Genomic DNA, 202,046 nt, shown 5'->3' with positions numbered 1-202,046 from the left:
AGACAGTGAGACACAGAGCATGACTGGGGGAGGTGCAGACAGAGAGGGAGACACAGAATCTGAAGCAGACTCCAGGCTCTGATCTGTCAGCACAGAGCCCGACGGGGCGGGGTGGGGGTGGGGGGGCTCGAACTCAAAAACCGCGACATCATGACCTGAGCCAAAGTCAGATGCTTAACCGACTGAGCTACCCAGGAGTCCCTCTAAATATACCTTTGTAAATATATTCATATTTGTGATAAATAAACAGATAATTATTTATCTAAATATACATATAAATATTTATGCAAGCATACATGTTTACATTTGTAAATAAATATAAATAAAAATATAAGGAAATAAAAAATCTTCATAAATAAAATACATAACTATTTAGCCTAATTTGATTAATACTATTAAAAAATCACCTGTAATGGTTTGACCACCTGGAGAGATATCAAGGGTTTTTGTCTGAAACTTTTCAGTTTTGATATGTTACATGTTATATGATATGTCATACATACTCATGCACACATGTATATTTTTACCAAGGTGGCATCACACCATTAAATATCCTTTATTTGGGCTTCTCCAATGTTGAACCCAACTTTAGTCAGAGACAGGTGAATATACACCTTAGGGTATCTAGTGGTCCATTCAATATCTCTGAAGTCTCCTACTGTTTTCTAAAAAGCCATATGAATATCTGCAGCCTACTGCAAAACACATCTGTGTTTGTTTTAATAGGAAAATAATATATTACTCACCATTGAAATTCTTCAATTGGTCCCTCTTGGTATTTGATTGTAAGTGATGCCCCCAGAAAACACATGAAGTTGTTTTTCTGCCCTTAGCTCATGAAACCCTTCCTTCTGTATCTTCATTGTTCATGACCACGTACTATTCCACTGAATTGGCCATGAATTGATTTGTTCAACCCATACCCCATTTGTGAGTATTTCGCTTCTTTCAACATTTTCTCTCTCTCTCTCTCTCTCTCTCTCTCTCTCTCTCTGTGTATATATATATAGTAGGTGTTTATATTATATACATTATATTCTCCCTCAGAGAAGTAATACTTTATTTTTATGTTTATTTATTATTTTTGAGAGAGAGAGAGAGCACACAAGCAGGCGAGGGGCAGAGAAAGAGGGAGACACAGAATCCGAAGCTGACTCCAGGTTCTGAGCTGTCAGCGCAGGGCTCGAACCCACAAACCTTGAGATCATGACCTGAGCAGAAGTCAGATGCTTAGCTGACTGAGCCACCCCAGCAACCCAAATATTTTCTTTCTATACAAACAGCAGTATAACAACTTTTGGCCAGTCCCATTTGTGGAGCTAGATGAGTTCCAGAGACAGACTTCTGTAATAATGAATTTAGCCTTAGTCAAAGACAAATCTGGTTTTGTCCTCAGCTCCTAGAAGGCATCTCTAAGTCTTCAGAATGTCCTGTCTGATAAGAGTGTCTATTTACCTGGGGGCTTTGGGGCACACTGGATAGTCTACAGTGGAAATTATGATGAAGGCTTTGAGTCACATGGCATCAGCTCTGCCCTTGGAGGGGCTGGAGACTAAGTTCAGCTATGTGAGCAGTGGAACATACCTATGTGACAGAGCCCTAATAAAAACTCTGACGTCAAGTCTTAGGCAATCTTCCCTAATCAGCACACTGTCACAAAGTCATGCTGGGAGGAGGTAATGCTGTCCATGACTCCACTGGAGACAAGTGGAAACCCCACACTTGGGATTCCCCTGGACCCCGACCCGTGCCCTTCCCCCCTTCAGTGACATCAATCTGTATCCTCATGCTGTAATGATCCCTAACCACAAGGATAACAGCTGTCAGTGTGTTATGTGAGTCCTTCCAGTGAGTGATAGAAACTGAGGTTTGACTTGGTTACCCTGAACTTGCAATGGTGTCACAAGCGAAGGGGGTCATATGGATGCCCTCTGGGACAGAGACCCTGTGGTTAAAAGACAGAATCCCAGAGGCTCCTGGGTGGCTCAGTCGGTTAAGCATCCGACTCCTGATTTCGGATCAGGTCATGATCTCATGGTTTCATAGGTTCGAGCCCCACATTGGGCTGTGTGCTGACCTTGTAGAGCCTGCTTGGGATTCTCACTCTCCCTCCCTCTCTGCCCCTCTCTCGCTCATGCTCTCTCTGTCTCTCTCAAAATAAATAATAAAAAAACAATTAAAAAGAGAGAGAGAGAGAGAATCCCAGACTATACTGCCCAGGCTCAAACCCAAGTCTAGCACTCCTGCCAGATCATCTCAGGAATGTGACTTTCTTCACTAAGCCTCACTATCTCCACCTGTAAAGTGGGGATATGCAATGTTTCCTCTCCATAGGGCTGTTTCAAGCTTTAAATGAGGTAATATGTGAAAATGTCTGCGACCAATGCCTCCCACACAGTTTCAGGAAATGTTAATCCCTATGAGCATACGTAAGCCTTTTTATGTTTTACAACTTTTTGGGGAAAAAAATTTTTAATGTTTATTTATTTTTGAAAGAGAGAGAGAGAGAGAGCATGAGCAGAGGAGGGGCACAGAGAGAGAGGGAGACACAGAATCCAAAGCAGGCTCCAGGCTCTGAGCTGTCAGCACAGAGCCCAACGCAGGGCTGGAACTCACGAACCACGAGATCATGACCTGAGCTGAAGCTGGTGCCATGCAGGCACCCCAGATTTTTAAAAAACACTTCAATTGTATGACCTAACAACAAAAATCTTCACAGGTACTTAAATTACCCATTACTTAAGGGCTTGTGTCCTTATTACCTCTTTTGTCCTTATGAAGGAAAAGGGGGGGATGGTTAATAGTATGAGACCAGCAATCTCTGCCCACAGAGACCTTCTGATTGTATCTATTTGATATCACTCAGCACGAAGCGTCCTTATCCAACAGAGCTTTGTGCGAAATCATTGCAGGAGAATGTCCCTTCCTTGTATTCAGACTATATGTAGCAAGTGATGCTTGGTCCAGTCAATTGGGACCAATATGGCAGAACTGCTTTCCTTCAGAGCCCACAGTGAGATTCCAAGCATTTAATGCAGTGAGAACCCTCAGGAGGCCCCTACCTTCAAGAGGAGACTGTAGGCTTGGCTACACCTCAGGCTTCAGAGACTCACTCTCATTCCCTCAAGGTGACCCCAGACGTGGACCTTGCTCACTCCACCCTGGATCCCCTATAACTTTAAGTATCTCATCTGAAACCCTGTCTCTTTATTCAGGAATTGGGGGCTTCCTACATTGTCAGCCCCTGAACATTCCTAAAGTGTGAAGTCTGACAGATGTTGGGGCATTGACTCCCTCCAGAAAGGCGTACCAATACCGGGTGTAGCTCCCTTTAGTGAGCTCCAGTGCTCACCTGGGGGCAGGTGGCAGCCTGGGAAGCAGTCCCAAGGAGCCCTTAATCTCTTTCTGGAGCCCATCTTTGTTGCCTTCTTATTAAGATGGCAAAACATGGCTGCCCTTCCCAGGGCAAGGTTCTGCCTGGTACAGCCAGACTGGACACTAGGAAACATCCACCCCTCCCTGCTCACCAGGCCTGGAGGTCACAGGGAATGCTACCGTGGATCTTTGTGGAACTGCAAACCATGTGGAGCCCTGACACCCCCAGCCCTGTCCCCGTGGCCCTGTCTGGGCAAACTCATTACCCCAAGTGCAACAGACAACCAGGGGGAGCCACAGAGTTGTGAATCACAGCAACCTTGATCTTGGTCTACATCCTCATGGGGTTAGGGTTAGAGAGGTTGGGAGGCAGAAGCCCCCAATCAGCTCCCAGAGAAGGAAGCGGAATGGGAAAATAACAGTAACACGGATAATAACAACATTGATCACAGTAATAATTATTTCCCTTTCATCATTCCTGTGTAGCGAGGCTGTCAGAGAGATTGGTCTCTGAGTGGCAGGGTGGGAGCCAGGTGCCAGGGAGGAGCTGGTGGGAAAGCAGACGGCTTGAAAGAGAGGGATGGAGGGAGGAGGTAGCTGGTGCAGCGATCCGGGTAACTCTCTGGGTGAGCAGCAGAGGGCGCCCTAAGTGGGCAGGGAACGTCGGGAGAGATGCGCCGCCGCCAGGGGGCGCCGTGAGGCTGCGGGGGAAGTGCACAGACCCCCGTTTCTGCAGGAAACTGCAGCGTGGACCTTACAGCTACCACCTTTACGGATTTGAGAGCAAAAGCCAGGCGGAGTAAAATCAAGCAACACCACCAAACAACAGCAACAACAGCAAACCAAAGCAAGGAGGGTAATAGGGCCTCCATCATATGAACCCCGGAACCCGCCTCATCTACAGCCAGTTCAAATTATGTCCTGAATTCCAAAGGGGACTCAAAGGCAGAGACATACAAAGACAGGTGCCCCAGACCTGGTGGCCAAGTCAATAATTACTCCCCATTAAATAACCACATTGTGTCCCTTACTATATATTTTCTAAATTTCTGGAGTTTGGGGATTTGGAGAGTACAGTTAAAAACAGATGCTCCTTGGGGCGACCGGGTGGCTCAGTTAAGCCTCTGACTTTGGCTCAGGTCATGATCTCACAGTTGGTGAGTTCGAGCCCCACGTCAGACTCTGTGCTGACAACTCAGAGCCTGGAGCCTGCTTTGGATTCTGTGTCTCTCTCTACCCCTCCCCCACTGGGAGGAGAGAGCTCACTCTCTCAAAAATAAATAAACATAAAAAAAAAAAACCCAGATGCTCCAGAGACAGGAAGATGGGGTTCAAATCCTGGCTCCAGCAGGAGCTCAATCTGCTCTCCAGAAAAGGAGATCATGAAATATCTCAGTGTTGTAACGGTCTGTTGTAACCTGATAGCAACTTAACTTAATCACATACAAAACTACACGTCAACCCCTCCAACGCTATATTTTTTAAAAATTTGTTTGATGTTTTATTTAATTTTGAGAGAGAGACACCAGGTATGAGTGGGGGAGGGGCAGAGAGCTAGGGAGACACAGACTCGGAAGCAGGTTCCAGGCTCTGAGCTGTCAGCACAGAGCCCAGCGTGGGATTGGAACTCACGAACCATGAGATCATGACCTGAGCCGAAGTCGGACAACCAACTGAGCTACCCAGGTGCCCCAACACTTTATATTTTTGATGTCACAATTTACATCTTTTCATATTAAGTACCCATTAACAAACTGTTTTCGTCATAGTTATTCTTTTTTTAAAATACTTTTTAAAGTTTTATTTATTTTTGAAAGACAGAGTGAACACGAGAGGAGCAGAGAAAGAGGGAGAGAGAGAGAATCCCAAGCAGGTTCCACGTTGTCAGCACAGAGCCCAATGAGAGGCTTGAACTCACAAACTAATCATGACCTGGGCCGAAATCAAGAGTCAGATGCTCATGTTACGTTTTATTCTGTTGTTTTTGTTGTTGTTGTTGTTGTTGTTGTTGTTGTTTTTGTTTTTTTACAGCAACAACCAGACAAAACCAAAACCAAAAAAAAAAAAAAGCATAGAGGCACAGGGGAACTTGAGAGGTGGTAGGCATGTTTGTAACCAGGATCATGGTCATGATCTTACGGGTGTATGCAGAAGTTCAAATAGCACGTTAAATATGTGCCATGTTTTCATATAGCAATCGTACCTCAATAGGTACACTAGGTACTGTCTTAAAAAAAAAAAAAAAAAAAGAGGGGCACCAGGGTGGCTCAGTAGGTTAAGCATCCAACTTCGACTCAGGTCACGATCTCGCGGTCCGTGAGTTCGAGCCCCGCGTCGGGCTCTGGGCTAAAGGCTCGGAGCCTGGAGCCAGCTTCGGATTCTGGATCTCCCTCTCTCTCTGCCCCTCCCCCGTTCATGCTCTGTCTCTCTCTGTCTCAAAAATAAATAAACGTGGGGCGCCTGGGTGGCGCAGTCGGTTAAGCATCCGACTTCAGCCAGGTCACGATCTCGCGGTCCGTGAGTTCGAGCCCCGCGTCGGGCTCTGGGCTGATGGCTCAGAGCCTGGAGCCTGTTTCCGATTCTATGTCTCCCTCTCTTTCTGCCCCTCGCCCGTTCATGCTCTGTCTCTCTCTGTCCCAAAAATAAATAAACGTTGAAAAAAAAAAATTTTTTTTTTTAAATAAATAAATAAATAAATAAACGTTAAAAATTTAAAAAAAAAAAAGAAGTTGTAATTTCTACAATAGTCTTTAAGTTCATAGTCATCCACGATTTCTTCTTTTTTTATGTTTATTTTTGGAACCTAAAACTGTGGCTCTTGGGTACCTGGGTGGCTCGGTCAGTTGAGCGTCCGACTTTGGCTCAGGTCATGATCTCACAGTCCGTGAGTTCGAGCCCAGTGTCGGGCCCTGTGCTGACAGCTCAGAGCCTGGAATCTGCCTCAAATTCTGTGTCTCCCTCTCTCTCTTCCCCTCCACCACTCATGATCTGTCTCTCTCTGTGTCAAAAATAAATAAACATTTAAAAAAATTTTTTTAAAAAGACTATGACAGCTGTGAACCTCATCACTGCTGTTAAAATGGAGAGGGATCATTACTACCTCAAGAATTTGAGGGATCACGACTATCCTCTGGTGGCCACAACTTGTGTTTCTGCCTCTGCAGATTCCCGCAGGAAGAAGATCTCAACAGTCAAGGACACGCTCATTTGTCCTCTGTTGGCTGTGCTGAGGTTTCACCCTCTGTTTTGACTTGCTCAGCGTTAGAGGGGAGGTTGCTTAAAAGTAACATTCCAGGGCGCCTGGGTGGCTTGGTCCCTTAAGCGTCCGACTTCGGCTCAGGTCATGATCTCACGGTAGGTGAGTTCGAGCCCCGCGTCGGGCTCTGTGCTGACAGCTCAGAGCCTGGAGCCTGTTTCGGATTCTGTGTCTCCCTCTCTCTCTGCCCCTCCCCCGTTCATGCTCTGTCTCTGTCTCAAAAATAAATAAACGTTAAAAAAATTTTTTTTTTAAATAAAAGTAACATTCCAGGCACAACCGCAAAGAGAGAGGATGGCTTTTTATCCTGGGCTGCACAGGATATTTTTGTAACAAAACCCCATTGCACACTGGTGCAAGTCCATTTTCTAGGACACAAATTGTTCTTCCAACCACAGAATACACAGCCTAACCCTAACCCTAAGCTGGGTGATGTCAGGCAGCTCTGGGGCGCAGACGCATACAGGCTGCTCAGAGTGTGCGAAAAACAAGAGAAACAGCCCCACGTGTGAACCGTGACAAGAGGAGGTACTGTCTGAAGCGAAAACATCCGTAAGGAAAAGCCTGCCTTGGGAAGCCAGATCAGAAGCAGTCTGGCGCTGTGCATCGGGAGGAGCGTTTGGAACAGCCTTCATTCATGCATTCATTCATTCAAGCATTCGCTCACTGAGTCCTGTGATGAGCCCTGCCCTTATTCGGTCATGGAGCACGGCCAGCAACATGACCAAGGAGACGGGCGGGTCCTGTCCTCTCAAAACACAGATGTTGCGATCCAGTGCCTGGTGAACCAGGCGAAAACCTGGAAGGAAAGCCCCACCTCACCTGGTCTTCCCGGTTCTTGCTCGGGTCATGAAATTCCGGAATCGCCTAGGGACCACCCCACTAAGCAGGGAGAAGTGAGGCCAGGTCTTAGCTGCAGCCCCCGACACAGTGAATGTGTTCACTCTGTTTGTTAAATAAATGAATGCGTGGAAATCTCCCGTCAACTCACTCGGGGTTCTTCCTAGCCTTCTGCCTTTAACTCCACCTTGGGCCACTCCAGAACTAATCCTCAGCAAAAATCACATGACTCACTGATACCTGCCCATTAGAGCAGGTACCAAAGGTCAGGACATGGGCAGGCAGCCTGGAGACGGGGAGCCAGTCTTGCCTTACCAGGTGCCTTTGGGCAGCATGTCTGTTGCCCTCTCTGAATTTCAGCAGCCCCCTCTGAAAAATGGGGAGAGAGCACAATCTCCTAAGACAGTCTAGCTCTGATAGAGAACGGGTTTGAGGTTCCGTTTCTGCGCACATACATCAATGTCACTTCGCCTTCCTGTCGGAACTTCCTCTTGGTCCCACGGCTCATGATTCCTTGAGAGAGAAAATCCCAGCAAAGCGTTTGGCCCATCGCTTCCCAGGGCTGCAGCTGTCCCTGCCATCCAGGGGTGAGCAGGTATGGCAGGGGGGCTGAGGCAGAGACCCTCGCCCCCCCCCACCCCACCGGGGTCGTAGGCTGAACATCAGGATATCAAGCTGGAAGCGGACCAGCAAGTTTGTGATGATACAAGAAAGCCATGCGCCCCCACGTCTTGAAACATCTCCTACCCTCAGGATGGCTTCTGGGTCCAGAGCAGGGACGAGCCTGGTCAGGATGCCCCAGTGGCCACGGCCCACTTGGACCACCTACGACAGGTCGTGACTCCAGGATGCTTCTGCCTCCTTGGAGACCCTGGGAAATATAACTGTGCCTTGAGCATCACTGACCACAGGATGATGGAGGATGAGACAGAAGTCTTTCGAGTGAAAAGAGGAAACGCAGAATATAATTACTTATATGGCTTGCTTTCCTTGCATGTGACAGATATGAAACTGCCTACAGAGAGGACAAGGATGGAATGTGGGGTCCCCATGGAACCTGAATGACGTAGACTGAATTGTGCCCCACCCCACCCCCCCAATTCATACGATGGAGCCCCAACCCCCAATGTGATTGTATTTTCAGAGATAATTAAGATTAAATGAGATGGTAGGAGGGGAGTCCTAAGATTGGTGACCTTGTAAAAAGAGGAAGAGAGAGTGGGGCGCCTGGGTGGCGCAGTCGGTTAAGCGTCCGACTTCAGCCAGGTCACGATCTCGCGGTCCAGGAGTTCGAGCCCCGCGTCGGGCTCTGGGCTGATGGCTCAGAGCCTGGAGCCTGTTTCCGATTCTGTGTCTCCCTCTCTCTCTGCCCCTCCCCCGTTCATGCTCTGTCTCTCTCTGTCCCAAAAATAAATAAACGTTGAAAAAAAAAAAAAAAGAGGAAGAGAGAGTGATTCCTCTTCCCCCCTCCCTCCCCCCTTTCTTTCCTCTGTCACCACATCTTTGTAAAGAGGAAAGGTCATGTGAGGACACTGTGAGAAGGTGGCTGCCTACAGGCCAGAAAGTATGTACTCACCAGGAACCCAATCTGCTGACTCTGTAATCTCAGACTTCCCACCGTCCAGACCCGTGAGGAATAAATTTCTGTTGTTCAAGCACCTCCAGTCTATGGTATTTATTTTGTTCTATTTTATTTTAGAATGTTTATTTATTTATTTTGAGATAGAAAGAGAGAGAGAGAGGAGGAGGGGCAGAGAGAGAGAGAGAGAGAGAGTGGAGGGGAGGCAGAGAGAGGGAGAATCCCAAGCAGGCTCTGTGCTGACAGTGTGGAGACTGACGTGGGGCTGGAACCCACAAACCATGAGATACGACCTGAGCCAAAGTCAGACGCTTAACCAACCGAGCCACCCTGGCGCCCCTATGGTGTTTTATTACGGAAGCCTGAGCGGACTAAGACGAGTTCCCTTTCAGCCCGTGGAATTATTCAAACAAGCCCTTCGAATCCGCCAGCAGGAACCATGAGTCACCACTTACTCCTGTCGCTACAGAGCCAGCCTCCCACGTGCCCTGGTTGTCCACTGTGTTCCTGGGTGCAGCCCCCACGGGGTCTGCGTTGTGTGCGTCCTCGTCCCCAAGGCAGTGAATACATGTGACTGATAAACTGCTATTGACGTCATTTGTCCAACAGTGGGTGTCACACGTTCAGTGTCCCCATCACCCTCGGGTAGGAAGCCCTCCCTCACCGATGCGGCGAGCACGACATTGCACTCACAGATGTCCAATGAATGGGGTGGAATGGACAAGCCAGTCTGCCCACAGAGGAGGTCAGAGAGCTGATGGCAAGGAGTCAGCAGCGTCTGGAAGGCACTTAGACACCTGCACTGCCTGAAGCTAACACCTTCAGTGGGTGCAGGGGTGGCCTCCAGCTGGCTGGCAGGATGACTATGTGGCAGGGCAGGAGCAAGGGGGCGGGAAACAAGGCCCACATGAGATCTGGAGGCCCTGGAGGGCCATGTGAGCAGGGGGACCACAGCGTGAGGTGCAAACAGCTCTTGCCCTGCTCAGCCCAATTTTGCCTCTGCATTGACCTTGGGTCCACAGCAGGGTCCTCTAGCAGGGAACCTTCCTTCCTGTCCCTTGAGAGTCCAGGCCATGTCCGCTCTGGTCATTCGTGCCCCCGAAGCACCTGACGACAGAGTCTGCAGCCCCGTGGCCCTCATGGCCTCTACCAGGCAGGTGCCTGTGGACCGTGTGTCTCTGCCCCCGGTGGGGTGCATCTCAAGGGCAGGAGCTGGGTTTGCTGCGCCTCCAGCCCTAACACAGAGCAGATGTTCACCCTGGACCTGTTGAGTGAGTGAATGAGCGGCTGTCTTCTTCACTTCACCCAAGACCCTTACTCATCTCTCACAAGCTGGACACTGCAGAACCTCCAAGACCCCACTCCTGGAAGATGTCTCTCAAGTCTAGACCAGGAATTTTTTTTTTTTACATTTTTAGAAATGTTTTAAGAGATAGAGTGCTGGCAGGGGAAGGGCAGAGAGAAGAAAACAGAATCTGAACCAGGCTCCAGGCTCCCAGCTGTCAGCAACAGAGCCAAACGCAGGTCTTGAACTCACGAACCGTGAGATCATGACCTGAGCTGAAGTCGGATGCTTAACTGACAGAGCCACCCAGACGCCTCTAGACCAGGCTTTCTGAACCTCAGGACTACTGAACCTTGGAGCCGAAGGATTTTTTGCAGTGGGAGCCATCCTGCACATCAGAGGTATATTTAAATGCATCCCTAGTCTCAACCCACTAATTGCCAGACACACCCTCGTCCTAAGCTATGACCATCAAATGTGTCAAGACACTGCCAATGGTCCCCTGGCTGGGGGGTGGGGTGGGGTGCAGGCAACGCCCCTGCTTAAGAATGACAGGTCTACGTTTGTACTATTTGTTTAGTCTTAAAAATATAGCCTTTCTGGGAAACATGCACCCCAATGCTTATAGCAGCACCATGAACAATAGCCAAAGTATGGAAAGACCCCAAATGTCCATCGATGGATGAATGGATAAAGATGTGGTATATATATATGTGTGTGTGTGTGTGTGTGTGTGTATACACAATGGAGTATTACTCGGCAATCAAAAAGAATGAAATCTTGCCATTTGCAACTACGTGGATGGAACTGGAGGGTATCACACTAAGCGAAATTAGAGAAAGACAAATATCATAAGACTTCACTCATAGGAGGACTTTAAGAGACAAAACAGATGAACATAAGGGAAGGGAAACAAAAATAATGTAAAAACAGGGAGGGGGACAAAACAGAAGAGACTCATAAATATGGAGAACAAACTGAGGGTTACTGGAGGGCTTGTGGGAGGAGGGATGGGCTAAATGGGGAAGGGGCACTAAGGAATCTACTCCTGAGGTCATTGTTGCACTGTATGCTAACTAACTTGGATGTAAATTAAATAAGAAAGAAAGAAAGAAAGAAAGAAAGAAAGAAAGAAAGAAAAGAAAGAAAAAGAAAGAAAAAGAAAGAAAAAAAAAGAAAGAAAAAGAAAGAAAGAAAAGAAAGAAAAAGAAAGAAAAAAAAGAAAGAAAAAGAAAAGAAAGAAAAGAAAAAGAAAGAAAAGAAAGAAAAGAAAAAGAAAAGAAAAGAAAGAAAAGAAAAAGAAAAGAAAAGAAAAGAAAAGAAAAGAAAAGAAAAGAAAAAAGAAAAGAAAGGAAGGAAAAGAAAAAAGCCTTTCCTATTTTGGAAAGAAAACAAAAAAAAGAATAACAGGGGTAGACACACAGAGGCTATAAATCGAGCCAGGCCAAGAAGTGACTGCTTCCCCAGAGCAAATGGGCTCACGGCCTGAGCAGCAGGACTTAGGACACCCACTCTCCAGCACCCGTGCTGAGGAGATCTCAGACATCACTGCTGCACTTTTCCCCATCAGGATAGGCCTCCAGCAAAGTCGAGGCCGCCCCCACAGGCAGGACCCACATCCCTGTGAACCAGGCTCCGGTGACAGAGGGAAGTGCCCGGAGGTCTGCTCCTGGTCTCTCCTCCCTGGGTGGGTCTCGCGGGTCTCAGGCCGAGGGGTTGTCATGCCCAGAATTCGTGATCCCCAAAGACCACCAGGGAGCCAAGTCTGATGCAAAAGCAAAGAGCCTTTATTCGAGCTAGCTCGAGCTCAATCCCCTACCTGCACCCGAGGCAGTGGTGAGATACCGGAGAGAGAGAGAGAGCGCGAGTTTCAAAAGCACGAAGGTTTTATAGGGATCATGGTCTTAGCCGATTGGCTGGGGAAGGGTCGTGGCCTCAGCCGATTGGCTGCCGAAGTGTGGTCCCAGATCAGCAATTATCAGAGTCACCTGGAACTTGTTAAAAATGCAAATGTTGGGCCTGGTGGTCACAGACCTACTGAATCAGAAACTCTGGGGGTGGGGCTCAGCAATCTGTGTTTGAACAAGTCTTCCAGGAGATTCTGATGCACCTGCAGTTTAAGAACCACTGTGTCTGAGGTTGTTTAACATGTTTGGCCTCAGTGTATACAGAACGTTTCTCACTGGTCACCTATTAACCATTGGCTGTCAGCCTTGCTGTGCTATATAAATACCTAGCATCAAACACCATCCCCAGAGACTCTGATTTAACTGGTTTGGGGAGGAGTCAGTTATTAAAATGCTCCCAGGTCATTCTAAGCCTGGACAGGGTTGAGGGCTCCTGCCTCTGGCCCCTGAGAGAAGCCCTCCCTCTTCAACTCACACTTTCCACACCTCTCACACTCCCCTTCCTCCCACCTCAGACTTCGGAAGAATGCATCAATCAGTAGCCTGATGAAACCCCTATGTTTCATCTTAGAAAACATAATTTTTAAAAAAATTTTTTTTTCCAACGTTTATTTATTTTTGGGACAGAGAGAGACAGAGCATGAACGGGGGAGGGGCAGAGAGAGAGGGAGACACAGAATCGGAAACAGGCTCCAGGCTCTGAGCCGTCAGCCCAGAGCCCGACGCGGGGCTCGAACTCCCGGACCGCGAGATCGTGACCTGGCTGAAGTCGGACGCTTAACCGACTGCGCCACCCAGGCGCCCCTTAGAAAACATAATTTACTCAAGGGGAGGATGCGTGGTCTGAGGTTAGAGCGGGAACTTCTTTCTGCGGCCATGTCGGGGACATAGTCACTAGTCGGCCGGCCTGGGTCTGCTCTTTCAGGGTGTCACAGGCTCTGTGCAGACAGGGGGTGAGCTCCGCAGCGGCAGTTCCCCGTTTGCGAAATCGTGAGGCCTCGTGCTCCTCCCCAGCTTCCCGTGGGCCCCCCTCAGCCTCCCTCTGCCTTCCCTTCTCCACCCACAGGAAGCCCAGACATCTGTCTCTAAGATGTTGTTGCCTCTGCTGCTGCCCCTGTTGTGGGCAGGTGAGTGGGCGGAGGGGAGAGGGCCAGGCGGGCGGGGGCCGCTACTGACCCTCGATTCCCTGCAGGGTCCCGGGCTCAGGATCCCAGCTTCCAGCTGCGAGTGCGAGAGTCCGTGACGGTGCAGAAGGGCCTGTGTGTGTTTTGTGCATTCCAGTTTCTCTTACCCCCTGGTCCAATACAGTGACAATGCCCCAGCTCACGGATACTGGTTTCGGGAAGGGGTCAGTATACACCGGGATGCTCCAGTGGCCACAAACAACCCCCGTCAACAATTGCAGCGGGAGACCCGGGGCCGATTCCACCTCCTTGGAAACCCCCGGGACTACAATTGCTTCCTGGACATCAGAGATGCACGGAGAAGTGACTTGGGGACATATGTCTTTAGGGTGGAGAGAGGGCCTTATTTGAGATATAGTTACACACAGACCCAGCGCTCTGTGCAAGTGATGGGTAAGGTCCCAGGACAACCTGGGACGGGTTGGGGGTAACATATGTCAGGCCTCAGAGTCAGGAGCTGGACCAAATCCTGAGGCTTCTCTCAGGGCCACACTGTGGACCCACCTTCTGATCCCCGTGTCTCCCCATTTCCCCCCAGCCCTGACCCACACACCTGACATCCTCATCCCTAAGACCCTGGAGTCTGGACACCCCCAGTAACCTGACCCGCTCTGTGCCCTGAGCCTGTGAGCGGGGCACACCCCCCATCTTCTCTTGGACGTCAGCCTCCCTCACCTGCCTGGACCCCAGGACTCACCTCTCCTCAGTGCTCACTCTCACCCCACGGCTCCAGGACCACGGCACCAACGTCACCTGTCAGGTGAAGTTCCCTACAATTGGTGTGATGGTGGAAAGGGCCGTCCAGCTCCATGTCACCTGTGAGTGTGGGGCCAGGACCACCTGGGTGCCTGAGGGGATGGGGGGCAGGAGGTCCAGGTCTGGGTGCTGATGCTGATGCTTTAGTCCTGGAGCCCTGGCTGAGTAGGGGACCTAGAAGGATTCAAGCCCTGTCTCTCCCGTGTTTCTGTGGCTTCTGGCGGTGGGGGGATGTCTACATGTATCTCACATCACCCCACCCCATTGGAGAGGGAAATCCCGTCCTTCCATCCTAGGTGCCACACAGAACCCATCATTCAGGGTCTGCCTGGGACACAGCGCAGGTAGGAAGCAGCCTTCTCCCAGGCTGTAGGGACTTGGGCCTCTTCCAAGCTCAGGAAAGAGCTGGGTCCCTGCCTCATTTTGACCGACTCTGGGGACCAGGCACCCCTGTGGGTGAACACAGTGGTCCCTCCTCCTCTCCAGCTCCCATGCCCTGTGAGCAGCTGTCCCCAACGGCCCCTCCCTCCCCCATTTCTGCTCCCCCCCTGTTACCAGGAGAACCAGTAGAACAGGGCCACCTGGCCATCTGCCTCTCCAGGCACCCTATCATGCGTCTCCTGATGACTCTTCCTGCTCTGTCTTTTATTTTCCTTAACAAGTACTTATTTAATACTTCTGTACAGGTAATATGTTCACATGGACAAGTATTCAGAATGCACAGCAGAATCTGTCCTCAGATACCCAGTCCCCTCCTGGCAAATGACCAGGGTCCGTGGGCTGCTCTGAGCATTGCTGTGTTTGCACTAAGGATATAGGGGCCCTTTGCTATCAGTGGCACAGGCTGTCCTCCTTCTTATCCGTGACTGTGCAGTATTCCTTCACATGGATGGGTTCTGCTGCATGCATCATCTACTAATGGAAAATCACGGTGTTCATTTTATTCCACCAACAGAAAAACTGCAGTTGATAATCTTGTATCTCATTCCATGTATGTGTGTCTAGGTCTATGGGATAAATTCCTAGAACCAGAAGAGCAGGATCTTATGTTCTTTTTTTTTTTTTTTTTGAGAGAGAGAGAGAGAGAGAGAGAGAGAGACAAAGTGCGAGCAGGGGAGGGGCAGAGAGAGATAGAAAGACACGCAGAATCTGAAGCAGGCTCCAGGCTCTGAGCTGTCAGCACAGAGCCCAACGTGGGGCTTGAGCTCACGGACTGCAAGATCATGACCTGAGCCGAAGTCGGATGCCCAACTGACCGAGCCACCCAGGTGCCCCTTACGTTCTTTCTACTTTTGAGAGACGTGGCCAAGTTTTCTCCACAGAGGGTGGACAAGGTTATATTCCCAACAGCTGGGGTGAAAAGTATGTGTTTCCACCAACTCTGAATGGGGTGAAACTTTGTGATCTTTGCCAGAACCAGGTGGGAACCAATCTCTCCATATGGTATTTTTATGGATATGCATTATTATTTTTTTGAGGAAAAATTCACCTAAAAGGTAACTCTCCATTGCAGCCATTTTTAAGTGCACAATAGATGGCTTTTGGGATGTCCCAATGTTGTGCGACTATCACCACTGCCTGATTCCATCCACCCTGCATTGTCATCACCCCAAAGGGACACCCATACCTGTTAGGCAATGACCCCCGCATTCCCCCTCCTCCTGACCCCGGGAAACCACTAATCTGACTTCTGTCTCTGGTGATTTGCCTACTGTGGAATATGTCAACTAAATGAAATCCCCCAAAGCATGGCCTTCGGTGTCTGGTTTCTTTCATTTTACAAAACCTTTCCAAGGATCACACGTAGAACATGTATGAGTACTAATTCTCTTTTGTCGTTCTATTGTATGGATGTACTACATTCTGTTCTTCCATTTATGAGCTGATGGACATTTGGGTGGCTTCTTCTTGGGGCTATTAGAATGCTACTATGAACATCAGAGGACATGTTGTTGTTGAACACTGTTTTCCATTTCAGGAGTGTAAATGCTAGGTCAAATGCATATGTTCAGGAGTGAAAATGCTAGGTCAAAAGGTGGTTTCTATGTCTTAACTTTCTGAGGATAATACCAGACTGTTTGCCACAGTGACAACACCATTTGACATTCCCACCAGCAGTGTGTGAGGCTTCCAGTTTCTAAATATTTTCACCAGTATTGTTATTTTCCTTTAAAAAATAATGATAGCTTACCAGTGGGTGTGAAGGAGTATGTTAGTGCAGTCTGATTTGCATTTACGTAATGACTAATGATGTCATTTTTTGTTGTTTTTTTTTTTTGCTTTTGGACATATTTGTCATATGTATATCTTCTGTGCAGAACTTATTTAAGTCCTGTTCCTATTTTTATTTTATGTTATTATTTTTCGGTGTATTTTTGAGTTTGCTACTGTAAAATGTTACATGTTATTTAAGAGAGTGATTATCCAACGCTGTTGTGGAGGAAAATCTCCTGGCAAATCTGTAAAATGTAGGTTGCTGGACCCCATTCCAGACATTTATTTATTTATTTATTTATTTATTTATTTATTTATTTATTATTTAAATTTAAATCCAAGTTAGTTAACATATGGTGTAATAATGGTGTCAGGAGTATATTTTGGGGTTCATCACTTGCATATAACACCTAGTGCTCATCCTAACAAGTGCCCTTCTTAATGCCCATCACCCGTCTAGTCCATCCCCCAACCACCTCCCCTCCAGCACCCTCAGTATATTCTCTGTTTTTAAGAGTGTCTTATGGTTTTCCTCCCTCTCTGTTTTTATTTTCTTTTTCCTTTCCTTCCCCTATGTTCATCTGTTGTGTTTCTTAAATTCCACATATGAGTGAAATAATACGATATCTCTCTTTCTCTGGTTATTTTGCTTGGCATAATACACTCTAGTTCCACCCACGTTGTTGCAAACGTCTGGTTTTAAATTCGGTTGTTTGTCTTTTTGTTGTTGAGTTGTAAGTGTTCTTTTTATGTGCTGGATACTACTCCCTTATCAGATCTATCATTCGTAATTTTTTTCTCCCACTCAATAGGTTGGCTTTTTACTTTCTCAATAGGGCTAATAGATGAATAAAAGGATTCATTTTGGGGCGCCTGGGTGGCTCAGTCGGTTGGGCGGCCGACTTCGGCTCAGGTCATGATCTCGCGGTTTGTGAGTTCGAGCCCCGCGTCCGGCTCTGTGCTGACAGCTCAGAGCCTGGAGCCTGTTTCGGATTCTGTGTCTCCCTCTCTCTGACCCTCCCCCATTCATGCTCTGTCTCTCTCTCTATCTCAAAAATAAATAAACGTTAAAAAAATTAAAAAATAAAAAAAAATAAAAGGATTCATTTCGATGAAGTCCCACTTATGCATATTTTTCCCATCCTACTGCTGGAAAGCCAGGGCACAGGGTGGGGTGAGGCCCAGGCACAGGTGGTCCCCCATCCAATGGTGCATGAAGGACTTGAGAGCCAATGTCAAGAATACTGCAGGGAGCAGAGGACTCAGGGTTGCAATCAAGCACATGAATTTTGTCCTCATCCCTTGTTCCTACAGGACAGTCAGGGTCCCTGACATGGTGGCTCTAGTAGCCACTGGGGAAGTGACTGTCAAGACCCTGCTCTTCCTCCTCTGCTTCATCATCCTCATGTAAGCACTGCCCCAGGGGGAGGGGAAGCATGGGGAGGGTGAGGACATGTGGCTGAGTCTCAGACCCAGTGCAGGAGGGACTGAACAGGTCAGAGGGCAGGGCAGGGGGGAGGGCAACCAGGTGTGAGGATTCCACAGTGTCCAGGACAGGACGGGCTGTACCTGCTGTGCTCACGGCTGTCTATGGCACCATACCTGCACTCTCCCACCTTGTCTGCCCTCCAGCCCCTTAGCTGGAAACCGGAGTGAATCAGTTGGCCCTGCATTCCCAGGACCAGACCGAAAGGCCCTGGTGTCTTCTCTCAGACTGAGATTCCTCAGGAAGGAGACAGCCAGGCCTGCAGGGGGCGTGGAGGAGGCCAACACCACCCCCAGTTAATCCCTCGGGTGAGTGACGTGGGCACCCAACATCCCACCATCACCTCCCCCAGGATGGCCCCAGGATTGCTTCACTCGGCACGGCCGAGGTTGAGCTGCCACATTCCTCTTGAACCTTCATCTCCACTGGGATTCCCTCACACGGCTGGCATGGCCTCATCTTTAAGGCCAGAACTGGGGTGTGGTTCTCCACCGTGACCTCCCTCCCTTCTGACTGATCCAACACATCACTCAGTCTTGTCCATCCTTCCTCCTGCTCATCCTCATGCTCGTCTCCTCCCCATCCTGACCCTGCTTGTTCCTGTGGTCTCTTCTCTAGGCCTCTAACCCACCTGCCTCCTCAACACAGGCCTCCAGAAGCAGTCTCAGGACGCCATTATTGTCCACTTCCTCCACAGTATGAAGAGCTACAGTTCCTCTCCATGGCCAAGACTGAGGTGCAAACAGGCTAGATTCAAAGACCTGGCATGGTCTGTTCCCTTCTGGACTCCCCACCCAGATCCCTACCTCTCCCTGCATCTTGCAACTTCTCCACACCCAGCCATGTTAGAGATCTTTTGACTATAAGACTTTGCATGAGACTTTCCCCATTCCTACATCTCCAAGTCCTGGTTACCTTCAGGCTCAATAGTAAATGCCACCCAGCTGTGTGTATGCACAAGTGTGTGTGTGAGAGTGAGAGTCTCATATGGTTTTGAGTGAAGTAATATTCAGCTATTTACAGACTCCTTCAACAAGTACTATTGACACACCACCTTGTAGGTGTCAGGGTGCATCCGTGAACATAGCAAAAAAAATCATTATAATCAAGAAGATGTCATTCTGTAGACAAGAAGGATAGAAATCAAAAGAAATAAAGAGGAAATAATACAGAGCACACTGGGTAGAAAATGTTTTTGGAGAGAAACCATGTAGACTGAGTGTCACGTGACATATTGGGGAGCATGTTCTACAACCGAGAGTAGGAGGAGGTGACATTTGAGCAAAGACTTGAGGCAGTGACAAGGCAGGTTCTGTGTTTGCTTAAGAGAAAATTACTCCAAGAAAATGGAAAAGAAGGCACAGTGAGTGAAAGAGCTCTGACGTGGGAGCTGGCTTGGTGTTTCACTGGAAACAAGTGGCCAAGATTGAGAGCACAGGAGCGTCAGGTGGGGATGCTGGGAGGATGGTGCAGACCTCGTGGGTGTGCAGACCTCATAGGGGAAGAGACCCAGAGGGGGTGGACACCCAGTGGGGGTACAGACCATGTGAACCTTGCTGAAAATGCAACAATCTGAAGCCTTTGAGAGAGCAGAGATATGATAGAACTTTCCTTTTAATAGGATCCCTGTGGCTGCTCTGCTCAGGACTGGCCTGAATGGGTCCATGACAGCACGACAGAGGTGGGGAAGGGAAATGATGCCTATTGAAGACAGGAAGTGATGTTGGCTCAAACCAAAGAGAGTGGCATTTATTTTGGACACATTATGAGGATAAAACAAACAGGATTTTGTTTCTGAGGTAATGGGTGTGGTGTATGAGGGAAAAAGAGAGAGCCAAGAAGAGTCTGGAGAGGGAGGGTTGTTCTCTGTGTTTCTCTGCATTGCTCCTGGAGGGGGCGTCTCCGACTTCCCTCCTGTATCAGCTTCTGAGGGCCGTTGTCACAAAGGACACACTCTCAGTGTCTTAAAACAAAGGAAATGTAATCAATCCCTCACAAAGAGGCCAGAAAGCTGTGTAAGGAATGAAGCACATTTCTTCCCTCTGCCCTGATAAGTTCTCCCTTGGGACCTGTAACACAGGACAGGTGAAGGACAGGAAAGCATGAAAGTGTATTTAATATGAGATTTGTGTGGCACAGGAGCCCTCATAAGGAAATGAAGACCCAAATAAATGGTTAAATCTCAGTGGTTTTTTAAAGATAGATCTGATGAAGAGTGGAAACTCAGGGCCACACCCAGAAGAACAGAGTTTGAGCTGTGGGTAGTAACAGAGGGCTTGGCAAGGCCATCTTTTCATCTGTCTTTTGTCCATCTGTCTTCAGAGATGTGATGCTCCTTTCCTCCAGGTAGAGGGAGGGCACCTCTCAGTGAGACCCACTGCAGGGGAAGGTCACAAAGTCCTTCTTCAACTGCCATTTTTTTTTTTTTTTTTTAGCTTTTTGGGGTCATTTTATTTTATTTTATTTTTATTTTTTTTGAATATATGAAGTTTATTGTCAAATTGGTTTCCATACTCAACTGCCATTTTTAAAATTCTTTCAGTCTGAAAGGGTCATTATGCCCAAGGGACACAACTTGGGGTACTGTATTCTGAACCCCAGAATCCCAATTCAGTTTTGCTGAACAGAAATCAGGACTGGTTGGGCTCCACACCCTCCTGAGGCTCAAGGAGAGACTCCTCCTGCTTCTTCTGGGTGATGGTGGCTGCTGACTCCCTTAATCTGTGGTGTCACTGTTCCATTCAGGGTTTCTCTGGTCATGTCGCCTCATGCTACTCTGTGTGTAGCAGGTCACCCTCTGCTTCCCCTTTAGAAGGACACTGTGATAGGTTTAGGGCCCAACCCAGATAATCTAGGACGATCTCCAAGTCCATATCTCTAACTTCATCACATCTGCAAAGACCCTGTTTCCTTGTAAGGTAGCATCTACAGGTTTCAGGGATTAAGACAGAGGTTACTTTGGGGACATTGTTCAGTCCACAGCACTGATCAAGTGATTTTTGCACCCCTAAATGCCTCCATTGGTCCCCAGACTTCCTTTACTTTGTTCCTCCATGACCTGATACACTAGTGGGTCACCACAGGCATGGCACACATCTTGGGGACCAGGCACCTGCTGTTCTGTAAAAGCCACTCTTAACAGAGCTAAAAGAGAAGTGACAGACAGAGAGAAAATACCTACAAACATATATCTGATGAATGAGTTGTATCCAGTATATACCAAGGACTCTCAAAACCAAACAATGAGTAAACAAACGAAACCTAACTGTGTAAAAAAATAGAAACGAAACAACCCTGTTTACAAATTGACAAAGGATTTGAATAGATTTTTTTCACAAAGTATACAAATGACCACTAAGTGCACGAAAAGATGGTCAAAATCTAATATCAGCCAAATGCAGATTACAACCACATAGTGATGGTATAAAAAACAACGCAGAACAAAACCCAGGAAATCACAAGTGTTGGCAAGGATGCAGAGAATGTGGAAGTCCTGTGTTTTGCTCTTGAGATTATAAAGGGTGCATTGGCTGTGGAATTCAGTATGGCAGTTCCTCAAAAAATTAAAAATTGAGGGGCGCCTGGGTGGCTCAGTCGGTTAAGCGTCCGACTTCAGCTCAGGTCACGATCTCGCGGTCCATGAGTTCGAGCCCCGCGTCAGGCTCTGGGCTGATGGTTCAGAGCCTGGAGCCTGCTTCCGATTCTGTGTCTCCCTCTCTCTCTGCCCCTCCCCCGTTCATGCTCTGTCTCTCTCTGTCTCAAAAATAAATAAACGTTAAAAAAATTTTTTTAATTAAAAATTGAATTACCATAGGAGATAGGAACCTCATGTCTGAGTATATGCACAAAAGCTCAAAATCAGGTACTTGAATAGATATTTCTACATCCATGTTCATAGCAGCATGATTCATGACAGTGAAAACGGCGGAAACAACCCAAGGGTCTAACAACAGATAAACACAAAAACAAAAGGTGGAATATTACACAGTCTTAAAAAGAATGAACGTTTGACACATTCTACAATGTGGATTGAGGACATTACTGTGAGTGAAATAAGCCAGTCACAAAAAGACAAATACTGTATGATTCCATTACCCCAAGTATCTAGAGAGCTCAAGTTTACAGACAGAAAATACAATGATGGCTGTGAAGGTCAGGAGATGGGTGGGGGAATGGAGGCTTATTAATTTAACAGGCACAAAATGTCACATTGGGATGATGAAAAAGGTTGTAGAGATGGATGGTGGTGGTGGTGGTTGCCCTACAATGCCCCTGACCTAAACAATTAAAATGGTTACAAGGGTAGAGGTCCTGTTATGCATATTTTGCTTCAGTAAAAACAAAGCAGCCAAAGATTCAATCAACCACTTCACCAAAGGAAAATGGATGGAGAATGAGCACATGAAAACATGCCCAGCATCACCTGTCCTTAGGAAATCACAGATTAGAACCAGGATGAGATACCAGTGCACCCCTCTTACAAAGGCTAAAGAATCCAAATGAAAATAAGAGAAAAATCCTGGTAATATCCAATACGAAAGAGAGTGTGGAGCAACCAGGACCTACCACACACATTGCTGGTGGAAACACCAAATGGTACAGCCACTGTGGAGAACAGTTTGGCAATCGTGTCTCAGTCAAACCTACACCAAATGTGGGACTGAGGACCTAATGCCTAGATATTTACCCAGGAGAAACAAAAACACGTTCCCACAAAACCTGCATGTGAATGTTGACAGTTATTTTATTCATAGTCACCCCAAACAGGAAACAACCCCAATGGTCTCCCAGGGGTTAGTGTATACAAGATTGTACAAATTATTAGCATACATACTCAACAATATGGAGGACCTTCTAATGCATTAGGCCAAATGAATGAAGCCAGACTCTTGCATGATTCCGCTTCTATGACATTCTGTAAACAGCAAAATAAGAGGGATGGAGAACAGACCAGCATTTTTTGCAGAGGTTATGGGAGGAGGGAGGACTTGGCCACCAAGCGACAGGAGGAAAGAAGATCTTGGGGAATGGCACTCTTCAGTACCTTGACTGTGGTTATGATTACATAATTCTATACATCAGTCAAATTTCAAGAATTGTACATGTTAACAGGTGAATCTCACTATGTCTAAAATTAAAATGCATTGAGAATTAAAGAGGCCCCTGGGTAGCCAGTCGGTTAAGTGTTCAACTCTCGGTTTCGACTCAGGTCATGATCTCACAGTTACTGAGTTCAAGGCCCACATCAGGTTCTTCGCCAACCTGGTAGAGCCTGCTTGAGATTCTCTCTCTCTCTCTTTTTCTCTCTGCCCTTTCCCTGCACACACACTCTCTCTCTTAAAAATAAATAAACAAAAAAAGAATTAAAAAACACAAGATACACTAAACTTCTGCAAAATTGCTAAAATTTTTAAAAGGCTGACAATACCAAATATTAACAAGAATGCGGAAGTACCAGAATTCTGAAATATTGTGGATAGGAGTAGTAAAGGTTAAAACCATTATGGAGAGTAGTGTAGCAATTCCTGCTAGTGTGAGACACGCAGTTACTCTTTGACGTAATAATGACATTTTGGGGAGGGACTCTTTTTTCTCTTTTAGCAGTTTTTATGTCTATTTTGTTATTGAAGTATAGTTGACACACATTGTTATGTCAGTCTCACAAATATCCTTCTTTTATATACTCATGGGGGTGTTTTATATATATATATATACATATATATGTATATATATGTATATATACATATGTATGTGTATATATGTATATATGTATATATGTGTGTATATACATACATATATATATATATATATATATATATATAGTTTATATAGTATATAAACATGTCCATAAAAAGGTTTTACCTTCCTATTCATAGCCCAAACTTGAAAATCTCAAATGTCTATCAATAGGTGAATAAATAAAAGATTACAATATACCCATGAATGGCATAATACATAGTAATAAATGCATTATGAACTATAAATACGACTTGGATCAATTTCAAAATTATTGTGCTGAGTGAGAGAATACAGAAGACACAAAGTGTACATTTCTAGGAAATTCTCAAATTGGCATGAAGGGAACAGATCAATGGTTACCTGGGGCTGGAGATGGCTTGATGAGCTGCACAGAGGTGCCAGAAACCCAGTTGAGATGGTGGTTACGTTCACGTCCAGATTGTGGAGGTATACATTTGTCAGGATTCATAGAAAAGCGCACCTCAAGTAGTTATATTCCGTCTTATAAAAAGTACAAAGTTCATTAAAGAAACATAATGAGAACTCACAGATCATCCCAGTCCATGAAAATGGTATAACTTTCTTTACTGTAAAACCAACTGCATTGGCTTCTCCATTATGTGCCACAATCATACATTTTTAATAATCCAGAATAAGGTATGATTTCACTTATTGGAGACTCAATTCCTCACTTATCAGATAAGGTGCAAAAGTGTCTCTATGGTAGTAATGTTTATGGAACATTTATTTAGATACTATTGTGTTTTGAAGATTTTACAAATGGTTGACTGCAAATGCTATTATATATGCATATTGTAAATAGAGACATCAAGGATTTGCCAGATGTATACTCCACAGAGTGAGATGGAAAAATACATGAGCAGAACCTAAAATTTTAATTGCAGCCGTATATTCATGCCACTCATGTTTTCTGGAATATTATGTGTTTTGAGCCAATTTCACCTTGAGAATCAGAGTTTTTACATGACGGGAGATGCTAATCTGTATGATGAGCAACCAAACATATTGCTTCAGTCCACAAATGACTGTATAGACAGCATTCGTGGAAAAGAGTGTCCACTGGCTCATGAACTTGTGTTCTCCCTTTTGTTTGACGTGAAGACGCTACATGGTTTTCCGTTTGGAGATGCCACTGAAACTTCATGTGTCAGCATAATAGAAGTAAAAAAACAAAAATGGACCCATCCTTGAATATTTAGAAAATAACCGGCAGTAGGCCAGCAGAGACATTGCAAAGTCACACATGCCTGCAGCTGTGAACCTAACAGGGACAAAGTGAAAGCACAGCGTATCTGTAGAGGAAGTGGCGCCTTGGGTGGGGTCCCTGTTGCAGGATGGACCAGGTCAACCCCATGTGTCTTGTCTTCAGGTCCCCCAACACAGATGTTCACCAAGTATTTGGAGAATCAATCAGTGAATCAATGAAGGAATCCTGCCTTCACCTCACCGTGGCCCCCTTCTTTTCTTATGCCCCAGATGCTCACACACCTAAAGAATCCTCCATCTTGCAGGACTGACCACTTGGTCCAGACGAGGCTGTGACCCTCCAGCTGTAGACAAGAGTTGACTAGCTCCCTGGTGTAGACAACACTGCTCAGACAAGCACCTCAGATGGGAGGATCTTAGGAGACTCACTGTGTCCCATGCCTCATATGCTATCAGAGGTCCTGGTCCAGGCTCCAGTGGTGGAGGGAAGAGTGGAGATGGGAGGCAGGATACAGGGTCTGTTCTTGGTCTCTCCTCCTGGGTGGGTCTCCCGGGTCTTGGACTGGGAGTGCGGGGGTCACAGGCTCTGTGCAGAGAGGGGGTGAGCTCCGTAGCGGCAGTTCCCCCTTTGTGAAATCGTGAGACCTCATGCTCCTCCCCAGCTTCCCGTGGGTCCTCCTCAGCTTCCCTCCCTCTGCCTTCCCTTCTCCTTCACCCACAGGAAGCCCAGACACCCTCTGTCTCTAGATGCTGCTGCCACCGCTGCTGCTGCTCCTGCTATGGGCAGGTGAGTGGGCCGAGGGGAGAGGGAAGCTGGGGACTGCCGCTGACCCTGCCTTCTCCACAGGGTCCCAGGCTCAGGATGAGAGATACTGGCTGCAAGTGCAGGAGTCGCTGACAGTGCAGGAGGGCCTGTGTGTATACGTGCCCTGCAAATTCTCCAACCCCACGAGCTACTTGACTAACCCTGTTCATGGCTACTGGTTCCGGGGAAGGGCCCACATATATTTGAATGCTCCAGTGGCCACAAACAACCCAGATCGAAAAGTACAGAAGGAGACCCAGGACCGATTCCGCCTCCTTGGAGACCCTCGGGACCATGACTGCTCCCTGGACATCAGAGATGCACAGAGAAGGGACTCCGGGACGTACGTCTTTAGGGTGGAGACAGGGATTAATATAAGGTATAGTTACAGACAGAATCAGCTCTCTGTGCGTGTGACAGGTAAGGAGCACACTGCGGGGGAGGCCACAAGGGAAGGATAGGGGTCCCGGGACAACCTTGACCGAAGCCTGAGGCTTCTTTCAGGGCGGCACCTCAGACCCTCTTTCCGATCCCTGTGTCTCCCTCTCTCCTCACCAGCCCTCACCCACACACCTGACATCCTCATCCCTGAGACCTTGGAGTGTGGACACCCCAGGAACCTGACCTGCTCTGTGCCCTGGGCCTGTGAGCGGGGCACGCCTCCCATCTTCTCCTGGATGTCAGCAGCCCTCACCTCCCTGGGCCCCAGGACCCACCTCTCCTCAGTGCTCACCCTCACCCCACGGCCCCAGGACCATGGTACCAACCTCACCTGTCAGGTGAAGTTCCCTGCAGCTGGTGTGATGGTGGAAAGGACCGTCCAGCTCAATGTCACCTGTGAGTGTAGGGCCAGGATGACCTGAGTGCCTGAGGGGGTGAGGGGCATGAAGTCCAGGTTCTGGATGCTGGTGCTTTAGTCCTGGAGGCCTGGCTGAGGAGGGGACCTTGAATGACTCAAGTCCTGTCCCTCCTGTGTTTCTGTGGCTTCTGGGGGTGGGAGGATGTCCACATGCATCTCACATCACCCTTCCTCACTAAAGAGGGAAATCCCATCCTCCCATCCTAGGTGCCACACAGAACTCGACAGCTGATGTCTGCCTAGTGGATGACAAAGGTGGGAAGAAGCCTCCTGTCCATGGAGCACTGACTAGCAGTTTCTTTCAGAGCGGGACTTTCAGAGTCAGTGGGTAGATGTGTGGTGGGCTGTAGTTAGACATGAGAAACCCCCTCAGCCCTCCTCTCTCATCCCCTCCCACTCTGGTCTTGCCAGGGTGACCTGCTATTTTCTCCCCACCGTCTTGAGTATACTCTTTGTCTTCCTCCAGTCATTGAAGGCCTTGGGGCATTTTTAGGAGACTTTATTTTTAGACGGGGGGGAGTTTTAGGTTCATAACAAAATTGAGCTGAAGGTAGAGAGATTTCCCCCAAGCCCCTGCTTTTGTATGCATAGCCTCTCCACTCTCTGTGTCCCCCACCAGAGAATACCTTTGTCACAATCAAACCTACATGTAATTGCTTTTATCACCGAAAGTCCATAGTTGACATTAGGGTTCATTCTTGGTGTTGTGCATTCTATGGGTTGGACAATTTATAATGACATGTATCCATCTAGTGGTATCGTGCAGAGTAGTTTCACTGTCCCCAAATGTCTCCGGGACATTTTTTGACTGTGAATCCTCAGCTCTCACCTTGACCTCTCTCTGAGGCCAGCCCTTCCCTCACTGTTCTATTCCCATTGGCAGTGACATCTGGTTCCCACCTGGACAGTGAGCTCCTTTTGGACTCTTTCAGTGCCCACCAAATGGTTGACAGGTGGTGCCCAGAGACACATCCCTCACCCTGAGTGTGTTGGGCTCACAGTATATATACTTGGCTGCTTCCACCCACTTCTGGAAGCATAAGAGACCACCTTTGGCCTTGAGACAGGGTCAGTGGAGGCCAGGAGAGGAGATTCAAACAGCTTCCCTGGAGAGAAGGAAGGACAAGATCTTTCCACATCCCACAGAGACATATGCACACAGCATATGTCTCTCTCTCTCTGGCACGCCCACGGGGCCCAGAGCCCCACGATCCTGCTGCAGACAGATCTGGGATCTGTTGCAGAGAAGAACCTGGGTCCTAGAAAAAATGGTAGTAGCTGAACAGGAGTGTGAGGGCTAGATGATGTCCCACAGACCATGTCCTTCTGGTGGAGGCTGAGGTCCTACAGTGGGTGGGAGACCCTCAGGGCTGAACCCTGGATGGGAGGGGACGAGTACCCCTCTCAGTATGCTGGAGTTGTCAAGATTGGAGTTGACCCCAAGTGTCTTGCTTGTCAAGATTGGAGTTGACCCCAAGTGCCTCTGTCTACAGGGAACCTGGAGACCAGGGCAGGAGTGATTAAAGGTGCCATTTGGGGAGCTGGTGTCACCACGTTGCTTGCTCTCTGCCTCTGCCTCATCTTCTTTGGGTGAGCTGTGTTGATGTGGGTGAGAGGGGAAGAAGCGGGACCTGCAGGGGTTGTGAGGCCCTACAGCAAGGGCGAAAGGTGCAGTCATGGTAAGAATCCAGCTGATACCATTGGGCCAAGCATGCGTGTGTCCCCAGCCTTGGTCCCAGAAGTCCAGGAGCCGGGGCACCTTGTTACAAAGTCTTGATATGAAGGCTTCTGGGCTCACTCCACCATTGACCTGCCATAGTAGCTCACTCCAGCCTCAAGAGAGTGACCCTATGTCAGAGACCCTGGTTCTCTCATCAGAGTGAAGACCTGTAGGAAGACAGCATCCCGGAGAGCAGCGGGCGTGGACGGCATCCACTCAGTTGTAGGGCCAGCTCCCTTGGTGAGTGATGTGGGCATCCTGGTGTGCAGATTCTCCTCTACATCTCCTGGGGTGGCGCACAGCCATGCTCCATTCAGCACATCCAGAAATGAGCTCATCACCTTCCTGCTTAGTTGAAAATGTAGGTTTTATTATTATTCAGTGTCTGAGGCCAACAGATCAAGAGGTGATTGCCACTGAAAAGGCACCCTGTTACTCAAGTTCCCAGGAAGAAGGACACATGATCACACATAAGACCACATGGACAGGGTTGAGGTCGACCAAGAGGCAGAGGGGGCATAGAGAGACACAGATGGGAGCCTTTATTGGAGTTTCCACAGGAAAGGCATGCTGAGAAGGGGTAAGTAAGTTTAAGATTGGCTAGTTTGAATCATTTCAGCAGGCTCTGGAGTGTTGGGGCCGTCCCTAGTTGCTTGGTACTTGGCCCTGGGGTGATTAGGCAGAAGAATAGTGACCCAGAATGTAAGAGCTGGATAAAGGAGGGTTTGGGTGTGAGATTTGGATGGAGTGGTTTGCATATGAAAGAGATGCTTGCAAGGCAAGTCCTTTAACATCTCTAGAGATTAGCTAGTCCTGGCAGGGGCAGTTCCTCTAGGATTAGCAGGGCCCCAGATGCCAAAGCATCACAAACATACGGTTAATACGCTCCTAAACATACTCTTCCTGCTGATCACTCACCTCTCTGATGGCACTTGTGTCCCTAATACCCTGCCAGCGACCCAACCCTGTCCCGCCCCAGCCCTGCACTTCTCACACCAATGTGCTGCAGGGTGTGCAGGCCTGTGCTTCTCCTCAGTACAGCATAATGCATCCACTCCCTTTGAGCTGAGCTCCCCTCTTAGTCCTTACCCTGCTGCAGCCCTCCCCGCTTCTCCTCCCTGGCATGTTAGCATCACCTCCAGGCAGAACCCTTGTCCCACATGACCAAGTTTGAAAAGCACTGCGTCTCCACACTGCTGCAAGTCGGGTGCCCACACAACTTGGTATGAGATTTGGGGCAGGAAACCCAAGGTCCCCTTCAATGCTTCTGTCTCTCCGACACCAGTCTGCTCACTCGCCTCAAGCATAGCGAGCGTTTTGCATCTCAGAATCATTGCTCCACTGTGCTCACCTTCTCATGTGTCTATGTCAATCTGCCCTAGTCCTGCTCATCTCCAAGCTCTAATTTTCACTTACTCATTTAAAACTCTAAGGTGGACACCACTGAGGTTTCTGAGTACATGATCTGCAATCACCTTGCCTTCATTCATTCCTTTGCAAATATCTTCCACTTGTCGATTGTTCTGGATACTTGGGAAATATCTCTGTTTTTACAAATATGTATGTTACAAATATAAAATGTCCCTGCTGTCAAGGACTTACATTTATTGAGGGGTGTGTGTGTGGAGAAAACAGTGAACATATAGGTAGTGAAAATATGCAAGAAATTGTCAGGAAATAGTGCTATGGAGGGGCATTAGATGGAAGAATGAGAGGTGTCAGTCCTGGCACTGTAGTCTTTGAGAAGACACCCACAGGAAGTGAGGGAGCACAGCGTGAACCCTGAGAGAATCACTATGGCTCTAAACAAGGTTTGGGGGTCCTGAGGTTGGGGCATGCCCGGTGTGTGGGGAAAACAGCAAGTTGGACAGTGTGTTTGAACAGAGCTGTGTGGGAGGGGGGCAGTGGGTAACGATGGGTAGGAAATGAAGATGGAGAGAGGCATGGGGGCTGCAGACATTACAAGGCCCTGCAGTTCACCATAATTACCTTTGTATTTTGAGAAGGGTGATAACGTAAAGGAAAACCACACAGAACTACTACTCATCCAAAATACCTAACTTGTAACTCTTTTGGTCTCTAAATGTGTGTGTGGTTTTCACCACACCAAATAATTCTCTCTGACACCATCTGGAGGTCCTACTGTACAACTCAACTCAATTCTGACACTATCTATCTGGAGCTAGCATCACATCCCACAGATAAGGGCTCAGCCCATAAGACAGCCCCACCGCCCTTAAGACACCAACCGCAAGCTCAAGTTGTCACTTGTGCTTCTAACCAACTGGCTATAAATCGGGTGTTCCCACGACCCCCTTCCTCGGTTTCAATTACTTTGTCAGAGAGGCCCATGGAACTCAGGAAAGCATTTTATTTACTGTGTACCAGTTTATTATAAAAGTATATGATGAAGGATACAGATGAACATCCAGATAGAAGAGATGTGTGGAGCTCCCAAGTTATTTCCAGGTATGCCACCCTCCACATATTCACCAACCCAGAAGCTCCCTAACCACCACCCCCATACTATTGGGATTTTTATGGACATAGACATGATTGATCATTACCTCTATTTCCCACCCCTCTCCCCTTCCTGGGGGATAAGGACATGGGGCTGGAAGTTCTAAGCTTCTAACCGCAGCTTTGTATTTCTGTGACCAGCCTCCATCCAGGAGCCAACCAAGATTTGCATCATTAGAACAAAAGACACTGCTGTTGTCCAGGAAATCCCAAGGGAGTTAGGAACTCTGTGTCAAGAACCAGGGTCAAAGACCAAACATTAGACCAGAAGATGCTCCTAGCACTCTTATCACTTAGGAAATTTAAAAGGGTCTTAGGAAATCTGTACAGGAACCAAGGGCAGATCTCTCTCTCTCTCTCTCTCTCTCTCTCTCTCTCTCTCTCTCTCTGTCTTCTGATACACATTTATCTTTTATTATTTCACAGACATGAACTGATGCTCATTTTAATGGGATTGCTCTGTCTGCTGTGCTGAGAATACCTATATCAGGCTAGGAAAAGAGGACACCAAATAGGAAGAAACTCAAGTAATCCAGGCAAGAGATAATGTAGGCTCCCATAACAAGATACTGTAGACTGAGTGTCTTAAACTACAGAAACATATATTTTGTTATGCTGGAAGTCCAAGATCAAGGTGATGGCAGGGTTAGTTTCTCCTGAAAACTCTCCCCTTGGCTTGCAGATTATTACCTTCTCTCTATGTCCTCACGTGGCCTTTTCTCTATGCACACACATCTCCAGGGTCTCTTCTTCTTATGAGGGCGTAAGTCATTTTGGGCCCTATCTTAATGACCTCACTTAAACCTAATTACTTTTTTAAAAGCCCCATCCCCAAATACAGCGCACTGGGTGTTAGAGCTTCAACATATAAATCCAAGGAGACACAATTCAGTCCATAAGACATAGTCCAATGGATAACAATGATGAATCAGGATTTGCTAATGGAATGGGAATGGTAGAGTATGTGTGTGATGTGAGCAGAGATAGTTCACTGCCTCCACCACACGGATGTGATAAATGCCAAAAATGACTCCACAGATGCCATAAATATCCACAGGTGTCCATGCATGTCCAGACATGTTAATAGATGTCATAAATACCCATAGATGCCCATACATGTCCATAGATACCAAAGATGACTCCGATGTGGTTGCCTTGAGCAACATAAATAATTGAACCACCAATTCCTGAAATTGCCATCTCTGCGGGAGTATATTTCTCAGGGGGGTTCAAACTTTATTTTGGTTACTATAAGCTTCAGGTGCCTCTGAGATGTCCAAATGAAGAAGACAAGTTAGATGTCAAGGGTCTGGAGCTCAGGAGAGGGGTCCAGGTAGGAGGCACAGAGATTTGGGGAGCATACACATCAAGGTCTGATAGGGGATGAAGCCACAAGGAAGAGAAGAGGTCCACAGACAGAGCCCTGGGAGAGACAGGGCTACAAGGTGAAAACAACAAGAAGACCACTGAGAAAAAAAAAAGAAATGACAAAAAGAGTGTAGATTTGGGTCCTGGTAGCCAAAGGGAGATGAAGTTTCAAGGAGAAGAGAACGCTTATTTGTTTCAAATGGTAGTAATCCCAGTAAGATCAGTTCTGAGAAATGACCATTTAAATTCAGCACATGGTGTCACAGTTAATCTTGAGAAAAGCAGATCTGGTTGCCCAGTGGAGGAAGTTTTCTTGATTGGAATGAGTTCAAGAGAAAATGGGAGGAGAGGAAGTGCAAATGCTCTTGAGAAATGTTGCCATAAATCTTGAGAAATTAATCTGCAACAGAAAATGGTCATACTTCTACATCCCTCGGAACCTTCTGGGTGGTAGGAGCATCTTTTGTTCTAACAAGGTGACTCTGGGTGGGCTTCTGGATGAGCAGATCACAGGAAAGATCAAGCCATGATTAGAATCTCAGTATTTTCATCCCCACTCCCCATTATCCAGAGAGGGGAGAGATGTTAGAAATGAAATTAGTGATCCATCATGTCTATATGATGAAGTCTCCATTAACATCCCAAAAGTATGGAGTTCAAGGAACTTCCATGTTGGAATCTTCCAACACGGAGATGTTAGGAGTACACCTGGAGAGGGTGTGGAAGCTCCTGCCACTCCCCACCCCCACCTCACCCTAGGCACCTCTTCCATTTGGATGTTCATCTGTGTCTTTTATCACATCATTTTATAATAAGCTGGTAAACAGCAAACTGCTTTCCTGAGTTCTATGAGCCACTCTAGCAAATTAATGAAATCTGAGATAGGTGTTATGGCAACCACGAATTTATAGCCAGTTGGTCAGAAGCACGGGTTACAACCTCGACTTCCTATTGGCAGGTGAATTGGGGGTGAGGTTAGCCTTGTATGACTGAGCCCTTAATGTGTGGGATCTGGGTAGGGAGTGTCAGAATTGAAGTGAACTGCAGGCCACTCAGCTGGTGTTGGAGAATTGCTTGCTGTGGGGAAAACCCCACAAATCTGGTGTCAGAAGTGTTGTGGATGTAGGTAACAGTGTGAGAACAAAGGAGACATACCCAGAAGAAAAGTCAACTTTTCATAAACACCCTCCTGCGTGTCCCGTGCCAGAGTGACCAGGATTGAGTTCATGATCAACAGATGTGTGGCCCTGGGTAGCACCTAACCTCTCTGACAATTAGTTTCTCTCTATGTAAACTATTTTCCGCATAGGTCTGAGTGAGTGCTCAGTAAAATTTGAAAGCAATCAGTAGTGTCATATTTGCTAAATAAGAAATGTTTGATAAAAGAGTGGAAGAAAGCAATGTCCTATCGAATCAAATTCACTTCATGGACCCTCTCTGCCTTCTCACCTTACCCCCCACCCCCACCCCAAGAGCCCTGCTCTGAGCCCTTCTTTGCTCTCCACACAGGGTTACCAGCAGGAGTCTGAGCCAGAACTCCCTGCTGAGCCCACAAGCTCTGCAGGGGTGCCCCCCACCTTGGAAATGGAGGAGGAGCTGCATTATGCCTCCATCAGCTTTCACAAGATGAAGGAGAACACCTGCACAGAATATTCAGAGGTCAATACAAAGTGACGAACCACCTGGAGCAAACAGCCTCAGAGGGAGCGTCCATATCCTCTAGGAAGGGGGACCCAAAGGCTGGTTCTTGGAGACTTAACATCCCCATAGGCAATGGACTTATAAACTACTATATGTGAGTTTCTTGCTGTATCGGAACTAAGGCTTTGCAATCAGAGAGGCCTGGCATGGATTCAAGGCTCTTTCATTTATTAGCACTATGATGTCAGGCAAGCCACCTTACTCCTCCATGTCTCGGTTTTCTGCTTTACAAAATGGATGTAAGGGCTTCCATGAGGATTAAAGTGCATATGGAAAACACACAGCACAAATCCTGCTGCGTTGTGAGACTTTGGTGCACATTGGTTCTTTCCCCCTTGGACAGAAAGGTGTCAGTGACATTTCACTTAGAGGCTGAGTATGTTCTGTCCTGGACACCACATCAGCAATGAGTCAGCCTCATTCTGTACTCGAAACCCTCCCATGTGGCAATCATTTTGCAATGTACACATATATCAAATCATTGCATTGTACACTTTAAATTTACACAATGTAGGGGCACCTGGATGGCTCAGTTGGTTAAGTGTCTGACTTCGGCTCAGGTCATGATCTCACAGATCATGAGTTTGAGCCCCACATCGGGCTCTGTGCTGACAGCTCAGAGCCTGGAGCCTGTTTTGGATTGGGACTGTTTTGGATTTTGTGTGTGTGTGTGTGTGTGTGTGTGTGTGTGTGTGTCTGCCCCTCCATGGCTTGCACTGTCTTTCTCAAAAATAAGTGAACATTAAAAAATAAATAAATAAAATTACACAATGTTATGTGTCAATTATATCTTAATAAAGCTGGAAAAAATAAACTCTATATGTATACATAGTACTTAATGGTAAATATTACTGAATATTTATCAGACGAAGAAAACCCTCCCCATGGATCTCTTCCCTGACTTGGCCTCCAGCATCATCCCTCTCCCCTTCTGAGTCCTCCCTTTCCATCCTGCCTGCTTCCTACTAGTCCTGTTAGAGGCAAAATCACATATTAACATTTACAGAACCTCCTAAAAATCAGGGCTGACCACAGTCAAAATACCTCTCCATCTCCTCAGCCCCAAAGACTAATTTACGAGCCTCTAATTTGACTTTCCAGATCAGGGGGCAGGAATTTTTTTTTCAGAGGGGCAGAGAGCATATATTTTAGGCTTTGCAAGCTGTATGGTCTCTGTAGCCACTATCCAACTCTGTGTTTATAGTGCAAATGCAGCCATAGACATGCTAGAAATGAATTAAAGTGGATGTGTTCCAACAAAATTTTATTTACAAAAGTAGGCAGCCCAATAGCTATAGTTTTTTGACCTCTATTACAGGTTGTTTTTTTTTTAACTTTTATTTATTTTTGACAGAGTCCTATACAGAGACAGAGCTTGAGCAGGGGAGAGGCAGAGAGAGAAGGAGACACAGAATCCGAAGCAGGCTCCAGGCTCTGAGCTGTCAGCAGAGAGCCCAATGCGGGGCTTGAACTCACAAACCATGAGATCATGACCTGAGCCGAAGTCGGACGCTTAACCGACTGAGCCACCCAGGCGCCCCAATTCCAGGTTGTTTTTAATCTTTCCCAGTCTATTTGTGCATCTCCATATCCTAGCTCAGCGATCCTTCATATCATTCTCTAAGTGTTCCCATGCTTGTGCATTCCTCACCATCTTCTTGCATCCACATTTCTCCTCCAGGAAGACCCATCACTAGGTCATCATCTATTTGGCACCTTCTTATCCTCAAAATAAACTTAAAAAAAAATAGATGTCAGGGTTGAGATGGTGAAGGCAAGCAGGAATTTTTTTTTTAATTTTTTTTCAACGTTTATTTATTTTTGGGACAGAGAGAGACAGAGCATGAACGGGGGAGGGGCAGAGAGAGAGGGAGACACAGAATCGGAAGCAGGCTCCAGGCTCTGAGCCATCAGCCCAGAGCCCGACGCGGGGCTCGAACTCACGGAGCGTGAGATCGTGACCTGGCTGAAGTCGGACGCTTAACCGACTGTGCCACCCAGGCGCCCCCAAGCAGGAATTTTTAATCTTCCTCCTAAAAAAAAATGAATATTTTACTTAAAATAAAAATCATCTTGAATAAAACAGTCCCAAACCCCCCAGTAGCACCGAAACCATGTCAAGGATAAAGCATAATGCCATAAAATCATAAAGTAATACCTAAAAACAAATGGAGGATTTTGGTGTGGCGTGAAAAAAATGTCTGTGGCCTAACTCTCTCTGCCTTACATCCAGGAGGGACAGCTGAGTCAGACTTCTGTTTATGTTAATGTCAAGCTGGGTGACATGAGCCAACCATCTGTTGAAAACATTAAAAGTTAATGGTTAGATTTCCAACCCAGACAAGTTATCATCATCCCATCATTCCTCCCTCCACTCACAACTAAAAATCCTTTAAGTTGTGCAAGAACCCAAAGAGGATTCTGAAACAGTGTGAGTACGAGGTGAATTGGCTTGGGACTCCAGGACTAGGGGAACAACACAGAGGCAGAACATCTCAGTCCCCACCCACCCACCCCCACCTATCAGAGGAAAGACACTCAGACCCATTGTTTCCCAAGTCCTGACTGAGAAACAGGAGGCAGCCAGGTAGGCTCATTTCTCTCCTGGATGGAAGGGGAGCTCTTCTGACAATCAGGCAGGACCACCACCACAAGGGGAATCAGTTAGAGCTGGAAACAAGTGTCCAGAAAATGCTTACCTTCCTCATCAGACTTGAGATATCTCCTGCTTAGAAACACTGAGGCAGATGGGCAGAAAGGGACAAAGAGACCCAAGCATGCTGTCTAATACTTCTGACCCTGACGCTAAGTTCTCCTTTGTCAAACGTGAAGACTAGCCTCCTCACTTTCAGAAGGTGTGTGTGTGTGTGTGTGTGTGTGTGTGATGAAGTAAGCTATATTAAAGGAGCAGTACAGAGGCCAGTAAGCAGAGGGCCTTAGCAAGAAGGCTCAACCAAATGGGGCAGACGGACGTCATCCACAGGAGCAACAATGCCTGAGAGTGAACAGGAGGGGTCGCAGATGAAGGAGAGAGAGGTCAGCACCACTCACTCTTGACTGCTCCTCTGGCTCCATCCAACTCCACCCACTTGACCTCCTGGCCTTAAAGTGGAACATAAGCATCTGGGTCAAGCCCTTCTGCTGAGCTGGGAGGTACCGGAGCTCAAAGTGCGACCCTGTTTCAGCACCACGGACAGCACCAGCTCCCCTGCCTAGGGCTCTCCAGGCGTCAGCGTCTCCTGGTGGACGGAGAGCGCCCGCCCGGAGAGCCATTTATCAGCCCCCAGTGCAGAGTGGGAGGAGCCCAGGGAAGGGTCTGGTGACATCCTAGGTCAATGATGTTGGTCAGGTATGTCTGGGACCCCGTAGTGTGTGCTTCCCTCGTCAGACTCGGGCGCTTTGTCCCAAAAAGGTGTCAACCGGGGATTAGGTGCTGTCCTGAGGTGAGGTTTAGGCATAGGTGTCTCCAGTAATTAGATGGAATAATAAAGCCAGTCTTGGGAATTTCTGGCAAGAAAGTATTAATCACTCAAAGAGGAGGTCCTTATGGTATTTAGACCTGTTGTAAGACCTTGGGAGAAATAAGGTTTCTGTTTAATTTTGTAGCTGTCTTCCTACCAAGCCTGAATAACTTCAGAGATGCTTTTCTTTTTCTTTCTCCATTTAAATTGTTTTCACTCTTTCAGTCTGGGGTGGGTTTTTCCTTTTTCCATGTTTCCTCACATTTCTGTCTGGGAGCCTCCTTGTCCCTCTTACGTGGTCTCAACCACTCCAAGGCTCGCACCTCAACTACTGCCCCAGCAACTCTTACAGTTACTAGCCCAGGATGTCTTGAGCCCCAGAGCTGGGAAGTGGCAGGAAGCCTGGGTCCTGTTGATAGGGTTGGAAACAGGAACTTCATGCCTGCCCAAATCCCCTCATATGTTCCTCTTTCTGGTCCTCACCCTGCTCAGGAGTGCCCACATGGGAGCTGGCTTCCTCCCCTGTGGCCCCTCCAGGGTCTACTACACCAGGCAATCAGGCTCCTACCCAGGCAACCCCTTATCTGAGTCCCCCAAACACCAGAGCAGGGTTCACCACTATTCACCCACACAGCCAGCATTCTACAGGACACTCAGGTTTTCACAGGCAGAGTTGGAAACTTCTAGAAAAGAAAAGATGAGAAGAACTGGAGATTATTTGCCTCTTAGGATAAGGTAAAGTCCTGGGCATGGGAGTCCAAAGGAGGGGCCAGACATGGGGGCACTGTAATCATTGTCTCCCAAACCTTTCTCTCCACCCCTCACCCACCTCTGCACAATAAGGAGGCACTTTGCTGATTTCTCTCTGCCCCTGAACACACACAAATGAATAAACTTTTGTTCACCTGTCACTTCTGGTCTCCCAAACTATTCCCTATAGTTGTGAGTGAGTAGATTCAAGGAGGGGAAAGTCATTTTATATGTCATCTTCTTCACCAAAATTGAAGCTATACTTTATGCAAGATTCTACTACTTGTGTGTTTACCTTTATATAAATATTGCCACTTGACACATATTTATCACCTCCTATAGAATTTGTCATTACTGGGTGCAAACCAAGTCTACAATTGCTTGTGAGAAATGCACATTCTTGCTCCCAAGGACTCACTTTCTATCTTGGGAACAGAAATACACAGCCAAGGAAATTCATCTTCTCACCTGCTTTCTGCCCACCTCCAATCTGTTCTCCACAGAGAAGCCAGAGAGAATTCTAAAAGCCCAAGTGTCATTTCCAGCTTCTAACCCTCCATTGCCTCCCAGTTGCCCAAGTGGAAATAGCAAAATCCTTTAAGATGAGCTCAAGCTGTTACATGGACCACCTTACTTGGCTCAGGGCGGGCAGGGACCAGTTTCTAATGCCTACAGCACACCATAAGCCAACAGCCAACACATGCACAGAAGCACAGACTAATTTATTTATTCTATCAAAGAATAAAATTTTTTTAAAAATATTTATTTATTTTGGGGAAAGTGCAAGCTGGGGAAGGGGTGAAGAGAGGGGAACAGAGGATCCGAAGTGGGCCCCACACTGACAGGCTGACAGCAGGCAGCCTGATGTGGGGCTTGAACCCATGAACTGTGAGATCATGCCCTGAGCTGAAGTTGGACACTCAAACGACTGAGCCACCCAGGCACCCCAAAGAATAACATTTTTAAAGGCAACATCATGACCCTCACATAGATATAAAATAAACATGTGTTAAAGATTTTTTTAGCACTAGGTGTTGTATGTAAGTGATGAATCACTAAATTCTACGCCTGAAACCCATATTGCACTGTGTGTTAACTAACTAAAATTTAAATTAAAAAAAAGAGATTTTTTTATTTTGGCAAAAAAAAAAACCCCACACACACTATCAGATCTAACCTCTTAACAAAATTTTACGTGTACATTAGTGTTAATTGTAGTCACTATGTTGTAGAACTTTTTCACCTTGCATGATTGAAACTTTATACCCACTGAACAGCATTTTATTTAATTCATTATGAACGAGGGGACCAGGCAGAAATTAAAGATGCACAAATTTATATGGGGTAAAGGAATATTGAAATGAATTTGTGAACCATGTAAAACTTGCTTGGTAGGAAGATTCAGGTCCCCCACCCCCACCCCAGCCAGACAGAATGTATATGCATGTCTGTGGACAAGAACTATTTGCATTGTTATTAGTTATCTATAAATCATAGCATTTAAAATAGTTCAGAGAGGGGTGCCTTGGTGGCTCAGTTGGTTAAGCATCCAACTTATGGCTCCCATGAGTTGGAGCCCAGTGTCGGGCTCTGTCCTGACAGCTGAGCCTGGAGCTTACTTTGGATTCTGTGTCTCCCTCTCTGTCTGCCCCTCCCCTGCTTGCTGTCTGCCTCTCTCTCTCAAAAATAAACAAACATTAAAAATAAAATAAAATTTGGGGCACCTGAGTGGCTCAGTCGGTTAAGTGCCCGACTTCAGCTCAGGTCATGATCCCATGGTTTTTGAGTTTGAGCACCATGTCGGGCTCTGTGCTGACGGGTCATGAGCCTGGAGCGTGCTTCGGATTCTGTGTCTCCCTCTCTCTTTCTGCCTCTCCCTCTGCTCATGCTGTCTCTCTCTTTCTCATGCTCTCTCTCTCTCAAAAATCAATAAACGTTAAAAAATTTTAATTAAAATTAAAATTAAAATAAAATAAAATAAAATAGTTCAAAGGCAATAAAATGCTAGAATCAGATAATCCCAAAAGGGTATGCTTTAAAGAATACATACTTTTTGGGGCGTTTGGGTGGCTCAGTGAGTTAAGTGTTGGACTTCAGCTCAGGTCATGATCTCGCGGTTTTTGAGTTCGAGCCCCACGTCGGGATCTGTGCTGATGGGTCATGAGCCTGGAGCCTGCTTCGGATTCTGTGTCTCCCTCTCTCTCTCTGCCCGTCCCCCGCTCATGCTCTCACTCTCTCTCTCTCTCTCTCATGCTCTCTCTATCCCTCTCAAAAATGAATAAGCGTTAAAAAATTTTTTTAATTAAAATTAAATTAAATTAAATTAAATTAGTTCGAAGGCAATAAAATGCTAGAATCAGATAACCCCAAAAGGGTATGCTCTAAAGAATACATACTTTTTGGGGCACCTGGGTGGCTCAGACAGTTAAGTGTTGACTTTGGCTCAGGTCATGATCTCCCGGTTTGAGAGTTTGAGCCCCACATTGGTCTCTGTGCTGATGGCTTGGAGCCTGGAGCCTGCTTCAGATTCTGTGTCTCCCTCTCTTTCTGCACCCCCCCCAACTTGCACTGTCTCTCTCTCTCTCTCAAAAATAAACATTAAAATTAATAAAAAAAGAATACATACTTTTTCATTGGAGACAGCCAGCAGTCTTATTTCACTCATTCTAAATATTCTTACAATTCTTTTTTTTAATGTTTATTTATTTTTGAGAGAAAGAGACAGAGAGGAAGCAGGGGAGGGGCAGAGAGAGGGAGACAGAATCGGAACCAGGCTCTGGAGCTGTCAGCACAGAGCCCGACGCTGGGCTGGAACCCACGAACTGCAAGATCATGACCTGAGCCAAAGTCAGACGCTCGACCAACCAAGCCACCGAGGTGCCCCAATTCTTTTTTTTAAGATTTTATTTTTTTTCAACGTTTATTTATTTTTGGGACAGAGAGAGACAGAGCATGAACGGGGGAGGGGCAGAGAGAGAGGGAGACACAGAATCGGAAACAGGCTCCAGGCTCTGAGCCATCAGCCCAGAGCCTGACGCGGGGCTCGAGCTCACGGACCGGGAGATCGTGACCTTGCTGACGTCGGGCGCTTAACCGACTGCGCCACCCAGGCGCCCCAAGATTTTATTTTTTTAAGTAATCTCTACACTCAACATGGAGCTCGAACCCACAACCCCAAGATGAAAATTCACGTGGTCCACCAACCGAGCCAGCCAGGCACCCCAACATCCTTACAATTCTCAAAGCAAGTATTCATTGATCCCCTAATGTTATGCCAGCCATCTTTATAGTCAGAGTGGATTCAGCAGTAGATGGGAGATACAAGTTCCTTTGTGAAGCTTACATTTTAATGACAAGAGAGACAGACAATAATTAAGCAGATTATGTGTTATATTGATTCATGATAAGGAGTTTGAAGAAAAACAAAAGAGAAAGATATATAGGGGATATGAAATGGATTATACTCCTCAATATGTTGTCCGTGGATGTTATCATTGAGAAACTGACGTTTGAGTGCACACACATATACACACACGCACCACAAGCCTTTATATAGACACATACACACAACTTAAATATGCACACACAGAGGACACAGACACACATACACACAAATACAGACACGCATGTACTTCAAAGATACATATATAGAGATCACAGACACAGCTCAAAATACACACACAGAAATCACACACACATATATACAGACACAATACAGAAATACACACAAAAACCACAGACACGCATAGATACACAGACACATACACACTTCAAATATACACAGACACACATACCTCAGACATGCACACACAGACAGCAAACACAGACACACACATATATATACACAAACCAAAGAAACACACACACAACAGAGGCACACACAGAGACTACAGACACAAGTACACATGCATATACACAGACACATACACTACAGAGACACAAACACCACAACCACACAAGATGAGGCATTAGCCACTGACTCCTCACGCAGGGAGATTTGCTCTGGGAAGGCTGGGGTCCTAGTTCTCAGACCAGACAGATCCAATGTCCCAGCGGAAGAGAAAGGTCGAGCTGCCCTGTGACTCTGTGCCACTTTCTGCCATGTGGGCCACCTTTTTGTTCTCGTACACACCTCCCCTGCCCACCAACATCACCATCCACCTGTCCCTGCTGTCCTTGAATCAGCAGATCCAGAGACCTCGCCAGCCCAGCTGCTGGCCTGTGTCTGGAAGAACTGAGGCCAATCACCAGGGAATGGACAGGGAAGATGGAAACATCTCTTGGCCTTTGGAAGATGGACACGAAGCCAGGACCAGTGAGAAGCAAAGTGAAGTCACCTAAGGGGAGCGGGGAGTGAAAGAGCAGGGGGCAAAAATGGCTGGGCTCTGGGGTCACGGGCCAATGTGGGAGGCCGAGGTGCGCTACAAAGTGCCTCTGTTCCTGGAGTTCCCTCTCAATCCTTCTCTGAGGGCCCCATGGGGGTGTGAGAGGAGTTCATGGGACATACTAGGAGCCCCCCAAGGGTGCTTGGAAAGATCTTCCCATGGTCCTGGGCCCACCCCAACCCAATAGAACATCTTTTTGGATACTCCAGCGCCTTCTACCCTGACTCTAGGCTCCCTGAGGAAGCCCTTGGGGTGTCTTCGTGATAACTCGGGTGTTGATGAAGAGACCTGGTCAGAGGAGCCAGGGTCCCCTGCTTGGGACACCTATGAGCTTCATTGGCTGCAGAGCTCATCGGGTGGTTCAGTTGCCGTTCTCTTTCCCAAAACAGAAGGAGGAGGAGGAGGAGGAAGATGGGGAGGAGAAGGGGAGGAGGGAAGGAGGAGGAGTGGGGAAGGAGGAAAGGGAGGAAGACAGGAGGAGGAGGAAGATGAGGAGGAGAAGAGGAGGAGGGAAGGGAGTTAGGAGGAGGGGGAGGAGGGGGAAGATGGGAAGAGGAAGGGGAAGGAAGTTAGGGAGGAGGAGTAAGATGGGGAGGAGGGGAAGGAATATGAAGAGAAGGGGAGGAGGGGGAAGAAGATGGGAGGAGGAGAAGGAGGAAGATGGGGAAGGATGGGAGGGGGGAAAGAAGGAGGGGGTGAGGGGAGGAGGAGGAGGATGAGGAGGGGGAGGAGAGGGAGGAAGATGGGAGGCGGAGGAGGGGGTGGGGGAACGAGGTGGTTCAGATCAGACTGGATTTCTTTGGCCCCTGGAGCAGAGAGTCTGATGACTGACATGCACAGGGGCTGACCAGAACACAGCCAGAGCTGCAGGCAGACCCCCCGTCTGCTCACACCACCTGCTCTCTGGAATAAGACAAGCCTGCCTCCCAGAAAACCCTTCTCACCCTCCAGCTCTGGCTCAGCTGTCCCATCGTCCAGGCACATCCTCACCCCCTCCTCCGGGCTCCGACAGCCCCATCCATCCTCCCTCCTGGGTCAGCCCTGTCCACCCCAGGCTGTGACTGTGTCTCTGATTCCCCCATCCTGGCCCTGGCTGCTTCTCCGCCAAGGTCAGCCTTAACTCAGCCCAGCCTCCAGGACTCCCTGCTCGGAAGACGGGAGCAGCTCAGCCAGCAGAGGGACCAGCTGGAACAGAGGCCCACGGAGCCTGTCCTGTCCTGGGGAGAGAAGGGGAAGTGTGGCTGGGGTTAAGTAAGAGTGAGGCAGAGATCCGAGCACAGAAGAGACCGTTACCAAATCTGTCCCTTCCCTTTTCCTCCGTCTTCAGATCAGCCCTCTCCTACGGGCCCGCCACTGGCCACTGTGCGGACTTTGCCCAGGGTGGACCAGACCAGCCTGCTGGGAGCACTTTTCTTGTATGAACACATCCGTCTTCTCAAAAACCCCAGGCACTGGTTTGCTAGGGTTATCACAACACGGTGCCACCAAGAAGCTTGAGGGCAGGGCTGACCACCAGGAGCTTCTTACTAAAGGCAGGACTCAGAATGACCACTGAGGAATGGACAGGACCAGGCATTTGACATGCAAGATGGCCACACCCGCATCTGCGGAAAATGCCCACCCCTGTCCTCCTGTGGGATTCTCCCCCAGACAAAGTATTGACTGTGATCCTTCCATGGGACTCCTGAGGAAACTGAGGCTTGGAGGCTGGGAGGGCCAGGCACACCTGGGCATTCTCCCTCAACGTCATGCTGTGCTATCATCTTGCAGCAAATGCCCAATTCCCAGGCATGGCCTGGTGCGTGCAACCCCAGGGAAGCCTGGGGCAGGGGGCTATGAGCTGATCAGGAAGCTCAAGATCCCCCTCGGAGTCCTGGTCCCGTCCACTCTGGCCATTCAGACCTGGGAACTCACCTCCTAGCTGCACAGAGCAATGGGGTTTCCTACAAACCCTGCCTGTGTTCTTACCAGCTCACGCTCTACCAACAGGAGCTCGCGTGGCCTGGAGTGTCTCTGTCTTTTTGGGTGTTAGGGAAGTTTTCAAGACCAGACACAAAGTCTGACATTCTCCCCTTTGACTCCACTCCCCTGAAAGGAGATGGTGATGATGCAGTTGTCATGTTCATTCATTCATTAATCATCATCTCCCTCACCTGGGGTGTGGGGGGGGGCGGGACCTGTCCCCATCTTTCTTGCCTCAAGCTTCCCCTGCGCAGAGTGGTTAAACCCCTTCCTGAGCCCCACAACTGGCAGGACTGACCCTCTGGGCTTCTAGAAGCTGTCATTGGCCGGGTAGTGCCTGCCCTCCTGGTAGGGACAGAGGGGCAGGAGGGACAGGCCACGGACAGGGACCGGGGTGGGGGGCAGTGGATTGCTGGAACCCCATCTGGAAAGTAGGAGTGGTTAATCTTTAAGGGTCACGCCACCTCCGAGAGCATGCTGGAGACAAGTTCCTCTTCTACGGGCAGTCACTTTTCAGACATCAGCCCTGGGCTTCCTATCGGGGCTTCCTCCCCGTCCTGTAACACCAAGGCACCATGACTCTTACCCCACAGATGCCACCATTGCTGCTGCTGCTGCTGCTGCTGCTGTGTGCAGGTGAGTGGGCCAAGGCGAGAGGACGGGGCCGGAGGCGAGAGGACCGGGCGGGCAGGGGCTGCCACTGACCCTTGATTCCCCACAGGGTCCCAGTCTCAGGACTCCAAATTTCAGCTGCAAGTGCAGACACCCATGATGGTGCAGGAGGGTCTATGTGCATTCGTGCCCTGCAGTTTCTCTTACCCCCCAGTCCAATACACTGAGGAGGACCCAACTCACGGCTACTGGTTCCGGGAAGGGACCAATACAGAGCAAGGTGCTCCAGTGGCCACAAACAACCCCAATCGTGAAGTGCAGCAGGAGACCCAAGGCCGTTTCCACCTCCCTGAAGACCTCAGGGACTACAACTGCTCCCTGGACATCAGAGACGCACAGAAAAGGGACTCGGGGACATACTTCTTTAGGGTGGAGAGAGGGTCTTATGTGAAATACAATTACATAGGGAGGAAATATCATTTCAAGAACTACCGGCTCTTCCTGCATGTGACAAGTAAGGAGTGGGGTCAAGGAGAGGACATGCATGGGTCCTGAGGGCCCCAGGGCAGGTCCGGGAGGGGACCCCCTGATTTCCATCCTGGCTGGGAGGAAACGGCTGGCCTGGTGTAGAGGCTGCTTCTGGGGCACACGCAGGGCCTGGGTCTCTGTCTCTCTTTCTCCCTCAGCTCTCACAAGGACACCTGACATCCACATCCAGGGGCCCCTAGAATCTGGCCAGCCCAAGAACATTACCTGTAGTGTGCCCTGGGCCTGTAAGAGGGGGACACCCCCGACCTTCTCCTGGATCGGGGATGCCCTCACCTCCCTGGGCCACGGGACACACTTCTCCTCGGTGCTCACCCTCACCCCGGGGCCCCAGGACCATGGCACCAAACTCACCTGTCGAGTGACCTTCCCTGGAGCTAACGTGAGCACAGAGAGGACCATCCAGCTCAACGTGTCCTGTGAGTGCCAGGCCAGGACGCCAGGGTCCCTGAGGACAGTGGGTGCTGGGGGTGGGGGAGGCAGGGTCTAGAATTCTGGGGAGGAAGGAAAGGAAACACGCAACTCCACCCTTTTCCTATTTCTGTAGTTTCTGGGAGAATAGGGCCAACCCTCATCTTCCTGTCTCTGAAAACAATTATGTCTATCTGTCCAGATGCGCCCCAGAACCTGACCATCAGCGTTTTCCCGAGAGAAGGCACAGGTAGGACGCAACCTCTTCTCTCAGGCTTTGGCGGAAGGGGCGTCTGTCTCCACCCCTCAGAGCAGAGCTGGGGTTTTAGAACTCAGGTGGGAGAAAGGCTCAGGCCAGGTGTGGGGTAGCGGAGGTGGGACAGCCCCCCGCACTGGATCCTCAGCTTACAAACTGGCTTCCTCCCACACCTGACCCTGTTCCCAAGGGGTTTTGCACAACCTCCATACCTGATGGGTGTGCCGCTCCCTGGTGCGAGGGCTGTGTCCTCCTCCCAAATCTCGCCCTGTTCCCTTAGGATCTGGACCCTGCTTATTCCTGCAGTTTCCTTCAACATTCACATGATATTCTTTAAAATAGTAAGCGTAAAGTGTGTTGGTCTGCTCAGGCAGCCAGAACCAAATACCACAGACTGAGGGACTTCAGCATCAGACATTTATTCCTCATATTTCTGGAGACTGGCAAATATAAGGTCAAGCTTCCAAGGTTCCAGCCAATATGGTTCCAGGGGAGAGCTCACTCTGGGTGAGAGGGGTTGCTTTTCGGCCGTGTTTTCTCTAGCGCACCTGAGAGAAAGAATGCTTTCTGGGGCACCTGGGTGGTTCAGTCGGTTGGGTATCCGACTTCGGCTCAGGTCATGATCTTGCAGTCGTGGGTTCAAGTCCTGCATCAGGATCTGTGCTGACAGCTCAGAGCCCGGAGCCTGCTTCAGAGTCTATGTCTTCCTCTCTCTCTCTCTCTCTCTCTCTCTGCCCTTTCCCTGCTCATTCTCTCTCTCTCCCTTTCTCTCTCAGAAATAAACATTAAAAAATTATTTAAAAAAAAAGCAAGAAAGAAAGATGTCTGGTGTCTCTTCTTATAAGAGCACTAACCCCATCCTGAGTGCCCTACTCTCATGACCTCATCTAACCCTATCACCTCCCAAAGGCCCATCCAAAGGGCTCCAAATACCACCGTATTGGGGGTTAGGGCTTGGACATTGAGCTTGAAGGGAACCCATTCCAGTCCCTGGCAAAACTGAATAAGAATAAAATACTGTTCAGCACCTGTGTATCTCCCCTCTTGGTTATCTTTCTAAACGTAATCTACGCATCTCCATTTAAAAACACACACATACCTACACACCATATTGTATACGCTGCTCTACGTCTTTATTATTTAAGGTTTTTATTCAAATTCCAGTTAGTTAACGTATAGCGTAATATTAGTTTCAAGTGTATGAAATAGTGATTCAACACTTGCATACATCGCCTGGTGCTCACAAGTGCCCTCCTTAATCCCCATCACCTATTTCCCCATTGCCCACCTCCTCCCCTCCAGTAACCATCAGTTTGTTCTCTATAGCTAAGAATCTGTTTCTTGGTTTGTCTTTCTCTCTATTTTTTCCCCTTAGCTCATTTGTTTTGCTTCTGAAATTCCACATATGAGTGAAATCACATGGTATTTGTCTTTCTCAAACTGACTTATTTCACTTGGCTATTATTTTTCATAGACTTTTCACCGTGGCATAATTTTAGGTTTATATAGTACACAGAGTTTCCATAAAGCCCTCACCTAGCTTTGCCTGTTGTTAAAAGTCTTACATCGCCATGATGCATTTGTCCCAACTAAGTGACGTTAGTCCATGACTGTCTATGAGTACATAGGAAACCTTCTTCATGCTTCCTGACGACTCCATGGTCTTCTAATTCGAAGTATATTACAATGTAAAGTACTTCATTAGTCCCCATTGGTGGAAAGCCACGGTGTTTCCAGACTTTTGATAAGACAAATAATACTGCAACAAATAACTCGTACAAACATTCCCCATATGTGTACATGTGTCTATAAGATAATTGTCTCAAGAAGAAAAGTCCCAGATCAAAGGGTGTGTTTGTAATTTCTACAGAGACTGCCAAATCCTTTGGTATGGAAGTTGTTTTGTTTATAATCCCAAACTGCTGAACATTTTCATTTTCATCCTTGCTGATATCTTACGTGAACTCACTGCCATTTTAATTTGAATGATCATTTTGTAAACAACGTTGTGTATGTTTCGTTACGTTTAAGAATCATTTGTATTTCTTTGTGGACTTTTTCTTAGTGATTTGAAGAAGCTCTTTTTATATGAAGGAAATCAGTTGTATGTTAGTTGAAAGGATTTATTTGCAGCCTAATAATGGCCTCTTTGACTTAGCCTGTGGTGACTTTGTTAGGCAAAAACATGTTTGTTTGTTTTTTTTTCTTTTGAGGGGAAGTGTTGCATTCATTGGTTTCCTGGAGTTGGCTTTCACTGGTAGGCGGGAGCCAATTGTGTCCATGCTTCCTCAACTCTGGGTTCAGTGACATCTAGTTGGGTGCTAGAAATTGGCCGGGAGGGATGTGTTTACACTAAGGAAATTGGCAAAGGTCACAAGTCAGGGTTGTTTTTTTTTTTTTCCCTCCCCTCCTCCCTCCCCAGTGAGCTGGTTGTTAACCATTTACCAGTAATGTTGGGTGTACCAATATTTCCTTTCAAACCTCTGCCTTTCTGTCATCTAATATTACTTTTTTAACCTCCAGAAGCCTCATATGTAAACACTCCCAAGCATACACATTCACTCAAGCCTTACAGGACTATTTGATTTTCTCTGACGTGCAGGGCCTTCTCACGCCCCAGCCGTAGCTGCATTTTCTGTGTCTGCCTCCCTCAATTGCTCTTCCTTACCAGCATCATCTTCCAGCCAGCTCCCAGCCCCTCTTCTGCTCTGCTGTAGCCTCTCCTCCTCCAGGAAGCCCTCCCTGCCCTGACAGTGTCACTGAACTCCCATCCTCAGGGCTCCCTCTGCACAACGGACCCCTGTCACAAAACACATCACAGTGATTTGGGGGCATCTCGCTCACAAGACTGTGAACTCTCAGACCCGGCTAAATGAGACGGGTCTTTGTGAACTTAGTGAAAGACAGAACGGCAGGTTCTTAGAGGCAAATCTGGGATCTGCGTTGGCACAGATGGCTGAGGTAGGTGGGTGAGAAACGAGGCAATTCAGACGAATACAAGAGGGATTCTTAGAAAGGCTGTAGGGCCCGCTCCCAGCTCTGTCCCCTTGGGCTGACCCCAAACGTAAGAGCCCATCATGCTGTGGAAGAGAAGAAACAGACTTAAATGATGTGAGGAAAAGAAAGAGACAGAGAGAGACACAGACACAGACAGAGACGGAGACAGAATACCCCTGGTGAGGGCCGGGGCCTAACTTGTTCTCTGTCTTGCCAGCACCTGAGGCTCTGGGCAACGGTTCATCTCTCCCAGTCCAGGAGGGCCAGTCCCTACACCTGGTCTGTGACCACAACAGTAACCCCCCTGCCAAGTTGAGCTGGACCCGGGGCAGCCTGACCCTGAAGCCCTCACAACCCTCAAATCCCGGGATCCTGCAACTGCCCCGCGTGGAACTGGGGGACCATGGGATATACGTCTGCCGAGCTCAGCACCCGCTGGGCTCTTTGGAAGCATCCCTGAGCCTCCTTGTGAAGAGTGAGTTGGAGCACACCTGGGAAGGATGCCTGGGTCCTGGGAGGTGGGGCTCCTCTGATCCCTCTCCTGTCGTCCTGCAGAACCCCCGAAGCTGTTTGGTCCCTCCTGCTCCTGGGAGGGTGAGGGGTTGCACTGCACCTGTTCTGCTCAATCCCAGCTGCCCCCCTCCCTGCACTGGCGGCTGGGGGAGGGGCTGCTGGAGGGGAACCACAGCGATGCCTCCTTGACCGTCACCTCCAGCTCCGAGGGGCCCTGGGCAAACAGCAACCTGAGCTTCATGGAGCCGCTGGGCTCCAGCCTCAGACTCAGCTGCGAGGCCAGGAATGTGCATGGGGAACAGAGCGCCACCGTCCTGCTGTTGCCAGGTCAGGGGGCTGTGTCGGGGTGAGGGGAGGGTGATGCCTGGAGGAAGGAGGTGCACGAGGCAGGATGGAGCAGAGAAGTGCTTCTGACTCTGGGCCAAGGGGCGCCAGAGGTCCAAGTCACCGGAAGGTTGGTGGGGGAGGGGCTGGGGGAATAAGTGGCTGGGATCCCATAGAGGGACAGGGGGACAGAGGAGCCAGTCCTGGATAGAAGTGGGCACAACCCGGGGTCATGGATTCCAGAAGGCTGGAGGCTCAGGTGCCTACTTCTACTTCATGGTGCTGGAGTTTACCCCGGGTGCCTCTTACCTGCAGGGAGACCAGGGCCCAGGACAGGTGTGCTTCAGGGGGCGATTGGGGGAGCTGGTGTCACGGCCCTGCTTGCTCTGTGTCTCTGCCTCATCATCTTCTTCGCGTGAGTGGTGGCCCCGGTTTGGGCGAGGGCCTCGCGAGTTTGGGTCAGGGAGGGGACTCAGAAAAATCTCCCAGACTCAAAGCCCAGAGCTGGAGGAGCGCAGTGGGTTGAAGCTGCATCAGGAATTCAGCCTCCTGACCCCTGGGCCAGTAGTCTGTTCCCCATATGGGGTGGGTGGTTGCTGTCTGCAAGGAGGGAAGATGTGTTCTCATTGTGGTCCCTGCAGCCAGACAGTTCCGGGGTCCCAGCAGTGAGCCAGCCAGGCTGAAAGGTCCTGATCTCTCTCCTCAGAGTGAAGACCTACAGGCAGAAATCAACCGGGAAAGCAGTGCACAGGAATGACGTCCATCCCACATTGAATACAGTCTCCCAGGTGAGTGGCGTGGGCATCTTTCTATCCGGTGTCCTGGGCTGGGCCATGAGGTGGCTCACTCGGCATGCCAAAAATGAGTCCTTCCTTGACCACCCCTCCCCCCACCAAATTTGGTCCTCTCTTGGGATTTCTGGCTGCTCTCATCTCAAAGACTGGAGAGACACCTTTTCCTCTCCCCTCTCCTCCATTTAGACCCTTCCCTGCCGAGCCCCCACTGTCTCCCTCTTGGGGCACTGGCCTCACTCTCCACAACTCCACCTCTCCTCCCAAGCTTTGGGCAAGAAATTCCCAAACAGCTGTCACCCCTGTGCCTGCCCCCCCCCCACTGTCTAGATCAGCAGAGTCCAACAAAAATATAATGTGAACCATGTGCGTAGCTTAAAAGTTACTAATGGCCACATTTAAAAGGTAGAGAGGGGCACCTGGGTGGCTCAGTCGTTTAAGCATCCGACTTAGGCTCAGGCCACGATCTCACAGTTCCTGCATTCGAGTCCCATGTCGGGCTCTGTGCTGATGGCTCAGAGCCTGGATCCTGCTTCAGATTCTGTGTCTCCCTCTCCCTCTGACCCTCCCTCCTCATGCTCTGTTTCTCTCTCTCTCTCTCTCTCTCTCAAAAATAAATAAACTCTAAAAAATTTTAAATAGAGAGAAGCATGAGATCTATTTTAATATGTTTATTTAACCCAGTATATTCAAAATATTACTTCACCATCACATCATCAATAACCAATGTATAGGTTATTAATGAGATAGTTTGCATTCTTTCTTCTTCTTCTTCTTCTTCTTCTTCTTCTTCTTCTTCTTCTAATTCTTCTTCTCCTTCCTTTGGTACCAAGTCTTTGAAATCCAAGGTTTATTTCACACTCATGGCACACCTCCATGAGGAATCGCCATGATTCACGTACTCAGTAGCCACATGTGGCTAGGAGCAACCGTATTTTACACGTATTTTACACAATTTCCTTGGGCTGGTGTTCTGTGATCTGTCCCATGCCCTGAAAAGGAGCTCCCTATCCCCAGGCAGGACTCATTCTCTGTGACTTTGTGCGTTTGCATGCATGATTTCCTCTGTCCCTCCCCATTTGTACCAGCCGGACCCCTAATCGCCTTTCACACTCCAGTCTCAATATTCCCCTGCCTTATGCAGGGAAACTCATCATGCCTCCCTGTAATAACCGCAGGCCTGTCCCCAGCACCCTGTGAGCCTCTGGGTGGGGGCGGGGGGTGAGGCAGAGCTCCTACACGCCTCAGTGATTCTCACCCACACCCTTAGCACCCTTCTTCTGCCCACCAAATCACAATGTGCAATTAGATAATTTGCGTGTGTGTGTGAGAGAGACAATGTGATACTGTCTCCTTGCCCTCATAGGCAAGGTCCTCTCTTGGGATTGTCTGTCTGAGGTCAGATAGGCTGTCTGAGGTCAGAGATGGTGTGTCCTAAAGAGTTTCTTGACCTTGCACACTCTGTCTATAAAATGGAATGACAACAGTTAAATCATCCATAGGGGAGTGGTGGGGGGATTTGCAAGGAATCAATGCCATTATGATGAAAATTTGTTAAAGCTACAAATGAATAAGTGAGTGAGTGAGTGAATGAATGAATGCTCAGGAAATGGGCATGAAGTGGATAAATGGTTAAGTGTTCCCCAAGCCCCTACTTCCCTTCTCCAGACCCAAAGGCCAGCTCAAATGCCTTTCTTTCCTCCCACTCAGGATCACAGCCAGTCAGACAGCCGGTCAGACCCCCTTTCCCCAGCCGCAGCTGCCTTCCCCTCAGAGAAAGAGGGGAAGCTCCACTACGCCTCCCTCACATTCCACGGGCTGAGGCCACACAACTTTCAGGACCGGGAGACCACCGAGTATGCAGAGATCAAGACCCAGAAATGACGACCCCACCCACAGCCCCCCTCAGGAGCCCAGACAGGGCATCTCTGAGGAAATGCGTGTCAGGCACTGATGTTTTTTATTTTTATTTTAAAAATTTTTTAATGTTTATTTATTTATTGAGAGACAGAGAGAGAGAGAGAGAGCACAGATGAGCGGGGGAAGGGAACAGAGAGAGGGAGACACAGAATCTGAATCAGGTTCCAGGGTCTGAGCTGTCAACACAGAGCCCAATGCGGGGCTCGAACCCATGAACCACAAGATCATGACCAGAGCCAAAGTCAGATGCTCAACCGATTGAGCCACCCAGGTGCCCCTAAATTTTTTTAATGTTTAATAATTTTGAAGGAGAGAGAGAGCGTGAGCAGCGGAGGGGCAGAGGGAGAGGGAGACACAGAATCCAAAGCAGGGTCCAGGTTCTGAGCTGTCAGCACAGAGCCCGACATGGGGCTTGAACCCACAAACGGTGAGATCGTGATCTGAGCTGAAGTTAGATTTTAACTGACAGAGCCACCCAGGCGCCTTGTAAATCTCTTTCTGCATGTAACTAACAGGAGAAGATATTTCCCAATACATGTATCTAACGAAGGATCCATCCACAGTATAAAAAGAATATATAGGGATCTTCCAAAAGTCAGTAAGAAAAAAGCAGACAACTCAATAAAAAGGAAAGAAAGCCAAAGGGCCAATTAGCAGATAGAAAGGTGTTTAACTTCAGTAGCTGCCAAGGAAATGCAAATAAAACCCCCAATGCTGTGCCACAACACAACGACCACATTGGCTAAAATAATAACAATATCAAGAATATCAAGTGTTGGAGACATTACATTAAGGGAAATAAACCACCATCAAAAGACAAATACTGCATGATTCCAGTTATACAAAGTATCTAAAGTAATCAAATTCTTAGAAATTTGGGGAACCCCCAGGGAGGGGGAAATAGGAAGCTGCTATGTAATAGGTAGAGTTTTAGTTCTGCAAGATGAAGATTTTCTAGAGATCAATGATGTGCATGTAGCTAGTACACTTAAAAATGTTTAAGAGTGGGGCACCTGGGTGGCTCAGACGGTTGTCTGACTTTTGATTTCAGCTCAGGTCATGACCTCACAGATGTGGGATGGGGCCCCAGCTCCTAGCTGAGCATGGAGCCTGCTTAACATTCTCTGCCTCTCTCCCTCTCTCCCTGTCTCCGTCTATCTCTCTCTCTCTCTCTGCCCGTCCCCCTCTTGCATGTGTGTGCTTTCTCTCTCTCTCTCTCTCTCTCTAAAAAAAAATGTTGAAGATGGTAGACATTTATGTTGTTTTGGTTTGGTTTGGTTTTTTACCACAATACAAATAAGTGATGTACATAGTGGTTACCAAAGAGCTGAGAGGTTGGGAGAGTGGGTGGACAATTAGCATTTAATAGGCACAGAATTTCACTTTAAAAAGTTCTAGGGATGGATGATGGGGATGGTTACACAATGTGAATGTACTTAATGCCACTAATTGTACCTTTAAAACAGTATACTTTACCACAATAAACATTTTTTTTTCCTTGGGGCACCTGGCTGGCTCAGTCAGAAGGGCATGCGGCTCTTGATCTCGGGATCGTGAGTTTGAGCTCTACGTTGGGTGTAGAGATTACTAAATAAATAAATAAACTTAAAAAAAATTTTTTTTCTTGAAGAATACCAAGTGTGCTTCAGCAGCACATATACTAAAATTGGGACGATCCAGAGAAGATCATTAGCATGGCCCCTCGACAAGAATAGCAAGTGTCGGTGAGGATGTGGAGAGGGTTACTGAAACTCTCATATATCGCTGGGCCAGGGTGGGGAGTGAGAATTGGTACAACCATTTGGAAAAATGTTTGTCACTCTCTACTAACACTGAGCACAGGAGCCAGCAATTTCACTGCAACGTGTGTATCCGACAGAGGGGCGCACAAACATTTCACCAAATGCGTGTGAGAAAGTTCATGGCAGCTGTGGTTGTAATGGCTGAAAAATGGAACCTGTCCAAATGCCCACCAGCACTAAGACAGGTAGATAGTTGACAGAGTATCCATGCAGTGGAAGAAGGAAACGAGCAACCCATACAAGGGAGAATCTTAGAAACATAATGTGGAGTGGAAGAACCCAGACACAAGAGTCCCCACTATGTGACAGCCTTGTTATAAGGTTCAGAAACAGGCAAAACTAATCTTTGTTGTTAGAAGTCAAGATACTGGCTACTGTTGGGGGGGCGGGGGTGGGTAGTGACTGGAAGGGGGCTGTGGGGGTGTCGTGAGGGCTCCAGGTAAGATCTGTGTCTTGATCTGGGTCCTAACTGCTCAGATGTGGTCACTCTGTGCAACATTTTTGAGTAACACACTGTGATTTGTGTCCTTTTCTACATGAATAGTACTCTTTAACAAAATTTGCATTCATCGTTCTTTCTTTCTTTCTTGAGAGGTAGAGACACGTGAGTGGGGGAGGGAGGGAGGAAGGGAGAGAGAGAGAGAGAGAGAAAGAGAGAGAGAGAGAGAGAGAGAGAGAGAGAGAGAGAGAGAATCCCAAGCAGGTGCTGTGCTGCCAGCCCAGAACCCAACGTGGGGCTTGATCTCATGAAACCAAGAGATCATGACCTGAGCTGAAACCAAGAATCAGATGTTTGACTGAGCCACCCAGGTGCCCCTACGTTCACATTTTTTAAAAAGATTATCCTTGCAAATTTAACTCTGATTTCTCCAGACTATAAGTTCCCCCAAGGCAAGGACAGCACTATGTCTGGCCCTATGTTTTCAGAGCCCAGCCTTGGACACAGCACATGCAGTGGGCTCAGGAAAGCTCTGAAATGCTTTGCACTTGAGTGCAAGGGGATGATGTGCCTTCAACTTGTATTTCCAGCCCAAGACTTTCTCCTAGACTCTAAATCCCTATGTTTTCCTGGACATCTCTCCCTGAAGGACCACAGGCTCCTCACTTTCAATGCATCCCAAACTGGCTCTGTGCCTTCCCTCAAGTCGGCTTCTCCCTTCAATTCTCCACCCAGGGTGTGGGAATGTCCATCCGCTGGCATGGTGCCTGCTATCTCTTCAAGGAGAGCCTCATACTCCTGTGCCTGTATTAGCTGCAACTTCCCACCAGGGCACAACTTCTGATCTGGCCCTCAGTGGTATCTTGCAAAACAGACCTCTTCCCCTTCTCCACACTCACAGGCCCCAATCTAGGGTCTTCTCTGCCTGTTCCTTTAAGAGGCCACTGTCTGAACCACTTCTTGAACCTGGTGAGTCCACATCCTCTCCTCCCCCATTGGAGGCTATGAGGTCCCCTTGGCCATGGTATAAAGTGTCCCTAAGGCCCACTAGTACTCAAGGCCCAACTTCCAGCATGAAACCTTCTTCCACCCCTTCCTGCTATCTTGGAGAAGATTCTGGAACTCCCTCCTCTGGAACCCCAGAAACCCTGTTCATCTCTCCACTGTAGTTTAATCACAGGATCTAGAGACCGTCTAAGTGGTCTTTATGAAGGTGGTAGGGGAAAGCAGTTGAATGTTTAAGGCCCTTCATAATAGCCAAAAGGTAGAAGCAACCCAAATGCCCATCAATGGATGAATGGATGAACAAAATGTGGTCTATCCATGTAATGGAATTTTATTCAGCCATAAAAAGGACCGAAGCCCTGATACATACAACATGCCCGAACCTCAAAAATACGTTAAATGAAATACACCAGACACAAAGGTCACATATTATATTATTCCATTTATATGAAATATACAAAATAGGTAAATTCATAGAGACAGAGAGCAGATGAGGGACTGCCAGGGGCTGTGGAAAGGGGGGAAGGGAGAATGACTGCTTTAATGGGTGTAAGGGTTTCTTTTTGGGGTGATAAAAATGTTCTGGAATCAGATAGAGGCAGAGGTTACACAACATTGTGAATGTACCAAACGCCACTGAATCATTCACTTTAAAATCATTAATTTTGGGGTTCCTGGGTGGCTCTGTCGGTAAAGTGTCCAAATTCAGCTCAGGTCATGATCTCACAGTTCGTGAGATCAAGCCTCACATTGGGCTCTCTGCTGTCACAGAGTCCACTTTGGATCCTCTGTCCCCCTCTTTGTCTGCCCCTCCCCTGATCTCTCTCTGTCTCTCTCAAAAGAGATATTTTTAAAATGAATTAATTTCAAATTTTGTTAATTTTATGTTACATGAATTTTCCCTTGACTAAAAAAAAATAGTTTATGTTCTTCAGTCATTCTGCTGGGATTCAAATGCCCACTTCACCATTTGACCTCTTGCTGTTTCCCCTTGCTCCTCCATCAAGTGAGGATAACAATACTCCCTAGCTCACTCATTTGAGAATGCAGGCAATTAATGAGCACAGGGTGGCATTGTGCCCAGTGTGTGGTGAGCAGCCTTGGGAGCCTGGTCAAAGTCCACTCAGCCAAGGGCCAAACGCTGCCCAGTAATCATTCCACTGGCTACACATCTCTAGGCTTCAACCTGTGTAGACATGTGATGTCAGATTCTCCGCCCACACCCGGATCCAGCAGGCAGCCCCGTGGTTCCAGAGAAAGGCAAGTGAGCAAAGAAGAAGTGTAAGTCTTATTTCAAGTCTTCATTGCCAGGATTTAGTTTCACTTCCACCTCTCTCAGTGACCATTTCCATGAGTCACCAAGTTCCCAGTTTCTCCCCTCCTCTGCATGCCCAGATCAAATCTCACTTGACTTCTCTCCCCAACCCCCGGACCATTGAAACAGCCAGTTCCCCAGCCTCTGGGTTCCCCATCAGCACATCTGTCCCTAACTTGCTAACTTCCTTGCCCCTCTCCCTCCAGATGGTGTCCACTCTAATGAGGGCTGCTCAAGAATTCCCACAATCCCACAGTCACCTGCCTCACCCTTTTCCCTCAGCCACCACCCCTCACACATATTGGCCACATCCTTGCCACTTCCTGAACATCCCCAGCCCCTTGTGCTCTCTATGCTTTATTCACACGGTTCCACCTCACTGTGATATTGTCCCCTTTCTCCATCTTCACAGTGTACACTTACCCTTTGAGATCTGGCTCAAATACCACTTCCTCAGACAAGCTGCATTTCCTACCTGAGCCCCACCCCCAACCCTGCATTCTCCCATGGGTTGGGTTAGGGCATTGCTAACCAACCTCAGCACTATTGATATGTGGGCATTAGGAGATGAATCATTCTTCATTGTGTGGGAGGGCAGGGGGCTGTCCTGTGCATTGTAGGATGTTAAGCAGCAGCCCTAGTCTCTACCCACATGATGCCAGGGGTACCCACCAAAAATGTCTCCAGACATTTCAAAATGTCCATGGCGAGGGTGCACAAATGTGCTCAGTTGAGAACCACTGGGTTAGGGTTGAGCTCCTATGCACTCACACATGCAGAATGACCGACAACTTTCCCCAGTTCTTCTTTTCAAGGTGACCGCAGACACTGCTTAACTCCTGGCCAGTTACAAAGCAATTAAGTACATTTCCGCAGCTTTACATCACATTCACAAGGGGAACCTTGGGAAATCCTTGCTTTTCTCTCCATTTCTTTGTTCTCTACACTTTTGCTGCATGCCCATTATATGATGGGAACACTTCTTCCAAGAGGAAGAAAATACATACAGTTCCTGCCTCAGAAAAGCTCAAGTTCAGGGTTTGGGGAAGAGACAGAAATATGCAACCTATTAAAACACAGTGTGGGGGCTCCTGGGTGGCTCAGGTTTTCAGTGTCCAACTTTGACTTAGGTCATGATCTTGTGAGTTTGAGCACCACATCAGGATCTGCAATGACAGAGTGGAGCCTGCTTGGGACTCTGTCTGTCTATCCATCTCTGTGTGTGTGTGTGTGTGTGTGCCTCTCTCCCACTTATAGGCACACACACTCTCTCTCAAAATGAATAAATAAACTTAAAAAAAAACCAGAGTGTGATGAGGCTCGTATAAAGATGGACGTGGGATATTAAACAGATAAGCAGAGCCCATGGTCTGAGGACCCAAGGGCAAAAGCTCTGACCTCTGCCTCAGGGGTGGGAAAAGGGTTAGAAAAAGCTTTCCAAGTGTGGGTGGGTGGCTCAGTCAGTTAAATGTCCAACTCTCAATTTTGGCTCAGGTCATAATCTCACAGTTCATGGGTTCAAGCCCTGTATCGGGCTCTGCGCTGATGGTGCAGAGCCTACTTGGGATTCTCTCTCTCTCTCTCTCTCTCTCTCTCTCTCTCTCTCTCTCTCCCTCCCCCACTCATGCTGTCCTTCTCTCTCTCCCAAAATAAATAAACTTTATTTATTTAAGAAAATAAGAAAAAGAAAAAAAGAGAAAGCTTTTCAGAGGAAACCACTTTTAAGCCACACCTTGAGGGGCAAGCAGGAGTTGGCCAAGCAGAGAAGAGGAAAAGCAGCCCGGGGAGTGATAACATCAGGCACAAGGAAGTGGGAGATGACCTGGTAGCTTTTGGGCAAGAGCAGACAGTCTCCACTAGCTGTAACCTGGGGTGAAAGAGACAAGATTAATTTCCTCCCCAAAACTCTGGCTGGAGTCTGCTCTCCAAGGGCCCTGTCTCCAGGCTGAGGAGGCTGGACTTCATCCTTCAGTCTGCCACATTAAAAAAAAAAAATGAACCTGGATTTAGACACAGCAAGACTTTGTTCAAAAGGATTATTGTCATAAGAAAAGGAGACTGTTGCAAAAGGGGAAGGACTCCTCTTGCTACAAAACTAGTATGAATGAATCTGAAAAGATGGAAATGATGCAAAGCATCTTTTCTGATCACTGTGGAGCAAAACTAGAAATTGATGATAAGAAGGAAAACTGGAAAACTCACAAATATGTGGAAATCAAAACAACATGCTCCTAAGCAACCATTTGATCAATGAAGAAATCACAAGGAAAACCAGAAAATACTGCAGACAAATGAAAACTAAAATACAGCCTGCCAAAATTCATGGGATGCAGTGAAAGCAGTGCTCAGAGAGAAATATAAAGCTGTAAATGCTTATGTTAAAAAGGAAGAAGGATTTCAAATAAACTGCCTAACTTCACATATTAAGGAAGACAAAGAAAAATGGACTAAGCCCCAAGCTAGCAGAAGGAATAAAATAATAAAAATTATAATGGAGATGATGAAATAGAATAACAATAAAGAAAATCAACAAGACCAAAAGTTGGTTCTTTGAAGAGATCAACAAAATTGGCCAACTTTTAGCTAGATCAACTAAGAAATATTTTAAAAAGATTATAAGAGAGTACTATGATCAATTGTACGCCAACAAATTGGGTAACCTAGGTAAATGAACACGTTCCTAGAAACACACAATCTAGCAGGACTCAATCAGAAAGAAAAAATCTGATAGACCTATAACTAGTAAGATTGAATCAGGAATCAAAAACCTTCCAACAAAGAAAATCTCAGGACCACATGGTTTCATGGGTGAGTTCTAACAAACATTTAAAGAAGAATTAGGGGCACCTGGCTTCCTCAGTTGGTAGAGCGTGTGGCTCTTGACCTCAGGGTTGCAAGCTCAAGCCCTACATTGGCTGTAGAGATTACTTAAAAATAAAATCTTTAGAAAAACATAATAAATAAAGAATTAATACCACCCCTTCTCAAACTCTTCCAAAAAATCAAAGAGGAGGGAACACTTCCTAACTCATTCTATGAGATGAACTTTATCCTGATACCAAAGCCAGACAAAGACACTACAAGAAAATGAAACTACAGACCAATATCCTTTAGATATGGCACCAAAACTCAGGCAACAAAGTAGATAAATTGGACTTCATGAGAATTCAAAATTTTCGTGCATCTAATGACACTTTTGACATTGTGAAAAAGCAATCCACAGAATGGAAAAAAACATTTGCAAGTCAGATATCTGATAAAGGATTAACACATAATAAAAGAAGGTCCTGCAACTCAACAATACGATAACTCTATTTACTTTTATTTATTTTTAATTTTACATTTATGTATTTTTGAAAGACAGAGTGAGACAGAGCATGAGTGGAGGAGGGGCAGAGAGAGGAGACACATAATCTGAAGCAGGCCCCAGGCTCTGAGCAAGCGTTCAGCACAGAGCTGGATGGGGGCTCCAACCCACGCACCATGAGATCATGACCTGAGCCAAAGTCGGACACTTAACGGACTGAGCCATCCAGGCGCCCCAATTTTTTTAAAAAATTTTTTAATGTTTTTATTTATTTTTGAGAGACAGAGACAGCACGAAAGCAGGTGAGGGTCAGAGAGACAGGGAGAGAGAGAATCCCAAGCAGGCTCCCCTTGCCAACACAGAGCTACAGACAGGGCTCTAACCCACCCACTAACCGTGAGATCACGACCAGTAGAAATCAAGAGTAGGAGGCTCAACCGGCTGAGCCACCCAGGCAGTCCTGAAAAAAAAAAAAAAAAAGATTTTATTTTTAGGTAATATCTACCCCCAGCGTGGGGCTCCAACTCACACCCTCTAGATCAAGAGTGGATGGTCCACCTGTCTGAGCCAATCAGGCGACCCGTGAAAATGTTTAATGGCTAAGAAAGTGTTTCATGAGTGCAACAAGGAGCTTGAACCAGCAGAATCAGGTAGGGTAGAAGAGTTTTCATTAGCATCACGAAGAAAGGCCTCTCTAAAAGGAAAACGGGCACCCACATTCCCACCACAACCGCTTCAAGTCCTCAAAACTATTTCTGGGGGTTGCCAAGCTTCAGCGGCCTCCTTGATTGGCTGCGGCGGAAAGGCACGTGCAGCCGCTGATTGGCTGCGGGATACGCCCATGCAGCCGGTGACTGGCTGCAGGGTAGACACGCCCCATGCAAGGCTGGAAGGCGGGATCAGGGGACTCCTGTTGCCCTCCGACCTTCCCCGCGCCACCGACGGAAGCCGGCTGGCGTCGGGCGCCCTCTCCTGGCCTCTTCTCTTTCCTGGCTACCGTTGAATGCGCGGCCTGGCGCGTTGGAACCGCCAACTGGGCTTCCAATAACGCAGGGCTTCTCTGGCAGTCAGATGGCCCTGGGCTTGGCAGTCACTGGGGGGGTCGGTTGGGTGCCAGGACGGCTCTCCAACCTGAGAGGCCCCCTGGAGCCTGTCGGTGGGACAGAGACTACTTCTGGGTTGCTCGTCTGGGGAGGCTCAGTTCACCAGGAGCCTGTGTGCATTCAGCCCGCCACCAAGTCGGTTACCGGGTCGGCCTCAAGGGCAGCCAGGGGGGGTCACCAGTCTAATAAGCCCACCAAGCGGTCTGTTGATTAAGGATCAGATTAGCGTCCTTATGAGTCAAAAAGGTAGTCCCCTTGCAAACCAATTAATCAGTGAATCTGATAATCCACCCACTTGGTAGACTGCCCTGCTCATCTGTTAATTATGCGCCCTCTGAATCCGTCTCTTAATAAATTAATCTCCCTGTGAGGCGTTCAGTCATTAGTCCCACGGTTATCCCGAGTGTAAGCGGGTTAATCAGTTTCACTGTTTGTCCTTGGTGTCCCTAGAAAATCAGCTTTCCAGTCAGCATAAGTAGGCCAGTCGTCCAAAAGTGGGGTGCTTCCCGCAGCGAGTCGGAAAAGCCGTTTGTAGCATTTAGACTCTGCCAAGGTCATACACGGTCGGAAGCGTGCTGAGGAGGAAAAATATCCTGGAGCCCTTGCAACGAGAGCCAAAGGTAAAATGAAGAGGAGAAAAGATGGGCAAAGGGAAGTATAAGGGGGAGGAAAAAAGAGGGTGCATGAAGAGCCATCCCTGTATCTCTAAAGCCTTGCAGGAGAAAAGCAAGAAGAAATCAGAATTTTAGAGCTAGATGGATCACTACACCTCAAATCAGAAAATGCACTCATGTTACAGATGAGGAAATCAAAGGAAAACTAGAGAGGAGAAAATATTTGACCAAGGTTATTCAGTGATTTACTAGCAAAGCCTGGGCCTGGACCCAGACAGGGCTCATTCCAACGTCCAAATGTGGTTTGTTTGTTTGTTTGTTTTTTAATGTTTATTTATTTTTGAGAGACAGAGACAGAGTGTGTGTTGGGGGGGTAGGGGCAGAGAGGGAGGGAGACACAGATTCGGAAGCAGGTTCCAGGCTGAGCTGTCAGCACAGAGCCCGTCACATGTTCGAGCTCACGAATCACGAGATCATGACCTGAGCCGAAGTCAGACACTTAACTGACTGAGCCACCCAGGCGCCCCCAAATGTGGTTTTAAATCAGAGAAGGGGGGAATATATTGGCAATGCAAAAAGGGAGCAGATGTGGATTTCCTCCCTCTGGGTATCTGCTCAAATGTCACCTCCTCAAAGAAGCTTTCTCTGACCACTCTACCTAAGCTGTTTCTCCATTGCCCCCCCCCATCCCATAACCCGCTATCCTATTATCCTACGTTATTTTTCTTCATGGTACTTCCTAGCTATCAAATTATCTTGATTGCCAAATCATTCATTGTCTGCCTTCCCTCCCTACTAGAATGAAGACAGGGATTCTTATTCTTATTTAATTCCCTTTCCCTAAAACAGTGCCTGGCGTAAACAAGGTGCTCATAATGTTGGTTGCTAGAGAGAATGAGTGAGAGTGCCACCCCTAAGGAATGTGCTTCTTGAGACTCATTAGAGGAAGCAGACTGTACTTTTTTTTTTTTAGTTTATTTGTTTTTAAAAAAATTTTTTTTAACGTTTTATTTATTTTTGAGACAGAGAGAGACAGAGCATGAACGGGGGAGGGGCAGAGAGAGAGGGAGACACAGAATCCGAAGCAGGCTCCAGGCTCTGAGCCGTCAGCCCAGAGCCCGACGCGGGGCTCGAACTCACGGACCGCCAGATCGTGACCTGAGCTGAAGTCGGACGCTTAACCGACTGAGCCACCCAGGCGCCCCCATTTATTTGTTTTTAGAGAGAGAGAGAAAGAGAGAGAGAGGGAGAAGGGGAGGGACAGAGAGAGAATCCCAAACAGGCTCCAAGCTGTCAGCACAGAGCCTGACGCAGGGCTCGATCTCACAAACTATGAGATTGTGGGATCGTGACCTGAGCTGAAACCAAGAGTCAGGTGCTTAACTGACTGAGCCACCCAGGCGCCCCCAGACTGTGCTTTGAAGTAGAGAGCAGGGCCTCCATAGAGTGGCAGGAGGTGAGGTCAGAGAGGTAAAGGGAGAGGGGCTACTTCGTGCAGAACTTTGGCTTATACTTGGAGTGAGGTGAGAGGCACTGGAGAATTTTGAGCAGAGAAGGGACAGGATGTTACTGAAGTGTTGATAGGTTCCCTCTGGCCACAGCACGGGGAATAAAATGGACAGGGACTAAGGTAGAGCAGCAAGGCCAGTGAGTTGGTTCCTGCAGCCATCTGGGTGAGTGAGCCTGGTGTCTTGGGCCAGGGTGACAGCAGTGGAGGTGACTGGGAAGTGTATTTTGAAATCAGTGCCCACAGGATTTTCCGACATGGCTGCAGGCCATGAGAGAAAAGAGGGTAGTCACAAAGGACTCTGAGCTTTCAACTCTTGATTTCTTCCTAGGTGCTAGTTCATTTGATTTAGAGACATGTTTCCTAACTTTGAGGTGATTGGTTTTTATTTTTATTTTTCTGAGATGAGAGCAAAGATGTTTAAACTTTTAATATTACTTTCTACCCTTGCTCTGTTGCGTGTTGGCCAAAGAATGTAGGTAGTTTATAAACATTTTTCTGCTCCTTGGGAGGTTGGTGTGGAGCAAGAGGAACTTGAATTTTATTTTATTTTATTTTATTTATTTTTAAAAAAAAATTTTTTTTCAACGTTTATTTATTTTTGGGACAGAGAGACAGAGCATGAACGGGGGAGGGGCAGAGAGAGAGGGAGACACAGAATCGGAAGCAGGCTCCAGGCTCTGAGCCATCAGCCCAGAGCCCAACGCGGGGCTCGAACTCACGGACCGCGAGATCGTGACCTGAGCTGAAGTCGACGCTTAACCGACTGCACCACCCAGGCGCCCCATATTTTATTTTATTTTATTTTATTTTATTTTATTTTATTTTACTTTATTTTATTTTATTTTTAAAAAATGTTTTATTTATTTTTGAGACAGAGAGAGCCAGAGCATGAGCAGAGGAGGGGCAGAGAGAGAGGGAGACACAGAATCCGAAGCAGAACCCAGGCTCTGAGCTGTCAGCACACAGCCCAACGCGGGGCCCAAACTCGCAAACCTTGAGATCATGACCTGAGCCGAAGTCAGACGCTTAACCGACTGAGCCACCCAGGCGCCCCGGAACTTGACTTTTAAATCCATCTCTAACTTATTTAAGGAAATCACTTACTACCTTGCGCTTCAGTTTCCTCCTCCATAAGGAGGCCATTGTAAGACTTAATTCCTCAGGGTTCCTGGAAATAAGCGAAGACTACCCAAGTGAGAACAAACAAGTTGCTTATTCAGAGCTGTAACAGGAGAGTCAGCCATCATCACTTGCATGTGGCAACAACTCAAAGGGAGGCAGCATAGTGGGAAAAAGAGTTCCAGATAGGGTCTGACAGGAGAGTGTTATCATGGGGAAGCTGGAGGTTAGCTAATTCAAAGTGGGGGCAATTTAGGGGCACTTGGGTGGCTCAGTCAGGTGAGCGTCTGACTCTTGGTTTTGGCTCTGGTCACGATCCCAGAGTTATGGAATCAAGCCCCACGTCAGGCTCCACACCTGCTTAAGATTAAGATTCTCTCCCTCTCTCTCTCTTCCTCTGCCCCTCTTGCTCTCAAAAGAAAAGAAAGAAAGAAAGAAAGAAAGAAAGAAAGAAAGAAAGAAAGAAAAAGTGGGGGTATCTTATGTGGTTGAATTGGGGAGCAGAGTCTACTTTCTTTGGTTGGTTCTGAGCTGGAAGCAGGGGCAAAAAACAGGGAAGCTAGCATTCATTGACCAAGTTCTGACTGTACTGGGTCGATTGCCACAGAGGTTGTGGTTTGGCTTCTTGTATTTGTTGCTGCAAAGTGAGGGTCAGAGTCATGTCATACAGTTGAGGCTTGAGGGCCATATATGGTATGGACATTGTATATTCAGTCTCTCAGGTTCTTGGGAATAGTAAATGAGATGATGTACAGGTGGAATTGACAGGTATTAGTACATAAATAAATATTTATCTCAAAGATTTTCAACATTTCATTATGGTCTAATTATGGAATCCTGTCTTTGTTTTCATTTACTAATTCATCTTTATGAAAAGATTTTGTTCCCCAATGTAATACATGAATGCAAACTTACGTGTCAAACAATGCCAACGTGTATAGAATAAAAACTGAAAATCCTACTTCATCTTTCCTCTTATCACTGCTCTACCCATAGGTAAGGACTGGTACCAGCTTATTATGTATCTTTCCAGGTCTTTGTTTCATTTATGTTTGTGCATTTATGAATGTGTTATATATGAACATATAACTATTATATGTGAACATATATATTTTCATGTAATACACATATATAAAGCTTTTATATAAATGACAAATGATCAGATTTTCATTTAAATATTGTGAAATATTTCAGACATATTGAAAGGTGTGAAAATGGTATAAAAGGAATGTGTGTTATACCTCTTATATATCCTTTCCCCAGAAACATTTCCCACTCAAACCTAGAAATTACTGCTACCCTGGATTTGGCATTTATCATTCTTTGTGATAAGGTATTTAACCCAGCTTGAAGAAAGATCTGGCCTTTGCCCTTGGCTTCTGGGAAATAATATCTAAGCCCCTAGGATGCCATGCCTGACAGGAGTGTCTTTGTCTGCCTGGGGGCCTTGCATCACACTGAATAGTCTGCAAATGTGATTCAAGGCAGGGGCCGGCCACACCAGATCATGTAACAATGTGATTTAAGGTCTTTGGATCATGTGGTACCAGCTCAACTTCAGAAGGACCTAGAGACGGAGACCCAAGCCCATGTGATGGGACTGACTGGGAGCAGTCAAGTCGGGCCCATGTGATGAAGGCCCAATAAAAACTGTGGACCCAAGGCTTGGGTGAACTTCTCAGGTCGTCATATTCCATGCATATTGTCGCACATCATTACCAGGAAATATGAGTTATACTGTCCATGACTCCACAGGGAGAGGACAGCTGGGAACTCTGGTTGGAACTTTCCTGGACTCTGCCCTATGTGCTTCTTCCCTGGCTAGATTTAATACGAATCCTTCAGTTGTAATAAATAATAACCATGAGTATAACAGCTTTCAGGAATTCTGTGAATATTTCTAGTGAATTATCGAACCTATGAGTAGTCATGGGGACCCTAACACTTGCAATTGGTGTTAGAAGTGAGGGTGGTTTTAGAGACCTCTGAAATCTGCAGTTGGTGTCAGAAGTGAGGCCATCTTTTTGGAACTGTTCCCTAACTTTGCAGTTGGCCTCAGAAATGAGATTTGCGAGAACCTGACTCAGTGAAACATATGGTTTGGGAAGAACAAAGATGTGAAATCAGGGGATGAGGAAACTTTCATTCCTACATGTCCCCAAAGTCACTCATGGGCATGAAAATGCAACTGTTCTGCAATTAGTTACAGGAAGTTAAAGTTACCAATGTTTCTTTTTTTTTTTTAATTATGGATCCAACTCTGAAGGAATTGACTCACTAGGTGCATAAGGAAATTCAAAATCTCAAGAAACCAGCCAAATATAACAATCCCTTGGTTGCTTTTATCTGTAAGAGCTATAATGAAAGAAAAGAAAAGAGCTGGAGTGGATCCTAACGCTGGTCCAAGCTTGGGTTCTGTTCAGTCTGAGCTATGGCTGCTGGCCTCAGGGCTGCTACTAAAGGGAAAAGTCATGTTGGAACAATAGGTAGCAAAGAAAATTAGAGTGAGTGATTCACAAGAGAATGGAGAAAGATGAAGGGAGTGTCAAAGGGACTCATCCCAACAGAGAGAAAAATCTTTAAATAGTTATGAATCAGGGCGCCTGGGTGGCTCAGTCAGTTAAGTGTCCAACTTCGGCTCAGGTCAATATTTCACAGTTTGTGGGTTTGAGCCCCACATCAGGCTCTGTGCTGACAGCCCAGAGCCTGGAACCTGCTTCAGATTCTGTCTCTCTCTGTCTCTGTCTCTCTCTCTCTCTCTCTCTGCCCCTCCGCCACTAGCGCTCTGTCTCTTTCTCTCTCAAAAATAAACATTAAAAAAATAAAATAAATGAATAAAATGGAAATTGATGGAATCAAAACAAAGGTCTGAGTGCAGTGCTTTTGGAGTTTGGGTAGACCAGGGGGAGCCTCAGATACCTCCCCCCAACTTTGAAGGATCCTAATAAAATCTGTTCTAGTTACCCTAGTTTCGAGGAATTTCAAAAGTCCAAAGGCAAATATGACAATGGGACCTGAACTTCAACTGGCTTGAGGTGATGGTCCCATGACCTAATCAAGGTAATGATTGGTCAGGGGTTCTTGGGTGGCCCCTCCCCAACTCGTGCTCGCTCTCTCAAAATAAATAAGTATTCTTTTAAAAAAAGATGATGATTGGGGCACCTGGGTGGTTTAATCGGTTAAGCGTCTGATTTCAGGTCACAATATCACAGTTCACGAGCTTGAGCCCCGCATTAGGCTCTGTGCTGACAGCTTGGAGCTTGGAGCCTGCTTTGGATTCTGTGTTTCCCTCTCTCTCTGCCCCTCCCCTGCTTGTGCTCTCTCTCTCTCTCTCTCTCTCTCTCTCTCTCAAAAATAAATAAAAACACTTTTTTTAATTTTTAAAAAAGTAAATAAAAGGGCCTCAGTTCTTTGGCTCCATGCCTAGCTGGAGACTCAAAACCACATGCACATTAGTGGTAAAATGGTCAGGAGAAAAGATGTTTCTGGGACTCCTTAAGCTGGAGGCTAGTGGGAGTTATAGTTACATTGGGAAGATATGGGAATAGAGGGATTGAAGGAGTTAAAGTGAGGGTTTGTTTAGATGAAAAATAGAATACTTGAACAGATTTTATGTAAAGCCATTGTGTCTCCTCCTTTATCTGAATGTAAGTACATACCGTGTCTGACTAGGAAACACCTCCCTTACCTAGTATTATGAAATAGGAGGCATGTAAATCCTCCCTTCGGCCAGTATATGCTAAATGGGAACCAATAAAATTGCCCAGGCCCACACAGGTTGTTAATTTGAAGAATATAGGATATCTGGTGAGAAAAAAAAAAAATGTCAGAAACCCAGCATTTGATTGATTTGGATTTTGGATGGCACACATTCTACATTTGGGAATATGGCCAGCTCCTAACCATAAAACCACTAGAGTGAAGTCTTGGGAGTCTATGCAGACTGCAGTTTATGGCAAAAGCCAGCCAGCACCACCCAGTGGCAACCACTGGGATTTTTTTTTTTTTTTAATCAGGAAATTTCCATTTGAGACAGACAACTAGCTGGCTATTGAGCTTTGATTGAAAATGCCCACAGGACGGAGGCAAGTACAATAATCCTGAAACCTGAAATATCCATGATATCTTTGGTAATTTGGGTAAACACGATAATAAGGAAGACCGTGCCCAGAAGAGTGCTGTAATAAAATGGAAATGGTTTATAGGGGAACCTGGTACCATGGGAATGTGAGGAGGTAGTCATCATATTAGGGAGCAGATGGCCTCTTTCCCCTCCTTTTACCACCCAAGGAGCTGCCAGATCCTATTGCCACTTGGGTGGTGACAGTGAATAGCTCTCAGTTGACCAACAAAGAGCTGCTTGGTTTATGGAAGGCTGTTCCAACATGAAGGGGTTCCTTTGAGTGGGAAATACTAGCAATGGAATGCTAGTAAATATTTACTAGCCGGATCTCCAAAGGGAAAAAGAAGCCCTGAATGGTAGTATTACCAACCTCTGCTGTGTAGACACTCTCACTGGAGATAGTCTCAAGCTACCAACTCATCATATAGAGTTAGGAAGAGATACAATAGCACACCGTTATGTGGTATTTCCATCATACAGGTACAATAGATGCAAATAATCTCAAGGACACAGATAACAGTAAAATGCACTAGCAAAATTAGGGAGTAATCAGTTTCGAGTGATTATCATCTTTGCTTTTAATATAATTTGTTTATAAGTTTTTTTTTTAATTTTTTTTTTCAACGTTTATTTATTTTTGGGACAGAGAGAGACAGAGCATGAACGGGGGAGGGGCAGAGAGAGAGGGAGACACAGAATCGGAAACAGGCTCCAGGCTCCGAGCCATCAGCCCAGAGCCTGACGCGGGGCTCGAACTCACGGACCGCGAGATCGTGACCTGGCTGAAGTCGGACGCTTAACCGACTGCGCCACCCAGGCGCCCCTGTTTATAAGTTTATATAATTTATTTTTTAATAATGGCCGTGTTTGACAACCAGCTTGTAACATTTTTGAAAATTTAATAATCAGCTTTTTAAAGCTGGTTTATGCAGGCTCCAGCCCAATGATGGATATTGTTTAGAAACCAAGATATAGGTGCTAGGCGTGTTTATCACTAGGGATATGTCGTTGCTTCTAGGCTCTTTCAATGAACAGAATATGGAAATAGCATTTGTTCTTTAAAGCCAAGGGTTTGTATTGATAACTCTCTTTGTCTCCCTCAAGACAGTAGAGTCAGAGCACTGTGTTCAAAGGTTACTTGAAATAGACATTCTTCCAGAATGGTTCTGTTATCATTGTTTTCATTTGTTTACTAGATCTCGTTTGTGTTCAATTTTAGGGTTTTGCTTTCTTTTTCCCTTCTAGGTTCCTTTCTGAACAGTAAAATATCAATATGGTTGGAAAGGTTTTTTTCTTTCCTTGACCAAAACTGTGTCACCTGACTACCAGGACATTCATGTAAGGGAACCTGGGAACATTAATATTTGTTATTTTAAGGCTCTGTAGTGGAGGCAACAGGGATAATGGTGCTGGGATACCTGTTGGGTCAGAAGCCAGAAGTGTCTGCCACAACGTATTATAGACTAGGGACACGTCCCCTCATCCTGCCTTTTCCAGGAATTTGTGCAGAAATGGAGGACTCGTGGCCAAAGAGGGAAAGGACTTGTCTGTGGTCCTCCAGTGAATCAGTGACATAGCTTATATAATCAGTACTCAAATCCAGGACCCCTGCTCTTAAGTCAATGCTTTATTTTGAAAAAAGGGGGGAGGATAGTTTCACAAAAGATAAAACTGACAGTTGAACATGTTGTCAGTGACTACCAAACAAGGTCACTTTCTTTCTTTCTTTTTTAATGTTTACTTATTTATTTTGAGTGGGGAGGAGCAGATGGAGAGGGAGAGAGAGAATCCCAGGTAGCCTCTGCACTGTCAGCACAGAGCCTGACACAGGGCTCGCTCTCACAAACTGTGAGATCATGACCTGAGCCAAGATCAAAAGTCAGACCCTTGGGGTGCCTGGGAGGCTCAGTTTAAGTGTCCATCTCTTGATTTCAGCTCAGGTCACAATCTCACAGTTTGTGAGAGCAAGCCCCACATTGGGCTCCGAGCTGCCCACATGCAGCCTCCTTGGGATTCTCTCTCTCTCTCTCTCTCTCTCTCTCTCTCTGCCCCTCCCTCTCTCTCTCTTTCAAAATAAATAAACTTAAAAAACAGAAAAAGAGTCAGATGCTTAACAGACTGAGCCACCCAGGCACCCTAAGCAAGGTCATTTTCTAAGCTCTTCTGAGGTCACAAAGGTCTGTTTGATGTAGGGCCTTCCCTTAAAGGGCTCAGTCTCAGGTAGATTCTTTACTAAGATATTGTGTTAGTTTCCCAACTAGAATGACCTAACCAAATAAAAATTTGTCTTCCTCATCCAAAGAGATGAACAGAGATGGGCTGTGCAGAGCTGGTGTAGCAGTAACACAAGGCCATCAGGGATCGGGCTCCTCAAACTATTCTGCTAGAATATCCTTCATGAGTGGCGTTCATCCTCGTGGTTACCTCATGGCTGCCAAATGGCCGCTCTACCTCCAGGATCACATCCATATTCTAGGGAGGAAGGAGAAGAAAGCGACAAGGAGGAAAGAAATGACAATATCAGGAAAGGAAGACTTTCCCGGGAATCCTCAGCCCACTTCCAATAAAACAATGTCACGTGCCCCAGGTTACCTGCAAAGGAGGACAAAGTAGTGCTTTAACTTGCGACAACGCACCGCTAAACAAAGTTGGGTTTGTTAGTAATGAAGAGCAGGATAAGGAGTTGTTGTTGGGCTGCATAAAAACAAATAACTCTACTAGGAGGGAAAAACTGACTCTTTCCTCAAGAAACAACAAAGGAAATAACTGGGTCCTTCTGGAAAGGGGAGAGATTTCTGCACTTTTGACCGGGCAGGGAGATCAGGAGAGGCTGCATGCAGGAAGTGGCACTCAACTCAGCTTTGAAACTGGAGTAGGATTTGAAGGTGGGCGGAGCAGAGTTGCCAGAGGAAAAGCTGTGAAAGGGGGAAGGATGTGTAAGGTGAACATTGGAGAAGGCAGCACTTTCCCTTTGGTGTGGAAAATGTTGGGAAAGGCGCAGGGGGGAACAGCAAAGGTGAGGCAAAATTGTGGAGAATCTCATTTGCAAAGCAAGGAAGTTTGGAACTTCTATCAGAGGTAGGAATTCTTGTCCATTCCCATTTTCCCAAAGGAGGTGTTAAGGTTGTCCCATCCTTGGGGTGCCTGGCGGCTCAGTCAGTTGAGTATCTGACTTCAGCTCAGGTCGTGATCTCATGGTTCGTGAGTTAGAGCCCTGCATCCGGCTCGCTGCTGTTGATGCAGAGCCTGTCCTTCTGGACCATCACTCCTCCCTGGCCACCTGGCCTGAGTCGCTCCTGCTCTAGGCAATTCCTCTCATGGTTCCTGTGGGTTATGGCAAACACCCGGACTGGTCCTGTGCCTCTGAGGCACACAGCCCTTCCATGAAACCCCATTTGCTTTGAGAGAGAACCCAAGGGACATGGTAACTGAGTTTCTCCCAAGTGGGCTGGGTCTGGGAGGGAAAGACCAGGGGAGAAAGAAGGAGATGCAGCATTGGGCACCCCCCCCCCGGAGGTCATCGGGGTTCTTCCTGTCCCTAGATGCTCTTGAACGTCTCACCCCATGTAATTCCTGCTTCTGAGGATGAACAGACCTCCAGGATGACCAGAAACAGAAGCCCCTGGCTTGCTCAGAATACTTTCTGCTCTCCCACCCACACCCTTTCAGTTACCTGCCGTCTCGTCCCTTCTGAACCACATGGCTCTGACGCGAGAGCCAGCTGAGGCAAAGACCCCGGGCCCCTCCTCTTCCTGAGGACCACTGCTGCTGCAGATGGGTGAGTGGGGTGAGGGGCAGTGCTGGAGGTGTCTGAGGTGCCAGGACCGGGGGGGGGGGCTAGGCTGCAGAGGTCTGAGAAGAGGACATAAGGGTTAGGGTACCAAATAACCAACATGGATTAGACATCTGTGTGTCGGGTCCCGGCAGGACTGGGGATGTCTGGGGCAAAAAGCAGACTGGGTCGGGGAGCGGAGTTAGGGGTGAGGGTGGGCGCTCAGCCAAGGAGGTTGAAGGTACGAGAAGCACAAAATGCTGGAAAACCCAGGGGTAGTCAGTTTTCCCGTGTCTGTCAGTCACTGTCCACAGGCACGCTTTCCCAGATGGTAAAAATACATAATCCAGAGGACAGCAGTCAGGGAGAGTCCCTGAAACTTCCTCATCCCCCTGCCTCCATGTGACCCAGATGAAAAGTCCAAGATCAAGGGGTACTGTTTAAGAGAAAATTACCCCTTTCTTCCAGTAATCTCAAACGACTCCCGGTGACAACGTATGCTTTGTCAGTAACGCTAAGAACTGATTCCTTGTTGAAGACCCTGAAGAGGGTGACTGTTCCTTATTTATCAACTGATGAAAGTCACCAAGTGGATAACATATCCCACCCATTCTGTGTAGAGTGAAGCAGGCTCGAATGTTCTTACTCAGAAAACACCATAGCAATCTCTGCTTAGGATGAATGCTCAAAGGCCACTTGGGACTGGGAAGAAGAAAATCTAGAAAGGTGCTCTATTTATTGAATGGCAAACATTTTACCATGTACTCAGCTAGGAACACTGCCAACCATAGGGCATTCATTCTTTTTTTTTTTTTTTAAGTTTATTTACTTACTGGGGGGAGAGAGAGAAAGAGGGAGTGAGAGAATCCCAAGCAGGCTCCACACCGTCAGCACAGAGCTCAGTGTAGGGCTCAAACTCAGGAACCGTGAGATCATGACCTGAGCCAAAATCAAGAGTCAGATGCTTAACCGACTGATTCACCCAGGTGCTCCAGGGCATTTATTCTTACATCGATGATAGCATGATACAGTTCAGCAAATACCCCTATTTTCCAAACCGAGAAAGCATAAAGAAAGGGAAGTGACTTGCCCAACAGCATCTGGACAGTAAGAGAGAGAGAGGAAGAAATTGATCACAGATGGAACTGGGAGGGAGCAGAGCCTGAGGGATGGGAGGAAGAGCCTGGGGGTGGAGGTGGGGGTCAGGTAACGGCTCAGAGGCAATGTAGATCCTCAGAAAGTTCCCTTGCCATTAGTCAGGTCCAGCGTTCACTTTGAGGCCAGGTGAGGAGAAAGGATGAAGGGGAACTTGTCTGTGAAGCCCAGCTCCTCTGGGCTTCCAGAAAGTCTTTTGGAAGCTCCTTTGGGAGTCACAAATAAGGAGAAGGCTGGGTCCTGGAGGAAGTGGAGAAAGGAAGTCAGGATGCTTGCTGATTGCTGATCCTCCCTCCCCACAGCACCTGCTAGGCTGCTCTATTCTTCTTGTTCCTTGGAGAAGACTCTTCTGTGCAGCTGTTCCTTCTATGGCACCCCCACACCCTCCGTGCAGTGGTGGATGGGAGGGGCTCCCGTGGGTGCGAACAGTGTGGATAGCAGTGTCCACGTGACTTCCACCGTAATCGCCCCCTGGGCCAACAGCACCATCAGCCTGACAGAGCAGCCAAAAATGAGCACAAGCCTTCTCTGTGAGGGGAAGAACCAAAATGGAACCCATGCTTTGAGCATCCTACTGATGCCAAGTGAGGGTGGAGGGGGCCCGGTATCTGGGTGAGGGAGTGAGCTGGGGAGGGAGCAGAGCTCGGACTCCAACTCCAAGCTTTCAGGACAGAAGACTTCCTCACATGCTCTCTCCTTCCAGGAAAGAGTTCTTTTCTTCCCCAGACTTTCATGAAAGGGCTGATCCAGGGTGTCGTCTATGGAGCCATTGCAGCCTCACTGCTGTTTTTCTGCCTCGTCCCACTCATGTGAGTACCAGGGCTACAACCGTACCCAGCAGGCCCTGGCCTGGGTGCTGGCGGGGAAAGGGAAAGACAGAACCCCTGCGTCCAAGGAGCTCAGGGTCTGGTAAGGGAAGGAGGCACCAAACATGGTCACCACAGTCCAGGGCCCTCAGGACTATGCTCAGCCACAAACAAGGCCCAAGGGACAGAGGCTTTCAGTGAATTTCATAAAGGAGAAAGCAAAGGAGGAAGTGGCAGCCACGGAGAAGCCGGTGGAGCTCCCCGGGGTGCTGTCTAAAGCGGCCCTGAGGGGCTGAGTGCTCATTTGCTGGGTGGAAAGTAGCATATGCAGACCCCAGAGACACATTTGAGGAATTGCCGGTGTCTGTGTGCAATGTCAGATGCATTGACAGTGATGGGAAATGGCTGAACATGAAGTTGAGAAAGCTGCTTGGTGTTAGTTCATAAAGACTCTCGAAACTTGGCTGAATGTATTGGCTAGAAGCCCAGAGTGAGAAGGGCAGAGCTGCCAGAGGTCAGGCCAGAGACTTCAGCGGGGGGAGAGGGGGCGGGGGGGGGGGAAGGGGGGCTCTGGCCAGTCCAAGTGTCTTGGACTTGATCCTCAGTTGGGAGCCGAGGAACAGTGTTAAGCAGGGAAGAAAAGCTCCTAGTGCAAGGTGTCTGTACACAGACCAGAGGGCAAGAGCCAGAGGTATGAGGCCAGGCAGGAAGACTACACAATAAAGAGCCCAGTTTGAGCTGGGTTTAAGTGATGAAGGGCAGTCAGAGAGATGATGGGACGGACACTTGGGATCGACTGGCTATCAGGAGCGAGAAAGAGCCACAAGGTGGCAGGGCAAACCGGGGAGCTATTTTTAAAGTATAATCAGCTGCTCCTAAAGACCGGTAACAATCCTTTACAGTTTGCAAAGCCCTTTCGTGGCTGACCTCAGCTGAGCCCCACAGCCCAATAAGCAAGGTTTCCCAATTGTACAGAGGATGGAACCAATTCCCAGAGAGGCTGTGTGGCTTGCCCCAGATAACACAGCAAGCCAGTGGTGTCGTTGAAGCTCTAAACCAGAACTTCTGGTGGAGACCAGAGCCCAGTGGGGGGCAGAGAGCCGGAACTGATGGGGGGGGGGTCATTTCCTTAGGGTGAAACATATCAGAATGAAGCTGGCAAAGAAAATTGCAGCGGTCAGAGCAGAAAAGAGCCCAAAAGTCAGAGCATGCCAAGAACCCAAGCTGTCTCTGAAGCCTAAGGAGCCAGAAAAATCCACAATCACTCCATCTTCAGAGAGTGAGGTATTGGTGGGTACCCACTGCATCTGGAGTCTAGACTCTCAGCATAATGGCAGTAAGACTCACGAGGAGAGGCACATACAGTGTTTAAAGGAATTACCATCATCAGTCCTATGGGGCACCTAGAATGCCAGAATGTGCTTGCAGATCATCTTATAGATGGCGAAGCCAAGGCCCAGAGAGGGGAAGAAGGATGAAAATTAAGACAAATAACTTAAAGGGCATTAGAATCAGCAATGTACACACACACACACACACACACACACACACACACACACACCCCTTCACACTGAGTCCCCATTGAGAACGGGGTTGAAAGAATCCCTAACAGTGTTTGTGGCATCAGAGTGGAAGCCAAAGGCTTTGGTCTCTGAGTGTTTGGCAGATTGTAGAAAACACGGTCTGTAGATACCACAGGCCCAAGTTAGCCTGAAGTGCTTGGAGACCAGACCAAAGCCAAGGTCTTCATTTACCTTGCACCCCATATCCTCAGCAGGGCTTGGAAGAGACAGGCCTCAGTGTTATGTACCATTTACAATCCTCGAGGACTGGAAATGCCCTGCTGCCCTCCTTAAACCCTGCATTGGAGCTGGTGTCCCTTTGTGGATAAACCAAGAAGCTGTTAAATTCCACCAAGATATCCTGCAGTATCTCCCAACCTCCATGCTGGGCAATGCTGGGGTCTCAGAAATGGGTCAGACCCAGGCCCCTGTCCTCAGAGAGCAAGCAGGCTGGTGGGAAGGTAGCCTTGCAGCAACAGGGCTGGGACAGGGGTTATAGTTGAGGAGGGAGGGATTGACCCTCCCTGGGGAAGTCAGGCAGAACTCCCCAGAAGAGTCTGGGAACATTGGGTGGCTCCCAGTGCTAGGAATGCACAGGGAGGGGCACTGAGAGAAGACGGGTTGCAGGCTCCAGTCATGGGGTTCTGAGAAAAGGTGAAGCCAATGTCTGCTCCACATTGCTGTAATTCTGTGCTCATAGGGAGAGACAGGATTCTGTCCATTTAAGAACTGGATACCTCACCTCTCGACTTATTCCAATATTCTTCTTTCTTTGCCCTGCTCTGTAGCACCGCTTACCTTAAACTTCCAGAAAAAGCAAGATAAAGTGGAGCTCATGAAGCCTATGAAAACTACGTGCCTACCTGGAGTCCCCAATATCTGCGGGATTACCAAAGTCCACGGAATCCTTAGGCACCCCAGAAACCTGGAGTCTATAACAAACCCGGATCCCTGGAGCCTCCTCAGCTCACAAAGCCCTCTCAAGCCCCACCTGTCCCTCACACTGACTGGTTCTCCATTGAGTAGGGTTACTCTGGGACCTGGTCTTAGAATCTTTGCAAGCAAACTCTACGATCTGTTGTTCGGGTTAACCAGAAGAAGTATGCTCTGGCCTAGGATGGTATCAACGAAAGGAAAAATAAATGTGAGACTATGGTCCAGAAGTAGCTTTGGAGCCCCTACTGTATGCCCAGAACCTGGAATATACATACAAGAGCACCAGGCTTTGGAGCCATCATATATGGATTGAATCCCAACTTTAATGTTTAGTGGCTATATGTCTTTGGATGAAACCTTTTCACCACTGCACCCTTTGAACTTCGGTATCCTGACCTGAGGCATATGTAGGTAGATAGTGAGTGAAAAGTGGTATCCAGAGGTCCAGGTGGAGAAAAGACACAAAGACCATCCCTGAATGCCAAGACAAGGCATTGGAGCCTTAATCTTGACTCCCTTAGAATGTAAGTTCCACAAGAACAGGTATCTTGTCTGTCTTGGTTTCTACTTGAACCACCAGCACCTAGAATGGTTCCTAAAATATAAGACTCTCAAAGATGTTTGTCGAATAACTGAATGAATGAATGAATGAATGATAAGCTGTTGCAAGGTTTGAAGCAAAGAATGATACATAGTGAAATCATACTAGGAGTAGTTATGGAACTCAGAAGATACAAGACCGGAGGCAAAGAGCCTAGTTAAGAGGTTAGTGAAGTATTTCTTGGCTGAAAGACAGGCATACGAGAAATGAGAACAGGGATCTGGCAAGAGGATGGACAATGGCTGTGTATTTTTCCCCTCTGAATGGATGACATCCTCCCTTCTGGAGCCGGATGCTGGTAATTTTCAGAGGTTGCAAAAAGGGGTCATCTCTTCCCTGAAGCATTATTTGTGCATAAATCCAATGGTTCTCCATCCAGCACCAATGTGATGGTCATCCCGTACTCAAGAGCAGATGTTTATATAAGCCCCCATGCACGGTCACTCCTTTGGCGTGCAGTTCACACATTCCACAAAAATATAAGCATCCACCTTGTGCCGGGTAGTGGAGTGAACCAGACAGACACTGGCCCTGCCTCCGTGGAGCTCGTGGTCCACACAGGTACACAAACAACAATGAAATAAACACAAAACTGCAGCTTACAATGTTGACAAGTGCTAGGAAGAAAAAGGATATAATACTATGAGAAAGTATGAGGGACAAGGGGAAGAACCCAGTTTGGATTAGAGAATCAGAGAAGGCCTCTCTGAGAAAGTGACATTTGGGCTGAGAGACCAAAAGGATTATCAGGGGCTACTCGGAGGGACAGCAGATTCTAGGCTCTGTGATGGGAGAAGTTTAGTGAGTCTAAGAGCCCAGGTCTATGCCCCGGAGCTCAGGTGGAAGGGTGAGCTCCGGACGTGCCAGATCTTTCAGGGCCTCAAAGGCTCTGGTGAGAAGTTTTAACTTCTATCCTCACTCACAGAGGGTTATTTCCTCATGTGCTCTGTAACTTATGAACGTGTGGTCCTAAGGAGCGGAGAATGCCATCTAGACGAGAAATGAGAGAGAGGATGGGAACTGGGCTGGGAACAGGTCAGGGATGGGTTTGCACAAGAGAATGAAGAGCTGGGTCTTCCTCACGTGTCTCGCTTTGTTCGTGATAGGGATCTTGCTTGCAGGAAGGGAAATGGGGCACAAGATGCCTTCTCATCGTCCCTGAGGGTTGAGCACATGGCATTTTGTTCCTTGGTCGATGGCTTTCAATTCACCGCCCATCACCTGCTTGCCCACAGTACTGGCTTGAGGAAGGAGTGTCTCTTAAAGGCTGATTAGGCCTGCAGTTCACAGGGCTGGTAGGGTTTTAGAACCTTCTGCTCAAGATAAACGAACCGCCGCTTGCTCCAGACTGCCTCAGGCGTGGGAGACTCAAGGGTTCTACTGCACGGTCCCTCCCCATCCCAGCAGCACCCGCGTGCATCATTAGGCCCTGATTGGCTCCGGACGGATTCACGTGTGCTAACGGCATGCCTGAGGGGCGGGACTTTGCGGGGCGCCTTCCCCACGTGACCTCTGGCTGGTCGGACTTTGGTGAGGCTGGGGACTCCCAGGCCGCCTACTGAACTTGTTATGAGTCAGCCTGATGCGTTAGCCTTCCTCTCCCTTCGTCCCTTCACGGTGAGTCATCCAGTAGTTGTACACATGCTTATTCCACGCACCAGTGGGTGGATCCGGCGGGTCGGGAGGCTTTAAATCAGCCAATCAGTTCGTTCCTTATGGGAACAGGAAGTTCCCGTAGATAGTGAGTCGGCCAATCGATCACGTGATGCACTCGGCCAAACTCGAGGAGAATGTTCAGTTGTCTGGAAAGTAGCCTAGCAGAGACCTGCTGAGGCGGGCCCTGGTTGGCGCTGTGGGAACCCAAGACAAGGGGGTAAGTCTGGAAAAGGAAATGATCATTTAGCGGGAGGGGAAAGAGGTTTCCTGTGGAGACAACCCGTGGCTGCACCAGGCCCTGGAGAAGGGAATGAGAAATTGGGAGACCTCGGAATTTTAAAGTCAGAAGGACCATTACACACTGGGCTATAACACCTTCTCATTTTATAGATGGGAGAAATGGGAGGGAAACCAGAAAGGGAACAGCACTTGCCCAAAACTTCCAGCGAGTAACCTGCAAAGCCCAGTGTGGAACCACCACAGAGCTCTCCTCAGTCTTCGACCTGAGGTTGTAAATAAATCACTATATTCAATTAGATTCTGAGAAGTAATTTATAACTAGAATTTTTAATTTCAAAAATTTAAAAAAAACAATCTAATCGAAGAAAGAACTAGACAATGCAAATCTCCCCTTTCAGTAACTGAGCAAGCAGATGAAAAAATTAGTAAGGATATAGATACCATCAACCAAATTGACTTAAGTGACATTTATAGAATATTCCATCCAATAATAATAGAATACATATTCTAGTCAAGGGCTCATGGAACACTTAGACTATGTTCTGAGCTATAAAACAAGTCTCAACAAATGTAAATGAATTGAAGTCGTATAAAGTATGTTTTCTAACCACAGTGGAATTAAACTAGAAACAAATAGTTGGAAAATCATTACGATTTGTGCTTGTACATTTTTCTTCAGTGAATATTTATCAGACAAGAACCTTTCTAAGCTCTGTGGAGGACACAAAGATCTGTTTGATGTAGGGCTTTCTCTCAAGGATCTCACTCTTGGATAGTTCCCCTGGTAGGATATTTCATCAATTTCCCAACTAGACAAACAACCAAATGAAGAGGAAGCATGACAGTAGGCTGTGTGTGGTGAATGTAGCGGCTCCATCAGGCTGGCAGGGAACCAGAACCCTCATGCTGTTGTCAACAACATCCTCAGTCTGTGGTTTTGATCCTTATGGCTATCTCATGGTTGCCAGATGGCTGCTCCACCTCCAGCATCACATCCATATTCCAGGGAAAGAGAAGGAGGAGGAGGAGGAGCAAGAGGGGAAGGGGAAGGAGAAGAAAGCAACAAGCAGAAAGTGGTGTTAGTATCAGAAAAGCAGAACTCCCCAAAGTCTTCAGCATGGTTGATATTTTAAGAAAACAAGTCTCTCAAAGTATTTGCTTAATAATAAATCTAGCAGAGTCCAAGGTTTTTATTTTGCATCGTACATTTGGGAGAAGAGAAGAGTACAATCCTAACAGATAGGTATACAATTTAAGAAAACAGAGTTGTCAATTATAATGTTATTGTTACCAGAGCAAGAAATTATCAAGTAAGACAACTGGTCAGAATTCCATTTTATTTGGATATCATTTTCATAAGACATGGAATAATTTCTAATGTCTTTAGAGTCTCATAAGACCACTTTGTTTAAATTGTTCTTCCAAGGGCGGATTTGTATCAACAGAGAACAGAACAAGTCAGTAACAGTCATGAATATTCATACAAAACTGTATATTGCAAAGGAGAACATAAATTATATTCTTATAAACAGTCTCGGTTTTGTACAATATCAAATCAGATTCCTTGAGCCCTTTTATAACACAGAACAATATCTTTTGATTTATAGCTGCAGGGGAAGTGAACATCTTTTTCAATTCTTTCTGAGACTTGTTTCCTTTATTATGAAAACTTATTTTTTTAAAACCAGGCTCTGGAATTCCATTAGCTAGGATTATATGCAGAAAACAGTTCTTCAGAGCTCAATTGTGACGGTAAAGAAAATGTGGTAAAGGCTGGATAGGCTTTTATTTGCTGTTGATATTTTAATAGCCTTTTTCTTGTACTTGGCCCACTGGCCACAGCTTTGCCATAGAGCCACCTCTGGATGTACAGGAGGCAGAAATATAGTTGTTGGTTTTTTTTTAACTGGGGAATAAATCACCTGAACAAATTTGAAATAAAGGGATACACAGGAGAGTGGTTATCAGGGAGGACAGTTCTCAGAGTTTGTCTGAGACGTTGCCGTAAAAGAGATGGACATATAGGGGTGCTTAAGAGAGTCTGGGAAGGGAGACTTCTTTGTGGTTCTGGAGATCCTAGAAGGCTACTTGAAGGAAGTTAAATTTGACCTGGACTTAGAAATTCTGAGAGACAGGATTTGAATGTGGGCAGAAGGGAGAGTTGCAGAAGGATGCCATGAAAAGGGGAGTGGCCTGAGTAAATATACAGAGACAGGAATGTATGGACCATATGTGGAAAGATAGTTTCCTCTTTGTCAGGCAAAGAACGGCAGAGCGTAGGGAAGGGAGCAGCAGAGATAGGCCAAGTGTGGGGCAAAATCATGGACAGCCTCAAATGCAAGGCAAAGGGGTTTGGAATTTATCCTGTCAGCCATAGAAATGTCTTTTACTGCTCAAATACCTTTTTTTTTTTAGTTTATTTATTATTTATTTTGAGAGAGAGAGAGAGAAAGAGAGTCGGGTGGAGGCAGAGAGAGAGGAAGAGAAAGAGAATCCCAAGCAGGCTCTGTGCTATTAGCACAGAGCCCAATGTGGGGCTCCATCTCACGAACAATGAGATCATGACCTGAGCTGAAATCAAAATGCTTAACCAACTAAGCCACCCTAGTGCCCCATTGTTCAAATACCTCTTAAAAATATCCCGTCCTCTCCACCTCCATAGCCACGGTTCCAGCTCAGGATGCATTATCTTTCTGTTAAACTATTTCTTTCTCCTTGATGCAGATCCATAGTGATCTTTATGACACCCCATGGTTCAAACCTGTTCCCCCATGGTTCAAAAACTTTCTGTGGTTCCCGTGATTTCCTAATCAACTTGGGAGAGAGGCCAAGCTTCTCAGCCTGGCATTTGAGGTCCTTCAAAGGGGGAGGACTCAGAGGTGACAGCTGGAGGGGAAAGAAGAAAGACATGGTATTTGGACTCTAGAGAGACTCATGGAGACACTGCTCTATCCTTGAAGCTCCTCAGCCTCTGTTTCCATAAGACTCCTGATTCTCTAGGCAAATGGAACCTAAGAGTGATTGAAGAGACAAAAACCCCTAGTGGGCTATGAATTTACCTCTACCTCCACCTCATGCCTCTTCCTGCTGACTCTCTCCTCATCCATTCCAAATCTTGCCCTCCACAACATACAGATCTGAGGCCAGAGTTAGCAGCAGGCTAGGACCTGGCCTTCTCTTTTCCCTGAGACTGTTAGTGCTGATGGCATTGCCACTGTCATGGTTCAGTAAGTGGAATGAGAGGTAGGGTGGGAAGTGTCTGAGGAAGCCAAGAAAGGGTAGGGGTGAGGTGGGTATGGGTGGGGGGTGGAAGACAGGCAGGGCTGAAGTAAGGTGAAGAGGTTAGACATAGAAAATTAAGTACTTTATAAATAATAAATAATAGACATCTTCCATGTGCATATTCTGTGACCCACTGTGGGTCCCATTTCATCTACCCAATAACTCCATGAGGAATTATTGTCCTCATTTCACAGATGAGGAAGCAGGCTCTGGGAGATTCAGCAACTTGCCTAGAAATTTCTCTGTTGGAGTACCCAGGTGTTCTGACTCCTAGTGCCATTTTAGTGCCACACCACTCTAGAACTTTAGTGATAATAAATGTATACACATCTTCTCTCTCAACACCATCATCTGTGTGGTGGGTGTCATTAAGTCACATCTTAGAGCAGAGAAATAGCATGGTGAATAACATGTGAAAAGCCAGTCCCAGGCCTGGTGCTGTTACTCCTTTCTCTGTAACCTGGACCAATGCCTTTAACCTCTCTGAGCCCCAGTTACCCAATGTGTCTAAGGGACTATAATAAAATCATCATGAGGATGGCTTAAGCTGATTTCTATGAAGGTATTGAGAAAGCTGTAAACACTTACACAAGTCAGTATTACTACCGTAATTTTAAGATGGCATTGCTAGAAGTGGCCTCAAGAACCATGAAGTTCACCACCCATCCATTTTGTACAAGAGAGAGCTGTCATCTGGTAAATGAAGAAGGGAAGAGAATAATTGTTCACCTAAGAGCCAACAGCTAAGTTCCAATCTACAATTATTATAAGGCACCATGTGCATCTGGTTAATGTATCTCATTCTCACAACATTGCAGCACTGGTAATGTTGTGCCTGTTTTTCTGATTGAGAAACCGAGATTCAGAAGTGGGGCTATGTGGCGAACTTCACAAGATACAATTACTACCAACAATAAGAACAACAAAAAACCCAGAAGACTAAATTGGGGTGGTGCAGTTAGGGGTCCACAAGACCACCCTCAGGTCCAATGATTCACAAGAAAGATTCCCAGAACTCAGCAAAAACTGTTATATTTAGTTACGGTTTATTATAGCAAACAAATGGAGATTGAAATCAGCAAGGGAAAAGGCATGTAGGGCAGTATCTAGGAGAGACCAAGAATGAGCTTTCAGTTGTCTTTTCCCAGTAGAGTTGTGCATACAGTATTTACTTCTCTTGGCAGTAATGCTTGGCGATATGCATAGTATTGCCAAGCAGAGAAACTCACCGAGCTTTAGTGTCCAGGGTTTTTATTGGGAGCCTGGTCCCACAGGCATGGGTGACCTTAGTCCCCAGCTACTTCAGAGGTCAAGCTGATACCACATGTGACCCAAGGTCCCCACCAAAAATCACACTGTTCACGTAGACTACCTGGCATGGTCCATTCCCCTAAGTAAATAGACAGTCTTATCAGGTAAGACATCCCAAGGGCTTAGAGGTTACCTCCCTGGAGCTGGGCAAGGGCCAAACCTTTCTAGGGTAAGGTTAATCCTTTAATGTACACGTAGGATATTGGAGGGCACTAGCGTCAGTTTTTCAACTTGAATCTCTCTCCTACGGGGTTACATTCTGTGTTTTGGTGGAAGTCAAGAAGGTACTAGTGGAAGAAGTATAATCTTTTGAATATTTGAACTTCCCAAGGAATCCCCAAGCAATTCTGTGCCTGTGGCCTACTGGCTTAATAAAAATATCATGTCCCCCATAGCTATAAATCAACTCAGTGCTACCATAGATGATAACACCAAAGGCACATTTCACACTATTTGGAATCTTGAAGCACAAGAGTGTACCCTGCTGATCCATAATGTACTTAAAAGGGACATCATGACACACTTATTCTGTACAGATATAGAACACAAGAGTTCTTCCTGTGGGAGGATATTGAACTCTCCATATCAGGTGATATTCGGTCTCATGCAGTGGGTGGTTTGTAAAGGAAGAACTCCAAGAAGACATTTTGGTAATTGTGTGGTTTTTACCTCACAGGGCACTGGGCTTTTTAAACCTTAGGTATTTCATTTTTACAACAATAATACAATGACATAGGTATAATTGATAACTTATGTTTCCAAGTAGAAATGGCAAAGAGAAAGGAAGTGACTTAGCCAACAACATCCAGCAGATAAGAGGTGGAGGCGGGAAATGATCACAGATCTGCTGGGAAGGGGCAGAGCTTGAGGGGAGAGTTGGATGGGGAAGGAAGACAGCATAGGAGCTGGCCCTAGGAGGTCTGGATGGGGGGACAGGTAAGGAATCATAGGCAATGTAGATCCTCAGAAAATGCACTCACCCTCCGTCTTCAGAGTGCAGTGTCCAGGTTCAAGCTCTTCCTCCTTCAGCAAGTCTCCTCCATTGCTCACCTACAAAGTGCAGAGAAGGGAAATATACTTGTGAAAATCCAACAATCCCGGGTTCCATGAGGTTATTGGGGTGGAGGGGAGGAGTACCAAGTAAGCTAATGGGTGAGAAACCACTTTGTAACTTGGAAATACTGTGCATCAGTTAAATGTCCATGAGGATCCCTTGTTTCAGTCCCAGTCTGTCTTTCCCTTCAGACCAGACCCAGAAAGCAGAGCTCCACGACCTAGAGATTCTTGTGGCTGGAGATCCTGTGACCTTGACCTGTACCATCAAAGGCACCTGTGCAGAGAAACCAAAGCCCTTTTCCTTTCCTGGAATTGGCCCGCTCTGTCCTCCAACACAGACGGCTCCGGCAACTCCTCCTCCTGGTGCCACACTTCACCCCAAAGCCTCAGGATTATGGCACCACTCTCAGATGTTATTTGAACTTCTCCCTAGCTAAGTTGACCAGAAGTAGCATGGTCATGTTCCAGGCGGTCTGTAAGTGCTGGTGGGCAAAGGAAGACGCAGAGTCTCAGAGAACTGGTGGGCTCACGAGAAATTCCTGAGTCCTGGGGTGGGGCTGGGTGGGAGGAGTCTGGGAAGCTGTCACATCTTCTCACGGCTTCTATGGCTGGAAGGCCAGAGGTAAGAGCTGAGCCAGAGTCAGAGATAGATGAGGAAAGAGGATGTAGGGTAACTGGTCTGTGAAGTCCTACTCCTCTGGGCTTCCAGAAAGTCTTTCCAAAGCTCCTTGAGAATCATGAATAAGGAAAAGGCTGGGTCCTGAAGGACGTAGAAAAGGGAAGTCAGGATACCTTGCTGATTGCTGACCTTCCCTTCCCGTAGCACCCACTAGGCTGCTCTATTCATCTTGCTCCTTGGAGAAGACTCTACAGTGCAACTGTTCCTTCCATGGGATCCCTACACCCTCTGTGCAGTGGTTGATGGAAGGTGTTCCTGTGGATGTGAACAGCACAGACAACATCTTCCAGGTGACTTCCACCATAATTGGCCCCTGGACCAACAGCACCATCAGCCTCATAGGGGAGCCAGAAATAGTCATGAGTCTCCGCTGTGAGGGGAAGAACCAGTATGGAACCCATACTTCAAGCATCTTCCTCCTACCAGGTAAGTACACAGGGGACTACTGACTGAGCTAGAATGACAGCACCTGGGGACCAAGATGAGGATGGGCACAGGGCCAGAGGGAAGAGGAGTAGCTCAGACTTCACAGCCTTAGAAGAAAAAACACTCTCACTTCCCTCTGATTCCAGATAAACGTTCAGTTTACAGTGTGTTCATGAAGGGGCTGATCCAGGGCATTGTGTATGGATCCATTGCATCGGCACTGTTCTTCTTCTTCCTTGTCCTCCTTGCGTGAGTATCAGGTTGAAATTCATCATCAAGCCTTTTCCAACACCTACTACATTTGTTTATGTCCCTTATTCCCTTCCATTCTTCTCCAGTATTTGCCTTAAGGCTATAAATTTCCCTCTAAGCACAACTATAGCTGCATCTCACAAATTTTAATATGAAGTATTTTAGTATCACTTGGGTAAATATTTCTAATTTGCATTACGATTTTTTGACCCATGGGTTTTTTCCTCAGGCACAACAGCATTCTCTAATAATTCTCTTTTCTTTATTTCTACCTTAAATCCAATAAGTGGAAAGAATATACTATGCATGATTTCAATTCTTTGTTTTCTTTGTGGCACAATTTTTGTGTAGTTTTTATAAATATTCCACATAGGCTTAAGAAATGTATATTCTATATTTGTTGAAGGAAGTGTTCCATTGATATATAGCCTTTAAATCAGGTTTACTGATCATGTTTACATCTTCTCTAGTTGTACTGTGACCTCTACTCGGTGCCCTTCTCTGCATGTCACCTCGCATCCCTGCCCCTTTCTCTCACCTGGCTGAAATTTAGTCATCATTTAGGGCTCAGCTCACAGCCCTCCCATCATGCACTCCAGGAAACTTTCCCTGGCACCTGGACTGGGTGCGTTTTCAAGCCCCCCCCCCCCAGGCAACTGGGCTTTCAGATATTGTCAGTGCTGATGGTTCTACTCTATTGTGACTAAGTGTGGATATCTTTTTTTGTTTGTTTGTTTGTTTGTTTGTTGTTGTGTACATCTGGCCTTTTTCATCTGTGATTTGGTGTATTTTATCAATTCTGGAAATTTTTCAGCCATTGTTGCATACATTACTGCATCCGCCCTTTCCTTTCACTGTGGGCTTCTCATTTAATATTTCTCAGACTTTTTTTTTCTCTGTTTTACCTCTTGCCCTGTGTCCCGTATTTTCCAGGGACGTAGACAAGTGAACAAGTGCTAGGTTAGAGGTCCATACAAGGGAGATACCAAGAGGACCCCACTGCTTCAGAATCTCCATCTTTGTAGGGGAGGGTAGCATCCATACCGCCTAGAAATCTTCCCACCCACCCTTGGGGAGCTTTCCCCAACAGACAACTCTGTCAGTATCACAGATGTTTTCTTTCTTTCCCCAACTCTCTTATCTCCTCCCCCTCACTCTCAGCAATAAGTTTTACCTACTTCATAGGAAAAAAAAGCAACTCCCCAACACCTACAGTTATTGCCACTGGCACTGGTGATTTACTCCTTGCCTTTTTCAGAGAAAGAGGCATCCCTCTTCCTGTCCAAGGTTAGCCTCACCTCCTTTGCCTGGGAATCCATCTCCTCCACACTCCATTAATCATCCCTTCTGTCTCTTAAATTTTCAATCATTCTTTCTTTACTGGCTCTTTCTCTGAAAGATATAAACATGCCCAAATCTCTCCTGCGTCAGCCCCACAAACTCCTCCTATGTACCATCCAGTTTTTTTGAGAGAGAATAGCTTATACCCACTGCCTGATTCTCCTCACTCTTACATTCTTCAATCCCTTGCTGTCTGCTCTCCAGCACCAAGCCACTGAAATGGCACTGTCTGAGGCAGCCAGTTATCCTTGCTCTCAAAATTATTCTCAGGGGGCGCCTGGGTGGCACAGTCGGTTAAGCGTCCGACTTCAGCCAGGTCACGATCTCGCGGTCCGGGAGTTCGAGCCCCGCGTCGGGCTCTGGGCTGATGGCTCAGAGCCTGGAGCCTGTTTCCGATTCTGTGTCTCCCTCTCTCTCTGCCCCTCCCCCGTTCATGCTCTGTCTCTCTCTGTCCCAAAAATAAATAAACGTTGAAAAAAAAAATTTTTTTTAAAAATTATTCTCAGGATCCAATGGCAGATGTTCTATATCTTTCTTGTTCACTTTAGGTGGCGTTTATGATTCTGGTTGGGGTGGGGGTAAGGCCCTCCTACACATGGGTTTTTTTTTTTTTTTCACAGCGAAGAAGTATGGCGAGGCTGTCTGCTGAAAATGACATGGGTGGGGGCAGGGGTGGGGGGAAGGGATCAGGAAGAATGGTAATGTTGGTGAGGTGGTTGGAATGGCCACTGAAGAGAATGAGTGGGATCCGCCCAAGAGCAAGGAAAACAATTGGTGACCAGCAACAGAGGCCCAGTGGTGACTGCAGGTTGCTCATTGTTAGCAGCACCAAGCATCATTGCTATGTCATGTTTCCTCCCAGCAGCTGTCATTGGAAGAAAAGGGGTGAATGGCAGCATTGATCTGGGTTCGGGTCTTTACAGGCAGGGTGCCATGGAAGGGTGACAGGATGGGAGACCAAAGAGACTGTGGAAGCTGGAGGGAGAGGGCACTCAAGTGGACAGCTGTTGTACCTGGTGGGGCGGGCGATAAGGAAGAGAAACCAGGAGGGCCTTCACAGGCATAGAGTGTGGCGTCTTGGATCTGAAGCCTCCATCAGTGAGATCAAAAAACAGAAACACAAGACTAGATAAGAGCCCAAGAAAGCTGAACAGAACAGGGGATTCTGGGTGGCTCAGTCAGTTGTCTGACTCTTGGTTTCGGCTCAGGTCATGATCTCATGGTTCATGAAACTGAGCCCCACATTGGACTCTGTGCTGCCAGCGTGGAGCTTGCTTGGGATTCTCTCTCTTCCCCCTCCCAACTTTCTGCCCCTCCCCTGCTCATGTGCATGTTTCTACTCTCTCTCAAAATAAATAAACTTAAAAAGAAAGCTGAATAGAACAGAACTAGGCAGAGCATGGGGTTATTATGGTTTAAACTGTCATAGGTGGAAGTTTCGACAGATGATGCATATGGGATAATGGTTTAAGGAGATAAGTCACATTAGTCAGGACTCTTCCAGTTGTGAGTGACGAGAGCTGAATTCAGCAAGCTCAAGGAACGAAGAACAGTTATTTGTTGCTATATCACAGTCCCCTAAACTTAGCGACCTTAAACAATGGGGTCCCACCTGAATGATTCTTCAGCTTCCATGGCATCCACAGAGGTCACTTGGTATTTATCTAGCGGCTGGGCTGGCTGGGCTGGAAAGTCCAAGGTGCCTTCATTCACGTGCCTGACATTTTTCTGGGGACAGCCAGAAGGCTGGGCTCATCTGGGCCCCTCTCACTTTCCATGGAGTATCAGGGCCTCTTTTATCATGGTCTCTTCCAAGGCAGAAGTCACCAGCCCTCTTTAAGGCTATGCCTGGAATTAACAGAGTGTCACTTCCATCATATTCTCTTTGAGCAAGTCATAACCTAGCCAAGATTCAAGGGGAAGAGAAAACTTGAGACCCCATTTCTCCATGGGAAGAGTGCCAGAAACTTGCAGCCATCTGCAATCTGCTACAGGAACATATTGACCATCTGTTAAGTCGAAGACTTCAACAGCAGAGATTCATTTTCTCATGGTTCTGGAGGCTGAAAGTCCAAGATCAAAGTGCCAGCAGGATTGGTTTCTCCTGAGACTCTTCTCCTTGGCTTGCAGATGGCCACCCTCTTGCCTCTCCACCTGGTCATCCCTGTGTGCAAGCACACCCCTGTCTGTCCCTCTTACAAGGACACCAGTCATATTGGATTATGGGGGCCTCATAATTGAAATTGGGTGCCTCAATTTAACTTACACCCCATTGAAGGCCCTATCCAAATACAGCCCTATCAATTAGGGCCCATCCATATGAGCTCATTTTACCTCAGTTACCTTTTTTTCTTTTAATTGTTTTATGTTTATTTATTTATTTTGAGACAGAGAGCAAGCAGGGGAGGAGCAGAGAGAGAGGAGGGAGAGAGAGAATCCCAAGCAGGCTCCGCACTGTCAGCACAGAGCCTGATGTGGGGCTCAGTCTCACAAACCATGAGATCATGACCTGAGCCAAAATCAAGAGTTAGATGCTTAACCAACTGAGCCACCCAGGCACCCCACACATGACGTTATTAAGAGTCTGCTGTCTCTGTGTCTTTGTTCTGCTTCCTTCTGTGTTCACTTGACCTCTGGAGGCTCTTTCCTTCCACCTAGTGGCAAGATGGCCAAAGCAGCCCCATGATTATATTCTCTGACCTCAGCAACTCTAGCTGAAATAGAACTTGTCTTCTTCTTGGTGATACATCAATCCCAGAGAAGACTCTGATTGTCCCTGCTTGAGTCACAGGCCCATCCTCAACTAATGACCTGTCCAGGTGGATAAAGTACTTTGGTGGGCCAGTCCTAAATCTGTGTACTGTGCTGTTCCAGTCCCATGGAAACCATAATTAAAGCTCCTACACATGCTTCCCCCTCACTCCTTCCCCTTCCTGACTGACCCCAGTGCTTCCCCGTGTGGCCTTGTGTGGCACAGGGTGCCCCCTCTCAGAAACTTTGAATAACAAAGTGTCTTCAATGGCAGTCATCCCTCAATTTGTTGGCTTCACCATACCTGAATACAAACAAAATCCCACGTGCATGCCCACTCCTTGGGAAGAGCCAGACTGGGCACAGCAAAGGAACCAGCGAGCAGGGTGGTTGCCATTGCCAGGGCAAGAAAGGAAGGGACCAGTCGTGTAATCAATGGTACGTCTTAACAACAGAGCCCTATGCAGCTGTAAAAAAGACGAAGGAAGCTCTCTGTGTGCTAATATGCACACATATGCCGAAAATACTAAGAGGAAAGGTGCAAAAAAGATTTGTCTAGGAAAAAAAAATCGTATACATATTGAGACATTAGCGGGCTGGAAGAGAAGCTGAGGAGAGGCACAGCTGTGGAGGGCCACTGAGCGGGAGGGCTGGGACTTTGTGCTGGGAGTGCTGGGGAGCCATGGGAGGGCCAGGAGCAGGGGAGTTGCAAGCCATCTCTGGGGCAGGAGGCCAGGAAAGAGGCTAGGAAGAGGACCCAGCTCAAGAGAATAGGGATTTGTATCTGCATTTGATGAGGGGAGTGCAGTGCTGGTCACAGAACCAGCAAATGGAGGGAAAATTGGTCTTCTGACCCCCAGCCCAGGGAACGGGGAGGGGGTGGGGGGAGACTAAGCACAGTATTAACCACAAGGCTTGTTGCCCTAGAATGAAGATTCTTAAATGGTGGGAGGACAGGCACATTCCCAAGGCCACAGAGACCCCGATTATCCAGAAGCCAGAGGTGCCGGGGGAGCCAGAAACAGCCATGGAGTCTGAAGCCAAAACTCCTGGGCCTCAATTGGAAGTAAGTCCCTGGGCTCGACAGGGCCACCAGCCAGGCTGCCGCACAGCTGACGCCAGCTGATCTCCACAAGCTGCCGGAACTCACCCACTGCCTAGCAGCACCACTGGGGAACACTGGTTAGAAACAAGGATTCTCAGGGGTCCCTGGACCTGTGAACCCAGCCCCCCAGGGTCAGAGCCCGGAGGGCGGCAATCTCTCCTGCGCGTTGCCAGTCGTGGCCACTGGCAGGGCTGGGCCTGAACAGAGTGTCTGTCTAGTTCCTCAAGCCAAGTCCGTGCCATGGATGGTGAGGACCCTGAGGGGCTCCAGGCCCAGCCCCTGCCCCACGTGGGGAGGCAGCCTTGGCCACAAGTGGCTGCTGCCCTGCCGGGAGAGAACAGTCGGTACCAGAGAGTGGGGCCTTCTCAGTCTGCTCGGAGCTGCCATAACAGAGTACCACAGACTGGGGAGCTTAAACCACACAGGTTTATCTTCACAGTGCCAGAGGCCAGAAGACCAAGGTCAAAGCGTCCGCAGGGCTGGCTCCTTTGGAGGCCTCTCTCCCTGACTTATAGACGGCCACCTTCTCCCTGCGTCCTCACGTGGCCTTCCCTGTGTGCATCTGTGTCCTGATCTCCTCTTTGTATGAGGACACCAGTCATAATGGATTCGGGCCCACCCTAATGGCCTCATGTTAACTTAATCATATCTTTAAAGGCCCTGTCTCCAAATGCAGTCGCCTGGTGCTGGGGATTAGGGCTTCAACATATGAATTTGGCGGTGGGCGGGCACAATTCAGCTATTCGTGTCCTCTGTTGATGGGGACCCAGAAAGGGGAAGGGCTTGGCCAGGGCAGGGGAACACCAGGACCTGGTTTTCTCACAGTCTAGGGCTCCCGAGAGAGGACAGACCATGGACAGACAGACTCCCAGACGGATCAAGACACACGCATGGATCGAAGATGCGGAGACCGACCGGCCCAGCCGGACCTCACAGACCTACAGGGCAGGAGCAGCGACTTTGCCTGAGACTCTAAGACCGGAGACCACTGCTAGGAGCTCACGCATTCCCTGGGCAGACATCCCCCCAAAGACTCCTGGGTGCTGGGCCTCTTGGTCAGCCCCCACCAGGGACACACCTGCTTCCTGCCCTTGAACCACACGGTCTGGGCCGGCAGGTGAACGTGCAGGAGCACGGAGGATGGACAGAGGAGCCTGGGGGGAGGCAGCACTAGGAAATGGGCTAATGCTGTGGCAGAGGCCACACGGGCACTGTGACCCAGAGTGACCAGTCACCCTCCTGAGGCCTCGGGCGCTACCAAGCAAATCCGCCCTCGGCGTTCTGCAGAGAGAAATGGGGAGCTGTGGGAGGGAAGCGCCCGAAACACTAAAGAAGCCCCAGAGGCCTCTCTGCAGGGACACTGGGGATCACGAAGCCTGTCCTCCACACCCCGACATTGCAAATGGGGAAACCGAGCCTCAGAGTGCCTCAGGCCACACAGCAACACTGTGCACTGCTCAGGACCCCTCCATCCCAGGACCTTTGATCCCTGGAGCAGCTCTCCCCGTCCCTGGCCATTTTCTCCTGCACTAAGATTCTAGTGCACAGGTTGCAAAATCAAAAGCCCACATTGGCCCCGCAGGTAACAAAATGGGTGCCGTTGGCCTGGTGGGGACCTGGTCCATCTTGAGAGCAGGCTCCCCACCTGAAGGGGGTGCCAGCAACAGCGAACTCAGCTCCAACTCTTACCTCCCGGCAGGAATGAGATCTGAACTGCTGGGTCTTCTGGTTTTTGTTTTAATCTATCTGTCCTCTACCTCTGTCTGTCTGTCTGTCTATCTATATCTATCATTTGTCCATTCTCTACCTATCTATCTATGTATTTTCAGAAGAATCCAGACACCTAGATTCTAGTGTGAAATTTCTGGATTCACACACGTTAGTAACAGTGTTTAAAAAGCACCATGGGTCCTGGGGCGCCTGCGTGGCTCAGTCATTTAGGCATCCAACTCGATTTTGGCTCAGGTCGTGATCTCATGGTTCGTCAGGCTCTGTGCTGACAGTGTTGGGATTCTCTCTCTCCCTCTCTGTCCTTTCCCACTCGTACACGCCCTCTCTCTAAAAATAAGTAAACTTAAAAAAAAAAAAAAAAAGACAGCATAGATCCATGTAAAGCCCCGTGTGGACCTATCACTCGCAAGTCTGATCAGAAGCATAGACCTGGAGGAGACACCTTTTCTCTAAACACACCTCCTGCCCAAAGGAGGTGTGGTCATTCAGAATGCGAGCGCCTTGCCCAGTGGAAACAATCCCCAGACCTTGGGAAGAAGCTTGGGTCTGGAAGAATGAGGAAGAATTATTTGGGTGGAGAAGGACGTTCCAGGAATTCGTCCACTCGTCTGCCACAAATGACTGCAGTGGCCCCGTGTGCCAGGCCCTGGGCTGGGGACACAGATGAGTGAGGTCCAGGTGCTGCGCAGCCAGGGCTGCGTAGGGGGAGCCTCTGGGAGGGGGAGGGACAGGGGCCAGCCCTGGGAAGAGAGCGTGTGGCCCCAGCTGGGAGCCGGAGCATTGCCGTCGCGCTGGGCAGACGTGCTGGGGGCAGGGGAGCCACAGGTGGGAAGCTAGGAGGCAGGAGCCCTAGCGCTCCCGCAAGGGGGCGACGACAGGGAGAAAGGAGCCGGGCAAAACGCCACCGGCTGGGCCCGAGGAGTCACCCAGCCCGCTCTCCAGAGAAGCTAGAGGGACTGATGCTTGGAGGGCACACATGGCAAGTTCAACTTCAGCGGCCAGCGGGTAAGGACTCCCAGACACGGCGATACCTAGTTCAGGAAAAACGGACTGTCCCCGTGGGGACAATGTGGGCTTTTGATTTTGCAACCTGTGCACTAGAATCTTAGTGCAGGAGAAAATGGCCAGGGACGGGGAGAGCTGCTCCAGGGATCAAAGGTCCTGGGATGGAGGGGTCCTGAGCAGTGCACAGTGTTGCTGTGTGGCCTGAGGCACTCTGAGGCTCGGTTTCCCCATTTGCAATGTCGGGGTGTGGAGGACGGGCTTCGTGATCCCCAGTGTCCCTGCAGAGAGGCCTCTGGGGCTTCTTTAGTGTTTCGGGCGCTTCCCTCCCACAGCTCCCCATTTCTCTCTGCAGAACGCCGAGGGCGGATTTGCTTGGTAGCGCCCGAGGCCTCAGGAGGGTGACTGGTCACTCTGGGTCACAGTGCCCGTGTGGCCTCTGCCACAGCATTAGCCCATTTCCTAGTGCTGCCTCCCCCCAGGCTCCTCTGTCCATCCTCCGTGCTCCTGCACGTCCGCCTGCCGGCCCAGACCGTGTGGTTCAAGGGCAGGAAGCAGGTGTGTCCCTGGTGGGGGCTGACCAAGAGGCCCAGCACCCAGGAGTCTTTGGGGGGATGTCTGCCCAGGGAATGCGTGAGCTCCTAGCAGTGGTCTCCGGTCTTAGAGTCTCAGGCAAAGTCGCTGCTCCTGCCCTGTAGGTCTGTGAGGTCTGGCTGGGCCGGTCGGTCTCCGCATCTTCGATCCATGCGTGTGTCTTGATCCGTCTGGGAGTCTGTCTGTCCATGGTCTGTCCTCTCTCGGGAGCCCTAGACTGTGAGAAAACCAGGTCCTGGTGTTCCCCTGCCCTGGCCAAGCCCTTCCCCTTTCTGGGTCCCCAACAACAGAGGACACGAATAGCTGAATTGTGCCCGCCCACCACCAAATTCATATGCTGAAGCCCTAATCCCCAGCACCAGGCGACTGCATTTGGAGACAGGGCCTTTAAAGAGATGATTAAGTTAACATGAGGCCATTAGGGTGGGCCCGAATCCATTATGACTGGTGTCCTCATACAAAGAGGAGATCAGGACACAGATGCACACAGGGAAGGCCACGTGAGGACGCAGGGAGAAGGTGGCCGTCTATAAGTCAGGGAGAGAGGCCTCCAAAGGAGCCAGCCCTGCGGACGCTTTGACCTTGGTCTTCTGACCTCTGGCACTGTGAAGATAAACCTGTGTGGTTTAAGCTCCCCAGTCTGTGGTACTCTGTTATGGCAGCTCCGAGCAGACTGAGAAGGCCCCACTCTCTGGTACCGACTGTTCTCTCCCGGCAGGGCAGCAGCCACTTGTGGCCAAGGCTGCCTCCCCACGTGGGGCAGGGGCTGGGCCTGGAGCCCCTCAGGGTCCTCACCATCCATGGCACGGACTTGGCTTGAGGAACTAGACAGACACTCTGTTCAGGGGTGAACAGGGGGGGTGGCGGGGGCGGGAGCCCGCAGCAGCTCCACGAACAAAGATGAGGTTGGAAAACGCATCCCAGGCCAAGGAGCGGCTGCAGGGCCGACCTCTTTCTCCAGAGTCCCTGGCTCCCCATCCATCTCACACGCCCTCCCCCCGCCCGGTTCCAGGCTCAGTTAACCCCTGGTGTGCCCGCACCGAGTTGCGCTTGGAGGATGGAGGACAGGGCTGCCGCTGTCCCCGCCTCTCCAGCGGAGGGATCCCCCGCGGTCACTGCAGCGGGGCCGAGAGAGCACGGCGCTTCGAGGTCAGCCGCCGCGCGCCGCCGGGGCTGGGCTGCCTGTGCCGGGACCCCAGCGCTGCCCTATCCCCAGCTTCATCTGCGGAATGGGACCGTAACCTCCTGCGTCGCTGTGAGGGGGGAACGTGTTCCCGGCTACCTGGCACCGCGGGACGTTGAGGGGCCCGGCTGGCAGCTCTCGTCGCTTTGAGCTCTTTGCTCCAGGTCCCGTTCTAACCCATCAACATCCTCCCATTTGTATCCACCGGAGTCCAGCCCAGGAAACAACCAGTAGCCGGTCCATATGAAGAGATTTATTGTGGGGCGCCTGGGAGGCTCCGTTGGTTAAGCGCCCGACTTCGGCTCAGGTCATGATCTCGCAGTTGGTGGGTTCGAGCCCCGCATCGGGCTCTGTGCCCGGACCCTGCTTCGGATTCTGGGTCTCCCTCTCTCTCTCTGTCCCTCCCCCACTCACACTCTGTCTCTCTCTCTCTCTCTCTCAAAAATAAACAAACATTAAAAAAAAAAGAGAGAGATGTATTGCAAGAAATTGGCCTTATGGGGCTGTGGGGCTGGCTAGGCACGCCTGACATCCGGAGGGCAGGCCGTCGGGAGGCTCTCGGGCTCATGAAGCTATTGTCCCCCAGCCGAATTTCGTCTCCTGGGAATCCAATCTGCTCTGAAGACCTTTCAGCTGATTGAATCAAGCCCACCCAGATTATTGAGAATTATCTCGACTGATTAAAGATGTCAGTCACACCCACCAAATACCTTTCGGGCAACACTAGGTGGAGGTTTGACTGATGGGGACCTCTGGCCCTAGCCAAGTTCACGCCGTAAAACTGACCCCACCGTTTGATCCCCACCCCAGTGCTGGGAGGTGGATGCTATTATTATCTCCATGCTGTAGGGAGGGACAACGAGACTCAGAGAGGTTAAGGAGCCTGCCTGATGAGCACAGATAGAGACATGGGAGCCAGTGCTCGGACACCCCCTACCCGCCCTGCCTGGGGCAGTGAGTATCTTCAACTGATATTAATAACACCCAGCACATTTCCAGGGACATGACAGTGGCAGTTACAAAGTGGGTGATCGTACCTGACCTTTCGTGGGGAGGAAGCTGGTGAAGAGGGTAAGGAGTTATTCTTTTTTTTTTTTTTCCTTTGAGAAAGAGAGAATCCCAAGCAGGCTCTACACTGTCAGCACAGAGCCCAATGCAGGGCTCGAACCCATAAACTGAGAGATCATGACCTGAGCTGAAACCAAGAGTTGGATACTTAGCCAACTGAGCCACTCAGGAGCCCCAGGGGTTATTTATTCTTTTAAAAAATGTATAGAGGAGCTCCTGGGTGGCTCAGTCAGTTAAGCATCCAACTTTCGATTTCGGCTCAGGTCATGATCGCATGGTTCGTGAGTTCGAGCCCCACATCAGGCTCTCTGCTGTCAGCACAGAGCCTGCTTGGGATCCCCTGTCTCCCTCTCTCTCTGCCCCTCCCCCACTCAGGCTCTCTCTCAAAATAAATTTAAAAACTTTCGAAAAGTGTATTGAGAGCCTGCTATGTGTAAGGGACTGGGGACGTGGTGCTGAATGAGACAGAGGTGGTCCCTTGGGGGCTCCCTTGGGGAGCTTAGAGCCTGGTAAGGGAGAAAGACTGGGCAAGGTAAGCAGACTAGAATAAGTAAGCAGGATGCATGACAGGTAAGGGGAGATAGGGAAAACAGTGGGTGTCCCTGCTTGGCCAAGGGTAGCCGTGGAAGGCCTCTCAGAGGAGGTGAAGATCTTGGAAGAAGAGAATCCAGGCAGAGAACAGAGGTGAGCAAAGGCCTGGGGGCTGAGTGCCTGGTGTGTCTGCAGAGAGGAAAACGCCAATGCAAGAATTCTCCAGAAGGGGGGGGGGGGTGCCTGGGTGGCTCAGTGTGGGTTAAGCATCCCACTCTTGATTTCAGCTCAGGTCATAATCTCATGATTCATGGGTTCGAGCCCCACATCGGGCTCTGTGCTGACAGCGTGGAGCCTACTTGGGATCCTTTCTCTCCCTCTCTCTCTGCCGTCCCCCCCTTGTGCACTCTCTCTCTCTCTCTCAAAATAAACTTAAAAAAGAATCTCCAGAAGGAAGCTGCAGTTCCCTCAGGACCCAACCAAGAGCCCCTTGCGAACCCACAAACACGAGGCGTGGGCCCCTTCCAAGACCACACACTTTTATTTGAACTTCCAACTTTGGGCTTTCATGAATTACTCATTTTCAAAGAGGTTTTGCGGGAGCAAGTTACGAAGGGGAACAGAACGAAAAAGCAAGACCCTGGCCTCATCCCAGTCCCCAGAGACAACCCGTTGCCCCCGGTGCCTGTGTTTCCCCCCACCGCTGAGAAGCAGCGCTGTGGCCCCCAGGGGCCACCAGACAGGAACGAAGGAAGGCTGCTAGCAGGCGGGGAAGACAGCATTCTCTGGCCACCCACCCTCCGGCGGTCAGCCCCGCCTTGAGGTCAAAGGGCAGGGGAGCTTGCTGATGTGGTCAGTAGAGGTCAGCCTCCCAGGCATGGACCAGGGGCGTGGAGGATAGAGGGGACGTGTAGTGTGAGGCCGAGTAATGGCCCCCAAAGATACCAGATCCTAATCCCTGGAACCCATGGACGCTACTCTACGAAGGAAAGATGGTCTTTTCAGATGTGATTGAATGAAGGATCCTGAGGGGATTATCCTGGATGATCCAAGTGGGCCCTAAATACAATCACAGGTACCCTTACGTGAGGGGCGGAGCTTGGAGCCACACAGCCACAAGCCAAGGAACGTGCAGGTGGCGACCAGAAGCTGACAGAGGCAGGGGGCAGATTCTCCCCCACCCAGCCCCAGAAGCCTCCGGAGGGAGTATGGCCCTGTCGACATCTTGATTTCGGCCCCGGGGGGACATCGGTGTCGGACCGCTGGTCTCCAAAACCGGGAGGGAACAGCGTGTGTGATTCTAAGCTTCTATGTTTTTGGCAATTTGTTCCAGCAGCCCTAGGGAGCCCTGGCGGATGGGGAAGGCGTGGAGAAATTATTCTTACCCTCAGTGTTTTGGATGACACAACTAAGGCACAGAAACTGTAAAGTCAGTGGTCCGACTGAGCATTTTCTTTTCTAATTTGAACAGGGAAATTTTAATATAAGGAGTTATTAACTATAACAGGTAATAATCTCTAAAGGGGTAAAGGAATATTGTGGGACTCAGGGAGGAAGCCGGAGGAAGGAATGAGCCTGGGAAGGGCCCTCCCCGCCAAGGCTGGAGTTGAGCGCACACTGCAAGAGATGTGGGTGTGGACCCTTGGACTGTGGGGAAGTTGGCTGGCTTGCCCAGACCGGAGCTGGTCCACAGATACTGAGTAAGCAGAGAACACCCCACCCAAAGGCCAGCGGGTGAAGCTGGGAAGCCAGCTTCTAGGACACACTGGGAAGCCATCAACTGGGACAGCACTGAAACTTGATGAGACGCCATCGCCGTGGGCACCCCCGAAACCTGACGGAGGTGAGCACCACTGAATGCACCCCACACGTGTCACTGGTGACCACGCGGTGAGAGCGAGAAGAAGCCCAAGGAAAAATCAGAACAAGGCAGAAGCCCTGTTCCTCCTGCAGGGTCCCTCAGTTTCCCTCTACTGACAAAGCTTAGCAACCTGCTTACCGCAAAGGGGGAATGTTTAAAGGTTGCAGCTCTATTTTTGCAGAGCAGGTAATAAAGGATGGCTTTGGAGCATAGAGGCAATAGCCAAGTAGTATGATTACCCATTCGTTCTGTCAGGTCTGGGAGGAGTGGGGTATTCTTTTTACGTGATTGGCAGATTTCCTTGTGTGTGTGTGTGTGTGTGTGTGTGTGTGTGAAGTGCTTGTTCAAGTCTTTTTGCCAATTTTTTAAAGTGTTTATTTATTTTGAGAGAGAGAAGGGGAGGGGCAGAGAGACGGAGAGAAAGAATCCCAAGCAGGGTCCGTGCCACCAGCACAGAGCCCGACGGGGGGCTCAACTCAAGACCTGTGAGATCATGACCTGAGCAGAAATCAAGAGTCAGACGCTTAACTGACTGAGTCACCCAGGAGCCCAGTTCCTGCCAATTTTAAAAAATGAGTTGTCTCTTGTTGATTTGTAGTGGCTCTTTATATATTCTGGCTACCAGTTCATTGTCAGATACACATATGACAAAGATCTTCAGCCGTGTCTAAGGCTTTGGGAAATTTTGTCGCTTCTCTGTGTCTCTGTTTCCTCATCTGTGAAATAGAGACAAAGACAAGACACACCTCATAAGGATGTCGTGAGGCTTCAAGGAGATAATGTCGGAAAAGTGCTCAGAAAGATGCCCGCATGTGGTAAGTACTCGTGTTGTCATCTGGCCTGGCATCGGCCAATCCAGGAAGAGGGAGCTCCTTGGATGGTCCTGAATTCAAGGGGAGCAATAAATGGTCTTTTGCCAGGGCGACAACGATTTTGTACAGAGGTGCCCTGGGACAATGGCCCTCCAAAAAGAAAGTTCTGCTCTGCGGTGTTTGCTAATTGCCATGGTGTAAATACTCCCTTCGTGGCCACTTTGAAACTAACGTGGTTTCATATCCGGCTTGCAGAAGCAGACAACAAGACCCTCCCTAGCCAAGATACGCTGGGGGGGTGGGGGCGGCGGAGAGGAGTGACTAAGATAAACAAGGGAACACGTGAAATAAAAGAATCGTGAAATAAAAGAATCCCAAGAGCTACAGAGACAACAAGGGAGCCGTGGTGTTAGGAGGGGGATTACTTTGGCTTCTCAAATGTGACATCTGATCAGAAACAGTCTAGTGCCAACCTGGTGGGAAGAGCATTTCAGCAGAGGGAACAGCCGATGCAAAGTCCTGAGGCCGCAGCAAGTTTGGCTTGAGGAACAGAATGAGGGCCGCGGCAGCCGGAGCTGAAGTGAATGTTTGAGGCCGGCAGCGGCATCAGTGTGCTGGCTTGTGTGCTTAGTGGTTTTTGATCTGAAGGTGGAGACAAAGGTAGACCAGGGCACCGCTGTGGTCAGAGCAGTGCTGGGGTGGGGGTGGGGGGTGGCAGCTCTAACTGGGGAGAGTACTGAGGACAGGGACAGGGAGGAGGCGACAGAGTAGAAACTGTTTTAAAGGCAAAACCGGAGGCTCTTGCAGAAAGACTGGATGTGGGGGCAGGAAGGGATGATAGATGTGCTTGTGAAGTAAAACAGCCCCTGTGGGGTGACTTAGAAACTCCTGACCCCAAATGTCACAGACTGGGAGGCTGAGACTTCCCTTGCTTCAGAGGCCTGTGGCGGAGGGGTGGGGGGAGGGCGGATGGGCCTGGTGGGCCCAGGGAGAGAGGACCCGAGAGGGAGGACAGTACCTAGGAAGTGAGTATATGGTGGGACCAGGAGGAAAGAACTAATCACACGTAGTTGGGAGACACCGAGGTTCTGGGAAGAGAAGGGACCCATCTAAGGTCACAAAGCCAAGTAAGTGAAAGAATGGGGAGTCTAGAGTTTCTGCACCTAAGCCCTAAGCCCTGGGTTACCATCTCCTCCCCACTCTCATGATCAGGTCCTGGTCCTGCCCCATTCCCCCTACTATCCTGAGGATGAGGACTGGAGTGAAGAGAAAAAGGAAATTTCACCCCAAAGGCAGTGTTATTCGTGAAATAAGAGGAATTGGGATCCTGGACTCCTGGGTCTGAGGGAGGAGGGTCCTGGGGGCAGGACTCCTGGGTCTGAGGGAGGAGGGGGCTGGGGGCCTGTACTCCTGGGTCTGAGGGAGGAGGGGGCTGGGGGCAGAACTCCAGGATCTGAGGCAGGAGGGGGCTGGGACAGGACCCTTGGGTCTGAGGGAGGAGGGGCTGGGAGCAGGACTTCTGGGTCTGAGGGAGGAGGGGGCTGAGGGCCTGGACCCCTGGGTCTGGGGGAGGGGCTGGGGGCCAGGACTCCTGGGTCTGAGGGAGGAGGGGGCTGGGGGCCTGTACTCCTGGGTCTGAGGGAGGAGGGAGCTGGGGGGCAGGACTCCTGGGTCTGAGGGAGGAGGGGGCTGGGGGCAGGACTCCTGGGTCTGAGGGAGGAGGGGGCTGGGGCAGGACTCCTGGGTCTGAGGGAGGAGGGGGCTGGGGCAGGACTCCTGGGTCTGAGGGAGGAGGGGGCTGGGGCTGGACCCCTGGGTCTGAGGGAGGAGGGGGCTGGGGCAGGACTTCTGGGTCTGAGGGAGGAGGGGGTTGGGACAGTATCCCTGGGTCTGAGGGAGGAGGGGGCTGGGGGCCTGAACTGGGTCTGAGGGAGGAGGGGGCTGGGGGCAGGACCCCTGGGTCTGAGGGAGGAGGGGCTGTGGGCTTGGACCCCTGGGTCTGAGGGAGGAGGGGGCTGGGGGCCTGTACTCCTGGGTCTGAGGGAGGAGGGGGCTGGGGGCAAAACTCCAGGATCTGAGGCAGGAGGGGGCTGGGACAGGACCCTTGGGTCTGAGGGAGGAGGGGCTGGGAGCAGGACTCTTGGGTCTGAGGGAGGAGGGGCTGGGGGCAGAACTCCAGGATCTGAGGCAGGAGGGGGCTGGGACAGGACCCTTGGGTCTGAGGGAGGAGGGGCTGGGAGCAGGACTTCTGGGTCTGAGGGAGGAGGGGGCTGGGGGCAGGACTCCAGGGTCTGAGGGAGGAGGGGACTGGGGCAGGACTCCTGGGTCTGAGGGAGGAGGGGGCTGGGTCAGGACTCCAGGGTCTGAGGGAAGAGGGGGCTGGGGGCAGGACTCCAGGGTCGAGGGAGGAGGGGGCTGGGGGCAGGACTCCTGGGTCTGAGGGAGGAGGGGGCTGGGGGCAGGACTCCTGGGTCTGAGGGAGGAGGGGGCTGGGGGCAGGACTCCTGAGTCTGAGGGAGGAGGGGGCTGGGAGCAGGACTCCAGGGTCGAGGGAGGAGGGGACTGGGGCAGGACTCCAGGGTCTGAGGGAGGAGGGGGCTGGGGGCAGGACTCCAGGGTCGAGGGAGGAGGGGGCTGGGGCAGGACTTCTGGGTCTGAGGGAGGAGGGGGCTGGGGGCAGGACTCCAGGGTCTGAGGGAGGAGGGGACTGGGGCAGGACTCCTGGGTCTGAGGGAGGAGGGGGCTGGGGCAGGACTCCAGGGTCTGAGGGAGGAGGGGGCTGGGGGCAGGACTCCAGGGTCGAGGGAGGAGGGGGCTGGGGCAGGACTCCAGGGTCTGAGGGAGGAGGGGGCTGGGGCAGGACTCCAGGGTCTGAGGGAGGAGGGGGCTGGGAGTCTGGACTCCTGGTCTGAGCGGGGAGGGGCTGGGGGCCAGGACTCCTGGGTCTGAGGGAGGAGGGGGCTGGGAGTCTGGACTCCTGGGTCTGAGGGAGGAGGGGGCTGGGGGTCTGGACTCCTGGGTCTGAGGGAGGAGGGCGCTGGGGGTCTGGACTCCTGGGTCTGAGGGAGGAGGGGGCTGGGGGCAGGACTCCAGGGTCGAGGGAGGAGGGGGCTGGGGCAGGACTCCAGGGTCTGAGGGATGATGATATTGGGCCCCGAAGCAGAAGGGAGGTGGGCTCAGGAAGTGTCCCCGACCCGGGGTTCTGGGGATCCGAGGTGGGAAGACGTGGGGACGCCCCGGGCGGGAGGGGGTAGGGGCCGGGCCGCAGTAACAAAGGCCTCTCCCTCCAACAAGCAACCCCCCCTCGGCCCCGCCTCCCCGGCCCCCCGCCTCCCCTGATTGGCCGGCCTTCCTGCCCGTCAGCGCCGCCCCCCTCCCCGGGTCTGCAGCAGCTCCGGCCGCCTCGTCGCGCCCCCCCCAGCCCCCTCCCCCCGCCCCCGCCGCCCCCCGGGCCGGTGCAGCCGCAGGCGGGGTCCCCCTCCCCCTCCCCCTCTCCCCCCGGCCTCGCGCGCCCCGGACCGGCCCCCCCTTTCCCCTCCCCCTTCGCGCCGCCGCTGCCGCGATGCCCCCCCCCTGCGCCCGGGGCCCGGCTCCGGCTTCTCGCCGCCGCCGCCCTGGCCGGCCTGGCCGTCATCAGCCGAGGTACCGCAGCGTCGGGGGCGGGGGGCTCGGCCGGGACGCCGGGGTCCCGAGAGGGGATTGGGGGTGGGGGGGGGGCCGCCTCCCGGGCGAGGAAGGGGAGGGCCCCGGACGCCGAGGTCTGGGCCCGGGGGCGGGGGCTGCACCCCCTGGCCGGGAAGGGGGTCTCGGACGTCTGGATTCGTGCCCGGGGGCAGGGTTCCGCGTCCCGGGGGCTCGAGCCTGGGCCTAGGGGCGGAGGTCGGCTTCTCCCGGCCGGCGAGAGAGGGGTCGCGGACACCTGATCCCGGCCTGGGGGCGGGAGTCTGCGGCTCCCTACCAGGGAGGGGGGATCAAACGCTAAAGTAAGGGTCCCTGGGCAGGCTCTCTGAACTGAGTTGGGGTGCGGAGGTGCCCCGTCGGGGGTCTTCGTCTCTGAGTGAAGACGGTCCCCGAGGGGGGTCCTGGCCTGAGGGCTGGGGTAGGCGTTTCTGGGCAAGGGTGGGGGGATGGTGCCTTCCCAGGGTCTGTAAGAGAAGGCGGCAGGGGTGTCCGCAGAGCTCCAGCCCAGGGCCAGGAGAAGAACGGGGGCTCTGGTCTCCCAGCTGGGTCATCTAGGTTGGGAGAAAGTGTTGGTGTTTGGAAGGTTGCAGTTACGTGGGAGAAAGGAGCTGGTGATCCAGGAAGTCGGGGACCCCAGCTGGGGACTCAGATGTGGGAAGCCCCTGCTGGGTAGCGCGGTTCAGAGGCTGGACTGAGAATGGGAGAGGCAGATGGAGAAGCAAGGGAAGGGAAGGGTTAACATGGGGTCAAAGGGTTAATCTCAGTCCTGGTGGTGCAGGGGGGGGGGGGCTGGGGGCTGTTTGTGTGGAATGGGGAGGGGTGACCTGGGCCATCTCTGGATAGCAGGTGTGCAGCTGGACTTTGTGTGTCCCCGTTGGGCCAGCAGCCCAGAGATGGTCCAGGAGGTGCCCCCTGAGGACAGGAGAGAGAGCAAAGCGGCAGGAGGCAGGCACCAGGGTTAATTCGGTGCTTCTGGAGGATTCCCCCAGGCCCTGCCCCGAGCCGAGGATCACAGAGTCTGGGACACAATCGGGGACAACAGAGAGTCCTCAACAGTCTCAGGGAGGCAGCCACTCTCAGCCTTCCACCCACACACAGCGGGTCACGCACAGACACATAAACACCCGTCACCGAGTCTGACCCAGAGCCGCACCCGCAGACACCCACGGTCTCACAGACATGGCCCCGTGTGTTCAGGACGCCTGTTTCCGCACTCGGGACCCCCAGCCCCCCGGGCCTCAGCTGGCTGGTGGCTCATTGGGCCTGAGGTCGGAGCGTTCCTCCAGCCTGACCTGTCTGAATCACCGTCTGACTCTCTGACTGCCTGTCTGCCTCTCTGTCTCTGACTCTCGTCTCTCTAGGTCATTTCCAGAGGCTCCCTAGCTCTGGGGGACATCCCATTTGTCTCTTTCTCGGGGTCTCTGTCTCTCCATCCCTGCTGGTCTCAGCACAATTTGACATCTGTCCCTCCCTGCCTGGAGAACTGTTTCTCATTGTCACACACGCGTGTCCCTGTCTCTTCCTAGCCCCCCTCACGTGCGCCTTGGTCCGTCCGTGTGCCTTTCACTTCTGGGAATTCACGTCCCCACGGGCACCTCTCATTTTTGTCCTTGTCCTCCCCTTGCCTCTTGCCTTCTGCTTCTCCTTCCCCCACTCCTCGTACCCTGTACCCTCATGACTCCCTTCCTCCCCCCCTTCCCTTTCCCACCCCCTCTTTTCCTTTGATCTCAAGATAACTTCCCATTTTCCACTCTGAGTCTTGCAGATCCCAGAAATCACTGTTGTACGCACATCCTGGGCTGGGAGCTTCTTGGAGCCAGGAGGCGGTCTGTGACCTAGGTCAAGTCCTTTCCCACTCCTGGGCCCTGGGGTCCCCGGGGGAGATCTGGGGACAACAGGGGACGGGGCGGGGGAATGCGGGCTGAGACAGAGCCAGGTGGCAGCCAGACAGCCCCACCCACTGTCATTTGGGGCGCTCGGAGAAAAAGCCTGGGTCCATGTCTACAAAACTGCATCTTCTCTCCTCTTTGATTCATTTGCTGGTTTCCAAATTCCGGAAGGAATGCCTGCAAGGGAGCAATCCACCACGTCCCCGCCCCGCCCCTCCCAAAACGCACACTCCACACTCCGGAGAGAGCCGGTCCCGGCTCTCCCCCTCGCTCGTGCGAAGTCAGACACGCAGAGTTGCACTTATTCGCAAGGCACTGGTTTGTTTGTGGACGTTTCTCCCGAGATAGAAACAAAATAAGCCCATTTCTCTGCCACTGGCTTTTTTCCACTTAACCTTAGTTCCCTGGCATCCATAGATATCGTTCTGTTTTTCGTCTCTTTCCTAAATTCTTTATGCCAGCACACACACTCACACCCACGCTGACACACCCACACCCACGCATACGTATTCACTTCCAGAGATGGTGCAGGCGGTTCCTTTGCTTCCTGGCCGGCTGGCGTGGGGTAGTAGGTGGCGGGGGGCCAGCGGAATGAGGCGTGCCAGCCACTGTCCACGGGGCCCTCCGGACCCCCGGTCTGTCCGGACTGGATATTTGACAAATATTTACTGAGCACAAGGTCTCCTTTCTGGGCACTGGGGATCTATCTGTACGTACACAGCAGTGAGCAAGCCAGACGAACTCAAGGAGCTCTCAAGGAGCTTCCATCCCAGTGGGACGGAGAGAGATCAAAACCTCAAAACAAGCACGGAAGGCAACAGGTCATTTCAGAGAGTGACGGGTAGCCTAAAACAGTAAGACTGACTCGGGACGCGCTGCGCATGTGGTCTCTGGTGGTTGAGGAAGCCCTCTCTGAGCCGCTGGGAGGGGAGTTCGGACTAAAAGGAGAGCAGTCAGCCTTTCGAAGATCCCCAGGGAACAGTGGAAGCAAAGGTCCTGAGGTGGGAACCAGCAGAAAGGAGCAGCCAACACGTTGTGGAAAGTTCCAGGGCTCTTGGCTCGGCGTCCAGACTCCGGGAGTCCGGGGCATCGGTGCTGGGAAGGCCTCTACACTTCAAGCTCAGCTCAGAGGAAGAGGGGGTCTTCTCACCAGCTCTTCCCTGCCGGAGCCACACCCCTCCCAACACCTCCCCCACCCCTCCCTCGGGCCAGCCTCCCCTCTGCCACAGCTCCCAGAGTGACCTTTGCAAAGTCACACACGCTTGCGGGCCTTGGCTTCCTGTCGGGGGAATCCAAGCATCCCCCCATTGGAGGGTCCCAGCTTCACTTATGTCCCTTTGAGGGGTGGCCCAGGGGCCTCCATCTTGTTAGAAAGCTCCTGCTCTCTTAAGGAGAGGAAACTCACCTAGCCGTGACCTTCATCGCTGGATCAATCAAGCCCTCATACCTGCTCCCTGGCCAGCTACTAGTCCAGACTGGCAGAGACCCGAGTGGTCCTTCTGGTCACCACCAGCCCCACCCCCAGGACAGGCTGGCACCTGCCGCCTCATCACCCCAACAGCCGGCACACCGATAGCTGTTGGCTAGCACCTAACCAGCAGGCTCTGCGTTGAACCTGTTGCTTGGGTGACCTCCTTTCATCCCCACCACCACAACTCGGGGGTGGGAACCCTGAGTCCCAGGGACCTGAAAGTAATTTGTGCAACCAAACGGCAGAGCTGGGACTCGAACCCCGAGCAGCCGGGTTCTCCAGTCTGTTCTTTCAGCGGCCTGGCCATGCTGGCGTGGTGGTGTGAGAGCAGATGCTGACAGGGCACCTGTATACCAGTCGCCGACTCGGGGGTGCTGGGCATAGAGCGACCTACACCCTGCCCCCACCCCCACCCCCGCCCCCAAGGGACTGACACCGAACCAGGGATAGCAATAGATGTTTCCTAAAAAAGAAGGTACTGTCAGGAGCAGCTCGCATTTATTGGGCCCTTTCTGCATGCTAAGCGCTGAGTTAAACGTTTTTCTTGCATGTTCCCATGAAATCCCTCACAAAACCCTCAGAGGGAAGAGCTGCTCTTTTCCCCCTTTTCAGAGATGAGGAAACTGAGGCTCAGACTGCCCGGGGGTCCCCCGGCCAGGAAACGGTGGCGCAGACATTTGATCTCGTGGCACGGATCCCTCGGGGCTTTCTTATCCAGCCTCTCAAGACCAGTCATTCTCCCTACAAACACGTCCCTGCTCTGAGCTAAGCCCAGCTCTGGGGGACACAGCCAAGAATCGGGCCCCCTGGGGAACACCTGGTCAGGTGGGGGAGGCGCCTTTGAACACTGCCCCAGCCGAGTCAGAGAGGATCCAGTAGAGAGTGGAGACACTCTCGGTCTTGAACAGTCAGGGAGGTCCTCCCGGAGGAGGGGGCATTTGAGTTTGGGTCTTGAAGAAGGAGTAGGAGTTCAAGAGCTGGAGACACATGTTGTAGGTATCTCTTTACATTCATCCTTCCAGTAAGTATTTCCCAAGGCCTTCCAGGGTCAGGCCCTGTGCTGGGAGATGCTGAGGGTACATACAGACCTGAGTCAGACCCAGGCTCTGCCCTCGAGAAACTTCTAGTCTGATGGGGGAAACAGACACAGATGGTCACCACAGTGTGTGATACGGGCTCTAAGGGAGGTAGTCCAGGCATTGTGGGAAAACAGGCCAGGCTTGGAGGGGTAGGGAGGGCTCCCCAGAATTGAGAGAGAGTTTTCCAAGCAGAATTCCTACCGAGTGGATCTCATGTGCACCAGCTCGCTTATACATTAAACATCTCGCGAGGCCTCCTGTGGGCCAGGCCCAGAGCCAGCAATGCTGGAACCCTGGAGGTGGGTCAGACACAGGCCCCACCTGGAGGGGCTCCCATCTGGTGAGGGAAGCAGGCTCAGACAGGATCCAGGGTGATCAGGACCGAGAGAGAGAGAGAGAGAGAGAGAGAGAGAGAGAGAGAGAGAGAGAGGCAGGAGCCGTGCTCAGCGACCAACTGGGTGTGAAATGACTATTCCCACCCCCACCTCCACTTACTAAAGCCCAGAAAAGGGAAGGGACTTGCCCAAGGTCACACAGCAGGGAGGGGGGTCCTGATCCTGGAGTCTGGGAATTGTGTGAGACAGATTCACGGACCCAAGACACCCAGATTTATAGACACGGGGACCAGGAGTCCAAGACCCGCCTGAGACGTGGAGTCCTTCATCACGAAGTCTCCTGGGACTGCCCTCGGCTGAGCCTGGAGCTGGGTGTGCCGGGGACACAGATGGTCTGAGCCAGGCTCTGGCCGGGAGGAGAGGTTGGGGAGACAGCTGAGTCTGATCCAAGGTGCCCTGGGAGCGGGGCAGGCGCTCATCCCGGCACATATGGGCTGTGTCTCCTAGGAGAGGCCTCATTATTCTAGACCCCTGGAGAAGGAGAGACATTTTGCCACAAACGGTGGCACGATGAAGAGAAAGGTGGGGAACACAGAGCTGGGCCACACATGCGCGAGGGGAGACAAAGCAGGAGAAGCGACCCCAGGGCCCCGGATCCAGGTTGCGGGGCTGGGCCTTTGTCCTGGAGGCAGCAGGGAGCCACGGGAGGGGCCCCGGGCAGCTCTGAGGGTCAGGGTCGGGGATTTCCCTCTGGAAGGGTGTGTGCCTGTGTCCGTCAGGACATATGATTAAGGTCCTGCCTGCCTGTGTCTGTGGGCCTAGCTCCTCTGGGCGGCTCTGGCTGTGGTCAGGGGCTCAGCCCAGGGGCCCTCAGTTCCCGGGGGACCTGGGACCGTTCCGTCCTCACCCCTAAGCCCACGTTTCTCCTGTAACCTTGGACAGTGGTTGTCACAGGGGGCGGAGGGGGGATTTTTGCCTTCTAAGGGGCATCCGGCGATACCTGAGGCATGTATGGTTGTCACCGCTGTGAAGACGGGGGAAGCTACTGTCATCTGGTGGGTAGAGGCCAGGGATACTGCTGAACATCCCGCACTGCGCAGTCCCCACGGGGAAGAATTGTCCGGCCCCGGCTTGGGAGTGTATGAGCAGGAGTGTGACCAATCCTGTGTGTGTGTGTGTGTGTGTGTGTGATCCGATCGTAGGTGACAGCGTGACTGTGCGCACCCGATTCTTGGCCCAGGGCAGCCCCTTTGTGTTGCGAGGCTGTGGCCGTGTAACTGTCTCATTGCACACCGTAGCTTTCTGCACGACTTTCCAGAGGGCAGGGGCGTGGGCTGCTGAGCATGGCCCTCAGGCTGGCAGTGTCAGTGTGACTGATTAGGCCGGCGTGGGGGGCGGGTGAGAGAGAGAGAGAGAAAGAGAGAGAGGTGGCCCCCTGGATGGGGCTGTAACCGCTCGTGCGTAGACCGCACCTGCGTGTGGGGGGCTGTTGGCATCAGCACGATTGTGTGGGTCTAGTTGTGTGTGGTGGGGTGACCTTGGGCTGGCTGCGTGTCCCGGGCTGCGTGTCAGCGGGACTGTGTGCGCCCCCGTGCCTCTGAGCAGGCCCCATCGCCGTTCCTGTGTCGGAGTGCGGGACCGTTTCCCCCTCCGGCCCTGGCTCCGTGTGCCTTCCCCGGGCCCTGGTGCTGTGTCTGTCCCTGTGTGCTTCTGTCCCCTGGCCGTCTCCTGCTGTCACCAGGGCCGTGTGGCAGCGTCCACCGCACGCAGCTCGGGGAGTGACTCTGGCCGGGCTAAGGGGCTGCGGGGTCCACCCCAAACCCCACGACCCGGGGAGCCCACCGCACTGGCTCTGCCCCAACCCGGTCCTGAGGGGCTGCTGATGGAGAGGGCCCCCGGGAGTCATTGGGGACGGCACGGGCAATTAATTCATTAGATTAATTAGCTCCTCATGCCAGGGCGGGGGCAGGGCGGCCCCGTTGCGAGGCCCTCCTTCCCCAGGCGTCCAAGGTCATCCGGCCTCCTCTCCCCCGCCTGATGCCGTCTCCAGCCGCCGCCTCCGAATGCCCAGCCCCCACTCCCTGGCCCCAGTCCAGCCCGCTGGCCACGGTCCACAGAGAGATGAATGGGTGGGGGTGGGGGCTGTGCCGGGCGACGGTGCCCATGAGCGGCGCTGGGGGGGGGGGGGGGGGCGGGCAGGCGTGGGCGGGCCCCTGCAAGTGTGCCCCGTGGCCACGGGCAGGCGGGCGTGTCTGCAGACGCGTGTGTCTGCCGAGGTCTGCGTGTGGCTGTACACGGTGCCCAGGGGGTGTATTTGTGCGTCTGTGATAGATGTGCGTCAAGTGGATATACGCGTGCGTCTGTGTCTGCGTTTACGCGTCTGGGTGTCTGCATCCGCATGTGTGGGTGGCTCTGTGTGTGTTTCCGTGTATTTCTGAATTCGTGTGCCTACGCGCGAGCACGTGAACGTGTCTGAACATGTGTGCGAGCGCCCAGGTACACGGCTGTCTGTGTATCTGCACGTGTGTGTCTGTGCATATACATTTAGGTACTTGTGAGTCTGTGCATGTGTATGTATGTGTCTGCGTGCAGTATCTGTGAGTGTGTGTGTGCGTATATCCACACGTGTTAATGCGCTGTCACCGGGGTGCTGTCTTAGTATCTGGAGGTGTGTAGGTCTGTGTGTCCAGGTCCGTCTGGATGAGTGTGGGCTTATGGGAAGGAACACGATGCATGTGCTTGCTCTGCGCGCGTCTGCCGTGCGTCTCGGGAAACACCGAAGGATGCGTGTGCCCGCGGGGTTGGGAGATGCCTGTGTGGGCCAGGGCACGTGCGTGTGTGTGCACATGTGTACGGTCCCCGCTGAGCTGCCGAGCCGAACTGGCCCTCCCGTCCGCAGGGCTGCTGTCCCAGAGCCTGGAGTTCAGCTCTCCCGCGGACAACTACACGGTGTGCGAAGGCGACAACGCCACCCTCAGGTACCTCTCTCCCCCCCCCCCCCCCCCGATCTCGGGGACTCAGAAGATCACCCAGGCCGACTCTTCACCTTCCTTAGGGGAAGCCAGTCCTCACCTGCAGAAGCAGCCTGGTCCCTGTCACTCAGGAGAGGTGGTGAGGGGCACGGACTCTGGGCCTGGCTTCCTGTCTGGGCCTCCGTGTCCCCATCTGCCAAATGGGTAGAGGAATGATAACCACTGTAGAGGCTGTTGTGGAGATTCAAGATTTTGCACACGCTCTCTGAGTTTAGAAAGCAAGGCATATTGTGACTGCTTAGCAAATGACAGCCAGCCTTATTTCCCCCCAGATCAATGCTGCTCCCCACACTGGGTCTGCCCCCCTCTCCGGGCCTCTGTCCCCTTCTCTGGATCTCTGCCTCCCTCTCTCTGGATCTCTCTGTCCGCCCCCCCCCCGGTCTCTCTGTCCCCCCCCCCCCCGCTCCCGGGTCTCTTTCCCTTCTCCCCAGGTCCTTGTCCCCCTCCCCCTGGATCTCTGTCCCCACTCTCTGGGTCTCTATCCCCACTCTCTGGGTCTCTGTCCCCCCCCCCCCGGGTCTCTTTCCCCTCTCCTCAGGTCCCTGTCCCCCTCCCTCTGGATCTCTGTCCCCCTCCCTCTGGGTCTCTGTCCCCCTCCCTCTGGATCTCTGTCCCCCTCCCTCTAGATCTCTGTCCCCCCTCTCTGGGTCCCTGTGCCTCATCTCTCTGCATTTCCGTCTCTCTCTCTCCCAGAGTGCCCCAGATCCTTTTCCAGCAATCACTCAGTAACCATCAGCTACCATTTCATTGTGCACTTAGGCTCACACTTTCCCTCTCTGAGGCTCAGTTCACCCACCTGGAAAGTGGGCACAGTCACCTCGGCCTCACAGGGCTTCAGTGGGAACTGACCGTGCAGGAGGCCTTCCTCCCCCCACCTCTGAGCCCCCACGACGGTAGAACCTGGGGGGGCAGGCTGGGGTGGGGGAGACAAAAACCGTCCTCCCGTGTCCTCCCTGAAGCTGCTTCATCGACGAGCACGTGACCCGCGTGGCCTGGCTGAACCGCTCCAACATCCTGTACGCTGGCAATGACCGCTGGACCAGTGACCCGCGGGTGCGGCTGCTCATCAACACGCCCGAGGAGTTCTCCATTCTCATCACCCAGGTGGGGCTCGGCGACGAGGGCCTCTACACCTGCTCTTTCCAGACCCGCCACCAGCCATACACCACTCAGGTCTACCTCATCGTCCACGGTGAGCCCTCAGCGGGGCCCTGGGTGGCGGAGAGGGTGGAGGGCGCCGGGGGGGGGGGTGGGGGGAGACTGTCCGTATCCTCGCCAAGTGCCCGCTCCCCGACCCTAGGGACACGTGGTGTGCGAGGCGGACACACCCCCTGCCCTCGCAGATTTCAGCCGAGCAGAAGGAGGGACAGGCACCCGGAAAGTGACCCTTCAGCATGACAGCTGCTAGGACAGGAGAGCTACAGGGGTGAGGGGGTGCTCCGAGGAAGATCGCGGTCATTCGCTCAGCTCTGTTGGTTGAGCGCCTGCCACGTGAAGGCACTGCTCCAGGCCCTGGGGCTCGAGGGGGCAGGAGACAGAGAGAGTAACGGGACAGAGCTCGGGGGCTGCCCCACGCGGCACCAGAAATGGTCTGGAGGGCCGGGGGCCGGTGGACAGACAGGAACCCAGAGATGGAGACAGCCCAAAAGGGCCACGACGAGGCCCGACTCAGGAGCCAGACCACCCCCCCTGCTGAGGGACCCTGAGCGTCCGAGGAGGCCTCGGACACGCCATCTGCAGAGCGGGGAGGACTGTCACACGTCAAACCCAAGACTTCGTCAACTGGAAGGGGCAGCTTCATTTTACGCGCTGCTAGAAAAGACAGAGAGAAAGCACCCCGTCATTTAAACGCTGGCCTCTCATGTGGTCTGACTGGAGCCACGTTCAAATGGCTGGAAGAAATAGCCGTACACATTCGAGCTGCCGACCCTGGCAATCTCTGGGGCGCCTGGGCGGCGCAGTCGGTGAAGGGTCCGACTCTTGATTTCCGCTCCGGTCACGATCTCACGGTTCGTGGGATCGAGCCCCACGTTGGGCTCTGTGCTGACACTGCACAGCCTGCTTGGGATTCTCTCTCCCTCTCTCTCTAAATAAATAAATAAGTAAACTTTTTTTTTTTTTAAATAGCAACATTAACCTCAGAGGGTGGTAAGGTAGTGAAGGTTTAATGAGCTAACTTTTGTACAACATTTAGAACGGGGTTACCACGCTGGAAGCACCATATGAGTATTTGTGATATCAACTAATTGTTTAATATAAGAATAATAACAATTAATAAATAAACGTAGACAGAGATAAGGGAGAAAGTCAAACCAGAGGGCAGAGGAACCAAGTTAGGAGGAAGGTAGAGAGAGAGACAGAGACTGAGAAAGAACGAGAAAGGCAGAGATCAGGAGTTAGACAAGGAACCAGACCCAGAGGCAGAGGAGAAACACAGAGGAATTCTTACAGAAAGACAGAGGAAATATTGGCTGGACTCCTGGGTCTGAGGGAGGAGGGGCTGGGGGTCCGGACTCCTGGGCCCTGGGAGGCCGTATTCACCCTCTCGCGACCTCTCCCCTCCCGGCCTGCAGTCCCCGCCCGCATCGTGAACATCTCCTCGCCCGTGACGGTGAACGAGGGAGGCAACGTGAACCTGCTCTGCCTGGCCGTGGGACGGCCGGAGCCCACGGTGACCTGGAGGCAGCTCCGAGGTGAGGACCCCTCCCCTGACCCAGAGCCCCTTTCCCCACTCCACAATCTGGGCCCCTCGATTCCCCATATCCCTAGCTAGACTCCTGGACTCCTCCTTTCCCCCTTCCCTGGTCCCCCTAACCTTTGTCATGGTTTGATTCCCCCACCCCCACCTGATCCCATTATTTTACCAACAGCCCCCAGAGCCTTAGAGCCTTCACCACCTGCCGTCCCAGGCCTGGGCCCTTTCCTCTAAATCACCTGCTAGATTCCAGCCTGCCCCCTGTCTCCACCGCTAGTATCCCTGGTCTCCCCCCAGCAGCTCACATAATTCTGGGTTCTGAATCCCTACCACTAACCCTGAGTCAAGCGATGGCCAGTGGCCCCTATCCCTATTCCCATCTCCTGGTCACCTCACTACATCTCGCTGGGTTCTCTAGCCCATCAGTTCTCAAAGTTTGGTCCCCAGACCAGCAACAGCAGCATCACCTGGGAGCTTGCCAGAAACGCACATCCTGGACCCATCCCAGACCTAATGAATGAGAACCCCACCTCACCCCACCTGATCCCCAGCTCCCCGCCCATACCACCACCAGTCCGTTTTAACAAGCCCTTGGGGTGATTCTGGTGATCGAGCTGAGAACCACTGCTCTAGACTACCCCCACACATAGCAGCAAGGTACCTGAACCTGGTATTCCAGATCGCTGGATCTCTCTCACCACCGTTTTCACCTGGATCTCCACCACCATTCCCCAGATCCCTAGATCCTCATTGACTGGGTCTTTGGAGACCAATGGTGCTTATCACTCAGCCCAATAACTAGGTGTCAGATCCTGGGTCCTTTCCCGCTGGGTCATCTGAGCCCCACAAGCCTGGGCTTGAGATCCTGGCTTCCTGGATGCCCTTAGTCCAAAATGTCTTCTGAGCCCAGTGATGTGTCATAAGACCCCAAATACCCGGATTGCTGATCCCAGTCACTAGATCCTCATTCACTGAACCCAAGAACTAAATCCCAGAACTCTGGATCTGCCCCCACCTTCCACCCTCACCCCTGCCTTGGGTCCGTATTATCTGGAGCTTTCCGAGCACCAAGGTCCTGGGACTGTCCCCACTGGGTGCTCTAAGCCTCATGATCTGAATCATGAGCTCCCAGATCCCTGGATCCTCCCATGCACCCCCCAATTCTAGGACCCTCCCCGTTGGGTTCTAGTTACTAAGCCCCACACCCTCATTCCCTCCCAGACCCCTAGCAAGAGATCCCAGGCTGCTGATTCACACCCCACCCCAAACCCCCCGCAAACCCTTCCTGGCTCCCACTGACCCGGGCACTCCAGGCCCTGCGGTGCCTGCCCCGCTGATGTGTGTCCGTGTTGTGCCCGTGTTGTCCCGTGTTAAGTGTTTGTGTCCGGCCCCGCCCCCACCCCTTCCCTCCCCGCACAGACGGCTTCACCTCAGAGGGCGAGATCCTGGAGATTTCGGACATCCAGCGGGGCCAGGCCGGCGAATATGAGTGCGTGACTCACAACGGCGTTAACTCTGCGCCAGACAGCCGCCGTGTGCTGGTCACAGTCAACTGTGAGCCCCTTGGCACTGGGCACGAAAGGGGGGGGCAGGCCCTGGGTCCCTGGGGAGGGGGAAGGGGAGTGCTGGACTCCTGGGAAGGAGGGAGGAGGGGGATGGGGACGGAACCCCCGAGTCCCCGCCTGGCTAGGAGAATTCGCTGACTCTCACCCCTCGCCAGATCCTCCGACCATCACGGACGTGACCAGCGCCCGCACAGCCCTGGGCCGGGCCGCCCTCCTGCGCTGCGAAGCTATGGCGGTGCCCCCCGCGGACTTCCAGTGGTACAAGGATGACAGACTGTGAGGACAGCACCGGGTCCGGCCCGGGTGGGGGTGGGGAGGTGGCCGAGCCCTAGGTCTCGAGAACTGGGGGAGTCCAGCTTCTGGGGGATGGGGCCCAGCTTCTAGCGAGACTGTGGGGACTTGCTGAAAACTTGGGTGTCACAATGATGAGCGTTGGAGCCTGGTCTCAGGCTGTTCAGGGAGAAGTTCAGGGGTCGATGCTGACGCTGTGGCGGGGAAGCTTCAGAGGACCACTGGGGCTGGGGTCCAGCAGAATCTGGGAGCCCGCAGAGATTGGGGGCCCACGCCAGGAGAGTCCAGTGTCCCTGAGGGGCCCCTAGGGGTGCCTGGAGAGAGGGGTGTCAGTGCGAATGGCCCAGAGATCCATAGGGGGCGAGAGCCTGAGGCTAGGGGCCTCTGGGGTAGGGGGCAGAATACGGGGTCTCTGGGAAATCAGGGAGCCTGAGAGCTGCGTGCAGTGGGATCTGCGCCCTGAGGGGGTCCCAGGCCAGGGTTCCAAGGCCCGGTCCCTGACCCGGGTCCCCGGCAGGTTGATCAGCGGCACAGCCGAGGGCCTGAAGGTGCAGACGGAGCGCACCCGCTCGATGCTTCTCTTCGCCAACGTGAGCGCCCGGCATTACGGCAACTACACGTGTCGCGCCGCCAACCGGCTCGGAGCGTCCAGCGCTTCTATGAGGCTCCTGCGTGAGTCCGAGAGGGAGGGGCGGGGCCGGGGCGAGGGGGCGGAGATCGGCGGGGGGGGCGGGGCCGGGGTCGGCGAGGGGCGGGGCCGGGACTGTCCCCCAGACCGACTGCCAACTTAGGAAAGAGGTCGACCCTGAGACCCAAGCAAGGCGACTGAGCTAGAGACCCATTCCCTCAATGAATGTCGATTCACTGAGTGCCCACTAAGGGGAGGGCTTTCGGCGCTGGGGACACAGCAGTGCCCAAAGGAGACAAGGTCTGGGGACTCGCAGAGCTCATGGCCTAGTAGTAGTAGAAAGGCAGCAAATAAGTAGACACTTAAATAAAATAAAAAGCAAACAAAAACGTACATAAAGAAGCACCAAAAAAAAAAAAAAAAGTGGATATCGATAAGGGTGACGGAGAAAATAAATAAGGATTGGAAATGGTAGCGTTAGATAAGCTCATCATCAGAAGTTTCCTAGAGAGGATAACATTTGAACTGAGACCTGAATGGTCAGAAGCAGCCAGCCCGGCCAAGATCTGCGGGAAGAGCTTTGCAGGCAGAGGGGACAGTATATGGAAGGGCACAGTGAGAAGGCTAGCATGACCTGAGCACAGTGATCACGTGGAGGCTGAGACGAAAGAGGAAGGGAGGGGCAGAGTCTCATGGGCCATGGAAAGGATTTTGGATTTTATTCTACTGCAGAGTGAGGCCACCAGAGGCTATTAAGCAAGGGAATGACCTAGTGGTTGGTGCTTCAAAAGAGAAATCACTTTGACTGCTATTTAAAGAATGGCCTGTAGGGGGGGGTGCAAAATGGAGGCAGGAGGCCCCGCTCTGTGGCACAAAGTCTCTGTATGCGGAGAGTTTTGAAGGTGGAGGAAGAAGGAAGTGGGGGTCGAGGCGATCACAGGTTTCGGCTTGAGCACCTGGGTGGGTGGGCACGTCGTAGTAAAGTATTGAAGTGGAGAGATGCTGGGACGGGTGCAGTAGCCAGTCTCGGGGAGGAAAGTCAAGAGGACCATTCTGGACGTGCCGACTGCAAGACCCTTGGTGGCCATACTGGATAGACCGAAACTGTACGCCGGAGAGACCGACGTGGAGAGAGCCCCGGGCTGAGGCGGTGAAAAAGAACATCTGGGAAAGACGGAAAAAGAGAGAGGGACTGAGTGGCAGACAGAAACAAGTGTCGCCAAGTGTCTTGGCGTCTCTGCCCCCAGAGACAGGGCAGACGCAAGGCACCGGGAGACACACCTGGGGTCTCCCCTTCCCAGGCCACCCCCGCGACCCTCTGTCTTTCCCCAGGCCCAGGATCCCTGGAGAACTCAGCCCCGAGGCCCCCGGGGCCCCTGACCCTCCTCTCCGCCCTGGGCTGGCTGTGGTGGAGGATGTAGGAAGAACCCAGCGCAGCTCGCCTCCCCCCTGCGAGGGGCCTGAGGCGGAGAGCGAGAGAAAAAGGGAGAGCCAGCGCCGTGGGTCTCGAGGGGGCGGGAGAGCTCTCTGCCACCGAGGAGGAAGAAGAGAGGAGGAGAAGCAGGAGGAGGAGGAGGAGGAGGAAAGCTCTTTAGAGAACCCATCACTGTGAGGGATAACGCAAAATTATGCATCTTTCTACAGCCATTTTCGCCACCGTTCACGTTTCCGAGTGCGACCCACCCCCGGCCACCCCACACCCCTCTCTTAGCTCAGGCTGTCAACTGGATCGTGTGTATGTAGTGGGTGTGTGTGAGCATGAGCCTGCACGTGTGTGTACGTGTGGGGGGAGGGGCTCAGCAATCTTCCCTCCCCTAACACCCCCATGCCCACTGCCCCCCAGTGCTGCCGCCTCTCTCCTCTGGCTGGAGGTAGGTATGTGGGCTTCGCGGCTGGAGCTGTGAGGGGAGGTTTGCCAGGCCCCCTGCTTCCCCAGTGTATGCACGCACCCCACCCCTTCCCCTCCCTGTTAAAAGAGCGTCTCCTGGGCAGGTTGGGGGTGGGGAGGGGTGTCCCGCTCGCCTGTCAAGCTATCATTCAGCCTCTGTGAGCAGGTGAGCGATCTCCATCTAGGCCCGGGGCCTCGTTGCTGTCAACCACCAGCTGCCTGTAGCCAGAGGCCCCATCGCTGGCTCGGCAGCCTGAGACCTTCCCACTTTCCCTGCCCCCCACCCCGACTTTCTGGCCCCCTCTGGGCCAATCGGTGCTTCCATCCAACTGTCAGACCGGTGCCTGTGGCCACCTGTCTGTCTCAGTGCTTCGCCCTCCCCGACCCCCGACTCCCCTTGGCCGCCCGCAGCGCCAACCAGCTGCCCTCCGTGCCCCCGCAGCTTCCCACGGGTGTGGGCTTGCTGGTCCCCCACTCCCCCACTCCCTGGCCTCTCTCCCAAAGGCTGCCCTGACCGCCCTCACACACACTCACATAGACACACACACACACATACCAGCGACCGTGGCCAGCAATAGGCCCCCCGGCTCCGGCTGCACTGCAGCTGGTGACCGGCTGTGTTCCCCCCGAGGGTGGGCAACTTGTCAGGAGGGCGTGCTGAGAGGCTGTAACCCCAGCTCTGAGGTGGGAAGACACGATCTTGGCACACATCACACAAAGTGGGGGAGAGAGAGGCGTCACACAGGCATCCCCAGTCCAGTCCAAGATGTCAGGTCTCCAGCTCCGACTCCTGGGGGACCCGCTATAAACACTCGCCCCAAACCACACTACCCAGAGCTTGGTGGGGGGAGGAGCTCAGAGCAGGGGCAGGGGGGCAAGGGGCAGTGACTGTACCTCAGACGGGGGCGTGGGCCCCATCCCACATTGTCTTCCATTCCCAGGGTCCAGGGGATGGGGAGGGGAGGGGGAGGGATGCAAGGGAGGGGGCGGGGGGCCCTGGGGGCCGTGTGTTCCGATTCATGGGGAGTGTTGAGACCACCACACCAATAAACGCCTTTTTCCAAAGTCTCTGCCTGCAAGTATCCGTGTCATTAAGGGTTTGAGTGAGTGGAGGGCAAAGGGTCGTGGTCATTGGTGGTGCCTCTCCAGCATCATTTCTGCCTTCTCTGTCTTTGGTAGATTTTGATTGGCTTCAGCCCCTCGGCTAATGAGTTCCAGAGCTGTATGGATTCACAAGATGCTATTCCACTGGATAATGTAGCTCAGTGGTGTGAGGTGTATCTAGATGAGTTGCTTTTCTCCATTACATGGAAGATCTTGGGTCTGTGGGGATAGCAGTGGTGGGGAAGATAGCACGTAGAGCCTGAGAATGATACAAACACTGAAATACAGAGTGGCGGGGGGAGGGGGAGCGAGCTAAAGAAACTGAGTCCACGATGCCATCGTTTGAGTAGCTGGATCAAAATTTACCTGATGCCCACTTTCACTTACATAAGCAACACAGCCCCCTGTATGTAGAAGCCAACGTGTGTTAGGTTCCTCACTCTAGTGATTAAAAAGGAAATGAGAGCTCTGATACAGAAATGATATCAAGGATCCAGGTACCCAGGACCCCAGGCTTCACCTTTCCAAAAAGATCTAAGAGCTCTATTTCCCAAAGGCCTCTTTCACCCCAGTCTTTAACCAGAATACCTCACATCCTTTCCTTCCCTGAGACAGATGCTGGTTGCCCTTGCTTTGGTTGTTTCCTCCTTCTTTGCTCTCAGACCCGCCTCCCACGACACAGGCTGAGATACTTGGTTTCCCAGCCTCACTTGCAGTGACGTGGCTAGTTTGGGGTCAACAAGGGGACTTTGCCAGTAGGCTTCCAGGAAAGTTTTTTCCTCGCTAGTGAGGTTGGTCGAGGGGAGGGGTGTGGGAAGGGAACCTTGCTCCCTCCCTTTTGCCTTCAGATACAGTTGTTGTGAAGAGGTGATGCCTGGCACTGTGGCAGCCATCTTGCTACATAAGACAATATGCCAACCCACTGGGGGTGGCCGAGCAGGATGTAGAGAGCTCAGGTCCTTGATGGGGTCACTAAGTTGCTGAGCTAGCCTGAAACCACCATCCATTTTGCCACCATTTATTTTGTTTCTTGCGGCCAAGGGAATCTTCATTGATGCACTCCCTAAATTTCCAATGAGAAACCCAGCTAAAAAAGAAAGACATCATTGGGGACAGCAGCTGCAAGCCCAGCCTTTTGCTGGCACCGAAACATGTGCAGTATTTATTGATTGCCTGCTATGTGCCAGGCTCTGTGTTAAGTGCTGGGGATAAAATGACACGCACAGTCTCTGCCTTCCTGAAGTTCTCAGTTTAGAGACGGAGTCAGAGGCTAAACAAGTACTTCTGTATTTATGTTCGAGGAGCAGAAGGGTCAGGGTCAAGGCAGGTTAGGGTCATGGGTTAGGGAAGGGTCTCCTAAGCTTGTAATGGTTACATTTTTAGGGTTTCTGGACCTGATCCCAACACTGGGGGGTTCCCCCTGTGAGAGGTAAAGGAGATGATTCATTTTCAGAAATACCAAATAAAAGCTGTGCTGTCTAACTAACAATAGATTTACAACCTATTGGAAATATGTACGCACCTCCCCCCCCCCCACCACAATGGACTCCCAAACTCTTAGACACTTCACTTCCTGGTTCTTCCCCTCTCTGCTTTGCGGGCTTTGCAATGGGCATGCAATGGGCATGCACCAAAGAACAAAGGGAGGAGGGACTGAAAGTCCTGCATCACCTCAGGGAATATACATTTATTCCAATCAGTCTACTGTTTGCCTTATGTGGGCATTGGCAACTTCCGGGTCAGGCTGTAACCTCTGTAGTACTCAGCCAATGAGGAACCAGGGGAGGGACTTGAGTGCTAGGAGATAAATCGTCTGCTGTAACTGCCCCAAGTGTGCCTGTCAGTCAGATACTCCCTCTTGCAAGAACGTTAATTAAAGCCTCGCTTCACTGTGCTCTGAATCTCCACATCCCTCCTTTGATTGGGTTGATGGGCTTCTTTCTAGCAGCCCAACACCAAGCAATTCTCAGACACCAACTCAATTCCGACACTCTATCCAGAGGTAGCATCAGATTCTCCAGGTGAAGGGTGCAGTTCTACGAGATTACCACCTCCATACCCCACTTCAGACACCAGCTGCAAGCCCCAAACTGCTACCTGTGCTCCTGACCGACTGGCTACACATTGGAAGTTCCAAAGACCTCTTCCTTAGATTTGGTTAATTTGCTAGAGTGGCTCACAGAACTCAGGGAAACAGTTATTTACATGGATCAGTTTATTAAAGGATATGATAAAGGACAGGAATCAACAGCCAGACAAAGAGATACACAGGGCAAGCTCCCAAACAAAGGAACTTCTGTCCCTGTGGATCTTGGAGTCCAGCTTAGTGGTACGTGGGAGCACTCTGGTTCACCAAGAGTGGAAGCTCTCCCAAAATGGACCAAAGCACTGTTCCCTTGGGTTTTCATGGAGGCTTCATTATATAATTATGATTGACTAAGTCACTGGCCATTGGCTGATTCAACCTCCAGTCCTTCCCCTTCCTGGAGATGGGGGGGGGGGGGGCGGATATGGGTCTGAAAGTTCCAGATCCCCCATTTGCAGGTTTGACTTTCCAGGCAACCAGCCCCGCCTTTGGGGGCATCCAAAAGTCACCTTCATTAATAGCAAGAAATGGGTATTTTGCTTTTACGGCTCTGAATCATTTTCAGAAACCATGGATCAAGACCAGATATATCTGCAAAACATATTTTGGTCATCTGAATGACCAAATATATATTTCCTATAAATCACTGAAGTGGACGGCCCAGGGCAAAAAGTGGTATTTCAAGCAGAGCAACCTCTGGGGCAAAGCCCTGGAGGCCAAATCCAGCATCTGGTGAAAAAAAAGCCTTGTGTTAATCAAGTAGCAGGGGTGAAAGTGCAGGAGGGGGTGGTCAGAGGCCAAGAGGCCAAACCATAAGGCTTTGAAAATCACAGTGAGGATTCAGGAAGATTTCTGACGGGCAAAGGGCAGCCACGGAAGGGTTTAAAGAGAAAAGGAGCCAGTCTGAGCTGTTTTAAGATGAAGACCCTGGGGACGCCTTAGCGGGCTCAGTCAGTTAAGTGTCTGACTTCAGCTCAGGTCACGATCTCACGGTTCATGAGTTTGAGCCCTGCATTGGGGTCTCTGCTGTCGGTGTGGAGCCCGCTTGGGACCCTGCCTCCTTCTCTCTCTACCCCACCCCCACTCGCACACGCTCTCTCTCAAAAGTAAACATTAAAAAACAAAAAAAGACAAAGACCCTGGGAGCTGCATGGGGGTGGCCTGGAGAAGCAAGTGGACGTAGGAAGGCCCCTCGCTTGCCTAGAGGGTGTGCAAACCACAGTGGTAGATCAGCGGGGGTCTCTCCCAGCCCAGGAGCCACAGCGGCTTGGTTGTGCAAATACAAGTGGAGTCTTCTGCACTGAGAAGGAGACAGGAAGTCCCACTTTCAGGGTCCAGTCTTTAGTCACAGCAGGACAGGATGGCCCTGCCTACCAGGAAGTCCTACCCAAAAAATCCTGTGCAAAGCAGGTCACACCTGTGTGGCTGCCCGAACAGTCCTTGGGCCCCCACCCAGAGAGATGACTGGACTGGGGCCAGTGGCCTGGAAGAGAAAGGAAGGGAAGGAGACAACCTCAGAGGTTACCCTGAATGTGACATGCTGAATGTGACATGACTCACGCTTTTCTAGCACTAGCTCACGCTATTCAGAAATTAGCCGGGTTCCCTCCACTTGCAAAAGGAGAATAAAAAAATGTTCACCCACCCTTGGGAGAGACAAGACATGCAACAACCCAGCTTTTTCAGGGAAGAAGACATTCCCTCCCACTACAGAAAGAAAACGGGAGTTTTGCCAATTTTTATGGAAGAGTAAAGGAGTATTCTCTCCTTTGGAGGTAAGCTGGAATTTCACTCTTAACATGACAAAAATTGGGTGGGAATTCCTGTCCGGTTTGTATATATTAAAAAAAAGGGGGGGGAGGGGGAATTGACTAATTTTGTAAACCAACAAGTAAACCTGGAGGAAGATAACTCAGACCGTCTCCTCTCCCTGATTAAAACATAAAAGGGGAGACCGGGTGGCTCAGTCGGTTAAGCATCCGACTTTGGCTCAGGTCATGATCTCACAGTTCATGGGTTTGAGCCCCGCGACAGGCTCTGGGCTGACAGCGCAGGGCCTGGAGTTTGCTTCGGTTTCTGTGTCTTTCTCTTTCTCTCAAAAAGTGAATAAACGTTAAAAAAATTTTTTTTGTAAATACAAAAGCAAACAAACAAAAACCATAAAAAGTTCCACCCCTATTCCAGAAGGACACTGGGGCACCACTCACCTGGCGAGCCTTGTTTGGGCTAGGGTCCTCCAGCGGGACTTTGAGGGGCAGAGGCAGTGGCGTCTGCACTGGGGTTACACTCTGCATCTTCTTTTCCAGTGGGGGAACCACAGGTGGCAAAGAGGGGGGGTGCTTCTTTTTCTTCAGAGAGTCTCCTGGAAAAAGGAGGAGAAACATAAACACGCGCGATTGGCTGTACCAACATACCAACCCAGCCAATGAGCAGGGAAGCGAGGCTGAGAGGTGGAGCCTTACTGATTGGCTGATATGGAGGTGGAGGCGGGATGAATGACCTGTGACTGCGCTGATTGGTTCAGCCAGGTCTCCAGCGGGTCTCTTCCTAGGACCCTCCCAGATGGCCCCTCACTTACCCCTAAAGCTGCACAGGCAGCAGATGCACAGGTAGAGAAACGCTGCCAGGAGCGCCAGGCCCAGTAGGGAACCCAGGACGATGCCAGCAATGGCCCCTGGGCTCAGGGTGGGGCCTGGAAGACCAGAGAGGGTAATTAGGAGCAGGAAGAACCAGCGCTGGAGCCAAGTTTCCTAAGCTCCCTGCTCCAACGATTTTTTAGGACCCAAGAACCTGGGACCCCAGACTCTTGATTCATTGTGCATTTACTGAGTAACTGTGGTGTGCCTGGCACTCTACTGGTAACGATCCATTGGTGAGCAAACCCAGATCCCTACTCTCATGGGGATTCATTTTCAGGGAAATCAGAAACGAAGGCACAAATTAATATCCTAATTATGGGTTATGCGATGACAAAAACTAAATGTGCTATGACAGAAATAATGTGCTATCATAGATATAGAGTCAATCTTCTGCAAAGACTCTTATTTCCAGATAAGGTCACATTCACAGGTACTGAGGGTTAAGATGTCAATATAGCTTTCTGGGGGGGGACACAATTCAACCAATCAAGTCAAGATGAGATCATGAGGATGGGCCCGAACCCAACCGGACTAGTGTCCTTACAAGAAGAAGACAGAGGTGTGCACAGGGAGGCGGACGCTGACGCTGTGGAAAACTGGAGGCAGAGACCAGGGCGCTGCAGCTACAAGCCAAGGAACTCCAAGGATTCAATCCAAGGACTAATGGCCATTATCAGAAGCTGGAAGAGGCCAGAAAAGCATCTACCCAGAGTCCCAGAGGGAGCACGGCCCTCATTTCCATTAGAAGGAGGACTGCCGAGTTGTGAGAGAGTATCTTTCTATTGGTCCAAGACACCCGGTTCACGGTACTTTGTTAAAGGAGCCCCAGAAAATGGATACGAGCAGAGAGGGGGGATAAACGAAACAGACTGAGGGTAGCAGCCCAGGAGAAGCCTCCAGCAGCCCCAACTCACGGGCCTGGTAGACTTGGCTTTGTGATGGGGTCCCTGGCTGGCCCCCCAGGGTGGGCAGGATACGGAAGGCCCAGGTCTCAGGGTTCCGATGAGGAAGGGGCACCACAGCTGACCGCTCCTGAGGCTCCAGGGTGAGCAGGGTGATCCAGTCCCTGTAGGTGGTGGCTCTACCCAGGTTGGGGCCTTCTGTTCGTGCCTGGACCTCAAAACCACTGATCAGGGCCCCGCGTTCCACATCCCAAGTCAGCACTGCTGCATCCCGGGTTCTCTGCAGCCTCCACGAGGAGATGGAAGGTCCTGGGGGAATTAAGGTGGGGGCTGGATTTGTGGGTCCTAGATGGGAGAGGGAAGGGGGCCGTGGACCTGGACCCATAGGTCCTGGGGTAGAGGGTCTGGAGATCCAGACTTCTAGGCCTACAAGAGGAAGGGGACTGAGGGCTTGGACTCTTGGATCTGATGGAGAAGGGGCTGGGGACCGGGTTTGAGGGAACAGAGGACTTCTGGGTTCTGGGAAAGGAATGGACTCACCAATGAGGGTGATCTGGTTGCCCCCGGCACCCAGCGCCCCACTGCACAACACGGAGTAATTTCCCAGGTCCCAATCCAGGCTGAAGTTGCTAACGAGGAGCTTGCGCCCATCTGGGCTGAGCCGCAGGCGACCCCCTCCTCCTGGGGCCACGGGCCGCCCTTCCCGGGCCCAAGATGCTCTGGATGGTGGAGGACAGCCAGTGACCTCCAGTACCACCTCTGCCTCCCCCGACCGTGTTTCCTCCACTGCAGGACGAAGCAGCACCTCCCGAGGGGCCTCTGCAGGTAGAAGAAACCGGGCCGAGTCCAGACCTGACCCTGGAGTCAAAGACCAAGTCCTGCCCGCTTTGGTGAAGCAAAGAGCTGTGAAACCCCAACACGTTAGCCAAATGAGGAAGCACTGCCCATGTCTCAGTCCATCATCACCTGATCTCCTTAGCAAGGACTTATTAGATACATACTATGGCCCAGGTGCTGGACTGAGGAACTCATATTATTCTCAACCATTTATTGCTCTGGACACATAGGAAGATGTCAGCCCTCTTCCTGGGCCCAGGAAAGAAACTGTGGCCCCTTCCCCTGCTTGAGGTATTGGTGCTTCTGTAGGTTTGAAGACAAAGGAAATCTCTTTTCCTGGAGTTAGAAGTCCGCCTTTCTCATTTCCTAAAGGAGCTAAAATGTATACCCCTTCCCCGGGAAACAGGAAAGAAACCCCACCAGCTCTCACCCGGGGTAACCGTGCAGGTGCGCGTGGTCACCAGGTGGCGAGCGAGGCAGGTGACGGGGACGCCGCTGAGCCGGGGGTGAGCGGGGACAGCCGCCTGGAGCGCAGAGGGCGCCGGCCCTGCGCGGACGCCTTCAGGGAGACCCTGGAACTGCAGGGAGGCCGCGGGGACCCCGCCGGGCCACGAGCAGCGGAAGCGGAGGCTGCGGTCCCCCGGACCGCCTTCCACTGAGCACTGTGGGGACCCCGGAGGCAGATCTGTGGAGCAGAGGGAGAGAACAGGGGCTCGGCCTCTCTCCCCTCGCCCCTCGAGCCCCTCATCTCCGCGCGTTCACGCCCACCCCTCTTCACCTGGACCCGCCCCCTAGGCGTCCCTTTTCCCAGAAACTTCCGGGCTGAGTGGGCAGCGGCAGCCCCACTGACAGCCCCTCTCTCCTAGAAAAACATCTTTGCACGGATTTCTTTCCTTGCAAACATAACCCCCCCCCTTCCTTTCTAGTCCTCCCCCTTCCACCAAGTTACTGGGAGCCAACAACCAGACATCTATGCCCCTACGGATGCGACACCCCTCCCCCCCCGACCTCTTCTAAGATAACTCGGCCCTTTCTAGAATGGCCCAGCCCCCTTCTCTTATGACTCCTCCCCTTTCCCCAGGTAATTTTTAAAAAATATTTATTTATTTTGAGAGAGAGAGCATGAGCGGAGGTAGGGGAAAGAGAGAGGGAGAGTCTCCCAAGCAGGTTCTGCGCTGTCAGCACGAGCCCAAGGTGGGGCTCGATCTCACTAACTGTGAGATCATGACGTCAGTTGAAATGAAGAGTCGGTAGCTCATTGACTCAACCACGCAGGGGCCCTCAGGTAATTTATTTGCTGATCCCACTTAACAGGCCCAAGCAACTGAAACTCCGTCCCTTTCCGGCCTCCACTCTTCACCATCTGATCCTCCTCTTAATTGGTTGAGATTGCTCCTGGCCCGGGAATCTGGCCCCCTCCCCTCTCGTGACCTTCCTCACCCAGTCGAGCAAGTCCCGCCGGCCCTCGTTGGCCCGGCCGCTTATCCCGGGCATCCCCGCCCCTTTTACGGGGAGTCTCCTCCCCCCCTTGCTGGCCCCGCCCCTCCGCTGCGGCCCCGCCCCCTCGGCGAAGCCCGCTCCGTCCCGCCCGGGCCCGCTCACCTGCCACGGTGAGGTTGAGCAGAGAGCGGCGGCGGCGGCCTGTGCGCCGGTTCGCGGCGAGGCAGGCGTAGGCGCCGGCGTGGCCCGGCCCGACCGCGGGCAGCAGGAGACGCGGGCCGGCGGGCACGGCGGCCTCCGTCGGGTCGGCCAGGCTCCACGCGATGTCGGCGGGCGGCCGCGAGGCGGCGGAGCAGCGCAGGGTCACGTTACTGCCCTTGGTGACATAGAGGGCGGGGGTGGCGTCGCGGTCCGAGGAGACCTTGATGACCGGAGGATCCGGGCCGTCTGGGTGGGGGAAGGGGTCGCAACCGGGAGAGTTGGGGTCACCCGGGACTCCGCCACGACCCGCGAGGACTGGACCTCCAACAACCCCCTCCTCTCCAGGGAGTCGGGACCCCGAGCGCCCAGATCCTAGCCCCCGACCGGAGGCATACCCCGACTCACAGAAGACACTGACGTCGGCCGCAGCCTCCGCGTGGCCGAAGGGGCTGCGGACGCGACAAGTGTACCGGGCGTGGTCGCCGCGCACAGGGTGCCCGATGAGCAGCTGGTCGCCCTCTGTGCGGATCCGCGGTGGCTCCGCTCCCTCAGGGTCCGCTGCCTCCAGGGTGCGTCCGTCCCGGCTCCAGCTCAGCTCCCCGCGACCCGGCCCCCACCCTCTGCAGCGCAGCCGGAGTTCGGCCGCCCCCTCCTCTATCTCCGGGGCCTCGGGCTGCACAGACAGCTGGGGCAGGGGCTCTGGGAGAAGGGGAATGGGCTCAGGACCCGGCCCCTGGCCCCCGCGCCCCCCAGATCCAGGACTCCAGGCCCCGGCCTTCACTCCTCACACCCAGGACTTCAGGGCCCCAAGCCCGGGATTCCTCCTTCTCAGGGACCCACTAAGTCCCCCAGAGCCCGCCCCCCGCCCTCCCTTCCCCCACCCCCTCTTCTCCCAGAGACCCGTGATTCCAAGCCCCCAGGAGTCTTGATCCCCAGGCCCAACTTCTCCCAAGAACCCCTGTCTTGGCCCCCAGCCCCTATTATCCTTCCTCCCTCTAGCCTAGAAGTCCTCTCTCCCCTGTCCAGGAACCCCTTCCTCAGGGGAGAAAACAGGTCAGACAGCAGTGATCTGCCCAAAGGTCTGGCAGAGCAGACCCTGCGGCCTGCACTCTGGACCTCAGTGCCCACTTACCATATACTCCCACCACGAACTCCCGAATCTGCCGGGAGACCCCAGCCCGAATGACCTCAGCAGTGTAGACCCCAGCATCCTCTAGCTGGGCAGAGGCAAGTTCCAGGCCCCCCTGGGCCTGGTCAAATCGCAAGCGGTCCCGGTGAGCAGGATCCAAGCTGATCAGGGGGGCCCCCGGCCCCAGGCCTCCAGCCGCCAGCACCTTGGAGCCTCGGCGCCAGACCACCAGAGGCGCGGGAGGGCCAAGGCTGGGAACTGGAACCAGAGGGAGCTGGATGGTGGTCCCCACCAGCACCGACAGAGGCCTCCCCACCTGCTGGGGGAAGCTTTCCGCTGGGTGGGCTACTGCAGTTACTTGGGATTCGGGCTTCTGGGCAGATATTTTAAGACCCTGATCCTTAGGGGAGAATCGTGAACCTGGGGTCTCAACTTCAGTCTCCAGGGCCTGAGCAGAAATGTTTGAAGCTGGGGTCTTAACCGAGGACGGCTCTGAGTTTTCGGCAGGAACTTGAGAACCCAAGATATCAGAAAATACTTCGGAACCAGGGACCTCAGGGGAGGTAGGAGGATCCGGGCTCAACTTTTGGCCCTCAGCAGAAACGTTTGACCTAGGCACGTCGTTAAAATTTGAGGCCTCAGGAAACCGTTTGGAATGAGGGATAGCAGCAGTGGTTTTTGAACCTGGAGACCGCTCTGGAAATGTCCAGCCGGGGGGGTTGATGGAGGAGACGTTCGAACCCGGGCCCCGGAAAGAGCTTTCGGAGTCCAAGGAGAAATTGGGTCGCTGAACTCCAGAAGAGGCTCTGTGGGTGACGACCCCTGCTCCGGAGGCTGCAAGAAGAGGAGGGGAGGGCGTTGGGGAGCTGCCAAGAGGGCGGACTGGTGGGGAAGGGGCTGCGCAGGGGACTTACCCAGGAGCAGGAAGAGCGGCAGAGCCCGTGAGGTGTCCATGGTGCTGGCCGCACCTGTGAGGACACTGCAGCGAGACTCCAGGACCTGCACCTGTGCCTCCCGGGTCGACAAGTCCGACAGGACTGGTAGCTTCCTGGGCGGGGAAGGAAGCCAGACCCAGAGGGAGGTGCCCCCACCCCCAATCTAGTGGCAGAGCCAGCCACCCCCACCCCACTGGTCCTCGTCAGCTGGTCCCGTCTGACTCTGCACTCCCCACATGCGAGGTGAAGATGGCGAGAAAGGAGTCCCAGTGGAAACGTGGCGGTAGCAAACCCGTGGGGAAGGCAGCCAGGAAGACTTCTTGGAGGAGGGTGAGGCGACCCTTCAGAGAGTCCCACCTCTGATGGCCTTGGCCTCAGTTCGGGCTTCCTCCTCCTCAGCTTCCGGCTCCGAGTCCACTCTGTCCTGCCTGCAGCACCTGCATTTGACCCTGCTCCTGCTCTGCTCCAACTCCTCCCATGGCTCCCTGCTGCCCTCAGAACCAAGTCTCAATTGGCTCCCTCCCACCCAGTCCCTCTCCAGAGACCCATAGCTGCATCTCCGTGCCCCCCAGGGCCTCAAGTGCCCTGCATCCCCCCAAACTCAGCGTCTTCCCTCCAACACAACCCCCTTCCCGGGCTCTCCATCTCAAGTGCCGTTGCACCATCTACCCAGAGGCTGTGGGGCGTCTTCCCTCCTCTCTCCCCATCCCCTCCTGCTCTGCCCCCTGAATCTCTGTCACAGCCTTTCCTCTGGGTTCCCACGGGCCAGACCGTAGCACAGGCCCCATCCGCTCTGCCTCCTCCCTCCAGCCTCCAAATCTCCACCAGTGCCAGTCCCTGGATCCTCACATGGCCCCTCTTTCTGCCCCTGCCCCTCCCACGGCTCCCCTGTGCCCTCGGGAGACATCCAAGGACCCTTCCAGACCCTGAGTGGCCCAGACCCACCCACTCCAGCCACACCCTCCACCCTCTCACTCTTTGAATACCTTGTCATTCTCATGCCCCATCTCTCCCCTCCCAGATTTGTGGGCACTCTTCTCTACCTGGAATGTTCTGCTCACTCCCTGCCCCCCTCCCCCAACGACTTGTCCTGCAGCCTCACCTGATTAAGAATCATAATAATAATTACCACTTCTCCCGTGCCAGGAACCATGCGAAATGCTTCCCAGGCATCATCTGGCCAAACACTTCCAAACACCCTGTGAGCTGGGTGTCATTATCCTCGTGTTACAGGCTAGGAGACTATGGCTCAGAGAGGTCAAGGGACCTGGAGGAGGTTGCACAGCCAGAGAGAGGAGTTGGGCTTTGGCTCAGGGTGGCCAGACTGCTCACTCCTTCAGAAAGCTACCACCCCATGGGGCACCTGGGTGGCTCAGTCGGTTAAGTATCCAACTTCGGTTCAGGTCATGGTTTCACAATTCGTGGGTTCGAGCCCTGCATCAGGCTCTGTGCTGACAGCTCAGAGCCTGGAGCCTGCTTCAGATTCTGTGTCTCCCTCTCTGTCCCTCCCCCACTCATGCTCCATCTCTCAAAAATAAAAAAAAAAACATAAATACATAAATACATAAATAAATAAATAAATAAATAAATAACATAAAAAAACACACAACGAAAACAGAAAGAAAGAAAACTACCACCCCATGCTGGGCTCAGGATCTCTGCTCAGCATTCAGTCCCCTGAGCTCACCCAGGGAGTTCTCACCATGCTGATGGTAAGGACAAGGGTAATAATACATAGTGAGCATTTTCTGTGCGTTAGGTGTGGTTCTGGAGGTGCTACATTAATTCCCTCAAAACCTCATGGGGGAAGTTCTGTAACTTAAAGATGCCAGCAAATTCCTCCCTTACGGAGTCTATGTCCCCTCCCCGTGGAAAAAAAAAAAAAATTTAATTAAGAGACTACAGCAGAAGTGACCCCGTGCCAGTGTCTGCATGGAGGCCCAGAGACGGGCATAACCCACCTCACGGGTCATAGAACACTCCCTCCTGGAAGCCAGCCACCAAGCCGTGAAGAAGCTCGAGCAGCCCACGGGAAGGAACCATGGCCCCTGGTCAACAGCCAGCTCAGGCCAACAACCCCAGCCAGCCAGCATGCAGGCCAGGTGACTGAGCCACCTCGGACATGTATCCCCGGGCCCCATTTGAGACCCCAGCTGACGCCGCGTGGAGGAGAGGCGAGCTCTCCTGCCAAGCCCTGCCCAGCTTTCAGATGTATGGGCAAACTAATGATCGGTGGTTTAAGTCAGCGAGTTTCGGGGTGTCTCGTTATGCCACATCAACCAACCAGAACGCGGGTATTATTACTAACGCCACCCGAGGGAGGAGGAAATCGGCGTTCGGAGAGTAGGAACTTGCCAGGGCCTCAGGATCCAGACCCAAGCCCTCAACCACTACACTGAGCTCTTACTATTTTGATCAGCCGGGTGAGGAAACCGGAACTCAGAGATGCAAGGTAACTCACTCAAGATCCCACAGCCGGGAAAGCTGAGGGAGGATCTAAAATCACTGAGTCTGGGGGCGCCTGGGGGGGCTCAGTCGGTTGAGCATCTGACTCTTGATTTCGGCTCAGGTCACGATCTCACGGTTCATGGGATTGAGCCCCGCGTCGGGCTCCGTGCTGACAGCGCAGAGCCTGCTTGGGATTCTCTCCCTCCCTCTCTGCCCCTCCTGCGGGCACGTGCACACGCGCTCTCTCTCAAAAATAAATAAATACAGGGGCGCCTGGGTGGCGCAGTCGGTTAAGCGTCCGACTTCGGCTCAGGTCACGATCTCGCGGTCCGTGAGTTCGAGCCCCGCGTCGGGCTCTGGGCTGATGGCTCAGAGCCTGGAGCCTGTTTCCGGTTCTGTGTCTCCCTCTCTCTCTGCCCCTCCCCCGTTCATGCTCTGTCTCTCTCTGTCCCAAAAATAAAATAAATGTTGAAAAAAAAAATTTAAAAAAATAAAATAAATAAATAAATAAATAAATACACTTTAAAAAAATAAAATAATAAAATCAGAGTGTGACTCCAGGCCCCGGCTCCTCATCCCCACCTTCCATGTTGTCTGTGTCCCCAACCAGAACCAGAACTTCCAGCCTTGCTGTCTCCTGTTCCCCAAGTCTCCACGGGGGCCTGGCACCTGCGAGTTCCCAGCAAAAGCTCTGCAGCGTGACACCCCCTCACTGATCTTCGTCTTTCAGGAATTCAACTAGGATGCCATCTACCTGGGAAGTCTCCGACCCCACACTCCAGGTCAGACGCCCCAGGTGGGCTCCTAAGTGTGTGGTGTCACCTCTGCTTACAGCTGGCTCTGCCCACGTCCATCCCAACGCCCCCCCCCCAACATGGAAGCTTCTCAGGGACTGGATGTGACTCACCTGGGTCCCCGGCGTCACCCAGCACAGGGCCTGGCACACGGGAGACTTAAGTAAATGTTTGTTGAATGAATCAAAGAACAGGTCTCCACGGAATGAGTTAACAGAGACGGTCGTCGGGAGGGTCATAGTTTTATTGCTGAGTGTCAGGGAAGGGGCTCAAATCCGCCCAATCTCCCTCAGCTTGGCCACCAGGTCCTCCGTGGTCTCCACCTTGACGCCGGCCGTGCGCTGGGGCGGGTCCTCCACACTAACCACGGAGAGCTTGGAGGTAAGGTCCACACCCAGGTCTCCGGGCTTGATGACCTCAATCTTCTTTTTCTTGGCTTTCTGCACATGGGCAGTGACAGTTCACAGGGCTGCTGAAGCCCTGCCCAGCCTCCCACAGCCTCCCACCCACGAGTGCCATGTCTGCAGAACCAATCCCATTGCCCGAACTTTTCTGGACCCCACTAGCCAGACAGACGTGACCTACTGGGAAGCCCTTCTGCTGAGGGTCCCTGTTTAGTTAGCTGTCTTGAGAAGCCCTTCGCGGGCTGAAATGGACTCCCAAACTCAACCTTCTAGCTTAATGAGTCCGGCCCATCTGACCCACGGAACCCACCCTTCCGAGACGACCCACTGAACTCTCCCTGGCGGCTGAGATGATCCACTGAACCCTTCCTATTGGCTGAGATGATGCCCTTCCTATTGGCTGAGATGGCACACTAAACTCTCCCTATTGGCTAAAATGACCCAATGAACCCATCCTACAAGCCAAGATGAACAGTAAACTCTTCCTTTCCACAGGGTGATGATCCCTTCCTCCATACAAGAAGTCCCTGGGCGTGCAATGCACTCATGCATCCTTGGGCCCTCGGTGACCCATCTGCTAAGTGCTCACCATGATGTTGGGCAACGTGGCATAGCGAGGTTCGTTGAGCCGCAGGTCGGCGGTCACCACGGCAGGCAGCTTCAGGCGCAGGGTCTCCAGGCCCCCGTCAATCTCCCGCTCCACTTTCACCTTGTCCCCTTCCAGTGTCACCTGGGAGGCGAATGTGCCCTGGGGAGATGGGAGGGTGGGTGAGGTCAATTCACGGCAGGCACAGAGCGACGTGAGCACATGCACAGGTGAGCGAATGAATGAGAGAAGAGAGTCCTGCAAGGTAACCTTTAGACATCAAGTTCACCAACAGGAAGATGCCACAGAAAGGGAAAATCTCAAAAATCTGTACTTTCACTGGCAGCCAACGTGTAGGTCTTAATGACCTGAACCTGCCAGTTAGGTTCCGACCTATTATTAACCTTCCTTAGTAATGATGAACACGTATTGCGTGTAAACAACTTCCGCGCACTAAGTCATCAGGCCCTCAGGAACTCTATACGGGAAACGCTATTATCCCCACTTTACAGATGAGGAAAACTGAGGCAGGGCGAGGCTCAAAAATGTGCTGTCACCCAAGAGCTGGCAGTCTGGCTCTAAGCTCCATGTCATGCTCCCACTACCCACCATTCTGTCCCCAGGAGTTCCCTTCGAGGCCCCTCTGCTGGGGTAACAACAGACTCATGTGCTCACCTTGACCCTGGAAACATCTGCTGGGACCCCATTTTCTTTGCTCAGCGCCCACGCCCACACTCTCGCCAACGCCCCTCTGTGCCTCAGTCCTGAATCAACATTTCCTGATGTACCTACACCCTCTCTGTCTAATCGGCCTGTTGTCTCCATTCGCTCACTCACTGGACAAACCTTTCAAGTCTTAGCCGGGATGTTCCGTCACCCCTAGTCTCATCCGAACACCCCATGAGCCAGCCCTGGGGATACACAGTGAACATGACCAACAAGGCCTGGGCTTTCGGGGGCATTTATCCTGGCCGGGAAGACTGCTGGTAACCAAGTGACCGGTAACCAAGTAATAACGGTAATCAAGTGGACTCACGCGTGTTCTGAGCATGTGAAATGTGGCTCGTGTGATTGAGGGATGGAATTTTTCATCTTTATTTGTTTTTTTAAGTTTGTTCGTTCGCTTGTTTGTTTGTTTGTTTGTTTGTTTAGAGAGCATGTGCGTGCATGCATGCAAGCAGGGGAGGGACAGAGAGAGGAGGAGAGAATCCCTAGCAGGTTGTCAGTGCAGAGCTGGATGCCGGGCTCGATCCTACGAACCGACAGAGATTAGCACCACCCCTGCGCAAGGATGACACACAAATTCGTGAAGGGTTCCGTATGTTTGATGTAAATTTTAAAGAATAAAAAATAAAATTAAAAAGGAAAAAAAATGTGCAGTTTATTGTAGACCACTTACATCTCAACAAAGCTATTTAAAAAAATACTCAATGCGATCACTGGAAAACTTTGAAGTGTGTTTGGGACAACCTGGGTGTGTGAATCTACGTTTTCAACTGTGGATTTTAGGAATCTAAATTGAGTATTTCTGATGAAAATTCAGCATCTGAATGGAGATGTGCTGTAGATATAAAATCCACCCTGGAGGGGTGCCTGGGTGGTTCAGTCGAGTACTCATCTGACTCTTGATTTCAGCTCAGGTCATAATCTCGTGGTCTGTGAGTTTGAGCCCCATGGTGGGTTCTGTGCTGACAGCAGGGAGCCTGCTTGGGATTCCCTCGCTCTTCCTCTCTCTCTGTCCCTCCTCCACACTCACTCTCTCTCAAAATATAACTAAACTTAAAAAATAATAAAATAAAATAAAATGAAATAAAATAAAATAATTTAAAATAAAATAAAATAAAATAAAATAAAATACAATAAAATAAAATAAAATAAAATCAAATCCACACTGGATTCTGAAGACGTCATACAAAAAGAAAAAAGAATATGACAGAGCTCAGGAGTTTTTATATTGATTATATGTTGAGATGATAATACTTTAGATGTGTTAGGTTAAATAAAATATTATTGCAATTCATTTTGCCGGATTCTTTTTACTTTTTTAATCTGGCTGTGAAAAATTCTAAATTACCTAGGTGGCTCGTGTTTCTACTGGACTGGCAGAGGTGGGGAGTGGGGAATCTGGAACTGAGGAGGGGACATGAGGATTTCATACAGGGTCGGTAAGGAAGGCCTCTCTAAAGAGGTAATAACTGAGCACAGACCTAAAGGAGAGAGTGGGAAAGGCATGAGGCAATCTGAGGGAACCATGTTCTGGGTTGAGCAAGTGCAAAGGCCCTGAGGCAGGGATGACGTTGGTGTGTGGTTGGAGAGTGACAGGGCTGAAGACAGAGCACCAAAGGCCTGGACGAGGCCTGGCGTCCTGGCTGTGCACTTCCCCTTCCTGCCAGCAGGAGTAGCCATCCTTGCACATGCCTTCCTCCAGAAAGGCAGGGACAAGGGTGGCCCTGTTCTGAGCCCGCAGGTCTAGCCCCCAGAAGGTACTCCTCACTCCAGCCTCACCTGTGGCCAGTCTAGAAATCCAGCGGTCATCTGCCCCGTCTGGTTACAGTCATCATCGATGGCCTGAGTGGAGAAAGAGAGAAGACTGTATGACAGTGGGTCTTTTCACACACCGTTTGGGCCTTTGTCTAGATGGGGATTAGCAAACATTTTCTCAATATCATGCGGTCTCAGTCACAGCGATGCAACTCGGCCACGGTGGTACACAAGCAGCCGTAGATAGAAATGTGCCTGTATAAAGCAACAAGCTTGGTGGTTGTTTATAAAGCTTTATAAAATCAGCGGTGACCATGGGCCATAGTTTGCTGACTCCTGGACTAGAATGATCCCATCCCTTCACTTGGGCCTGGTGAGAGGCAGTCACCTGTCCCGGGGCACACAAGGACATCTGGCATCCCCAGTGCCAAATCGTTGCCCCCTGTATAATTCACAGAAGCCTCCCATGAGCCAGGACCTGGGCCAGCTGCACTGGGGAACTGAGTGAGTAGGAACTATCCCCTGACCCTAGTGATTGGTTCAGGGATTGGTACTTGACTCAAGCTGGACCAATGAAGAGTCAGCTCTGGAAGTGTTCCTGAAGCTCTTGGGAAAGAGGCTCTTTTGTTTCTGCTGAGGTTGCTGGGCTCCTGAGATATGGGCCTGGAGGTGCAGAAGGTAAAAACAAGATAGAGGAGTGGAGCGTAGAGCTGACATGTGAACCTGGATCAAGCCATGCCTGAAGCTTGAATTATATGAGCTAACAGGTTCACTTTTTGGCTTCTGCCAGTTTGATTCTGACCCTGCCACCTATAATAAAGACTGTCCTGACCAGTTTATCCTGTATCTTCCCAGTTGGAGGCCCCGGTCCCAGAAACTGTCCCTGACGACCAGGACAGGCAGGACATGAGTCTGAGACCCACCAGAGAACGGAGGGGGCATCAAGAGGCCATGATGCCAGCACCAGTGTCCTGGGGCGCTGGCGAGAGACCTGGGTCCCCAGAGCCCTGAGCCTACCCAGACCGTGCCTTTTTGGCCTGTTCTCTGGTTAGGCCCCCTGCCTCAGCTTACTGACTTCTACTGATTCCTTTGCTGTTTGTCATCTCTCGTTTTCCACTGTCTGACTTGGGCAGGACACCCAACAACCTATACAGACTCATCAGCCTCCGCCTTCTCCCCAGGGACCGATCCAGCCTGCTGGGATCCCGGTCTTTTCCCACCAGGGCCCTGGCTCTACCTCTGAGCCTCCCGTGCGATCCCAGTGCCCTGTCTGATCTCTCAGTCTGTCACATTCTTTCTCAGCCTTCATCCCTAAGCTCCGCCCCTAGATCTCTCCCCTCCCGCTGCAGTCGTCTGGGTCTCTTCTGAAGATCCTCTGCCCCTCCCTGGGTGAGGCCACAATGTCTATCTCAAATGGGAGGGTGTGGGCAGGCTACCCAAAGGAAGGCTGTCGCCTGCCCGGCCTCCAGAGGGAACAGCTGAGCCAGACACACACCCAGCCCAGGTGGGGGTGCCAGGTGGTAGGTAGCGTTCTAGCTCATGTTAGCCCCCAAGCTCCTCCCCAAGCCCCTGGCCTCCAGTCTCTCCCCTTCCAGCCTATTCCTCACAGCCTCAGTTCTCCCACAACTTTCCTCTCTGTCCCTCCCAGCCAGACCCCAGCGCCACCTTCACCTCCTCTCCGCCTCCCCTCACTCCCCGCAGCTCAGGCGCTGCCCCTCCGGCCACAGGTCTCTCTGCTCTGTCCCATCAAGCCTCTCTTTCCCCCACCCAGACCATCGCCACAGCCCCCAGGGCTCCCACTTTACCCCATAGGACCCCCCCCCCCACCACCCGTCACCCTGCCCACCCTGCTCAAACTCTCCACCCAGCCTGGGGCCCCTGAAGCCTCAGCTCCTGCCCACCCCGCCGCCAGTCCTGAGCAGGGATGGGGACGGGGGGGGGGGGGGGAGGGATGGGCACACTTACCTGCTTGCCCAGCAGCACCAGGTCTACCTTCTCCTTCTCTGCCAGCTTGGCCAGGACCCGGGCCACCTGCAGGGGACCCAGGCGATCTGCCTCTGCAGCTGGCACCTCCACGTGGATGCCTCGGTCTGCGCCCATGGCCAGAGCAGTGCGGATGGTCTCCTGGCAGGAGAAGGGACTCGGCTCGGCTTGTAGCCCCAAGGGGTACCCAGGAGCCTGGTCCCGTCCCTCCTCCCTCAGGCCCGGGACTCAGGGTCCCAGCACCCTCTCCCACCTGGCACTGGGCAGGCCCACAGCTGACAGCGATGACCTCTTTCACCAGCTTTTTCTCCTTGAGCCGCACGGCCTCCTCCACGGCGATCTCACAGAAAGGGTTCATGGAGTGCTTCACGCCATCTGTGACCACGCCCGTCTTGTCAGGCTTTACCCGGATCTGCCCAGCCAGGAAGGGAAGGGCCAGGGTCAGGGGACCGGGGAAGGCAAGGGCCGGATGGGGATGACAGGGAAAGGGGCAGGGCCTTGCCCACGGTCCCACACGCAGGTGGAGGGTCACCTTCTCATTGTGTCATTCAGACATGTGCTAAGCACCGGGGACCTCTGACATCTTGTCACTGCTCTGTCCCTTGGGCCTGAAAGCATGTTTCGCCAATTTCTGTTTACCATAACCCACGGTGAGAAATGCATCTTCGATACTCGGGAGTATATTACAAATACGTAACATATACTTGCATACAAATACGAATGCCACCAGAATGTAAGGTTTGCTGAACAATACTTACCCTTACTTTGCACACCACACCCTGACATTTCCTTTTAATTTTTTTAAGGCTTTAATTTATATTTGAGAGAGAGAGGGAGAGAGACAGCGTGTGAGTGGGGGAGGGGAAGAGAGAGAGGAAGACACAGAATCCGAAGCGGGCTCCAGGCTCTGAGCTGTCAGCACAAGCCCGACATAAGGCTCGAACTCACGAACCACGAGATCATTACCTGAGCCAAAGTCGGACGCTTAACTGACTGAGCCACCCAGGTGCCCCTATGCTGTACTTAACATAGATTTACTATCAATCTTCTCTCCCTTAGAATGTCAAGTCCCTGAGGACAGGGATTTCTGTCAGCTCTGTTCACGACTGTACTCACAGGCCTAGCGTAGCACCTGGCATATTGTAGGTTCCTGCACAAAAAAGAACTTGGCAGATGCACGTGTGAGAACCTGCATTAAAACCGCTCAAACGCTTGTAGGGGCGCCTGGGTGGCTCAGTCGGTTAAGTGTCCGACTTCGGCTCAAGTTGTGATCTCACAGTTCGTGAGTTCGAGCTACGCGTGGGGCTCCGTGCTGACAGCTCGGAGCCTGCAGCCTGATTTGGATTCTGTGTCTCCCTCTCTCTCTGCCCTTTCCCCTCTCACGAAGTGTCTCTCTTTCTCTCGAAAATGAATAAACATTAAAAAAAAAAAAAAAAGAAGAACTGCTCAAACACTTGTAAACAGCATAGAAACTAAAACACAAAAGGGGCAACTGGGTGGCTCAGTCAGTTAAGCGTCCAGCCTCGGCTCAGGTCATGATGTCATGATTTGTGAGTTCGAGACCCACGTCGGGCTCTGTTGTGACAGCTCAGAGCCCGGAGCCTGTTTCGGATTCTGTGTCTCCCTCTCCCTCCCCCTCTCGTTCTCAGTCTCTCTCTCTCAAAAATAAATAAAAACATGAAAAAAAAATAAAAAGTAAAACACAAAAGCCCTCTTGTTACAAAAATAAAATCCAAGACATAGGTCTCCCCTTTAAACAGGAAAGCAGCCCCCCGCAGTAAGAGGCTGGCTGACGGGCCAGGGGGCTGGTGGAGGGCCCCGAGCCCACCCTTGCCCTGGCAAGACCCCGGGCACCAAGCTGCCCACGCCCAAGCAGAAGGGGATGAGAGCCCTCTGGCACCGGCACCAGGGAAAGGTGCCCGCTCATCTTCTCCACGGAAGACCTTTCAAGCCAGAGATTTGAAGCTTCGAAAACACTGTTGAGTTCAATTATCTAAGTCAGGAAACAATGGATGGTCTCAAAATTCAGTGCCGGTCTTTTTTTTTTTTTTTTTTTTTTTTCAAATTATTTTATTTTATTTTTTATTTTTTTATTTTTTTTTATGTTTTTTTCAACGTTTATTTATTTTTGGGACAGAGAGAGACAGAGCATGAACGGGGGAGGGGCAGAGAGAGAGGGAGACACAGAATCGGAAACAGGCTCCAGGCTCTGAGCCATCAGCCCAGAGCCCGACGCGGGGCTCGAACTCACGGACCGCGAGATCGTGACCTGGCTGAAGTCGGACGCTTAACCGACTGCGCCACCCAGGCGCCCCTCAAATTATTTTAAATAATGAGGTTTTATCAGTCAAAGGAGATGAGTCAGGACGTGTGTCTCTTAAAGATGCAAACTATTAACGTTCAACAGAAACAGCCATGACCCCGGCAGGCATCGACTGCCCTGAGGGCTTTATTACGTGCATGAACTCATGTAACTGTCCTGACAGCCTAGGAGGTTAGTTACTGCCATTCCCATCCCTATTGTACAGATGGGCCAACTGAGGCACAGAGAGGCCAAGGGCCTTGCCCAGGATGACACCACAAGGAAGTAGAGCCTCACTCCAAGTCTGACTTGGGAATCGTGAGACTCTCCAGGCTGCCAGATAGGCCCTCGAGAGGTAGGAGAGCCGGTCCTACTATCCGTGGCCCACGACACAGGAGCAGGTGTTCGTAAAGTGACTTCTGAAAGCCGTCCCTGAACTCTTGACACAGCTCAAGGACTTCTCTGTGATTCAGGACGGCCAAGGCCAGACAGTGAGGCGGTGGGCAGGGAGAGATGCCCACAACCGACGGTCAAGGTGGTGGTCAGGGCTGAGACCCTTCTACGGGAGATCGCGTCTGGGGCAGGCAAAGAGGACCAACATCCTCACGGAGGTGACAGGTGTGACCTGAAGGAAGAGGAGGTGCCAGCCGTCCCAAGCGCAGAAGGAACAAGGGGAAGGGGAAAAGGCCGTGTCCTCCCAGAACCGAGGAACACAGGCTGGTTGAGGTAAGGCCCAGAGATGGAAACAGGTTTTCTGGGGCCTGAAGTTTCTATCCTTTGGAGGATCTGCTTTAAGAAAATGCAGCTGGGGCACCTGGGTGGCTCAGCCGGTTGAGTGTCCGATTTCGGTTCAGGTCATGATCTCACGGTTCATGAGTTTGAGCCCCACGTCGGGCTCTGTGCTGACAGCTCAGAGCCTGGAGCCTGCTTTCAATTCTGTGTCTCCTTCTCTCTCTCTGCTCCTCCCCCACGTGTGCTCTGCCTCTCTCTCTCTGTCTCTCTCTCTCTCTCGGTCTCTCTCCAAAATAAGTAAATATTTAAAAAAATAAAAAATAGGGGTGCCTGGGTGGCTCGGACAGTTAAGTGTCCGACTTCAGCTCAGGTCATGATCTCACGGATCGTGGGTTCAGCCTTGGGCTCTGTGCTGACAGCTCAAAGCCCGGAGCCCGCTTCGGATTCTGTGTCTCCCTCTCCTTCTGCCCCTCCTCCACTCGTACTCTGTGTGTCTCTCTCTCTCAAAAATAAATAAACATTAAAAAAATTTTTTTTAAGAATAAAATAAAATATGGCACAAAAACAGACACATAGACCAATGGAATAGAATAGAAACCCCAGAACTAGACCCACAAACGTATGGCCAACTAATCTTTGACAAAGCAGGAAAGAACATCCAATGGAAAAAAGACAGTCTCTTTAACAAATGGTGCTGGGAGAACTGGACAGCAACATGCAGAAGGTTGAAGCTAGACCACTTTCTCACACCATTCACAAAAATAAACTCAAAATGGATAAAGGACCTGAATGTGAGACAGGAAACCATCCAAACCCTAGAGGAGAAAACAGGAAAAGACCTCTCTGACCTTAGCCGTAGCAATCTCTTACTCGACACATCCACAAAGGCAAGGGAATTAAAAGCAAAAATGAACTACTGGGACCTTATGAAGATAAAAAGCTTCTGCACAGCAAAGGAAACAATCAACAAAACTAAAAGGCAACTGATGGAATGGGAAAAGATATTTGCAAATGACATATTGGACAAAGGGCTAGTATCCAAAACTTATAAAGAACTCACCAAACTCCACACCTGAAAAACAAATAATCCAGTGAAGAAATGGGCAGAAGACATGAATAGACACTTCTCTAAAGATGACATCCAGATGGCCAACAGGCACATGAAAAGATGCTCAACGTCGCTCCTCATCAGGGAAATACAAATCAAAACCACACTCAGATATCACCTCACGCCAGTCAGAGTGGCCAAAATGAACAAATCAGGAGACTATAGATGCTGGAGAGGATGTGGAGAAACGGGAACCCTCTTGCACTGTTGGTGGGAATGCAAATTGGTGCAGCCGCTCTGGAAAAGAGTGTGGAGGTTCCTCAAAAAATCAAAAATAGACCTACCCTATGACCCAGCAGTAGCACTGCTAGGGAATTTACCCAAGGGATACAGGAGTGCTGATGCCTAGGGGCACTTGTACCCCAATGTTTATAGCAGCACTCTCAACAATAGCCAAATTATGGAAAGAGCCTAAATGTCCATCAACTGATGAATGGATAAAGAAATTATGGTTTATATACACAATGGAATGCTATGTGTCAATGAGAAAGAATGAAATCTGGCCTTTTGTAGCAACGTGGATGGAACTGGAGAGTGTGATGCTAAGTGAAATAAGCCATACAGAGAAAGACAGATACCATATGGTTTCACTCTTATGTGGATCCTGAGAAACTTAACAGGAACCCATGGGGGAGGGGAAGAAAAAAAAAAGAGGTTAGAGTGGGAGAGAGCCAAAGCATAAGAGACTCTTAAAAACTGAGAACAAACTGAGGGTTGATGGGGGGTGGGAGGGAGGAGAGGGTGGGTGATGGGTATTGAGGAGGGCACCTTTTGGGATGAGCACTGGGTGTTGTATGGAAACCAATCTGACAATAAATTTCATATATTGAAAAAAAAAGAATAAAATAAAATAAAAAATAAGAAAAATAAAAATAAATAAATAAATAAATAGAAAATGCATACCAAATCACAAATGCAAAATCGACTCGGCCTCTCCCCGGGCCTTGAAAGAAACTCTGAAGGGTACAGCCTCATGGGCCAGAACTGAGTGTCGCTGGTTGCCTATTGAGTAATAAGCTAAACACACAATCACAGACGTGCACACGGACACACACTGAGCACGGCATCTGTTTCTGAACAAATGACTAAATAAACTTGCATTACTAGTATTATCAATAATAACAATACTCACCGCGTGCCAGCCAACACTTGTTTTTGAGAGAGAGAGAGAGAGAGAGAGAGAGAGACAGAGTGCAAGTGGGGAGAGGGGCAGAGATGGGGAGACACAGAATCCAAATAGGCTCCAAGCTGTCGGCACAGAGCCCAAGGCGGGGCTCGAACTCACAAACCGTGAGATTATGACCTGAGCTGAGGTTGGACGCTCAACCGACGGAGCCACCCTGGCGCCCCATAGCCAGGCACTATTCTAAGAGCTTATCTGATCTTCACCGCCACCCAATTCAGGAGGTACTCTTGTTATCCCCGTTGTAGGGTGGAGGAAAATAAGGCTCAGAGTGGTTACGCAGCTCCCCAAGGTCACATAGTAGGAAGCTGACCCAGGCAGCTGGCCTGGAGTTGGCTCTGAACCGTTCTTGTGAGGGAACCAATGACTAAGACAGCAGTGACTACATCAGACAGACCCTCCTCCCCACCCTGGAGCTGGAATTCTGGAAGGAGAGACAGACACTAAAGAGAGCAATCAGTAAATGAGAGGAGATTACAAAGAGACAAGAGTATGGGTGAAATTACAGCCAGGGAGGGGACAGGAACAATGGGGGTTGCAACTTTAAGTCAGGATCCAGGGCAGGCCATCCAGAGAAGGTGACAAGTGAGGCAAGAGTGGAACGAAGTGCATGCACCCTGAGGAGCCACCAGTGGGGGGAGGGGACATCTGGGTGGACAGAGGATCCCAATCCAGTGTGGGAGAAGAGTGCAGAGAGGCAAGCCCAGGGGGCTGCAGGAGTGTCCAAGGACACAACAAGGAGCATGAGAGGGTTGGGACAGGGGATACCAGAGAATCACTAAATGCCGATGCGATTGACAGATCAGCGTTAAGCAGGACAAGGGAGGTACAAGTAGGGCTGGAGAGGGAAGGGTATCCAAGCAGAAGGCCCAGCGGGGACAAGGGCCCAAGCCAAGAAGGGGCCCTGTCTGTCAGGAAAGATTAGGTGGGAGCTATGGAAGCACAAGGGGTAAGGGAGGAACAGGGCACCGTGGACGGCAGAACAGGGGCCAAGGCCGGACCACGAAGGGTCTCAAACACTGAGGGGCTGGGACTTTGTCCTGAGGGCGCTGGGGAGCCTCGGGGCAGCTCCCGGTGCAGGAAGAGCTGTGAGGCTGGGAGAGGATGGACCAGAGGGACAGGACAGCAGCTGACACCCCCCTCTTTGTTCTCTCATTCGGCACACACCCATGCCAGTCCCCGCGCTGGATGCGGCTGCGACCCAAAGCCCATGAAACTGGAGCCTGCCGGGTCGGGGAGACAGATACGACCTAGGCATCTCAGGCCATGGAGACCAGGACTGGGGCAGAAGGAGACCCAGGGGGCGACGGAGCCCGAAGGAACAGTTACAGGTCGGAGGAAACCAAGAGGGCAGGTCCCAGAACCCCGAGCCACATCCCTGCCATTTGCTGTCATCAGGCCTCCCAGCTGCTGAGTGAAAAGGGGAGGAGAAGAGACCAGAGCGGGACTTGCCTGCACTTGTGATTCTGACTCTGGCTGCCTGGAGCGGGGTGACCTGGCAGGTAACAGAACCTCCACGGTTCTGTTTCCTCACCTGTCTAACGGGACTGATAACACCTAGTGGTTTTTGAAAGCACTGAATGGGTTAATCTCTGCCAAGGACTTGGAGCCCTGCTCCTCCGTAGTAATCGCTCACTACACATGGGCACTTATGATCACTGAAGCTTCCACGCCAAGCCCGGCTGCCGGGACCTCCTGCCCACCCCACCCCCCAAACTGGCAGGGGCCCTGGTTTCATGCTTCTCGAGGCCTCTGGCAAGCTAGGCCCTATGCTGGGCAATGCTGGAGACGCAGAGGTGGAACCCCAGTCTGATGGTGGGGACACACGTGGATGGGCAGTCACCACCTTCAGTCTGCTTTAAGCCAAGTAATAGGAGACACGGGCCTGCGAGACTGCGTCTGATTCACCTCTGTCCAGACCAGCTTCTCTCTGGGGGCAAGCCAGGCCCTCAGAGACGCTGCCCCCAGCCCCCTCATGGAGAATGTGAGTCATTCCACCAGCTCAGTCCGACGGGATTCCGTCTCCAGCAAACACTTCACCCTCCCTTCCCAGCAGGACCTCTTCACTCACCCTGTGGCTATGCAGGGTAAAAGACAGTTTCTGGGTTCCCACAGCGCCCGGTATTGGAATAATCAACGGAGTGTGCAAAGCAGCCTAAAGGTTAAAGTGTGGCTTGTGTGCAAAGCATTTAGTTGGGTTGAGGAGTCAGACAGACCTGGAGCGGAAATCTCAGCTCTATCCCATCCTAGCTGAGTGACCTCTCTGTGCCTCAGTTTCTCCATGTGTTAGTTAATAAATAGGGGCCATGACACCTCCAGCAGGTAAGAAATAGAGAAGGTAACTCGCACTGCACCCTATGAAGACAGCGAGTCCAGACTCGAGAAAAGGGAACGGGGTCATGACCCCAGAGGGGCCTGGTCTGAATGAAGAGAGATCTGAAGTCTGAACCTCACAGTCCTTGATCTTTGCCCTCTGGTGTACTTTGACGTTTGGGGGAAGAGCGGGAGAGATCAGAGGTACGAGAAGACCTCCCATACAGTGACCCCGGAAGCACACGGCCGCGGGATTCGGGGAGGTTGGGGGGGGGCGGTCACCTTCACAGCGAAGTCGATGACCCTCTTGACAGCCACGAGCGCACGCAGCTCCGCCATCTTCCTGCCTCTGCCACCTGCCGGGGTCAGTAAGCTCGCTGGGCGCCCAGATTGAGACTTCTCGTCCCGCCCCCGCACCCCGCCCCTCTCTGCGCCTGCGCCCCACGCAGCCAGCCAGTCAACCGCTGTGGTGCCCGCCTCCGCCCCAACAGAGGACCAACCGGAGGCCCGGAAGGGAAGCAGGTGTGGCAAGAGGACTGGGGCCAATAGGGAAGGAATCTTGGACAAAGAGGCGGGACCCGAGGGGAAAGGAAACGGACCTAGAGGAGGGGGCGTGGCCGGGAACTAGGGGAAAGGCCGTGCGCGTAGAGAGCTGCTCCCGGAGTGGAGTTCCTCCCACGAATTCTAAACTTTTCCCAGTGTCCTCGATTTATCCCCTTCCCCAGTTCCCCGCCTTTTCCTCAACTCTACAAGTCGCCATGCTCGTGTCCCCTACGTCCTCCTGTGTCTCCCCATTTTCTTTTTGCCATGTTCCTCGTCCCATGATCATGCCCCTTATGTTCCCCTATACTCGTTTTCCCTGCAAGTCCCTACATCCCCTCCAAACGCCCTTGTGCGCTCCTGACCCCACTACTCCTGATTCCCGTTCCCCCTCCCAGTCCGTGTCCTTGTCCACTCCAAGCTCGTGTCCCCATGTTCCACGTTCCCTGTAGGTTCATGTGCTTATGTCCTCCCTGAGCCCCCAGGGATCCCGTGTCCCGGTCCCCCGTCCTCTTCATATCCATGTTCCCACGTGCGTTCGTGTCCCCCAGAAAGGCACACGAGCCGCGGCGGTGAAAGCCGTTCCTTTATTCTGCCCCAGGCAGGCTGCGGTCACAAGCACACGGGGAATCCGCTGATGGCGTCCGTGCTCTGCACGATCATGTCCGCCAGCAGAAAGCAGAAGCCTGGCGGGAGAGGAGCGGAGGGCGGGTGGGGGACGGTGGGTCCTGGGGCGGATGACCGGGAGCGCCCCGGGGACGGGGGTTCGGAGCTCTAAGGGCGATCCTGCCGGGTGTGCGGGAGTCGGGAGCGGAGTGTGCTGGGAAGTCCCTGGGAGGGCGACGGGGAGTCTATGGGGAGGGGGGTGCTCAGGGCAGTCTCCTCCACCCTCTTCCCGCTGTCCAGGTTACCCGCGAGGATAGAGAAGGGTAAAGCCAGCCACCCCGAAAAATAGGACCATGAGAAGAAGACGTCGTTTTTCCACGCGTTCTTGACGGCGTAGCCTGTTAGGGCGATCAGCAGCAGCAGCCCTGGGCCCCGCGCCCGGGGTGAGCGTAGCCAGGGCGCAGCGCAGAGGCGCCCCTAGACCGCGCCCGTCGCCCAAGCCACGCCCCCTCCCCCAGCCACGCCCTCCTCTGGGTCTCCGGCCCCTCCCCTCATTCCCTTCCGAGCGCCTCCCAAGTGCGAGACCCTGGGTCCCTGCCCCCCGCAACTCCCAAGCCCGCCCTATGCCTGGGGGCCCGCTACCACCTCACCGCAGAGGAAGAAGGCGCCGCTCAGAGTCTGGCCCCGCGAGTCACCCTCGTGGCACAGAATCCGCAGCCCCATCACCAAACCCACGACGGCGGAGCACGCCGCCAGCACCATGCACGCGCCCGCCACCGCCAGCGTGGCTGGGGAGAGCGGCCGCCTCAGCCGCGCGCTGGTGCCGCCCCGGGCCACCACCCCCACCCGCCGGTCTAGTTTGGATAGGGACTCGCAAGTTGCTTCATGAGGGGCGGTTAATGTCCCAACAGGGAAGCAGATCCCAAAGTGGGGCTTCGTGGTGGTCTTTGTCGCGGAGGGGCAGGTGGATCTGAGACTGGAGAGGAAGGGGTGAGGGTGGGGGCGCCGCAGGATGTGCCCAGCTGTTGTGTGAGGCGAGGGGGCCAGCTGTGCTCAGTGCCGGGGGCGGGGGGGGGGGGTTTGCTGTCTGTCCAGTGGGGGACATCTGGGCGGGCGGGGCCTCACTCTGGCAGGGGATGTTGGAGCAGATGCCGCCATTACACTCCTGCCACAGGCCACTGTGGCCCCCAGGGTAGCGAATCCAGTAGTTGGTGGCAGTGGAGAGAATCGTGAGGATTTGGGCCGAGAAGCCCAGCAAGGTGCCCGCGCTCTGAAGGCGCCGCTTCATCCCCATGCCAGGGAGGCTGCTGCGGAGGGTCACACACGCAAGATTGGCCAACACCCCTCCCACCCCCAGGCCCCTCTCTCAGCTCTTTCAAGCCCTTGAGACCCACACACACATGTCCCTACATATCCCAGACTTCACCCCAGCACCCCTGTCTGGGGACCCCTCCCTCAGGCCCTTCCCAAACCCAAGACCTCCTTCTCCCATGTCCTACTGCTACTATTGGGCGCCTTGAGACCTTACCCACAGGGAGTCACAGCTTAAGGACCTCTCTGTCTTTCAAAGATCTCCATCCTCCAGTGGGGTGTGCCTCTAACCTGTCCAGTGCCCTCCCCCAACCCCCATGCACACACCCGCCTAAATGACTGACACCCAGCTCAAGGGGCTTCTTAGACACAGAGTCCAGAGGTGTGGGGGAAGGGAGACTGGGTCTCTGTGAGGCAGGAGGAGTTCCAGAACCCCCTCTCCCATCAGCCACTTAAAGAGATAACCACCCACCCACACCCACACCCCCCCCACACACACACATAAACCCACACACACACAGCTTTTCTAACAAAGTGACAGCTCAGAGTCAGATGGCCATGACACGATAGACCATATCCTTCTGAAAATTCTTCCCTTGACCCCAGAAGCTCTCCAGGCCCCCGACTCTCTGGCTGTGCCTTCTCAGACCCCCATGCAGGCTCCTGTTCTTGATCTTCCCTCCACTTCCCAGGGCCGGTTTTCCTGGAATCTCCATCCTGCACCTTCTTACCCAATGAGTTTCCTCACAGCCACGGCTCCCTCGGCCACCGATTCTCTGATAGCAACCCAAACCATCTCCAGCCCACTTCTCTGTCCCAGACCCCTGCCAACCACATCCCAACTGAGCTCAACATCTCCCACCAAACAGGGATGACCCCACCATCCCACCCAAGTTGGTTGCACCAGAACCCTGGGCACTAACCTGGCCCCCTCCTGCCCATCACTCCACAAAGCCCTTGGACCCCTGTGTCCCATTCCTTCTGGCCCCTGAATCTTTCTGGCCCCTTCCCTCTTTTCCATCTCATGCTCCGGTCCCAGTCATACCCATTGCATTGCCAAGCTCCTTTGTCCTTTCTGACCTCCCTGCATATCCCAGAGGGGTCTATAGGGCACCTGCAGCTGGCGCTGTCCCTCCCCACCTCACAACCTTCTTCTAGCCCCCCATTGCTCTCAAGAGAGAGTCACTGTGGCCTTAGGGGCCTGGCTCTCACCCACCTCTCCACCCTCACACCCCAATGACCTCTGCATTCCACATTCTGCCACAGAGCACTGTTCTCCATCCCCTGAAAACCTCCAGCCTCTCCACACCTTTGGGCCCCACTGCCGGGATGACTCTGCCTTGGCCCTCGAGAAACCCCTAAACACCCTCTCCCCAGAAAGCTCACCTCCCCCCACCACTGCCTGACGCGGCCTTTCTCCCCGCCATCCCAAGCTCTGCCCTGCCATCTCAATTCCCCCACCGGACTTGCAGCCCCCAGTGGGCAAGGCCCAGGTCTCAGGTTCCCATCAGCATCCCCAGGGAGACCCAACAGAGAGGATGAACTCAGGAGAAGCCAGCTGAAGGAGTGAATGAATGAATGCGTGAATGAGTGAATGAAATGAGCGAGGAGGACCAGAGTGAAGACAGGGGTGGCAAAATCAGGGAGTAAGAAGGAAAGAGCACTAATGTGGGAAAGACAAAGGACAGGGTCTTGAGATGGAAACAGGGAGAAAGACAAGGCCTGGAGAAGGGAGCTGACACGGGGCCACAGTGGCCCCTATACCGGCTGGTAGCAGATGGATGACAGGTAAGGGCTCTGAGTCCTTTCTGTCACCCAGCATGGAGCTGGCTTGCCCTCAGCTTATGTCATGACAGAATTAATCCCAGAATTACCAGATCCCAGCAAATGTTTGTTGAATGGGTAAAGAAGCAAATGAAGGGGTTGGGGGAGGGCTGGGGGTGAGGGCCAGAGGGGGGGCTGCGGGGGCCTGAGGCTCCTGATGGTGTCTTCAGAGAATAGCGCCTCATCTTGCTGTTGTCGCCTCTCTCGCTCACAAGGTGTCATAGCCAGGCCGGGGGGCACTGCAGTGAGCACCCAGACTCAGGCTACCTGGAGTGACAGAGAGAGGTTAACACCTGCCCCACCCTGCTCTCTCAGAGGCCCCCCAGCCGGCCTCTCCAGTTCCTGGAGCAGCGGTTACCTGCACAGAGCAAGAGAATCATCGAAACCCAGCCCAGGTAGAAAGACCAGGAGAAGAAGGACTGGATCTGGGGGTGTTGGGACTGGTTCCACCGCTCACTGGTGTAGACGACCATGGCCACCATCACGAAGATGGCTGAGGATGAAGACAGGAGAGACTGCTGAGCACCTCTGTGGGAACTCACCAGTCCCCAGTCCCCAGGTACAGCCTGGAGTCTACCTGCAACAAAGGCTGTGACAGAGGAGGCAAGGGGCCCGCGGCCTGGAATGGACACTGAGGGGATGTAGGACAGGACCATGAGGATCACCGACATCAGGCCACACAGGGCGGCCAGAATGCTGAAGCTCTGTGTCACGTGGATGTAGGCTGTGCAAGAGAGAAGATTTGGGTGCCTGCCCCTCACGCAGCCCCTCTCCCCCCCACCAAAAGAGACTGCCATCCCTTACCTGCCACCATATTGTGAAACCCCTCTGGCCAGAGGCCCGAGTGAAGTGAAAAGTTAGGCCCCACGGCCACGAACCAGAAATCCGTGCTCAGAGCGATCAGGATGGACACCAGGCCCAGGCAGCCAGTGAATAAGGCCAAGGACCGACAGAGCTCCATGGAGATGAGCAGTTGGGTGTCTGGGGCCTGGGAGATGAAGAAGCTGGTGATCGTGGGTCCTCTGAGCTCCAGAAAGAGAAGCCTGTAAGCCTTTGAAACCAGGCTGGTGTGGTCTCCTGCAGTTCCCGGTAGCGGACTCTTGCAGTAAGCCCTCCCTTCCTGGTTACCCTGACAACGCCCTCCCCCCAAGGAGATTCAAGTCCCCTCATAGTGTGTGGTGGAGAGTGTCATCTCATCAGTGGTTTGAGGGGTGGTTCAGAACTTGCCTGTCTGTTTTAGCTTCCGTACCTCCCACCCTTAGAGCCCTTAACATCAGAAGATGCTTCCTGGAAGAGGTGTGAGAGGCTTGGGGGCCTCAAGGTGGGAGGTGGCAAGTGAGGCCAGGGTGTGAGTTAAATGGGGGATGTGGCCAGAGGGGACAGTTGAGGGTTGTGTTATGCTTTCCTGTGGGTTCTGCAACCTTCCATCCTGGAAGAGAGGGGCCCCGACTTTGGCATCTCTCCAGAAAGAGGGGGCCGGAGGCCAAGATACTTGGGGCTGAGGGGGCAAGATCTGGAGGCCTGGACTCAGGTCTCGAGGAAGAGGCAGGCAGGCAGGGGCTCAGATTCCTGGATCGATGGCTCGGAGCTTATACCCAAGGCAAGCAGAGGGTGGAGAATCACAATTCTGAAAGTTTGTGGGGAGAAAGACATGCCCACATCCTTATCTGGTAAGAAGAGTTCACACACAGCTCTGCTTTGAGCTGGGCCTCCAGTCCAGTGGCCTTCATCAGGGTGCCTGAGTGGCAGGGGCAGGGGCACAGGACCCTCCCACCCTCCAAGAGCAAGCCCCCTCTGCCCATACCAATACCAGGTCCTAGGTAATGCCTCACAGATGAGCAAGTGTCAGGTGAAGGTGTGGCAGCCCAGGTAGAAGGCTCAGGCACACTTGACCTCTATGAACCGGGGAATGGCCTAGAAGAGGACCTCTGTCATGAAGATGACCTTGAGCCAGCAGCCCCACAACACAGTGACTCAAGAGCCCAGGTCCTCTTCCGTTATCGGAGACTCCAGTTTGCAAACCCCCATCCTTCACCCAGACCCTCACCACTGAGATAGCTGGCCACTCCTGAGAACATGCTCAGAAGGGCAGGCTCCCGGAGAGAGATTCAGATCATAAGCGGCAGGGCGCCGACACAAAAATGGCGGTGGATGTAGCTCTAGCGGAGAGCAACAGACAGGCTTCAGGAAGTCTGGGCCGTGGAGGTGTGACGAAGGAGGTGTCAGATCACAGAGCCCATCTGCAGTCTCTACCCCATTTCAAACCCAACCCCATCCTTAACTCCATCCCTATCCTCCAACCCAACCCTATTCTCATTCCCAAACCTGACCCCAACTCAACCCAATCCATAACTTCATCCCTAACCCCAAACCCAGCCCCATTTATAACCCAGCTCTACCCAGCTCTACCAAACTCAACTCCACCTCAATTCCTAAACCAGACCCCACTTTCATCACCAACACCAACGCTAAGGCCAGTCCCATCCCCAAGCACAAGCACAACCTACTCCTTAACCCTGTCCTGCCACCTGACCTAACCTCCATCCTCTTACTCACAAATCCAGCCCCAAACTCAACCCCAACCCCATCTCCAAACCCAAGCTCAACCCCCAACTCAAACCCATCCTCATCCTGAGACTCAACCTTATCCTCACTCCCATCCCCTTGCCGGATCATATTTCTGGCCCCACGCCCCTCTTCCTCCTACTCCACCCCAAGACCTATAAATCCTACCTCAATCCCACTCATTTTCATTTACATTCCACCTCCGGTCTCAAGCCTTTAACCCTGGTTCATCTCTCTTTTTTTTTTTTTTAAGTTTATTGATTTAATGTCTAACCCAACATGGGGCTCAAACTCACGATCTCAAGATCAAGAGTCACATGCTCTCCCAACTGAACCAACCAGACACCCCTCCTGCTTCATCTCCCTGAGTCCCACCCTCACCACGGCACATGCACACACAGGCACAGGCACGCGCGTGTGCACACACACGTGGCCGCACTAGGCTCCAACAGGCTTCCGCAGTTGTTGGCATCAAAGGCTGACTGTGGGCCCAGGTTCTCGGTGCCCTCCAGCACATGGCCCTCAAGCCAATAAGGACAGACTACGGCCTCCAGGAGAGCCTGAATCAGCTGACGTGACGTTGCAAATGGAATTGTCCTCCAGAACCTCCATCTTTTCTCTTGACAAGATGTGTGTGTTGAAGCTTTTCCCAAGACCTCAGGTCCCTGGCTCCCCGACACTGTCCCAGTTTTTGGTCTCCTTGGGTCTCTGCCAGTCTTGCCCAAGTGCCACCAGTGTTTCCAGGTCACCCCAGTCCCTTCTAACTTTCTCCAGCCTCTCCCAGCCCCAGGGAATTCCTTCTGAGGCTCCATCCTGCAGAAACTCTGCCCAGTCCTCAGGCCCACCTGGATCACCTAGACACCTGGTCTTTCTATTCTATTGGTTCTGTCTTCAGAGCTGAGGTCCTCCAATCCGAAGCCTCCACCCACAGTCCGGGACGCTAATCCCACACCCCTAGCCCAATTATTATCTCCCGGGACCACCTTTACTGGGCGTGATCCAAAGTGTCTCTCCTTCCACCACTTTCCACACATGCTCAGACGTCAAGAACTCCGAGGCAGGAACGAGGCCTGATTAATTTGGGGGCCCCCAGGGCCCAGCAAAGGGCCTGGCCCATAGGAGGCTTCTGGAAATAATCCAACCAGTGCCTCTTATAGGTCAGGCAGTATGCCAGGCTCCGGGGAAACACTGGTGTAGAAGGCACATGAGACCCTCACTCTCACTGAACCTACACTGTAGTAAAGAAGTGAATGCTGTTTATAAACGGTTATTATGGAAGATGCCCTCATTTCTACTGAGGCCTACTCTATTAATAATATTTAATGCAGTCTATTATGATGATAAAAAGGTACTAAGTCTGTTAGTCTCCTTGCTGAGTAGAATCTAGCTTAATGTATCCACTCTGAGGTAAAAAATAAAGAATGTTAGATGGAAACTGTCAGCTAAAAATAGTGAGCTGAAGGGCTCCTGGCTGGCTCAGTCCGAAGGGCATGCAACTCTTGATCTTGGGGTTACAAGTTCAAGCCCCACACCGTAGGTAGAGATTACTTTAAAAAATAAAAAATAGGGGCGCCTGGGTGGCGCAGTCGGTTAAGCGTCCGACTTCAGCCAGGTCACGATCTCGCGGTCCCTGAGTTCGAGCCCCGCGTCAGGCTCTGGGCTGATGGCTCGGAGCCTGGAGCCTGTTTCCGATTCTGTGTCTCCCTCTCTCTGCCCCTCCCCCGTTCATGCTCTGTCTCTCTCTCTCTGTCCCAAAAATAAATAAATGTTGAAAAAAAAATTAAAAAAAATAAAAAATAAAAAAATAAAGAAATAAAAAATACAAATCTTGGCACACTTGGGTGGCTCAGTTGGTTAAGCGTCTGACTCTTCGTTTCACTCAGGTCATGATCTCACGGGTTCATGAGATCTAGCCCCGTGTCTGGCTCTGCATTGACGGCATGGAGCCAGCGTGGGATTCTCTCTCTCTCTCTCTCTCTCTCTCTCTCTCTCAAAATAAGTAAACTTTAAAAAAAAGTAATAAAAATATCTGCTACCAGGGGCGCCTGGGGGGGGCTCAGTCAGTTGAGCGTCTGACTTCAGCTCAGGTCATGATCTTACAGTTCGTGGGTTCAAGCCCCACATGGGGCTCTGTGCTCACAGCTCAGAGCCTGGAGCCTGCTTCGGGTTCTGTGTCTCCCTCTCTCTCTGCCCCTCCCCTGCTCGTGCTCTGTCTCTCTCATTCTCAAAAATAAATAAATTTTAAAAATTAAAAAAAAAAATACCTGCTACCATATGTAAAGCAGGCAGTACATGTGTTGTGTATATTATCCATGGAAAAGTAATGCTTTCCAGTTGTGTAGCCTATAATTTACAAATGGGTTATATGCTCTTTCCCTTTATTTTATTATTTTTTAAATATTCATTTTGAGAAAAGAGAGAGTGAGCGCTCACATGCACATAAGCAGGGAAGGGGCAGAGGGGGAGAGAGAGAGAGAGAGAGAGAGAGAGAGAGAGAGAATCCCAAATAGGTTCCACGCTGTCAGTGTAGTCAGGGAAGGAGGATTAAGTCAAAGAGGTGGCAGGGTCTGGAACATGTGGCACCTTGTATGACCTTGATCGGCTAGCTGTTCATCCGAACTGGGAGCCACCTGGGGCGGGGGGGGAGGCGATTGAGAGGATAACGTGATTTGAATCATGCTTTCACAAAAATCCCTCTAAATGCTGTGTAGAGGGGCAACTGGGTGGCTCAGTCAGTTAGGCATCCGGCCCTTGATTTCAGCTCAGGTCATGATCTCAAGGTTTGTGAGCTCGAGACCCACATGGGGCTTCATACTATCAATGCAGAGTCTGCTTGGGATTCTCTCTCCCTCTCTCTCTGCCCCCACTCTGCTTGCATGCTCTCTCTCTTGCTCTCTCTCTTTCAAAATAAATAAACTGGAAAAAAAAATTTTTTAATGCTGCGTAGAGAAAGGACCACAGTGGACAGGCCATGGGTAGGGGCACTGATAGAGCCCGTTGAGGGACTGTGACCCTAAGCCAGGTGAGGCCAGATCAGCAGGGTGACTGGATGAGCAAGGAGTCAAATTCTGGACACACTTTTAAGGTAGAGCCAAGGCTACCTGCTGACGAATCAGACATGGGGTGTGGGACGAAACAAAGCATCTGAGAATGATCCCAACATTCTTGGCTGGAAGAGATGGATGACAATGGAGCAAGATGGGGAGGCCGTTAGGGACGTGGGAGAGACCAGGATACGTGAGATTCGAGATCTGTGACGCCTCTTCCTTTCAAGTGGATATTAGAGAGGAGTCTGGAGTTACAACATCATTAGTATTGCCAGAAAAAAAAAAAACACCTATAAATATGACTACTGGCATAAGCCTCAGTAAATATGTCCACTTAAATAGGCCTCAATAAATTATTATTAGAGATGGCCTCAATTGCCATTATTATCAGAGCAAGCCTCTATAAATACGGTACTATTGTTATTTGTGGAGGGCCCAATAAATATTTCCAGGGAGGAAGCCTCTATTAACATGACAGTTTGAGCATAGGTTCTAATTAATATTCTTATCATTAGTACCGGCCTTGCTAAAGAGTCTTATTATTTTATGATAGATATCCGTAAATCTCAAGGCAATAGGCATCAGCTTCTTGAATGAGGTAATGAGTGAATGAATGAGAAGATCAAGGTCATGAATGGTGTGTGAACAGGCAGGTGCAGGAGGGGGTGCCGATCGGAGATGGGGTGTTTCCACTGGAGGGACCCACACGGGGAGGGGAGGGGCAGGGCGGCTAGGAGAGCTCCGTGGAGACGGTGTGAGCGGACAGCGAGGTGGTTTTTCTGTACAGATCTTTTCATTTACCCTGTTTTCGCACCGCTTTGCTGATTCATAATAAGAAACGTGTACATAGTTGGTCTTCGTCCCGTTCCTGGCACAAAGCTGCTAAAAAGCCTTGGAATTTCATAGGTGAGGAGAGCCTTGAAGGTGTATTTGTTACGCTAATGAGGCGACTCACAGAAAGCACCGGAGGGTAGGGGCAGGTTGTCAGGGGAACCAACCACGTGACTAGATGGTTGGAAGTTTCAGCCCCTGCCCCCCACCTGGGGAGGGAGGGGCTGGAGACTGAGAATCACCAGTGGTCAGTGATGACGCCTGTGCAATGAAGTCGCCAGAAAAACCCAGGAGGACTGGGTTCAGAGGGCGTCTGGGTCGGTGATCACGTGGAAAATGGGGAGGGTGGCCCCCTGGAGAGCATGCCCTTTCCCCACACCTTGCCCTGTGCATCCCTTCTGTCTGGCTGTCCCTGAGTTATACCCTCTGATAGTAAACTGGTGATCTGGTAAGTAAAATGGTTCTCTGAGTTCTGTGAGCCGCTCTGGCAAATTAACCAAACCCCAGGATAGTGGGGGAAAACTCCACGCTACTGCTGGTCGACCAGAAGCCCGGTGACCCCCTGCACTTGTGACAGCATGAGGCAGGGCTGGGGGGCTGGTCTGTAGGACTGAGCCCTTCACCTGAGGGATCTGATGCTACCTCCACCAGACAGTGTCAGAAGTGAGTTACTTGGTGATGTGGGATAAAAAGCTTCAGACGCGCCCGGGGCTCAGTCGTTTAAGTGTCCAACTTCAGCTCAGGTCACGATCTTGCGGTTTGTGGGTTCAAGCCCCGCACTGGGCTCTGTGCTGTCAGCGTGGAGCCTGCTTCAGATGCTCTGTCTCCCTCTCTCTCTGCCCCTTCTCAGTTTGTGCGCATGCTCTGTCTCTCTAAATAAACATTAAACACACACACACACACACACACACATCAGAATTGCTGTCAGAATCGGCCCGACACATCAGTTTCCTAGAAGTTGAAGGGTAGTTAACACCTGGGTGGGGACTGTGTGGTTGATGTCTGTGCCTGTCCCCACACAAACTGAGCGGGTTAGGCCTCAGTAGTACAATTACCCCCACCCCATCCACCGCTCACACCTGTCACCACCCCAACCCCTCAGGAACCACACGTCAGTCGTTTCACATCAGTTTTATTAGACTCTCAAAAAGTCGCTCTAATGGAGATTCCATTTCTCTAACACCCCCCATCATGGGCTGGACCTCGGGTCTTCTCAACTGCCTCCCACCAGGCCCCACTCTTCCTCCTTCCCCCTTGGGATGCAGAAATCAGAGGCCCCCCCCCACCCAGAGTCCAGGACTGGGCCCCCTCCTGCCCACAAGGAACCAGGATTGTAGCCTCTAGACCCTCCCCCTCTTTTTCAGCGGCCCTATTTTCACTTCCAGATGAAGTCGGGGTACATTGGGCTCAGCGGGGAGCAGACAGGCGCCGACATTCGTGCATCCGGTAGGCACACATGTAGAAAATCCCTGTGTGAGAAGAGATCCCAGTTGACCCCCCCAAGTCCTTCTAGGCTGGGTTCCCAACCCAAGACCCCAACACAGCACTCTCTTCCTCCCTGCGTGTCTGCAGACCTGCAGTCTGCCTTCTGGCTCCGTGCTGTGCTGGGAGGCCCGTGTGGGACACCCCATCATCTCGCCCTCTAGAGTGCCGCCCACTCTGCCATGGATACTGACCTTGCCACCCCCAAGCCCCCTTACCTGCGAAGAAGGTCATGAGCAAGGCCACCCAGCCCAGGATGTAAGACCAGGAAAAACGCCAGTCCCCAAAGCGGCGACCGAGGAAGCTGACAGTGACTCCAGTGTAAATGGCCAAGGCCAACAGGACAAAAAAGGCTAGAGAGAGAAGGTGGGGGGAGGGGGGAGGGAAAAGGGGTGGGGTAGGGTTTGCAGGTGAGGGTGGGAATGAGATTGAGGAAGGGGGAGGGCCGGGTGGGGGTGGGAAAGGAAAAAGGTAAGTATGCGAGGGGAGTAGGGTTGGGGCGAGGATGGGCCGGGGCTGTGCTGTGCAATAAAGAATTTGCCTGGGCTGGTCTGGGGCTCTGGTTCCTGGAAGGGAGACACTAAATCCTTGGAACTTTCTGGGTAATAGGAGTGTCTTTGTTCTTGCTGAGCCTCTCCGGTCAACACGAATTTATGTTGATGAGCTGAGATGACCCTAGGTAGGAACTGGTCACCAGAAAGACCAGCCTCGGGAACAGAACAGACAGGTGGGGCTTTGAGTCACTGGGCATCAGACGAACCTCGGGGGAAGGAAGCTAGAGGTTAAGCTCAGTCATGTGATCAGCGACTCCATCGTGGAGTGCTGGAGCTTTCCGGCTGGGGAACACTTCAATGTGCTCCACGGTGTGCTCTGATCCCCCGGGGAGGCTATTGGGGTAGGGGGCGGGGGTCCTGCCTTCAAGACCCTCTCAGGCTCCACCCCTACGCATCTCTTGATTTAGCTGGTGCTGAGTTGTATCCTTCATAATAAATCCATGATCGGGAGCTTAGTGCTTTCCTGAGTGCCATGAGTTCTTCTGGCGAATGTTTGAACCTGACCGGGTCCCAGGAACCCCTGAATGTGCAGCAGTTGGTCCAAAGGGCAGATGGCCCAGGGACTCCACCCGCAACCCACGTAGGGGCAGCCTGGCTGGGAATGGCACCCTCAAACCAGTGGGGTGTGATGCCGGCTCTGGGTGGAACTGAGCCGCAGGGTCGCAGCTGCGGTCAGAAGAGGTTGACTGGCAGGAGGCATTAGAACCCGTCTCGGAGTTGGGGTTGGGGCCGGGGTGAGACTAGGATGGGTGTGGAACCCCGGATGAGAGTGGAGTTCGGGACGGAAACGGGCAGGAAATGGGAGTGGGTGGGAGTGGGGAAGTGGACGGGGGGGGGGGGGAGGAGGGGGTTGAAGGGGGGGGCCACTCACTGGAGGCGAAAAACAGGATGCCCGCGGAGAAGGGCCGGGAGAGGCGTGTGAAGGCGGGCTGCTGAGCAAAGGCCAGGATACCCATGATGATGCCCGAGGTGGCGCACAGGGACGACAGGATCATGAAGGCCCGGGTGGCATTCCAGTAAGCTGTGGTAGCACCAGAAGGTCACTCCCTTGCCACCCCCGCCCTCAGCGGCGAACGGGGCTGCCTCTGAGGCCTGAATGCCTTGCTTCTCTCCACCTGCCTGACCCAGCTCGTCCCGTACCTCTTTGCAAACACACACTGTCCTCTTCACCTGGCAAACTCCCATTGGTCCTCCACAGCCCAGCTCCCAAATCCCCTCTAGGAAGCACCCTTTCAGCCCTCAGGCAACATCCTTCCCCCCCCCCCAGGTGGTTTCCCTTTCCAGCATGATGGTTCCCCGAGGATAGGATTCTACATCACAAATACCCCCCAGCACAACGTTCACTGGGTGGATGAATGAACGTACAGGAACGAATGAAAGCCACTCCTCCCTGATGATCACTTCCTGTCCTCCCTCCCACCGCTCTCTTTCATTTCCTTAACACCACTTGCCCATATCTGAAAGTGGCCTGTTTAGGGGCACCCGGGTGGCTCGGTCAGTTGAGCGTCCCACTCTTGGTTTCAGCTCAGGTCATGACCTCACGGTTCGTGGGTTCAAGTCCTGCATGAGTGTCTGTACTGACCTTGGGGAGTCTGCTTGGGAATCTCTGTCTGCCCCTCCCCCTCCTCCCTCCCTCCCTCCCTCTCTCTCTCTCTCTCTCAAATAAATAAACTTTAAAGAAAAAGAAAATGGTCTATTTATTTATTTTTATTTTGTTAACTTTTATTTATAATTGAGAGACAGAGAGAGACAGAGCACGAGCAGAAAGAGGGGAGACACAGAATCTGAAGCAGGCTTCAGGCTCCAAGCTGTCGGCACAGAGCCCGACGCGGGGCTCAAACTCACGAACCGCGAGACCACGACCTGAGCCAAGTCGGACGCCCAACCGACTGAGCCACCCAGGCGCCCCTGTCTATTTATTCTTTAACTTGTTTATATCTGTGTCTCCCTGCTGGTTTCTCAGTTACGTGAGGACAAAGGTCTTGCTTTCTCATTCACCGCAACACCCCTCGCACCCGCTGAACAAATGAATGTGGGGCACTGAGCACTATTCTTCTTCGGTGCTTGGCTCTGCGTTGGCCCTTTAGGACATGCCCTGGCAATAACAGTTATGATCTCATTCTCCACTCAGCAGCTGCCAAGTGCGTGCCGGGCATGCATTCCATGCATGAGTCTATTGGTTTCCCTCCCTAAGCTGGACGTTCTATTTTTATCCCCATTTCTCAGGTGAAGGAACCAAGGCTCGGAGGTACAGCGACGTGCCCAGAGTCCCATAATTAGCAGTAGGACTGGCCTTGAAACCCAGGCACCAAAGCCCTTGCTCTTAACTGCTTGCCTCTTCTGTCTCTGGGAGCACGGAGAACAGCTGTGCTCCCGGGGCAGAGCTTGGATCCTGCCACCGAAAAGTACAAAGTCCGGGTCTTTGCAGAATGCAGTCTTTTTGTCTTGTGCGAACGCCGCCAAGAAAAACGGCTGGCAGTTTCTCCGTGGGTGCTGTGTTGGGTCCATTCGGGTCTCTCCCCGAACCCCCAAATTCGTGTGTTGAACCTCTAACCCCCCCCTCCAGAATATGACCTTATTTGGAAATAGGGTCATTGCAGCTGTAATTAGTGAAGATGAGGTCATACCGGAGTAGAGTGGATTCCTAATGCAAAATGACTTGTAGCCTCTTCAAATGGGGAGGTTTGGAGGAAGACAGACACGCAGGGGGCACCGTGTGAAGGTGAGGGCAGAGATCCGGATGACGCTCGGACACGCCAAGGAATGCCAAAGACTGCCAGATGACCAGCAGAAGCCAGGAGAGAGAGGCAGGCAACAGATTCTCCCTCACAGCCTCGGAAGGACCCGCTTCTACTGACACCTTGATATTAGACTTCCAGCCTCTAGAGCCGTGAGACAGTATATTTCTGTTGTTTAAGCCACTTAGTCTGTGGTCCTTTGTAATGGCAGCCCCAGGAAGTTACAGATGCCCGCTGGGTATTTTAAAGTCCGGGGGCACCTGGGTGGCTCGGTCCGTGAAGGGTCAGGTCATGATCTCGCGGTTCCTGGGTTCGAGCCCCGCATGGGGCTCTATGCTGAGAGCTTGAAGAGTCTGCTTGGGATTCTCTGTCTCCGTCTCGCTCTCCGCCCCGCCCCCGCTCACGTGCTATCTATCTCTCATTCTTTCAAAAGTAAGTAAATAAACTTTTTTTTTTTAATTAAGATAAAAGCCTGGAGGACTGGGGGCGCCCAAATCTCCAAATTTTTAAATCCTGGCAGACGCTGGGGCGCCTGGGTGGCTCAGTCGGTAAACCCGCTCAGGTCATGAGTTCAGCCCCGCCCCGGGCTCTGTGCTGACAGCTCAGAGCTTGGAACCTGCTTCAGATTCTGTGTCTCCCTCTCTCTCTGCCCCTCCCCTGCTCGCTCTCTACGTGTGTGTGTGTGTGTGTGTGTCAAAAATAAATACTCAAAAACAGTGTTTTTTAAGTTAAAAAAAAAAAAGTCCTGGCAGACGCTTCAGAAACCTTCAAACCGCCAGACACACGCGTCTGTGGCTGGGTTTGGCCCCTTGCAAGCTCGCGTCCCCTGCTCTGATTTTGGCGAGCAAGTTACAGATGATGGGCAAGTCGAGCCAGCTGCTTGGACAGCTCCCCAGCAATCAGTCAGGGTGAGGGATGTCCCTGAGGATTTCGGCGTTGAGGTCAGATGAAGCTGCACCGATCTATCGATCTATCGATGTGATCCGTCGTGCCTCCCTCTCCCCCACCCCCAACACAGATAAGATGGGGGGGGGGCTGTCCCCGGGGCTTTCCCAGGCTGAAGCAGGAGAAATGGTAGACATGGGATGAAGGGGACCGCCAGGAATGAAAGGGGCGCGTGAAGTCAGGAGGCAGACCGGGCTCTGGAACCTGAGGCCGGGGCAAATCTTTCCCCTGCTTCCTGCCTCAGTTTACCCCTCCTGCAAAATGGGCCTCCGGCTGCCTCCCCTAGGCAGGTTCAGTGAGCCGGGGTGGCTGAAATCCGGGTGGAAGGGCTCAGGAGGGTTGTCTCCTCCTCCCGAGCCCCGTAAAGAGAATGGTTGGTTTTCTGAGGGCGCATCTCATGTCTTCTTCGCAGAAGTGTCACCCTCAGTGTTGTCGGGAGACCAAAGGGCATTAATCCACGTCAAGCATTTAGAACAGCGTGTAGGACACAACAACATTCAATAAATACCGGTCATTATTACTACTACCACTAGAATTTGGTACCTATAAAATATGTAACATTATATATTATTAATTTGTTAATATATAATGCATGTTATACAATATACATTATGTAAAGTAGCATACAATACACGCGAGCATCTCTCTCCAAATATATATGTACACGTGCATGGATGTACATATATTTTGTATACATATATATGGAGAGAGATAATAGAGATATATAGTATATCATACATTATTTTATATATGTAATATATATGATTATAATATAGCTTTCAAGAACCCTAGGCTGGAAGAGCTTTTCTTATCCCCATTTTTGCAATATATATTATAATATGCACATATACACGCACATATATACATATGCATGTACTTAGAGGCATATATATTACATAGCCTGGCACACAGTAGGTATTAAAAACTACCATCCGGTACTTAGCAAATTTAGGGTCCATATTACTTCTGTATCCCATAGCACCTAACCTAGTTCTTTTTTTTTTTTTTAACAATGAACGCTTTATTTTTTTTAATGTTTATTTATTTTTGAAAGAGAGAGAGAGAGCAGGGGAGAGGCACAGAAAGAGGGAGAAAGAGAATCCCAAGCAGGCTCTGTGCTGTCAGTGCAGAGCCTGGCTCGGGGCTCGAACTGACGAGCCGTGAGTTCATGACCTGAGCCCAAATCAAGTGTCGGATGCTCAACCCGCCGAGCCACCCAGGCGCTTCCCTAACCTGGTTCTTGATACACAGTAGATACTTAGAAAATGCTGTTCTGACAACCTCAGCCCCAAGTGCTGTACCCGACATCTATTTCGTGCCGGGAAATGCCACCTCTCTACTTAACTTCTCGTACATCTCCTAACTGTACTAGAAGAAAATACTGAAATCCCAATTCTGCCCCTTCCATGCTGAGTGATCTTTGGCTGGTCCCTTTCCCTCTCTGAACCACACAGTTCTCCACCTGCAAAACAGGTGGAGAGGTTCTGCCCTGTGGGGGGCTCTGCCCCCTGTCCCGAGAGGGCCTGTGACCCCAGGCACGGCCTCGACCCGGCCCCGGAGCCTTACCGATGCTCTCTGTCTGCAGGTAGCACTTGTTGCCCAGACAGTACCGCCACAGGCCCTGGTGGGCGAAGGACCCGGACAGCCGGTACTGCATCCAGTGATCTGTCGCTGTGGCCACCACCAGGAGGATGGTCCCCACCCAGGCACAGAAGAGGCCGCCACCCATGAAGCTGTACATGGTGATCTATGGAGAAGGCGAGAGGTGGGGTCAGGAGCTGGACTCCTGGGTCCTGGCAGAGGAAGGGACTGGGGGCCTGGACTCCCAGATCCCAGGTGACCAGGGGGCTAGGGGCTGGGACAACAGTTCCCTGGGAGAGGAAGGAGCTGGGGGCTGGGCCCTTGGGTCCCGGGAGGAGGGGCTGGAGGCCTGGACTCCCAGATCCCAGGTGAGGAGGGGGCTAGGGACTGGGACCCCATGAGGCCCCTGGGAGAGGAAGGAGCTGAAGGATGGACCCCTAGATCTTGGCGGAGGAGGGGTCTACAGGTCTGATGCCTGGTCCCTACCTGAGTGGCAGAGCCTGTGACAAGCCTTCTGTCTGCCTCGGCCCTTCTGTGCAGACTGAGCCGAGCCAGGTTGCTGGCTTCTCTGCTGCCTGGGTCCCCCAAATCCCTTAAGCCTCCCCACACAATGGCCCCGTGGCCCAGAAGCTTCCAGCAGCTAGAAGTGCAGTGGTGGCAAAGGCCGGTGGCAGAGGCCCCAAATAGAATTCGCTGAAACAGGGATCCAGGCCCTCCCTCCCCGCGGCCCCGGCCACCCTGGCCTCTCTCTGTGACCCTCCCCACGACCTAACCCCTTTCACAGGCCTTGCTCACAGCACCCACTGGGTTAGCCTGAGCTGCGTAAGCACACACACAGAGACACAAGACATGGGGCAAGTCTTCCATTTATTTTTCAACCAGGCTCCCCGCACCGAAGGGCAGGAAAAGGGGTGGGAGGTTGCAGGTCTGTTGGGCCAATGGGGTTCTCTGCCGGTGGGTCACAGGGCACGTCACGGTTGGGGCTGGGAAACAGGACGGGATGGGGCTGGCTGGGGTCGAAGGTGGACTGGACTAGGGCTCAAGTGTAGGACACAGTTGAGGGTTGGGTTGGGCCTGAGGTGGGTAGAGAAGCTGGGAGCAAGGGTGCAGATGGGGACAGAAATGGCAATGAGTGGGATTGGAAAGGTGGTATTGAGAGTGGGGACCGGAAAGGGCTTGCGGGGGAAGGTGGGGATGGGAGGGACTGAGGTTGTCACTGTAGATGGGGTTGGAATGGGGGGTGGGGAGTTGGGGATGGCTTGGGGCACGGGGGTGAGGCTCAGGGTTTTCTCTGGTGTGGGATCCTAGGTCGGGTCCATGTTTCATGGGGTGACTGGCAGGAGGCTATGGTTTTGGGGGAAAAGAGATGGGAGCACGATGTTTCTTGGGGCATCTCTGCCATAGCTCAGGTCACCCTGGGGCTCCAGGAAAACCCTCCTGGTGACCCTGAGGGGCCCTCTCAGGAGTTTGGGGAGCTGCACCCTCAGGGTCCTAGTATTCTGAGTCCCAGTTTTCTGCTGCAGTAGCTGGCACGTCCCGGGGTGTCTCCCGACCTCCGGCTTCCATCTTCCCATCCTGGGCAGGCAGCCTTGGTGGTGAGGCTGGCATCACCGGGGGAGTCTTGGGGCCAGCCCCAGACCCCCCCCGCCAGCCCTTCTCCGGCTGTTCCACCCTTCTGGGTCCCCATCGCGGCTGGCCTTGGCCCCGGCCTGGCCTGCGTCGGACGTCCCAGCCCCCACGTCCCCTGGATGGCCTCGTGGCGGTGCCTGGCTGGGAGCAGCACGCCTGTGAGTTGCAGGGGCAGGAGGGCAAGGACTGTTGAAAGGTGTAGGCCCCCAGCAGGGCACTGTGCAGGAGGTAGGAGAGGGCGTCCAGACGGATGGGGACGGTGACAGAGGCCAAGCTCTCAGGGAGCCCCAGGTGGGCTGGATCTGGGGTCCCCAGGGGAAAAGGTGGCAAGGCTGGGAATGGCCCAGAGGGCCACGGCTCAGGCCCAGGTGATGGCAGGGACGGGTTGTTCCTAGAACGACAAGAGGACAGGTCAGCAGATCTCGGCATCTCTTTACGTCCTTCCTACTGTGGTCCCGCACTTCTCCTGGGAGTCCTCTGAGCTGGGCATCCACCTCTGACCTCCTTATCCCCTTCTCTCCATTTCTCTCCCCCGCCCCCCTCCTTTTATTTATTTTTTTATTTAGTTTATTTATTTATTTTTGAGAGAGGAGGAGGATCTCAAGCAGGCTCCGCACTGTCAGTACAGAGCCCGACGTGGGGCTCGAATTCACTAAACTGAGATCATGACCTGAGCTGAAATGGAGTCAGACGCTTACCCGACTGAGGCACCCAGGTGCCCTCTTTCTATCTCTGTCTCATTCTTTCTTCCCGTCTCTCTTTACAGACAGACAGACAGACAGCTCTACCAGAACTTCAGCATCAGACAGAACCCAGCTCCAGGCTGCCTCGCTCACGGTGTGTTTCTGGGCTAATCATTTCCTCGTGCTGAACCTTAATTTTTTCACACCAAAAGATGGCCTCGCATAGTAGCAAAGGTGCATATTAAAGACCTGGGTCTGACGATTATTATTACTATTTCTTCAGCCCTGTGACTGTTCCTGACATCACCAATTTCTTCTCATTCCTTCTTGAAATTTCTCCCTGTTCCACAAATATCTGTGTCCCTATCCCTAAGTATCTCGCTCACATCTGACCACAAGATCTCCAAGATTCTGTTTCTAACAACTGATGACACTGGAAAAAAAAAATTTTTTTTTTTTCCTGATAGTCTCTCTGAGTCTGTCCACTCTGTCTCTGATTTTCTCTGTTCCCTTCCCTCTCTGGTCTCTGTTCTCCCCGTGGGAAGGGTCTCGTGTCTCTTACCCTTCGGGCCCAGTCCCTTCCTCCTGCTGTTCCATCTTTGCAGAGATCTCCCGAGTTTCTTCTAGCACCTTCGCCTGAATTTCTTCAGGGCCCTGAGAGGCGGAGAGAGGTCTGGAAGAAAGTGGGAGGGACTTTGTTCAAAGTGGGGCGTGGCCTTCGGGGCGTGCGGAGGCGCGGGAAAGGGCGCTGGGGTCTCAGGACCTAATTTCTCAACCCCACGTATCTGGGGTCGCAGCTCTCTACCTCCTGAGTCCCAGGAGTACAGCCCCTGAGCTTCTTCCACCCCCAGACCCAGGAGTCCAGGCCCCCAGCCCCTCCTCCCTCAGACCCAGGAGTCCAGACCCCCAGCGCCCTCCTCCTTCAGACCCAGGAGTCCAAGCCCCCAGCCCCTCCTCCCTCAGACCCAGGAGTCCAGACCCCCAGCGCCCTCCTCCCTCAGACCCAGGAGTCCAAGCCCCCAGCCCCTCCTCCCTCAGACCCAGGAGTCCAGACCCCCAGCGCCCTCCTCCCTCAGACCCAGGAGTCCAGACCCCCAGCGCCCTCCTCCCTCAGACCCAGGAGTCCAGACCCCCAGCGCCCTCCTCCCTCAGACCCAGGAGTCCAGCCCCCAGCCCCCTCCTCCCTCAGACCCAGGAGTCCTGGTCCCCAGCCCCTCCTCCCTCAGACCCAGGAGTCCAGACGCCCAGCGCCCTCCTCCCTCAGACCCAGGAGTCCAAGCCCCCAGCCCCTCCTCCCTCAGACCCAGGAGTCCAGCCCCCAGCCCCCTCCTCTCAGACCCAGGAGTCAGGGCATTAGCCCCCTCCTCTCTTTCCACCTGCATTTCTGGCCGTTTCCTCAGGGGGCCCATGGTTCTTTAGGACTAAAGGGGCATTTAGATAGGGAATTCTGGACATCTGGACATCCCTCAGGGCAGAGGGGATCGTCAATGGGCTGGGGTCGAGAGCTGGATTCCACCCAGGCCCTGTCTCTGACTGACTTTGTGACCTTCAGTCCTTCTAGACTCTGTGCTTCCGTTTCTCCATCTGAGAAATGGGGCGAATATTACCTTTCAGGTTCTTGTGAGGTTTAAAGATATGACTTGTGTAAAATAGTCAACACAGAGTCTAGACTAATTTGTTTCAACAAATGAGAGCTACTTATCATTATTGCTGCGAGTGTTGGTAGTATTTTATTGGGAAACGATAGTCATTCTTAATCTCTTCATTTAAGAAGTATGTATTCAAAAAATAAATATGTATTCAGTGCCTACTGTATGCTAGGCCCCATACTGGGCTTTGGGGGTGGAGCCCCGGGACAAAATAGACACAGCCCATATTCTTAAGAGAGAACAAGAGGGACAAGACACAAGTATACATTTCCTAGAATAAGTTCTGTGGGGGCGCCTGGATGGCACAGTCGGTTAAGCATCCAGCTCTTGGTTTCAGCTCAGGATATGATCTCACTGCAGGTTCAAACCCCGTGTCGGGCTCCACGCTGATAGTTCAGAGCCTGTTCAGGATTCTCTCTCTCTCTCCTCTCTCTGCCCCTTTCTCACTCTCTCTCTATGTCAGAAATAAATTAAACATTAAAAAAAATTTTTCTTTCTGACTTTTTTTTTTTGGGGGGGGGGACAGAGAGAGACAGAGCATGAACGGGGGAGGGGCAGAGAGAGAGGGAGACACAGAATCAGAAACAGTCTCCAGGCTCTGAGCCATCAGCCCAGAGCCTGACGCGGGGCTCGAACTCCCGGACCGCGAGATCGTGACCTGGCTGAAGTCGGACGCTTAACCGACTGCGCCACCCAGGCGCCCCTAAAAAAATTTTTAAGTTTATTTCTGAGAGAGAGAGAGAGAGAGAGAGAGAACATGAGTAGGGGAGGGGCAGAGAGAGAGAGAGAGACAGAGGATCTGAAGCAGGTTCTGTGCTGACAGAGCAGGAGGCTTGAATTCACCAACCCTGAGATTATAACCTGAGCCAAAATCAGATGCTTAACAAACTGAGCCATACAGGCACACCTAAAAAAATGTTTTTAAAACATTTTAAAAATGTTTTCTTTTAAAAATGTTTTTAAAAGAATAAGGACTGTGAAAGTGTGAAGACAGGGCAAGGGGACAGAGAAGCACAGGGGGCAGTGAGTTTAGTTGAATAAGATGGTCAGGGAAGGCTACTGTGGAAGGAGCCAGAAGACGTTGGTGTTGAGTATTCCTAGCGGAGGGAACAGGAAGTGCAAAGGTCTGAGGGTGGAAGGAGCACAGTGTTTGAGGCACTGGGAAGGGCAGAGCTTGGAGGGGGTGAGGGATAGGTCTCTTTGCTTTTAAATACAATTTTTCTTTTGGAATACTTGTTTAAATTTTTTTTTCAACGTTTATTTATTTTTGGGACAGAGAGAGACAGAGCATGAACGGGCGAGGGGCAGAGAGAGAGGGAGACACAGAATCGGAAACAGGCTCCAGGCTCTGAGCCATCAGCCCAGAGCCTGACGCGGGGCTCGAACTCACGGACCGCGAGATCGTGACCTGGCTGAGGTCGGACGCTTAACCGACTGAGCCACCCAGGCGCCCCTGGAATACTTTTATATTTACAGAAAAATTATAAAGATAATAAGGAGAGCTCCCATATAGTCCTCACCCAGCTTTGCTTACTGTGTATCTTCTTCCATTGTCGTGGAACATTCATTGCAACTAAGAAACTAACATGACTGTTAACCATACTCCAGACTTACTGGATTTTACCAGTTCCCACACTAATGTCCTCTATTTTCTGTTCTAGAACTGATGCAGGATACCATTTACCAGACTCGTCTGTGGTACAGCAGCTTCTCGTCTTTGCTGGCTTTTCACAACCTTGACCATTTTGAGGAATACCAGTTTGTCATTTTATACAGTAGAGGTCTATTTTAATTAGTAATTCTAACTCACTTAATCCTCACTTCACAGGTGATCAGACCTTGCCTCAAGGGGTCTAAGTAAGTTACGCGAGGTCACAGGGCTAGTCAGTGGCACGAGGGAGATCTGAACTCCAAAGCCTGGCTCATATCTGTGCTGTTGATGGGAGACACGAGCAGGAACCAGATTATGTAGGACCTGGTAGGCTGCAGTGGAGACACTGGATTTTTTTTTTTTTTTTTCTTAGAACATTGAGATGACTTTGAACATTTGTAAGCAGAAGTGTGACATAATTTGATTTATGTTTTAAGCAAAGCACAGTGTCAGCGGTTTGGAGAATAGGCTGTGGTGAACGCCAAGAGTGGTTGCAGGAAGCCCAGGGAAATTGCCGCTATCCTCCAGGCAAGGGGTGGCAGTGACTTGTAGGGAGGGGAGTGGGAATGGGAAGATGTGAAGGGATTTAGAAGGCATTTTGTTAGAACCTGTAGCAAGCAGGGCTGCTGGGGGTGATAAGTTAATGAGGAATCGAGGATAATGCAAAGTTTTCAGCCAGACCAGTGAATATGATTTTTCTTTTCTTTCTTTTTCTCTTCTTCTTCTTTTTTTTTTTTTTTTTTTTTAACTAGAAGGTTCACGACATCCCACCTTAAGGAAGGGAAAGCCCAGATACGAGCTTTCACTTTTTGCCCTTCTCTCCAATCCAGGTCCTGTGCTGGCTGATGCTGATGGCTCGGAGGTATCACCGGTCCTTGAAGGGCTGACTTGAGGGGTGGGGGACAGGCACAGAGATGGACGACGGTAACATTCCAGGGCGATCAGAGCCGGGACACTGGAACAGGCCAGTGAGAGCCCCAAGCCCGGGAGGGAAGGGAATGCCGCCTGGGGGCAAAGGGGTGACGTGAGGGAAGGGGGTCAGGAAAACTTTGCTGCCTGCCAGCAAGGGGCAGGGTGGGTTGGTTGGTTGGTTTCGTTTTTGGTTTTTTGTGTGTTTTGTTTTGTTTAGGGGAGGTGGCCTTTGGGCTAGGTCTAGAGTGAGAAGAAATGGTGTGAGCAAAGGCCAGGTGGCTGGACCGAAAAGATTTGATCATTGAAGCTAAAACTTTCTCAGCGAGTGTGATTAGGATTTGGGTCTCATCCTTTGGTTATGTCGTATCCCAAAGAGGCGTGGCTATTTTGTGGAGACACAGGCCCTGGAAATGAAGGTTCGAATCCCCGCTCCGCTACTTACAAGGCCGTGACCTAAAGCAAACTGCTTAAACTTTTGGGGTCCCCTGTTTCTTCGAGAGATAGCCCTTCCTGGTCAATTCCAACATAATGGAATGGCTTTCGATTTTGCTCTGCTACTGTTTCTATTTCTGTGAAGAGGTCCGACGTCGACTTACCAAGAACCTGGCCCTTTAAGGCCCTCCTCCCACGCTAGGGAGCGGAGGCGGGCTCTAGTGTCTCTAAGGGAATGTCCTGCATCCGTTTTTCCAACATTGGGAGGCAAGTTCTGCAAGTGACCAATCAACTCCTGCGTCGGGGGCAGCGAAACTTCCGATTCGTGGGGAAACTCCAGCAGCGTTGCGTTTGAGCTCCGCCCACTCCGTGTTACACAGCCGCGCGAGACAGTCATTCTCGGCTCTGATTGGTGAGTGAGCTCGCGTTGGCGCCGAGTCCCCTCCCCGCATCCCGCAGATCCGCGAGCCGGCACCCTCGCTCTTTAATTGGCTATATTTCTGAGCGCGAACTCGGCTCGCTCTCTGATTGGTTGTCCTCTCTCAGGGCTTACTCCGGACTTTTTTGCTATGGAATTCAATGGAGTCGATGGCTATTGCTTCCGCAGGGTGGCTTCTGCCGCGTCCGGGGATACCTAGCCCAGGCCTGGAGATGCCGAGCGAAGCTTGGAGGGGCGACAGGACCCCGGGCTGAGGGAGGGAATCCCGCGCAGGCGTCTCCATGGCCCACCAGGGAGCCCCGTTGCCCCATCCCCGCCTTAGGTTCAGCCCCTTCCTTCCACTGCCCCCCCCTCCAAGGGCCTCGGGCGTAGTCCCAAGACTGGACTTTCAGGGCCTCCCAGCCTACTGGGCTCACGGGTTCCCTTAAGTCCCCACTTCTGTCCCCCTCCAGGGGACCCTTCCAACTTGGGGGTCTTTCCAAGTGCCGTTAGGCACCAGGGCCTCCTGGTCTTGAGGGCTTCTCTCCCTGCCGTCCCACCCTTAATACCCCCCCTTTCCCCCCCGACACCCCCACTCCCCCGCCGCCTTTCTTGCCTCCCTTGGAGACTCTCCCCACCTCTAGAGGCTCTGACCTCACTGCTTTCTTCCCATACCCTTCAAGGTAGCGGTGGGGGACTGCTCACCTTTAGACTTTGACCCAGAAGTTATACCTTCTTTCTAATCAGAACCCTGCAGGGGCGCCTGGGTGGCTCAGTCGGTTAAGCATCCGACTTCAGATGTGCTCGGGTTATGATCTCACAGTTTGTGAATTTGAGTCCCTTGTGGGGATCTGTGCTGATAGCTCAGAGCCTGGAGCCTGCTCTGGGTTCTGTCTCTCTCTCTCTGCCCGTCCCCTGCTCATGCTCTGTCTCTATCTCTTTCTGTCTCTGTCTGTCTCTCAAAAATAAACCTTTAAAAAATCTTTAAAAGAAAAGAAAAGAAACAGAGGAGTCCAGGGGCTCCTGGCTAGCTCAGTCATTAGAGCATGTGACTGTGGATCTTGGGGTTGTAAGTTTGAGCCACAGGTTGTACGTAGAGATTACTTTTTTTTTTTTAATTCTTTTAAATGTTTATTTATTTTTGAGACAGAGAGAGACAGAGCATGAACAGGGGAGGGTCAGAGAAAGAGGGAGACACAGAATCTGAAGCAGGCTCCAGGCTCCGAGCTGTCAGCACAGAGCCGGATGTGGGGCTTGAACTCATGGACCACGAGATCATGACCTGAGCCGAAGTCCAACGCTCAACCGACGGAGCCACCCAGGCGCCCCTAGAGATTACTTTTTTTAAGGGTTTTGTTTTTTTTTTAATTGAGAGAAGCACGAGTGGGGGGAGGGGCAGAGAGAGAGAATCCCAAGCAGGCTTTTCACTGTCAGTGCGGAGCCCGCCACAGTGCTTAACTCATGAACCGTGAGATCACGACCTGAACCAAAACCAAGAGCCAGACATTTAACTGACTTAGCCACCCAGGCGCCCCAACACGTAGAGATTACTTAAAAAAATCAAATCAAATCAAAAAACAGAGGAGTTCAGAAAACCTCACTGGACCCACCCAGGTTCTCACCTTCTTGCTCCGCAAGAGAGCCGGTCTTGGGACGCATCCAGGGTTAGCCCGGAGAAGGCTTCAGCCAACAAGGAGCTACTGCTGTGGCCAGTCAGGTCAAGAGTCACTTGTCCCCATGCCCATCCCTCCTCTAGGCCCCCAAACTTTGGGAAACCGGGGCTTTAAATGGGGATGGAGAAAAGATGTGTCCAGGATGGTTGGTGCCCTCTCTTCTCCAAGGAGGCAAGTCCCAGCCTGAACTGGATGGAGAGGAATCTGAGGGGAAGGCTTAGGACCAGGCTGAGCAGAGGATCTGAGACATAGTTAGGAGCTGAGAAGAAAAATATTCTTTTTTTTTTTTTTTTTTTAAAGCAGGCCCTATGCCCAATAGGGACTTGAACTCATGACCCTGAGATCAAAAGTCACATGCTCCACTGACTGAGCCAGTCAGATGACCTGAGGAAAAAATGTTTCGAGAGAGAATGATCGGATCATCAGTGATCAGAAACATAGAGCTGTTTTGTATTTATACTTCCTGGGGCTGATAGCTCCTAATGAATTGGTTATAGAGACTACGTGACAAGGGGGAAAGTCCAGGCTGGGTCTTCTGCCTCCAAGCCTGTTGTCACTCGTATTTTCATTTACACAACGTCGCCCTTCCCCAGAGTCCCGGATAACACCGTCCTCGCTCCCTCCGAGTCCCAAGTCGTTATTGGTAAGTCAGGACCTTAGCTCACATATTTCAAAGTTAGTGACCCCTGGCCAAACCTGTTGCCCTAGCAACGCACTCTTGAAATTTCCCAAGTCAGGGCGCCTGGGTGGTTCAGTCGGTGAAGCATCTAACTCTTGATTTCAGCTCAGGTCATGATCACACGGTTTGCGAGACTGAGCCCTCCGAGTTGGTCTCTGAGCTGAAAGTGCCCAACCTACTTGGGATTCTCTCTCTCTGCCTCTTCCCCGCTTGTTCTCTCTCTCTCTCTCTCTCTCTCCCAAAATAAATAAATAAATAACTTACAAAAAAAAGAAATTTCCTAGGTCATACAAACTTTGAAAGGTGGCTCTCATAGCAGGATTTGGGGGTACAGGAATGGAAACAGAAGCCCCTCCGGCATCCTCCCCGCTCCAAATTTGTTAAAAGGGATTCATGCTGTGCAGTCAATGCTCATCCATTCTAGGACCTGGCTGGGTATGAGTTTCACTTCCGCCGCTTTGCCGCATGGCCTTAGGCAAGACCCTGTCCCTCTTTCTAAGCCCCGTCTCTAAAATGAGGGGATTGCATTGGGTGATCCTAAGCCGAGTCCGTAATTCCCTCACTCTGTGTATACTGGCTCCTAGTGGCCAACTTGAATCCTTGCACCTAATTCACTGTTGTACTTCATGCTGTCCCCAGGAGCGTTGGCTCACTGAAGAAGGCAAAACAGGTCTGAGGGGGTCTCCCTGGTATATCACCAGCTACCCAATAACAGCCCAATCGGGGCTCCTACGGTGACTATGGGAGGAAGAACAGAAAGAGCACGGGAGACAGTGACCACAGTGCTCGCCCTCGCTCTGTATCTTATTCTCCAAAGCTGTTTGCAACCCCCCTGCAGACTGGGGCGCCATGGCTAATGCAAATGGGCAGCCTCTTACGAGCTGAGAAGATTTCACATATTATAGTTGCCATTCAACAAACGTGAGATTTGGATCCCGATAGATAAATTCTCTGTTCTTCCGAAGGCTCTCCACCATACTTAAAGAATCCTACTTCGTTGTACTCAGATAAGCATAGTTAATGTCTAAATGATGCTTTACAGTTTATACACTATATTTACAGTCTCTATTCAGTCATTACAACCCGCTTTTGAGCAAGGGTGTTACCGTCATTTGAATGCAGGGGGAAATAGAGGCTCCGAGAGGGAAAATCACTTGGCCTACACTTACTCTGCTAGTAAGTGGTAGAATCTGGACACAAGGACAAATCCTTTGTCCTACCCATGTGCTGTACCTGCCACACCTCTTTTTTTTTTTTAAGCTTATCTATTTACTTTGAGAGAGAGAGAGCTCCAGAGAGAGTGAAGGGGCAGAGAGAGGGAGAGAGAGAAACTCCAACTCATGAACCGTGAGATCATGACCTGAGCTGAAACCAAGAATCTCTTAACTGGCCGAGCCACCCAGGTGCCCAGCCACACCTCCGGTCAACAATTCACCAGGAGGCCCATATAGGATCATGACTAAGAGCCTGGGCTCCGGAATCAGATTGCCTGGGATTGAATCTTACTAATCGTGTGGTGTTGGGCACGTCTGCAACCCTCCGGTGCCTCAGTCTGCTCAGCTATAAAGCAGAGATCATAATATCTGCATCACGAAACCCTTGGAAAATTCCATCTCAAAGTCTCCCCCCTCCCCTTTCTTTCTCCCTCTTCATTATTTGCTACACAGTGATCTTCATCTGAGAACCAGAGTGATTGTTAAACTGTCACCAGGAGATCTTGGTACCACAAAGCTCAGGCCATTTCATTCACAAGAAGGAAGTTTTGTAAGCTGTGATTAATAAAAGGAAAAAAGTTATGAGCTGGTCTTCAGTTTTCACATCTGGCCCTAAGTCATCAAAATTTTTACATGCTAACTTCTTTGTAACATTTGTATTAGAGAAAAGTCAGAACCTGCCTCTCAGTGGCTCGAACGAGGAGAAAAGTTGTGACTGGACAGGAGTCCTGTCAATCATTTCAGGTATAAAGAGAGGAGAGCCCAGGGGCACCTGGGTGGCTCAGTCTGTTAAGCGACTGACTTTGGCTCAGGTCATGATCTCGAGGTCTGTGAGTTCAAGCCCTGCTTCAGGTTCTGTGCTGACAGCTCGGAGCCTGGAGCCTGCTTCAGATTCTGTGTCTCCTTTCACTCTGTCCTCCCCCACTCACACTCTGTCTCTCTGTCTCTCTCTCTCAAAAAAAAGTAAATAAACAATAAAAAAGAGAGAGGGAGAGAGTCTGTCACCTCATCTCTGGAGGAAGCAGCGGCCAGACTGTGTCCACGCAGCTGGCCACTGTGGACGATTTGCTTTTTGTTTTTTGTTTTTGTCTTTCTAAGATTATGGTGGGGGGTGGGGGTGGAGAGAAGGGCTCTTTAGTCCCTAAAAGGATGAACAGAATTAGATAAATCTTGCCAGTAGTGGCTAAGAAACCAGTGCAAGAATCAGCTTATTATTATTATATTATTATTACTTTATTTTAGAGAGAGAGAGAGAGAGCATGAATAGGGAAGGGAGGCAGAGGGAGAGAAAAAGAGAATTTTAAGCCAGCTCCATGCTCAATGTGGAGCCCCGCACAGAGCTCGATCCCACGACCCTGAGATCATGACCTGAGCCAAAATCAAGAGGCAGATGCTTGGGGTGCCCGGGTGGCTCAGTGGGTTGAACATCCGACTCTTGGTTTCAGCTCAGGTCACGTTCTGACGGTTCGTGAGTTCGAGCCTCGCATCAGGCCCTGCGCTGACAGTGTGGATTCTCTCTCTCCCTCCCTCTCTTTCTGCCCCTCCCACACACTCTCTAAATAAATAAATAAACAAATAAACTTAAAAAAAAAACCCATCAGATGCTCAACTGTCTTGAGCCACCCAGGCGCCCCTCAGCTCATTAGTACTGACGATTACCTTGGGTAGACAAATTAAGAGGTTTTGTTAAATTCTCCTGGATTAACATCTGTTCTTTCTTTAAGTTCTGAACCTTTTCGGGCTGCCTTATATGAACCAGTTAATTGGGATCTGGCAAGATGAAGGGAGACTTCCCCAGTCAAAAATTCCCTTAAGAGTTTCTGCATTGAGTGGGATAATATAATAAGCATTCACCGAAGCGCCTGGCGTAAGTGCTCAATATGTGTTAGTCCGTGTTACAAATGTCTCCACAGATCAATAGCTCTGGAATCTGAGAGGGTTTAGGCGAAGCGGGGCTTGTCTGCGAACATCCGGTTATTCTCTCTCTCAGGACACAAAGCCTCAGGACCTTAGCCAAACACCTGGGAAAACATGAACCTGTCCACCACCAGCTCCTTCCTCTTCGTGGAAGCTGTCACCCTTTGAAATGATACGCCCTCCCCTCTAACCCTTTCCCTGCTCTTTAGCTCTTGACCCTGTGGACCACAAGCATGGTCAGAGATGGGCCTTTTATGTCCCAGTCCAGCCAAAAGCCCCCCAAGGCTCCGAGTCCTTTTCGCTCAAGAGCGCCCCCTTCAGGCAGGATGACAAAGCAGTGGGGAAAGATTTTTAGAGCCAGGCAGCTGTTGGGGTGTGGACACGCTCTCGGTTCCACAGATTTCTCCAGTGCGGCTTTATTTTTATTATTATTGTTATTTATTTATTTATCAAATTTTTAAAATGTTTATTTATTTTTGAGACAGAGAGAGAGAGAGTGCAAGCAGGGGAGGGGCAGACAGAGAGGGAGACCCAGAATCCGAAGCAGGCTCCAGGCTCTGAGCTGTCAGCACGGAGCCCCACGTGGGTCTCAAACTCACGAACCGTGAGATTGTGACCCGAGCTGAAGTTGGACGCTTAACCAACTGAGCCACCCAGGCGCCCTGTTATTTATTTATTTATTAAATGTTTATTTATTTCTGAGACAGAGAGAGAGAGGGTGAGAGCCAGGGGAGAGGGCAGAGAGAATCCCAAGCAGGCTTCGCTCTGTCAGCACAGAGCCCCATGCCAGGCTTGAACCCACAACCCGGGAGATCATGACCTGAACCAAAACCAAGAGTCGGCCGCTCAACCGACTGAGCCACCCAGGTGCCCCCAACGTTTTTTTTTTTTTTTTAATGCAAAGGCCAACATCTCTTCTGGGCTCCTCAATTTTCTGCCTGGCAAGTAGCAACCATCCCCCATGAGAGCTTTCTGTGAAGCAATTAGGACTCTGACCTCTGGGGAAGGAGGAAGGACCTGCTCCCCTCGGAGAAATAGACCCATCTTCTCTCTTCACCGGCTGGTCGATTCAGAGTACATGGTGAGCTTTGCTTTCCATTACATTTTGAGAGGGTTCCCAGTACCATGCCCTCCTGCGATCGTTCTTCCTCAGGTTCACGGGTTGGAGGGCACAATTGCGCCCAGTCTCCACGTGGTGTCCTTGCCCTGAGGGACTTCCTGTCTTGTCGCCCAGCGGGACATCTTTGCGGTGGCTGAACTCACTCTGAACATCTGCTTCTGTTCCTCTTCTGTAAAAATAAGTGGCTGTGTTTACTTTAGGTGAAGATTCTGCAAACTCTTCCTGCAGACGCCCAGACAGCAGACATCTCGGACTCAGCTCTGCCTGCCGTGGGCCAGAGTCCTGCATAAAAGAATGGGCGCAACTGTGATCCAATAAAACTTTATTTGTGGACACCGGCAGTGGAATTTCATATCCTTAGCACGTATCAGGAAACATTTTTCTGCTTTCGATTCCCCGCCCCCATTTATTTTTTTAAGTTTATTAGTATTATTATTTTAGTAATCTCTACACCTGACCTGGGGCTTGAACTCACCACCCCGGAGATCAGGCGTTGTAAGCTCTCCCATCTGAGCTGGCCCCTCCCCACAACCATTTAAAATGTGGAAAACACTCTTGGCTCGAAATTAGGCGGCGGGTCAGACTTGACCTGTGAGGTTAGCTGGCTGACCCCGCAAAGATGATAGGTTAATTGCCTTTAAAGTCCCTCCCACCTTTGAGAAACTGAGCCTGTGTGATCAGCTGCGGGGGGGGGGGGGGGGGGGAGGTGGCAGAGAAGATTTCTCTTGCCTCTCAGAATAGTGTATCCAGAGAGATGCGTCCAGCTTTTCCAAATGATCGGGTCTGGAATGGGAGGACCCATGCTTGGAGACCAAGAGGGTGAGGGAGACAGAGAGAGAGAGAGAGAGAGAGAGAGAGAGAGAGGATGCTCGTCTTCCTCACCCTCTCCATTCCGCCTACCCCGGATCCCAGCCCTGCAGCCCGGGAGACCGTCAGTGAAACTTGATGTCCTCGTACTCCGGGCCTGTGTCCTTGGACTCCCGGGTGTCCCAGGGTCTGAGGCCCGAGAAGGTGAGGGCAGCATAATGGAGATTCTCTTGGTTACTCTCTGATTCTGAGGCTTGCGTGGATGATCTGGGTCCTGGACAAGTGTGGGGAGCAGCATGTAGCTCCTTCTGGTTTTTCTTACATTCCTGGGAGGGAGCGCCTGGAGGAGAGGCCTGGGAAGGACTGCTCGGCATGGCCTTCCGGTTCTGGTTCCGATTGCGATTGCGAGCCTGGGAGAGAAACAACCAGCCTTCCTTCCCTCCTTCTATTCTTCCTTCCCGCCTCCCCTCTTTCCTCCCTCCCTCCCCCTTCCTTCCCTCCCTCCTCTCCTTCCTCCCTCTCTCTTTCCCCTCCTTCCTCCCTTCCCTCCCTCCCCTCCTTCTCTCCCTCTCTCTCTCTCCTTCCTTCCTTCCTTCCTTCCCTCCTTCCACAAATACTCGAGAGCTCACCATGCACCAGACACTAATTAAGAACTGGGATTGGGGCGCCTGCGTGGCTTAGTCAGTTAAGCGACCGACATCGGCTCAGGTCATGATCTCACGGTTTGTGAGTTCGAGCCCCGCCTCGGGCCCTGTGCTGACAGCTCAGAGCCTGGAGCCCGCTTCGGATGCTGGGTCTCCCTCTCTCTCTGACCCTCCCCTGCTGGCACTCTCTCTCTCAAAAATAAATAAACATTAAAAAAATTAAAAAAAAAAAAAAAGAACTAGGATTACATCTTGGGGCAGGAACAAACAATAAACGACGTCTGTGGCTTAAGTCACCCCGGCTGCAGTCCTTTGCTATGGCAGCCACAGCGAACACACACAGGCGGATCCGTGCAGCCCACAGCACAGTCAAGACACAGAACTGTTCCTCCCCACAAAGCTCTCCCCACCTGCTGCTCCTCTCTAGTCCTCACTGCCCTCCCGTCCCTAACCCTGGCCACTACTAATCTGTCCTCGGTCTCTACAGTCTGATCGTTTGCAGGGTGTTATAAACATGGAATCCTGCATACGTGACCATTAGAGATCGGCATTTTTCTTTTTTTCTTTTCTTTTTTGTTTTTTTGTCTCTAAGGTTTTTTCAACCAGTAGCTTCTTTCAATCATTTGTTCCTTTTGATGGCTGAGTAGTATTCCACGGGGGTTAGTTGTCCCTATTTGGGGTTTCTTTTTTTTTTTTTAAGTTTATTTAAAGAGAGAGAGAAGGGGAGGGGCAGAGGGAGGGAGAGAGAGAGAAGCCCAAGCAGGCTCTGCACCGTCAGGACAGGGCCTGATGCTGGGCTCGAACTCACCAAAGGTGAGATCATGATGAGCTGAAATCAGGATTCAGACGCTTAACCGACTGAGCCACCCAGGGGCCTCCCTATTTGGGTTTTTAAAGGATACCATGCCCACGGAAAGAGAGCCGGGGCGGCGAGAGCGGAAGCAGGGGGGCACACACAGGAAGTGGCAGAACCCGAAGAGGCGGTTTGGGTGTATTTGGAAGGGGTCTCGCTAATGGGTTGATCGTGGGGTGGTGGAGGACAGAGGAGCGAAAGACGGGCTTGGGCAGCCGGGCGGACGCGGTGCTGTTTGCCGAGCCGGGCCGCGTGGAGAGCATAAGCAGTGGAATTAGTCCTAAATTCGACTCGGACGGGCGAAATCCGAGACGCCTGTAGACACTCAAACAGACATGCCGCCCGGACCGTTGGATAGGAGTCTAAAGGTCAAGCGTGAGTTTGAGAGATGCAAGTTTTGGAGTCATCAGCATACAAATGTTCTCTCCTGGGGGCGCCTGGGGGGGGGGGGCGGTTGGTTTCGGCTCAGGTCGTGATCTGATGTGGGTTCGAGCTCTGTGCTGACAGCAGGGAGCCTGCTTGGGATTCTCTCTCTCTCTCTCTCTCTCTCTCTCTCTCTTTCTGCCCCTCCCCTGCTTGTGCGCATGCGCACCTCCCCTCTAAATAAACTTTAAAAAAGTAAAAATAAAAATAAATAAGTAAATAAACAAATAAATGTTCTCTCCTAAAACTATCCGGCATTTGTAGAACACTTACTAGGTGCCGGCTACTATTCTAAATGTTTACAGGTACCATGAGCATAGCGAGTACTTAGAATGATCCTAGGTAATAGATACTACTATTTCTCCCATTTTCTTTAAAAAAATTTTTTTTAATGTTTATTTTTGAGAGAGAGAGAGAGAGAGAGAGCAAGCAGGGGAGGGGCAGAGAGAGAGGGAGGCACAGAATCCGAAGTAGGCTCCAGGCTCTGGGCTGTCAGCAGAGCCCGATGCAGGGCCCAAACTCACAGACCATGAGATCATGACCTGAGCTGAGGTCAGACTCTTAAGGACTGAGCCACCCAGGCGCCCCCATTTCCCCCATTTTAAACTAAGGCACAGAGAAGTTAAGAGACTTGTCCAAGAACACACCGCGATAAAACCAAGATTGTACCCGGACGAGCTGACTTCAGAGCCGCGCTCTTAATCACTAAATACACGGACTCTCCATGATGTTAAGAATGATCACATCATTAATTAGAATTAGTAACCTCATCGGGGTGATAAGAACGCGCGAGCCGCTACATTTTGAGCAAGTGCATGATGTGTTCTCATCCTCAAACCAGCTCTCGAAGGAAGCAGAGGAAGAAATGGAGGCTCAGAGAGAGAGAGTGATTTGGTCAAGATCTCACAGGACTCGAGTCCAACACCCATACCTTTTCCACCTTGATGTCCCTTGGGGGAAAAGGGTTGGGACAGGGCAGGGGAGGGGCGAGGGCGAGGGCCGGGAGTCTGAGCAGGGAAAGTAGAGGCAGCACACGGAGCCACTCACCAGGAGACCAGGATTGGGGACCACGTTGATGTAGTCCAGGATCGTGCTTCTCCGCGTGGCCTTGGGCTTCGGCGGAGCCCCTGCCTGGGCCGGAGTCCCTGCGTGGGCCGGAGCCCCTGCGTGGGCCGGAGTCCCTGCCTGGGCCTGTTTCTTCCTCAGAGTCTTCCTGCCCGGGGAACAAGCCCCTTGATTGTGCGCCCTGGCACCTCCCCGGTGCCCAGCCCCAGCTCCCACACCCCATCGCGCCGGCTCCCAACTCACGTGACCAGGATGAGGCAGAGGAAAAGGAGCGTCGTGATGCCCATTCCCAGAAATACTCCGCCACCCAACGCCTTTGAGAGGAGTCCCTTCTTATCTATGGAAGGAGACGGTCAGCCAGCTCTGAGCCTCCCCCGTTAACGTGGGGCCTCACGCCCACCTGCCACCGGGCGCTCAGGTTCCAGCTCCCATTCCAGGAGTTTTATCTGCAACCCCTTCTGTCCAAGTTTTGGAAACCCCTCTGCGCCCCGGACCCAGGCGACAGGCCTTCCAGTTTGGATTGCCCACTGCATTCCCAGCCGCAGGTGCCACGTGCACCATCCCAGGTCCTGCTCCAACCACAGGACCTTGCCCCTGCCCCCACTCAGCCTCCACTCGTCGGGGGTGGGGGTGGGGCCTCCAGCTGGCCCGCAGACCTGGCAACAGCAGGACCGCGGCGCTCTGTTCCCCATGTGCATTCCGGGCCTCGCAGCTGAGTCTGAGGCCAGAGCCCAGCGGTCCCCTGAGGCTCAGGGAGCTGTTGGCCCAGGGCCCCTCGGAGCTGGAGGTGACGGTCAAGGAGGCGTCGCTGTGGTTCCCCTCCAGCAGCCCCTCCCCCAGCCGCCAGCGCAGGGTGGGGGCCGGCCGGGCTTGGGCGGAGCAGGTGCAGCCCAGCGCCTCGCCCTCCCAGGAGCAGGAGGGGCCGAGCAGCCGCGGGGGGCCTGCGGGGGGGGGGAGGGGCAGGGTCAGCGACGCCTCTGCCCCAGGCCCCGGGCGTCCCGCCCCCGGGGGTCCCCACACTCACAGACCACAGAGAGATGCAGGGAGACGTGCTGGGAGCCCAGCGAGTTCTGAGCTCGGCAGGTGAGGACTCCTTCATGCCCCGTTTGTATCTGAGGCAGCTCCAGGATCCCGGGGTCTGCGGGCTGGGAGGGGCTCAGAGTCTGTCCCCGCAGGGCCCAGCTCAGCTGGGCTGGGGGGTTGCTGTGGGCGACACAGAGCAGACGCAAGCTTTGGCCCTCCAGGGCTGGGAGGGACGTGCCATTCCCAAGGTTTTCCAGGACTGCGGGAAGGAAGAGGCAAGCTCAGAGGCTCAGCCGAGGGCACAGGGACCCTTTCGCATGGCAGCATTCCAGACGCCGAGGCCCCCAGTGTGGCACCGAGAGGCCCAGGTTCTCTGTCCCCCTTCATACCTGTCCTGTTTGCTTGTAGGGCCATCACTCTCAGGTTCTCTGGGGCATCTGAAACAGAGACAGGGTGCCGGCTCTAGAAGGGTGGGGAGGGGGGGTTCCCTCAGGGCAGAGAACGGTCCTTGGAGACAAAGAGGGCAGGGCGGCCGAGCATGGAATCACCTAGTGACTGATTCTCCACTGAGTGGCCCAAGGGAACAGACTGGTAAGAAGGGCTGGTCTCTATGCTTGTGATTTATAATAAAATATATAAGGGCACCTGAGTGGCTCGGTCAGTTAAGTGTCTGCCTCTTGGTTTTGGCTCAGGTCGTGAGCTCACGGTTTGTGAGTTCAAGCCCCACACCGGGCTCTCCGCTGACAGCATGGAGCCTGCTTGGGATTCTCTGTCTCCTTCTGTCTCTGCCCTTCCCCTGCTCACACACACACACACACATGCACACACTCTCTCTCTCTCAAAATAAATAAACTTAAAAAAATTAAATAAATATACATATCTCTCCCATTTCTGGCACAGAGTTCCTAAAACCCTCGGAATTTCCTGAAAGACGAGAGCGATAAAGGTGTCGTGATATTCATAACAAACCCCTTTCAAACCACACCTGGGTTGATGTAAATGAGGTGACCGTTGGAAAGCACCTGGGGTGGGGGGGGTGGCTGGTGGCCAGAGAACCAACCTCAGTGACTGAAGCTTTGGGACTTTCCATCCCTGCCCTGACTTCCGGGGAAGGGAGAGCGATTGCAGGTGGGATCGGACGGCAGTGGCCAAAGCTTTGGTCAATCCTGCCTCCGTGTTGAAGCCTCCATAAAACCCCAAGAGAATGGGGTTTGAAGAGCCTCCCTCCTGGTGAACACGGGGAGGTACGCGGGCAACAGCCTTGCCCCCCACGCATCTCTTCTGTCTGCTGTTGTATCATTTTATAATAACCCCCCATCCAGTAAGTGCAGTGTTCCTCTGAGTTCTGTGCCCCATTTTATCAAATCAATTGAATTCAAGGTGGGGGGGGGTCATGGGAAACTCCGATCTAGAGCCAGTTGGTCAACTTGGCTTGTGACTGGCCTCTGAGGTGGGGGCCCAAGGAGCGGGGGGACCTTGCGGGACCGAGCCCTTCACCTGTGAGATCTGCCACCACCTCCAGGTAGACAGTGTTCAACCGGGTTGAGTCGCAGAACACCCAGCTGGCATCAGAGAATTGTTTGGTGGTGTGGTGGAAAACCCACGTTGGAGTTGGAATCAGAATTGTCAGGCCCCTCGGCCTGGGGTTCCAGGTCCCTTTCGAGCTCCGGGGCCCTGCCCCCCAGCCCCAGCCCCCCTCTTCCTTCTCCCTTTCTGGAAACCGGGCTCCTGATGGTAGCACTCACACTGCACGGAGAGGTTCAGGGTGCGGCTCTGGGAGCCACGCCCGTTCTCCGCTCGGCAGGTGTAGCAGCCTGAATCCCCAGGCGTCACCCGGGTCAGCACCAGAGCCAGGGGGCCGGGGGTCCAGGGGTGAGACCAAGAGAGGATTCTGTCCTCCAGGGCCCAGCTCAGGGTGGCAGGGGCCTGGCTCTCGGAAGCACAGACCAGCTGCAGGAACTGGCCTTTCTGGACTTCCAGATATGGGCTGTCTCCCTGGGGCTCCGGGGCTGCAGAGACAGAAGCCGAGAGAGAGAGAGAGAGAGAGAGAGAGAGAGAGAGAGAGAGAAGCTGAAGGAGGAACAGAGTCTCCCTCGCCCTCTGTCTCCCTCGCCTCCACCCTCCGCAGAGGGCCAGCCCCACCCTCCCAGGCCCTCAATAGGTACCTGATGCCTTGGCTCTGGAAACGCTGATAACTAGGTCTTTGGGGACATCTGCAACAAGATTGAGACCTGGCTTGGGGGAGGACCGTGGGGCTCCTGGCAGTAAGAGGGAACCCCCTCGGGGGGAAAGAAAGCGTGATATCCTCCGGGAGGCGAGTGACAAACTGGTGTCAAAGATGCTTGTGGCTGGGGAGCAGATGGCGTCCCCAAGCGCCTCCCAGGGCCGAGGCAGCGTGATGCGACTCCCCACCGACCTGTCCGGATGCCCCGCCGGCCACGTCCCGCCGTGCCCGTCTGCACACCCTGATGCCCTGGCCACCAGACTCACGGGTGACGTTAAGTCGAACGGTGGTCTCTGTGCTCACGCCCTTTCTGGAGAAGTCTACCCGGCACGTGAGGTGGGTGCCGTGGTCCTGGGGTCTCGGTGTGAGAGAAAGCACTGAGAAGTAGGAGGATTTGCGTCCGGGCCCTGGGGTGGTGACGGCGGCCCCCATCCAGGAGAAAGTAGGGGCTGGACATTCCTCAAAGGCCCAGTTAAACACACAGATGAGTGTCGCCCGGCGCCCCGCTTCCAGGGTCTCTGGGACGTAGACATCGGGCTTCTGTGTCAGGGCTGGGGCAAAGAGAGGGCACAATCCTAGCCCTGGGAGGGGGTGCCGCAGGGGTGACCCGTGATCTGCTCCCCACAGTGTGTGTGGGGGGGGGTTGGGGAACGGCAGGGAGGAGGAGAGCTTCCCGCCCAGTCCTGCTGGAGCCCCGTCCATACCTGTCACTTCCAGATAGAGCGGGCTTTCCACGAAATTATACCGCACGTAACTGCCTCTCTCCACCCGAAAGAAGTACTGTGCCGAGTCCTCCACCTGGGCGTCTCTGATCAGCAAGGAGCAGCTGCGGTTCCGGGGATCCCCAGTGAGCTGGAACCGGCCCCCGGAGCCACCTTGCACTTGATCCTGCTTGTTTGTGGCCACCGGTCTTCCCTTGTTCGTGTCTGTCCCCACCACGAACCAGGAGCCGAGGGCGGGGGTGTCCTCCGTCCAGCCTATCCGGGGGTAGGAGAGGGTGCAGGGCACGTGCACACACAGGCCCTCCTGCACCATCACCACGCTCTGCACTCGCAGGGAGAATCCTGGGGCCTGAGCCTGAGACCCTGAAGGAGACAGAGGGCTCAAGCTGCAAGCCCAGCCCGCGCCCCCACCCAGGCCCCTTCTGGCCCCGTGGCCCACTCACCGCCCCACAGCAGGGCCAACAGCAGTGACAGGGCCATCTCTGCACGAGGGTGCACCTGGACCTGCCCTCACACAGGCTCGTCCCCCGGACGCCTCCACTGACGAAGGGGAACCGCCAGTTGCGAAAGCTGTACCCCGGGCCAGGTGACCGGTCCTGAGCCCCACCCCCACTCGCTCCCGCCCCCCTCCCCCCCCATCTTGTCACTCTCCAGCCCCACCTCACCCTCCGCTAGGACTCTGAATCTTTCCTGGGGGGTGGGGCGGGGCGGGGCGAGGCTGCCTGGTGCTCGGGATGGCAGAGCTGGTCCTTCTGGGGGTCCCCTGGGGGCGGAGGGAGTGGAAGGTGGGTGAGGCCATGGGGGCTGGGTGGGTGCGGGGTCGGGGCTCTCCCGCTGGGCCTTAGGTGTCTGAGGAAGCAGAAGCGAAAGTGTACGATGAGCCCTTCTTCAGACGGGGGCCCCTGGGGAAGGAGGGCAGTGGGGAACAGCAAGGGTGGATGCAGGAAGGGGGTTGTGGGGGGCGGGGGGCTGACGGGTCTTGCCAGTTAAAATTCAGAATCTCCAGTTAAAGTCGACTTTAGAGAGCAGGGGAGGGCCAGAGAGAGAGGGGGACAAAGGATCTGGAGCGGGCTCTGTGCCGACAGCAGAAAGCCCCATCAGGGGCTCCAACTCACGAACCGTGCCATCATGACCCTAGTTGAAGCCAGACACTTAACCGACTGGGCCACCCAGGTGCCCCAGTTAAAGCTGACTTTCAGTTAAACGATGAATGATTTTTTTTTTTTTTTCAGAAGTATGTCCCGAATATCGCAACGGGACATTGTTATACTAAAATTATTCGGCGTTCATATCCGAAATGCAAATTTAACTGGGCGCCTTTGTGTTTTTATTTGCCAAATCTGGTACCCCTAGGCTGGTGTCAGTCCCACCCCTTCCTCCTCACTGGGAGGGCTCGCTGATTTCCGCCCCCAGGTCCACCGGAAGCACCCATGCCAAGACCTCAGTCCACCTCTCAAGCTCCCCTTCTTCTTCTGCCCTAAGGTTGGATGCCCCTGCTGGGAATACCTGTTGTGATGGGAGCACCTGCCCCCACAGTCAACCTCCGTGCCTGGGACCTTGTGTGTGCAGGTGCCACGCGGCCTCCTGAGGACACAGGCAAATCAGTCACGGTGTCTGACCTCAAGGGGACCCAGTTTGGTAAATGAAGCTTCTGAGAAATGGAAAAGCACTGAAGTGCTCGTAACTGCTCCCCCTCGCTGCCACCCCCCAGCCGATGCTGGGACAGATGTTCACGACAAAGGCGTGGTCACTTCTTCCTGGGAAACCAGAAGAGGCCTCCTGGAGGAGGTGACCTGTGGCCACCTCTGTCCTCGCTCTCGTGCCACGTGCTTGGGCTGCCGTAACAAAGCACCACAGACAGAACAGCTCAAACGACAGAAAACATCTTGCCCGCAGTTCGGAGGCTGGAGTCCAAGATAGTCCAAGATGAAGGCGTCAGTAGGGCTGGAAGAACAGGTTGGTTGCTTCCCAGGCCTCTCTCCCTGGGGTGTAGACATCATCTTCCCACTGAGCTCTCACGTGGCCATCTCTCTTTGTGTGCCTGTGTCCTGATCTCTTCGTAGAAGGACACCAGTCCTGGGGCGCCTGGGTGGCTCGGTCGGCCAACTCTTGATCTCAGCTCAGGTCATGATTTCACAGTTTGTGAGATCGAGCCCCAAGTCAGGCTCTGGGCTGGCAGCACGGAGCCTGCTTGGGATGCTTTCTCTCTCCCTCTCTCTCTGCCTCCTCCCTGCTTGCACTCTCTCTCAAAATAGATAAACATAAAAAAAAAAAAAAAAGAAGGACACCAGCCTACTGGATTTGAGCTTGCTCTATGGCCTTGCTTTAACTGAATTACCCATTTAAAGGCCCTATCTCCACATACAGTCACATTCGCAGGTACTGGGGTTAAGGCTTCAACATATGAACGGGGCAAAGGGGGCACAATCCAGCCCCTAATACCCACCTCCTTCTGCACTCTGATCTGGGTCCCCACTGCCCAACCTGGGCTCTATCGGGGGAGAGCCAGGGTCCCTTTTCCCAGGGGAGGCTCTTGTCTAGAGATATCACAGCATGGAGCTCACAGAGGAGGGGCCTCCCACAGAGGAGGGAGGCCTGGGTCTTGACATGGGCTTGCCCTGATTGTGTGCAGACAATTCCTTGATTTTCAGATTGTACTTAGTTGTGGAAGATGATAACACGGAGGAGGGGGGAGATTTGAGTCCACGGGATGTCCCTGTACGTTTCTTTGCAACTCCTGTGAGTCTAAAGTTTCTTCAAAATGAAGTTAAACGCCTGGGTGGCTCAGCCAGTTGAGTGTCTGACTCTTTTTTTAAAATTATTATTATTTTAATGTTTTTGTTTATTTTTGAGACAGCGAGAAAGCATGAGCTGGGGGGACGGGTGCAGAGAGAGAGGGAGACAGGAACCAAAGCGGGCTCCATGCTGACCGTAGAGAGCCTGATGCGGGCTCAAACTCACGAGTGGTGAGATCATGACCTGGGCCGAAGCCAGATGCTTAGCCGACTGAGCCACCCAGGTGCCCCTTTTCTTAATTATTTTTGAGAGAAAGAGACACAGAGAGCATGAGCAGAGAGAGAGGGAGACACAAAATCGGAAGCAGACTCCAGACTCCGAGCTGTCAGCACAGAGCCTGATGCTGGGCTCAAACCCACGAACCATGAGATCATGACCTGAGCTAAAGTCAGACACTTAAATGACTGAGCCACCCAGGCACCCAGGTCTGACTCTTGATTTCAGCTCAGGTCATGATCTCACGATCATGGGATTGAGCTCTGTGTTGGGCTCCATGCTGAGCATGGAAACTGCCTGGGATTCTCTCTCCTTCCCTCTGTTCCTCTCCCCAGCTCACTCTCTTTATCTCTGTCTTTCAAAAATAAAAATAAAAAGCAAGCCAAAATAGATAACCACAAAACACAACAACAATAAACGAGCTGATAAGTGTAAATTGTATCTCAGCCCTGACCCTTTCCTGTCTATTAGACACCTACTCAGGAATCTGCAGTGTGCATTTCAAGCTTAACATGCACCATGCAGCACTATTTCTCACCACAAGCCTGCTTTTCATCTCTCTAAATATTATGCGGCACCAAGCCCTGCCCACACCTGAGCATTGGCCTGACGGCTTCCTTTACTTTCTTTACTTTCTTTACTCCCATGTACAATTACCCACCAGACCCATCAGCTCAACTTCTTAGGTATTAAAAAAATTCCATCCACTTATCCCCACCCCACTACCATTCATTACTCTCATCCAAGATGTCTCAATCTTAGCACCATTGACACTTTTTTTTTTTTTTTTCAATTTGGGGCAGTTGCCTGGGTGGCTCAGTTGGCTAAGCATCTGACACTTCATTTGGGCTCAGGTCATGATTTCACAATTTGTGGGATGAGCCCTGTGTTGGACTCCACACTGACAGCACGGGAGCCTGCTTAGGATCCTCTCTCTCCCTCTGTCTCTGCCCCTCCCTTGCTTCTCTCTCTCTCTCTCTCTCTCTCTCAAAAATTAAAAAAAAAATTTTTTAGAGAGAGAGCGAGCACAGGGGAAAGGCAAAGGGAAACGGAGAGAGAGAATCTCAAGCAGCCCCCACTTGGAGCTCAATCTCATGACTATGAGATCATGACCTGAGCCGAAATCAAGAGTTGGATGCTCAACAGACTGAGCCACCCAGGCTGACCAGCACTACTGACATTTTGAGTCAAATAGTTCCTGAGGGGTGGGGTCCCTGGCAGGGTGTTCATCAGTAGCCCTGGCCTCCAGCCTTCAGATGCCAGTAGCACCCCGTCCACCCTAGCTGTGACAACTAAAAACACTCCAGACATTGCCACCTGTCCCCTGGATGGCAGAATCACCCTCAATGGAGAGTCACTTCCTGGGTCCAACCCATCACCCTCGCTCATCTGTAGGACAGCAGTGACTGATTGATTATTCCTGCTTCTAGTTTGCTCTCTCCATGGTGCCTTGTCAACACAGCAGCCAGAGTTACTTTTCAATTAGGGACACCTGGGTGACTCAGTCGGTTACCCATCTGACTTCAACTCAGGTCATGATCTCGTGGTTCGTGAGTTCGAGCCCCGAGTTAAGCTCTGTGCTGACAGCTCGGAGCCTGGAGCCTGCTTCCAATTCTGTGTCTCCCTCTCTCTCTCTGCCCCTCCCCTGCTCCCATGCTCTCTCTTTCTCTCTCTCAGAAATAAATAAACATTAAAAAATGTTTTCAAATATAAATCAGACCGAGTCCCTCTCTTACTTAAAAGTTGCAGTGGTGTCCTGTTATATTTAGGAGAAAATCCAAACTGCTCACCCTATCTCCCGATGACCTCCCCAAACTCACTCTGAACCCTCTTTTGCTTTGCTTTTGCATTCCACCAGTGATCCCAGCTCTGTTTCTCACATTTACTAAGTCTGTTCCCACTTGGGGGGCAGTGATGTGTGACACTTGGGGTTGTCACTTCCAGGAATGCTCTTCCCATGGCTGCCCCTCCCACTGTTCTCAGTTCAGAGTTGTCCCCAACATTTCCCCACCCCCACACCCTTCTGAATTTCCTGTGGCTTCTTGGGCCCCCCTCAGAATTCTCCACCCTTCCTCAGTGTGACCAGATCACCTCTGCCCATCCCCCAGCCTTGGCCAGACAAGGGCCAAGCAGCTAGCTGAGGCCACGAGAATCTTTTTTGGGCCAAAGAATGTTCAGATTTTTTCTGAAAGTATTCCTTTATTTAAAAAAAAATGTTTAGGGGCGCCTGGGTGGCTCAGTCGGTTGAGCTTCCGACTTCGGCTCAGGTCCTGATCTCACAGTCTGTGAGTTCGAGCCCCACATCGGGCTCTGTGCTGACAGCTCAGAGCCTGGAGCCTGCTTCAGATTCTGTGTCTCTCTCTCTCTGACCCTCCCCCATTCATGCTCTGTCTCTCTCTGTCTCAGAAATAAACATTAAAAAAATTAAAAAAAAATAAATTAAAAAAAATGTTTATTTATTTTAGGAGCACCTGGGTGGCTCCTTCTGTTGACCGTCTGACTTCAGCTGAGGTCACGATCTCCCAGTTTGTGAGTTTGAGCCTGGCACCAAGCTCTGTACTGACAACTTGGAGCTTGGACCCTGCGTCGGATTCTGGGTCTCCCTCCTTCTCTCTCTGCCCCATCCCTTCTTGTACTCTGTCTCTCTCTCGCCCGCTCTCAAAAATAAATAAAAGTTAAAAAAAGAAAATGTTTATTTTTGGGAGAACGAGAGTCGGTGAGGGGCAGAGAGGGAGGGAGAGAGAATCCCAAGCAGGCTCCGGGCTGTCAGCACAGAGCCTCACCTAGGTCTTGAACTCATCTTGACCAGAGCAGAAATCAACTGACTGAGCCCCCGAGGCACCCCTGAACGGATTCCTTTAGAACAAACACCCAGCCCTGCAAGCCTCCCCTCTCGTTTCATTAATAGATGTTGAGCATGGGCTCAGGCTCCCTCCACCCCTGAACTCACAGTGGGGTCAAAGGTAGATAGGTGGATGGGTGGGGGTGGGGGGTAGGTAAAGGGGCGGGAGAGGTTGGGGAGGGGAGAGAGAGAGAGAGGTAATTAGTTCAGGATTCTGCCCCAGGAGGGTGCAGGGATGTGGACCTGAGGACCAGAGCCATGCGGGGCGGGGTCCCAGTGCAGGATGAAGAGTCCAGGTCTGGCTGTAGTGGAGGCCCTGAGGGTGGTGAGGAGCCTTTATCTGGGGGAGGGGGCATCTTAGACAAACCAGCCCCCCAACACGCACACACACCAGCCTCTTCCTGCCGCTTGTCCCGCGCGCGACCTGTCCCAGGGGCTTCAGTTGCCTCTACTGCAGCTCCGCACGTAGCCCCCAGGAGGCGCTCCGTCCCCGCAGCTCCGACCGACCCCTCTGGAGCCCCAGGCACCAGGGTCTGTGCGGTCTTGGTCCTGGAGAACTCGGGGAATATTTCTCCGCTGCCGCACACACTTGCAAACGGGGCTCTTCCCAAAAGGCTGCATTCGTTCTCACTGCACCTAGAACTTATGACTGCTCCTTTCACTGCACCTCAATAAACACAGTCTCTGCCAGGGAGAGCCTACTAAAGCAGTGACAGGAACCACTCTTCTTCCTTCCCCTGCCACAAAATAATTTTATTTTATTTTTTTTATTTAACGTTAATTTATTTTTGAGAGAGAAAGGGAGAGCGGGGGAGGGGCGGAGAGAGAGAGAGAGAGAAAGCAAGCTTCCTACCTGTCAGCCCAAAGCCCAACATGGGGCTCAAACCCATGAACCATGAGATCACAACTTGAGCTGAAGCCAGACATTCAGCTGACTGAGCCACACGGGTGCCCCTAACCCCCCCCCAATTTTTTTTTAAGTTTATTTTTATTTATATTGAGAGGGAGAAATAGAGAGCAAGTGGAGGAGGGGCAGAGACAGAGGCAGGGAGAGAGAATCCCAACCAGGCTCTACATTGTCAACGCAGAGCCCAACTCAGGGCTCGAACTCACGAGCCGAACTCACCTGAGCCAAAGTCAGGAGTCAGAGGCCCAACCAACAGAGCGGCCCAGGGGCCCCTACCCTCCCCCAAATTTAAAACACTTCAGTACTGCCCCTGCTCACACAGTGTTCTCAAATGGAGTCCCACCCGGGCACACTCACCATGTGATGGCCACATAAGAAAACACATTCCTGTGGTGTCTTCATCCGTCCAGCCGCTATAACAGAATTACCACAGACCGGGTGGTTTAAGGAAGGAACACTCACTTCTCTCAGTCCTGGAGGCTGGAAATCCAAGATCTAGGCGCTGGCAGATTCCATGTCTGGTGAGAGCCCACTTTCTAGTTCACAGATGACCATTTTCTAAAATGCCATGCCCTCATGTGGTGGAAAGGGCAAGGGAGTCTCTGGGGCCTCTTTTACACAAGGGCGCTAATCCCATTCATGAGGGCGCCACCCTCATGACCTAATCACATCCTAAAGGTACCACCTCTTACTATCATCACATTGGTGGGTAGGTTTGAACATACAGATTTTGGGGGGACCCAGTCTATAGCATGTGGTCTTACTCAGGTCCCACTGTCTAGGTTGGGGTCGTGTAATATCACACACAGGCAGCCTCAGCTGGGCCTTCCCTTTTCTCTTCAAGTCAAGATGGCATATTTTTTTTTTTTATTTTTTTTTTCAACGTTTATTTATTTTCGGGACAGAGAGAGACAGAGCATGAACGGGGGAGGGGCAGAGAGAGAGGGAGACACAGAATCGGAAGCAGGCTCCAGGCTCCGAGCCATCAGCCCAGAGCCCGACGCGGGGCTCGAACTCCCGGACCGCGAGATCGTGACCTGGCTGAAGTCGGACGCTTAACCGACTGCGCCACCCAGGCGCCCCAAGATGGCATATTAAAAAGCAAGATGCTGAGAGAAATACTGATCTAGGATACATTTGGATTCGCTAATTTCTAGTAAAGGGAAAATTCTGCAGGCTCAGTATTTTATTATCAGACGTGATTGCTACTCACTGGTGTGTGTTTTGACACTCAGTGTGAAGTATCCATTTTCCAAAGTGAAATGCCAGCTCTTTACGTGAAGAACCAAGACTATCGGTGATGTGATCCCCATTTACTTCTCAACTTCCTATCTTTTTACTCTATTATTTTCATTTTTTCCCCTTTAATAAAGAGTAAAGCAGACCGTGCTGGCATTCACAGCCAGGCCCCGGTGTTCTCCTATTAAATATAAATGATCATCAGTAAAACTAAAAAGCAACCAACAGAATAGGAGAAGGTATTTGCAAACGACGTATCAGATAAAGGGTCAGTATTCAAAATCTATAAAGAGCTTATCAAACTCGACACCCAAAAAACAAATAATCCAGTGAAGCAATGGGCAAAAGACATGAATGGACACTTCTCCAAGGAAGACATCCTGATGGCCAACCGACACATGAAAAAATGCTCAACATCACTCATCATCAGGGAAATACAAGTTAAAACCACAATGAGATACCACCTCACATCAGTCAGAATGGCTAACATTAACAATTCAGGCAACAACAGATGTTGGTGAGGATGCAGAGAAAGAGGATCTCTTTTGCACTGCTGGTGGGAATGCAAACTGGTGCAGCCACTCTGGAAAACAGTATGGAGGTTACTCAAAAGACTAAAAACAGAACTACCCTATGACCCAGCAATTGCACTACTAGGTGTTTATCCAAAGAATACTGGTATGCTGTTTCGAAGGGACACATACACCCCCATGTTTATAGCAGCACTATCAACAATAGCCAAAGTATGGAAAGAGCCCAAAAGTCCATCAATGGATGAATGGATAAAGAGGATGTGATATATACATACAATGAATTATTACTCAGCAATCAAAAAGAATGAACTCTTGCCATTTGCAACTACATGGATGGAACTGGAGGGTATTATGCTAAGCAAAATTAGTCAGAGAAAGACATATCATATGACTTCACTCATATGAGGAATTTAAGACACAGAACAGATGAACACAAGGGAAAGGAAGCAAAAATAATATAAAAACAGGGAGGGGGACAAAACATAAGAGACTCTTAATTATGGAGAACAAACAGAGGGTTACTGGAGGGGTTGTGGGAGAAGGGGATGGGCTAAATAGGTAAGGGGCATTAAGGAATCTACTCCTGAAATCATTGTTGCACTGTATGCTAACTAATTTGGATATAAATTTAAAAACATAATAAAATAAAATAAAATAAAATAAAATAAAATAAAATAAAATAAATATAAATGATCATGGGACACTTGGGTGGCTCAGTCGGTTAAGCATCCGACCTTGGCTCAGGTCATGATCTCAAGGTTCACGAGTTCAAGCCACGCATCGGGCTCTGTGCTGTCAGCTCAGAGCCTGGAGCCTGCTTCAGATTCTATGTCTCCCTCTCTCTCTGCCCCTCCCCACTCGTGCTCTGTCTCTTTCTCTCTCTCTCAAAAATAAAAAACCTAAAAAAAAAATTTTTTTTTAATGATCTCACAGGATATCACACCAGACGAGTCCACTCTGTGACTGAGATGGAACAAGCTAAGGATGAGAATTCTCCATAGTCCTGTCTTAACACAGACACAAACAAGAACACTGTCTAAGCTACAAAATGACCACACAGCAGCCCCCCCCACCCCGCCCCTAATCCAGAGTAACATGAATGACTGTGCAAATATTTACCAAATGTGGCTTTAGCCTTTGCTATGGACTGAATGCTGTATCTTCCCCCCAACATTCAAGTGCTGAGGCCCGAATCCCCGGTGCCGTGGTATTTGGAGGTGCGGCCTTTGGGAGGTGATTAGGTTAGGAGGGTAGAGTTTCCTGAATGAGATTTGTGTGCCCTTATAAAAGAGACCCTAGACGGCACCCTTACCCCTCCTGCCACATGAGGACAAGTGAAAAGCCCTCCGTGAACCAGGACGTGTGTTCTCACAAGACACCGGATATGTTGGTGTTTTGGTCTTGAATTTCTCAGCCTTCAGAACTGTGAGAAATAAATTTCTGTTGTCCATAAGCTACCCAGTGTGTGGTGCTTTGTTATAGCGGCCTGAACTGACTAAAACAGATACCCCTGGGAGCTCAGAGACATCACTTGGTGAGCTGGCATTTATTCATGTAACTAAAACCCTTGTCAAGCTATTAAACATTTCTGTCATTCTAGAAAATACTATCCATCATGCTCTTCCCTACCAGTAACAGTATTCAGAGTTAGAGCCTCTGCCCTGTGGATAGGGGGCAGCTTGAAGAAGAGAGCCTCTAACTTCTCAGCTGTGTTCACCTGGAATTTAGGGTCTTCAACACGTAGCTGGCAGGGGATGAGAAGTGGGGTAGCCGCCTGCCCTTTCATAGGAGGGTGCCGTGGCCCTCAACTTCAGACTTGGAGGAGAGGGCGCCTGTATTCTTGCTTCATCCCACTGGAATGGAGTTTCTATCATCCTGAACCAGAATAGGAATGGGAGTGGAATCAGCAACATTATTCTTAAAAGCCAAAACTAGGAATGATTGAAATGTCCCTCGGCTGGTGAATGCATAAATGAAATGTGGTGTATATTCATAGAATGTAATAACATTGAGAATAGAATGCCACTAACTAATGGCATGTGCTCTAACATGTTTGGACCTCAAAAACCTAATGTCTGGTGAAAGATATCAGGCACAACAGACTTTATATTATGTGATTCGATGTATATGAAATATTCATAAAATAGTTCATTAGAGACTGAAAGCAGATCAATGAGTTCCTGGAGCTGTGAAAGGACTGGTATTGATTACAAATGGGCACAAGGGTCCTCTTTAGGCTAATAAAAATGTGTGACAATGACTACACAACTCTATAAATTTACTAAAAAAGCCATTGAACTGTACACTTACAATGAATTAATTTTGTGTTATATAAGTTGTATCTTAATAAAACAGTTATTAAAACTTCAAGGGGGTGGGGGAGCACCTGGCTGGCTCAGTCAGTAGATTATGTAACTCTTAATCTTGGGGTTGAGAGTTGGGTGTAGAGATTACTTACAAAAATTAAAATCTTTAAAATAAATAAATAAAAAACATAAAAGACCTAGGAATAAACCTAACCAAAGAGGTGAAAAGTCTATACACTGAAAACTATAGAAAGCTTATGAGAGAAATTGAAGAAGACACACCAAAAAATGGAAAAATATTCCAAGCTCTTGGATTGGAAGAACAAATATTGTTAAACTGTCAATACTACCCAAAGCAATCTACATATTCAATGCAATCCCTATCAAAATAACACCAGCATTCTTCACAGAGCTAGAACAAACACTCCTAAAATTTGTATGGAACCAGAAAAGACCCCAAATAGCCAAAGCAATCCCGAAAAAGAAAACCAAAGCTGGAGGCATCACAATCCTGGATGTCAAGCTGTATTACAAAGCTATAAGTATCAAGACAGTATGGCACTGGCACAAAAACAGACACTCAGGATCAATGGAACAGAAGAGAGAACTCAGAAATGGACCCACAAACACATAGCCAACTAATCTTTGACAAAGCAGGAAAGAACACCCAATGGAATAAAGACAGTCTCTTCAGCAAGTGGTGCTGGGAAAACTGGACAGCGGCATGCAGAAGAATGAACCTGGACCACTTTCTTACACCATACACGAAAAGAAACTCAAAATGGATGAAAGACCTAAACAGAAGACAGGAAGCCTTCAAAATCCTAGAGGAGAAAGCAGGCAAAAACCTGTTTGATCATGGCCACAGCAACTTCTTACTCAACACATCTCCAGAGGCAAGGGAAACAAAAGCAAAAATGAACTATTGGGACCTCATCAAAACAAAAAGGTTCTGCACAGAGAAGGAAACAGTCAGTAAAACTAAAAGGCAACCAACGGAATGGGAGAAGATATTTGCAAGTGACATATCAGATAAAGGGTTAGTATCCAAAATCTATAAAGAACTTATCAAACTCGACATCCAAAAGACAAATAATCCAGTGAAGCAATGGGCAAAAAGACATGAATAGACACTTCTCCAAAGACGTCCAGATGGCCAACTGACACATGAAAAAATGCTCAACATCACTCATCATCAGGGAAATACAAGTTAAAACCACAATGAGATACCCCCTCACATCAGTCAGAATGGCTAACATTAACAACTCAGGCAACAACAGATGTTGGCGAAGATGTGGAGAAAGAGGAACCCTTTTGCACTGCTGGTGGGAATGCAAACTGGTGCAGCCACTCTGGAAAACAGTATGGAGGTTACTCAAAAAATTAAAAATATAGAACTACCCTACGACCCAGCAATTGAACTAGTAGGTATCTATCCAAAGGATACAGGTGTAGTGTTTGAAAGAGACACACGCACCCCAATGTTAATAGCAGCACTATCAACAATAGCCAAAGTATGGAAAGAACCCAAGTGTCCATCAATGGATGGATGGATAAAGAGGATGTGGTATACACATACAATGGAGTATTACTCGGCAATCAAAAGGAATGAAATCTTGCCATTTGTAACTACGTGGATGGAACTGGAGGGTATTATGCTAAGCAAAATTAGTCAGAAAAAGACAAATATCATATGACTTCACTCATATGAGGAATTTAAGACACAGAACAGACGAACACAAGGGAAAGGAAGCAAAAATAATATAAAAACAGGGAGGGGGACAAAACATAAGAGACTCTTAATTATGAAGAACAAACAGAGGTTTACTGGAGAGGTTGTGGGAGGGAGGATGGCTAAATGTATAAGGGGCATTAAGGAAGACACTTGTTGGGTATAACACTGGATGTTATACATAGGGGATGAATCACTGGAATCTACTCCTGAAATCATGGTTGCACTATATGCTAACTAACTTGGATGTAAATTTAAAAATTGATTGATTAATTAATTTAAAAAAGAAATAAAGATATTTTTAAAATTAAATAAATTGGGGCGCCTGGGTGGCGCAGTCGGTTAAGCGTCCGACTTCAGCCAGGTCACGATCTCGCGGTCCGTGAGTTCGAGCCCCGCGTCGGGCTCTGGGCTGATGGCTCAGAGCCTGGAGCCTGTTTCCGATTCTGTGTCTCCCTCTCTCTCTGCCCCTCCCCCGTTCATGCTCTGTCTCTCTCTGTCCCCCAAAAAATAAATAAACGTTGAAAAAAAAAATTTAAAAAAAAAAATAAAAAAATAAAAAAAAAAATTTAAATAAATAAATAAACAAACAAACAGTCTGCTGGAGACTTCTGCTTCTGAGCCTGAGAGAGTCATAGGGTCCAGAATTATCCTCCTGTAAACAACTAGAATATCAAACAAAATACAAGAAACTTCTCTTTTCATACACGGAAGAATGGTGATCCTGGAGAGAAGGACAAAAATGAGGTGAACCATATAATCACTGAGGTTTTCTGTGAGGAGTTTGTGTGTAGATAGCAGAGTAAGAAAAAGGGTAAGGGCCCCATAAAAGGGACTGAAATTTCACTGAGTTGAGCAGCCAGGCTTTGAAGGTTACGAAGCTGATGTGGCTAAAATATGTAGGTCAGAGTTTCAGACAGGAGTATTGTGGAGAAAGGGTTCGGAGTCTCCATGAAAGGTCCTGGAGTCGTTGGATCTGCACAAGCATGGGGTGAAACCCCATGAACCCAAGTGAGCACAATTTCTAAGGAGAGAGCAATTACCAGAGAGTTATTAGTTGGAAGATTCCCAGAGCTCACAAAGGGCTTGGACATGTGTATATTCCCTCCAGCCAGAGTAAAGATACCTTCTTGAATCTATGGAGTATTCAGTGAAAGCTCCAACAGGGTGATGGCATTCAAGTGAAAGAAAATTAGCCCAACACTAGACCTATCTTAGGAGGGGCTAAAATTAAAAAGTCTTAAAAATATTGGCCCAACATGCTAGTAACCTAACTGCCTTAAAAAAAAAAAAAAGACCAATGTGTTTAATTTTTTTTTTTTCAACGTTTATTTATTTTTGGGACAGAGAGAGACAGAGCATGAACGGGGGAGGGGCAGACACAGGGAGGGAGACACAGAATCGGAAACAGGCTCCAGGCTCCGAGCCGTCAGCCCAGAGCCTGACGCGGGGCTCGAACTCACGGACCACAAGATCGCGACCTGGCTGAAGTCGGACGCTTAACCGACTGCGCCACCCAGGCGCCCCAAGACCAATGTGTTTAAAGAAATACAACAAAAGCATGCAGTCAGCCACATAAAACTGACAGTGTCCAGCACTCAGTGAAAACTTACCAGACATACAAGGAATTATGAACACGTGACACTCAACAGAAAAATTCATCCAATGGGATCAGGGTCAGACATGACACAGGAGGCAGATCTAGGAGACAAAGACATTAAAAAACTTATTATAAGTATGTGCCATATATACTCAAGGATGTAGAGGAAAACGTCACCATTATATGGAGAAGGAGTGTAAGATTAAAAAGAAAGGAAATGTAACTTAAAAAAATTTTTTTAAGTTCATTTACTTATTTTGAGAGAGTGAGAGAGAACAAATGGGGAGGGGCAGACTGAAGGAGAGACAGAATCCCAAGCAGGGTCTGCACCATGAGTGCAGAGCCCAATGCAGGGCTTGAATTCACGAACCGTGAGATCAAGACCTGAGCTGAGATCAAGAGTCAGACGCCTAACCGACTGGCGCCCCAAAGGAAATGCAACTTTTAAAGAAGAAAATAAAAAAAGAAAGAAAGAAAGAAGAAAATATATTATCTGAGATGAGAGTTCCACTGAATAAGATCAACAGCAGTTTCAACATTGTAGAATGATTGGTGATCTTGGAGATGTATCAGTAGGTCCTGTTCAAACAGCAGAATATAGAGGAAAAAAGGCTGGAAAATGGCAAACAGATGTTCAGGGCCCTAAGAGATATTATCAGGCCACATAACCATATGTAAAAGGACAGGCCCAGAGGATATGAGAGAATAAGAATAGAAAAAAAGAATTGAACTAAATATTGGCTTCAATTTTTACAAGTTTGATCAGTGTTATAAATCCACGGATCCAAGGTACTCAACAAATTCCAAACAGGATGATATTTTCTCTCTTTTTGTTTTCCCCTCTACCACTCCCCCCATCTTCCTGTCTCTTCCTTCACATACACACACACACACACACACACACACACACACACACACACACGAAGGCATATATTAACCAAATGATTTAAACCCAGGGAAAAAGAGAAAATATTAAAACCAGCCAGAGAAAAAGACAAACTACAAACAAAGAAAGATAAGAATTACAGAATTCTCACAAGAAACTATGAAAACCAAAAGAATTTGAAGAACTGAAAGGGAAGACAATGTTATCCTAAAATTCTTTACCCAATAAAAAATATCTTTCCAAGCTAATGTAAACAGAAGCTTTTAG

At 51.1% G+C, this 202,046-nt stretch overlaps 12 protein-coding genes, 1 long non-coding RNA gene, 1 other non-coding gene and 2 pseudogenes across 27 annotated transcripts; 8 read left to right on the top strand and 8 right to left on the bottom strand.

The window, feature by feature from the left end:
* Positions 1-13,204: 13,204 nt before the first annotated feature.
* On the top strand, positions 13,205-14,518 carry LOC124510860 (myeloid cell surface antigen CD33-like; annotated as a pseudogene).
* A 10,756-nt stretch (positions 14,519-25,274) lies between these two features.
* On the top strand, positions 25,275-34,111 carry LOC124510858 (myeloid cell surface antigen CD33-like). 7 transcript variants are annotated; one of them, XM_047077534.1, is made up of 8 exons: positions 25,275-25,364; positions 25,570-26,073; positions 26,212-26,490; positions 26,720-26,767; positions 28,006-28,102; positions 28,391-28,472; positions 28,615-28,812; positions 33,630-33,716. In XM_047077534.1, exons 2-7 carry the CDS (start codon positions 25,596-25,598, stop codon positions 28,804-28,806), a joined length of 1,176 nt encoding a protein of 391 aa, XP_046933490.1. In that variant the 5' UTR covers positions 25,275-25,364; positions 25,570-25,595; the 3' UTR covers positions 28,807-28,812; positions 33,630-33,716. The 7 variants fall into 7 exon arrangements, with proteins under 7 accessions (XP_046933490.1, XP_046933493.1, XP_046933491.1 ...); XM_047077537.1 differs by lacking the exon at positions 25,275-25,364 and having other exon boundaries at positions 25,485-25,635; positions 25,696-26,073; XM_047077535.1 differs by lacking the exons at positions 25,275-25,364; positions 28,615-28,812 and having other exon boundaries at positions 25,485-26,073; positions 33,630-34,111.
* Positions 34,112-35,772: 1,661 nt separating this feature from the next.
* LOC124510861 (uncharacterized) lies at positions 35,773-45,132 on the bottom strand. Its single transcript, XR_006961770.1, has 3 exons — positions 44,966-45,132; positions 35,980-36,118; positions 35,773-35,854 (listed from the first exon to the last, which is right to left on the bottom strand). It is a non-coding gene; the product is annotated as an uncharacterized LOC124510861 (long non-coding RNA).
* On the top strand, positions 44,870-52,858 carry LOC124510856 (sialic acid-binding Ig-like lectin 5). Its single transcript, XM_047077532.1, has 9 exons — positions 44,870-45,015; positions 45,101-45,505; positions 45,678-45,956; positions 46,151-46,198; positions 49,419-49,676; positions 49,757-50,041; positions 50,354-50,453; positions 50,745-50,826; positions 52,540-52,858. Exons 1-9 carry the CDS (start codon positions 44,955-44,957, stop codon positions 52,711-52,713), a joined length of 1,692 nt encoding a protein of 563 aa, XP_046933488.1. The 5' UTR covers positions 44,870-44,954; the 3' UTR covers positions 52,714-52,858.
* Positions 52,859-54,389: 1,531 nt separating this feature from the next.
* LOC124511999 (U6 spliceosomal RNA) lies at positions 54,390-54,496 on the top strand. Its single transcript, XR_006962037.1, has one exon. It is a non-coding gene; the product is annotated as a U6 spliceosomal RNA (small nuclear RNA).
* An 18,364-nt stretch (positions 54,497-72,860) lies between these two features.
* SIGLECL1 (SIGLEC family like 1) lies at positions 72,861-79,164 on the top strand. Its single transcript, XM_047079078.1, has 5 exons — positions 72,861-72,864; positions 74,316-74,597; positions 74,717-74,822; positions 75,953-76,098; positions 79,154-79,164. Exons 1-5 carry the CDS (start codon positions 72,861-72,863, stop codon positions 79,162-79,164), a joined length of 549 nt encoding a protein of 182 aa, XP_046935034.1.
* A 220-nt stretch (positions 79,165-79,384) lies between these two features.
* On the top strand, positions 79,385-87,769 carry LOC124511696 (SIGLEC family-like protein 1). Its single transcript, XM_047079077.1, has 4 exons — positions 79,385-79,448; positions 86,287-86,568; positions 86,715-86,817; positions 87,754-87,769. The coding sequence occupies exons 1-4, from the start codon at positions 79,385-79,387 to the stop codon at positions 87,767-87,769; spliced, it is 465 nt and encodes a 154-aa protein (XP_046935033.1).
* An 8,475-nt stretch (positions 87,770-96,244) lies between these two features.
* Positions 96,245-118,886, top strand: IGLON5 (IgLON family member 5). Its single transcript, XM_047079076.1, has 9 exons — positions 96,245-96,599; positions 104,163-104,441; positions 112,154-112,232; positions 113,246-113,478; positions 114,860-114,979; positions 116,401-116,535; positions 116,702-116,822; positions 117,355-117,509; positions 118,798-118,886. Exons 1-9 carry the CDS (start codon positions 96,245-96,247, stop codon positions 118,884-118,886), a joined length of 1,566 nt encoding a protein of 521 aa, XP_046935032.1.
* A 4,752-nt stretch (positions 118,887-123,638) lies between these two features.
* VSIG10L (V-set and immunoglobulin domain containing 10 like) lies at positions 123,639-130,645 on the bottom strand. Its single transcript, XM_047079153.1, has 10 exons — positions 130,606-130,645; positions 129,695-130,525; positions 128,968-129,261; positions 128,524-128,808; positions 127,352-127,606; positions 126,625-126,903; positions 126,097-126,393; positions 125,122-125,235; positions 124,751-124,905; positions 123,639-124,026 (listed from the first exon to the last, which is right to left on the bottom strand). Exons 1-10 carry the CDS (start codon positions 130,643-130,645, stop codon positions 123,955-123,957), a joined length of 2,622 nt encoding a protein of 873 aa, XP_046935109.1. The 3' UTR covers positions 123,639-123,954.
* Positions 130,646-134,094: 3,449 nt separating this feature from the next.
* Positions 134,095-147,360, bottom strand: ETFB (electron transfer flavoprotein subunit beta). The gene is made up of 6 exons (XM_047077531.1): positions 147,243-147,360; positions 139,576-139,734; positions 139,305-139,463; positions 137,364-137,426; positions 134,862-135,020; positions 134,095-134,308 (listed from the first exon to the last, which is right to left on the bottom strand). The coding sequence occupies exons 1-6, from the start codon at positions 147,297-147,299 to the stop codon at positions 134,138-134,140; spliced, it is 768 nt and encodes a 255-aa protein (XP_046933487.1). The 5' UTR covers positions 147,300-147,360; the 3' UTR covers positions 134,095-134,137.
* On the top strand, positions 136,120-136,184 carry LOC124512004 (uncharacterized; annotated as a pseudogene).
* A 708-nt stretch (positions 147,361-148,068) lies between the features above and the next one.
* Positions 148,069-149,400, bottom strand: CLDND2 (claudin domain containing 2). Its single transcript, XM_047077530.1, has 4 exons — positions 149,232-149,400; positions 148,757-148,894; positions 148,412-148,531; positions 148,069-148,186 (listed from the first exon to the last, which is right to left on the bottom strand). Exons 1-4 carry the CDS (start codon positions 149,398-149,400, stop codon positions 148,113-148,115), a joined length of 501 nt encoding a protein of 166 aa, XP_046933486.1. The 3' UTR covers positions 148,069-148,112.
* On the bottom strand, positions 148,069-152,346 carry NKG7 (natural killer cell granule protein 7). The gene is made up of 4 exons (XM_047077529.1): positions 152,046-152,346; positions 151,819-151,965; positions 151,600-151,734; positions 148,069-151,508 (listed from the first exon to the last, which is right to left on the bottom strand). Exons 1-4 carry the CDS (start codon positions 152,200-152,202, stop codon positions 151,450-151,452), a joined length of 498 nt encoding a protein of 165 aa, XP_046933485.1. The 5' UTR covers positions 152,203-152,346; the 3' UTR covers positions 148,069-151,449.
* Positions 152,347-159,006: 6,660 nt separating this feature from the next.
* Positions 159,007-165,144, bottom strand: LIM2 (lens intrinsic membrane protein 2). Of its 2 annotated transcripts, XM_047079285.1 has the most exons (5): positions 164,934-165,144; positions 164,835-164,902; positions 160,592-160,754; positions 159,385-159,519; positions 159,007-159,153 (listed from the first exon to the last, which is right to left on the bottom strand). In XM_047079285.1, the coding sequence occupies exons 1-5, from the start codon at positions 165,142-165,144 to the stop codon at positions 159,092-159,094; spliced, it is 639 nt and encodes a 212-aa protein (XP_046935241.1). In that variant the 3' UTR covers positions 159,007-159,091. The 2 variants fall into 2 exon arrangements, with proteins under 2 accessions (XP_046935241.1, XP_046935242.1); XM_047079286.1 differs by lacking the exon at positions 164,835-164,902 and having other exon boundaries at positions 160,592-160,741; positions 164,970-165,144.
* Positions 165,145-166,475: 1,331 nt separating this feature from the next.
* On the bottom strand, positions 166,476-167,893 carry CUNH19orf84 (chromosome unknown C19orf84 homolog). Its single transcript, XM_047079027.1, has 2 exons — positions 167,859-167,893; positions 166,476-167,004 (listed from the first exon to the last, which is right to left on the bottom strand). The coding sequence occupies exons 1-2, from the start codon at positions 167,891-167,893 to the stop codon at positions 166,476-166,478; spliced, it is 564 nt and encodes a 187-aa protein (XP_046934983.1).
* A 10,773-nt stretch (positions 167,894-178,666) lies between these two features.
* LOC124510815 (sialic acid-binding Ig-like lectin 10) lies at positions 178,667-187,324 on the bottom strand. 7 transcript variants are annotated; one of them, XM_047077472.1, is made up of 12 exons: positions 187,166-187,319; positions 186,705-187,085; positions 186,267-186,551; positions 185,942-185,989; positions 185,522-185,785; positions 184,166-184,213; positions 183,778-184,035; positions 183,410-183,694; positions 182,997-183,090; positions 182,736-182,901; positions 179,862-180,178; positions 178,667-179,130 (listed from the first exon to the last, which is right to left on the bottom strand). In XM_047077472.1, the coding sequence occupies exons 1-11, from the start codon at positions 187,200-187,202 to the stop codon at positions 179,894-179,896; spliced, it is 2,151 nt and encodes a 716-aa protein (XP_046933428.1). In that variant the 5' UTR covers positions 187,203-187,319; the 3' UTR covers positions 178,667-179,130; positions 179,862-179,893. The 7 variants fall into 7 exon arrangements, 5 of the variants coding, with proteins under 5 accessions (XP_046933428.1, XP_046933430.1, XP_046933427.1 ...); XR_006961762.1 differs by having other exon boundaries at positions 178,667-179,243; positions 179,844-180,178; positions 186,267-187,085; positions 187,166-187,321; XR_006961763.1 differs by having other exon boundaries at positions 179,844-180,178; positions 186,267-187,085; positions 187,166-187,321.
* Positions 187,325-202,046: the final 14,722 nt, after the last annotated feature.

The sequence above is a fragment of the Lynx rufus genome, unplaced genomic scaffold (assembly GCF_022079265.1).
Source record: "Lynx rufus isolate CCGP_SWC_20201006 ecotype Redwood Valley unplaced genomic scaffold, mLynRuf1.p SCAF_16, whole genome shotgun sequence".
Taxonomy (NCBI): domain Eukaryota; kingdom Metazoa; phylum Chordata; class Mammalia; order Carnivora; family Felidae; genus Lynx; species Lynx rufus.
Note: the sequence above shows the minus strand (reverse complement) of the source record. Positions and strands in the feature narration are given on the sequence as shown.

Excerpts from the sequence above, each read along its gene's own strand:
- LOC124510858 (XM_047077534.1), top strand. The coding sequence starts at position 25,596 with ATGCTGCTGCCACCGCTGCTGCTGCTCCTGCTATGGGCAGGTGAGTGG. Across the intron at positions 26,768-28,005 it reads CTGCCTAGTGGATGACAAAG|GGAACCTGGAGACCAGGGCA; the intron begins GTGGGAAGAAGC and ends CTCTGTCTACAG. Across the intron at positions 28,103-28,390 it reads CTCTGCCTCATCTTCTTTGG|AGTGAAGACCTGTAGGAAGA; the intron begins GTGAGCTGTGTT and ends TTCTCTCATCAG.
- LOC124510856 (XM_047077532.1), top strand. The coding sequence starts at position 44,955 with ATGACTCTTACCCCACAGATGCCACCATTGCTGCTGCTGCTGCTGCTG. Across the intron at positions 45,016-45,100 it reads GCTGCTGCTGCTGTGTGCAG|GGTCCCAGTCTCAGGACTCC; the intron begins GTGAGTGGGCCA and ends GATTCCCCACAG. Across the intron at positions 46,199-49,418 it reads TTTCCCGAGAGAAGGCACAG|CACCTGAGGCTCTGGGCAAC; the intron begins GTAGGACGCAAC and ends CTGTCTTGCCAG.
- SIGLECL1 (XM_047079078.1), top strand. Across the intron at positions 74,598-74,716 it reads GAGCATCCTACTGATGCCAA|GAAAGAGTTCTTTTCTTCCC; the intron begins GTGAGGGTGGAG and ends CTCTCCTTCCAG. Across the intron at positions 74,823-75,952 it reads TTCTGCCTCGTCCCACTCAT|GGTGAAACATATCAGAATGA; the intron begins GTGAGTACCAGG and ends TCATTTCCTTAG.
- LOC124511696 (XM_047079077.1), top strand. The coding sequence starts at position 79,385 with ATGCCTGAGGGGCGGGACTTTGCGGGGCGCCTTCCCCACGTGACCTCT. Across the intron at positions 79,449-86,286 it reads CTCTGGCTGGTCGGACTTTG|CACCCACTAGGCTGCTCTAT; the intron begins GTGAGGCTGGGG and ends CCCTTCCCGTAG. Across the intron at positions 86,569-86,714 it reads AAGCATCTTCCTCCTACCAG|ATAAACGTTCAGTTTACAGT; the intron begins GTAAGTACACAG and ends CTCTGATTCCAG.
- IGLON5 (XM_047079076.1), top strand. The coding sequence starts at position 96,245 with ATGAGGTTGGAAAACGCATCCCAGGCCAAGGAGCGGCTGCAGGGCCGA. Across the intron at positions 114,980-116,400 it reads GACCTGGAGGCAGCTCCGAG|ACGGCTTCACCTCAGAGGGC; the intron begins GTGAGGACCCCT and ends CTCCCCGCACAG. Across the intron at positions 116,536-116,701 it reads TGTGCTGGTCACAGTCAACT|ATCCTCCGACCATCACGGAC; the intron begins GTGAGCCCCTTG and ends ACCCCTCGCCAG.
- VSIG10L (XM_047079153.1), bottom strand. The coding sequence starts at position 130,645 with ATGGACACCTCACGGGCTCTGCCGCTCTTCCTGCTCCTGG. Across the intron at positions 130,526-130,605 it reads GCCGCTCTTCCTGCTCCTGG|CCTCCGGAGCAGGGGTCGTC; the intron begins GTAAGTCCCCTG and ends CTCTTCTTGCAG. Across the intron at positions 126,394-126,624 it reads CAACCAGATCACCCTCATTG|GACCTTCCATCTCCTCGTGG; the intron begins GTGAGTCCATTC and ends TAATTCCCCCAG.
- ETFB (XM_047077531.1), bottom strand. The coding sequence starts at position 147,299 with ATGGCGGAGCTGCGTGCGCTCGTGGCTGTCAAGAGGGTCATCGACTTC. Across the intron at positions 139,735-147,242 it reads TCATCGACTTCGCTGTGAAG|ATCCGGGTAAAGCCTGACAA; the intron begins GTGACCGCCCCC and ends CTGGCTGGGCAG. Across the intron at positions 137,427-139,304 it reads TGGTGCTGCTGGGCAAGCAG|GCCATCGATGATGACTGTAA; the intron begins GTAAGTGTGCCC and ends TTCTCCACTCAG.
- CLDND2 (XM_047077530.1), bottom strand. The coding sequence starts at position 149,400 with ATGGGGATGAAGCGGCGCCTTCAGAGCGCGGGCACCTTGCTGGGCTTC. Across the intron at positions 148,895-149,231 it reads CTCCAACATCCCCTGCCAGA|CCACGCTGGCGGTGGCGGGC; the intron begins GTGAGGCCCCGC and ends CGCTCTCCCCAG. Across the intron at positions 148,532-148,756 it reads CGGCGCCTTCTTCCTCTGCG|GGCTGCTGCTGCTGATCGCC; the intron begins GTGAGGTGGTAG and ends CGCGGGGCCCAG.
- NKG7 (XM_047077529.1), bottom strand. The coding sequence starts at position 152,202 with ATGGAGCTCTGTCGGTCCTTGGCCTTATTCACTGGCTGCCTGGGCCTG. Across the intron at positions 151,966-152,045 it reads GTTTCACAATATGGTGGCAG|CCTACATCCACGTGACACAG; the intron begins GTAAGGGATGGC and ends TCTCTTGCACAG. Across the intron at positions 151,509-151,599 it reads GATTCTCTTGCTCTGTGCAG|GTAGCCTGAGTCTGGGTGCT; the intron begins GTAACCGCTGCT and ends CTGTCACTCCAG.
- LIM2 (XM_047079285.1), bottom strand. The coding sequence starts at position 165,144 with ATGTACAGCTTCATGGGTGGCGGCCTCTTCTGTGCCTGGGTGGGGACC. Across the intron at positions 164,903-164,933 it reads GGGTCGAGGCCGTGCCTGGG|CCCCCCACAGGGCAGAACCT; the intron begins GTCACAGGCCCT and ends CAGGGGGCAGAG. Across the intron at positions 159,520-160,591 it reads CATCCTGTTTTTCGCCTCCA|CCTTTTTTGTCCTGTTGGCC; the intron begins GTGAGTGGCCCC and ends TTCTCTCTCTAG.
- CUNH19orf84 (XM_047079027.1), bottom strand. The coding sequence starts at position 167,893 with ATGGAACAGCAGGAGGAAGGGACTGGGCCCGAAGG. Across the intron at positions 167,005-167,858 it reads GAAGGGACTGGGCCCGAAGG|GAACAACCCGTCCCTGCCAT; the intron begins GTAAGAGACACG and ends TTGTCGTTCTAG.
- LOC124510815 (XM_047077471.1), bottom strand. The coding sequence starts at position 187,202 with ATGGCCCTGTCACTGCTGTTGGCCCTGCTGTGGGGCG. Across the intron at positions 182,902-182,996 it reads CTCTGCCTCATCCTGGTCAC|GAAGACTCTGAGGAAGAAAC; the intron begins GTGAGTTGGGAG and ends TTCCCCGGGCAG. Across the intron at positions 180,179-182,735 it reads TCCCCAATCCTGGTCTCCTG|GCTCGCAATCGCAATCGGAA; the intron begins GTGAGTGGCTCC and ends TTTCTCTCCCAG.